Genomic DNA, 288,358 nt, shown 5'->3' on the forward strand with positions numbered 1-288,358 from the left:
GCCTTTATTACTTTAAATATTTCTTTTGAGATCCACCCCTGTAAACGTCCTTTGCGAGAGGAGAAGGAGCTTCTCATTTCATAGAAGTGCATTTTCGTCCAGGTTCACTCTCCTCGCCGCCTCTCCTAGATTGCTTTGACCTTTTTCAAAAGGAGGCGAGCGAGGACAGAGGTGAGAGGATGCAGGCCTTAGGGTATAGGCTAGAGACTGGCAGCCATGACACATTGTCCCTAGTCCTGAATTTAGAGGCAAGCTGATGCTGTATCTCTGAGCGACATCTCTATATTCATCAGTTTGGTTCAGCACTCTCACTTGTATCTTTTTAACCTAATGGATGAATGGGTGAAAGACAAGCCAGAAAGTGGTTGAGAAAGCGGTAATGTCTATGTATACCACTGGGAGGCAGCACCACATAGCGTAATAAGTACAGGTTAATTTACCAAAAATGGTGAAGAGACGTCCTGGCATTCACTAAACAAACTATCACAGCAAAAGGCTTAGGGCCTTTTAGTACCCCCCTCTCACCTTTCACAGCAAAACATTTTAGTGTCTCCAATTTTGACGGCGGAGAGAAAAAAAAATAGTTTTAAAGTTAATTTCCTGCAATTCTACACATTCTGACATTGGGTGTAGAGAAAATGTTGCAGTTTAAAAGAAAATGTTCTGCAATTCTACACATTTTACAATGGGGTGAAGAGAAAATGTTGCAATTTTAGAACATATTTTATTCAGAGAATTTTATTGAATAGTTTGGGGTCGGCCTCATCTCTGCTAAATGCTCCTCAGTGCCAGATACAGATGACAGGTTGCCCTATTTATTTAACTAGGCAAGTCAGTTAAGAACAAATTCTTATTTTCAATGACAGCCTAGGAACAGTGGGTTAACGGCTTTGTTCAGGGACAGAATGACAGATTTTTACCTTGTCAGCTCAGGGATTCAATCTTGCAACCTTTCAGTTACTAGTCCAATGCTCTAACCACTAGGCTACCTGCCGCCCATATGCTGGGCAGCTGGCAGAATGGGGATCCGATGGCGGTCCTTCAGTTGGTGGTGGTGGAGAGGTGGAAGGTCATTAGAAGACTGTTGCTTCAAAACAGCAAGTGGGAGACACAAGGTTTGAGTTGACATATAAATACTCCCCTAGATTCATGCCCATTGGTTGAAGAAAAGGAAAGTGATTATTGCACGAGTGAGCCCATAGGTTAGTCAGCAAGTGTTGTGGAATTGCCTTAGTGAGCCATGCTCATAGGCTGAAGTTAAAAGGTGAATGACATTCCGCTTATGTCACTTATGCCTGGAGCCGGCCATGATCAAAACATATGACTTATATAAGATAATATAAACATGTTAGATTCCAGCCTCAAGGCTTCTTCCTCTATATTCTTGTCAAATAAACATTATTTCCTACCTAACTCTAAATATTAAAATCAGCAAACTGCATGTACACGTCTTAGAAATAACATTAAGCAACAATTATTTTCCACCAGCAAGGTGGTTGTTTCACCTTAATGTTTGAGTTTGTGACACTGTAATTACGGGAGAATTTACAGCTGAAACAGGGAGCATTGACATTCCAGAGCCAGATGGATGTCTGACTATAAATCTAGAGCCTCAGTTACCTGGGATGGTTACCTGGGGTGATCCCCCCGCCGGGCCCGCCCTGCTCCCACCGGCCGGACGGACACTCACAAAGGGCAAGAGGTTTCCAGATCTGTTTACAATCAGGGAGGGAGACTAGCAGGCTATCTGGGTTCTGACTCCTGACGATGTAAACGCATCCTCTACAAGCTATGCTGGTTCCATAGTGTCCCTGATCCCACATATGAAGTGACAGATTATAATGGGCAGGTGTTGTGGGAATTGGACACAACGTTTCTTTTAAGTTCCCGATCCACTTTGGAATTCTCCATCAACACAAAGATTTACAGATTAAGCTTCTGAGAGGTCCCACTTAAAGTTCCATTCAAACATTACAGGGGTGAGCTAGTATGCCACTTACAAATGTCAAACAAGCTCATGGCCATCCCTCTCCAAGGTCATATTTTCCCAGTGGTAGTGGAGGGTGAGAAGCTTATAGTATTTTTTATTTTATTTAACCTTTATTTTGACATGGAGTCAATGCTGAGACCAAGGTGTCTTTTCCAGGTGAGCCCTGTATAGCACCACAATAAACATTAAAATACAATAAACACATTCACAGTGGTGTAAAGTATTTAAGCAAAATACGTTAAACTAAACTAAACTAAAGTCGTTTTTGGGGGTATCTGAACTTTACTTTAATATCACTTTAATTTCACTACATTCCTAAAGAAAATGATGTACTTTTTACTACATATATTTACCATGACACACAAAAGTACTCATTACATTTTGAATGCTTAGCCGGACAGGAAAATGGTCTAATTCACTCACTTATCAAGAGAACATCCCTGTCATCCCTATTAGCTCTGATCTGACGGACTCAATAAACACATGCTTAGTTTGTAAATTATGTCTGAGTGTTGGAGTGCGCCCGACTATCTGTAAATACATTTTAAAAAACAAGAAAATGGTGCTGTTTGGTTTGCTTAATATAAGGAATTTGAAATGATTTATACTTTTATACTTTTACTAAAGTAGTATTTTACTGGGTGACTGATTCATTTTCTATGAAGGTATCTTTACTTTTACTCAAGTGTGACAATTGGGTACTTTTTCCACCACTGCACATCCATATACACAATAAAATACACATCATTATACACAACAATACACAAAAAACAAAAGACAGTCATAAAAAACAGAGACATTCTCAGTAAAACAACCATCTGAAATGCCCTAAAGGCACTAATTCCTAAAATGTTTAAGTGTATTGTAAACCATTCCAAACGTAAGGGGCAAGGAAATTAAAGGCTGATTTACCTAACTCTCTAGACATTAAAGGAGTCACCCAGAGTAAAACAAAAATGAACTGGTAATTTTTCATCTTAACAGTAATGTGCAGTAAGTCATAAGTTTGTAAGCCATATGTCACAGGCATGGTCCACGTCCAGAGGAGCTCAGCCAGAACTGTAAGTAAAGCTTCACTGAGGCCCCTCTCCAACTCCATACTCCAACTCTACATGAGTGGGTGAGTCAACAGGTCTGAGGTGCCAACCACCAAACCCAGAACCACTATGTGTCACTACATCTCTATTAGTGTGAGTGATGCTGTTGGTCCTTTTTTCGAATAAATAGTCAAGGTCAGCAATACCACGGGTGTAAGGCCCAAGTGTATGCCATTATAACTCTACCCAGGCCTCTGACAAATCCTAGTAAAGTAAGCCATGCGGTAAGGACTGCACTCATATGCCAGCCAATGGACCGCAGATGGAAAAACAAAGCTTGCCTCTTGGATTGATGTAATTTAAGTATTCGATGATAAGGAAATCCTGATTGAAATGTTTATAAACATCAAGACGATACTGCTAGCCTGGCTTCATGTTGTAATGAATGTTTGATGCAATATTTAAAGTTTTTAAATGCCCAGTCAGTTTCCCAGTAATGTTTCCTGTATCCCTTCACGCCCCTGAGAAAGCAGGGATTAAAACATTCCCATTATCTTAAAGGTTTAACAGAATTGACGGGGTTCCCTCTCACACATTGTCATGGGTCAGGCCTGATTTACTGCTCATGGGTACCCTCGCAATGGCTGCCTGGTATTGTGATGCAATAATGTCCATGGTAATGTAGAATGTTCATTCAAATGATGCTAACTGATATAGTCCCAGTCGGTATTAGATAGAACATTGCGGCCCTACCCACCAGTGGGGAAAACCACTTGTGGTTACCTACTGTAGGTTACCCCATTGGCTCACAGCAAAATGTTGACCTTTTTGAAACACAATTTTCTTGTTGTGTGCTTGTTTAAATCTATTACAAAACTATGTTGAAGAAAAGTCCAACATGTCTAAAGATTATTTTTCAACATTGCCTGCTACCGAGCATTCTCACTACTTAAAAACACTTCATATTGTAAGGCTTCCCTCATGCCCCTTTTCATGACGGTGCTAGCAGCTGCATGAGTGAGTGCTACCGACCAGAACAATAACCTAGCCAAGACCAACAACACAAACAAACAGGATTTGCAGCTACAAGTAGTGAGTGGAGTTACAAACAGACTATACTAAACAAGTTAAATGTCTAACTTGTGATGAAATGTTTTCCACGCACATAGAAACCTGTAGCCTACTTGGACACCGGGTCCCCACCAGCGACAGTCAGTGCCTCAGTGCCAAATACAGATGAAAGTTGCCCTATTTATTTATTTTATCTTTATTTAACTAGGCAAGTCAGGTAAGAACAAATTATTATTTACAATGATAGCCTAGGAAGAGTGGGTTAACTGCCTTGTTCAGGGGTAGAACAACAGATTTTGACCTTGTCAGCTCAGGAATTCGATCTAGCAACCTTCTGGTTACTGGCCCAACGCTCTAACCACAAGGCTAACTGCCGCCCCCCTTTAAGATTAGGGAGGACGATTATTTTGTTAATGAGCAGGCCTTATTTCTATTACAGCATATTGGATGACTGTCATTCATATTCCATTCACCCAGCTGAATGTAACATCGATAGGTTTAGAATTTTCCTTCTAGCCATCATGAGGTTGCTACAACCTACCTATGATTTAGAGTTTATGACGTATGTGCACAGGAGAAATTTGAGTAATCAAAGTGACAGAAATTGACACATTCAGTAGGGCCTTGCACACTCTTGCCTGCATCTAGTTGACCTACAGTAGGGTATAATCATTACTCCAACAGTTGCAAATTCAGGTATGTTTATCCCTGTTTCGTTCCGTTTGCTTACGTTTAAGAAACGTTTTCAACAGAATTGGTGGAATGAATACACCCCTGATGACATGCAAACACAATTCACTTTCATAGCAGCCCCATACAAACAGCATGATCCCTTTGATTATTGTTTAATTCCTTCTCGCATCCACGCGCTCTCCTCCTCTTACCTTTTCCCTTCGCTTGTGGACTTCAGTGCACAACACATCAGCTATCTGTGACCAGGCAAATAAACCTTCCCGGGAAGTAGGGGTTCTGAGCAGCACCCCCTGAAAAATAAGAATTATAAAAAGTACAAGATTTCTTTCTTTCTCACAAAAGTAGTGCACTGGGCCTTTAATAGTCCTGTATTAGCAGACTGATATAGCCAGGGACTTGCTTCCATTCAGCCACAAGAGCATTAGTGTGGTCGGTCACTGATGTTGGCCTAGCTCACAGTCAGCGTTTCAATTCATCCCAAAGGTGTTCGATGGGGTTCAATCAATCAATCAAATGTATTTATAAAGCCCTTCTTACATCAGCTGATGTCACAAAGTGCTGTACAGAAACCCAGCCTAAAAACCCCAAACAGCAAGCAACGCAGGTGTAGAAACATGGTGGCTAGGAAAAACTCCCTAGAAAGGCCAGAACCTAGGAAGAAACCTAGAGAGGAACCAGGCTATGAGGGGTGGCCAGTCCTCTTCTGGCTGTGCCGGGTGGAGATTATAACAGAACATGGCCAAGATGTTCAAATGTTCATAGATGACCAGCCGTGTCAAATAATAATAATCACAGTGGTTGCAGAGGGTGGAACAGGTCAGCACCTCAGGAGTAAATGTCAGTTGGCTTTTCATAGCCGATCATTCAGAGTATCTCTACCGCTCCTTCTGTCTCTAGACAGTTCAAAACAGCAGGTCTGGGACAGGCAGCATGTCCGGTGAACAGGTCAGGGTTCCATAGCCGCAGGCAGAACAGTTGAAACTGGAGCAGCAGCACGGCCAGGTGGACTGGGGACAGCAAGGAGTCATCAGGACAGGTAGCCTCCGGGGGGAGAGAGAGAGAAAGCAAGCAAGCAAGCAAGCAAGCAAGCAAGCGGGGAAAGAAAGAAAGAAAGAAAGAAAGAAAGAAAGAAAGAAAGAAGGAAGAAAGCAAGCGAAAGCAAGCAAGCAAGCAAGCAAGCAAGCAAGAAAGAAAGAAAGAAAGAAAGAAAGAAAGAAAGAAAGAAAGAAAGAAAGAAAGAAAGAAAGAAAGAAAGAAAGAAAGAAAGAAAGAAAGAAAGAAAGAAAGAAAGAAAGAAAGAAAGAAAGAAAGAAAGAAAGAAAGAAAGAAAGAAAGAAAGAAAGAAAAAGATTGAGGTCAGGGCTCTGTGCAACCCAGTCAAGTTCTTCCACACCGATCTTGACAAATCATTTCTGTATGAACCTCGCTTTGTGCATGAGGGCATTGTCATGCTGAAACAGGAAAGGGCCTTCCCCAAACTGTTGCCACAAAGTTAGACGTACAGAATCGTCTAGAATGTCATTGTATGCTGTAGTGTTAAGATTTCTTTTCACTGGAACTAAGGGGCCTAGCCTGAACCATGAAAAACAGTCCCAGATCATTCCTCCTCCACCAAACTTTACAATTGGCACTATGCATTCGGGCAGGTAGTGGTCTCTTTGCATCCTCCAAAGCCAGATTCGCCCGTCGAAATGCTAGATGGTGAAGCATGATTCATTACTCCAGCGAACTCGTTTCCACTGCTCCAGAGTCCAATGGCAGCGAGATTTACTCACTCCAGCCGACGCTTGGCATTGCGCATGGTGATCTTAAGCTTTTGTGTGGCTGCTCGGCCATGGAACCCATTTCATGAAGCTCCAGACGAACAGTTCTTGTAGTGATGTTGTTTCCAGAGGCAGTTTGGAACTCGATAGGGATTGTTGTAACCGAGGACAGATGATTTTTACACGCTGCATGCTTCACCACTTGGTGGTCCCGTTCTGTGAGCTTGTGTGGCCTACCACTTCGCTGCAGAGCCATTGTTATTCCTAGACGTTTCCTCTTCACAATAACAGCACTTACAGATGACCGGGGCATCTCTAGCATAGCAGAAATGTTATGAACTGACTTGTTGGAAAGGTGGCATCTTATGACGGTGCCACATTGAAAGCCACTGAGCTCTTCATTCCATTCTACTGCCAATGTTTGTCTATGGAGAATGCATGGCTGTGTGCTCGATTTTATACACCTGTCAGCAATGGGTGTGGCTGAAAAAGCCGAATGCACTAATTTGAAGGGGTGTTCACCTACTTTTGTATATATAGTGTATAAGTGTCAGGAAAACTCTTTCAACCCTCACTTTGCATTGCCATCACCATGGCCTTAAATCCCACATCAGCGCCATGAGTTCACTGATAAGCGTAGCATGTGTCCCATATGTCCGTCCTTACAGTAAAACCCCTGAAACACATCCTCAGGCCTGTAATAAGGTGTGCCCCACACTGTCCACTCCATACACACTCAATACATAAGCTGTAACACATAGCCACTGTATAGCCCTGTAAGCTGTGGCCATGGAGGGGGCTTGCTGTTTCACCATAGGCCCTGTACTGTGGGTCTGTGGAAGCCCCTCCAATGTGTCAGAAACACCCTCTGGCCCTGGCCAGTCAGTCACACACCAGCCAAGCCCTCCACAGCAGCAGGGTGTAAATCCAACAGCTATAACAATGGAGGGAGTGTGAGGGGCAAGCAGAGACAGAGGTAGACCCCCACACTCAGGCCTGAGACCCCCCACCCTAATAACCCCTTCCAGCTGAACTGTAGGCCTCCTCATGTAGGGGATGACGAACCGACCACCAGGGACCGTGTCCGCACCCTGGAGTCAGGGAGCTGACCTCATGGACACGCTGGAGGTTGGGTGAGTTAGTCACAGCAGCAGTGCCCCTGAGTCAGTCCACCAGCACACTACACCCATTCAGGACCTGAGAATGTTTGGTAACCCGCCCTGCTCTCTGCTCCCTGCCCTGGTATTAACACACACAGACACGTACATCTACTCACTACACTCTTAGAAAAAAGGCTTCCAAAGGGGTTCTTCGGCTGTCCCCATAGCATAACTATTTTTGGTTCCTGGTAGAACTCTTTTGGGTTCTATGTATACTAAGCAAAATATGAACGCAACATGTAAAGTGTTGGTTCCATGTTTCATGAGTTGAAATAAAAGATACCTGAAATTTTGGGAACAAATTTGCTCACATCCCTGTTAGTGATCATTTCTCCTTTGCCAAGATAATCCATCCACCTGACAGGTGTGGCATATCAAGAAGCTGATTAAACAGCAGGATCATTACACAGGTGCACCTTGTGCTGGGGACAATAAAAGACCAGTGTGCAGTTTTGTCACACAACACAATGCCAAAGATGTCTCAAGTTTTGAGGGAGCATGCAATTGGCATGCATACTGCAGGAATGTCGACCAGAGCTGAATTTAATGTTAATTTATCTACCATAAGCCACCTCCCACATTTTGGGGGAGAATTTGGCAGTATGTCCAACCAGCCTCACAACCACAGACGTTGTGTAACCACTCCAGCCCAGGACCTCCACAACCAGCTAAGACCAGCCAGCCACCCAGACACCTGATGAAACTGTGGGTTTGCACAACCAAAGTATTTCTGCACAAATTGTCAGAAACTGTCTCAGGAAAGCTCATCTGCGTGCTCTTCACGAATGTATACCGGTTTCAACTGTACCGGGCAGATGGCATCATGCGAGATCCTGAGGCCCATTGTAGTGCTATTCATCTGCATCCATCACCTCATGTTTCAGCATGATAATGCATGGCCCCATGTCGCAAGGATCTGAACACAATTCCTGCAAGCTGAAAAGGTCCCAGTTCTTCCATGGCCAGAATACTCACCAGACATGTCACCTATTGAGTATGTTTGGGATGCTCTGGATCAACATGTACGACAGTGTGTTCCAGTTCGAGACAATATCCAACAACTTCGCACAGCCGTTGAAGAGGAATGGGACAACATTCCACAGGCCACAATCAACAGCCTGATCCACTCTATGGGAGGGTCAGCGTAGCAGATGTGTTGTTACCTACCCTTAACACCTCGGGGCGGCCTGTCAGGAAGTCCAGGATCCAGTTGCAGAGGGAGGTGTTTAGTCCCAAGGTCCTATTCTTAGTGATAAGCTTTAAGGACACTATGGTGTTGAACGCTAAGCTGAAGTCAATGAATAGCATTCTCACATAGGTGTTCCTTTTATCCAGGTGGGAAAGGGCAGTGTGGAGTGCAGTAGAGAGGGCATCATCTGTGGATCTGTTGGGGCGGTATACAAAATTGCCGTGGGTCTAGGGTTTCTGGGATAATGGTGTTGATTTAGGCAGGTTACCTTGGTGTTCTTGGGCACAGGGACTGTGGTGGTCTGCTTGAAACATGTTGGTATTACAGACTCGGTCAGGGATAGGTTGAAATGTCAGTGAAGACATTTGCCAGTTGGTCAGCGCAAGCTCAGAGTACACGTCCTGGTAATCCGTTTGGCCCTGCGGCCTTGTGAGTGTTGACCTGTTTAAAGGTCTTACTCACATCGGCTACGGAGAGTGTGATCACACAGTCATCCTGAACAGCTGATGCTCTCATGCATGCTTCAGTGTTGCTTGCCTCAAAGCGAGCATAGAATTTCTTTATCTCATCTGGTAGGCTTGTGTCACTGGGCAGCTCGCGGCTGTGCTTCCCTTTGTAGTCCGTAATCGTTTGCAAGCCTTGCCACACCTGACGAGCGTCGGAGCCTTTGTAGTAGGATTCAATCTTAGTCCTGTGTTGACGCTTTGCCTGTTTGATGGTTCGTCGGAGGGCATAGCGGATTACTGTCTCGCTCCTTGAAAGCGGCAGCTCTACCCTTTAGCTCAGTGCGGATGTTACTTGTAATCCATGGCTTCTGGTTGGGGTATGTAGGAACGGTCACTGTGGGGACGACGTCATCGATGCACTTATTGATGAAGCCAGTGACTGATGTCGTATACTACTTACTCAATGCCATCGGATGAATCCCGGAATATATTCCTGTCTGGGCTAGCAAACAGTCCTGTAGCTTAGCATCTGCGTCATCTGGCCACTTCTGTACTGAGCGAGTCACTGGAACTTCTTACTTTAGTTTTTGCTTGTAAGCAGGAATCAGGAGGATAGAATTATGGTCAGATTTGCTAAATGGAGGGCGAGGGAGAGCATTGTACGTGCCTCTGTGTGTGGTGTAAATGTGATCTAGAGTTTTTAACCCTCTGGTTGCACATTTAACATGCTGGTCGAAATTATTTAAGTTTCCCGGCATTAAACGGATTTAAGTTTCCCTGCATTCCCCGGCCACTAGGAGCGCCGCCTCTGGATGAGCATTTTCTCATTTGCTTATGGCCTTATGCAGCTCGTTGAGTGCCGTCTTAGTGCCAAGATCGGTTTGTGGTGGTAAATAGACAGCTACGAAAAATATAGATGAAAACTCTCTTGGTAAATAGTGTGGTCTACAGCTTATCATGAGATACTCTACCTCAGGTGAGCAAAACCTTGAGACTTCCTTAATATTAGATTTCATGCACCAGCTGTTATTTACAAATAGACAGAGACCGCCACCTTCTTGTCTTACCGGAGGCAGCTGTTCTAGCTTGTCGATGGACCGAAAACGTCGCCAGCTGTATGTTATCCATGTTGTCGTTCAGCCACGACTCGGTGAAACATAAGATATTACCGCTTTTAATGTCCCATTGGTAGGATAGTCTTGATTGGAGCTCATCCCTTTTGTTATCCAGTGATTGCACGTTGGCTAATAGGACTGATGGTAGAGGAGGATTACTCACTCAACGGCAGATCCTACGTCACCGATATCTCTATCTCTTCTTCATGCGAAGAGAGGGATTTGGGCCTTGCCGGGTGTCTGAAGTAAATCCTTTGCGTCTGACTCGTTAAAGAAAAAATCTTCGTCCAGTACGAGGTGAGTAATCACTGTCCTGATAGAAGCTCTTTTCAGTCATAAGAGATGGTGTCAGAAACATTATGTACAAAATAAGTTACAAATGATGCAAAAAAACACACACAATAACACAATTGTTTAGGACCCCATAAAACGGCAGCAAAAATTAGGTGCTTGAGGTCAGAGACAGCAAAGGTTTTCAGTAGGCATCCAAAATCCTTGTTGTCCTGGAATCAGCCTGAGGCCAACTGGCCATGATGTCAGGGTTAGGGTATAATGAGAGTGAACTCTGAAGTCACACTCTCACTGAGGTTCTGACAGACAAATGACGCCTAATGATTTGCTCTTAACGTACCTCAGCCTCCCCTGGCTTTCTCTTCCAGGAGATATGATGTGGGCTCTGTGCTGTTGTTCTAGACAAAGCCAGATCTGATTAGTAGAGAGAGAGAGAGAGAGAGAGAGAGAGAGAGAGAGAGAGAGAGGAGGGAGAAGTGTTGCCTTAGCTCTGGTGTCCCTCCACCCTGCCAAAGCAAACTCTCCTGGACGAAAGAGAAAGATGAGTGGACTTTGCGAGTGGCCAGCTGGCCCTGGTTAAAAGCTGATCATGAGCAAATAGGTCATTGTATCTCTTGGGGGGCTAGATCTTTACGAGTTAATGGAAACTAACCTCTGCCTCCGATCTGTCGTTGGAGAGAGGCGGGCGACCAGCAACCAGCGGTTGGTCTGTTTGAAAGGATCTGTAAGGAGGGATGGAGGGAGGAAGGAAGGAGGGTTAGGGAGACGTGCCGGGTTGTCTAGCGAGAGCTGATTATGCGTGTTGGAGGCTGGTTTCTTGGATGCAATGTTTGTGTTAGAACCTGTTGCCCACAGCAGATGTTGCACATGAAGGATGTGTTATTGGATGTTTACTGTTTGAATAACATCATGTGGTATGAGAGTAGACTGTTGATTCAATGTTTCCTCTATATTGTCACTCACCTCTACGGCAACCCTCTCAATGTGTCTGTCTGTTATATAACAAGCCTTATAATGTACTATGTGTAGTAGAAGGTGTTAAACATGTATAGGCCAGATAATGACTATTACTCCTCCCTCTCCTAGGCTTGTTTTCCACATCTTCCTAATCTGCAAGGAAACAAACACACAGGTTAACAAACACAGCCTAACCATTTTTACCTTTTCAACCCACTTGCACTCACACCTAACATTAAACACCTACACACATACTGGTAATGTGGACTGCAACCATTACCGTCCATTTCAAACTCACAGTTAATACTTCCTGGTTCTGAAGCACTTACACAATTTTGTGTCTGGGCTAGCAAACAGTCCTGTAGTTTAGCATCTGCGTCATCTGGCCACTTCCGTACTGAGCGAGTCACTGGTACTTCTTACTTTAGTTTTTGCTTGTAAGCAGGAATCAGGAGGATAGAATTATGGTCAGATTTGCCAAATGGAGGGCGAGGGAGAGCTTTGTACACGTCTCTGTGTGTGGAGTAAATGTGGTCTACTGTTTTTTCCCTCTCGTTGCACGTGACATGCTGGTAGAAATGAGGTAAAACGGATTTAAGTCTTCCTGCATTAAAGTCCCCGGCCACTAGGAGTGATGCCTCTGGATGAGCATTTTCTTGTTTGCTTATGGCCTTATACAGCTCGTTGAGTGCGGTCTTAGTGCCAGCATCGGTTTGTGGTGGTAAATAGACAGCTACGAAAAATATAGATGAAAACTCTTGGTAAATAGTGTGGTCTACAGCTTATCATGAGGTACTCTACCTCAGGCAAGCAAAACCTAGAGACTTCTTTCATATTAGATTTCACGCACCAGCTGTTACTGACAAATTGACACAGACCACCACCCCTCGTCTTACCGGAGGTAGTTGTTTTGTCTTGTCGATGCACAGAAAACCCTGCTAACTGTATATTATCTATGTATTATCTAAGCGAAAAAAATGGTTTGGAGAACGTAAAACAGCAGCCATCCCCTCCGGCGCCATTCTATATAATGTATGGAGTAAAAAGTATATTATTTTCTTTTGGAATGTAGTGAAGTAAAAGTAAAAGTTGTCAAAAATATAAATAGTGAAGTAAAGTACAGATACCCCCCAAAAAGATTGAATTAGTATTTTAAAATATTTGTACTTAAATACTTTACACCACTGGTGTGATGTCATTGAGAAGAGAAGTGATAGGTGATTGCATTTTGGATTATAGCAATCTGCTATCGGCTGTGGAGCATAGGGGGCTGTTGTCCTGATGCACATGCTGCTGTGCTGTGCCATGCCGCTTTAAGCATTTATACTTAGCCTGTTATTCTTGAAAAAGTATATTCAATTAAGACTTGTTTGTAAGTCAATTTCCTTTTCTTTTCTTTTTTCTTTTAGTCATTTATTCACTGTAGGACTACATACTGACGTCCTGCACTCTGCACTTGAAGACCTTTGGCTAGTTTGAGTCCGTTATTAGGCTACACACATACACACACTGTCTGAAGCAAATGTATTAATCTAGGAGTGATAGTGCCTGATGACAAGGATTTGGTAAGCATGAGTTTTTATGTGAACTAAACAATATAGAATGCCAGACAGAGGAAGCTACATGACTGAAACCATAGCGTCATCTTTGTTTACTGAATGATAATACATAAATCACTGTTAATGACAACATAATGACATGCTGTAACCAACTCTTTAATAGAAATGCTACTGGTATGAACATCTTCACCTGAAAATGAACAAATGTGTACACAAGGACTCGTTTATACTTTGCCAAATCCAGTATCAATCCACAGTAGATTATTTCTCAACACTTGTTGAGTTTTAGTGAGTAGCACTGTTTTCTGATCATGACCATAAGCAGGGAGACATACTGTATACACAAAACAGATCCTCTCCTGGAGTGACAGTGAGCTGAAAAATATTCAATCATCTTTGGTGCTTTCCTTACAAGGAACATAAACAAATGTGGAAATATTGTGTGTTACGAGACCTTTTCTGGCCCAATATCTGGTGTGTCGTTGTAATAATGTCAATTAAAAACAACTGATAGCCTATCTGAAAGTTGCCTGTCCTCAGTGAGAGTAGGTCTGAGTCCATGACCCTGACTGTCTGACATGGAGCTGGGGTCTCCAGCGGCCATCAGGAACCACACTTTGAGCTGCAGCAGTGGACCCTCTAAGAGAGACCCACCATGTTTCAAAAGCACAGAATGTCCAGTCTTAAGGAGTTATCTTTAACAGTAGCTAAGTCATACTGAACATCTCAAGACAATACACATCACTAGGGCCTGTAGCCAACATACAGTACATGTCTTAACTCTGGAGAGTTAAACAACTAATGTACTTTGTAAACAGTATTGTGAATGACACAATATGACCTACCTCATATACACCTGACCCTGGTGTCCGCTGGTCATTGGCACCACTGCTAGAGGTCTCCACGGGTCACTGCACTGTCTTTCAGGCAGGGAAAACTCAAGATGTGGCTGCACCTTGCTTAACAGCTCTCTGAAGTGGTCAAGGGCTATTGGATAGGCAGATGATGCTTTGACATTGGCCATTAACTGGAATTATTGGTATTGAATGATGTCCAGTGCGCAACTAAGGAAATTATATTCCAGAAATGAAGCAATGTGCCCAGCATGTTGTTATGTTTATGTTTGACTGAGATCACATCTAAATGCTACATCAGTTAAGTTACGGGCTTCCTTCTTGAGATGCCCTAGTGTGCAGCCTACTGATTGATCAATAGTTTATATGTTGAATTGCATACAAATGTAAAAATCTATTTGATATTTCAGAATCAGTTACAATGAGCATGTAGGCTGACCATAATCAACAGTTGAATTGAAATAGAAAATAGCTTGTTTTTCTGAAATGAAAATGTGATACATTTTTTTCACTATTAATTTGTCATTAAAATAAATGTATAAATGAAAAGTAAAAGCGAAAATAACATTTCGTTCAACGGAATGTCAAGGTTATTGCGAATACGCTACCTATTGCGCAACAAAATGAGAGGACCAGCAGAACGATTAGAGGATATCTCAATTCAAATCCTCCCTCCGTTCGCTACTTGTGATTGGATGGCGTACACCAGGCTGGGCGTACATGTCAGTCAAGACGAATGGGTGCAGCTAATGTCTATGCCTGTAATGTCAATTTGGGTCTCATATTGCATCCCAATGTTTCGGTGTTAGGGCATCCTCACTCCTCTCCAAACGCAGAAGACTCACACTATGTGGTTGTCGTAGGACGCAGCTATTATTTTACTTGAAACAACAATGAAAGTGCACCTACCTACAGTAGGCATTGAATCATTTTTTCTGAGGATAGCCCATTGACAGTAAAAGGTAAACCAGCCTACCGGAGAGACCAAACCAGGAGCATCCGTGCACTTTTCCGTGCACTTTCCGAGGTAGCCTATTCTCGGGCAGCATGCTGCCTATGCTATTGTAAAGGCACTGACAGCGCGGGCACCAACAATTTTTCTCATTCCATTTTAACCGTAACGTCATAACTTCTGGAATTACATCTAACGGACCTCGTGGAGTTAATTCGGCGATTTACTTGACAGAAGGACATAGTTTGCTTAGACCTACATTTCTAACATAGGCTACCGATCTTGGGCTCATTATCAAATTTGAAATATGTTCAGGAAGTGTTTGGTCGCGTTCTTGAATTTTTCAATTCTGGTGCGTGTGTTGATGTCTCATGAATGTACGCCATGTGACCTCCGGACGTGTCCGCCGAAAGCCTGCGAGACCGGTCGGACTCTGGCCAGGGACCCGTGCGGATGCTGCGATCAGTGTACCCGGATGGAGTGGGAGCCGTGCGCCGGCCAGGACTGGACACTGGGCTACTGCGCCTTGGGACTAACCTGCGCGGCTGTCAACCAAACGGGAGCTGTAACGCTCCCTGAAATAGGAGTTTGTAAAGGTGGGTAACCTATGTCTAAAATAAGACTTAACTTATGAATAAAATAGGCTCAATTTAATATTGGTCTTGTTTCCCATTCTGAAATGTAAGCATGACCTAGAATGGCACAATCATCTTTATTCTAAAGTAGGCTAAAGGGACAATTCCATGATAACGGAATTACGCAGAGATCTTTCAGCAAGTAGTCATTGTGCATAGAGGTGTATGGTTTGTTAAACTTTTATGTCAATGGTTTTTGTTTGGCATACATTTTACAGTGAAAATTCAGAGTCTCATCATAATTCAGTTATTGTGGAATTGTGGTAATTCTTTCTCATTGATTGAATCCAAGCTGTATCACAACCGGTGGTGATTGGGAGTCCCATAGGGCGGCGCACAATTGGACCAGCGTCGTCCGTGTTTGGACGGTGTAGGTCGTCATTGTAAATAAGAATGTGTTCTTAACTGACTTGCCTAGTTAAATAAAGGTTACATTTAAAAATAAAAAAAATACAAAATTGATAGAAGAATGGGAGGTTTTGACATTGAGGTTTCAGTAACACGGTTATTCATTAACATCACTCTCAGCTCTGGGCAGAAAGTCTCCATAGTAAGTGATTATTCTAATTTAGCTTGAGCACACCACAGTGGCCAGCTAGTTCATGATTCCATCGACTGTGCTGTGTGGACATTGTCTCTAAGCTCAGTGGACTGGTTGAAGCAGGTCTACAGGTTTAAGTAGCTCTTGACTGCCAACAGAGGACCTCATGTTAGACTGTTCATTTCCCCCCTTGAAACCTCAGCTTGCTTCTCTTGCAGGCATGACAATAGGTTTGGCAACAAACCTTTACACCATGCCTCCACGTCAGTATTACTTACGTTCAGGCTTCCCTGCCAGGGCCCAATTTGAACCTCTTAAAAGTTAATGACTATTTTCCTTTGTCTGATTTAAAAAGCATAGGCGGCCTAACAATGGGAAATGTGTATCTGTGCGTGTGTACACTTTACTATGTCTTCATTTGATCCTGAAACAGGTTAGCTGTCCTTGTAGAAAGTGTTTTGCTGTAATGTGGTTGCACAATCAATGGGCTTGTGATGTGCCTCTGAGGGCTCCCTTGGGGTCAAGGCAAAATGGCAAAAGTCTCACCAGCAGGTTTTCATTGGCAGATTCATCTGAATGACCTTACCATGAATCCCACTGTGGTGTCCTTGCCTTCCCTCCTATCAGATCCATGTCCTATACCAGTCTTTTACTGACAGTTTATTAAGCTGTTGTACACAATATATCCCTGGCTCCTAGGAAAATTATACTCCAGAGGATGGCTCTCTAAATCCTTTAGGGCTTCAAGGGTACCCATCCATGACCATTGTGTGTGTGTGTGTTTGTGAGTGTGTGTTTGAGTGTGTGCGCGTACGTGCATGTAGCATTCTAAAAGGACAGCCAAGATCAACTTTTCACACAGTTGATAAGGCAGAACAGGAGTTACCCTCTGAGAGAGCTGGGCATGGGGCATGGTCAGGATCACATCAAGCACCAGCCAGTCCCTCACCTGGACTCTGTCCAGACTGAAACAAAGTGATTGCATGGGACTGACATTACCAGAGGTGAGGAAAAGCAGTCCCACGTTGGGGCCGGATCTACCTGATCCTGGGTCTAGTGGTCCTGGGTCTCCGGCCCCAAGGTATCCCAGGAGACAGTGTCCCTGATTGGGCTTTATTTACAGGTTATGCTGGCAGGCCTTAATCCCCCTCCATACCCATAGCTACCCCCTCTGTGAAATTAACTGCTTTGAATGTCTCTAAATGATGAATGCACTAAGTCGCTCCGGATAAGAGCGTCTGCTAAATTACTAAAATGTCTAATGTAAAAGTTAATGGTTTCCATGATTGAGTCGTGCCTCTGGTCCTCTTGGGGGGGGGGGGTTGGCTGGGTGGGTGGGTGAGGGTAAATCAACACCTCCCTGTGTGTTTGCAGAGGCCACGAGGGCCAGGCTGATCCGGGATTTCCCTCCCAAGCCGGGGGTAGGGTCTTAAAGTGATTAGGGTTGCAATCAGGAGTAGGGGGTAAATGTTTCCAGTCTCTGACCCTTGGTTCTCTCTCCGCTCCTCTGCTCTAAGTCTTGTTGTTCTGGGTGGTCAATATGGAAGGGCAGAGTGTGAATTGTCATTAGGCCTATACTATTGTAGCCTGAATTGAGTGATGTGTCTTGCTGACAAATGTACCTTTTTTGTAAAAAGAAAAGTCGGGAAACCTGAAAGGGGCTGAAATACGGGACGTTAAATACAGCTGTGTCCATCCCAAGCTCATCGGTGCAGGAAACTGTAAGGCACCATTGAAACAGTGTTGTAAGTTTGCTAGCAGGCGGAGAAGAGAGATGAATGCGATTGAAAGAACCTGAACCAACTGTCACTTATTCTAACCATGACCGAGAGGTGGAAGTGTTCGTTTCATTTGGAAAAATATTTCATTTTCATATTTACCACTGTATCAGTACACAATTTCATTTTTCTAAATAGGAGAATGGTTAAATTAGAGACCCCCCACCCCCAAAGTTGGACTTTCGTTGCATTTATGGGATCTCATGTCTGATTTGGGGGTTCTGTGTTCCCCCCATAATTCGCACACTATGGAAGGGTGATGGAGGTTGAAGAAAGTAGACCATGTCTTCAGGTGACATCTGTAGTAGACAAACATGTGTAAAGTCAGTGAGAAAATAGCTGATGCACATGATATTGAACAGAATGCTAAATATCCAGTAAGTGTATGCTTATGAGGACTTTTATACTATGTGCATACTGTATATCAAGTGCAGCCAGTTAAAGTGGTTGTGTATTGTTATGACAGCTATGATTAGGGAAAGTTGCCTGTGAATCCAAACACGTAACTAATTTAATCCCCAAAGGGTTTTTCACCACTTGAGTGATATCGATGTTTGGCCCAGGGTGTTTTTATTTTGTCTGTCTCACTGTGTTAGTGCCACCTCTTCCCTGTCCAGAGCACTTAACAATACCACCTCACAGAATGTCTGTCCTCAAGCGCAAAGACTGGACTCTGCGTCCTGTCCAGTCCACTACTCCTTCTAATCCTGTCCACTTCCCTCTTCCTCCAGCATTATCTAATGTTTCAAAGACTTCCTTTTGAGCTTGCTATCAGCCAAAGGGCCTCAGAGGTCAACTTTCCCATCGCAGCTCTGGATGCCAAGACAAGCAGTCTCCATGGCTGAGAGGACTTCCCCAGAGACGCAGCCGTGATCCAGGCCAGCTGAGTGGGGTCATATCACAGCCGGGGGGTCAGCCTAATCATTAACTACAGTAATTAGAGGTTCACCCCCCCTAACCTCTCATTTTGCTTTGTCTACCTCCTGCCTCCTACTCCTGGAGGCCCCCTTTAGCACCCCACAGACACACTCAGACACCCACCTTCAATGACTGCTATTTAAAAATACCCTCCCAGGCACAGAAAGGCCCAGAGATGGAACAAATGTGGAGGTGGGGATCATTTTAAGGTAACAGGAAATAAGAGGGAGAGTTTTTGCGTGGCAGGGGAGCTCCGTTTGAAAAGCCTGCCTGCCCCTCTACTCTCCCTAATGTCCTGGCTGGTTTAACTCACAGGGACCATGACTGTCTGCCACCCAAGATTCACCTCTCTCTCTTTCAACTCTGGAAATAGCACATCAGAGAGAGATGTGGGTTTGTATAGTTGACCATTATAGGCTACATACAGAGCACTTCTCAAGTACCACTTCTGAAAGGAATGACTGAATGTGCTGTATGATAATAGAAGTTCATCCCTGCTTTCCCTTCGTTTGGTATTAATAAATTAACAATGTACATTTTCTTAAGTATTTTCATTATCGCCAGCCTAGATGTCCATTCATATACCATCATGTTGAATCATCAGTGTCTCCCGGCCCCTAGCAGAGTATGAAAGCAAGGCTTCCCCTTCTGAGAGGAAAGAAGAAGTACACCTTTACTCACCGATTGCCACTCTATAGTGTTTTACCAGTTTATTTCGCCCAGGTCCTGTAATACATTCTGATGGGAACGCTACTACTCATACTTCTAAATGTGTCTGTGAGAGAAGCCAGAGTATTTTGATAAGCAGTAATCAAGTCTCTACATTGTTGATTGAGGCCTGGAAGACAAGCCGTTGAAGGGAGAGGAGCGCTGTATTGTGGTGTTTTCTGTTTGAGCCTGTTTACTCTGTGGCACGCAGGCAATGCATCAGGCATGAACACGACCACCCTGTGGGGTCCCTGTGGGGTCCCTGAGGAGCAGAGAGGCAGCTGACGTGGTGGGTCTTCTGATCCCAGGGGTTTGGTGGATATGGTGAGACGGCCCCTGTCTCCCCTCCATCCTCCACTCCCCATTGTCATTAGATGTGTCATTAGATGTGTTTGTTTGTGTTAAGCTCAGCCTGGAGGAGCTAGCTACAGTATCTCAGAGGTAGGGGTAGGGATGGTTGGCTGGGCATGGGACAAACACATAAGGTAAATGGCAGTAGCAAGGCAATGCATGGCAGGAACAGAACAGAGATGTCTGCTCTGGATCGCTTTGATGATGCTTCTCTTCTCCCCTACCCCCCCTTTCCTCTCCTTTCCCCTCCTCTCTAGCCCCTCCCCTCTCCTCTCTTTTCCTCTAATATCTCGTCTCCTCCTCTCCACAGTTCTGCCTGACAATCCAGAGGCTGGGTTGGAGGATGAGCGCTGCCCCTTGCAGACAGGCTGTGACAGGGCCGGGGCCATGTGTGTGTGTGACGCCCGTCACTCCTGCCTGGGCTCCTTCTCCTACCCTGACATGGAATCCTGCATGAGGGCCAGCAAGACAGGTGAGTTTCCCACAGCTAGCCATCAGGAGCAAAAAATACATTCCATTGAACATTGCTAATCCATACCAGATGTTGTACGCTGTGACTAATGCTACTAACATGTCATAGTGATGACACACATGCTCAGTCTGAGGGTGGCCCCAGCATGAATCTGTGTGGTGCCATTGTCAGTGACTCATTATGACGGACTATGTCCTGTCCCCCCTTCTCTTTCTTTTAGAAGGCCGTAGACATGAGCACCAGGAAAGGCACAGGGAGAAGTTTGTGGGACCCTCCGACCCAGCCTGCATGTTTTCTGGGTGCAACCTGACAGCACAGGGCTGTGTGTGTGAATCCCAGAGCTGCCACTATCACTCCTACATCAACCGCAGCCAGTGCCAGGAGGCCGCAGGTAACCTAGAACTAACCTAAAACTAACCAACAACTGCCCAAGTCATGTTGCACAAAGGTGGCTGAAACAGTGGCTGATACAGTGATACACAAAATGTAGATAAAAAAAAAGAGCTGACCTTATTTATCCGACAAAATCCCTGTCTTTTACACTATCTCTATTTGAGTTGAGCTCAGCTTATTAAGCATATGTACCCTATGTACCCTAATATATACCTTGAGTTATGTGCTAACTGACTCATACCTGACTCATGTCTAGGTTGAAAAAATGCAGTTTAAGACAAAGTAATAATTCCATGCTGAGCATTCAAAAATAAGCACATTAATTGTGCCAGCACTGTTGCTGATTATACATGATTAGCATTGATAACGTGACCAGTGGTCGGGAAATCAAGTAATAAAGTGTCTGTAGATCATTTGAAAAACGTTTAAATAAATAGATTTACAGTAAAACAGTTATATGTGTTTGCTGAGTAGTTAGCTGAAATTCATTACGGTTGTGTTTATTCTCTACTTTGATGGCAAACTTTCTGTACTGCTAACATTCACTTCCAGTCCGGCACTGGTCCAATGAATTTGTTTATTTTCGAACACTTCTGCATGGAATGATTACATTGTCTTAACCTTCTCTTCAACCTAGACCCATACAGTACAGCGAGTCAGCACAACCTGTGAAAAATCACAGAGGTATAGTAGACAATCAGTCAGTCTATTCCAAAGTCCTTACTATGTCAACACCGAGAGACAGAGTAGCAGAGAGAGGTTCTATTATAAGGAGGAGAATATACTGTGGACCTATGAGGTGATAGAAGTCTACGTACACAGTGTTCAGGCTGTAAAGTGTAACAGTATAGTGTGTTGGCTGAATTCTCAGCCTGTGTCCAGGGTTAATGCACGGAGTGAGGAGGAAGATAGACTTCCACAGAGCTCAGGAACCAGAGTGACAATTATGAGCTGTTTGTTTAAATGTGCCTCATAGAGGGTCTAAGGGTAAATACCCATGTAGCTGCCTCTCTGACTGGCACTTCTAACTGATAATTGTTATTGAGGTGCGTTCTATTTCACCCCTTTGACAGAACTGTGTGAGAGATGCATAAAACCAACATGGCAGCTCTCTGTATGTATGAAGAACATTGGTCTCACTGAGAAAGTGCCAGTGAGTGAGCTCCCAGATACTCTCTTGCTGTGTTAGTGGGAAGATCTCATCATCTGCTTCATAATACTGCGTAGCCATGTTGTGCCAAAAAGCTAGACTCAGGTCAGTTTACTAAGGACATTTGTTGAGTTTAGGAGGCCCAATTCAAGACAAGTGTAACGATCGCCCAAAGGATTAGACCAAGGTGCAGCGTGGTGAGTGTTCATCTTTATTTTAAATCGGAACACTTAAACAAAATAATAAACAAATACAAACGACAGTCACGTCTTGCAGGCTAAATACGAGCAGTACAAAATCAAGATCCCACAAACACAGGTGGAAAAAGGCTGCCTAAGTATGGCTTCCAATCAGAGACAACGATAGACACCTGCCTCTGATTGGAAACCATACCCGGCCAAAACATAGAAAATAACACATAGAATGCCCACCCCACACCCTGACCTAACCACATAGAGAAACAAACCCCCTCTCTCGAGTCAGGGCGTGACATTACCCCCCAAAGGTGCGGACTCCCGGACGCAAACCTGAACCTATAGGGAGGTTCCGGGTGGGCATCTATACTTGGCGGCGGCTTTGGTTCGGGGCGTAGCCCCCACACCGCCCGCTGATCCCCCCGCTTCTGTGTCGCCGGAGGAACCAGACCGTGGATCAGCGCCGGAGGCTCTGAACTGCCGACCGCCGCTGAAGACTCTGGGCTGCAGGCCGCCGCTGAAGACTCTGGGCTGCAGGCCGCCGCTGAAGACTCGGGGCTGCAGACCGTCGCTGAAGACTCGGGGCTGCAGACCGTCGCTGAAGACTCCGGGCTGCAGACCGTCGCTGAAGACTCCGGGCTGCAGACCGTCGCTGGAGGCTCCGGACTGCAGGAGCGTCGCTGGAGGCTCCGGACTGAGGAGCGTCGCTGGAGGCTCCGGACTGAGGAGCGTCGCTGGAGGCTCCGGACTGAGGAGCGTCGCTGGAGGCTCCGGACTGGGGAGCGTCGCTGGAGGCTCCGGGCTGAGGAGCGTCGCTGGAGGCTCCGGACTGAGGAGCGTCGCTGGAGGCTCCGGGCTGAGGAGCGTCGCTGGAGGCTCCGGACTGGGGAGCGTTGCTGGAGGCTCCGGACTGGAGAGCGTCTCTGTAGGTTCCGGACCGGGGACCTTCACTGCAGGCTCCGTGCCATGGATCATCACTACTGGTTCCGCGCCATGGATCATCACTGGAGGCTTCGTGCCAAGGATCATCCCTACAGGCTCCGGGTCATGGATCATCACTGGAGGCTTCGTGCCATGGATCATCCCTACAGGCTCCGGGCCATGGATCATCACTGGAGGCTTCGTGCCAGGGATCATCCCTACAGGCTCCGGGCCATGGATCATCACTGGAGGCTTAGCCCGTACTGGGCTATGGAGGCGTACTAGAGGAAGAGTGCGAGGAGCAGGCACAGGACGTACTGGGCTATGGTGGCGCACTGGAGGGAGAGTGCGCGAAGCAGGCACAGGGTACACTGGGCCTTGGAGGCGCACTGGAGGTCTGGCGCTTAGGGCTGGCACAACCCGTCCTGGCTTGATGTTGACTATCGCCCGGCAAGGGCGGAGCATTGGTACAGGACGAACTGGGCTGTGCTGGTGAATGAGGTGTACCGTGCGTAGAGCAGGTGCAGGATAACCTGGGCCGTAGAGACGCACTGGAGGCCAGATACGCTGAGCCGGCGCACTTCTTCCTGGCTGCCGGCCAACTCTAGCACGGCAACGGTGAGGAGCTTGCACCGAGCACACCGGGCTGTGAGTACGCACTGGCGACACAGTTTTTTGGCGCTGCCTCTCGGGCCTCCGTTGTTGCCTTGCCTGTTGATCACGTCGCTGTACCTCCCTCGCTGCTTCCACCTGTTCCCATGGAAGGCGATCCCTTCCGGCCTGGATCTCTTCCCACGTCCAGGATCCTTTGCCATCCAGGATGTCCTCCCATGTCCAGTCCATCGGCCCACGCTGCTTGGTCCTTTGGTGGTGGGATCTTCTATAACGATCGTCCAAAGGATTAGACCAAGGTGCAGCGTGGTGAGTGTTCATCTTTATTTTAAATCGGAACACTTAAACAAAATAATAAACAAATACAAACGACCGTCACGTCTTACAGGCTAAATACGAGCAGTACAAAATCAAGATCCCACAAACACAGGTGGAAAAAGGCTGCCTAAGTATGGCTTCCAATCAGAGACAACGATAGACACCTGCCTCTGATTGGAAACCATACCCAGCCAAAACATAGAAAATAACACATAGAATGCCCACCCCACACCCTGACCTAACCACATAGAGAAACACACCCTCTCTCTCAGGTCAGGGCGTGACAACAAGTGACTCGATCCACAACTAAGACATTTGTTTTAGCTTTGTTTGTGCTTTCATCCCTTTTTTTCTTTGATAGTTCAGTTGGGAAATTTGTACCATTCCTGATAATGTAAGGTCTGAGAGTATTGTATGATGTGCCATTTAGCAGACGTTTTTATCCAAAGCGACTTACAGTCATGCGTGAAAAAATGTTTTACATATGAGTGGTCCCAGGAATCAAACCCACCGTCCTAGCATTACAAGAACCATGCTCTACCAACTGAGCTAGAGAGGACCACAAAATGTGTAAGCTTCAGTTATATGATCTACAAACAAGATCTACAAACAAACATGGTTGTTACAGAGCATTTACAGTCCCTTGGCTGTGTATTTGGATATTTGTACTGAGCTGTTTGTTCTGTAAATCCCTCTAGCAGTGTGGAAAAGTATACATACTGTATTACTGAGAGACAGTGTCATTGCCCTCTCCTGTGCCCCTATGAATAATATACAAGTCGTCTGCTGCATTTCTCAACTTCCAGTTGTCTAGAGCAGCCAAGAGAGGACGACAGCGTGAAATCACAACACTGAAAACAGTAAACAACATTTTTCTGCAGCTTATGTGTTGTCGCTACTCCACACACCCTTCAGACGGCCATGCATTAAGGAGGGTGTGTGTGTGTGTGTTCAGGGCAGTGATAATTAACTTGTTTTGTCTGACTGGCTTGGCGGAGATCTTGCTGTCTGTCATCAGTGCTTCCATTATGATGAGTAACCCTGAGTGCAGTGCTCCTGAGAGGTCATGGAGCTACACATCTGATCAAGTAGTGATTTAGGTCTGGGTCAATGTGTCCCTTAGCTTGTGATGTCTACACATTCTGTAAGCTGTGCTTTCAATGCATGAGAGTTACAGCGATTCCAATCTTCACATGCTGTTGAAGATGAAAGCGGACCTTGTTGCCAGTACTTGAAGCACTTTTTCAGCCATCCATTTGAAAATAGCATCCTCTGCCTCTGCTTGGGGCTTGTACATTCACACATGGTAGTGGTTTGGGACTGGCTCTTAATGCTCGCTCTGACTCAGAGAGTAGAGTAGCCTTCTGAGGCCAGCCGACTGTCCTGGCTTGTGTTCCTGTTTACTGTTTGTTCGAAGACTTGGGGCACAAACCTCGTTTGCAGCTTCACCGTCTGCAGCGCCTGATCACCAACAGCCATCTCTTAGTATCGCTAAGTATCTCTATATATGTACTGTCAGTATGCTGACGCCCGTTGTTAGACTTCAAACAGGGGTCAATGTCATGTTGGGTGCTAGGTGGTGACATGAACACAGGCACCCTGTGTTGCTGATAAGGAAGTATTAGACTGAATCTCTGAGGATTGATCAAATTAGTGGAAGAGGAGGAAGAGGTCAGGCCAGGGAGCCAGCTAGGGGAAGCCCTTTTGACAAGTTATGTGTGTCAAGTGCAGGAAATGGTCTGGGGCCTGTATTTAGTTCTCTGGCCCTGTGTGTACATTTATGGCTTTGATTAATTATAAGTCTTTAAGCTGCTTTGCACAAGGAGTTTCCCCATGTGGCCTTCAGAAGAGGAGCTTGTTCTGTAATACTTTGATTGATGTTGCTGATATGACCTGATGTTGTAATGTCCCTGCGGAGAGCGGCTCTGGGAAAACAGAAGGCAGATTTAAACCTGTGGGTTGTTACACAGCTATTGTATGTCATATTACATCAATGTACTTTAAACTCCCAACATGTGACTGGTCCTCATGGCTAACCTCAGAAGGTTAATATGGGTGAAATGGGGCAGTATTAATTTTTAGTATAAGTGTATACTTTTAAAAGAACATTACAAGGGAGGAAGTGGAGTTGAGGTGGGTCAGACACTGGAGCCATGCCCACCATGATGCCATGGTGCAAACAGACCTCGCCACCACAGAGTTGGCCCACCAGTAGTACCACACTCCCTCCCGCCCGTCTCCTTCCCCTGAAAGCATCATTAGTTCTGCTTGGCTGCAGCCTCTTTGTGGCATCACTATTACTCGCCAGTCCAGACCGCCAGTAGCTGGCAGGGATGCTAGACGTCTCTGTGTTTGTGTGTCGTCTGCAGAGGCTATGGCCTCTGTCATGCCCAGCGATCCTGCTCATGTCCCAGAGTGTGTGTGTGTGTGTGTGTGTGTGTGTGTGTGTGTGTGTGTGTGTGTGTGTGTGTGTGTGTGTGTGTGTGTGTGTGTGTGTGTGTGTGTGTGTGTGTGTGTGTGTGTGTGTGTGTGTGTGTGTGTGTGTGTGCGCACGCGTGTGTGCGTGCATGCGTGCGTACGTGCGCACGTGTGCGTGTTTGTCTCTTGGCAGTGATTTCAGAGGGGAAACAAAACACAGTTTATCTGTTGGCTCAGACAAAGAGCTTCCTGCTAGGCGAAGTGGGATCGCTGTCTCAGCCTGTTGTCCTCTCACTGCTCCCAGTCACCCAGCTGATAGCTCTGCTTACCAGGCACCACAACTTTTCCCAAGCCCTGCCCCAACCCAAGCCCCAGCCCCTGCCTCCAGTCTCAGATCCATTCCTGCCCTCCAGCCCCTGCCCCAGCTCTCCAGCTCTAGCCAGGCCGCCAGCCTCTGCTTTTTCTGGTTGTCTGTGAGAAAACATGAGCAGATGACCAACAATGTTATGTAACTCAACTGCCTCAACTGCCACGAACTGGAGAGCGTAGCCCCGTACTCCCCTGGACTGACTGGGCAGCTGCAGAGCATAGCCCTGTACTCCCCTGGACTGACTGGGCAGCTGCAGAGCGTAGCCCTGTACTCCCCTGGACTGACTGTGCAGCTGCAGAGCGTAGCCCCGTACTCCCCTGGACTGACTGGGCAGCTGCAGAGCGTAGCCCTGTACTCCCCTGGACTGACTGGGCAGCTGCAGAGCGTAGCCCCATAGTCCCCTGGACTGACTGGGCAGCTGCAGAGCGTAGCCCTGTACTCCTCTAGACTGACTGGGCAGCTGCAGAGCGTAGCCCCATACTCCCCTGGACTGACTGGGCAGCTGCAGAGCATAGCCCCGTACTCCCCTGGACTGACTGGGCAGCTGCAGAGCGTAGCCCCGTACTCCCCTGGACTGACTTTTATGTGTACAGCCCAATTCATGTTTTATGTTCAGTTTCCTCTAAGACAGATCCAGAGACCTTTAACTCTGTTTGAAGGTTCCCTCATGGCCCATTTGTTACTGTTTCATTTAACTTGGACCACACTTGTGCCATCCTTTCACTCCCATGCATTTTGTGCCAGCTCTGTAGTAGACAATTGTCCATAGAAAAGTATTCTCTGCAACATTGTTCAGCCCGTTCAGCATGATAAAAGCTCAGCCTCTCTCTTTCACTCTCCCTGGCCCAATCTCATCTGACAATACGAAGAAGGCTGTGTTGAGCTACTCTGAGCAGAGAACACTCGACCCGCAGCTCTGCTGCCTGGGACACCAGGATCACGTTTTTCATCCTCAAATATTTAGCGTGAGAGAGCGAGGAGCTGTGAAGTCTGTGTGTGTGTGTGTGTGTGTGTGTGTGTGTGTGTGTGTGTGTGTGTGTGTGTGTGTGTGTGTGTGTGTGTGTGTGTGTGTGTGTGTGTGTGTGTGTGTGTGTGTGTGTGTGTGTGTGTGTGTGTGTGTGTGTGTGCTGCTGCTGCTGCTGCTGCTGCTGCTGCTGCTGCAGCAGCTCTCTCTCTTGCTGCTGCTGCTGCTCTCTCTCCTGACACACTGCCCTAACCAGAGTGTGATGTTCAGACGTCTATGTTTCCCTCTCCTGTGACCCTGTGCCTTTTGCCCTGAACCACCTCCCAGACTTAGTTCTTTAAAATAGAGAACAATACAGACATTTTTAGCCTCAACCGCCAGTGGGCAAGCGGCCAGACCTCCACAGCTTACGTGAGAGATGAGCCTGATGGGTCCCTTTGCGGACAAACTGTATAAAACCAGAGGATGTACCAGAGGCCCATAGAGGGCAGCTGTACTAAGACAGCTTTGTTCTCCGCTGACTTGCTTCCAAAGTCAGTCATTGAACAAAACTCACATTGTGCACTTGTTCCATGAGTAAACTCAGGCTGTCAACACAGCCTCCTCTGCCTACCAGCGCTGCTTCAGTCAGATGAATACTGTGCTCCTTGTGCTCTGTGTAGAAAAAAGCACATTTACATAGAGGTGTTTTCCTTTCCCGAATGGGCTTCTCGGAGATGCCAAAAATATGCATTGTTTACAATAGCCCATTCTGTAGTAATAAACCAATTTCTAAATCCTACCTCAAGCCCAACTTCAGGGTGCGTGTGGGTGTGTGTGCGCATGTGTGCGTGTTTGTGTGTGTATTAAGGCTTTCCTAGGGGGTTGCTAGGTTTTCCATACTATCTCACCACTACAACAAGAGAAGGTTTTGACCATTCTACAGACTGAATTTATTAAGCATGCCAAATTAGGTCTTTGTGTTTTTGTTTGCGTAAGCTGGAGAATAGCCACCATTGTAATACAGAGATTGCTTTTGTGACCACTGACTAGCTAATTACCCCATTGGTGCTTCTAGATAGAACACAAACAGAATGTGCTGAAATCCATCCTCTACTGAGTTTACCATACCGTTTCCATGCTTTGTGTCTGCCTATTATGTTCATAAATGGCTACAATATCATTCATTTGAATGACAATAGAGTGTCTGGCAGCTGGTTTTCCCAGCGTACTCCAGTCCACCCATTGTTAGATGTGAGTAAGCAATCTGTTTTCTTTGACTGGGGCACACAGAAAGTCTTATTCAATGCAAACATTGGACAACATTTTATTCAAGGCCACATCCCTCTGTTAGACAGCAGCACGCTCTGTGTTACTGCTATTAGATATAAAACCTCTGAAATTAGCCTGTAACTAAAGTTTATTTAACTCAAATGCAGGAATTAGGCCAAAAACCGTTGACTGGGTCATTGCTCGCCCTAATTCAGGGGAATTTCCCCCCTTCTCTCTGACACTATTCAGTAACAAAGTTGATCAATGCAAGCTTTGTGCCTGCCCCCACTGTTCACAGGTTCCTCCTAGAGCAAACAGTACAGTGCAGATACCTCATGCCCATGCACTATTTATTCAGGGAAGAAAAAATCCAACACTTCCTTCATCCTCAATTTCATCTGTCAGATATCCCCCCTAAATATGACTCTCCTGCTCAAGTCACAACTTAACTTTTACGGGTCAGGCAAACTTCAAACGATTGCATAGATGGAAGATTAACATGCCGGGTGAGCATTGGGTCGCACCGATGTGTTCAACCCTTGAGGGTTTGACTACTGAAAGTAATACTGCAATCATCGGTGTATGTGGAGTTGAACTGTCTGTCTGTGGAGCAGAACCTGGGCTCCAGTCCCTCTGTTTGCCATTTCAGTTTCCCATCTGGTAGGAACAGCCTCAGGGATCCTCTTTCAGGCCTTCAAATGTCAGGGATGAGACACATCCTCTGCTAGAGTCGTGTTGCACCAGGGAACGCCAAATGTCTGGGAAGGACATCAACAAACTAGCTTCTGAAAGAGCCACAAACCCCAAGCCTTGTTACGCAATTTCATTCTATTTCATTCTCTTTCCACCAAAACCATAATGCATGCAAAGATTGTAAAGTATTCTCCTCATACGCAATCATAGCCATTACATTTCTCTCTCTTATGAGGCAATTAGTTATTTATTAGCTTCATGGCATTTGCTTTCCTAAAGGCCCAAGGGAAGACATTAAGCAGAAACGTAATTACCAATTTTCTCCACTGTCATCAATCATACACTGCTTTATTCCACCCTTCCTCACACTCTCTCCCAGTCCTCCGTAACAGCCACAGATCCAACCTGGTATCCTACAAACAGGAGATCTGTGAAATTATTTAGCCATTGACAATTAGAGTGCCTTCAGAGAGTATTCATACCCATTGACTTATTTCACATTTTTTTGTGTTACAGCCTGAATTCAAAATCGATTAAATAACCATCTGCTTTAGGTTATTGTCCTGTTGAAAAGTGAATTAATCGACCAGTGTCTGGTGGAAAGCAGACTGAACCAGGTTTTTCTCTAGGATTTTGCCTGTGCTTAGCTTCATTATGTTTCTTTTTTATCATGAAAAACTCCCCAGTCCTTAACGATTACAAGCATACCCATAACATGATGCAGCCACCACTGTGCTTGAAAATATGAGTCTTACTCAGTAATGTGTTGTATTGGATTTTCCCCAAACATAACACTTTGTATTCATTACTAAAATGTAATTACATTTTTTTGTACTATTACTTTAGTGCCTTGTTGCAAACAGGACGAATTGTTTGGAATATTTTAATTCAGTACAGGCTTCTTCTTTTCACTGTCAATTAGGTCAGTATTGTGGAGTAACTACAATGTTGTTGCTCCATCATCAGTTTCCTCCTATCACAACCATTCAACTCTGTAACTGTTTTAAAGTCACCATTGACCTCATGGTGAAATCCCTGAGCTGTTTCCTTCCTCTCAGGCAATTGAGTTAGGAAGGACCCATGTATCTTTGTAGTGACTGGGTGTATTGATACACCATCAAAAGTGTAATTAATTGTTTTTTTTACCCATCTACCAATAGGTGCCCTTGTTTGCAAGGTATTGGAAAACCTCCCTGGTCTTTGTGGTTGAATCTGTGTTTGAAATTCACTGTTTGACTGAGGGACCTTACAGATAATTGTATGTGTGGGAAACAGAGGCAAAGTAGTCATTAAAAAATCATGTTAAACACTATTATTGCACACAGAGTGAGTTCATGCAACTTATTATGTGACTTGTGAAGATAATTTTTACTCCTGAACTTATTTAGGCTTGCCATAACAAAGGGGTTGAATACTGATTGACTCGAGACATTTCAGCTTTTCATTTTGAATTAATTTGTACAAATTTCAAAAAACATTATTCCATTTTGACATTATGAGGTATTGTGTGTAGGCCAATGACACAAAATCTAAATTAAATCCATTTTAAATTCAGGCTGTAACACAACAAAACTTGGAAAAAGTCAAGGGGTGTGAATACTTTCTGAAGGCACTGTATAGGACAGGACATGAGTTTGCAGCACCCAGTCCCTCGACTCTGTATGCATAACAGTGACACGGTTGAACCAAAATAAGCAGTGGTTAAGGATTGGGTAATCAAAGCTTCGTAAGGTAGCTACTGTTCTTCTACAATATGAGACAGAGGGGCACTCCACTTTTCTTTTCCTGAAAGTGTCCAAAGTACATCCCTGTGCCCCCTGCACTCCCTAACCAGAGTATGAAGACCATTATGTTGGCTCTGGCATATCGATACACAAACGCTTCCTAGTATGCTAAGTGTAGTGTGATTTCAAAAATAAGGCTCAGGGTAGGATAAAAAGTCTGAGTAAAACATGGCCTTGTATTAATGGCTGGTGAGATGGAGAGCCTGTTTGAATTGAGAGCTGGATCCAGTGGGTGGCCAGGCAGGGATCAGGAAAGGTCTTAGACAGGATGTGCTGAGAGGTTTGTCGTGTCTAGAGACGAGCATAGCTCTCACTCTCCGTCCTAACAGGATGCTGTAAAGCTGTCACGGAGTGAAGGGGATCTGATGACTGCAACATGAGCAACACTGTTCCACTAACACTGTACGCAGGCCAGGGAGCCCCACTCCTCTCCCCCCTTTTCCCCTGCCACCTAGCAAACAGTGTGGGCACTGTTGTAGCCTGGAGCTGGGTTGAAGGTGGTGTTACAGCATGCCTTACAGAGGCTTGTTGTTGTATGTGACTGAGTCTGTGTCTGTGTGTGTGTGTGTGTGTGTGTGTGTGTGTGTGTGTGTGTGTGTGTGTGTGTGTGTGTGTGTGTGTGTGTGTGTGTGTGTGTGTGTGTGTGTGTGTGTGTGTGCGTGTGTGTATTTCAGAGGAGCTGAGGTGTGCGGCGACCACATGTCCTGCTCTGCCGGTGCCTTCCTGTCCTGAGGGCTCGGTTCTGACCAAGAGCTACATTCCCCCTGCTGGCTGCTGCCCCACTGTGCCCCCCCAGTGCACCTGTGACCTCCGCGCGTGCCACAAGCTCCAGTGCCCCTCTGGCCAGAAGACTGTACCACTCAGTCAGGCCACCGGCGAGCCAGGAGACTGCTGTGACATGTTCGAGTGCCAGAAAGGTAATGTATATAACCGTAGCAAGCCATGAATTTGATGAGAGAAGTGGTTCTGGTGTGAAATTTAACACCTTTTCGGATGTGATTATTTTAATCAGAACACAATTTTTCCCCCAAAGTCCCAGTTTACCAAATGTTCTGTGATGAAAAGGAGAGTCACTAAATAGATGGTCATTTGTTGTCCAAATAGATTTTTCTGGGGTGTAGCCGCAAATAATCTCAACGCCACAAGGCATATTAAACATAATGGATCTCATTATGCATATTGTGTGTGTGAAGCGTGCTCGCAACTGGTGTTCTCACCCTCTGTGTGTGTGTGTGTGTGTGTGTGTGTGTGTGTGTGTGTGTGTGTGTGTGTGTGTGTGTGTGTGTGTGTGTGTGTGTGTGGTGTGTGTGTGTGTGTGTGTGTGTGTGTGTGTGTGTGTGTGTGTGTGTGTGTGTGTGTGAGAGAGAGAGAGAGGTAGTTCGGCCAGTTCACTCTCCTTCTCAAAAGCACATTCACAGAAGCTAGCTAATCAGCCAGTGAGGGAGAGGAGCAGAGAGAGGCAAGGAGGGTGGCTGAGGGTGGACCTGGCTGTTTACTCTGCGCTCCCAGCAAATATTTGCTGTTTTACCAACAGAATAAATTGTGTAGTGTCAAAGAGTTCCTGCTTGGTCACATATCCAAAAGGAAAAGGTTCAACAGTTAATTGATGGGAATGCTTTTAATGTGCTCCAGTCTTCCAGGGGGAGTGTAGTCGAGTCAGGCAGGCTGGCAGGGGCTGAATGGCGGCTGCAGAAGCTAGGGGATCAGTGTTTTGATAACAAGTGTCTGCTGCTCTTTGGGTCTGGACTGGATGCCCTTTGTGCCTCCCCTACTGGCAGTTAGCTCTGCATGACTGCGTCCACATTAGAAATCACACAAAGATTTTAGCATGTAAATATTGGTGGGGCAAAGCCACCTCACAACACAACACTAAAAAATACATTAATTGCACTATAACGGTGACAAACGGTTCCCACAAACTATTAGGGCCTATATAAAGCTGTCCCAACAGCAGAGCTTTCTTTTCAGCATCATGGAGTGAATCCTTACCACCACTACACCTGACTATCAGCGGAGCCTGATGGCAGCGAAACAGTTCATTCAGCCTCATTTAATACCTTTTTAAAAAGATATGGCTGACTTGCTTAAACAGATGTGATTTCTACTGAAAATTGAGATGTACAAACTATGGCTTAAGGGAATGATGAGCGGATGAGAGGCAATCTGTAATTTTGATTAAGACATTAATGCGTGAACTAAGACGTAGTCAATATAACTATTTGTTTTGAAATGTACAACGACAGAATTCAGAACATGGGCTGTTCTTACAGTATTCTCCTTGTACACCAAGTCAGAACCGTAGGATAAATAAAGGGGGCATAGAAGCAGACACTGAAAGCTTTTACAATAATCAAGGATTATTATTATTTCTCTAACACAGGCTGTAGGCTACATGTACACCACCAAGTTAGTACATTATTATAAGTTGTAAGGGGGAAAGTAACCAAAGTATTAGAGTGAGGCACATGGCCTACTAACAGCTTACTACACAACATACACTTAGTATTAATTTTTTAGCTACAGTATACATATCTCCCTGGCATATTACATAATTTATGCAGCAGCATACAATACATTTTTGGGCTCACCTTTCAAGACAACTGGGAACTCTGAAAAACAAGGTTGAATCAGGACGTCAATGATCTTCATGTCAGAGCTCTAAAAAGAGGCCAGAGATCCCGACTTGGAATTCCGAGTTGGATGACCGTTCAAAACGTATTTTCCCAGTCTGAGCTCATTTTTTTCAGAGTTCCCAGTGGTTTTGAACATGGCAGAAGTCATGCTGGATTGACAGCATGCCCAATGTATTCAACCTTTGGTGTTGCATGTGAATGTTTATCCTTTTAAGCTTGGAAAAGAGACCCTTAAACCCAGACTTGGACCACACACCCTCTCCACTGAATAGCAGGCTAGTGATTGCTTTGCAATGCTTGCAGTTAGCTAATTTGCAATTTCCAGCTTGTTGTGTAATGGTTATGTCCAATGGCCGATGAGCACCGATACGTTTCATCTATAATTTCTCTTCGTATGACAAGGCTTGAAAATTATTTCCCAGTAGATTGTCAACTGGATTCATTATGATGACTGCTTGTCTAGCTTGCTAGCTAAGATTTTGAAAGTATGATGTTGACATGATCAGTCCAATCAAAGCTATGGTAGATATAACGTGATTTGACGTCATTTTACCTGTGGCCAATGACCTTAAGCCTTCTTGGATGGGCACTTCTAATGTAAATCTATGGCAGCACCCAAGGGGCTTACATTTTCGAGCTCTACCCAGTAGATTTTGTGGTGACGTTGTGTCCACATGAGTGACAGAACACTGAGCCAATCATGATGCAACTAGAGAACATTACCAACTCCTATGCTCTGTATTTTCCGCTGGCTGCCCCACCACCACAGAAAGCACTGAGCTAGGCTGAAATGGTTTTTATGTGGCTTTATTAACTCAATGATTTTTTTTTACATTGTTTGCAAACTGATATGTGGCATGTATTAATGCCAAAATGACATACAAAACAGGCAACAACAACAAAACAATTGTTTTTTGTTTTGTTATTTTTTGCTGAACAGGTGGGGTTCAAAATGAATGACTGTTCGCTAATGGTTGGGTCACTCACAAACACTAAAGCCCATCCACAAAACATATGAAATTATAATCAGGTTCATTAATCACAAAGTTTGGGATTCCTAGAGTATTTTGCAATGGAACACATAATAGTACCCAACTATCAGTGACCTAAGGCATTGAACAAATGTTTTTACAGACCAGAGGTTGGCTTTTGGTGGGTATTTGGTCAGGGTCAGTGTACAGAGTACTATGACAATGGGTCTGACCTGTGTGTTTTGGCCATGTTTGACGAGACGTTTCCAGCTCTGGCTGAAGAATGGGTCTGGGTGGCTGGGCAGGAGCTGGCATGGCCTTCCTGACCTGATGTCATCTGATATTACAGATGGTTCCAAACGACTGTGTTAACAGCAGCCTACTGTTTATCAGCCCTTCCATGAGCAAACAGTATGGACTTTATCACGTGTAGCATTTAGGTTTAACCACAGCTTGATGTAGACTAGTATGGTACTTGCTTTCCAAGAACATTAAAGCTGTGAACTTGAATCAAGCTCTACAACCACACGAAGTGTCTGGCAATTTTAATCAAGAATGCATGGTAGAAGTCTTGATGTGCATTATATGGGAGGAAATTGGATTCATCAGAATTAATATGCTGAGACCTTTCTGCTCCATTGAGGCAATTCCCTCAGATTTTTTGTTTATAATTTGGTTTTACATTTTTGTTTGCTGGAAGAGACGGTCACACAATGTCGGATGTAATGAATGTTTTAGGGTGGGCCAAAGTCAGGGTTTCATGCAGGGGCGCAACATTGGTTTTAGAAGTGGGGAGGACATTTAAAAAAAAAAAGTTTAATCCAGTCGGATAATCAGTCCAAACCGCCTACCCAACGCTCGGAGGCGTCCGCATGGTCCTAAAGCACACCGTTGCCTCGTTTTGTATCACATTCTAATGATAAAACTGGGGTGGGACAAAAATGCAATTTCAGAATGTCCCCCATGTCCCCAGTGAAAGTTGATCCACTGGTTTTATGGCACATTCAGCCCCAACCACTATCACATCCTCAATTAGGATAGGACTGGGAATCAGAAAGAATGAATGGAATTTAGTGTCCCAGCCTCAAGTTTGTTTTAGGGATTACCATTAACAAATATTGTGGAAATCACGTGAACATCCTGCCATTTGACTTCCTATTTTTTCCATGCATTTACATTTTTGCCTGGCAAAGTGCTTATTGTATTTTCTCTCTTAGATTATGCTGCACGCAATGCACGCAGGCAGGCAGGCAGGCAGGCAGGCAGGCAGGCAGGCAGGCAGGCAGGGAGGGAGGGAGGGAGGGAGGGAGGGAGGGAACAAATCCCTGCTTTACTTTCAACTCAGTTGGCCCACCTGCTTTGTATTAGAGTGCAGGGCTGGTCCAGAGGGCAAGGAGAGAGGCGAGGGGTCAGAGCAGTGCTCTACCAGGGTATGGTATACAGATGGAAACGTTAGTGGGGTTAGCTACATCTGTTAGCATCTGGGCAGTTATTTACCCCTCCTTCCCCTCCATGGCATATCAAACCATGACCATGACTTGTTTACATAATCACTTTCCTGCAGTAGCTAAATCGTCATGGTTTTGATGAGAAGTTAATGTGGTCTTTCAAGACCCTGAGTCATAGGCATTGTCAGTGTCAACATCCCCTCTTGTTTATTTGGCAATAATACAGAATCCATTTTAATGAAATTATGGAAATGTAAATGATGGAACTTTAATAAACTAAATACTAAATAGAGAATGGGCTTGTACTTCACCTCTCACTCGCTCGCTCGCATGCACGCACACACACACACACACACACTCTCTCTCTCTCCCGGAGTATTCCAGGAGCATCGCGTGCAGTGAGCGGACAGTTGTGTCTGCAAGGCGGCTGCTCGGGGCTTGTTATGGGTCTCTAATGATCCGTACGGTAGTCATTGATCTATGAGCCGGCATTTGGAGACAGACAGCTGAGGTTTCCGGTACTTACGCTGGCTTTACTGGGCCTGTCTGCTGTCTGCATCCCAGCTCTCCAGACCACACTGTACCAGCACAGTCTGCTGCTGTTTTCTTTTACCCAGCACTGGGATGAGCTGAGCTGAGATACGCCGCGAGTGCTGTCTCCACCAAGACTTCACAAATCTCTGCTGAATTCCACCTAATGGTGCTGGCTTCATTGTCTAATGCTGTTGGAGCCCAGTGCCCAGGGCTCTCGGCCCAAGTGCCTAGCTCCACACGACTTTACCACAACACACTGCTCATTCCATCCACAGCTAGCTACACTGTAATTATTGCTTCTGAGTTAATACACGGTTACAGAAGCAACAAACTCATTCTGTACACGGATACAGAAGCAACAAACTCATTCTGTCCCGGGGTGGATAATGTATTTTATACATACCAAATGGGATGGTTTAGCATAGTATGTTCATTTATTTTATTTATTTATTTAACCCTTATTTTACCAGGTAAGTTGACTGAGAACACATTCTCATTTACAGCAACGACCTGGGGAATAGTTACAGGGGAGAGGAGGGGGGATGAATGAGCCAGCCGTTAGCGTATGTTAGCTATCAAGAGCCCTACATATCGTTCAGGTTGACAGCATCTGTTTCCTCTTCCACTTTTCCCAGTTTCTCCCAAGTGTGTCCACAACGGGAAGGAGTTTTCAGAGGAGGAGGTGTACCGTATGGACCCGTGCTGGCTCTGCCAGTGCCGAGGAGGGATATCCTTCTGCTCCAAAGCAGAATGTGCCGAACTCGACTGTGAGAACTTCTACATCCCGGAGGGAGAATGCTGCCCCGTATGCATAGGTACACACATCCAAAGTTAAACAACAGTATCTATAACAGATAGAGATGTTTTATACATAAGTGAGGTTTTGTTTGACACGACTGGATTTGTGGAGGTGAGCTGACACAGTCAGGGAGGCCGTTTGTGATTAGTGTTGATTGTGGCCAGACTGGCAGGGGAGACACTAGGGAAGCAGGGTGGCAGACGTATCGAGCACATAAGGCTTTAGTACACTCTCCCAGGGCACCCAACACGCCATACAATGGCCTTACCCTAATCGCTTCCGTTTACATCCAGCTCGACTCATGAGTTATTAACATGCTTCACATACAAGGACTGTATGTGAAGCACTACAATGGCACTACAATGGGCCTCAGGATCTCGTCACGGTATCTCTGTGCATTCAAATTGCCAACGATAAAATGCAATTATGCCCATACCATAACCTCACCGCTACCATGAGGCACTCTGTTCACAACGTTGACATCAGCAAAGCGCTCACCCACACAACACCATACACGCTGTCTGCCATCTGCCCGGTACAGTTGAAATCTGGATTCATCCAGGAAGAGCACATTTCTCCAGCGTGCCAGTGGCCATCGAAGGCGAGCATTTGCTCTCTGAAGTCGGTTACGACGTTGAACTGCAGTCAGGTCAAGACCCTGATGAGGACAAAATTCTTCAGTTGTGCAATCCCACAGTTTCATCAGCTGTCTCAGACGATCCAGCAGGTGAATAAGCCGGATGTGGAGGTCCTGGGCTGGGGTGGGTAAACGTGGTTTGCGGTTGTGAGGCCAGTTGGACGTACTTACAAATTCTCTAAAACGATGTTGAAGACAGCTTATGGTAGAGAAATGAACATTCAATTATCTGGCAACAGCTCTGGTGGACATTCCTGCAGTTAGCATGCCAATTGCACGCTCTTTCAAAACTTGAGACATCTGTGACATTTAGTGTTGTGTGACAAAACTGCACATTTTAGAGTTGCCTTTTATTGTCCCCAGCACAAGGTGCACCTGTGTAACGATCATGCTGTTTAAGCAGCTTTTTGATATGCCACACCTGTCAGGTGGATGGATTATCTTGGCAAAGAAGAAATGTTTACTAACAGGGATTTAAACAAATGTAAATAAGCATTTTAATGAAATAAGCTTTTAGTGCGTATGGAAAATGTCTGGGATCTTTTATATCAGCTCATGAAACAACACTTTACATGTTGCGTTTATGTTTTTGTTCAGTGTATAATGGTGATGGTGGTGGCCAGATTTGTCTGCCTGTGTTTTTGTAATTGATCAGACACATGAGAGGGAGGGAGACAGGGTCGGAGGTACACCTGGAATGTTCAGCCCCTGAGATGGTGGGGAATGCTTTCATCTTGTACCCCTGCTTGGCCAAAGCTCCAGTCATTGAGGAGGCTATAGTCAGGGTTATTGTGGTAAGCTGGGGGTAGCACCTGATTCATGGTCGTTATTAAGAGGAACCTCCGGTTCTGTACCTGATAGCTGTCTCATTTACAAGGCACAGCTGCATACCTGTTCTAATCCTTTTCGTAGGCTGATCAAGTCACATAAAACCCTAAAAGTGCTTGAAGGCTTGTGTGTGAGTGCAATACAATGTGTATTTTTAGGCTCACTATTGATAGTGTGAGAGATTGATAGAAAGAGAAAGAAAGGGATAGATAGAGGGATAGATAGAGAGGAACGCAGAACTGCTTCATATTCGTGGTAATCACACCCAGATGGAGGAATCACAGCAGCCAAATCTCTGCTGGAATCAAATCTGGCAAATAGGACATTGGCCTTAGGGATACCGCCCTTCTTCACCACACACACACGCACGCACGCACGCACGCACGCACGCACACACACACACACACACACACACACACACACACACACACACACACACACACACACACACAACCCTCAGACCACCTAACCAATTCCACCTCACACTGCTGCTGTGGTAATGGCCTGCCTCTGTTACCAATAAACAGTTAAACAAAAAACAATTATGGTTATTTAAACTCTTAAGTCATCAGAACAGGTTCCCAGAATTCTAAACACAATGTGTTTTCTGGTTTGCCTCTTAAACAGTTGGCTTTATTATGTTGCTGTTCCTAGACTTCAAACAAATGGGCAAAACCGCATGTTATGCATGAAATGCTCTTAATGGGATTTCTTGCCTTGGAGTGAAATTTTTGACGGTGAACCCTGAACTGGTCTTTGGCCTTCGGGGGCGCTGGTGAAACTGGATCTGTGTGACATGCACATGGCTGAGGGTAACTCCTCTTAAAGGGAATGACTGGACACTGCAGAGACAGGAAATTAGATATGTCTGTCTTGCTTTTAATTAACTCATCTCGCTCCAATATGAAATGCTCCGATCCCATGTTCTTCCATCTAGCTCTAATTACGTACATTATACATTAGACCTGCACTATATGTACATTATACATTAGACCAACACTGTATGTACATTAGATCCCTGTACAGTTTCTTTACATCCTCTCTGACTCCTAAAGAACTTTGGAGTGTTCTTCCACCGGTCTTGGTGGCGGCCAGTTTCTCCTGGTTCCTCCAGCAATATCCTGCTTCCCACACCTCTGATTCCACCCAGTACTTTGTTAACTAAATTACGTGGATATGTACATACAATGAGTATACAAAACATTAAGAACACCTGCTCTTTTAATGACAGACTGACCAGGTGAATCCAGGTGAAAGCTATGATCCCTTATGAATGTCACTTGTTAAATCCACTTCAATCAGTGTAAATGAAGGAGGAGACAGGCTAAAGAAGGATTTTTAAACCTTGGGACAATTGAGACATGGATTGTGTATATGTGCCATTCAGAGGGTGAATGGGCAAGACTACATTTAAGTGCCTATGAATGGGGTATGGTAGTAGGTGCCAGGTGTACCGGTTTGTGTCAAGAACTGCAACTCTGCTGGGTTTTTCATGCTCAATGCTTTCAACACTTTGTAGAGTCCATGCCCCGACGAATTGAGGCTGTTCTGAGGGCAAAACATTCCTAATGTTGTGTGTCATACAGCATATGTACCACACAGCATTTACAAGTAAGGATGGTATACCAAACAGCACAGTATAGTTCCCGCACGTCTCCCCTTCTGATCCCAGCCTCTATCTGTGTCTCCCTCTCTGTGTGTCCAGATGTGGAGCTCCTGTCTATGGACAGCACGGAGGCCAGCTGCTGGGTGAACAACAAGCTGCGTGGCCACGAGGAGCAGTGGAAGGAGGATGACTGCACCTTCTGTCAGTGTGTGGATGGAGATCCTCACTGTACCGCCATGGCCTGCAAACAGAGCTGCCAGAACCCAGTCAAGATCCCGGGAGAATGCTGCCCCTTCTGCGAGGGTACGGAGCGAGAGAGCGAGACACACACACACAGACGCACACACACACGCACACACACACACACACACACACTTGCTTCATAAATGTATGATCATACTGTACCTAATCACATACAGCATTGAAGTAGTTAGAGATTTAAGTTTGAAAATAGCAAGGAACAAGTCCAATTTTAGCATGTTCTAGACATACCCCTTATTGTCAAAAGCAAGCAATTTCCTCATAAGGAAATATCTGACGTTGCACTTCTCCAGAAGCTTAATATTGCATGTGCAAGCAATTGACATACCATAGGTTTTAATGGAAGATTGAATGTTCCTTTCATCTAGCCTAATAGGGCAGTAAAGACTGTATAATATAATGTATACTCAGTATTTAATCTAATAACATATTTGAAAGCACAACAACTTCAATGTTTCTGATGTTTAAGGATCAGGGGCACCATAAATTGTCATTCCATTGAGCTCTTCATTTAGCCAACGCAGTGTATCTGTCAAAACTGCTGTCATAAACAACTTACAACTCGGCAGCTGATTTTCAGGAAAACACCGCCATTAACGCAACCCCCTCAAATGTCGATGTTCTGTATCAGATGTGCAACAAATCAATGTACGTCCGCCAACAGACGTCTTCATCTGTAAATGGAACAATTCCTACTTCGTTGGGCCAAGCTACAATTCAGTTGTGTTTTACAATACAGTCGCTTTGAGCTCAGAACCTGACTGGTGGAACAGAACTGTAGGATAGTCTCTCCCCCCTGCAGCTATGTGGAGGCCATGTTGGTGGCTCATTAAAGGGGAGGCCGCACAGCATTCTTCAGCTGCAGGCTCCTTTGTTATTTTTATTGGTCCAGCCTGCAAAATGAGACCCACCTGCATGAGGTGCAGCTTAGACTGAGGGCTTAAGGCTGCTTAATTGCAGTGGATCACTGTTTTTTTGTGAGCATAATTAGTTACAGCTTGTTTGGTGCTCCTCCCACTGAACGTGGCAAGAAAATGGGGGTGCTCCCACCCAGACCCCCACCTTAACATCCCCTGGTTATGGCTCGTACATGTGTGACCCAGGCCAGCAGAACACCTCATCGCTGACCGGCTCCAGTGAGGATGAGGCCCTGACCAGGGCCAGAAGCCCTCTGTGTCTGTCCAGCACCAGCCTCTGACACACCAGACTCCCACATATTGCATCCTCTGTTAGGGGAGAGAACCAAGGCAAGGTGTGCTCCTGCACTCCAGGTCATTTAGACAACATGTGAGGTGCTCATTCATCAGAGCCCTTTGATAGAGAGCACCTACAGTATCTGCTGTAATGGGCCTGCGTTTATCTCTTATCACAGCACTCTCTGATGGGAGCAACGTGAACACTGAACTATTTCTATTGGCATGGAGATAGATGTGTAACATTGCGTGTCTAAATGTATGTTTCTTTATTCTGAACTCTCATAAAAGCCTCATTTGAGAATAGTATGACCTGTCTGTGAGTGTTATAGGCTTCATAGTGTCAAGTATAGTATGGCATGTCATAGAGAGTTATAGCAGCATCATAAGAAGTTCATAACCTACTGTTCTATCTCACAGAGCCTTCATATGAGACAGTGAGCCCCATGCTGTGTCCTCGTCTGGAGAACTGCTCTCGATCAGGGAAAGACTGCCCCTACGGCTTCCAGCAGGACAACAACGGCTGCCTGCTCTGCCAGTGCCTCAACCGTGAGTCTCATACTGGATGTAAAGGGTTAAACCCGGATACACAAACACAAACACAGACACACTGTAAACACACACACACTGTAAACACACACATTCCGTAAACACACACACACTGTAAACACACACACACACCGTAAACACACACATACTGTAAACACACACACACTGTAAACACACACATTCCGTAAACACACACACACTGTAAACACACACACACACCGTAAACACACACATACTGTAAACACACACATACTGTAAACACACACACACTGTAAACACACACATACCGTAAACACACCCACACTGTAAACACACACACACTGTAAACACACACACACACACTGTAAACACACACACACTGTAAACACACACATACTGTAAACACACACACACTGTAAACACACACACACACTGTAAACACACAAAAACTGTAAACACACACACCGTAAACACACACACACTGTAAACGCACACACACAATGTAAACACACACACACACAATGTAAACACACACACTGTAAACACACACATACCGTAAACACACACATACTGTAAACACACACATACTGTAAACACACACATACCGTAAACACACACATACTGTAACTTGCTTAAAATGACGATTCCCTGGCACGTTATCTCCATAACACAAACATAAGCACACACACTAAGAAATATCTGTTGCATCTCATGTGTTTCCATGGCTGTGTAGTATTTTGCCGTTTTAAGTTGTAGGAATTCTCAAATGAAAAACCCTAATGCAAACTAACATGGTGTTGATGGTAAGATGACCTCCATGTGAACTGTTTCAGATGAATCCTGCCCTGACCTGGGGACATATTGCTCCCTGCAATGCCCCATGGGATACGAGAAGGATAACTTTGGCTGTGAGGTGTGTGAGTGCAGCTCTCCAATGCCCAGGTGCCGACCCCTGACCTGCAGCAAGACCTGTCCCTACGGATATGTGTAAGTCCTCTGAATGGTCTCCACATCTTCAAGTTAAGCACTGCTCATTATTCACCCCTTAGTTTCCACACTGATCAAAGGCTGTTACAGCCCCATTGGTTACGACTGAAGGCCAAAGCCTGAAGTAATGGTGATTTGTCTGGTTTATTATTGACATGGGCCCTAACATACAATCCGGACTCTCGTTAGCTGGAAAAACACACTATGTTTCTACTATGTAGTTATAAATAGGCCTCCTCCTCTCATTGTTTGTTTTGTTCAGTCGTGTATTTTGTAATGATGTAGACTTCAACTGTGTAAACGCTTTTATTTTGATTTTGGTTATTTGACAAGTGCACTACTACTCACACTGTGAAATCTTTGGCTCTGGCAATGGAACACAAGCGCTGTATCTTGGCTGACAGGACTATCAGACTCTGTAAAAACATGACTGTAGGTCAGTGTGTACAGACAACATCATCATTCTCCAGGTGGAGTAGTTGGCAGGGTGCAGTGCCAGGTCTCACTGGGCTGAGAGGAAGTATATTGTTACACACCTGGCAGCCTCACCTTCTCTCCACCTGCTCACATCTAAAGGGTCAATCAGGGCCAATCAGGGGCCAATCTGTATCTCTGTGAGACCAGTGCAGTGTCCGGTGCTTCAGCCCCTCTACCCCGCTCCCCCACACTTTCATTTCAGAAATCATCTTTCCGTCTCAAAACAACGATCAAAAACACATCCGCACTAAAGCGGCCTCTATGAAGTGTATACAGTGGGATTCTTCTGGTATCTGAACCATGCTCTCTGGAGCCTCCGCTCAAGATGGGCCTGATATGTCTGCACAGGATACCAGCAGAGAGTCCCCCCGAGGGGGAAGAGGAGCAGGAAGCATTCATAAGCACCAGTTCAGGGCCGGCTTCAGAAGTCTGAATCCTCGATGAGCCAAGCAATGCATCAATCTTCTAGCAGAGTGGTGCTCCTATAATGGACTAGTGAGAAGACACAAAGAGGTGGCACAGAGACGGCTTTGTATAAATTGGCTGCATTTCTAACCTCTACAGAGAACTCAACTATATCATTTGTTGCGTAGCGACTGAAACATGGTTAAAATAAACCTCAAACACTATCCTTGCTATGTATGAACAGTCCAGTTCTCTTATCTCCATAGGGTAGAGGGGGACATCATGTAAGCAGTGAGCAGTGGGCTGTCAGAGTGGGTCAGAGCCCTAAAGGTGTGTTTACATTGACATTTGGCATAGTTGAGCGCCTTCGGGCAGGACACAAAGGGGGACTTAAAGCGTTTCCCCTCCTCAATGGGTCTAAATCATCATCGGACCTGATAGGACGTGCACGAAATTCTCCTGTTGCCCAGCATGCTGGAATTTGTGCAGAGCCAGCAGTCCCAGCCCCAGAGCCCAGCTCTGTGCACGAAATTCCACACACCACCTTTAAACAAAGCCCAGTTACCAAGATGGCCAGACTCTCTGTCTCTGTGTTTGTACACTGAGGGCCCAGCCAGCTCAAAGCTCAGCCTGGCCTCTCCATACTGTCGTTACTGCTGAATCAGTAGAGATGTGACCGCTGCTAGTGGCACGGCTCTGTCTCCGACTGCCTCTGGGGACTGTAGTAGAGCGCGTAGAGAGCTTCAAGTTCCTCAGTGTCCACATCACTAAGGATCTTTCATGGTCCAAACACACCAACATAGTGGTGTAGTGGGCACGGCAACACCACTCAGAGGCTGAAAAGTCAAGATCTTCAAAAAGTTCTACAGCTGCACCATTGGAAGCATCTTGACTGGCTGCATCACCACTTGGTATGGTAACTGTTTGGCATCTGACTGCCAGGCGCTACAGAGGGTAGTGCTTATGGCCAAGTACATCACTGGGGCCGAACTCCCTGCCATCCAGGATCTCTATACCAGGTGGTGTCAGAGGAAGGCTCTAAAAATTGTAAAAGACTCCAGCCACCCAAGTCATGGACTGTTCTCTCTGCTACCACACTGCAAGTGGTACCGATACACCAAGTCTGGAACCAACAGGACCCTGAACAGCTTCTACTCCCAAGCCATAAGACTGAAAAATGGTTAATTAAATAATTAACCAAATAACAGTGGTGTAAAAAGTGCTCAACTGTCATACTTCAGTAAAAGTAAAAAGTAAAAGTAAATACTCATATGAAATTCCTTATATTAAGCAAACCAGACGTCACGATTTTCTTGTTTTAAAAATGTATAGATAGCCAAGGACAGACTCCAACACTCAGAAATTCTTTGCAAACACAGCATTTGTGAGTCCGTCACATCAGAGGCAGTAGGGATGACAACACATCATATTGATAGGTGCATGAATTGGACAATATTGGGAAAGGGGGAAACCTAGTCAGTTGCACAACTGAAATGTATCTACTGCATTTAACCCAACCCCTCTGAATTAGAGAGGTGAGGGGGGCTTCCTCATTTAACCCAACCCCTCTGAATTAGAGAGGTGCGGTGGGCTGCCTCATTTATCCCAACCCCTCTGAATTAGAGAGGTGTGGGGGGCTTCCTCATTTAACCCAACCCCTCTGAATTAGAGAGGTGTGGGGGGGCTTCCTCATTTAACCCAACCCCTCTGAATTAGAGAGGTGTGGGGGGGGCTTCCTCATTTAACCCAACCCCTCTGAATTAGAGAGGTGCGGTGGGCTGCCTCATTTATCCCAACCCCTCTGAATTAGAGAGGTGCGGGGGGCTTCCTCATTTAACCCAACCCATCTGAATTAGAGAGGTGTGGGGGGCTTCCTCATTTAACCCAACCCCTCTGAATTAGAGAGGTGCGGGGGGCTTCCTCATTTAACCCAACCCCTCTAAATTAGAGAGGTGTGGGGGGCTTCCTCATTTAACCCAACCCCTCTGAATCAGAGAGGTGCGGGGGGCTTCCTCATTTAACCCAACCCCTCTGAATTAGAGAGGTGCGGGGGGCTGCCATAAATGACATCCACAGCATCTGACGGAACAGTGGGTTAACTGCCCGGGGAAGAACGACAGATTCTTACCTTGTCAGCTCAGGGATTCAATCCAGCAACCTTTCGGTTAGTGGCCCAACGCTCTAACCACTAGGCTACCTGCCACCCCATGTTGCTTTCCTGCCTGAGCAATAGAAATGTAACGAGTACTTTTGTGAGTCAGGGGGAATGGATGGGAGTAAAAAGTACATATGTTCTTTAGGAATGTAGTGGAGTAAAAGCTGTCAAAATTATAGATAGTAAAGTACAGATATCCAAAAAACATACTTAAGTAGTACTTCAAAGTATTTTTACTTAGTTACTTTACATCACTGCCCAATAGCTAGCGGAATATCTGCATTGACCCTGCGTGCACTAACTTTTCTGATTCATCAAACAAGCTGCTGCTACTATTTACTATCTGTCACTTTATTCCTAGTTATATGTATATATCTACCTCAGTTACCTCGCACCCCTGCTCATCGACTCGATACTGGGACCACGTGTATAGCCAAGTTATCGTTACTCATTGTGTATTTATTATTACGTGTTTTACTTTTCTAATATTTCTCTATTTTCTTTCTCTCTGCATTGTTGGGAAGGGCCTGTAAGTAAGCATTTCACTGTTAGTCCACACTTGTTGTTTACAAAGCATGTGACAAATAACATTTGATTTGGGTTAATTTCCTGTTTTATTTATGTGGCCTATAGAGACTAATAGTGTAATTAATCCAACCTAATGGAATCCATGTTTAAATGAAAAAGGTCTTATGGGTTACAGGTTCCAGAAAAAGAGAGTATGGGAGACAGAGAGAATGAGACACACACAGAGAACGAGACAGAGAGACTGGAGTTGTAATAGATGAACCCATCTGGATCAGCATTTCTCATCCTGCTGCTCATCTATGTTTTATGACCTCTATATATGGATCCAACTAGGTCACATGCTCTGTGTCCGTTCCTAACTCATCTATGGTTTGTTTTCTCTCTGCGTGTATCCTCCTTAGCTTTTGGCCAATCAGTGGGGGTTTAGTTTAATTTCAGTAGCCGCGTAGATCGTCTCTCAAACTCTTCCGGGTTTGTTTTTCCTCTGGTACTATTTCATCCCTGTGTCTATTCCGTTTACAAATCTGTTTGTCATCAAATCAACCATGATGAGCTCATAGTCAATGGAGAGCAGAGCCCTTCAGTCTCTACGATCCTTAATCAACCTGGCTGCATTAATATCATCTGGCCCTGCTCTGGACCTCGCATTTGGTAGCAATATAGTAGCCATCTGAATAGGTTGAATCAAATGGACGGCATCTGAATTTGCTTTAAACCCAGTGCCCTAGACTCTAGCATTGGTATGGTGTGTGTGCCGTGCACCATGGGGCTCTCACGTGTTCCAGGGTGCTGCTTTTATCAGGCCTCTTCAAAGCCAGCTAATATAGCAGGGTGAAAACAGAACCATATGTCTATTATACCAGACCTGACCATCTGGTTCCATGGCAGTACTCCACCAGACCACTCACAAGACCACTGGCTATTGAGCTTTCATTCAAATATGAGTTTAATATGCCCCATTTGAGATGTAAAATAGCATTCTTTTTGTTCCTTCCCTCATTACATATCTGATAGACATATGTGTGCTCTATCTATCCCACAGGAGGAATAAGCACGGCTGTGAGATGTGTCGCTGTGTCAAGTGTCCCCCCTTCACCTGTGACAAGAAATGCAGCAATGGCTACCGGCAGAACAGGAAGGGCTGCTCCATCTGCATGTGCAAAGGTATGATTCTCATCTATCTGTCTGTCTCATCTGGTCCGCATCAATATTCATCTGTCTGGGTCAGCCGGTCACACGACTTCAGTTCAATAACAACAACAGTAGTGTGCGTGTGCGTGTGTGTGTGTGCGTGTGCGCGCGAGTGTGTGTGTGCGTGCGTGCGTGACCGTGTGTGACCGTGTGTGTGTTGACTTTCTCCCACTATGTAGCAGATTTGATTTGCTGGAACCATTAGCTGATCTGCTGTGAAGCCTGTTATGAATGGATGTTTTGACTCTTGTGTTTTACTTAGCTCCCGCTGAGGCCTGTGTGTGCATGTCTGATTAGATTCACCAACCACACAAGTTTAAAAAAGTTTGGACGGCTTATTTATACTTTTTTATGTGTTTATTTAATTTTTCCAGTAATATTATAAATATTTTAGCTTGGAATGTATTTGGGGTTTCTTGCTCAGCAAGATGCCGGTGCAGTGGCACCCAATCATGTTTATCTTATTTTGAGACTGTTAGATCAGTTACTCAGTGGACTGTTAAAATATTTATGGATAGGAAACTTTTTTGTGAAGTGTACCTTTTTCCCTTTGTATAACAGTGTGTTGAGAGAGAAGAGACACAATAACATCTGCCCTGGATGTGGAAACATGATGTGATTCACTGAAATACAACGTTCTATCAAAAACACTGTTCTCTCCAGACTTAACAGCCACACTGGGTTTATATCCCACTTGGGGGCCAGTTATTGGCAGATGTGGGGTTTTATAACCTCAACCTATCTCTCAACAGAAACAGAGGACCTCAGTTTTGGGTCAGGTCCCAAAAACTTGAGGGAAATGATGAAAGTTGATTTATTTGTGTTGTAACTGTAAATGGATTATTGGGAAATAAAGCGACTTTAAAAGGAAGAGCACATAATGGTGTTTGGTGAAGGTGGAGCTGAGAGGAACCAGGGATGGTTAGCAGAGCCTTCTCGTTAGCCTCTAATGGACCCAACACAATAACATTGGATAGCTTTACTATCCATTGTAAATAGTTATTCTTAATGACATTTCCACTTTGAATTCACTTCTGCGTTTGTCATGTCCTGAAACATCCCTGTTGACGGTTTCTCACAGGTTCAAGTCACCAGTCTCCCTCCCTGCCTAACATCTGTCTGTGTTCATGTTTTTTTTTCAAGAGAGTGACCACCTGCCAAGCACCACTGCCCCCGCCCCCATGCCCAGCTACTGCCTGACCTCCAACGGGCACCGCTATGAGGAGGGCGAGAGCTGGCACGACGGCTGCCGAGACTGCTACTGCCTTGCTGGGAGAGAGATGTGTGTGCTCATATCCTGCTCTGTGCCCAGTTGTCCCAACCCCGTGGTCAGGCCTGACCAGTGCTGTCCCACTTGTGAAGGTACGTCTTGTCTGGAGCCGCCTAGTGTATCAACACACACACATCTGGCAGTTCACAGCCCCATAGGAGATCACACCCCAGAGCTCAGTCCACTTACTGCCCCATCAGTCAGGTCTCAGGCTCCATGAACACTCACACTTTGTGTTTGTGTAAGGAGCAACACACACTGATACACAGTTACACTCCCACGCCTTTTCATCCACACCCCTCGGAGTCACTGGGGATATTTATAGGGGAGTGACTCAGTGGACTGTTCAAATATTTATAAGTGAAAGAATGTCTACAACTTTCAGTAGCTCAACACAGTTTGTCAGGAGACAACAGACTAACTCCTTACAGATATAAACCCTATCGCAGTCAGTTGTTTTATCTGTACTGTTGTACTGGACTAGAGGAAAGTATGTCCGAACACAAATTGTTGTGTAACTACCAAGCTTAGTTCTAGTAAGATGTGAACCTTATTCTTTGTAGTCTTTCATGTGTTGTTGTGTTACTGTTATCTGCCTTTCATAACCTGTGTGTTGTCTGTCCAGATGAGTCAGGCAGTGGTCAGCCAGAGGGCATGGACCTGGTGGTGTGTCGAGCCCCTGGGGGGAAACTCTATGTGGAGGGAGAGACCTGGAACCTGGATGAGTGTACACGCTGCACCTGCAGGAAGGGCCGCGTCCTGTGCGATACTGAAGTGTGTCCCCCTGCTGTGTGTCAGGCCCCAACCAGGAACAAGGACACCTGTTGCCATGTCTGCCCAGGTAAAGTACCTTACATCCTCCGCATCTGTCATAGGCTGCTTTACTAGGAACCCTCTAGTACTAAGCCACTTTCTTCTCTGTAAATGTAGAACTCTATCATCGTATTAGCCTTGACAAGAGCAATTTCAGATAATATCAAAAGCACTTACATCCAGGAATGACTCCAGAAGCGATGTCAGTTTGTGATCAGTATAGAGTGGGATAAATTTGATCTGGAGCCATTATCAGCAGCATGTGGTGGTGGATTGAGGGTCTTGCCTTGTCTTGGTGCATGTTGCAATCTGTCCCACAGTTTAATGTCAGTACACACAAGCTAGTAAAGAAACCAGACCAAACCGGCTTGCTTTACATGGTGATATATCCTCCAGAAAGGAACACATGGGGACAAGCCTGTCTGTTTCCAAGAACAGGATTTTTCATGGCAATGTGATATGACTAGGAAAAACTCTAGGCCCTAGTTATAGCCTATAACTAGTTTCTCCTGGTCAGGTCTAGGGTTGCAAAATTCCAGGCACTTTCAATAAATTCCCTGGTTTTCCAGAAATCCCATTTGGAAGATTCCGGAATCAAGAGGGAAATTCCAGAATCCTCCAACCAGGATTTCTTGAAAACCAGGCAATTTATTGAAGGTTCCCAGAATTTTGCAACCCTATTCAGGTCATGTGACCTCACCAGCTGCTGAGAAGAATAGAGTTGGACCAAGTAGGCCACTGTCCCCCCGACCACCATCTTCCCCGCCCCTCACTCCTCCCCCACCACCACCGCCCTCCACCCCTCGCTCCTCCCCCCGCCCCTCACTCCTCCCCCTCCACCCGCCCCATCACCACCTTCCCCCACCACCACCTCCCCCCGCCCCTCACTCCTCCCTCCAGCCCCCCAAGCAAGAGCCTCACAAATCAGAAATGCATGAAAGCCCCTGAAACCCACAGAGCCTCCTTGGGAAGGCTCGGCTTGTTGCGTTATCACCACATCTCCCACCACAAAATCAGATTGAAAGAGGCAGCCTTTGATATATGTATGGTTCTGTCAATGAGAAATGTGGGAATAATACACATTGCAATGACAGGCCCCTTGATATATGTGTACATCATGGAAGAGTAAGAATGGCGCTGGAATGGATAGTTGCCGTTTCACAGGCTATTTTGAGTGGGATTCTTTTGTATAATGTTTACACCATCATTATCTATGACCGTAAAGAGCTTCTGAACATCAGAAAACGATCACTAACGTTGATTTGGATGAAGATTTCGACTTCAACAAGTTGGCGGCACTGGACATACTGCTCACCCTGGACCAGCCCCCAATCCCAAAGACTTGGAAGAGAACGAGACCATAGTATTTTCCAAGAGAGTTTTCATCAATATTTTTCGCAGCCGTTTATTAACCACGACCAAACGATGCTGCCACTGAGACGGCACTCACGAGCTGTATAGGGCCATAAACAAACAAAAAAATACTAATCCAGAGTCGGCACTCCTAGTGGCTGGTGATTTTAATGCAGGAAAATAAATGAGATGGCGCCGGAGAAGAAGGCTGACGTTTTACGTGTCCCCGACCAATTGTGTTTTTTTTGTTTGTTTCTTTGCGTTGTTTGTAACCTATTTTTTAAACTTATTTTGTACATAATGTTGCCGCTACCATCTGTTATGACCGAAAATAACTTCTGGACATTAGAACTCCCCACGGACTGGCAAAATCCTTTTTTTCCTTTAACGAGTCTGACGAGCCCGACGTGAATGATATACTGCTCTCCTGGGAACAGGCCCAGATCCCCATGATTTGCGTGTAGAGAAGGCGGAGAAAAAGGGGCAAAGGGCGGGCTGCCTTCTGAGAATTCGTAGGCGATCGAATAAACCCCCCCACTTCCTTGCACTTTTGCTAGCAGAATGGAATCTTTGGAAAATAAAATAGATGACCTACACGGAAAATTAAACTACCTACGGGACAATCAAAACTGTAATATCTTATGCTTCACGGAGTCGTGGCTGAACGACGACACTATCAACATACAGCTGGCTGGTTATATGCTGTACCAGCAGGATAGAACAGCGGCGTCTGGTAAAACAAGGGGCGGCAGACTATGTATTTTTGTAAATAACAGCTGGTGGACCATATCTAAGGAAGTCTCGAGCTATTGCTCGCCCGAGGTAGAGTATCTCATGATAAGCTGTAGACCACACTATCTACCTAGAGAGTTTTCATCTGTATTTTTTGTAGCTGTTTACATACCAGCACAGACTGAGGCTGGCACTAAGACTGTATTGAATGAGCTGTATTCTGCCATAAGCTAACAAGGAAACGCTCCCCCAGAGGCGGCTCCTAGTAGCTGGGGACTTTAATGCAGGGAAACTTAAATCCATTTTACCTAATTTCTATCAGCATGTTAAATGTGCAACCAGAGGGAAAAAAAACTCTGGACCACCTTTACTCCACACACAGAGACGCGTACAAAACTCGCCCTCCATTTGGCAAATCTAACCATAATTCTATCCTCCTGATTCCTGCTTACAAGCAAAAATGAAAGCAGGAAGCAGCAGTGACTTGATCAATAAAAAAGTGGTCAGATGCAGCAGATGCTACGCTCCAGGACTGGAATATGTTCTGGGATTCCTCCAATGGCATTGGGGAGTACACCACATCAGTCATTGGCTTCATCAATAAGTGCATCGATGACGTCGTCCCCACAGTGACCGTATGTACATACCCCAACCAGAAGCCATGGATTACAGGCAACATCCGCACTGAGCTAAAGGGTAGAGCTGCCGCTTTCAAGGAGCGGGACTCTAACCCGGAAGCCTATAAGAAATCCTGCTATGCCCTCTGACGAACATGCAAAGCGTCAATACAGGACTAAGATCAAATCGTACTACACCGGCTCTGACGCTCGTCAGATGTGGCAGGGCTTGCAAACCATTACAGACTACAAAGGGAAGCACAGCCGAGAGCTGCCCAGTGACACAAGCCTACCAGACGAGCTAAACTACTTCTATGCTCGCTTCGAGGCAAATAACACTGAAACATGCATGAGAGCACCAGCTGTTCCAGAAGACTGTGTGATCACGCTCTCCGCAGCGATGTGAGTAAGACCTTTAAACAGGTCAACATTCACAAGGCCGCAGGGCCAGACGGTTTACCAGGATGTGTACTGCAAGCATGCGCTGACCAACTGGCAAGTGTCTTCACTGACATTTTCAACCTCTCCCTGTCCGAGTCTGTAATACCAACATGTTTTAAGCAGACCACCATGCCCTATGCCCAAGAACACTAATGTAACCTGCCTAAATGACTACAGACCCGTAGCACTCACGTCTGTAGCCATGAAGGGATTTGAAAGGCTGGTCATGGCTCACATCAACACCATTATCCCAAAAACCCTAGACCCACTCCAATTTGCATACCGCCCCAACAGATCCACAGATGATGCAATCTCTATTGCACTCCACATGGCCCTTTCCCACCTGGACAAAAAGAACACCTGTGTGAGAATGCTATTCATTGACTGCAACTGGATCCTGGACTTCCTGATTGGCCGCCCCCAGTAACAACATATCCGCCACGCTGATCCTCAACCCAGGGGCCACTCAGGGATGCGTGCTCAGTCCCCTCTTGTTCACCCACGACTGCGTGGATGCGCACGACGACGATGAGACAGCCTGTAGGGAGGAGGTCAGAGACCTGGCTATGTGGTGCCAGGACAACAACCTCTCCCTTAACGTGATCAAGACAAAGGAGATGATTGTGAACAACAGGAAAAAGAGGGCCGAGCACGCCCCCATTCTCATCGACGGGGCTGTAGTGGAGCAGGTTCAGAGCTTCAAGTTCCTTGGTGTCCACATCACCAACAAACTAACATTGTCCAAGCACACCAAGACCGTCGTGAAGAGGGCATGAAAAACCTATTCCCCCTCAGGAGACTGAAAAGATTTGGCATGGATCCTCAAAAGGTTCTACAGCTGCACCATCGAGAGCATCCTGACTGGTTGCATCACTGCCTGGTATGGCAACTGCTCAGCCTTCGACCGCAAGGCACTACAGAGGGTAGTGTGAACAGCCCAGTATATCACTGGGGCCAAGCTTCCTGCAATCCAGGACCTCAATAGCAGGCGGTGTCAGAGGAAGACCCTAAAATTTGTCAAAGACTCCAGCCACCCTAGTCATAGACTGTTCTCTCTGCTACCACACGGCAAGTGGTACCGGAGCACCAAGTCTAGCTTCAAGAGGCTTCTAAACAGCTTCTACCCCCAAGCCATAAGACTCCTGAACACCTCATCAAATGGCTACCCAGACTATTTGCACCCCCCCTCCTCTCCCCCTCTTTTACACCGCGGCTACTCTCTGTTGTTATCATCTATGCATAGTCACTTTAATAACTCTAACTACATGTACATATTACCTCAACTAACCGGTGCCCCTGCACATTGACTCTGTACCGGTACCCCCCTGTATATTGTCTCGCTATTGTTATTTTACTGCTGCTCTTTATTTACTTGTTACTTTTATTTCTTATTCTTATCCATATTTTTTTTAATTACATTGTTGGTTATGGGCTTGTAAGTAAGCATTTCACTGTAAGGTCCACCTGTTGTATTCGGTGCATGTGATTAATAAAATTTCATTTGAAAATCGGTCTTACCTCATTTTTACCAGCATGTCATCTGTGCAACTAGAGGTGACAAATCTTTAGATCACCTTTATTCCACACAGAGAAACCCATACAAAGCTCTCCCTCTCCATTTTTTCAAATCTGACCATAACTGTACTGAACAAAAATATATACACAATTTGTAAAGTGTTGGTCCCATGTTTCATGAGCTGAAATAAAAGATCACAGAAATTTCTCGTACACACAAAAAGTATATTTCTCTCAAATGTTGTGCAAAAATGTGTTTAAATCATTGTTAGTGAGTATTTCTCCTTTGCCAAGATAATCCATCCACATGACAGGCGTGGCATACAGTGACTTTGGGAAAGTATTCAGACCCCTTGACTTTTTCCACATTTTGTTACATTACAGCCTTATTCTAAAATGGATTAAATATAGTTTTTTTTCTCAGCAATCTACACACAATACCTCTTAATGAAAAAGCAAAAAATGTTTCATTTTTATTTTGCAAATGTATTCAAAAATAAAAAACATAACTTATTTACATCCGTATTCAGACCCTTGGCTATTAGACTCAAAAATGAGCTCAGGCGTTTCCATTGATAATTTTTTATAAGAAATATGAAATCCCGCTATGACATCCGACGAGCCATCAAATAAGCAGAGTCAATACAGGACTAAGACCGAATACTACGTCAGCTCTGACGCTCGTTGGATGTGGTAGTGCTTGAAAACTATCCCAGATAACAAAGGGAAACCTAGCCGCGAGCTACCCAAGCTAAATACCTTCTATGTTCGCTTCGAGCCAAGCAACACTGAACCTTGCATGAAAGAACCAGCAGTTTCGGATTACGCTCTCTGTAGCCGATGTAAGACCTTTAAACTGGTTAACATTCACAAGGCCGCAGGACCAGACGGATTACCAAGACACGTACTCAGAGAATGCGCTGACCAGCTGGTGTCTTCTTTCACATTTTCATCCTCTCCCTTACCCAGTCTGTAATACATACATGTTTCAAGCAGACCACCATAGTCCCTGTGCCCAAGAAATCCAAAGTAACCTGTCTAAATGACTATTGCCCCATAGCACTCACATCTGCAGCCATGAAATGCTTTGAAAGGCTGGTCATCAACACCATCATCCCAGACACCCAGGACTCAATCCAATTTGCATACCGCCCCAATAGATCCACAGATGGCACAGTCTCTATTGCACTCCACACTGCCCTCTCCCACCTGGACAAGAGGAACACCTATGTGAGAATGCTGTTCATTGACTACAGCTCAGCGTTCAACACCATAGTGCCTTCCAAGCTCATCACTAAGCTAAAGACCTTGGGACTGAACACCTCCCTCTGCAACTGGATCCTGGACTTTCAGACGGGCCTCCCCCAGGTGGTGAGGGTAGGCAACAACACATCCGCCACGCTGACCCTTAACACAGTGGCCCACAGGGGTGCAATCTTAGCCCCACAAGTACTCCCTGTTCACCCACAACGACGATGTGACAGCCTGTAGGGAGGAGGTCAGAGACCTGGCCATGTGGTGCCAGGACAACAACCTCTCCCTCAATGTCAGCAAGACAAAGGAGCTGATGATGGACTACATGAAATGGAGGGCCAAGCACGCCCCGATTCACATCGACAGGGCTGTAGTTCCTCGGTGTCCAGATCACTAAAATCTATCGTCGTCCACACACACCAACACAGTCGTGGGTGGCAGGAGGCTGAAAAGAATTGGCTGCCCACAGATCCTCAAAAAGTTATACAGCTGCACCAGTGAGAGCATCTTAACTGGCTGCATCACCCCCTAGTATGGCAACTGGCTGCATCACCCCCTAGTATGGCCACTGGCTGCATCACCCCCTAGTAAGGCCACTGCTTGGCATCAGACCGCAAGACGCTACAGATGGTAGTGTATACGGCCCAGTACATCACTGGGGCAGAGCTCCCTGTCATCCAGGACCTCTATACCAGGCATTTTCTGAGGAAGGCACAAAACATTCTCAAAGACTCCAGCCACCCAATTCCAAGACTGTTCTCTCTGTTACCGCACGGAAAGCAGTACCGATGCACCAAGTCTGGAACCAACAGGACCCTGAACAGCTTCTACGCCCAAACCATAAGACTGCTAAATAGTTAGTCTGGGTAGCTGTTTGGTTAACTATTTAACTATCTGCATTGACCGTTTTTGCACAAACATTTTTGACACATAGGCTGCTGCTACTGTTTATTATCTATCTTGTTGCCTAGTCACTTTTATTCCTAGTTCTATGTACATATCTACCTCAATTACCTCATACCCCTGCACATTGACTCGGTACTGGAACCTCTTGTATATTGCCAAGTTATCGTTCCTCATTGTGTATCTATTATTACGTGTTTTACTTTTCTATTATTTCTCCATTTTCTTTCTCTCTGCATTGTTGTGAAGGGCCTGTAAGTAAGCATTTCACTGTTAGTCTACACCTGTTGTTTACGAAGCATGTGATGAATAACATTTGATTTGATTTACATTAGTGTTGAGATGTGTACAGTCTAACTAAGCTTTGGTCACAGACAGGCCATTGATCTATGGGCCTATGGCTATGCGACACAGAGATAAACCTGAGAGTTAACTGACACAGCTCAGCACAGCAGCCATGTGTTCCATAGTCCCTAGTCATCAGCTAGCTTCCTGCTAGTATTTACCATACAGTAAAACCATGTTATTGCAAACACAGGTGAACAGTCCTAATAACCACTCTGGATTAACATGTTATACTGCCTTGGTGTGCCTCTCTCTCCATCCTTCCATCCACAGAAGACAAGCTGGGTCCCCAGCTCCCGGTGAGCACCAGTCAGCAGGAGTACTGTATCTCCAGCGAGGGAGACGTGCGTTTGGCTGGGGACACCTGGAAGACCAATGCCTGCACCAGCTGCACCTGCAACAATGGAACCATTCAGTGTTTCTCCCAGCGCTGCCCAACTGCTAACTGCAGGGTGCCCGTCCTGCGCAAGGGCCAGTGCTGCCCTCACTGTCTGGGTAAGTGAGTTTGTATGTGTGAGAGTGAGTCTGTCCGTGGAACTAAACTCCTGGGAATGTTTAGATGGGTGAGAGCACACTGCCTTGTTAGCCTCTCTAATGTTGTCCACTGTAATTCTAGTGTGTAGTATATTTGTGTCCTGTGGAAAAATCCCATATTAAGTATGCATTAAAACAAGTTATTCCTTTGGGACAAGGTACAGCTTGTTATTGAGAACATTATTATTCCCAGTGTAACTTGTAGGAAGGGAGGAACAGTTTTCAAACTTTTTCGGTTAGTTAGAATAAAGCAAGCGTGTGTGAGTGGCGTTCTGAGTGCCTGTTTCGCTGGCACTGCTTGGGCAAACACCGTTACTCACAGCAACATTCCATGTGACACAACTCACTCAGAGTGAAAACATTCCCCAAGCATCCGCACATTCACACGTGTTTCCTGTCTCCGGCTGAGCCGACCCGCCACTCTCAATGCCGGCACAGGAAGGCAAAGCTCCATGTCAGCTTTTCCTATAGAGGAAAACCTCAGCACAGGCATGCATTGTTCCCTCTGATTTGTAACCGTTTCATCTCAGCTTTGTTTTGGTTATTTGCTGGTGGAAAACAGCACTTTTACATAAGACTCTTGACAAAGGGAGGTCATGGAAGCTTAGGGAACACATCCCGTAAACACACCTTATCTACAGTCACTCCACCCAACCATAACCTTCTGTTACATTGATGTGGGATTTGTTTTCAGCTCAACTGTGTTTGACATTACGTACGTGGGTTGCTTTGTGACTTATTTGTGATTTTCCTCTTTGGTTTACAGAAATGACAACAACATCTGTTCCAATGATGGTGACGACCAAGGCCCCCAAGACCAGGGTTACTACCACAGTGGACAATACAGTCTGGATCACCACTGTCACTTTGCCTCCTATCATTGCTGCTACAGGTACTGTCTGTCTGTCTGTCTGTCTGTCTGTCTGTCTGTCTGTCTGTCTGTCTGTCTGTCTGTCTGTCTGTCTGTCGTTCTGTCTGTCTGTCTGTCTGTCTGTCGTTCTGTCTGTCTGTCTGTCTGTCTGTCTGTCTGTCTGTCTGTCTGTCTGTCTGTCTGTCTGTCTGTCTGTCTGTCTGTCTTTCTCTCTAGCTCACCTTCTCTCTTTCACTATTTCTCTCTCCCTCACTCACTCCTCCTATGGCCCACAGAGATGGTTAAATGATAGGTTACTGATAGGTAGCAACTGCTTCAGACCTGTGACTTGGTATCATTGTCCACTTTCCCAGCCAGCCTGTTGATGATGTTTACATAGTTGTGGGACAATGGGAATGCTTTGACAAATGAGCTAAATGCACACTGACAGACATTATTCTGGAGATTGTATCTAACGTATTGGCCAGGGAAAACCGCCAAACACTAAGGAAGGACATGAGCTGCTTTTTCATTTAAATTGATTTGAAGGGGAATAATGTAATGGAAATATTGGCCTGTGTGACAGCAGTATGTGTAGTCCAGTCTGTGGGGGAGAGCTGATATTGATTTTCCCTGCAGATGGGAACAGCCTGGGAGAGAACATCCCCAGTCAAACTGAGATGGCTCTCATCTACCAATCAGCTGCCTGGATACTGGCCGGTCTCCTCCTGGCCATCGTCATCTTCCTCATTGTGGCAGTCCTCATTAACAAGAAGAAAAAGTGGGTGCAGATGTCGTGCTACAGCGCCCCCAAGAAGGTGAGAGGCATTGTGGGTAAAGCCGCTCATTAGGCCCAGTACTGTACGTACAGCTTGCGTAAAAAGACTATTCACAAATTAATTGCAACCCAGCACCGAAATGCCTCATGATTCTGCCCGATAGAACCAATTCAATTACTTAATTTTTTTGCTGTTGGTATGGGGTTGCTGCCCAAACTCACACCACTATGGTGCTAAATCATAGCACCATAGTGGGGCGGGTGGGCCGTTGTTTTAGGATCTAATCTGTGGGTGGGTCGTGGGTTTTCCTTGATCTTCCAGCTCCTGCTACAATTCATGTTCAGGGTGTCATAAAGTAGGGATTAATGTATTTTTCCAGCACTTCATTCTGAAGGAGCACTTTGAACTGTGTCAAGTTTATCATAAAATGTGATCGTTTTACAACACCCCCATGAAATGAGACTAGAGCAGCACAGAAAATCGTAATTCGTCACATGGTTTCCGAAAAACTCTCTTCCGTCCAATCTAGACATGATAACACAAAGCAGTAGGATTTAATCAATATAGCTGACAAAACCTGTTGTGTGAAAGTAAAGTAATTGATATTAACATTTTTCCTTTCCTCCTTTCCTAGACTGTGATCCTGAAGAAGCATGTGAATAAGAACTCGGTGGTGTACATGGAACCTTCAAAGGAGAACAAGTTCCAGAGCGTGAAGAATGACTGTGGCATCAACTTCTCCCCAGAGATGAGCTCACCATGTGGGGAGAGGATGCTCATCCCCCGGGCCAAGCTGAGTACGGGCCAGGGCAGGGGACAGCGCTAGACCCCCCTTCCCCTAAACACCAACCCCCGTTCACCAGACCCCCAAACTCTACGCTGCCCAAAGGGCTACCAAGCACCTCCTCTTCTCTCTTTCTCACATTTTCATGGTGATCGATCCACAACAATGCATGCAACTGCCCGTTGCTTTATCATACTGCTGGTGCAGTGAGGAGAGACTGGGGAGGCAGGAGGATGTGGCCGTTATGGGACTTTGCCATACAGTTCACCACAGACAGAGTGACAGTCAGCCAGAGAGGCTACTAGTCAGCCAGAGAGGCTACTAGTCAGCCAGAGAGGCTACTAGTCAGCCATAGAGGCTACTAGTCAGACAGAGAGAGCTCTGAAATATGAACATGATCATCATCGCTTCTCGCCTCCTCTGGAACTAGAACATGAAACTAATAGGAGGAATATAACAGCTTTAGGACAGGGGTTTGGGTTCTAGTCGAGGGTCTCTAGTTTTCTGTTTTCTATGTGCCGCAGCGCAGCACCGCAATCCATCAACAATTGTTTTAGTGATGCCAATTTAGCTGGTCTTCCAGTTGTAATCAATATTGGATGGGAGGGTAAGTCCATTATCAGATGAATGGCTAGTTCCATGACTCGCTCCTCTCCCCAGTCAATGACTTTGAGCAGCATCAGAACCAAGCAGACTATGGCCCACAAAAAAAAGAAACCCAAACTCCTGCTTTAGAACGTGTGGTTTCCATCTTAGCTTTTCTTTAAAAATATATTTCTATGTGTAATAGTTGTAGTGTTTTTCTTGGTCAAGCCTCGTTTTTGTTATGGAAGTCTCCATGGTGGCAAGATTAAAACATTGTAAATGCCAGACTAAACATTCCCCATCTATGCAAAGGAATGACACTCTTCTATTCCCACTTACTGTAGTGGTTTCTGTCTGCCTCAAAGGTGATGACCAAAATCATTCCATTCTAAAAACAACCAACCACCCTGGGAGAGGGAACACTGTGTGAATGTATTCTGCCTCAGCTGTGAAGCCAGTGTGTCTGTCTGTAGTACAATATGGTCCTTCATCCTTCTGTACTCAATAACTCCCTTCAGAAGGAATCATCCCATTGGCTGGACTTCATCTAGAAATGGGAATGGACTTCAAGATTAGGTGGATTAGTACTAATCCAGACTGTTATTTTATAGCTTGCAGATAAGAGGACTCGTTACAGGAAACTACAGAAGCAATTCCAGACTTTCTGGAGTTACTCATGAGGAATGTCAACATACAATAAGCCTCACTTATATAACTTCATTTACAGCTGTGCGTAAACATGAGCTACTGTTTCCAGAGAATGTTAACATATACATTAGTAGCCTTTATTTTATAGCCTTAATGTTTTTCATATTTCATTGTTTCTCCTGTAATGACGTATGCTAGTCCAATTTTGGTGCAATTTGTTGTGCCGCGTATTCCATGCCCAGGTAACCTGACTGAAGGTCTCCCCATTCCCCCAGTTTATAACATATTACAATGAACTGGGGCAAGGGTCTCAAGGAGACTCTGCTATGAAATGCAAATAATGGTACATTCCAACATCAGCGCACGTTCATAAAATGTAGCACTTTTGTTAGGATCCAGTGTTTTAAAAAGCTGTGGGTGAGATTCCTGGCGGGATAAAGGCCTAATCAGGGATTTGATGGGTATATTTAACACATGGAGATGATGAATCACTTCAGTAAACATAATGGTGCAGCAAATTATAGGCTTATTTAACAATCTGATCAACCTAGTGAAATAGATGTGCTTCGGAGCATTACAAAACAGACTGGGGTTTAATAGGAAATCTTTGGATCTGATTTCATCGTTACATTGCCAGTCTCTCGATACAAAGATCATTGTGATGCCAAAACTGTGTGGAGACAAATATAGATTTCTATTGAAGAGTTTCAAAAGTAATTCAGTAGATTTGGGTCTGTTTGAATCACAACCATGTGGTTTAAATGAAGGGATGAGGAGACCTGTAAAAGTTATTCGTTTTTCCTATGTGTAAAAAAGGTAGATAAAAGTAGGACAGAAGAGTACCTTATTTATTTTTTCACATAGCTTTATTTATTAATACTAAAGTATAGTTTGAGTTAATGACATGTGTTTTTGGCAAATGAACTTGGTAGCCAAAGCTGCTGTACATTTTAGATATTGTAAGCAATTTACCATTTCTATCTGCTTTGTTTTTCAAGCTTATTTATTTTATTGTTGCAAACTGTAAATACATTTTTCTTTGCTGTTGAACTGTAACATTTATACTTATTTTGAAAAACAAAATGTGTGAACAAAAATGACCTTTACATTTAACATTTGGGAAGACATTTCAGTGCTTGTGACATTCTCATGGTGATATCATGTTTGCAATGCAAAGTGTGACGGAGCAGGCTGATGCCTCGTGCTTTTAAAAAGACTGGAAATCCCTACAAATAAAATAAATATCCATATGAATAAATATCAACTTAGCAACAGTTGGGTTCAAAAGAGGTAACATATCATAGCATGGTTAGATGTGACATCTGTTCCTTTATCTACTGTTGCCCAGTGCTGCCAAAGGGGATCTGCTTCCTGGGCTCCCAAGTGGTGCAGCGGTCTAAGGCACTGCATCTCAGTGCAAGAGCCGTCACTACAGTCCTTGGTTCGAATCCAGGCTGTATCACATCCGGCTGTGATTGGGAGTCCCATAGGGTGGTGCACAATTGGCCCAGCGTTGTCCGAGTTTGGCCGGGGTAGGCCGTCATTGTAAATAAGCATTTGTTCTTAACTGACTTGTCTAGTTAAATAAAGGTTAAATAAAAAAAATCCTCTCTCACTTAGTTTCCCAAAGGCTTTAAAAAGTGTCCTTTCTCTTAAGCATAGTTGCTCTGCTCTCCTTATCCGTGTTGTGTTAGCAAATATGGAAGACCAGGGATGTGTGTTTGGTGTTTCTCACAGCCCACAGGACTATACGGATGAGGCGTGAGTGGGGAATGCAGCGGCCAGCGGCCAGCGCTCAGTCTCACACTCGGGGCTTCATAAAACCAGACAGAAAAATACTGAGCCAGGAAGGCTTGAACAGACAACCGGAAGAATTCCGTTTGACTTGTCCGTCACAGTAAAGCTCAAGATGAGGAAGTGAAGATTTGTCAGAAAACACAAGAAATCAACCATTTAAGGAGATTTCTTCCAAAGATTAGCTTCTTACAGCATAACGGTTAAACCAATTATTAGTGTGGTCACAACGGCTTTTCAATACCGTCACATTCAACAGGAAAATTTGGGGGAATTCAGAGTACTAGTCAAACACCCTATATATCTCTCAGTAATAGAATATCCACAGTCCACAGCTAATTATCAAGTTTCTCAGCTAAATCCAAGGTTTGAGCTGTTTTATGAACACATTCATTGTTTTCGCAGACTGCTGTTTTCTCAAAGAAGAGAACCACAAACTGAGGGAAAATGTGATTTATTGCCATTATTAATCATGTCACTTAAAAAATATGGAATTGGACATTAATTTGGAAACGTTATCTGCAATCAAAAACCCCTTCCTCCTCAGAATGTATATGAGCTGTTCCATTAAGGCAGGTACAGTAAGATTAGGAACTGTCTTGTGGTAGGGAGTAACACAATGCTGTGAGCTTCAGGGTAACAGCTGATTGTACCTGGATTACATTTCAACATAGTAAAAGTTTACTTTTGAATTTGGGTTCACTCTGAAAAGGAAAAAGTCACAGAATAAAGCTGTCAACCTCTTCAAACAGATACTGTTTCAGTAAATTGAAAAGCACAGGAAGCCCGTTGTGCTGGGAGCAGCTTGGAGCTTGTCCTGGGCAGAAACATCTTCGGTTTTACAGAAGAATCTTGTAGTAATCATCCCTGTAGCTGTACAAAACCACCACAGCAACCCTGCAAAGACAACACACTCGTCAAGTCAAAAACTTGACATTTAAATGCATGTCCAAAACAACCCCACCGTGTGTCCACTAGCAGACTGTTGATGTTTCCATATGCAAAGGGAATGTATAACACTTGCTATGGACATCAAAAACAGACAATAACCTATAACTGTTTTCTTGTGTAAGTCTACCACACCAGGTAAAGTCTGTTTAGCTGTTTAACTGGCCAGTTCATTGTGTAAAAACAGCCTAATTGGACTATTTCTATTCATTGTCACCTTGATCATTATTGGCCCTAGCTTTCCATTATTTTACAGGGCATTTCAGATGACCTGGGGGGCAGCTAGTCTGTTTTGAAGTACATGAAATAGTGGCTGTAGCTGTAAGACTGGGGCAGCTCAATGACTGTGGGGCCCTATGGGTAGTTTATAGGCACAGTGCAGCCAAGTAACTGTTGACTACTGTGGCCTTTGGCCCACTCATCTGGTCTTCTCTGTGCGCTAGTTTCAGCCAAAACAAACACAAAAACACCCACTGTGAATATCTCCATTGTTATCGAGCCCAAATGACATTAATTTGTCAGTAAACACTTTTCCCTTAACGGTGAATGAGACACACAGTACACACAGGAAATTAAAACCAACTGCTCTGGACAGTCTACGAAGAGCCCAGATGGAACCAGAGAAAGAGGCTCTAGCTTTCTCCTACATTATCCCCATTCATGAAAGAGAACATCCATCAAATCCTACATAGGCTCCTTGTTCTGAGAATCCAAATAAAGCTAGGCAGCGCAAAAAAAAATAGAGTTTAGCCGAGTCTTTGAGCAGGGCTATAGGCAGTGAGGCTGGTATTAGCCCAGGCTCCTGTAGACAGCATGCAGTGGGGCTTTAGCCCTGCCTGTGACCTGGCCTATGGCCCAGGACTCTAGGTGTCACTCACAGTGGAAACAACCAGACAATAGACAGACAAACAGTCCAAATCCTTCCCCCAGATTCCAAATGGAAATCTGATCATCTGAGGTGGTGTTTTAGAGACTATAGATATCTCTGACCTGATCATCCGAGGAGGTGTTTTAGAGACTATAGATATCTCTGACCTGATCATCTGAGGAGGTGTTTTAGAGACTATAGATATCTCTGACCTGATCATCTGAGGAGTTGTTTTAGAGACTATAGATATCTCTGACCTGATCATCTGAGGAGGTGTTTTAGAGACTATAGATATCTCTGACCTGATCATCTGAGGAGGTGTTTTAGAGACTATAGATATCTCTGACCTGATCATCTGAGGAGGTGTTTTAGAGACTATAGATATCTCTGACCTGATCATCTGAGGAGGTGTTTTAGAGACTATAGATATCTCTGACCTGATTTGTTTGAAGAGTTGACTGACATCCACACACCTGGGGTGTGGGTGGGGGTTTTCTGGTGTTTGCTGGTCATAAAAGGAAGTCTGGTTTTTAAAGGGCCTTTAATGATCTCTACCATTTTCCTCAGGTTTCATGATTTTTAATAAAAAGGCGAGTTGGGCCTGAGTCAGGCCCTGGGAGCACACAGGGGTGAGGCGATGGGGTATACTGCCCTGCTCTCACACTCTGGCTGGGCTCGCCTGCCCTGAGACACCCATACGCTGTTCAAAACAGCCCAGTAACCACAGGTACAACTACGCACCTTTTCATGATTTTGAAGCGGTGGATCTCCTCGCAGATGGACTTGAGGTAGCGCTGCTTGGGGAGACGCGACAGCAGATGTTTAACACTGATATCGAACGGCTCATCTCCATCAAACTACAGAGAGAGAAGTGGCAAAGAGAGAGAGAGCAATCAGATATTCAACATAGCCACTGTGATCAAACAAACACGGTTGTTATTGTATTTGAAGTTACCGTGTCGGAGACTCCACCATCTGCAGTTAACGGGGGGGAAATATCAAAGATAGATCTGCGGGTTGTGGATTTTAAACATTGTATATTTTTGCCTGTTGAGACTGGCTGTTCAGTAAAACTGCTAGGATAGTTTAGAGTCTCAGGCCCTCAATGCTCTGTGGGGTAATTAGTCAGTGTGATGCAGGGTTTCCTGTGGGTCTGGGCATGCACACTGTGTATTGTAAGTTGTTTTCTCTGACACTCAATCACAAAGCCATGTATGATGTGAGAGGGGAACTGTATAAAGTTGCCATTCATTCTACGCTTTGTCTGCTAACATAAGCTTATGTTCGGAGCATTTTTTAAATCTTTATTATGTTTAACACCATATCATTTACATTCTCTTTTTTTAATGAAAGCTAGGGGTTTCTGCTTGGTTTGGCAGGCGCTGCAGCCAGGAGTTTGGAATGTGAGTGTTCACACCTTGTCCCAGCTGATAGTTGGGTAACTCTGTGGTGTTTACTCCCCTCCCCAGACAGAGCTAAAGAAGTCAGGACTCCCTTATCTTTCCTCTCCGAAGGCCTGACCTCTCTTCCTTCCCTCCCCTACTCCATCCTGCCAAGATGTACTTTATTGGTTGTGCAGACAGAGGTCATGATAAGCAGAGCTGGGTACAGACCTCCAAAGACAGGAAGTTGATGAGGGTTTCTTTTGTCAGGTCCACCTGTGACGGAACAACAAAGGAAGGTGCGTTAGACTCCACTAACACAACGGATGTTACTGTATCTCACCATGTAATCCCAGACCACACTGTACATACCACGCTGTCCCTTTCCTTAGGAAGTATATGTGACCTCAGACACAGCACTCAAATATTAGCTATAGATATTCAAGAAACATTCCACAATCGCACAAAACAGAAGGTTCAGTTCCCTCAGCTCAAGGTCATGAAGATCATTTGCACACTGTGCTGTAGCAATTTAGTCAGAGCAGAACATTGACTTTGTTCATTATTCCTCATTCACGGTGCTCTCACCACCACTGTAACTCATTCACAGTGCTCTCACCACCACTGTAACTCATTCACGGTGCTCTCACCACCACTGTAACTCATTCACGGTGCTCTCACCACCACTGTAACTCATTCACGGTGCTCTCACCACCACTGTAACTCATTCACGGTGCTCTCACCACCACTGTAACTCATTCACGGTGCTCTCACCACCACTGTAACTCATTCACGGTGCTCTCACCACCACCGTGCTTCTACCCCTGCATTGCTTGCTGTTTGGGGTTTTAGGCTGGGTTTCTGTACAGCACTTTGTGATATCAGCTGATGTAAGAAGGGCTATATAAATAAATTTGATTTGATTCACGCTGCGCTCACCACCACTGAGTGCACTACTGTAAAATGTACTTGGCAGGAAATCATAGAACTGTCAGTGCTGATTTTCAATCTATGCGTTTTATATTTTGGTTAAATTGCCTTTTTCTTTAGTTAGGGGTATTACCTATGACAGACGGGTAGCATTACTGCTGATGTAACCTGGAAGCAGACTTCTAGCTCTGAGTAAATACATACCGGCATCAAGGTGAATATGTCTGTTATGCTTCAATACCTCACACTCCAGCATCTAACCTCTAACCCTCTGATCCTCACAAACATATGGAATGACAAATGTATTTGGACTATGTCGTATCAGTAAATAATACACTGTATAATTTACTCTGTGAATATCTCCTTTCAAATTGACTACAAAACCACAAATAAACAAAATATGCTAGCAATTTAGCTCCAAATGACATGCTCTCTCCTTCTGTTTTCTGTTTTGGAGCAACTGGAATCATTTTGTAGCCATCTACCTCCAGGAGAGCTCTGTAAACCCCTCTGCAGTGCAGAGAAAAACAGAGGGGAAAACCACTAGTCCAACTGATCAGCCAACATCTGTCCTCATTTCACACATGGATTCAACAGATAAGGTGTAGAGGTGGGAAAACAGAAAATGACTTACAGCCAGAACTTCGATGTCATTGCTCTTGTTCTGTAAATTGCTACCTAGATTCTGCAATCTGGTTTGTATCTGAACAAAGAGAGAGAGCGAGAGAGCGAGAGCGAGAGAGAGAGAGAGAGAGAGAGAGAGAGAGAGAGGGGGGGGGGGAAAAGAGTAATTGCTCCCATGAACACAATGAAACTGGAAAACAAAAGCCACTTCATCCTCACATGCAATCCATCTCTACGCGAGCCAATGGGGTTTATGCCTGGGCTGGCGGCGTGTAAAAGGCGGCGTGTTGTCTGACTGTGACGAACGCTACAGTGACACAGAGCTGGGAAGCACAGCCAGAGAGGGAGAGAGGCGGCGAGGTTGTCCCGGTCTCGTGATCGGCTGCATGACTGGGCTTGGCTCGGTCCGTCTGTCTGTTGTGTATGTCTTTCTGTCTGTTATAGCCTACTCCAGGAAAGGTGTGAGTGACAGGTGTGATTGATTGACAGACCTGGGTCTCAAAGCGTCGTCTGGTGCTAGAGGACACCTTCTCCGGGGTGAGGAGGTTCACATTTATGTTACTAGAGGCACTGCTCCCGTGCTGCTCTGATGATCCTGTCAGATCACACCACACACACACAATCCTAATGAGACCATGGCAATATGTCAGAGCTGTTACAGCCTTCTCCCACCACCACCCACAGACACCAGTCGACTGAGAAGCCATCATTGTTAGCCAGACTAATAAGTCCAGTGTGTTGTATTAAGGTTTATATCTACTGTACATCTGAGCCAGAGGTGGTGAGAAATGTAACACTACCACTAATGCACTTTGCAGTTCACCATCGCTCTTTGATTATCCATTTAACAAAGCTCGGCCACCATGTAGGGACTTAAACCCAGAACAAAGGAGGTTCATAGGAAACCAGAGGACCATAATTACTGCTCTGCTCTCTGTCAAAGGTAATGGGGGTCATCCATGGACACAGGGTCAAGAGGCTGTTTAACTGTACCTGAGGTACTAACGAGTGATCCCTTGGAGTTCTGAAGAGAGACAGTCTCAGAGATTTCCCTGTTGGAAGAGAGACAAACAACACCGCTGTGTCAGTCTCTAGCTCCAACTTCACTGGAAGTCTAGAACAGAGTTTGTGCGTGGGTTAGTAAACCGTGTTGTCACCTGACATTTTTCTCCTCATAGAATTTGGTCCGACATTTCTGAACAATGTGATCCACAAGGTCAGACTCTGGAATCCTCTTCTCTGACTGCCTTTCCTTCTCAAAGGACTTGACCTGGGGACACACAGGGGATAGGGAGGGGAATCAGACCTGCTTCCAAAACACACTTTCACTCCAAATTCTCAAATTTTAGGGAATTCATATCAATACCATATACACTGAGTATACCAAACATTAGGAACACCTTCCTAATATTGATTTTCACCACCCCGTTTGCCCTCAAAGCTTTGAGCATCTGGACAAGCTTTAAGTAAATGAATAGTTAATATTATTACCTTGATGTAGTTCCCCTCCTTGTCTGAGACCAGGGCCATGCAGGTGATGCCAGCCTGTCTGCAGTGCTCCAGCAGAGTCTCCTGGGACTGAACACAACACAGTCAGATCCAGAGGGGAAGAAAACACTACTTTGTAATAGCCGTATATGGTACTGCTCCCAAGAAGATGATGTCCCAACGGGCTCCAGATCCTGCAACCTATTTCTAGACCCAGATTAACATTTACTGTTACTACTACTATATGTGGATTGACCAACTGTATGGTTTTGGTGAATTGTGACATGCATGTACTTGCTATTGGGCAGGGTTCCCCAACTGGTGGCCTGTGGGCAGAATTGGGCCAGCGGAGGGTTTTATTTGGTCCCCAAAATTCTCCGAGCCCCCCCCCCCCCAAAAAGTATAATTTTTCATTGTTGGACATAAAAAACACCAGGAAATCAGCTTCAAGTGATTTTAATTTGGGAAATCTGTTCCCAAGTATTTCCACGCTTAATAGATAGATCGTATACAAATGTAATCAAGGTTTGAAATGATTGTTTTAGTCAAATATTACATCTATTTGGGCTTCTTGTGGTCAATTTGCAGTCTACAAATGATTTGGAATTATGTTCCAGCCCCCCAACCATCCGCTCAAGAAAGAAATTGGCCTGCAGCTGAATCTAGTTGATGATCCCTGCTATAGGGGTTGTGGTAACAGTGGGCTTCAAAGTTAAGTGGTTACAGTGAGCAAGTGGACCCCTTCAACACTATACAGTGAATTAGTTTTAGGATAAGCTCTCCCTCAACTCCATGTTTCTCCTGTAATATGACAGTGGGGTTATGGGAAAGTTAGTTTGTGGCGTATTTATCAAAGTGGGCTGTCTGTTTAAGAGTAAGAGTTGTAAGCAGTCCTGGTGGTTTAGTGGTGTGCTGAAAGCTGGGTTCGGGCAGGCTTCAGTGGCTTTCCTATGACTCATCAGTTCCTGTGCAAACGGAGAGTGTGTGCCGTACGTGTTGGACAACACGGCAGGAATGTAATAATAAAAGCAGAAAACTCCCCCATTTTACACTGAGATCAGAGCAAGTGATGTGGTGGGAGAAAGAGAGAGAGCAGGGGTGGAAGAGGTACCACTGGGCCACGGCAGCATAAAGCCTGGAAAATGAAATGCGTGATGGGGGAACGCTTCACTTGTGCCTCATAAATTCCTCCAGAGTGGCGGAGAACCAAGTTTAACTTGGAACGGAGAGCAACTCTGCCCATTGCACAAACCTGGTCCTGTCCGGGTAGTGCACTCACCCGTGGCTGTGTGTAAGCAGCAGAGCTGATTTATCCTAATCAAATACAGACAGGTTTCAACTGGCAGGCAATGCTGAGTCAGAACAGAGCAGCAGACGGACTCTGCTGAGGAACAATCCCTGTACTGTATATCACCTCTCTGCTTCTCTCTCCCCACCAGCTTCCTCACAGCAGCTCTCTCTCCGAGACTGCCGAGGCTATAGCTCTGCCACTGTGGATGCCTGAAGGTCGACCAGCTTTCGGCCATATGCCTCCCAGGTGACCTCAGATTGGGTTCACCATATTTGGCTAGAAAAGCTAAAAGGAACCATCTCCGGACCATAAATTATAATTTACTGGAGATTTGGCTAGTAAAAACAGTGCATGTGAAAGGTGTTAGGAGGGGAGAATCTCAGCACTTAATAAACTCTGAACACTGGATGTTGTCTCTCACACTACCCCCTCCCCCCAGCTGGCTGGCTGGTCCATAAGGCAGGCATCCCTAACAACTTGGAGTGACATGTTGTTCCTCTCCAGCAGAGCAGCGTGAGCTCAGACAAAGCAAAGCTTTTAATTGCTGCTTGGGGCTCAGGGGGATGGAGTTGGGCAATCAGTGACGTTATAGAGAGTCACAGAGACAGAAAAAGAAGAGATCAAATGAAAAGTAGAGAAGAGAGGGAGGACACTGGAGTGGGTGGAAGGAATGATGGAGAGGACAAGGGAGAAAAGGGTGAGGTAAACAGAGGAAAAGAGGATAAAAGAAGAGAACAAGAGGGAACTTTTCAACGAAAGAGAGAGAGGAGAGCTGTCAGCTGCCCGCTAACGCCAGGTTGTGGGGGCCAGCCAGAGAAAGACACACAGCAGTAGTGACATACAGCTTCCTGGCCTGAGATCAGGCTGTCACATAAACATGAAGAATGGGACGAGGCATGGCACCAGAACATCAGTCACACTACACCACCCACATGCAACAGGATGACAACAAGTACACTGGAACACATTGAAACTCTTCTCAGGATAAAGTTGGTCAACAGACTTCAACTACAAGCTGAAAATAAAAACTGCGTAGAAAACTCTATACAGTAACAGAGTAGTATTTCATCGTATTTCTTAAACGTGCTACACTAACAGGCTTATACAAGTAACCTCAAAATGGATCCCATTCCCCTGAGTGTTTACAGGTCCAAACACTGTCAAGGTAAATAACTTGGGCAGTTTGGACCCCCTGTCCATGTGGGGTAGAATAGAATAAAGGTGTTGCCCCCTGTTGGTTAGGTATTGTCACAGCAGAAGGCACTACATGCTGCTCATCACTTACCTGTGACACATCATAGACGATGTCAGCAGAGACCCCTGCTGTCCACAGCTTCTGGATCACATTAATGGCCCTGCCCATAGAGGTGTGGCCTACAGGCACCACCAGCACATCACACAAACTGATAGAGGGCTAGGAGACAGGGAGTTAGGTTTAAACATGCACACACACATAGAGCTCAACACAAATTCAGTTGATTTGATTACAGAGGGTTCAGAGGTAAACCCATCAACTGTCATTCTACAGTATAGAAATATACAGTAGAGCCTTTCCCAAAACTGCTACATTTTAGAGGCAGGATAATAACAGATAACTTCAATGGAGGCTGAAAGTAATAAGCCATCCTCAAATATGACCTTCTGTGTCTGTGGGTCATTATCACTGATGAAGTGTTCTCACCGGCTCCTCCATGTTGGCCAGGGCAGCACAGACCTTGTCCAGAGCCACACTGGCCCCTACTGCCGAGGGGACAGGAGCAGAGGACGCTGGGCCACGGAACTCAAGGATCTACAGGAAGAGAACCAGAAACCCTGATAGTTCAACACTTCCAAGGACCGAAGTTGGGACATAATCTGTTGGCGGCATGGGTAGGATGGGGGCATTACCAGGTGGTCATATCTCCCTCCTGCAGCCACGATGTCTGGCACGGTGCGTCTGCGTTTCTTGATGAAGGCCACAAACTGGAAGATGACCCCACAATGGTGCTGCACTTTATATACCAGACCCAGGTTGACCACCACCTAAAAGACACACACACACACACACACACACACACACACACACACACACACACACACGAGAGAGAATCAATCAATCAATCACTCAACAACAAAACACATTTCAATACCATTCTCTCCATGCACTTCATACACCTGGGGTAACAATCAAGATGGAGAGAGAGAGGGAGTAGCAGTACCTGCAGCTTGACGCCCAGTCTCCTGAGCAGACCAGTGAGCTCCTCCAGGTCTCTGAGGCCCTGCTTGGCCAGCTGGGTAACGGCAGTCTTCTGTTTGGTCAGAGAGGTGATGAGGGGGACCAGGTCCCGAAGGTCTCCCTTTTGCTCTATGTATTTATACAGCGTCTGCAACTGGCAGGGCAAGACAGACAACATCAGACACAGATCTGAACAGAGAGAGAAAATACAGTATCTGTAGCTGAGAGCAAGGCAATGTTGAAGAAAAGCTGACCAGTATCTGAGCAGTGTCAAAGTGGACATACTGATGATTTCACCAGACATGTCATAAAACACCAGAAGCAACAGTAGATACTTACACTGTTGTTGGACAGAGAGAGGTTACAGAACTTGGCCTCCACCTCTCGCCTAGTCAGCTTTTCACTCTATGAACAGAGACAGGATACCATTTTATAGTTCCAGTGGTAGAACAAAGATGTTATGGACAAAACTTCTACGACACAATCTATGCATGCATGGTGTATGTTTCATTTGCCCAAGTGCGGTGGGCGGAGTACTAACCATGGCTTCACAAAGGATACTGGAGGCGTGGCTCAGCTTGTCCTCTGGGACTCCGCTGTGTAGCAGGATGGCCTTCAGCAGACTGGTGTGGTTCAGGTAGATGTGATAGTTCCTCTCCTAACACCACACAACCAATACACCATTACACCTGAGCACAAATACAATCCTCATCCATAAACCCCGACTGTAGGAGGCCCGTTCATCCCTAAACCCCTACTGTAGGAGGACCGATCATCCCTAAACCCCTACTGTAGGAGGACCGATCATCCCTAAACCCCTACTGTAGGAGGACCGTTCATCCCTAAACCACTACTGTAGGAGGACCGATCATCCCTAAACCACTACTGTAGGAGGACCGATCATCCCTAAACCACTACTGTAGGAGGACCGTTCATCCCTAAACCACTACTGTAGGAGGACCGTTCATCCCTAAACCACTACTGTAGGAGGACCGTTCATCCCTAAACCACTACTGTAGGAGGACCGTTCCTCCCTAAACCACTACTGTAGGAGGACCGTTCATCCCTAAACCACTACTGTAGGAGGACCGTTCATCCCTAAACCCCTACTGTAGGAGGACCGTTCATCCCTAAACCCCTACTGTAGGAGGACCGATCATCCCTAAACCACTACTGTAGGAGGACCGTTCATCCCTAAACCACTACTGTAGGAGGACCGTTCATCCCTAAACCACTACTGTAGGAGGACCGTTCATCCCTAAACCACTACTGTAGGAGGACCGTTCATCCCTAAACCACTACTGTAGGAGGACCTCTCATCCCTAAACCACTACTGTAGGAGGACCGTTCATCCCTAAACCACTACTGTAGGAGGACCGTTCATCCCTAAACCACTACTGTAGGAGGACCTCTCATCCCTAAACCACTACTGTAGGAGGACTTCTCATCCCTAAACCACTACTGTAGGAGAACCGTTCATACCTAAACCACTACTGTAGGAGGACCGTTCATCCCTAAACCACTACTGTAGGAGGACTTCTCATCCATAAACCACTACTGTAGGAGGACTTCTCATCCCTAAACCACTACTGTAGGAGGACTTCTCATCCCTAAACCACTACTGTAGGAGGACCGTTCATCCCTAAACCACTACTGTAGGAGGACCGTTCATCCCTAAACCACTACTGTAGGAGGACCGTTCATCCCTAAACCACTACTGTAGGAGGACCGATCATCCCTAAACCACTACTGTAGGAGGACCGTTCATCCCTAAACCACTACTGTAGGAGGACCGTTCATCCCTAAACCACTACTGTAGGAGGACCGTTCATCCCTAAACCACTACTGTAGGAGGACCGTTCATCCCTAAACCACTACTGTAGGAGGACCGTTCATCCCTAAACCACTACTGTAGGAGGACTTCTCATCCCTAAACCACTTCTGTAGGAGGACCGTTCATCCCTAAACCACTACTGTAGGAGGACCTCTCATCCCTAAACCACTACTGTAGGAGGACTTCTCATCCCTAAACCACTACTGTAGGAGGACCGTTCATACCTAAACCACTACTGTAGGAGGACCGTTCATCCCTAAACCACTACTGTAGGAGGACTTCTCATCCATAAACCACTACTGTAGGAGGACTTCTCATCCCTAAACCACTACTGTAGGAGGACCGTTCATCCCTAAAGCCCTACTGTAGGAGGACCATTCATCCCTAAACCACTACTGTAGGAGGACCGATCATCCCTAAACCACTACTGTAGGAGGACCACTCATCCCTAAACCACTACTGTAGGAGGACCGTTCATCCCTAAACCACTACTGTAGGAGGACCGTTCATCCCTAAAGCCCTACTGTAGGAGGACTTCTCATCCCTAAACCACTACTGTAGGAGGACCATTCATCCCTAAACCACTACTGTAGGAGGACCGTTCATCCCTAAACCACTACGGTGGGAGAACTTCTCATCCCTAAACCACTACTGTAGGAGGACCGGTCATCCCTAAACCACTACTGTAGGAGGACTGCTCAATGAAATAGCCACAGAGGCTGGCTGCTGCTCTCTCATTCAGTGACTCACACATTCTTAACAGCTTTCTCACACAAAGAGAGGGAATATACAGTAAATGGTGCAATCAGGGAGAGGGCCTTTTAGAGAGGCTTGGAGCCATGGTGATCCTCTGGCTGTAACAGAGCAGGGCTGGGGTGGACTGGGCTCATGCTGAGTGAACTGGGCCTACTGTACCCGGGTTTTTTCTGGATCAAAACGGTGCTTAGGTGGTGAGCGTGGCAGGGGTTGCGGTCGGCCTGGCTGAATTTTAGAGAACATTTTAGAGGGCCCCATCTTGATGTTGTAGAGACATTTTTGCTTTTATAAGCCAATTTCCTACAATTCTACAAATTTGTTCATGGAGCTAAGATACACTTTATGCCGTTTTAAAGCCAATTTCATGCAATAATACACATTTTGCCATGCAACCGAGAAGAAATGTTGCAGTTTTAAAACAAATTTGGTGTAATTTTACATATTCTGCCATGGAGCTGAGAGAAGATTTTTAAGTTTTAAAGCAAATTTCCTGCAATTCTATGCATTTTGCAATGGCTGTGTTCTAACTATACTAGTAAATAGTTTTTAAGAATTTTCAATTCTCCCTGACTGCCTAGATTATATTTTGGTGATTGTTAGTTCTCAAAGATTATATAGGTCATTTATCCTTTCTACATTCTTTATATCTGGTTTTAGTCGTTTACGTTTACACTGAAAGCATTTTTCCCACCCAAGAATTTCAATGGCAGAAAAATCCCTGTGTAGTGTCCAGGGAGTGAACAGGTCTGTGACCTGCTATAAGGGAAGGACAGTACGGTCTGTGACCTGAACTAGACTGTGACAGGGGTAGTAACATGGTGAAAGGAGTGAGCCAGACAGGAAGTGGTCCAGTACTTGTACCTGCAGGACACTAAACTCCTGGATAATCTCTGAGATGGTGAAGATGGTCTCAGCGTCAGGCAGCAGGCTGTTGGTGACAGGGACAATGACATCAAAGGCACACTCCAGCAGCTCCCTGGGGTGAGCCCTGTCTGGCTTCCTGGGCCGGAACACACGCTCGATGCTCCACCTGCGCACACACACACACACACCCGTTACATTATGCTGGATATAAACACATGCTCGGATGACATGCAAAGACTGAACATGCATAGACTCAAGAATTCAGTGATTGACTCCGGACTTTGAGGTTTACCTCTTGAAATTGGTAATATTATTTCTGGCCACAAATCTTGCGAATGCCATCTGAAATGGAGACAAAAGAGAGACTCAATAAACAGTGCATGCAAGACTACAATAAATCCCTATGTGGAAACAGACAGTTAGTCCCTAGGATGTTCCAGGGTTGTCCTGAGGTTATCCTGGCTCTAGTCCATTCTGATTGCGTGCCACGATCACTGAGGGCTAGTTAACGGTGTAGTACTTCCTGCTTCTTGATGCTCACCCGGAGGTCGTAGGGCAGGGTGACAAGCATACCGCTGTGGTCCATCAAGCAGGCCAGCTCACTGCCCTCATACAACTTCCTATTCCTGGGGAGCAGCAGGGGGGTCTGGAGACGCACAGCCCCTGGACAGACAGCCACAGAAACACTATGTTTAATGTATGTTAATAAGTTTAATGTACATAAAAATATAACCTCAAACACAATATGGAAGTTCAAATTCAGCCATGTACAGTATCTACTTCTTATATTTCATAATATATATCTGGATGAAGCAGATAATATAGAAACTGAATAAACAACTCAAATAAAGAATCGCAGCTGTATAAAGGTCTATAACATGTATATATATAACCAAACATCTGCTAAGAATTATAGTCACTAGAGACAACAGTATATATGGGAGCAGATGTTTAAGTCAAGGCCCCCAGTGAGGTCTTCATAACAGCGAGTTAGAGTGGAATGGGTCAAGTCGTTTGCACAAGAGAGTAAACAAGACTTCAGCTCTTAAAATGGGACAAAAAAGTCCGGACTCACCGTGTTTCTTGAAGATCCTGGTAATTGTTTCGTACACATACTGTTGCAATTTAGCACTGTTGAAATTAAAACTACCCTGCAGCAAAACAAAACAAACGCAGTCTGTTATGAATCAAAAGGCATCGATTAAAGCTTAAACAATCCCAGCATTATGTGGAACAGATGACAGGAGAGCTGTAGCAGAACACAGGACCAGCATCATTACTGTGTCTACAGTGACACCTACAGGAGGAGATGGGTAGTTCTTCCCACTTTGGACCATTCTATTCTGAGCATTCAAGACAAATTCTCCAATACTTGTGTCACAAACAGTGGTTTGAGGCTCTATGAAATGGCAGACAGAATAATCGTACCCAAGCTTTAACGTCTGGTTGGCTTTGTGTTGTGTTTGTGTGGCTAGGTCAGGTTTGAGGGGTCTGGTCCAATGTGTCAGTGTGTTGGCCAGAGCAGCAGCCTAGTACCTTGTGGAGGTCGACATCGTAGGTGTAGTCCATGACAGGGGAGGTGTTCTGGGAGAACAGCTGGTTGACCATAGTGCGGTAGGCCTTGCCATTGACGTTAGCCATGGTGTGCTGCAGGACCTCGTGGAGCTCTGACTCCTCCATCTGGGGCGGGGGCAGCAGATCACTCTTCAAGAGCTCCTGGGCCGTGGGACGCAGGGCCGGGTCATGGTTCAACAGCCAGCCAATCACCTTCCTCTGAGATAGACACAGGGCTAAGGATCAGTCAATCGGCCCATACTGTGTAATGTCACTCAGTTTGGTTTCATTAAACTTCCCGTCGTCGGACTATAATGTGAACTACTTCTACTTTATACATAGCTTCACAAAAATTCACAGAGCTGAGAGTATAACTTGTGTAACATGAATTGAATATGTCCTTAGTCACCTGCATTCCACTCTTACACTCAGGGAAGTCTTCAGGGAAGTGGATGTCCTCCTGCAGAGTGGAATGACAGAGTAATGGGACAGTGATCAGAGATGAGTGATTGAGACCCTTCCCGTGCACCCCCCCCCCCACACCTATCTGTGTTCCCTTTGCTGGACAGACTCACCATGCGCAGCTGGCTCAGGACTGAGATGCGTTCAGATCCGGTGGTCATGGGCCGGTAGGACATCTCAAACAGGATGATACCCAAGCTAAACAGATCCACTTTCTGAGGAGAAACACAGATCACGGGTTGAACCCTCTCCCCTTTACATCAGGTTCATACAGTCCATTCAGAATGATATATTTCCTAGTGAGAACACAGTAACACCGTTGGGAAAACCTTGAACTGCCTAAAATGACGGAGGACATTAGTCTGTGCTCCACCCAGGAGTCAAGGGCCTTAAAAAGTCATTATAAGATAGTATAATTCTTTTGAGACTTCTTTTGAGATCTTTGATGAATGATTGTACTGAGACAATGCCTCTTTATTTTGTTCTTCTGAATTGACTTTGGTGCTTGTTCCATTCGTTTTGTATTTCTTACCTGGTTGTAAGTGGCTTTAGTATTTCCTTGCACCTCTGGACTGACATACAAGGCAGTACCAACCATACCAGTCATATTCCCTGTTCAGAAATAACAAGGTAGAAAATATGAGCTTAACAGAGTCACAAAGCCTGAAACACTTGGGGCAGTTTGATGTGGAAGGATGTTGCTTCTCAGTACCTGTTGGGTCCGATTTGAGAATCAGAACAGAGCCACTCTCCTCAATATCCAGTTTACCTGCTGCAGCCTATGAGGAGATTAAATGTACAGTCAAAACCAAATATTTGTTGATTCTTGACTTATTTGGGTTTGCAGAGAAGGAAATAACACATTACAATTCTGACATTAAGACAGAAAACACAAGAAATACATCAACTTGATACAGTGTCAAAATTCCACTTATAGACCTCAACATGAACTTCAAGGTATCAGTTCATTCATCTCTATCACCAGGAGACAGCGAAGCTGAGGACATTAAGGCATACCACATTAGCAGGATGGTCTGTGGCCAGGCCAAAGTCTCCAATTTTCACATGGTCCTGAGAGTCCAAGAAAATGTTGACAGGCTTGAGGTCTCGATGAATCATCCCCTGTTGGAAGGGTGATGGGGAGGTGATCAATTAGTGCTAATTGGAACCATGGCTGGAAGCATGTCATACGCGTAATCATTGTTGTTCTGGGCCGTGCTGTGACAGCTTGGCTTCTTGGTGTAGAGGTAGGAAGCAACATGTATGCCAGAACATTTGAGCGTTTGAAAAAACGAGAAGAGGATCCTTTAAAACACCGTTTTGCATCAAACACATTTCAAAACACTTCGTACAGCACAAATGATATCCCATATCAATGTCCCACCATGAACCTAGCAAAACCTTTCTTTGACATTGGGATCTGAAGATTTAGCAGATTCTTGGAGTGGAACAACATAGTCACAAACAGCGACTGTCCTGGACTTCCTCCTTCTTAATCGAATGTGACAGGACAGTACCCTCTCTCTCTCCACTCTTCTCCAACTCTATGATCTTAATATGACATCTCTGTTCCACACCCTGAAGCAGACATTGAACCCTACAGTGCACTCTGAAGGGGACATTGATTAGGGGAGATGGGGCTTTGCAGACAGACCTGTTCGTGGATGTAGGCCAGGCCATCCAGGATCTCCCTGAAGAACCTCCACAGGCGACTGTTGTCCTGATGGAGGCCCTGGTCAATGGTGTCTCGCAAAGTGCTTTTTTCACAGTATTCCATCTGGAGGGAGGAGAGAACACAGGTTAGATCAGGGTGTCCACAGCCAGATCAACAATTGTTTTTAAAAATAATAATACATACATACATATATATAAGCTGTGTTCTGATTATGAGGGGGTCCCTGATTCATTTTCTGTCACGGCCCAAAATGTTTGAGAACCCCTGGGTTAGATATCAGACATAAAACAGTGCCCTCTACTGTGATATTAGTTAAGTGCTAGTGAACTGAGCCTTACCTGGATGTAAAGGTAATGTGCTATGAGCTGTGGCCTCTCCGAGTCTGTGCTATCTATCGTGTCACCCCCCACTCCCTTGCTTGGCTCCTCCTAAGGAATGGAGATTACATTGAATGTAATTGGTGAAATTGTACACACTAGTAACACACACTATGGCAATAATGTGAACACTAACCTGAGATATGCTGCCATTCCCATTGTCAAAAATGATGTCACTCTCTGAGTCACTGTTTGATGGGCTAGACGCAAACAAAACAAATATCAAAAAGTGCATTTTATTTCAGTATATCAAGTGCACAGGGCACTGCACCAGATGTACCCTCAGAGGAACTCACAGGAACGAGGCACAGAAGACATCCTCTTCATCATCATCGTCCTCATCGCTGGTCTCGTGGCCACTACACTTGGCGCTAGAGGACCTTTCGATGGAGGTGCTCCACTCCACCGAGCTGGCCAGGGCGGGGGGAGGGGCGTTGTCCTCCACGTTGTCAAGAATGCTGAAGCCCAGCTCGTTGAGTCGCAGAGAGGGGGCTCGGACCTGGGGCAGTTTCTCCGCTGTGCTCTTGGGCTCGGAGCTGTCTGAGCTCAGGACCCCCGTGGAGGGGGTCTCGTGCCTCTCGATCCAGGCGTTGTAGTAGCGGACGATGTTCTCATGGTTGAGGCGCGAGAGCAGCGTCACCTCACCTTTGATCCTACGGAACTGCTTACTGGCTGGGTTCACCTGGATACGCTTCACAGCATAGTAACAGCCATCCAACTTGTTCTGGACCTGCACACAAAGAGAGCGTTATGGACAGAGAGAAAGAGAAACAAAGATGGGTGGGGAGACAAGGGAATACAAACATTATGTGAACAATAACCATGGACTAAAAGAAAAGGGGAAGGCTATGAAAGCTACTGTCAGCTATGCTATATTAAAACCTGTTAGGGCTAGGGGGCAGTATTGACACGGCCGGATAAAAAACGTACCCGATTTAATCTGGTTACTACTACTGCCCAGTAACTAGAATATGCATATAATTATTGGCTTTGGATAGAAAACACCCTAAAGTTTCTAAAACTGTTTGAATGGTGTCTGTGAGTATAACAGAACTCATATGGCAGGCCAAAACCTGAGAAGATTCCATGCAGGAAGTGGCCTGTCTGACAAGTTGTGTTTCATCTTGGCTCTTTTTATTGAAGACTGAGGATCTTTGCTATAACGTGACACTTCCTACGGCTCCCATAGGCTCTCAGAGCCCGGGAAAAAGCTGAACGATATCGAGGCAGCCTCTGGCTGAAACACTTTATCGCGTTTGGCAAGTGGCCGATCAGAGTACTATGGGCTTAGGCGCGTGCCCGAGTCGACCCCATGCTTTATTTTCTTTTGTCTGTTTACCTAAACGCAGATTCCCGGTCGGAATATTATCGCTTTTTTATGAGAAAAATGGCATAAAAATTGATTTTAAACAGCGGTTGACATGCTTCGAAGTACGGTAATGGAATATTTAGAATTTTTTTGTCACGAATTGTGCCATGCTCGTCACCCTTATTTACCCTTTCGGATAGTGTCTTGAACGCACGAACAAAACACCGCTATTTGGATATAACGATGGATTATTTTGGACCAAACCAACATTTGTTATTGAAGTAGAAGTCCTGGGAGTGCATTCTGACGAAGACAGCAAAGGTAATAACATTTTTCTTATAGTAAATCTGACTTTGGTGAGTGGTAAACTTGCTGGGTGTCTAAATAGCTAGCCCTGTGATGCCGGGCTATCTACTGAGAATATTGCAAAATGTGCTTTCACCGAAAAGCTATTTTAAAATCGGACATATGGAGTGCATTGAGGAGTTCTGTATCTATAATTCTTAAAATAATTGTTATGCTTTTTGTGAACGTTTATCGTGAGTAATTTAGTAAATTCACCGGCAGTGTTCGGTGGGAATGCTAGTCACATGCTAGTCACATGCTAATGTAAAAAGCTGGTTTTTGATATAAATATAAACTTGATTTAACAAAACATGCATGTATTGTATAACATAATGTCCTAGGGTTGTCATCTGATGAAGATCATCAAAGGTTAGTGCTACATTTAGCTGTGGTTTGGGTTTATGTGACATTATATGCTAGCTTGAAAAATGGGTGTCTGATTATTTCTGTCTGGGTACACTGCTGACATAATCTAATGTTTTGCTTTCGTTGTAAAGCCTTTTTGAAATCGGACAGTGTGGTTAGATTAACGAGAGTCTTGTCTTTAAAATGGTGTAAAATAGTCATATGTTTGAAAAATTGAAGTTTTTGCATTTTTTAGGAATTTGAATAACGCGCCACGGGATTACACTGGCTGTTGAGTAGGTGGGACGTGTCCCACCTAGCCCATAGAGGTTAAACATGGTTTACCTTGATAACGGCACCAAAAGCTCCTTTCCCCAGCAGCTGTAGCTCTTCAAACTCATTGAAGTAGCGTGAGAACTGCCTCTGCAGCCCAGTGCTGAACGGGGCATTGAGGATGTGACTGTGAGGGATGACCGATGACGCAAAGTCATCCCCATTGTCTGGGAGAGGACAGAATACACCAGTCAGGATTCTATATGGTGAATCAGAACTCTGAAGGGTAACAATTTTTTTACAACTTTATAGACTTTAAGACTGAAAATATCTAGTGGCTCTGTTCTGAACTTTGTAAAGACAAGTTGTCACCTTCTGGACTAGCATCCTGGCACTGTAGAGGGGTCTTTGGAAGTGGAGGGTTGAGGAAGGGGTGGTCCAAGAGCTGCTGGGTGTTCCAGCGGTCAGCATCATCCAGGCACACACACCTACCACACACACACACACACACACACACACACACACACACACACACACAGACACACACAGTGAACGTTGCATTACGCATGGAAACATTAATGTAGGGGATTCCTGGCACGGCCCACTGTGGCCATCAATATCTGGTCCACACTGTGTTACTCTGCATCCACACAACCTAACCCTGATTAACACATTGTCCATGATAGGAGGACAATAGGCCAAAAGGCACAGGAAAGTTAAATACATCCAAATGAACCTGTATGTGCAGTGTGCCTGGTTTCTATCAAAATAATAGTAAAGCTGACATGTTTCCTAAATCATCTAGCTAGATATCCAAAAAAACATGTGCTAATGAGTCATAATCTGTAAAACACATTTTAATTTAACCACAGAAAAATACTAGTTTTAATTGACTGCCACCATAAAAAAGTGAGAAGGTCCAGGCATGGAAGACGTGGCTGAGACTGGGCTGTCTAGCTGTCACTGAGACTAGCTGTCTGGCCAAACTGAGTTGATGGTTATTGTCAGGCAGACGTACCTGTTAAGGAAGTCCTGGAAGTCAGCTGGCAGGCTGGTGGGCACAGACACAGGGTACTCCCTGACCTCCTTCCCCTGGCTCAGTGCCAGCAGCATAAGCCCCATGCTCCATACATCCCCTTTCTTCCCAGCCTTGGTGGGAAGCATGTCTTCACAGAAGCGCACGCGGGCCTGCACAAAGATGTCCTCATTGCAGATGTCACCCAGTCTCTTGGAGAGGCTGTAGTCTGTGAGACGCACATTGCCCTGGTGGTCCAGCAGCACACTAGAGGCGCCCAGCTGTTTGTGGACAACAGAGTTGGAGTGGAGGTAGTCGAGGGCAGCCAGGAGCTGGGTGGTGTGCAGGCGGAGGCGCTCCAGGGGGATGGCGGTCTGGCTGGACAGGCTCTGGCTCAGACTGCTGCTGACCCCGACATACTCCACCAGCAGGTCCACCACCAGGCAGTCATCCCTCTCACTGGAGCTCAGGGCCTGGTAGTGCACCAGGTTAGGGTGCTCCAGCTTCAGCAGGGAGTTCAGCTCACTCTCCGCTCCATGGATCTATAAAGAAATTGATAGAGGGTATTACTTAGTGTGTAGGCATCTGTGTTACAATATCTTGAAATCTATGACTATAGCATCTGATGTCAGGGAAGGATCTCAGCAAGGAATTACTCACCTGCTTTTTACAACTGTCAATCTTGCTGTTTTCCTCACTGGTGAAGAACTTGCCAATCTTCTTGTTCCAGCGTAGGATCCACTCGTATACTACAGCAAACTCTCCGTTGGTAGCATCGAACGCATTATAAACATTACGGCCAAGCCTCTCACTCTCCCCTGCCAGAGACACAGACACATAGCATACTGAGGCGCACAACTCAACACTGACAGTACAGTAAACTACAATACAAAACAACATGAGAGAGATTTACAGGAAATTATAATCGCTTACCCAGGCACTTCCCTCTATGCACTACGATGTCCCCCAGGGTACTGTTGCTGAAGTGAAGCACTTCCTGTGAGCGTTGGCTATCCTCGCTATATGTGTCCCGTCTGGTGACAACAAAAACAACATGCAGAGTTAGCTCAGTGTAGTTCAGGCACAGAGCTATATCTTAGGAATGTATGTTGCTGGTCCATGCCTGTGGCGGGTGTTCGAGTTGGTTCGTCTCCGGTGGTTGGCCCCTTTTCTGGGCTCAGTGGGCTCAGGTGGAGGCCCAGGGGAACAAGGTGAGCTGCCCAATACAGAACAACTTTCTACGGCCGGCTGGTCCAAACTCTCAAAGCGCTCCTGGGCAGTCACAAAGCCAGAATATGTTTACATTCCATGCTCTGTTTTGTATGGAGGTTTATTTTGAATATGTAGGTCAAGTCAAGCATGATTTTAATTAATTTGGTTTCAAACAATATTATATTAATTGATGATCAGTATCCTAAAAACCTAAAGTCCGTCACTTTTCCAAAGAGGGATAAGAAGTATTGGTTATCTTCTAAAAAAGTGAGTTGGCTAAATGTAAACATTTGAAGATTATGAAGGCACCTGTTTGGCCATTTCTTTCCTCTTCTTCTCCTCTCGTTTCTCCTCCTCTCTTCTTTGGATTTCAGCCATGATCTCAAATTTCTGTAGAGGCGAAAGGGTTTAAAGATATAGTACATTTGTGTGTGTGGTGTGTGTGTGTGTGTGTGTGTGTCCTCCTCACCGTCTGCTCCTCTTGCCTGCGGCATTGATCCAGTCGCGCCTGCTCCTCCAGGGCTAGCCTCTCCTGCTGCAGCCGCTGGTTCTTCAGCATCTCCTCATGGAAGGAGCTGGACGGACGCTTGTTGTGTTCACTCAGAAACCCCTGGACATGGTCCGCAAGCTCATAGATCATCACCTGGGGGAAGAGAGGGGGAGGTGATGGAGAAAATATGTCATTTTGAGACTTCCACAAAGATGTGACCAAAGCAAAATGATCATTGTAGTGTCAAGGGGTTCAGTGGAGATGTTTGTCATCTGTCTGCCGCCCTGTAAAAGTCTATCTCACCTCCCCACATCGCTCTGCAGCCAGTTTAGTGAGCTCTGTCTGGAGGTTCTGGAGGTTGTCATTGGAGAGACCTTTGGCATTCTTCAAGTCAAGCTCTGGAGGCCTGTCTCCCAAACAAACAAAGGAATGAATGCTTAAAAACATATACCATTTTGTTCCAGACAGATGAAATGATTAGGCAATTGTAGCAAACCAAAAGACACATTGAACGTACAAATCAGGCACAGTATTCCTAATGCCAGAGGTGGCAGCTGTTATTATATTTCATCAGACAGCAACAGCTGGCCTGACTACACGTGGCCCCAGCGGTGTACACTAGGAAATATCTAACATTATACATCTGAATCTAGGGCAAGATATACTGTATTACATGCATTCCATCGATGGATTGATCTAATGATACTCACACATCTGGGTACGTTGGTGGGATTTTGACCTGCAAGTCCACTGTCACATAACTTTCCTTCCCATTGCTTAGTCCGTTAGGTCGCAGGCACAGGTATACCTCGGGTGGCCTTTTGATCTGAATGAGGAGAAAGCAGAACACAAATATAGGAATTCTTGTTGGTGTAATCAACACCACGTTGCATTAGCAAGTCAGCAATCAGGAACTCTATTCATCAAACAATTGTGTTGAAAGTAGGCCTACCTTCCATGGACGGTTATTCCGCAGATCCTGAAAATCATCTCCAAAAATGGATGCAAGCGCTTCTAGTTCGTTTTCCTGTTGAACAGAATAGTCTTCGGTCCCACTCCCAGCTGCAGAAGTCTGATGACAACTCATCCTACTAGCTGAGCTACATGGACACTCATGTCTCGCGCATACACCCGTCTTAATATCGAGGCGAATTAGTTACAACCTATTGTAACACTTGTCTTTTGTTACTTAGAAACATTACAATATCAACCTTGGATAAAGTTACGCGATCAATAATGTATCTGATTCCAAAACGTTGAACTTCCAGCATTGACAGCACCACGGAATCACAACATAGTCGCAACGCTGGTGCATGGTAGGCGTCATACGTGCCGTCGCAGATGTAGCGTCATTACGTAACATTTCTAAAACATAACTGTAGATGGCAGTAATGCACATCTCTAAAGAAAAATGAAATAAAACATTAAACTGAAGTTATGCAATCCCATTCATCACACATCTGTCCACCTGACATCTTTATTATTAACCACAATTTGCAACCACAATTTGTTGTGTAATTATCAAGGCCAATAATTCCTGTCTCAAGTGACTCAATACTAGGTCGGGTGGCTAAGTAGGGAAAACAGGCCGTAATAAAAAACAAATATTCTGGTTAAATATTTTTATAACAGATATTCAGTGGTATAAGTTATTGGTGTAAAAGGCTCTGGGTGTAATGAGAGAGTTCAAAGAGATGCCTGTGCTCAGAACAAGCTGTGTGACATTGAGTTGTGTGAGATTCTGAAAATCATCTTTCAGATAACATCAGTGTCAGTTTAACTGTTAACTCCCATCACTCATTGGCTGGCAGAAGAACATAATTACACTGCAATGGAATTCTAAACCATAGCATCCAACACCTATCTATCTGTGGACATAGAGAGAAAGTAACACCTATAAATAGGCAGGCCTAACATCCAGTGGGACAGCCTAGAGGGAAAAAATGCTCTCATATAATCCAGCCATGGATATAAACTAACAGACTTCAAAGACAGCCATCTGCTACAGTGTCCCCTGTCTGTTCTACCTGCCTTACAACTCAAAATATACCTGACAACATCAGATGGACCACTGCCATTGATAATACACTGTACCAATAGTGTTCAGGTCAGTAATATGGGTAAAACGTGTTACAGAAAATAATAATTCTGATCATTCAAAAGGTGAAACTTGAAAGACTGTATTTCCTCATAAGGTACATTGAGAAAAATAAAGGCTGTTGAAGGGGGTGGGACGAATAAGGATCTCAGTTTTCAAACTCAACACAGAGGGACCCCACTGGATGGACATTAACGACACCTGTTACACATCATGACCCTAAAAGGAGAGAGCAGGACCAATCAGGGCTCAGCACGGTGGACGCAGACCAGTCAGACCGCCAGCTCGGAAGAAGGACGAGACGTCATAACCCTCAGCTGTTCACCACGTTTAGGGGCTCAGCTCACATTCCAGCGGCAGCCTGGCCCACTGACATATACAGTGTTTTACTGACTGGACCGAAGCCTCTCTTTTTCATCTCCTTAACAAGGCCCACAGGTCTACTATTTCCGCTCACACCTAGTGTTTGTCAACGAAAACACTGACACATCTGCTCAATGTTTTTCGAGAGAATTGTATGATGTACAATTTCAGTAAATGTCTTAATCACTTTTCAGATTTCTCACAAACCCTGTCCTTTAAAACAACAACACCATCAATCTAAATTTACAATGACAATGTACCTTTTTGTGTGATTTCAGAAATCATGACTGATCAGAACCTTGATTCAGAATTCTTTAAAGTGTCAAATGGATGCACTGAACTTGCTATAATTGAACTATTCTGTTTGTAAAAAAAAAAAACACAATTTAAATGAAAGCTTTACCTACAGAAAAGTATTTAAATAAAGAAGACCATTGTAATTGCATTTAATGGTGATTACCATTATAACACCCAGACATCTTAATAAAACAAAACATTCCCTTTTCACTTCTCATCTAATTTCTAAAGCCTATCAGTCTTCTCAGGAAGCATCTCACCATTTTTGAGGAGTTCCATCTCACCCAATCGCATAATTTGACTTGTAGGTTGTTTTACTTTTTTCTAGCAGCTCTTATTTGGACTTGTGTGAACTCCAGGCTCCACCCCTGGTCCCCAGATCCCACTCTTATTTAAGGGGTCCTCTCACCCTCCTCCTTTGTCCCAGTGGAAGCATCAGTCTTGCGCTACAACTTGGTAAGTGCATATTTCTGCATATTACTACTTATTTCTATGGAATAATAATACCTTGTGGGGACTGGGTGTCCACATTTTAGTTCTTTGAGTACATCTTAACCTGGCGCTGACCAGACAGAGCTGGTCTCTGACATTGGATGATATAGTGTTTTCTACCTGGATGGGTTGTTTGTAGCTTTATTCATGCCTGAACTAGAAGTACACTTCAAACTGAAGTCACCGCTTATTGGAATGGATTCATGCTATCTCTCCAAATTAATACAAGACATTCAGCTATTCAGATATTTGTGAATAATAAACGATTTATCATCAGGTGATTGTGGGGAGGGTGCAGGCAAATACAGTGTAATAACTTAGTAAACAGTTACCGATTCTCTAACCAACGCTGGTTTGTTCAGGTACATTGAGACAGAACTAAATAGTGTCTAATGAATGAAGCCATTATAGGCAGATGGAGCAAGGAGCCATGCTGTAAACAGAGGTGTTACAATGTGCCGACAGCTGCTCTCTGGGTTGGCTCCAACTCTCCCATATCTGAAATAGTTCCAGATAGGGATCCATGGAGGTCAATGTGGCACTTGGTGTAGCTGTGCGTGGAGCAGCCAGGGGGTGGGGCTTAAAATAGATAGCTGGTCTTGCTTGCTGCTTCCACTGATATGCCCCTTTTTGGAGCTACCTAGGCAGCCCTAAAATGTCCCAGGAACAATCATGACAGCTGATACATAGTATCAGTAACTTCACAACATGTTTGGAACAAAAATAACATGGGACACATCGTAGATAGCTGATATTTTAAATACAAAGAATTGATAACATTTTCAAAATAGTTATAAGACAAGTTGTACGAATTTGACTACAGTAGTAAAATAAATATATTATTCCAAGAGAAAAAAAATGCTGTATATCGGATGCGAACATTTTTCATGTCAGTACAGTAATAAATCTGTGGTTGTGAACAAACCAATTAGGATAGGCTTGCTTGAAATTCTTTCAATGGTGGGGGGGGGGGGGGGTTGCAGCTGTTCTCACCCCTGTGTTTCACTGTCACACACAGACCATCCCAGTAAAGCCTAACCATGTGTGACGACGACGAGACTACCGCCCTTGTGTGCGACAACGGCTCTGGCTTGGTCAAGGCTGGATTTGCCGGAGATGACGCTCCCCGTGCTGTCTTCCCTTCCATTGTTGGAAGGCCCCGTCACCAGGTACTGTACCATAATGTAACTGGGGCGGGTATAGATTGTGCCATTGTACGGACACACATTTATAGGGGGAAACTGTCAAAAAGGGTGCAGTATGTTAGTATGCAGTCTGACATCTAGGCTACAGTGATGATTGTGTCACTCCTAACCTCTCTTCTTTCTCATCCAGGGTGTGATGGTGGGTATGGGTCAGAAGGACAGCTATGTAGGTGATGAGGCTCAGAGCAAGAGGGGTATCCTGACCCTGAAGTACCCCATCGAGCATGGCATCATCACTAACTGGGACGACATGGAGAAGGTGGGTCCTAAATTACTACACACTTCTTACAACATCTTGCAGAGTTTTTGGCATTGACTTTGGCACAAGACTAGGAGTAAATACATGCAGCATATTAACATAACAAACAGGGAACTCTTTCGTATCCTTGCAGATCTGGCACCACACCTTCTACAATGAGCTACGTGTGGCCCCTGAGGAGCACCCCACCCTGCTGACAGAGGCTCCCCTGAACCCAAAAGCCAACAGAGAGAAGATGACACAGGTACTTTTAACTCCATTATTCCCGCCACTTTATTTCAAATCCATGTCTTCTGTTAGAGCATAACAGTCAAGCAAACTTCTGAAATGTCTCTCTTATCCTTGTGTTATAGATCATGTTCGAGACCTTCAATGTTCCCGCTATGTATGTGGCCATCCAGGCTGTCCTGTCCTTGTACGCCTCCGGTCGTACCACCGGTCAGTATTCCAGGACACTGCCTCTTATATGTACCAATGTCAATCATGGATAGTTGCTATATTACTGATACAATATGTAGTTCGCTTCCACTCATTAGTGGTCAACATAACAGGAGACAGCTCAAATCAAGTTGATGCACATGTATAACAATAGTGTGAGTAAGTGAGCTGTTTAGTTGTCAGAGATGGCTAGATTAATTGTTCCCCTGTTGTCAAGGACATGTTAATCCCTGTTTGGCAGGGTATGTGGCACACCTGTAGCCATTGATGTCAGCGGCATTGTTTGTTTGTGATGTGACAACTGCTTGGAGTGATTGTCATATAACAGCCGACCATTCCTCTGTCAGTATGTCTGTCTGACTGACTAGCGTGCCTTGCCTGCTCCCTATAGGCATTGTGCTGGACTCTGGTGATGGTGTGACCCACAACGTCCCCATCTATGAGGGTTATGCTCTTCCCCACGCCATCATGCGCCTGGATCTGGCTGGTCGCGATCTGACTGACTACCTGATGAAGATCCTGACAGAGCGTGGCTACTCTTTCGTGACCACCGGTAAGGAGAGCTAACTTCTGTCAATGAGGTTATGCCTCATTTTTTATATTATTGTAATTTCTGTGTGTTTAGAGCAATCTCTTGCTGTGCAGTTATGTAAATGTTCTCCCTCTCATCATTGAAACGTGCCCCCCTTAGCTGAGCGTGAGATTGTGCGTGACATCAAGGAGAAGCTGTGCTATGTGGCTCTGGACTTTGAGAATGAGATGGCCACCGCTGCCTCCTCCTCCTCCCTGGAGAAGAGTTACGAGCTTCCTGACGGTCAGGTCATTACCATTGGTAATGAGCGTTTCCGTTGCCCAGAAACCCTCTTCCAGCCTTCCTTCATTGGTAATTCATACTTACAGTTTGCATTATACATTATGGTTGCAATACAATGTGTTACTACAATCAATGGTTTTGTGTTGCTGTGCCAATTAATGGACTTCTGTAATATCTTCTACCAGGTATGGAGTCTGCTGGTATCCATGAAACCGCCTACAACAGCATCATGAAGTGTGACATTGACATCCGTAAGGACCTGTATGCCAACAATGTGCTATCTGGTGGTACCACCATGTACCCTGGTATTGCTGACCGTATGCAGAAGGAGATCACAGCCCTGGCCCCCAGCACCATGAAGATCAAGGTGAGGGACAATCCCGCCATGTTGACCTTCAGGAAGTTAACCATCAAGTTAATTGTAATGTTCTGATTTACAGTGGGTCTACGTGAAACTAAGCAATTCCCTGTACTCTGTTTATCTTCTAGATCATCGCTCCCCCTGAGCGTAAGTACTCTGTCTGGATCGGTGGCTCCATCCTGGCTTCCTTGTCCACCTTCCAGGCCATGTGGATCAGCAAGCAGGAGTACGATGAGGCAGGCCCCTCTATTGTCCACAGGAAGTGCTTCTAAATAATCAACCCCCCCCCCCCCCCTTCATCCTTACATTCATACTGTGTTGTTTACTGTATATACATGTACTGTTGTAATAAAAATAGATCCTTGTAAGTACATTTGTTCTAAACTCTTTTTGGCATTGCTATAGGCCTATCTAGATGCCATATGCCAACTTTAATCAATTTATCTATCAATCTACATATCTATCTGGAATGTGCATAGAAATATTGAATATTGAAAAAGTAAATACAATTTTTGGTATTCATGTTTTCCTTTGACTGATTGATTGCATTTGTTAGACTATTTTTTAAGATACATACATAAGGGCGCTCCAGCTGGTGACGCCTCCACAAACATTTTTTAAAAATCATCAAGGATAACACAATAAAGCTTTAAAGCTTATTTCCATTGTGGTCCTTTTGGAGGGGGAAGCTCCTTTGTACAGTTCCATTTCCTAATCAACAACTCTGGACAGGTACATCTCCCTTGTCTCACATACCCCTTAGAATATAAAACAATAATTCCCTAATATACAGTATACAAGACAATCACAATATGATCCACAATAGACACCAAGAGGCAGACCATATGCTATCCCAGGCATTTTCTTCTCACCCACGTGCTATAGTCTTACAACATGCAGCTATTTGAAGATGGCACCGGAGGGGCTGGCTGTCGTCTTATCGGCTCTTAACCAACCGTGCTATTTTGTTTGTTTTTTCGCGTTGGTCGTAACTTGTTTTTTACATAATGTTGCTGCTACCGTCTTTTATAACCGAAAAGAGCTTCTGGACATCAGAACTGCGATTACTCACCTCAGATTAGACAAATAGTTTTTCTCCAATGAGTCGGATGGGAGGGATGTACTGCAGACACCCGACCAGGCCCAGATCCCCGTCATTCACTGGAGAAGGAAATGGAGAATTCGCAGAAAAAGATCAGAGTGCCTTGTGAGGATCAGGCGATGAGTGGCTAATCTGCATTTGCCTTCCGTCCTGCTAGCTAACGTTCAATTGCTGGAAAATAAATGGGACGAACTGAAAGCACGTATATCCTACCAACGGGACATTAAAAACTGTAATATCTTATGATTCACTGAGTCGTGGCTGAACGACGACATTAAGAACATACAGCTTGCGGGTTATACACTCTATCGGCAGGATAGAACAGCAGCCTCTGGTAAGACACGGGGCGGGGGCCTATGCATGTACGTAAACAACAGCTGGTCGCCTGATCCTCACATCCTCTTTTTCTGCAAAATCTCTGTTTCCTTCTCCAGTGAATGACGGGGATCTGGGCCTGGTCGGGTGTCTGTTGTGTATAACTCCCATCCGACTCATCTAAGGAAGTCTCAAGGTATTGCTCGCCTGAGGTAGAGTATCTCATGATAAGATGTAGACCACACTATCTACCTAGAGAGTTTCCTTCTGTATTTTTCATAGCTGTCAACATACCACCATAACATGCTGGCACTAAAACCACACTCAATGAGCTGTATACCGCCATAAGCAAACAGGAAAACGCTCATCCATAGGCGGCACTCCTAGTGGCCGGGGACTTAAATGCAGGGAAACAAATCAGTTTTACCTAATTTCTATCAGCATGTTAGATGTGCAACCAGAGGGAAAAAATTCTAGACCACCTTTACTCCACACACAGAGACATATACAAAGCTCTCCATCGCCCTCTATTTGGTCAATCTGACCATAATTCTATCCTCCTGCTCACAAGCAAAAATTAAAGCAGGAAGCACCAGTACTCGTTCTATAAAAAAGTGGTCAGATGAAGCAGATGCTAAACTACCGGACTGTTTTGCTAGCACAGACTGGAATATGTTCCGGGATTCTTCCGATGGCATTGAGGAGTACACCACATCAGTCACTGGCTTTATCAATAAGTGCATCGAGGATGTCGTCCCCACAGTGATTGTACGTACATACCCCGACTGGAAGCCATGGATTACAGGCAACATTCACACTGAGCTAAAGGGTAGAGCTGCTGCTTTCAAGGAGCGGGACTTTAACCCAGAAGCTTATAAGAAATCCCGCTATGCCCTCCAACGAACCATCAAACAGACAAAGCGTCAATACAGGACTAAGATCGAATTGTACTACACTGGCTTCGACGCTCTTCGGATTTGGCAGGGCTTGCAAACAATTACAGACTACAAAGGGAAGCACAGCCGAGAGCTGCCCAGTGACACGAGCCTACCAGACGAGCTAAATAATATTCTATGCTTGCTTTGAGGCAAGTAACACTGTAACATGCATGTGAGCATCAGCTGTTCCGGACGACTGCGTGATCACGCTCTCCGCAGCCGATGTGGGTAAGACCTTTAAACAGGTCAACATTCACAAGGCCGCAGGGCCAGATGGATTACCAGAACGTGTACTCCGAGCATGCGCTGACCAACTGGAAAGTGTCTTCACTGTACTCCCTGTTCACTCATGACTGCACGGCCAGGCACGACTCCAACACCATCATTAAGTTTGCTGATGACACAAAATGGTAGGCCTGATCACCAACAAAGATGAGACAGCCTATAGGGAGGAGGTCAGAGACCTGACCTTGTGGTGCAAGGACAACAACCTCTCCCTGAACTTGATCAAGACAAAAGGAGACGATTGTGGACTACAGGAAGTGGAGGACCGAGCACGCCCCCATTCTCATTGACAGGGCTGTAGTGGAGCAGGTTGAGAGCTTCAAGGTCCTTGGCGTCCACATCACCAACAAACTAACATGGTCCAAACACACCAAGACAGTCATGAAGAGGGCACGACAAAACCTATTCCCCCTCAGGAGACTGAAAAGATTTGGCATGGGTCCTCAGATCCACAAAATGTTTTACAGCTGCACCATCGAGAGCATCCTGACGGGTTGCTCTCGATGGAGATAACTTTTTGTGCCATGCTCTTCCCTGTCAGATGGTTATCTAGCACACATCCAAGATAATTAACTGAGTCTTTTGCTGTGACTACTACGTCACCTACTACCACCTTACGGGATTTCCTCAGTTTCACTTTGGACCCGTACAAGATGGACATTGTTTTTCCAAGGTGAAGTGACAGCTTATTGTCATATAGCCATTTACTGACATTAAGAAGTTCAGCACTGAGGGCTTTCTCAACCACATTTTTGTATTTTTGGGAAACCAATAGTGCAGAATCATTTGCATAGAAGCAGTGGCGGATTTAGGTGTAGGTGACAAGGGCCGCCGTCCAGGGCGCATCTTGCCGGGGGCGACCGCACAAAAAACATTTGCGCAATCGGTTTTCTATCGCTCATTTGCACGTCACGTCAATGATATCATGTCACCGTGTGGGACTGTAGGTCAATTAACCTTGTCGGAATGGGCGCCCTGATTCTAGTTTGTGAGCAAGGCAGGCTACTGCCTGGGAAGATCTCCCACTCAGAAGTACGAGATGGGTAGAGGGCGGGGGTAGGTTGACCTCAGGTCTCCCCACTGGAATCCCGAGGTAGGGGAGGCAGGGTAGGTTGACCTCAGGTCTCCCCACTGGAAGCCCGAGGTAGGGAGAGCGGGGGTAGGTTGACCTCAGGTCTCCCCACTGGAAGCCCGAGGTAGGGGTAGCAGAGTAGGTTGACCTCAGGTCTCCCCACTGGAAGCCCAAGGTAGGGTGAGCGGGGGTAGGTTGACCTCAGGTCTCCCCACTGGAAGCCCGAGGTAGGGATAGCAGGGTAGGTTGACCTCAGGTCTCCTCACTGGAATCCCGAGGTAGGGTGAGCAGGGTAGGTTGACCTCAGGTCTCCCCACTGGAAGCCTGAGGTAGGGGGAGCGGGGGAATCTATCAAATAGCGCACCTTTAACTTTGTACAGTACTAATGCAATTAGTAAATTCAGTCACACTACAAAATGCTACCAAATAAACCACAATTCATTGATAATACTGTGAATATATAGTTTTACAGACATATTGTTGCATTTCTTTCTGGTTTGTGTGTGTGAAATTGTTAAGAATAATATAATACCAGTCTGCACACCACCAAGGTGAATTGGTTTAGTCTTGACTCTTGGTTGACAGTGTTGGGGAATGGGTAATGTATTGATGCTCGAGTGCCAAATCAACACAAATTTGTTTCTATTTGTCTTTGTTACTTCTTCTTCATATTCATGAGTCTTATTTTTGTATTTATTTTTATATTTATATAGTTTTAAATGTTATGATTATGTACTTGTGTTGTTCCAAATGTCTGAATAAAAATGACAGTTAGTGCAGTATGGTGCTTTTTTGTTGTTGAGGGGGGGGCTGAAGGGGGGGTTCGCCCAGGGAGCCATAGAAGCTAGAACCTCCACTGCATAGAGGAAAAGGTCACATGTACGGCAGATTTCAAATCATTTATAAACAACAGAAAGAAAAGAGGACCCAGCACACTCCCTTGGGGTTCTGGGTTTAGACAGGGCCCCATCCACACCATCTGCTTTCTTCCTTGCAGATAAGAGCTAACCCATTTTACTGCTAAGATGTTAAAGCCCATGGCTCTTAGTTTGATTAACAGAATGTCATGATCCACCGTATCAAACACCTTTTGAAGACCTCCATCTAGCTCCTTCCTGATGTGGTCAGTTAGATATTGTAGACAAGTGTCGGTGGAATGGGATTTCCTAAAGCCAGACTGGAGCTCAGATAATAGGTTGTAGATATAATTCTACACATATGATAGCTATACTGAGCAGGTCTAGCAATCTGCATTGGCTGTGGTTTTTTTATGCCTTTAAATTAGTCAAATCTACCTATATTTCCACTTACTTCAATAAACAGTCAGAGACTCTGGTACAGTAGCTGCTCAACAGGCACTGAATGTTTAAAGGCATCTGCATTTCCATTGTGTGGGTCAGTGGGATTATCCAATGTTGACGAGTGGGGTGGAAATGGCAGTAATAGATGCGGAGAAGACAGAGATGATGGCCAAAGCATTTATCCAAGTGCATAGCTCTCCAGAGGGGAAGAGAGAGAACAAGAGAGGAGCACCCTGGAGTGCTGGATAGGAGGGAGGTTGTAAATGATGCTTTGAAAGCACCATTTACCATGGCAGAGATGAAAAGGGAAATAGGTAAGGCTGGCTTAAATTGGGAAAGATGACTTGTGTTACTGTATGTTGGCCCATCTTAGTGATGAGGCACTGGATAAGGTATTGGTGTACAACAGAATGTGGGAGGAGGGGAAACTACCAGCAGCTGGAAGTAGGCAGTAGTGGTATCAGGGAAGGATCCAAAGAGACCAACAAGCTATCGGCCAATAGCTTTAACATCACATGTATGTAAGATTATGGAACGTATGATTACGGAGAGGCTAACTTACTTCCTGCAGAGCAGGGGGCTAGTATTGCCACATCGGAGTGTGTTCAGGAAGGGGAACTTTGGACCCAGTGCTCTACTTAGAAACAAAGGTCAGGAAGGCTCAGGTGAACAAGGAGGCTGTTTTAGCTGTGGAAAAGGCATATGAAATGATGTGGAAGGAGGGGTTGTTAATCAAGCTTGATATTATGGGGGTAGGAGGAGGAACGTAGAACTGGATAAAGGATTTCCCATTTGGAAGGTCTATCCAGGTGAGGGTGGGGAAGTCTCTATCAGGCAGCTGCCTGATGGATAATGGTACACCATAGGGGAGCGTGATTAGTCCTCTGTTGTTCTCAATCATAATCAATGATGTTTACTCTCAGGTACGGACGGATAATGGGAGGTTGTTATTTGCAGATGGGGCCTTATGGAAAAGGGGAAGAAATGTGCCATACATAGTCAGGAAGGTACAGGAAGCAATTGATGAGGTAGAGCGGTGGGCATTAAAGTGGGGATTCAGGTTCTCTGTAGAGAAAACTCAGACAGTGTTCTTTACCGGGGTGAAGGTAGGAGATGAGGTACGCTTGAGGTTATATGTGATAAACTTGGAGAGGGTGGGGGCCTTCAGGTTCCTTGAGGTATGCTTTGACACTAGACTGACCTGGGCAGAACACATTGAGAGAGCGGTGGGAAAGTGTAAGAAGGTACTAAATGTGATGCGCTGTCTGACGGGGAAGGAGTGGGGGGCTGGGCGTTCCTCATTGAGGACCATGTATGTTGCATTGATCCAATCTATAATAGACTATGGCAGTATAGAGTATGGTTCGACAGCCCGGACCTCATTGGAAAGGCTAGATGTCATACAGGGGTAAGGATTTCGGACCTCCCCAGTGTCTGCACTACAGGTGGAGATGGGGGATATGCCATTGCAGATTAGGAGACAGCAGCTGGCAATTAATTATTGGGTCAACCTACAGGGACATGGGGTGACTCATCCTGCAAAAGGTATTTTACAGGCATGCTAGGAACATGAGTGAGGATAGAAAACGAGCTTTGGGTGGGTGGCTAATACTCAGGCTAGAGAGATGGGACTGTATGGAAGGGAGTTTAGTCCAACGGTAGCTATTGCTGTAAACCCAACATGGCTACTCCCGCCTCCAGTAGTTGATCTAGAAGTGTTGGAGAGACTACAGAATGATAGGTAGGGTGTTGATCCATCTGATTTGTTTAAGAGATGTCTGGATACTGTGTTTCAGGATTTTGTGGCCATTTACACAGATGGTTCAAAAGATCCAAGGACAAGACGTACTGGGTCAGCATTTGTAGTGCAGGAATGTGAGGTGAAAGTCAGGAAATGTATTTCAGATCATCTGGCTGTATATACAGCGGAGCTGATGGCCATACTGTTGGCCTTGCAGTGGGTGGAGGAAGTCAAGCCAGACAGAGTAGTTATTTGCTATGATACATGTGCAGTGTTGATGAGTCTACAGTAATTTACTTCATGTAGCAGACAAGACCTGCTTTATGATGTACTACAAACCCATAGTAGGATAAGACAGATGCGTATACAGATAAGATTTACTTGGGTCCCAGCCCATGTAGGGGTGAAGAGGAATGAGGCAGTTGATGTACTGGCTAAACAAGAACTTAATAGTGGGGATGTTAATGTTGTAGTTTCAATGAGCAAGGCAGAGGCAAAAAGCCTGATATGAACAGTGATGGTGCAGAGATGGCAGGAGCAGTGGAACAGAGATACTAAGGGCAGGCATTTATTTCAAGTACAGAGGAAAGTCAGGGAGGGGAGTGTAGCAATATTGATGTTACTCATATTGATGTTACACAGGAAACGGATACCAGTTGTTACTTCCTTTATTAATGTGCTGGTTGACAACATGCCTAGTAAAGTTTGTTTAACAATATATCTCTTGGCTACGCATGTCTTTCCCTAATATCAATATGCCAATAACTGTCCTGGTTAGGGATTACTGTCTTATTTTACTGTAGAGCCTCTAGCCCTGCTCAATATGCCTTAACCAACCATGTTGTTCCACCTCCCACATATGCAATGACATCACCTGGTATAAACGTCTCTAGAGACTATATCTCTTTCATCATTACTCAATGCCAAGGTTTATCTCCAATGCACTCTTCCTACCATACCTTTGTCTGAACATTATGCCTTGAATCTATGCTATCGTGCCCAGAAACCTGCTCCTTTTACTCTCTGTTCCGAACGTGCTAGACAACCAGTTCTTATAGCCTTTAGCCGTACCCTTATCCTACTTCTCCTCTGTTCCTCTGGTGATGTAGAGGTTAATCCAGGACCTGCAGTGCCTAGCTCCACTCCTACTCCCCAGGTGCTCTCATTTGTTGACTTCTGTAAGCGTAAAAGCCTTGGTTTCATGCATGTTAACATTAGAAGCCTACTCCCTAAGTTTGCTTTATTCACTGCTTTAGCACACTCTGCCAACCTGGATGTCTTAGCCGTGTCTGAATCCTGGCTTAGTCCCGAAATTTCCATCCCTAACTATAATATTTTCCGACAAAATAGAACTGCCAAAGGGGGGGGGGGGTGTTGCAATCGACTGCAGAGATAGCCTGCAGAGTTCTGCCTTGTTATCCAGGTCTGTACCCAAACAATTCGAGCTTCTACTTCTAAAAATCCCTCTTTCCAGAAACAAGTCTCTCACCGTTGCCGCTTGCTATAGACCACCCTCTGCCCCCAGCTGTGCCCTGGACACCATATGTGAACTGATTACCCCCTATCTATCCTCAGAGCTCGTGCTGCTAGGTGACCTAAACTGTGACATGCTTAAACACCCCGGCCATCCTACAATCTAAGCTTGATGCCCTCAATCTCACACAAATTATCAATGAACCCACCAGGTACAACCCCAAATCCGGAAACACGGGCACCCTCATAGATATCATCCTAACTAACTCGCCCTCCAAATACACCTCTGCTGTTTTCAACCAAGATCTCAGCCTCATTGCCTGCATCCGTAAAGGGTCAGCGGTCAAACGACCACCCCTCATCACTGTCAAACGCTCCCTAAAAAACTTCAGCGAGCATGCCTTTCTAATCGACCTGGCCCGGGTATCCTGGAAGGATATTGACCTCAGCTTTTCAAGCAGAAATTTGCATCCTGTAGCACAAACTCAAAAAAGCTCTGCGACACTGTAAAGTCCATGGAGAATAAGAGCACCTCCTCCCAGCTGCCCACTGCACTGAGGCTAGGAAACAATGTTACCACCGACAAATCCACTATAATTGAGAATTTCAATAAGCATTTTTCTACGGCTGGCCATGCTTTCCACCTGGCTACCCCTACCCCGGTCAATAGCCCTGTGCACCCCACAGCAACTCGCTGAAACCTCCCCCACTTCTCCTTCACCCAAATCCAGATAGCTGATGTTCTGAAAGAGCTGCAAAATCTGGACCCCTACAAATCAGCGGGGCTAGACAATCTGGACCCTCTCTTTCTATAATTGTCTGCCGAAATTGTTGCAACTCCTATTACTAGCCTGTTCAACCTCTCTTTCGTATTGTCTGAGATTCCCATAGATTGGAAAGCTGCCGCGGTCATCCCCCTCTTCAAAGGGGGAGACACTCTAGACCCAACCTGCTACAGACCTATATCTATTCTACCCTGCCTTTCTAAGGTCTTCAAAAGCCAAGTTAACAAACAGATTACCGACCATTTTGAATCCCACCGTACCTTCTCCGTTATGCAATCTGGTTTCAGAGCTGGTCATGGGTGCACCCCAGCCACGCTCAAGGTCCTAAACGATATCATAACCGCCATCGATAAGAGACATTACTGTACAGCCGTATTCATCGACCTGGCTAAGGCTTTCGAATCTGTCAATCACAACATTCTAATTGGCAGACTCAACAGCCTTGGTTTCTCAAATGATTGCCTCGCCTGGTTCACCAACTACTTCTCTGATAGAGTTCAGTATGTCAAATCGGAGGGCCTGTTGTCCGGACCTCTGGCAATCTCTATGGGGGTGCCACAGGGCCGAGTCTCTTCTCTGTATACATCAATGATGTCGCTCTTGCTGCTGGTGATTCTTTGATCCACCTCTACGCAGACGACACCATTCTGTATACCTCTGGCCCTTCTTTGGACACTGTGTTAACTAACCTCCAGATGAGCTTCAATGCCATACAACTCTCCTTCTGTGGCCTCCAACTGTTCTTAAATGCAAGTAAAACTAAATGCATGCTCTTCAACCGATCGCTGCCCACACCGGCCAGCCCGTCCAGCATCACTACTCTGGACGGTTCTGACTTAGAATATGTGGACAACTACAAACACCTAGGTGTCTGGTTAGACTGTAAACTCTCCTTCCAGACTCACATTAAACATCTCCAATCCAAAATTAAATCTAGAATCGGCTTCCTATTCCGCAACAAAGCATCCTTCACTCATGCTGCCAAACATACCCTCGTAAAACTGACTATCCTACCGATCCTCGACTTCGGCGATGTCATTTACAAAATAGCCTCCAACACTCAACAAATTGGATGCAGTCTACCACAGTGCCATCCGTTTTGTCACCAAAGCCCCATATACTACCCACCACTGCGACCTGTACGCTCTCGTTGGCTGGCCCTCGCTTCATACTCGTTGCCAAACCCACTGGCTCCAGGTCATCTACAAGTCTCTGCTAGGTAAAGCCCCGCCTTACCTCAGCTCACTGGTCACCATAGCAGCACCCACTCGTAGCACTCGCTCCAGCAGGTATGTCTCACTGGACACCCCCAAAGCCAATTCTTCATTCGCCCGCCTCTCCTTCCAGTTCTCTGCTGCCAATGACTGGAAAGAACTGAAAAAATCACTAAAGTTGGAGACTCTTACCTCCCTCACTAGCTTTAAGCACCAGCTGTCAGAGCAGCTCACAGATCACTGCACCTGTACATAGCTCATCTGTAAATAGCCCATCCAATCTACCTCATCCGCATACTGTATTTATTTATTTATTTATCTTGCTCCTTTGCACCCCAGTATCTCTACTTGCACATTCATCTTCTGCACATTCTACCATTCCAGTGTTTAATTGCTATATTGTAATTACTTCGCCACCACAGCCTATTTATTGCCTTACCGCTCTTATCTTACCTCACTTGCACATTCTGTATATAGATTTTTCTACTGTATTATTGATTTTATGTTTATTTATTCCATGTGTAACTGTGTTGTTGTATGTGTCGAACTGCTCTGCTTAATCTTGTCCAGGTCGCAGTTGCAAATGAGAACTTGTTCTCAACTAGCCTACCTGGTTAAATAAAGGTGAAATAAAAATAAAAAAAAATACCTGGTCATGCTGGATCACAGAAATACCCTGTCACAAGGAACAGACAGCAGCCCAGCAATGGTGCTCATGGGAAGACGTACAAAGACACTACTTATAATGAGTGAAAATCTTCTGAGACCGGGGATGGCAAACTGTCAGCTGGAGAAGTTCAAAGAAAGACAGCAGAAACAGGCAAAGTACTATGCCACCTCTGCTAAGGATCTCACAGAGCTGCAACGAGATGACAGGGTGTGAGTTCAGCCACTCACAGGACAGAATCAGTGGTGGCAGAGGGCCACAGTAGTCAGACCTGAGGAGCAAAGGTCCTATGAGGTGAAGACAGAACAAAGACAAGTCTTCAGGAGGAACAGGCGACACCTGAGGAAGAGCAGGGAAATAGAGGAGGATTTCCCCACTCTTGAGGAGCCTGGCACAGAGCCAGTAAACCGAGCACCAGCTGATGCCCAGCAGGGTGCTGAACAGAACCTAGAGGTGAACGCTGCACCTCAACAAGAAGATCCAAACATCTCAGGTCAAGCACCTCCTGATGTAATCAACACTACCCACACAAGGTCTTGTATGGCCATCCAAAGACCTATACACCTGAATAATGAATGGACAGTCAGACAGTAAACAAACATTCAATTCACATTCCAGTTTATTGCACACATGGACTACAAGCCAAAGTTAGGAGGAGTCTGCCCTTGTAAAAAAAAAAAAAAAAAAAAAAAAGAACATGAGGCAATATTGATGTTACTCATATTGATGTTACACAGGAAACAGAAACCAGTTGTTACTTACTTTAGTAATGTGCTGGTTGACAACATGCCAAGTAAAGTTTGCTTAACTATATATCTTTGTCTGTCATGACTACAACGCAAAGCATATTGAAACAGGGAGGACAGCAGGAAGGGGCAGAATAGAGGAGGCTATTGTTACAAGATTAAGGGTGGGACACAGCCGGTTGAGTAAGACTTTAAATGTGATAGGAAATAATCCGACAGGAAAGTGTGATTATTGCCAGGAAACAGAGACAGTGGAGCATGTATTGATACAGTAGCTTGTGGGTGCTTTATATGCACCACAGTCAGTTATGATTGCATGTCAACTTGTATTTACTAAATAATTACTAATATATGTCTACTGTATGATAGCAAGCAAACTAATGTTTGCCTGCCTAGCTACTTCTGAAGAAGGCAAATGTTTTATTTTGACAATTTCCAAAAGCTCACCAAACTAAAACATAATTACTTTTAGGAGACGTGTTTGTACATTAGTAGCAAAATGTCTAACTTATTTACATTCGTTTTTACTTGCACTTGTATTTTCACTCCAAATTGACATTGAGGTTTTAAGTTTTGGCGGACTTTTCTTAGCAGATGTACAATCATTGCGAATTGAATTTCAGGCCCCGAAGTGACACTCGCAAACTCCATTAAAAACAAAGGCTGAGGGCCTTACGTTGCAAACTTCCCTTGCTTGGCTAATCATTTGGACCGACGACAAATATGACTGCGGGGATTCCCCCAAAGGCATAGGGCTGTCTACTTTGCGTTTGAAACGCAGCCATTGGGCTGTGTACTTTGAGTTTGAAACGCAGCCATAGGCTCAAATATGTTGTTATATATTTTTTTATAGAAACAGGGCTGAGTTAGGATTTAGTTTCTCGCTCTCTCTGGCCCACACACCAGTACATTAGGTGGCGGTAATGCACCATAATGTTGGATGCCAACAGCCGATAAACCCCAACGAAGAAGAAAAATAACATTGTGTGGGTCTTAATATTTTGAACCCACTCTAGCCAATCAGAGCAGAGCGAGTAGAAACGCTATTGCCGTTTAAAAGATGTGCGGAAAAATATTTCAGGGAAACGTAGTCTGCAAGCAATATAGCTAGCTACGGCAATTCAGATTATATAAAAACAAGAGAATAGCTATGTATTCAGGTAAATGCTAGAATTAGGCATACGGTAATATACATTAGTTATGGTTAGCTAGCTATGAGAATTGTTATTTAGCTGACGTTAGATGATCTCGAACGTGGGCTAGCCACACGAGAATGATAGCGCCTAGCTGGGTCTGGATAATTGGCAGTGACTCGGCGGTTGCTTTTTGGCGACCTAGTTAGTTGCAGGTTACATGTAGAATGATTTGGTATGTCAAGTTAGCTAGATTGTTTTGAATGAGAAGGGCATACGCAAAGAATTGTTGGCAATTTAAAAGGAAGGGGACGTGCGGACGTGGGCTACGATAACTAATTTTGCTGTTATGCTGATGCGTTATATTCAAGAGGGATAATAATAGCTAAGCATAGACCTGCAAGTTGGTACAGTATGTGTTGAAAGTTTAAGAAGGCACAGTAAAAGTAATTTGAAAGGTGAAAGATGAAGGTAATGGAAAGAAATGTGATGCGTCTGGCTATTGTGCAACACCTTCGTACTGCTTATGGGATAAAGACTAAGAATTGGAACAAAAACAAAGCACGCACCAGCTGCAAGTTGACACCTAACAACAAGGTAACTAAGTCTATTTTTGTTTAGTTTACAACCTAGATAAACACTCATGCATAACGTTACTCTTAGACATAATTGTTAAACTTTGGTTGTAAAACAGTGCCAGAATGAGTCAGTTGGTGGGCTAGGTAGCTAACGTTAGCTAGCTAAAATTCATTGTTTGCAAACTGAGAAACACTTACGGAAGTGGTTTGTTTACGTAACAGATTAGTGTAATTTAGGCAGCAGGTTAGGAAAATGGATGGGTTAACGTTAGCGAAAGTCACTTCGTAACGAAGTGGTGTGAAAAGAGTCCTTTTGAGAACCATTCTGGCTGACTAGCTAATTTGCATTCAATCTGAGCACTTTTGTTAGCCTGTCATTGTAATTCACGCGTTCATTGTTGGATTAGTCTGTCCGTCTGAATTGTGTTGGGGGTTCATAACTAGCTAGTTAAGTGCGTCAAGATGGCCACCATTCTTCCTGTACCCCAGAAGGCAAAGATAACTGAACTAAATGACTACAGCCCCATAGCACTCACTTCTGTCATCATGAAGTGCATTGAGAGACTAGTCAAGGATCATATCACCTCCACCTTACTGGCCACCCTAGACCCACTTCAGTTTGCATACTGCCCCAACAGGTCCACAGAAGATGCAATCTCCATCACACTGCCTTATCCCATCTGGACAAGAGGAATACCTATGTAAGAATGCTGTTCATTGACTAGAGCTCAGCATTCAACACCATAGTACCCTCCAAAAGCATTATCAAGCTGGAGACCCTGGGTCTCAACCCCGCCCTGTGCAATTGGGTCCTGGACTTTCTGAAGGGCTTCCCCCAGGTGGTGAAGGTAGGAAACATCTCTACACTGACCCTCAACACTGGGGCCCAACAAGGGTGCGTGCTCAGCCGCCTCCTGTTCACCCACAACTGCGTGGCCATGCACAACTACAAACTCAATGATCAGGTTTGCAGATTACACAACAGTAGTGGGCTTGATTACGAACAATGAAGAGACAGCCTACAGGGAGGAAGTGAGGGCATTCGGAGTGTGGTTTTTGGAAAACAACCTCTCACTCAACGTCAACAAAACAAAGGAGATGATCGTGGACTTGAGGAAACAGCAGAGGGAGCATCCCCCCATCTACATCGATGGAACAGTAGTGGAGAAGGTGGAAAGTTTCAAGTACCTCCGTGTACACATCACAGACAAACTGAAATGGTCCACCCACACAGTGTGGTGAAGAAGGCGCAACAGCGCCTCTTCAACCTCAGGAGGCTGAAGAAATGTGGCTTTTCACCCAAAACCCTGACATACTTTTACAGATGCACAATTGAGAGCATCCTGTCAGGCTGTATCACAGCCTGGTATGGCAACTGCACCACCCTCAACCGCAAGGCTCTCCAGAGGGTGGTGTGGTCTGCACAACGCATCACCGGCGGCAAACTACCTGCCCTCTATGACACCTACAGCACTCGATGTCACAGGAAGGCCAAAAGATCAAGGACAACAACCACCCGAGCCACTGCCTGTTCACGCTGCTATCATCCATAAGGCGGGGTCAGTACAGGTAGATCAAAGCTGGGACCGAGAAGCTTTTTTTCAGTCTCTATCAAGGCCATCAGACTGCTAAACAGCAATCACTAACTCCGAGAGGCTGCTGCCTACATTGAGACCCAATCACTGGCCACTTTAAATGAATCATTAGTGATTTTAAACAATGCCACTTTAATAATGTTTACAGATCTTACATTACTCATATCATATGTATATACTGTATTTTATACCATCTTATTGCATTTTGCATATGCCGCTCATCCATATATTTATATCTACATATTCTCATTCAACCCTTTACATTGTGTGTGTATAAGGTAGCCGTTGTGAATTTGTTAGATTACTTGTTAGATATTACTGCTGTCGGAACTAGAAGTACAAGCATTTCGCTACACTCACATTAACATCTGCAACCATGTGCATGTGACCAATAAAATTTGAAGTGAATTGTTGCAAATGATTCAAAAGATTGACAATAGTAGACACGTTTGGCATACATAATAGCGCAGTGGACTGTTTAATTGGGCTTGGTGATGAGACTGTAGTACAAGGCACATGCGTGCCTTTGGCAGTTAGCCTAATTTGATTTAAGGCACTTGGTTTGGTCCATTAAAGTTGTACTTTCTTTCCATGGGGCAGGGGAAATTTACTGGCAGAAAATGTACCAAGTAAAAGGCACAGGGCTGTCATTATACTGTAGTAGGCTATAGGCTGTTGTTTTTCAAAAGCACAGCTAGGCACCTATTTTCCAGTCGCTCCCTCTAAAATACTTAGCAGAATGTTTGACGCTTGGTAGCCACAACATAGCGCTAGCTTGTATTTGATCAGGTGATGAGTTACAAACTACTTCCTTGGGTAGGGAAATGCCCAACTGTTGTAAAACAGCTTTCAGGACCTTCTGTTAAATGGGGACAAATCTCATGTAAAGACTTGTGCCCTTTCACAGACATTTCTGTGGCGTGAAGTTGGATGGGATACCAAGTCGAAGCTTATTAGTGAGCTTAGGCCTATGTAGGATAATTAAACCAGCTGCCATGGAAAGCCTTCCTTATTGAAATCAAAAATGAACTTGTTTTAACATGTTTTCCAGGTGAAAGTGTTTGGCGTACCACTGGAGAGCCTTCTGCAGTACAATGTGGAGAATGGGAGCATACCATGGTAAGATAAACACCTGTCTTAGCTAGAACTTCTACTTTCTAACAAAATATTTTGTCGTCCTTCATTTGTGTGTGTTAGGCCTATTCTCTGTCCTTTTTTTAGGTCTAATGTTTCTCCCATTCCCTTGCTCTCCCAGCTTTCTCATGGATGCATGTGCAAGTCTGCTGGAGCATGTGGATACAGAGGGCTTGTTCAGAAAGTCTGGCTCCATTGTTCGTCTGAAAGCACTCCGGGTGAGTGATGGCTAGAGATTGACCCTGCTGGAGTTGACCTTGCTATGAATAGGAAGGCCCTGCCTGCTGGAATAGTTAAACACAAGGCCGTATAGTTTTTTTGTTTTTTTCTGTGCAGGTGAAGTTGGATAACGGTGAGAGGTGCCTGTCCACTGCCCTGCCGTGTGATGTGGCTGGCTTGGTCAAGCAGTTCTTTAGGGAGCTGCCGGATCCTGTTATGCCTACAGAGCTGCATAATGCCTTCCTCAAGGCCCAGCAGCTGCCCACAAAGGAGGACAGGACCTATGCCACCCTGCTGCTCTCTTGTGTACTGCCTGACCGGAACATGAGCATTCTACGTTACTTTTTTGGCTTCCTCAACAAAGTCTCTCAAAGGTATGATTTCACAAGTTTGTCTCATTAAATGGTATCATTTCACACTGTACCGTTTTGGACTTGGTCAATCATTATTTCTCAATCTGGTTTTGCTTTTCCTCTCAGGAGTGGTGTGAATAAGATGGACAGCAGTAACCTGTCTGTGATCCTGGCTCCCAACCTCTTACACGCTGGAGACGGGGCAGACAAGATGAACGCCAGCACAGAGAAACGCCTCAAGCAACAGGCAGCTGTGGTCCACTGCCTTATAGAACACGCTTCAGACTTCGGTAGCAGTTCAAGCCTTGTTGTTGTAGTGTCATCAATCAACTGGTGATTGAAAGTTAAAAGGGGATGTTCATAGCAAACAGTGTCTAAAATGTGTCTCTGTGTGGTAGGTGTGGTACCTCAGTTCATCATGGAGAAGATTCCAGCCATGCTGGGCTGTGAGGCAGGTGTTCTGTCCCCTACTCTTGAGCGACTAGAGGACTTGGACTCAAATTCAGGGGCCAAGAGGAGATGCAGGCGCAGTCTAGGGGGTAAGATACCCTGGAAGAACATTGCCCGTAGAATTTGTATTTTTTCCAGCATTGGGTCGTCTTTGAAATTATATTAAACGATCCAATGTTATAGGCTTATTCTTCCTCCTCAGTAAATCTCCATTGCATTTCAAGATATGGAATGGTTTTTACATTGCAGATATGGTCAATGGAACTCTGAATAAGTTAAAAACAAATAGAACACCCACAAATACTGCCCAGTCAGACAGATATGGTAGGTACCGAGGTTAGGTTTCGCCTCCTGCCGTCGAATGAGAGCATCAATGACCCGTAGCTCTGACGCATTCATTTAATCCAGCCTGCAACAAGGAATCAGCTGCTTGTCTTTCACAGAAATGCAACTCTTAATTAAAATTTGTTTTCAGATATTTTTTTATTTGCGCTTCTGTAGTGAATGAGTAGTAACACTGTCTTGTCATTCTTTTCCCGCTATTACATTAAGGATTTATGCCTGGCCAAATTGTCTTGCCTCCTCTGTCTGTGTGCTTGTTTTTGGCTTTAATTTTCTCAATTGATGCTAATCAAGAATTTTTGCGAATTATTTCAGCTGTTCTGAATATTTTTCTGTGGGAGACTATGACCTAATAGTGTATTCACTCTTGTTATTTCCCCCCCCCCCACAGTCTTTTCTTCTGCAACTCCTGTGATAATTACTCCCAGCTCCAAGAGAGAAATTCCTTTGGAATCTGGTCATAGTTATGGATTCTCCAACAAGAAACGGAGATCCATCAAAAAGAACCTTGGTTTAGAATTATTGCCTAATACTCTGTTCGGTGGAAGCTCCACTCCTGGACCAGGTAACTTCACAAAGACTCACAGCCGTATTTAATCAGTTTTTATTTTTTACTAAAAAGTATTCATGTGTGTTGCTCCTGTTTTTCAGGATACCTTGACCCAAGTGCCTCAAAATCACTCGACTCCTCCCATAATGCTTTGGCCTCAGTTGGGAGGTCCAGCGGGCAGTCTGCCAGCTCTGCAAGGAGAAAGAGCAAACGACTGAGTCACCGACATTTTGTCGACAGGTACATGCATCATGTGGTTTATCAAAGGCTATTTCCTGATCCTATGTGGAATTGAAAATGCATCCTGTTCCTGTATTGCTCAAGCAGATGACAACTGTTATGTCTAAGCTGATAACGATCTCAAACACACCAACCTTTTCATGTCACACTTCTCTCTGTTGCATCGGAGAAGAGGCCTTCTTATTAAATGTTTATATTGTATAATATTTATAACTTGACAATGGTTGAAACAGTATGTTCTTGTCTGTTTTTCAGAGTAGAGTCGGGGAAGGCTGGTTGCTTCTCTCCCAAGGTCGCTAAGAAAGAAAATGTTCGCAAGTCCCTGCGCCTTCGCTTCAACCTGGGCAAGAGCAGCAGAGACCCTGTAAGTGCAGATACCCATGTATGAACCTCACACTGATTATCTGCCCCTCAAATGGGAGGAAAAGACTGCTCTCAATCCCAGCCTTGACGATGACACCCTCCCTTTAGCAAATTGACTAATTTTATTAATCAGAATAAATCATCTACATTTATGCATGGGGTGCAATTGTAAGGTACAATTTTGCACAGTAGCACTTATTTCTAATCTTTCTAGGTTTTCTTTTTTGGCTGTTGATTTTATGGCAGTTTGGGCATATGTTTACTTTCAATAATGCATGCTCAGTTAATAAATTGACTGGAAACCATTTTGAGGTTGTGAGCTTCTACTTTAAATCAAACGTTCTTGTTTTCAAGGCGAGAATTCCGTTATTTCTGCATGACTGTTCTCTAACATTTGATGGAATGTTTATACTGATAAACTAGTGAACCAAGATGTTTATATTCTAGGATCTGAAATATTTAATAAGTGAAATCTAACATTTTAAGACTTTAAAAACATTTAATATTAAACAAATATTAGATTTACCTGAACTGTAACTTGGTTTATGCATGGGTCACTTTATAATGCGCATACGGATGTATATTTACAATTTAATGGGGATGTGATGTCTGCTAATGCCCACTGCTCCACAGGCTCCAAGTTATACAGTAAGTCAGAGGACAACCTGCTAACCCCCCAGTGTGACGGCAGTGCCCTCCGGACATCTTGGAGTGGGGAGACCCCTGACAAGGGCCATGTCTTCAGCGGAGGCTCCTTCACCGACACCCCCATTAACATGTGTCTGAAGAACAACTACTACTCCGAGCCTGCCATCGTGATGGCCAAGCCCCCCATGGTGGCCAGCTTCCCCAAGAAGCTGTGCTGTTCCTCCAGAGCAGAGAGCCTCGAGAGTGAGGGCTCATTCAGCCAGACTCTGACCAGGCCCACCCTGCTCAAGATCAAAAGAGCCTTCACTGATTCCGGCAGCGACCTACAGGGAGTACTGAGGGACGACAGTGCCCCCTCTGAAGGGGGCAAGGCAACACAGCCTGAGAACACTCAAACCGATTCAACAGATTCAACTCCTTCTGAATCTTCTACACTCATAGGTGTGTCACCAAACAAAGAGCGTTCTGGCATGCCAACTCCTTGGAGGCATCTGGCTGATGACCAGAACATCACATTTGGTCAGATTGAGTTTGTTCCTCTGTCTCCCTTGTATATAGATAGTGCCCTGTTTGAAGTGGGAGGATGTGGCAGTCTGTCAGAGAAGGCCTGTGACTGGTCGCTGTGTGCTGGTGACAGGTCGCTGTGTGCTGGTGACAGGTCGCTGTGTGCTGGTGACAGGTCTGTGGCGGGAGAGGCAGATGTTGTGGCTGAGCAGGTGAACTGCAGCAAGTTGATCGATGCCCTGGACATCCAGAGCCCTGCTCACTTCACACGCAGCATTGCTGCTGGGGTCCAGTCCACTCCATACAGAGCTTCAGGGCTGGAATACTTTCAGGAGCTCAAGACTCCTCTTCCCCCTGTGGGTACAGTGCCTGTAATGGTACATGTTGATGAGGCTGTGGCATCCCCAGAACCCAGTGCCCACCCCCAGAGGCAGGAACAGCAGCCGGTGGAGCTGCCTTCCCCAGGCACGCTGGAGACCCGCAGGCTAAGGGTGGTAGACCACATCCAGCGCTTCAACAAGCTCACCCTGTGTTCACCCAAATCACAGGCCAAAGCAGTCAGGTCCCCCCTCAAGTTCCAGCGTACTCCTGTGCGCCAGTCTATCCGCAGGATCAACTCCTTGCTTCGGGACAGGTGGCCTGTACCGGCTGCTATCACCTCCTCCATCCAGGTAACCGCCATCCCTGTGGGAGAGGCTGTCAGCCTGGAGAGTGGCCTGTCTGCTGGGGCTCAGTGCCAGCCTCACCAGGGCCAGGCAGACGGCCAAGGAGGCCCCACACTTGACAAGGTCCACTCCACAAAAACCCGCCCTCCTCCAGTCCCACCCAAGAAGCCAGCCAGCATCGCCCGCAAACCCAGGAATTACACTCTAAGCGACGTGACCAACAAGGTACAACTGAAGGCCAAAGGTGACACACCTGTTAAAGACCCAGGAGGTGACGGTGAGAGGTCTGTGGTACAGCAGGTGGCTGAGAAGGATGTGTGTTACTACAGAGGCTCCCCCAGGAACCCCCTCAACGAGGGCAGACTGCTGTCAGCTACCAAGCCCATAGACCTCTAGTCTAGTAGAACTCACCCTTCACTATGCAGGTCTCCCTATCTGGATATATGCTGTCTCATTGTATGGCTTCAAAACATTCCCTCAATTTTTATGTCTTCAGTTGTTTTCAGGGATTTAATTTATTTTACTTCTTAGATGCTGTTCTTTGAGTGCTTGGGGTGACTGATCTGTTGCATTGCCTTAGTAGTTTACTCTGTTGGTAAAATAGTTTTGCACATCCATATCAGTGTAAAATAATGTGTATTTTTGAAGGTGTTTGTAGTCTGTTAGACTAGTGTTGAAGGCAATTGCTGAACGGTTGGGTGTATGGCTTGAAGCTTTTAGAGTTTAAAGGACAACACCACTTTATAACCAGTTATTATGCTGTTAGTATATGCCCCACCATAAGATCTGATACAAATTTTTGTCTGTCATACTGCACGATTCCTAGTTTTTGTCATTTAAGCTTCTGCATGGCCCTTATCTACAGTATACTACAATTCCCAGGGTGCGTTTCACCTACCAGGATGCAATGCTCCGTTGAGTCGGCAGTTAGCTTTACAAGCTTCATCTGAGTGCATTTCATATTATAATGCTTGCATGTATATCATGCTGAATATATGTTCATCCCACTGTCACCAATCAACTGCATTACACTTAAATAATAGAATGTAGATGCTAACGAATGCTAAGCATAAGTTACTGTATCTGATGGTTAGCTAGCATTCTAGCTAGCCTGACTGCTACATCCAAAATAGGTTTTTGCAACAATAAAAGCTGAGTTTAATTTTAGCTACTGTATTAACAGTCCACACAACATGTAGGCCTGTTAGAACACATTTATTATGCCATTTACAGGCAAATCACTATGGAATCCTAGTCTCTCATTTAAGCCTGTATATTTTTTGACATTAGCAATGCTAGCTAAGTAGCTATCCCTGTTGCATTGGAAGTAGTGTGATCAACAATAGCTGCCAAATACAGCCTTAGCAACCATCCAACAATATTAGGCCTATTGGAACTAATGAGAATATAGGCTATTTGGAGATTCAACTTTGTTGATGGTGGGAGTGGTTTTGCCAAATGGAATCATAGCAATTTGAGCCTTGAACAACAGAAACACATTGATGTAAACTAGCTATACATATCATTCTATAGGTTTTTGAGCGGCTATTTACAGATGTTATTAGACGAAGACAACCGAGCAACATATGATCAGAACTAGATGGGTTATATCGATAGCTGAAAATGACTGTCCATTTATTTTATTAGTCATTTCAGGGCTCCTACTTGAAAACAATTTCTGGTTTTGCGCATCACTAAACAGTCAATATACATGAAATCATAAAGTTACACAGACTGTGTAAGACGTCACTAAATACTTCATAACAACCCAAATGTTAAGTGGCGGAGTTGCCCATTAAGGTTTTATTTTTGCTTTTATTTATTTTTTCTTTGTGGTCCTAATTTGGTAAAGGTCTACAAAACTGTTTCCCTACATCTTTTTATATAATTAAGGGCTATTTTTTTTACTGTTAATTTGCTTTGGATTAAACATGTGAACTGACCAAGACACTTTTGGGGGGAATTTATAAATTAAACTTGTCAAGCAGTATTTATTTAAAGCACCTCTACATTGCAGTCTGACCATTTCAAAACTTGTCATTTTTGTTAAAAAGAATGATCCAAACATTAAAAAAATGTTTTTCTTAACTTGGGAACAATTCATAATACTGTCTGCACACATGCTGTTTAGGACATATTATATAGGGCAGAGTTCCCCAGCTGGCGGATTTTAAAACACTGTAAAAAACAAAACAAAAATAACAGTAAATCCGTTCCAAGTGATTGTAGTTTTGGAAATCTGTTCCAAAGTATTCCCATGCATAATAGAGAGATATGATCATGTAAATAATGAAAGGTTTGACATGATTGTTTTAGTCAAATGTTATAACTGTTTGGTCACCTGACCATCCTTCAAGAAAAAATTGTGCGGAGGCTGAATCGAGCCAATCACCTCTGGTAATTGCAATTTACTTCCAGAAGGGGGTGTACTAAAATCACTTGTTGGGGCAGCTGCAATGTATACTGAACAAAAATATAAATGCAACATGAAATCATTTTCTAAGATTTTACTGAGTTATGTTCATGTAAGTAAATTGGTCAATTGAAATAAATGAATTAGATCCTAATCTATCAATCTCACATTACTGGGATTGCTTTCTAAATAGACATATAGACAAAGAAAACAATTGGAGCATTGGCCCTTACCCTAAGAAAGGTAGAATGAACATTACTGAGCAATAGATGAAGAGCTGCGAGAGACACATTGCCGTCTCTAGTTTGTTAGCCATCATGAATTGCTTAGAAAGAAGAGTATATTCAAGTTCATAAGATTAAAAAACTAGACATCTATTTTGTGACAAAACTTCACATTTTAGAGGGGCCTTTTATTGTCCCCAGCACAAGGTGCACCTGTGTAACAATCATGCTGTTTAATCAGTTTATTGATATGCCACACCTGTCAGGTGGCTGGATTATCTTGGCAAAGGAGAAATGCTCGCTAACAGGGATGTAAACAAATTTGTGCACTAAATTTGAGATAAATGTGATTTTTGTGCATATGGAACATTTCTGGGATCTTTTATTTCAGCTCATGAAACATGGGACCAACACTTTACATGTTGCGTTTATATTTTTTGTTCAGTGTAGCATCACTACTGTATTTCATATGAGATTTATCTGTGATTTATGTGACTGCTTAATCCAGCAGATGGTGCCCTGTCTGTCTTTTTGAGAATGTCTGCCACGTGCTGACACTACTTTCACCTACCAGGGAAAGAGAAGCTTGTGAAGGCATATCACTATTGATCCATAGGAATGTAACAGAATTTGGATAACAAAATTTGTTCAACATGATATCACTAATTCCTCTCAGTTGAATCAAAAGCTTGTCTGATAACCTCAGGCAAATGACCTTACCACTGCACACCTTTAGCACTGGTAGTGGAATATTCATGAGGACATCAATAAATAAACTATAGTTGTTATTGAGGTGTTTAGACCTCAAACATTATAGACAGAGGGGAGAGGATGAGGGGATATGTGGATATGCTTGAATACTGCGCAATGGTCACTATCTGGAATAAAAATCCTGGATGTAGTGCATATGATGTCCCTAACGACCCACTACACACATCAGCTATGTGGTAGTGGAGTATGGATGTTTGTTATCCTATTAAAAATAGCCATTTGTAGATTGTTTTATTATTTGAGACTAATTTAGGTTAAAAGGGAGACCATTTTTCACCATGATGGCGTGTTAAATCTGAAAATAATAATTGCACACAATGAATCCTGACGAGTTCTGTCAACTAATTGAATTGATTCAGCAATAGGAATACCATCACATTGCTGGCACGTCAATTAATTGCCTTCACACAACACTCACCACAGTCCTGTGCACAACCGTAATGTGCGCTGCATGTCTTTTTGTTTGAAAGCCCCTTATATTATCATGGCTTTGCATTATGTTGACGTTGCTGTGAATATTGACCGCCAACCATGTGTTGCGCAGATGGGGCCAGTAGACCTACAAATAATGCAGGACTCTGACGAGCAACAGAGTGTAAAACTCAGGATTACGGTTATAACTGCAAACATGGCCTAATCAACAAATCCACTCGTTTCAGAACTCAACATATCCTGTGCAGACCTTCAGCATAGGCGCTGTGCCAGTCATTTGGCACACGGGTGTGGATATGTATGCCTCAGGAAAAACGCCTGACTACCGAATATGAAGTAAAGTTGCCTAAAATAATCAAAGGGGTAGATTACTGTGACTGGTTTATCCGATAGAAAAACATATTTGTTTTATTTTTATATTCTAAGATGCATAGCTAGCAGCTTCTTTGCCAAGGTGAAATATGGATCGTTCCTGTCCTAAACAACGTGTAGGCTATAACCTATAGGCCTACTAAAGCTTAAACATAACACATATTGACGCACTGTCTTTGCCCCATAATCAATAAAAGTTTTGTTTATGAAACGGTCTTAAAAGGTGTAAATGGACGGGAATCAAGTGAGACAAAGGAGTCTATATGCGGACATGTCAGGAATAAAATGTGACTTGTTTTATGTTGTTATGTTATGTCTTATGTTTTCATTTCGAAACAATCAATTTTTGCCGTAGGGTGTGTCGGGCTTTTCTCTAATAGATATTCAAACGCCATGCTCATTTCTCAGAATTTCTTTACAGCACACATGTGTCCATGACAGTTTCCAACGCACTAAGCATGAGCTCTTTTTATATGTTTTTAATGATATATTTTTACAACTTTTGGCTGTTTTCTATAAGGCTAAACATACGTCTAATTGAAATCAAACATTTCTCAATTTGGCGAGACAGGTGACAAACACTTGGGTCAGAACATATTGTGATCTAATTTAATCTAATGTTTTGTGGCTTATTCGTTAAGTAATCGTAAATATTAGTAGGCCTAATTTATAACAGTTTGCAAAGTAATACATCCAAATAAATAAAAATAAAACAATTTATTTTGTATTTCTCCAAATCGGAAACAGGTCACTAAAACTATAATTTCAGGATACAGAACATGATACGTTTCGCATTAACATACCCCATACTACCTAGCCAAAAATGCTAATATCATGAAGCCTATGGATTGGGGAAAGTTTGAATAATTCAGTAAATACGTTTATTCTATTGAAAAATGAATTTAATTGCAATTTAGTCTTGTGGAACTATGCCTATGCTATGAAATGTGATCAATTTTTTCCGAGTCTACCATTTACATCTCATGAATATATTGCCAAAACTAGCTCTGTCATTATAAATTGAATTAATAAATGGTAGCGTGCAATCCAGTTGGGCCACATACATTGTTAGCCTATTTGTGGTAAAACTTTCTTATAGCCTACAGTCCTATCACATGGCACTGTATCAATTGGCATCCCCAAAAGGAATGAATCAAATCAAAGTTTATTGGTCTCATACAGATTTGCAAGTGCACCGAAATGCTTGTGTTTCTAGCTCCAACAGTGCAGTAATGCCTGTAAATACAAAACAATAAACACATAATCCAAAAAGTAAAAAATAAAGAAATTAAGAAATATCAGATCGAGCAATGTCAGAGTCTGGAATAGTGCATTAACAAAATATTCAGACCCCTTGACTTTTTCCACATTAGTCTTATTCTAGAATGGAATAAATTGTTTTTTCCCCTAATCAATCTACACACAATACTCCATAATGAGAAAGCAAAAACAGGTTTTTAGAAATGTTTGCAAATGTATTAAAAATGAAGGAAAAAAAAGTGAAATATTGCATTTACATAGATATTCAGACCCTTTACTCAAGTACTTTGTTGAAGCACCTTGAGCAGCGATTAGAGGCTCAAGTCTTTTTGGGTATGACGCTACAAGCTTGGCACACCTGTATTTGGGGAGTTTCTCACATTCTTCTCTGCAGATCCTCTCAAGCTCTGTCAGGTTGGATGGGGAGCGTCGCTGGACAGCAATTTTCAGGTTTATCCAGAGATGTCCGATTGCGTTCAAGTCCGGGCTCTGACTGGGTAACTCAAGGACATTCAGAGACTTATCCCGAGGCCACTCCTGCGTTGTCTTGCTTAGGGTCATTGTCCCGTTGGAAGGTGAACCTTCGCCCCAGTCTGAGGTACTGAGCGCTCTTGAGCAGGTTTTCATCAAGGATCTCTCTGTACTTTGCTCTATTTATCTTTCCCACGATTCTGACTAGTCTCCCAGTCCCTGCTGCTGAAAAACAACCCTACAGCATGATGCTGCCACCACCATAAGGATTGTGCCAGGTTTCCTCCAGACGTGACGCTTGGCATTGAGGCCAAAGAGTTCAATCTTGGTTTCATCAGACCTGAGAATGTTGTTTCTCATGGTCTGAGAATCCTTTAGGTGCCTTTTGGCAAACTCCAAGCAGGCTGTCATGTGCCTTTTTCTGAGGAGTAGCTTCGGTCTGGCCATAAAGGCCTGAATGGTGGAGGTTCTCCCATCTCCATAGAGGAACTCTGGAGCTCTTGTCACAGTGACCATCGGGTTCTTGGTCAATTTCCTGACCAAGGCCCTTCTCTCCCAACTGCTCAGTTTGGCCGTGCGGCCAGCTCTAGGAAGAGTCTTGGTGGTTCCAAGCTTCTTCCATGACACTGTCTGCGATTTATTTATAATTCAAGGCACACTTAACCAGCATGGCTACCACAGCATTCTGCAGCGATACACCATCCCATCTGGTTTGCGCTTAGTGGGACTTTCATTTGATTTTCAACAGGAAAATGACCCAAAACACACCTCCAGACTGTGTAAGGGCTATTTGACCAAGAAGGAGAGTGATGGAGTGTGTAAGGTTCTGGGTGTAGCTGGTGCAGAGAAGTCAGGCGCAAGACCGCAGAGATGAATAACACAATGAACTTTACTCAACATTTCCAAATACATGAAGTAAGACCAAGCCCACAAACAACGGACCGAACTTACAATAAAACAATCACTCACAAAAACTATGGGGAAAACAGAGGGTTAAATAATGAATGTAATTGGGGAATTGAAACCAGGTGTGTAAAACAAAGACAAAACAAATGAAAAGTGGATCGGCGATGGCTAGAACGCCGGTGACGTCGACGGCCGCCCAAACAAGAAGAGGGACCGACTTCGGCGGAAGTCATGCCAGTACCCCCCCCATTGACGCGCGGCTCCAGCAGCGCGTCAACACCGACCTCGGGGACGACCCGGAGGACGAGGCGCAGGGCAATCCGGAACTCCTACAGCAACAAAGGGTCCAAAACGTCCTCCACCGGCACCCAGCATCTCTCCTCCAGACCGTACCCCTCCCACTCCACGAGGTACTGAAGGCCCCTCGCCTGACGCCTCGAGTCCAGTATGGCTCGAACAGCATACGCCGGGGCCCCCTCGATGTCCAGAGGGGGCGGAGGAACCTCCCGCACCTCAGGCTCCTGGAGTGGACCAGCCACCACCGGCCTGAGGAGAGACACATGGAACGAGGGGTTAATACGGTAATCTGGGGGAAGCTGTAACCTGTAGCAAATCTCGTTCAGTCTCCTCAGGACTTTGAATGGCCCCACAAACCGCGGGCCCAGCTTCCGGCAGGGCAGGCGGAGGGGCAGGTTTCAGGTCGAGAGCCAGACCTGGTCCCCCGGTGCGAACACCGGGGCCTCACTGCGGTAGCGATTGGCGCTCGCCTTCTGACGCCTCACAGACCGTTGCAGGTGCACATGAGCGGCGTCCCAGGTCTCCTCCGAGCACTTAAACCATTCGTCCACCGCAGGAGCCTCGATCTGGCTCTGATGCCAAGGTGCCAGAACTGGCTGATACCCCAGTATGCACTGGAAGGGGGAGAGGTTAGTGAAGGAGTGGCAGAGTGAGTTTTGGGCCATCTCTGCCCAGGGGATGAACGCCGCCCACTCCCCCGTGCCGGTCCTGGCAATAAGACCGCAGAAACCTACCCACATCCTGGTTTACTCTCTCCACCTGCCCGTTACTCTCGGGGACTGACCGAGATCCCCAGACGTTCCATGAACGCCCTCCAGACCCTTGACGTGAACAGGGGACCACGATCAGACACTATCCTCAGCACCCGTGTGCCGTGACGTGGGTAAACAGGGCCTCCGCAGTCTGTAGGGCCGTAGGGAGACTGGGTAATGGAAGGAGACGGCAGGACTTAGAGAACCGATCCACAACAACCAGGATCGTGGTGTTACCCTGTGAGGGAGGAAGATCCGTGAGGAAATCCACCGATAGGTGCAACCACGGCCGTTGTGGAATGGGTAAGGGCTGTAACTTCCCTCTAGGCAGGTGCCTAGTGGCTTTGCACTGGGCGTACACTGAGCAGGAGGAAACATAAACCCTCACGTCCTTGGCCAAGGTGGACCACCAGTACTTCCCACTAAGACAGCGCACCGTCCGACCAATGCCAGGATGACCCGAGGAGGGTGACGTGTGGGCCCAATAGATCAAACTGTTGCGGACAGCAGATGGAACGTACAGACGCCCAGCTGGACACTGGGGGGAGTGGGCTCTGTACGTAACGCCCGCTTGATGTCTGCGTCCAGCTCCCACACCACCGGTGCCACCAGGTAAGAGGCTGGAAGTATGGGAGTGTGATCTATGGACCGCTCCTCTGTGTCATACATCCGGGACAGTGCATCTGCCTTAGCGTTCTGGGAACCTGGTCTGTAGGACAGGGTGAAAACAAAACGGGTAAAGAACATGGCCCACCTTGCCTGACGAGGGTTCAGTCTCTTCACCGCCCGGATGTACTCCAGATTGCGGTGGTCAGTCCAGATGAGAAAAGGGTGTTTAGCCCCCTCAAGCCAATGTCTCCATGCCTTCAGAGCCCTGACAACAGCCAACAGCTCCCGGTCCCCCACATCATAGTTTCACTCCGCCGGGCTGAGCTTCTTCAAAAAGAAAGCACAGAGGCGGAGCTTTGGTGGTGTACCCGAGCGCTGAGAGAGCACGGCTCCTATCCCAGCCTCGGATGCGTCCACCTCCACTATGAACGTCAAAGAGGGATCCGGATGAGCCAGCACGAGAGCCAAGGTAAACAGAGCCTTCAGGTGACCAAAAGTCCTGTCCGCCTCAGCCGACCACTGCAGTCGCACCAGTCCCCCCTTCAACAGTGAGGTAATGGGAGCCGCTACCTGACCAAAGCCCCGGATAAACCTCCGGTAGTAGTTGGCAAACCCTAGAAACCGCTGCACTTCCTTTACCGTGGTGGGAGTCGGCCAATTACGCACGGCTGAAATGCGGTCACTCTCCATCTCCACCCCTGAAGTGGAAATGCGGTACTCTATGAAGGAGACGGACTGTTGGAAGAACAGACATTTCTCAGCCTTGACGTACAGGTCATGCTCCAACAGTCGACCAAGCACCTTGCGCACCAGGGACACATGCTCGGCGCATGTAGCGGAGTATATCAGAATGTCGTCGATATACACCACTACACCCTGCCCGTGCAGGTCCCGGAAAATCTTGTTTACAAATGCTTGGAAGACTGATGGAGCCTTCATCAACCCGTATGGCATGACGAGGTACTCATAGTGCCCTGAGGTGGTACTAAATGCCGTCTTCCACTCGTCCCCCTCCCGGATACGCACCAGGTTGTAAGCGCTCCTGAGATCCAATTTTGTGAAGAAGCGCGCCCCGTGCATTGACTCTATCGCACTGGCTATGAGAGGCAGCAGGTAGCTGTATTTTGTTGATACCTCGATAGTCAATGCACGGGCGCAGACCTCCATCCTTCTTCTTCAAAAGAACCTCGAGGAGGCAGGTGAAGTGGAGGGCCGAATGTACCCCTGCCCCAGGGATTCGGAGACATATGTTTCCATAGCCGCCGTCTCCTCCTGTGACAGGGGATACACGTGACTCCTGGGAAGTGCTGCGTCTACCAGGAGATTTATCACACAATCCCCCCGTCAATGAGGTGGTAATTGAGTCGCCTTCTTCTTACAGAAGGCGAGAGCCAAATCGGCATATTCAGAGGGGATGCGCACGGTGGAGACCTGGTCTGGACTTTCCACCGTAGTAGCACCGATGGAAACCCCTAAACAGCTCCCCGAGCACTTTCGTGACCACCCCTTGAGAGCCCTCTGTTGCCACAAAATAGTGGGGTCATGACAGGCCAACCAGGGTAGGCCCAGCACCACGGGAAACGCAGGAGAATCAATAAGGAAAAGACTAATTCTCTCCTTGTGACCCTCCTGCGTAACCATGCCCAGTGGAGCGGTGTCCTCCCTAATTAGCCCTGACCCTAATGGTAGACTATCTAGGGCGTACACAGGGAAGGGCATATCCACAGGAACAATGGGGATCCCTAAACTATGGGCAAAGGCTCTGTCAATAAAATTCCCAGCTGCGCCTGAATCTACGAGCGCCTTATGCTGGGAATGCGGGGAAAACTCAGGAAAATGTATAAACAAAAACATGTGAGCAACAGGGGGCTCTGAGTGGTGCCGACTCACCTGGGGTGACACGAGAGTGCCCTGCCTGCCGTCTCGACTCCCAGAAGAACCTCCCAAGCACCGACCAGCAGTGTGCCCTCTGCGACCACAGATGGTACAGGGAACGGCCCCTCCTCTGGTCGCCCTAAGCGCAGCACCTCCCAGCTCCATGGGTGTCGGAGCGGTGGTGCTGGGGGATGGAACTGACAGGCCCCGATCCGGACGCCCGCGGGTAGCCATCAGGTTATCCAGCCGGATGGACAGGTCCACCAGCTGGTCAAACGTAAGAGTGGTGTCCCTGCAGGCCAACTCCCGACTGACGTCCTTGCGCAGATTGCTCCGGTAGTGATCGATCAGGGCCCTGTCGTTCCATTCCGCGCTGGCGGCCAGGGTCCGGAAGTCCAAGGCGAACTCCTGTGCATTCCTCGTTCCCTGCCTCATGTGGAACAGACGTTCACCCGCCGCTCTACCCTCAGGCGGGTGGTCGAAAACTGCCCGAACGCGGTGGTGTAATTGTCCAACACTGCTTCTCCTTCCCCCCAGACGGCGAATCCCACTGGGACCGGGTGAAGGAGGGGTGAACTGTGGTGCCTGTTGTAGTGGTGCCGGTGGAGGCAGAACTCCTCTCTCCCATCAGTCCATCGTCTGCAGCACGCGATCCATGGCGGTGCCGAGATGTTGCAACATGGTCGCATGCTGCTGGACGCGCTCCTCGACCGCCAAAGGGGGGTTGTCTGCTCCTGCTGACTCCATTTTCGGGTGAGTGATTCTGTAAGGTTCTGGGTGTAGCTGGTGCAGAGGAGTCAGGAGCAGGACAGCAGAGATGAGTAACACAATGAACTTTACTCAAAATGTCCAAATACATGAAGTAATACCAAGCCCACAAACAACGGACCGAACTTACAATAAAACAATCACTCACAAAAACCATGGGGAAAACAGAGGGTTAAATAATGAACATGTAATTGGGGAATTGAAACTAGGTGTGTAAAACAAAGACAGAACAAATGGAAAATGAAAAGTGGACCGGCGATGGCTAGAAGGCCGGTGACGTCGACCGCCGAACACCACCTGAACAAGAAGAGGGACCGACTTCAGCGGAAGTTGTGACAGAGTGCTGCATTAGATGACCTGGCCTCCAAAATACCCCACCTCAACCCAATTGAGATGGTTTGGGATGAGTTGGACCGCAGTGAAGAAAAATCGTGGGAACTCCTTCAAGACTGTTGGGAAAGCATTTCAGTTGAAGCTGGTTGAGAGAATGCCACGAATGTGCAAAGCTGTCTTCAAGGCAAAGGGTGGCTATTTTAAAGAACTTCAAATATAAAATACATTTTGATTTGTTTAACACTTTTTTCTTTACTACATGATTTCATAGTTTTGATGTCTTCACTATTATTCTACAATGTAGTTGAGTATCTGGAGTATCAGCATTTACATTGTCTAGTTTGAGAATCCGACACCTCACAAGTCCTCAACTGGCAGCTTCATTAAATAGTACCCACAAAACACCAGTCTCAACATCAACAGTGAAGAGGCGACTCCGGGATGCTGGCCTTCTAGGCAGAGTTGCAAAGAAAAAGCCATATCTCAGGCTGGCCAATAAAAAGAAAAGATTAAGATGGGCAAAAGAACACAGACACTGGACAGAGGAACTCTGCCTAGAAGGCCAGCAGCCTGGAGTCGCCTCTTCACTGTTGACATTGAGACTGGTCTTTTGTGGGTACTATTTAATGAAGCTGTCAGAACACAGACACTGGACAGAGGAACTCTGCTTAGAAGGCCATTTTGAGCCTGTAATCGAACCCACAAATGCTGATGCTCCAGATACTCAACTAGTCTAAAGGAGGCCAGTTTTATTGTTTCTTTAATTAATCAGAACAACAGTTTTCAACTGTGCTAACATAATTGCAAAAGAGTTTTCTAATGATCATTTAGCCTTTTAAAATGATAAACTTGGATTAGCTAACACAACGTGCCATTGGAACACAGGAGTGATGGTTGCTGATAATGGGCCTCTGTACGCCTAAGTAGATATTCCATAAAAAATCTGCCGTTTCCAGCTACAATAGTCATTTACAACATTAACAGTGTCTACACTGTATTTCTGATCAATTTGATGTTATTTTAATGGACAAAACATGTGTTTTTCTTTCAAAAACAAGGACATTTCTAAGTGACCCCAAACTTTTGAACAGTATATATATATATAAATCATATATAAATCAAGCTTTATTTATACACACTGTCCATACTATATATATATATATATATATATATATATATATATATATATATATATATATATATATATATATATATATATATATATATAGTATGGACATATATATAGTATGGACATATGGACATATATATATAGTATGGACATATATATGGACGTATGGACACTGTCCATACTATATATATATATATATATATATATATATATATATATAGTATGGACAGTGTGTATAAATAAAGCTTGATTTGATTCGAATATATAAAAAGAAAAGGTGTATACAGCAGTAGTTATATAGGATGAGACATGTCTAGAATATACTATATAAATATAAAGTGGGAAACAGCATGTAAACATTATTAAAGTGACCAGTGTTCAATGTCTCTATGTACATAGGGCAGCAGTCTCTAAGGTTCAGGGTAACAGTAACAATGACTAAGGTTCAAGGCAGGATACTGGGCAGAGACCGGCTAGTGGTGAATGTATAACAGTCTGATGGCCTGGAGATAGAAGCTGTTTATCTCTCGGCCCAAGCTTTGATGCACCTGTACTGTCTCTGCCTTCTAGATGGTAGCGGGGTGAACTGGCCATGGCTCTGGTGGCTGAGGCCTTTGTTGGTCTTCTTGGCCTTCCTGTGACACTGGGTACTGTAGATGTCCTGGAGGGCAGGCAGTGTGCCCCCGGTGATACGTTAGGTTGACCGGGCTGTAGAGCCCTGCGGTTGAGGGCTGTGCAGTTACCATACCAGGCGGTGATACAGCTCGACAGAATGCTCTTGATAGTGCATCTGTAGAGGTTTGTGAGGGTCTTAGGGGCCACACTGTCAGTGTGGAGGGACATTTTCAGGTCCTCAATGATGTGCACGCTGAGGAACTTGAAGCTTTTGACCCGCTCCACAGCCCCGTCAATGTGGCTGGTGCGGGCTCTCTTTCCTGTCATGTAGTTCATGATCAGCTCCTTCGTTTTGTTGACGTTGAGGGAGAGTTTATTTTCCTGGCACCATTCCGCCAGGGCTCTCACCTCCTCCCTGTAGGCTGTCTCGTCGTTGTTAGTAATCAGGCCTACCCCTCTTGTGTCATCAGCAAACTTGATGATTGAGTTGGAGACCTGCGTGACCACGCAGTCATGGGTGAACAGGGAGTACAGGAGGGGGCTGAGCATGAACCACTGTGGGGCCCCTGTATTGAGGATCAGCGTGGCTGAGGTGTTGTTGCCTACCTTCAAAACCTGGGGTCGGCCAGTCAGGAATAGGACCCAGTTGCACAGGGCAGGGTTCAGACCCAGGGCCCTGAGCTTAGAGATGAGCTTTGACTAATATGTAATTATCATTATCATGTAATTTCTATCATGTAAAAAGCAGAATGTAAAATACACCATAACTGCCCCCTCACTTCTCTCCCCCTTTGTAAACATAACCTATAGAAAATGTGAGATATTAGAGATAACATGCAGATGAGTAAAATAGGCTAGACTTACTTTATATTTATGACATGCATTACATTCCCAAATGTGTGCCCAGTTCAGCACTGAAGTCTGCATGGTTTCCATGAAATTCGTGCCAAAGTTCTCCTGCACCCCCTCCCCCATGATATTCCTTGGTTGTCTGTTTTCTTAAAGTGGATTCGGGGAAGTGTTGAGGGGGCGGATAGTTTTGATTTTCCTTGCATCATGCTTAGCCAATAATGTTGAGGGATCTGTTGTGCACATCTCAGCTGGCAGACATTTAAAAAGGAGACAGTCCGGCGCTGCAGCATTTTGTATTGAAACTCCAGCCGCTTTCTATGGAATCGTTAACGACTCCAGACTCCCACCAACGCGCGCCCCGTCTGCAGTCCTACAGTCTCCACCATTAGCTGCCTATTGCCTCGGGAGATTTCATAAAAACACCCACCACAGATAATTTCATTTGCGGCTACTTGGAGCTTTTGACAGGTGAGTGAAGTGAAGTTCAACGCTTAACATCTGAAAGTATGTGCGTAAAACTTGGGCATGTTATCGAATTAGGTTCCTTATCATGTCACACGTGGATGTATGTATACCTATTCTGTAGTTAGAATACATGTCTCAGTGATTATTGTAGACTATTGTAAATATAAATGTGAAATTAAATGATTACTCTCATGCATACAGATTGTTTTTCTTTATTCGGTTTTACTCAATGGCTTTCGCCCTATAACTTGACTATACCGCAAAATCCATAAAATATACATTTGTATTCTGATAGCTTTTATCTTCTTTCTGGTTTGACGATTGAGTTGGGTAATGTGGACTATATTGTGAATATAAAAACAAGAAAATAAATATGTTCTTTAAAGGCAATGTTTAATGTTTCTATTCCTCTTAAATCGCAAGTTGTGTGTAATGTTTCGTGAGGCCAAAACAGACGGGAAAGCCCATGCATTAATTACGCAGCGTAAATCTGGGTTGTCGTTTACAACAAATATTAGAATGCTAGGCTATGGATGATGATTCAACCTTCACGTATCTTTCCTCTTCAAGGATGGCCAGATCGGCGCGTATCCTCTGTGGCATGGTTTTCGTCCTTGGGCTGCTGTCATCTCCAGTGGATTCCAAAAGGATCAGGGGCTCCCAAGGCGCCATCCCTCATCCTGACAAAAACAACCCAAACGAATCGGAGCAGCAACCACAGACACCGCAGGCGGGCTCTGGTTCCCGAGGGCGGGGAAAGAGCTCTGCTGCACCGGCTGAGGAGGTGCTGGAGTCCAGCCAAGAAGCGTTGCATGTCACGGAGCGCCGCTATCTGAAACGCGACTGGTGCAAGACCCAGCCACTCAAACAGACCATCCACGAGGAGGGCTGCATCAGCCGCACCATCATTAACAGGTTCTGCTACGGACAGTGTAATTCTTTTTACATCCCCAGACATGTCCGCAGGGAAGAGGGAGCCTTCCAGTCTTGTTCATTCTGCAAGCCGAAACGATTTACAACCATGACCTACACTTTGAACTGCCCGGACCAGCAGCCGCCCACCAAGAAGAAGCGCATCCAGCGCGTAAAGCAGTGCCGCTGCATATCCATAGAATTGGACTAGCCCTGTGGTGTGATTGACCGGGATGCAATCAATAAGTCTGCTCATCAAACCGCTATTGGATTGCTCACATTAACGAAAAAACCCATATGACTGACTGGGAGCATATTTCCCTCTTCCAAATATGGGAAAATGTTCAATCTGCAAGGAAAGTAATAAATTACAAACATGTGCATCCCGTGTTATAGGCTTGTGTAGATAAGCCTATACGTGGGCATGCTATTTTGTAAACAAAGCCTGCTGTACCATATACTTTTATGTGTCAAATGTTGTATTAATCAAATTGCAATAGCAGCCTGTTGCAAGCAACATTGCATGGTATAATAACATGGAATGAACACAACAAGCTGCCGATTGACTTGTAACCAAGCGCATGGCTTTTCCAACCTCCGCAAATAGGACTGCAGAACCATTTCACAGAGGATGTTTACACTCTTTTGGACAGAAACATCCTTAGGCAATCACAACAAATTTCAATGGAGGGGAATATGACGGACAATGCATTTAAATAATGGTTGAAGACTAGTTTCCACTATGTGGAATTTGAAGATAAGTGACGACTATTTAAATGTGGCAAGAATGCTCCACTGATTTGTGACTCCAATGTTCAGTATAGCCTAGTGGAGAAAAGAGAGCTTTTGTAAAGTATGCTAGGCCTATACCTATGTTCGACGCTATAAATCGAAACAAACAAAATGTTTGTATTAGTTTGACATTTAAATAAAAATGGTCGATGTTCACTGAATGTATTAAACATTAAGAACACCTGCTCTTTCCAGGACATAGACTGACCAGGTGAATCCAGGTGAAAGTCACTTGTCACTTGTTAAATCAACTTCAATCAGTGTAGATGAAGGGGAGGAGACAGGTTAAATAAGGATTTTTAAGCCTTGAGACAATTGTGTTTGTGTGCCATTCACAAACTATTTAGGTGCCTTTGAACGGGGTATGTAGGTGCCAGGGGCACCGTTTGTTTCAAGAACTGCAAAGCTGCTGGGTTTTTCAAGCTCAACAGTTTCCTGTGTGTATCAAGAATGGTCCACCACCCAAAGGACATCCAGCCAACTTGACACAACTGTGGGAAGAATTGGAGGGGGGGGGGGGGGGGGGTCAATATTAGGAAGGTGTTCTTAATGTTTATAATGCTATAGATGGAAGCGTTTCTTTTAGTTTTAAAATGTTATTCATTCACCAATTGTATATGCAGCCGGTTTGATAATTATATCAAAGCAAGTGATCCACAAAACAAAATAAACAGTTATTGACATTGATGCAGTGTTCACTGAACGTGCTTGTTTTTTTGCTCACATTCTTTGTCTGAAAGTTGCAGTAACTTAACCCACACCCAAACTGCAAAGACTCCCGATTTCATACAGAACATTTTATGCATCAGGTTAACCCGAAACTCCAAATAAAAGCATCTTCTCCAGCGATGGGGTTATTTTCTTCTTGCTTGATGCCAACCTCTTGCTGGGACTTTTATACGTTCCTTAGACCCGTGGACAGCTTACATTTCGTCGTAAAACGAATATAATTTATGAGGAAAGACTACAAGAAACGCAATTACATGTCAGGCACAACAACCTTTTCAAGAACCCCATTGAAACGATGTTATCAGAGTTTACAATAGCCTCTACCTCGGCTCACAGCCACAGGCCCATGTCTTTCTGTGGACAATCTGACGCTAAACCGGGCTATGACGCATTTGTAAAACCATTGCTGCGTTACTATTTTTTGTTCAGACGGTGTACTGTAGACGGTTCTCTACACGGTTCTCTAAAAATAAATACATCAACCAATCAATAGCCCTTCGATAAAAATGTGATACCGAGTTTTCTTCATCAAATCTTTATTGTCCAGTTGTTTAAGCCAAGTGCGCATTTGGCAAATGTGAATTTGCCGCCCCATGCGTAAAAAATACATCCGCATGGAAATGCAAGATTTTTGACTAAGAACATGTCAGTTGCCTCGCTTTTCTTCGATTTAGCCTTGCCATGCCTTCACTGTACTTAATGTAGTGCAAAATAATCAACTTTGCGGCCAATTGTAGGCAAATACACAAGTCAGGTTTTCAGGGAAATGTATTGTTTCTATCCATTTCTATCCATTTAACTTAGGTCTACTTTCTCCCATTATTATCGTGTTTTCTAACATGTTTCAATTATTCACTCATAATGAACAGATGCATTTTGAGAGCAACAGGTGCAATTTAATAAATAATTGCGCATAAATTAATAATATGTATTAATGAAACAATTTGGCTACTTGAGTCATTGTCATGAACATATTTTCACCTTTATTTAGTTACTGCATCATTACTGAGCCTGAATGTTAAGCCTATTAGGGAGTGCTGAAAGTAGAGAAACAATTTAAAAGGATGCTTAAACGTTCATTTCCATAGCTGCAAAGTTCCTCATCTATAGACTCCAGTTAAGACTTTGGTTACTGAAATGTTGTGATGTGTGTGATGTTTGTCATCTATTACTTTGACCTCGCGCAAATTATTTATTTTACGATAAACATCTAAAAAACGTGGAAACATATCGGCCTGTAACTAAATGAACCAATATACATTATAGATAGGCCTTCATAATATTTAACTTCTAGCCTACTAATTTGGTTTTGAAAAAATGTAAAGTAAACAGACAATTTGCAATTGTAAGATCATGAAATGTCTTCATGCAAAATAATGGCACATTCAATGATTATGAAACAACGATGTTATTTTTTACACTCAATAGGTTCTGACAGGGGTAAAGTATACACATGGCTTGATATGAGTAATCGTTTCTATTTTTAAACAATGTACAAATGTTCTTGATTTAAATAAATCAAAAGGCAATATATTTAGCCAAATTATACTCTCCCTATCAGTTTAGATCAGGTATGAAACAAGATCATTTGGGGTAAATGAATAAGGCTCTACATAATATGTCACATCCATATGAAACTAAACACATCTTTCACCTGACTACTGAGCCATTCGTGTATCCTCCTCAAGCTAAGGGTAGGAATAAAATAAAACACAAAAATACAGCCTCAAAGAGAAAACAGCTAATGTTTTGGCATAAAATACATCTTTCATATCATTTATAGTTTCTCCTATCATTTATAGTTTTCCAAGACAATGTTTAAATCTTCCAGAGTTAAATGACAAATATTTTGTTAAATAAATATAATCTAGTTTCCTCTAAAAACTCTAAATGGATGATGCAATTTTTATTGCAACATTAATTCATAAATGTTATCATAGCACGCAAGCCATAGAATTGCATAGGAGTTTAAACTGAGGTGTAAAGTGCAATACAGATTAAGTACCATTCTGACAATAACAGGGATGTAGTTTAGCTACTAAATACAGCTGATGCAAGAAGGAAAGTGCTTAGAATTGTGACATACATATGTCATCAACGACATTCATTGGGAACAACTAACGATTCTATCATATACACTTAAAAAATGTGTCAGGGCAGCCCTACTCAGAAGACCTGTTGCTTTTCTCAGCGTAGCTTATAGCAGGGTTGTTTGTTCATCTCAGAGCGTGACGTCTGACTCGGTGGATGAGAGCAAGGCATTGCTGCCAAGGTCTGGCATTCTCTGGCTGTCACCCAGGAGGGGTCAGTCTGGTGCAGTGAGGAAGTTAACACCGTTACATCCAGGTTCCACCTTCTGACCAGGACCCACATTGCTATGCCTTCAACAGGACTCTCAGTCCAATAAAGACTACTGATTCTCTTCGTAATACAACATCGGGTCAAACGTTTCTGTCTCTGCTCATATGAAAACAAACACCATATGAAATGCATTTACAAGACACACTTCAAAAATGGGCCACAGCAGATGAATAGCTATTCTTTACATGATAGTATTGTATATTGCTTTCATATTCTGAATCATTGTTAGAATAACAACTCCTGAATGTCTTACTCATTCAATCGTAATAGTTTCTCTGAGTGAACATCACCTGGTAGCCATATCTGTTAACATAGCCCAACAACAATGAGGCCTCCTCTTTATTTTTTATGTATTTATTGTATTTTTATAACCTAGCTACAATGCATTGGATTATGTCATCAGGATGTGTGATGCTGTCCTTAAAGAAACCCAGACTGAGGAACGAATGTAGGTCCTCAGCTCCAGCAGGCCTAGGAAGCCTAGAGGTCAGGGGTCAGCATTGTAGATATGTCAGCTGCAGTGCTCATTATCCTGACCTCCAGCACCCCTCAGAGCAGGCTCTACAGGCTGGCCATTCAGAGGTCACACCAGTCTGGATGAATGAGGTTGACTTTTGACCCCTGTGATTATCATCATGTAAGCTGTTTAGTCAGCCATGGACCCTCTGTGTAGACTTAGCAGCCTACATAGACTTAGCAGCCGGCATATCTACAGCAGGGTGTCAGGCAGACAGGTTCCTATTTCCCATGGTGTAAGTGTTGGTCTGGATGGTGGTCCTAGGGATACACAGTGATGGAAGCCACACAAGGTGCCTCTCATCTGGGGACGAGGTTGAGGTGAAAGAGGGGTGCCCCATGGAGAGTGGTGGAGATGGTCCAGTCAGTAGGGATGGTAGAATGGGGCCGTAGTAGAGAGGTCCACAGCGTGGGGGCACGGAGGGCTATATGAGGTATGATGTTGGGTAAGAGGCAGGTGGTGAAGGCGAGAAGTGGTGAAGCCAGCAGATGTTCCCCATCTGCCATCTCTCTCCACTTCCACTCTCCACTCTGTCCTTCATTGGTCATCCTCTTCAGTTGGAGGACACGCTGGCTTCCTTCAGACGCAGTCTCTCTTTCTATTGACAGAGGAGAAAAAGGGATAGCTGAGATTTATAGCATTGTGTTATATGATATGATCCACCATGATCGACTGTGTTAGTAGCCAAGGTAATAGCGACCATGTTACTGATCAAAATATTTGAGGGAGGTTGAAGGGAGTCCAGTTCTTACCAGACTGTTGGCATTGATCTTCTTGGTTTCCACCCTGTTCTCAGCAGTGATCTTTTTCATGTTCTCCTGCGCTTCCTTCAGCCTGGAAGAAAGAGGAAACATGTCTCTATCTATCCAGGTTTAAATAACCTTTGATAATAGTACATAAACCATAACAGCTCCCTCAAATTTGTACATTGTGCCACATATCTGACCATGTGGCACAACACAGTCATGTCTAAGACAGAAAACCTCTTGATGTCTGTTAGTAACATTGGCGTACTTGAGTTAGTTAGCTAACAACGGCCTCAGTCCCTCCAGAAGTTATTTGTACTGTAATAGCAGCATGTACACACCACAGTATGTATCCCCCTGGGCACTATTGTATGTGGCACAGCGAAGCACCGCCGCAACATGTTATATTTTACCGGGAACACTGTACGGAAGCATGGCACAGAGAGTCCTCATCCTCCCTCACAGCCCCACTCTGTTCTGTTGAGCCTTCTGGAGTGAGCAGGTAGTGAAGCCCACCGGTTAAAGCAGGGAGAATGACAGTGGGTCGATGAGATAATGAGCTAGACTTAAAAACACGTGGGTTTTATAGGTGTGCAAACCGTATTTAAAATAAAGTTCATTGTACATAAGCACAATCAGCTGTGTAATACGGGACATGATTGCCTACTAAACAATTAAGAGAGCACATGGATCCATGGAATGGCTGGGAGAGCATTACCTCTCTCCATAACTCACCAGTTCAAAGATTGCTGCCCTGCTTTACTGTATGTATGGTGACTGTATGTGTGCATGTCTCCATGTGCAGTGCTGCATGTCTCCATGTGCAGTAAGCCTGAAGCCCTGTGGACTGGTCAGATCATGACCATGTTTAACAGTCCTCCCAGAACACACAGTCTTTAACAAGCCTCTGTCCCCTGCCAGTAAAGCCAGGAGGACTCCAGGAGAGCTGCTGTCCAGCAGTTGGACTCCCATCCGACACCACGCCTCGGGTCAGATGAAACACTGTAAATCCAGCCCCAGGCTTTGACTCTGTACCAGGCCCTGGTCCCGGCCTGCCTACCTTCTCTTTGATGCCCCTGTGCTTTAATAAGAACTGGTAAAAGCATCTCCACTCCACACTGTCTACAGAATTTATAATGCCCTGTTGGGGTGTTTTGTACCACACATAAATGTGATGGTGTCACAACTGTCTTCGTCTTCTGACGATAATGCGAAATCGTCATCAGAAAATGTGGACCAATACGCAGCAGGTACGTGAATGCTCATCTTGATTTTTAATTAATCTCAACAATGAACATACAAAACACAAAAAACGAACACTCGACAAATAAACAGTCTGGTAAGGCACAAGGCTATACACAGAATAATCACCCACAAATCACACATACAAACACACCCTAATATATGGGACTCTCAATCAAAGGCAGATAGACAACACCTGCCTTCAACTGAGAGTCCCAACCCCAATCAACCAAACATAGAAACACACAACCTAGACTAACCATAGAATTAACTAAACATAAACCAAAACCCGGAATTACTAAATCAAACACCCTTTACACAAACACACCACCCCGAACCACATAAAACAAATACCCCCTGCCACGCCCTGACCAAACTACAAAACAATTAACCTTATATACTGGCCAGGACGTGACAGTACCCCCCCCTTAAAGGTGCTACCCCAGAAGCACCTTAACAAAAAATAACCCCAAGCAACACCAACAAAAAGTCCCCTTTTCTAAAGGGAGGGAAGGGAGGGTGGCTGCCGTCAACGACGGCACTGTGCTACACCCCCCCTCCCCAACCCACCTATTTCTGGAGGTGGCTCTGGCTCCGGCCGTTCCAGGCTGTCGGGCCACTCTGGCATCGCCGAGGGGCAGTCGGACCAGTCTGGCATCGCCGGGGGGCAGTCGGGGCAGTCTGGCAATTCGGGAGAGTCTGGGCAGTCTGGCAATTCGGGACAGTCTGGGCAGTCTGGCAATTCGGGACAGTCTGGGCAGTCTGGCAATTCGGGACAGTCTGGGCAGTCTGGCAATTCGGGACAGTCTGGGCAGTCTGGCAATTCGGGACAGTCTGGGCAGTCTGGCAATTCGGGACAGTCTGGGCAGTCTGGCAATTCGGGACAGTCTGGGCAGTCTGGCAATTCGGGACAGTCTGGGCAGTCTGGCAATTCGGGACAGTCTGGGCAGTCTGGCAATTCGGGACAGTCTGGGCAGTCAGGGCAGTCTGGCCACTCCGGCAGTTCAGGGCAGTCTGGCCACTCCGGCAGTTCAGGGCAGTCTGGCCACTCCGGCAGTTCAGGGCAGTCTGGCCACTCCGGCAGTTCAGGGCAGTCTGGCCACTCCGGCAGTTCAGGGCAGTCTGGCCACTCCGGCAGTTCAGGGCAGTCTGGCCACTCCGGCAGTTCAGCGCAGTCTGGCCACTCCGGCAGTTCAGCGCAGTCTGGCCACTCCGGCAGTTCAGCGCAGTCTGGCCACTCCGGCAGTTCAGCGCAGTCTGGCCACTCCGGCAGTTCAGCGCAGTCTGACCACTCCGGCAGTTCAGCGCAGTCTGACCTCTCTGGCGACTGTTGACTGGCGGGCAGCTCTGACGACTGTTGACTGGCGGGCAGCTCTGACGATGACTGTTGACTGGCGGGCAGCTCTGACGATGACTGTTGACTGGCGGGCAGCTCTGACGATGACTGTTGACTGGCGGGCAGCTCTGACGATGACTGTTGACTGGCGGGCAGCTCTGACGATGACTGTTGACTGGCGGGCAGCTCTGACGATGACTGTTGACTGGCGGGCAGCTCTGACGATGACTGTTGACTGGCGGGCAGCTCTGACGATGACTGTTGACTGGCGGGCAGCTCTGATGATGACTGTTGACTGGCGGGCAGCTCTGATGAAGACTGTTGACTGGCGAGGCTGGGTTGACGCACTTGTAGCCTGGTGCGTGGTGCTGGTACTGGGCTTACCAGATTATGTACACGCACCTCCAGGCTAGTGCGGGGAGCGGGAACAGGACGAGTCGGACTGGGTTGACGCACTTCCGGGTCCGCACGAGAGACAGGAGCTGGAAACCCAGGGCTATGGAGGCGCACAGCCGGTCTAGATCTTACCTCCTGCACAACCCGCCTTGGCTGGATGGAACTAGTAGCCCTGTACGAGCGGGGTGCTCGTACAGGGCAGACTGGGCTGTGCAGGGGCCTGATGGTAGCCGTGCGTAGAGCGGGAGTTGGGTAGCCTGGTCCTCGGAGGCGTACCGGCGACCAGATGCGCTGCGCAGGCATCCTCCTACCAGGCTGGATGCCCGCTCTAGCACGGCACCTGCGAGGGGCTGGAATAACGCGCACCGGACTGTGCGTGCGTATGGGTGAGATAGTGCGCTCCTCAGCGAAACATAGCGCTCTCCACCCCATACGCTCCTCCATATAACCACGAGTAGCTGGCTTCCGGCTCTTCTTACGCCTAGCCAAATTACCCGTGTGCCCCCCCAAAAAAATTTCTTGGGGGTGCCTCTCGTGCTTCTCCTTCAGCGCGTACTTGGCCTCGTACCACCGCCTCTCTGCCTTGGCTGCCTCAATTTCCCCCTGCGGGCGTCGATAATCCCCAGCCTGGTGCCAAGGTCCGGCCCCGTCCAGAACTTCCTCCCAAGTCCACTTCTCCCGCCAGTCCAACTCGAACTCCGTCTGCTCCTTCCTCTGCTGCTTGGTCCTTTGGTGGTGGGTGATTCTGTCACAACTGTCTTCGTCTTCTGACGATAATGCGAAATCGTCATCAGAAAATGTGGACCAATACGCAGCAGGTACGTGAATGCTCATCTTGATTTTTAATTAATCTCAACAATGAACATACAAAACACAAAAAACGAACACTCGACAAATAAACAGTCTGGTAAGGCACAAGGCTATACACAGAATAATCACCCACAAATCACACATACAAACACACCCTAATATATGGGACTCTCAATCAAAGGCAGATAGACAACACCTGCCTTCAACTGAGAGTCCCAACCCCAATCAACCAAACATAGAAACACACAACCTAGACTAACCATAGAATTAACTAAACATAAACCAAAACCCGGAATTACTAAATCAAACACCCTTTACACAAACACACCACCCCGAACCACATAAAACAAATACCCCCTGCCACGCCCTGACCAAACTACAAAACAATTAACCTTATATACTGGCCAGGACGTGACAGATGGACACCAACAATCTGCTACGTGTTAATAAAGATGGGTAAGAAAAGAGCGACTAAAGGTACTGTTCAACATATTTAAAGTGTGAAGAATGAACTTTGACCCGGTCACAAAAAAATCCCCCTTTTATGTCATGAAAAAAAGAACACTCAGGGTTCTAGAAATAGATACAGTTGGAAAGGAGCTGTAGAACTGTCCCCTTCATCACAAGCTGTGTGATTTAATATGATCTCTGATGCAGGCCTGGATTATTCCACTCACCTCTCCTTGGAGATGTTCTTACACTCCCGCTTCCACGTGTTCTTGAAGTCGCTGCAGAACTCATACCAGAGCATGAAGACGTAACCAGGGGCCACCTCCTTCTCCCCAGACTTTGGCTTGAGCCCAAAGTAGCCCACCATGTCCAGGAAGCTGTGTGGGAGAAACAGAGGGAAGAAGACAGAGGGAAGAGAGATAGAGTGAGGGGACATCCTGCTGGGTCACAGGGGAGAGCCGGTAGCGGAGGTCCCGTTATCACATTGACCTCTACTACAGCCTGAAGGGGAACAGTGCCAGGGGATCTAGCCAAGATCTGGCTGACACACACACACACACGTTGTTTCGATCCAGGAACAATGGTTATTGGCAGACAATATGCAAGATGATCACAGGAATGTGTAAATGTTACATCAAAACACAGCATGGTGCTGGCAGATATTGAACGTGCGTGCGCACACACACACACACACACACACACACACACACACACACACACACACACACACACACACACACACACACACACACACACACACACACACACACACACACACACACACACACACACACACACACACGTAACGTTCATCATCCTGCACACTGAGACATGCTTGATTCAAACATGTTGTGGATTAGGTCTTCAAATCCACAAATAGAAGGAAGTACTACTTGAAGAGATTCAAGATTCTCAGTCTTTATGAGAAGAGAATCCACAACCCTGTGTATGGCAGATCCTCAGACTAATTCAATTGTAACCAAATCTAAATTCTTCACAAGGCTCTCAGCAGTGCTCACAGGGCTTGAAAAGCAGCCTGCTGCTCCGGGGTTTTCTCTAACCCAAACATTAAAGGCATTTTCTAGGCCTGTCTGTCACACGCTTGATATAGAGGAGTCATGATTCAGGGGATGTTCCCAGATTGACACAGAGGTTTTGACCTCCAGATGGTAGGTGGCTGTTGCGACGCTAATGTAAGACATGTTGGGCGGGGATTGTTGGGGGACGGGGCAATGTGCGCGGCAGACGGCTGCTCACAATTCCTCAGATAACTGTCATGTGCTCCTCCTCCGATCGTGCAGTATATCATCCTTGCCTTGCCTGGCTCTACAATCAGAACAGACCAGGCCAGCAAAACCCAGGAGGTACACAACAGAGAGAGGACAGCCGGGCATCAATTCTGGAAGCCTTTGTAGACCCGACCAGCACGGTCCAGCGTGATTAACTAGGCCGCTTTTGTATTGGCTCCTTCCCTGACCCTGGGTCAGGTGTCAGAGCTCACACAAATCACACACAGTCTGTAGTGTGGTGAGCTTAGCTCTTTCCCTTTCTCTCTCACACACACACACACACACACACACACACACACACACACACACACACACACACACACACACACACACACACACACACACACACACACACACACACACACACACACACACACACACCACACACACACACACACACACACACACACACACACACACACAGTCTGTAGTGTGGTGAGCTTAGCTCTTTCCCTTTCTCTCACACACACACACACACACACACACACACACACACACACACACACACACACACACACACACACACACACACACACACACACACACACACACACACACACACACACAGTCTGTAGTGTGGTGAGCTTAGCTCTTTCCCTTTCTCTCTCTCACACACACACACACACACACACACACACACACACACACACACACACACACACACACACACACACACACACACACACACACACACACACACACACACACACACACACACACACACACACACACAGTCTGTAGTGTGGTGAGCTTAGCTCTTTCCCTTTCTCTCACACACACACACACACATTAACACAAAGATGCACCACACACACACGCACACACCCGCCCACTCCAAGTTCTAAAAACACATATCACGTACTTCTGGAGGGCTATGACGCAACTACCGTGAGACGGTTTATTACTGTACCTATGTTCAGCATTCTTCACTGACGGCTGTAAAATAGGTCAGTTAAAAAAGCCTGGGCAACCGGGTATATCAAGAGGATATTTGGACCGCTAAAACATTCCATACAAAAACAGATTAGAACGGTAAACACACTTTTGTGATCATCTGTTGTTTCTTTAACAGAGATAAGACATCTTCAATATACTATGGATAGTGGAAGTTGGGACAGTTCAAATATCCCTCCAGCGAATCACCCAGTAACTACATACTTATGTAAGCAGCACACACGCTGCAGTCGTGTCATATGAAATTGAGCATGATGAGGGAGGGGAACTGTAATGGTCCATTAACTGTGGACGTATCAGGAAACCTCAGGGAAACTGAAAAATAAAAGGAACAAATTAGGATTGCGTGTTCTGGAGAGGACCTCATTACTCACTGCATAGGATGCCCAGGAAAACCATAACAAACCCCCAAAACTGATGTCATAAACTGTGTATCATATCAGCTTCCCATAAAGTCCTTTTACCAACCAAGTATCCAAATTCACTACAACCCAAATTAGTCCTATGATGGTGGTTGTCTTGAGGCCACATGGACCATAACAAACAACCGCAATCCCATTCCTTGACGGGTTGGCCCAGGGTTGGGCTCAGGGTCGGCTCAGGGTCGGCTCAGGGTCGGCTCAGGGTCGGCTCAGGGTTGGCCCAGCGTTTCAGTAGCTAGCTGTGGTGATGTCTATGAGCCTTATTAACACGGGCCCTAATGTGAGGGTCGGGGCCCACCCAGGGCCCAAAGAACACACAGCACACACACAATATAGCACACACACACACACACACCACAGCACACACACACCACGGCCCACTGCCCATATTCATCACCAGCGTGTCACTTTTATGAGGTGCGTCCCTGGGAACCTGAGAGCCCCCCCCCCCCCCAGCGCCAAGCAGCCCCCGGCCTCGTTTAGGTGAAATTAAAGGCAAACTTCATTAAAGGTTGGGGGCTTTTAGCCGCTGGACCCTTTTGATCAATATCCCCAAGTTCAACATCTTCATTACACTGGTGTCAGTCACACAGCCGCAGACAGAGATATCACAATACCACCAGGAGAGGGAAAGGGAGAGAGAGAGGGATAGTGGAAAGAGAGAGGGAGAGGGAGAGGGGACAGAGCGAGTGAGAGGAGTGAGGGAGACAGAGAGAGAGATGGAGAGACCCATGCATACCCAAGCTGAGTGCTTCTCTTGGCTTGAAATGGAAACATGAAACAGGGACGTTTGGAAACTTTCTCCTTTATGTGCTTTTCATGATTTATGTTGGAATTGGGAGAGTTATGATTTAAAGCAAACAATTCTGGTCTCTATCTAAACAAGGAAAAATATTTTTTTGTTTGCTCTTTCTAGTGTGTTTTTCCGATATGACATTTTCCAGATATGGTTTCGCTCTGACACTCGTTAAACGTCTGCCAGTTGACCATATCTCCATAAATCAGATGGGCCGCTTCTTACAGTGACTCTTGAAGTTTGCAATACCACACACGGAAGATAAGGCTTGACAACAACTGGAGTGGAGTGAGCACAGTATGTGTATGTAAAAGTATCGGCGCGGGAGCAGTGTGTGTATAGGGAGGTGTATGTGAGTTTGGTGTGTCTACATAGGCAGCCATTCCTGTCTTGGGGTCAGTCTACAGTGGGCCAGCTTATGACCTGGATTTTCTGCTACATGACTGAAGAACCTGGATACCGCAAGGCCCCAGTACTGAAGCCTCTGTCTTATCACAATCCGTATCTGATTACTACAGACAGCCTTACAAATGACCTGCATTACTTTTATCTGATGTAAGCCATGTTAGCTATGTGAAACATGTTAAATAACCATCATGCCCTCATGAAATCCACCATCCATTATACTTGGCTGGGTTCCCTTCTGAATGTCGAAAGGTCTTATAAAAGCCAACATTAGAGTATTCCAGAGGTATGCAACCAGCCAGGTCAGAAAATAAAGAACTCCTCTGTTACACAGATGACATGTTGTTTGGTCCAAGACATCTAGGTAAATCGTGTTGTGTTATCATATTAGAATGGATAGAGACGATGCATACCTTTTCTGTGCTGCACTGAGCCTGTCGTCCTCAGCAGTGTGGTCCTTTTGAGCTGGAAAAGACAAAAAACAACATGGATTAAACAAACCTATGTGTGAGGCAGTATTCGTCGAGGCATTGAGGTCAAAGTACATACAGTAGTGGGAATAGATATTTCCAATGTGAGGTAAACTGAGGTACAACAATGAGACTCCATACTGATACAGGGTCACACTGGGTGGAGCCCAGGTGGAGGCACTGTGGGAACAGACCTATCCTCTCCCAGGGGCAGGGATGAGAGTCAGAGTGGAGGGTCACCAGGTTGACATGTCTAGGGTGAAAGAGCATGTGATAGAGGTGTCTGTGCATTTCACTGAGATTGATTGTAAGAGGTAAGATGTTTGTGTGTCAGTTGGTAGAGCATGGCACTTGCAACGCCAGTATAGTTAGTGGGTTTGATTCCCAGGACCACCTATACATAAAATGCACGCAGTATATATATATATATATATATATATATATATATATATATATATATACAGTACTAGTCAAAAGTTTGGACACACCTACTCATTCAAGGTTTTTTCTTTATTTTTACTATTTTCTACATTGTAGAATAATAGTGAAGACATCAGAACTATGAAATAACACATATGGAATCATGTAGTGTTAAACAAATCATGTTATATATATTTTACATTTTAGATTCTTCAAAGTAGCCACACTTTGCCTTGATGCCAGCTTTGCACAGTCTTGGCATTATCTCAACCAGCTGCATGAGGTAGTCACCTGGAATGCATTTCAATTAACAGGTGTGCCTTGTAAAAAGTCAATTTGTGGAATTTCTTTCCTTATTCATGCGTTTGAGCCAATCAGTTGTGTTGTGACAAGTTAGGGATGGTAAACAGAAGATAGCCCTATTTGGTAAAATACCAAGTCCATATGATGTCAAGAACATATAAGCAAAGGGAAAGAACAGTCCATCATTACTTTAAGACAAGAAGGTCAGTCAATCCAGAAAATTTTACAAACTTTTAAAGTTTCTTCAAGTGCAGTCGCAAAAACCATCAAGCGCTATGATGAAACTGGCTCTCATGAGGACCGCCACAGGAAAGGAAGACCCAGAGATACCTCTGCTGCAGAGGATAAGTTCATTTATTCACATGCACCTCAGATTGCAGCCCAAATAAATGTTTCACAGAGTTCAAGTAACAGACACATCTCAACATCAACTGTTCAGAGGAGACCTTCATGGTCGAATTTCTGCAAAGAAACCACTACTTAAGGACACCAATAAGAAGAAGACACGAGCTTGGGCCAAGAAACACGAGCAATGGACATTAGACCGGTGGAAATCTGTCCTTTGGTCTGATGAGTCCAAATTTGAGATTTTTGGTTCCAACTGCCATGTCTTTGTGAGTCGCAAAGTAGGTGAACGGATGATCTCCGCATGTGTGGTTCCCACCATGACGCATGGAGGAGGAGGTGTGATGGTGCTTTGCTGGTGACACTGTCGGTGATTTATTTAGAATTCAAGGCACACTTAACCAGCATGGCTACCACAGCATTCTGCAGTGTCCCATCTGGTTTGCGCTTAGTGGGACTGTCATTTGTTTTTCAACAGGACAATGACCCAACACACCTCCAGGCTGTGTAAGGGCTATTTGACCAAGAAGGAGATTGATGGAGTGCTGCATCAGATGACCTGGCCTCCACAATCACCCGACCTCGACCCAATTGAGATGCTTTGAGATAAGTTGGACCGCAGAGTGAAGGAAAAGCAGCCAACAAGTGCTCAGCATATGTGGGAACTCCTTCAAGACTTTTGGAAAAGCATTCCAGGTTATGCTGGTTGAGAGAATACCAAGAGTGCTGTCATCAAGGCAAAAGGGTGTGAAAATAGTCAAAATAAAGAAAACCTCTTGAATGAGTAGGTATCCAGACTTTTGACTGATACTGTACAGTGTAATATATATATATACAGTGTATTGATGAGGAGTGTGAGTTGGTGATGTCTGGGGTGGGGTTGTAGTAGAAGAGGTCTCAGTGGACTGTGTTGAGGAGGGGAAAGAAGCAGAGGCGCGGAGCAGGGGCACAGGCAGCACAGAGCTGGGCTGAGGAGTGAGTGTATGAGGCTCGGGAACTGGAGGCTCCTGTGGACTCCTGCCATGTAAAAGTGTCTAAATGCAAGGCAGATGTGTGCGGCCGGCCAGGGCGAGGTGCAAGAATTTATCTAGGGCCAGAGAGTGCCTGTGATCTCAGATTTATTGCATTTTTCCAGATTCATCCTTTTTACAATGATGGGGGACCTTTCCCACTTGAAGATTTAAGAGGGGGAAGTCTCCCAAAAATTGTTCAAAGGCAGGTTTGCGGGTCTTTTGGGAGAGGGTGAGCTTAAGCTGCTACCACCCCATTTTTTTTTACATAAGCAGGCTGATTGTCTGAGATAAACCTAATGAAAGGAAGGGGTGGCCATGGCTGGGATGGGGGAGGAGGGGGGAGAGTCATGACCAATGGCGTTAGTCACAGCGGGGGGGTCGAGCTGGCGCCTGAGGTCCTCTCTGGTGCGGTTCTGTGTAGAGGTGGCACCAGGCTGGCCTGTGCTCTGAGAGAGAGTGGTCCACAGAGCGAGAGAGAGCGAGAGAGAGAGAGAAAGAAAGAAAGAAAGAAGAAGAAAGAAAGAAAGAAAGAAAGAAAGAAAGAAAGAAAGAAAGCGAGAGAGAGAAAGAGGATGTGTGAAGTTTCTCTTCCTCCGCTACCTGTGTAAACATGAAACCAGTAGTGGCTAACTAGAAAGTTATGAGACACGCATGCTGGGAGGGACAATAAATTAGGCCTTTAAAACTCTGACACACTTTTCCAAACCACTGGTTTACCAAGCATTCAGATAACGAAGGGCTAGGGAACTACATACATAAGCTGTGTTAAGGACCTGGAAGCTTTCTGTGAAAGAAAATTACACAATCTTTACTGCATCGGTGACCACAGCTATAAAAATGTTTTGATGTATGTACAGCTGAAGTTGGAAGTTTTCATACACCTGAGCCAAATACATTTAAACTCAGTGTTCACAATTTAACTTGGGTCAAACGTTTTGGGTAGCCTTCCACAAACTTCCCACAATAGGTTGGGTGAATTTTGGCCCATTCCTCCTGACAGAGCTGGTGTAACTGAGTCAGGTTTGTAGGCCTCCATGCTCGCAAACGCTTTTTCTGTTCTGCCCACAAATTGTCTATGGGATTGAGGTCAGGGCTTTGTGATGACCACGCCAATACCATGACTTTGTTGTCCTTAAGCCATTTGCCACAACTTTGGAAGTATGCTTGGGGTCATGCTTAGGGTCATTGTCTATTTGGAAGACCCATTTGCAACCAAGCTTTAACTTCCTGACTGATGTCTTGAGATGTTGCTTCAATATACCCACATAATTTTCCTGCCTCATGAAGCCATCTATTTTGTGAAGTGCACCAGTCCCTCCTGCAGCAGAGCACCCCCACAACATGATGCTGCCACCCCCGTGCTTCACGGTTGGGATGGTGTTCTTCAGCTTGCAAGCCTCCCCCTTTTTCCTCCAAACATAACGATGGTCATTATGGCCAAACAGTTCTATTTTTGTTTCATCAGACCAGAGGACATTTCTCCAAAAAGTACGATCTTTGTCACCATGTGCAGTTGCAAACCGTAGTCTGTCTATTTTATGGCGGTTTTGGAGCAGTGGCTTCTTCCCTGCGGAGCGGCCTTTCAGTTTCCTGAGGGGGAATAGGCTTTGTCATGCCCTCTTCACGACTGTCTTGGTGTGTTTGGACCATTCTAGTTTGTTGGTGATGTGGACACCAAGGAACTTGAAGCTCTCAACCTGCTCCACTATAGCCCCGTCGATGAGAATGGGGGCGTGCTCGGTCCTCCTTTCCTGTAGTCCACAATCATCTCCTTAGTCTTGGTTACGTTGAGGAATAGTTTATTTTTTCTGGCACCACCCGGCCAGGTCTCTGACCTCCTCCCTGTAGGCTGTCTCGTCATTGTCGGTGATCAGGCCTACCACTGTTGTGTCGTCTGCAAACTTAATGATGGTGATGGAGTCGTGCCTGGCCATGCAGTCGTGGGTGAACAGGGAGTACAGGAGGGGACTGAGCACGCACCCCTGGGGGCTCCAGTGTTGAGGATCAGCGTGGCAGATGTGTGGCTACCTACCCTCACCACCTGGGGGTGGCCCGTCAGTAAGTCCAGGATCCAGTTGCAGAGGGAGGTGTTTAGTCCCAGGATCCTTAGCTTAGTGATGAGCTTTGAGGGTACTATGGTGTTGAACGCTGAGCTGTAGTCAATGAAGACACCTGCCAGTTGGTCAGCACATGCCCAGAGCACACGTCCTGGTAATCCACCTGGCCCCGCAGCCTTGTGAATGTTGACCTGTTTAAAGGTCTTACTCACGTCAGCTACGGAGAGCGTGGTCATACAGTTGTCCGGAACAGCTGATGCTCTCATGCATGCCTCAGTGTTGCTTGCCTCTCAAGCGAGCATTGAAGTGATTTAGCTCGTCACTGGGCAGCTTGAGCTTCAGCCTGGCGGATATGTTGTTGCCTACCCTCACTACCTGGGGGCGGCCCATCATGAAGTCCATGATCCAGTTGCAAAGGGAGGTGTTCAGTCCAAGGGTCCTTAGCTTAGTGATGAGGTTGGAGGGCACTATTGTGTTGAACGCTTAACTGTAGTCAATGAACAGCATTCTCACATAGGTGTTCCTCTTGTCTAGGTGGGAGAGGGCAGTGTAGAGTGCAATAGAGATTGCGTCATCTGTGGATCTGTTGGGGCGGTATGCGAATTGGAGTGGGTCCAGGGTGTATGGGATGATGGTATTGATGTGAACAATGACCAGACTTTGCATTTCATGGCTACAGATGTGAGTGCTACTGGGAAATAGTAATTTAAACAGGTTACCATAGCGTTCTTGGGCACAGGACTATGGTGGTCTGCTTGAAACATATAGTTATTGCAGGTCAGGGAGAGGTTTAAAATGTCAGTTAAGACAGCTGGCCAGCTGTTCAGCGCATGCTCTGAGTACGTGTCCTGGTAATCCGTCTGGCCATGCGGCCTTGTGAATGTTAACCTATTTATAGGTCTTACTCACATCGGCTACGGAGAACGTGATCACACAGTCGTCCGAAACAGCTGGTGCTCTATTGCATGGTTCAGTGTTGCTTGCCTCGAAGCGAGCATAGAAGACATTTAGTCCTGTATTGACACTTTGCCTGTTTGATGGCTTGTCGGAGGTCATATCAGGATTTCTTATAAGTGTCCGAATTAGTGTCAGTGCGAATGATGCCTGTAATCCATGGCTTATGGTTGGAAAATGTACAGTATGTACAGTCACTGTGGAGACAACGTTGTTGTTGCACATTAATAAAGCCGGTGACTGATGTGGTAAACTCCTCAATGCAATTGGATGAATTCCGGAACATATTCCAGTCGGTTCTAGCGAAACAGCATTTTCTTGTTTGCTTATGGCCCTATACAGCTCGTTGAGTGCTGTCTTAGTGCCAGCATCGGTTTGTAGTGGTAAATAGATAGCTAAGAAAAATATAGATGAAAACTCTCTTCGTAAATAGTATGATCTACAGCTTATCATGAGCTATTCTTGAGCAGAACCTCGAGACTTCCTTAATATTAGAGATCGCGCACCAGCTGTTGTTAACAAAGAGACACACACCTCCCCCTTGAGCTTACCCGCGGCTGCCATTCGATCCTGCCGGCAAGAGAAAGAGATGCAGGTACAGAGGACACAGAGCGGGGTGCCTCGTAAGGATCCGCAGAAGGCGAGTGGGAAAGCTGCCGTTACCGTTAATATTACTCGCCAACGTACAATCATTGGACAATAAATTAGATGAGGTATGATCACGAATATCCTACCAACGGGACATCAAAAACTGTAACATCTTATGTTTCACTGAATCATGGTTGAATGATGACATGGATTCAGCTAGCAGGATATACGCTGCACCGGCAAGATAGAACAGCACACTCCGGTAAGATGAGGGGGGGGGGGGGGGGGGCGGTCTGTGCATATTTGTAAACAACAGCTGGTTCACGAAATCTAAGGAAGTGTCAAGATTTTGCTCGCCTGAAGTAGAGTATCTTACGATAAACTGTAGACCACACTATTTGCCTAGAGAGTTTTCATCTATACTTTTTGTGTCTGTTTATTTACCACCACAGATGGATGCTGGCACTAAGACCACACTCAGTCAGCTGTATAAGGAAATAAGCAAACAGGAAACCACTCACCCAGAGGCAGTGCTCCTAGTGGCCGGAGACTTTAATGCAGGGAAACATAAATCAGTTTTACCTAATGTCTATCAACATGTTAAATGAGCAACCAGAGGGAAAGAAATTTCTAGATAACCTTTACTCCACACACAGAGATGCATACAAAGCTCTCCCTCACCCTCTATTTGGTAAATCTGATTCACAATTCTATCCTCCTGATTCCTGCTTACAAGCAAAAATTAAAGCAGGAAGCACCAGTGACTATGTCTATAAAAAAACGGTCAGACAAAGCAGATGCTAAACTACAGGACTGTTTTGCTATCACAGACTGGAACATGTTCCGGGTTTCTTCCGATTGCATTGAGGTGTACACCACATCAGTCACTGGCTTTATCAATAAGTGCATCGAGGACGTCGTCCCCACAGTGACTGTACGTACATACCCCAACCAGAAACCATGGATTGCAGACAACATTCGCACTGAACTAAAGGGTAGAGATGCCGCTTTCAAGGTGCGGGACTCAAACCCGGAAGCTTATAAGAAATCCTGCTATGCCCTCTGACAAACCATCAAACAGGCAAAGTGCCAATACAGAGCTAATATTGAATCGTACTACACCGGCTCCGATGCTTGTCTTAGGATTTGGCAGGGCTTACAAACTATTACAGACTACAATGGGAGCACAGCCACAAGCTGCCCAGTTACACGAGCCTACCAGACGAGCTAAATCACTTCTATGCTTGTTTTGAGGAAAGCAACACTGAGGCATGCATGAGAGCATCAGCTGTTCCGGACGACTGTGTGATCACGCTCTCCGTAGCTGGCGTGTGTAAGACCTTTAAACAGGTCAACATTCACAAGGCCGCGGGGCCAGACGCATTACCAGGACGTGTGCTCCGGGCATGTGCTGACCAACTGGCAGGTGTCTTCACTGACATTTTCAAAATGTCCCTGATTGAGTCTGTAATACCAACATGTTTCAAGCAGACCACCATAGTCCCTGTGCCCAAGAACACTAAGGCAACCTGCCTAAATGACTACAGACCCGTAAAACTCACGTCTGTAGCCATGAAGTGCTTTCAAAGACTGGTAATGGCTCAAATGAACACCACTATCCCAGAAAATCTAGACCCACTCGAATTTGCATACCGCCCAAACAGATCCACAGATGATGCAATCTCTATTGCACTCCACACTGCCTTTCCCACCTGGACAAAAGGAACACCTACGTGAGAATGCTATTCATTGACTACAGCTCAGCGTTCAACACCACAGTACCCTCAAAGCTCATCACTAAGCTAAGGATCCTGGGACTCAACACCTCCCTCTGCAACTGGATCCTGGACTTACTGACGGGCCGCCCCCCAGGTGGTGAGGGTAGGTAGCAACACATCTGCCAAGCTGATCCTCAACACTGGAGCCCCCAGGGGTGCGTGCTCAGTCCCCTCCTGTACTCCCTGTTCACCCACGACTGCGTGGCCAGGCACGCACCATCATTAAGTTTGCAGATGACACAACAGTGGTAGGCCTGATCACCGACAACGACGATACAGCCTACAGGGAGGGGGTCAGAGACCTGGCCGGGTGGTGCCAGTAAAAAAAACCTATCCCTCAACGTAACCAAGACTAAGGAGATGATTGTGGACTACAGGAAAAGGAGGACCGAGCACGCCCCCATTCTCATCAACGGGGCTGTAGTGGAGCAGGTTGAGAGCCTCAAGATCCTTGGCGTCCACATCACCAACAAACTAGAATGGTCCAAACACACCAAGACAGTCGTGAAGAGGGAATGACAATGCCTATTCCTCCTCAGGAAACTAAAAAGATTTGGCATGGGTCCTCAGATCCTCAAAAGGTTTTTCAACTGCAACATCGGGAGCATCCTGACTGGTTGCATCACTGCCTGGTACGGCAACTGCTCGGCCTCTGACCGTAAGGCACTACAAAGGGTAATGCGTATGGCCCAGTACATCACTGGGGCAAAGCTGCCTGCCATCCAGGACCTCTACACCAGGCGGTGTCAGAGGAAGGCCCTAAAAATTGGCAAAGACCCCACCCACCCCAGTCATAGACTGTTCTCTCTACTACCACATGGCAAGCGGTACTGGAGCGCCAAGTCAACTTTTACCCCCAAGCCATAAGACTCCTAAACAAGTAATTAAATGGCTAACCGAACTGTTAGCATTGTGTCGTCCACCCACCCAACCCCTCTTTGACACTGCTGCTACTCTCTGTTTATCATATATGCATAGTCACTTTAACTATACATTCATGTACATACTACCTCAATTGGCCTGACTAACCAGTGCCCCCGCACATTGGCTAACCAGGCTATCTGCATTGTGTCCCGCCAACCACCACCCACCAACCCCTCTTTTACGCTACTGCTACTCTCTGTTTATCATATATGCATAGTCACTTTAACCATACCTACATGTACATACTATTACAATTAGCCCGACTAACCGGTGCCTGTATATAGCCTCGCTACTGTTATAGCCTCGCTACTGTGTAAAGCCTTGCTACTGTTATTTTTCACTGTCTTTTTACTGTTGTTTTTAATTTCTTTACTTATCTATTGTTCACCTAATACCTATTTTTTACTTAAAAATTGCACTGTTGGTTAGGGCCTTTAAGTAAGCATTTCACTGTAAGTTCTACACCTGTTGTATTTGGCGCACGTGACAAATACACTTTGATTTGATTTGACTTGAGATGATTGTGGACTACAGGAAAAGGAGGACCGAGCACGCCCCCATTCTCATTGACGGGGCTGTAGTGAGCAGGTTGAGAGCTTCAAGTTCCTTGGCGTCCACATCACCAACATGGTCCAAGCACACCAAGACAGTCGTGAAGAGGGCACGACAAAACCTATTCCCCCTCAGGAGACTGAAACGATTTGGCATGGGTCCTCAGATCCTCAAAAGGTTTTACAGCTGCACCATCGAGAGCATCCTGACTGGTTGCATCACTGCTCGGCCTCTGACCGCAAGGCACTACAGAGGGTAGTGTGTATAGCCCAGTACATCACCGGGGCCAAGCTTCCTGCCATCCAGGACCTCTATACTAGGCAGTGTCAGAGGAAGGCCCTAGACATTGTCAAAGACTCCAGCCACCCTAGTCATAGACTGTTCTCTCTGCTTCCGCATAGCAAGCGGTACCGGAGCACCAAGTCTAGGTACAAGAGGCTTCTAAACAGCTTACATTTACATTTTAGTCATTTAGCAGACGCTCTTATCCAGAGCGACTTACAGTAGTGAATGCATACATTTCATTTCATGCATTTTTTTTTTTTGTACTGGCCCCCCGTGGGAATCGAACCCACAACCCTGGCGTTGCACACACCATGCTGGCATTGCAAACACCATGCTCTACCAACTGAGCCACAGGGAAGGCCAAGCCCCCAAGCGATAAGACTCCTGAACATCTAATCAAATGGCTAAAATACCCCCTGTATATAGCCCCGCTATTGTTATTGACTGCTGCTCTTTAATTATTTGTTATACTTAGCTCTTACTTTTTTTTAGGTATTTTCTTAAAACTGCATGATTGGTTAAGGGCTTCTAAGTAAGCATTTCACTGTAAGGTCTACACCTGTTGTATTCGGTGCATGTGACAAATAACATTTGATTTGATTTGAAGTTAGGGACTCAACATTTCAGCATTCTATCAAAAATGTCCAAAATCTGAGCAGATAAAACAAGAGGAAGAGCAGTACTGTATGTATGGAAGGGAAGCAGGGGTGGGTCACAGCCCCCACAGCTTCCTCACAGCCTCCCGACAGTCTCCCAGGCAGTTCTGGGTCAGCGCTCCACAGACACGGTCACATGAGCTGCTCTGCTCCCCTGCCTCGCACAGGAGCAAGCATGTAGTGCACTATGACCAACAGACTCTCCCTCCTCCATAAAAAAGCATACAGTGTGTATGAGATAATACTGTCTCCCTTCTTACACATGCTTGCTTATGGTTATCACTGTCCATCAATACCGATGACGAGATTGCTACCAGAAGCACACTGCCACGCATGCAGATGAGCAATGGAAGGGACCTGTCACCAGCACTAAACCGCACTGCTTCACAAGTAAGGGCAACTGCTGGAGGAGCTCTGTTTATTAAGAATGGTTTATATGTTTCCCACTGGAAAGTTTATGTTTAAGATGTGTTTTTTAACCAATACCATTTTGTAGCCTGTGGCAACCATCATGGTTTAAAGACCTTTCAAATATTCTGTGTTATTGACCAATAATACAGATAGAGGTTTGACACACTGGAATGTTAAAAAGAGTAAACATTCTAGAACACATTTCCATTTGCAATGTGTAACTAGGAGACAAACATACCAAGGCAGACTTTGTTTGCAACACATACAGTTCATAAATCATTTCTATGCTGAAAACACTGCCCTGCCTCCAGTTCTCACTCTGTACCTCCAACAACATATGGATGCAATCTCTCTGTGAGATACCTCATTTGCATTTTTTATAGAAAGAGCCTATTGTTTAACAATATTCTCTGTCCGCCAAGTAATGTGTGCAATTTGCCCTTTAATGTAGTAAAATGTAGATTGCCTTGCGTGACGCTGACACTTTTGTCTGTCACTAGTACTTTGTAGAGATAAAAGACATTGTTGAGGATGTTGGCCTCAGAGGTGGTCCACTTTAAGCCAACTCTGATGCTCTACCAGACCTATAGAGGTTTATAGACCTGAGTCAGTGTGTTTTGTTAATAGCCCGCTCTTTGTGGCTCTTTGTGGCAGCTATGTGAAGATGGTGAAGGTGGCGAGATTGCATGCAGGTGGTTGTTGGCTTGCCAAGTTGCATTGAGTTGGATTCTGTTTGGTTGCACTTATGTTTACCCACTGCGAGACTGATGAGAGCTTGATCGTTTAAAACCAGTGAACTGTGTGAGAACATTGGCAGTAGCACACCTACCTACTGTATGGGAGTCCTAGTTGGCACTCATTCAAATGGGGAAGAGCTTCTGTATGTATTATGGTGCTTTAGCGACACAAGCCTGGCACCCACTCTGCATAAGCCTGACACAAGGCCTCTCCCTCTGTCTACAAGACACATTGTAATGCATGTTAGGATCAGATGTGTCTCTGCTATGTGAACAATAACTCCTGGGAATATTTACACAGTAATTTCCAGTAAATCAGGGATCACACCGTGTCTCTGTAAACTCCTTCCCTCTGCCTCTCACATCCCTATGATCAATAGTAATCACAGTTGAACACGTTGGAGGAACGCTCCGAGATGGATGTCCACTTTCTCTCTAGGAACACTATGACCTCTGTGTTTCCTCATGCTGCATACCACAGAAACCATACAGGAGCCCGTGTCTGCATGATGGAAGTGAAAAAGCTTTATGTTTTCAATGGCAGTAGCTCTACTGGGTGACTGGCTGCCTTTGCAAGGCACCGAAGGGGGCTGTAGGAAGCGTCTGGGGTGAAGATGTCTAGTAGAGGGGGGAGAGGTAGAGAGGATCAGAGCGTCTCCATCTCGGTGTAGTGTGTCCCCGGCTAACACAGTGGTCCCCAAGCTGTCCAACCAGCCTTTACGAGGCCTCAGCCAGGGATGTCCTGCCAGCTTTATAGCAGCCATGAGTACAGGCAGCATGTTAAGGGCAATGTGATCCTCTCTACAGGGTTAGGCTTTACACTCCTGTCCCTGACAGGCAGCTCCGTCTCTAACTAACGCTGGCTCTAGGCTCCACCACCACCCAACTAACGGCCTGACAGGGCAAAAGAATATAGTGAAGAGCTAAATTACAGCTCTGGGCTTTAATGGTTCCTCTCAGTGTTTTGGAGAAAGGAAAACAGGATCTTTCTAGTTTCTGAGTTTGGTTTCTTTACATGCCATTCTCCTCAGCAATAAATAGTCTATGTGGAGAATATTTCATCTCTGAAGACAGATTTGGAGAACAGTGGGTTCATTCTCCATTCAGAGAGATGACAGGCTGGCTTAGAGACATGACAGAGGGGGTGAATATACATCATCACTATCTACTGGTAGAACTTGGGAGTGTGTCACAGAGTATGATTTGGCGGTAGGAGGAGGGGGAAGGTCGTCTCATCACTCAGTCCAGTGGATGGGCTCTGACACAGGCCTCTGCTTGCCTCAGATACAGTGAGTGATATCAAACAATGGGTTAGGTGACACGCTATGAGTCTGCTGGAGCAGTATTTACTAAAACAACATAGAAAAACAACACATAGCACCCCCTGGAGGTCAACACATGGGGTCATGTCTAGGGTTGCAAAGCTACCGGTGATTTACCAAAGTTACCAGAATCTTTAGTAATTTCGGTAATTAACAGAAAATATATGGCAATCTATTGTAACTTCGGTAATTTATACTTGAATAACTTAAAAAACAAATATTCATATATACTAATATAGTTTTATATCTATATTCGATATTGTCCATGAGTTTCTAGTAGAAAATAGCCTAATTAATGAAAAAATTTATCACAATGGCATTATTTTCAATCAACTCTGCAACTCTTCCAACTATTGACTTTTCTTCACAACTGCCACCAGTTTGACATCAAAACATTGACAACCAACACATATTGATATAGTAAAAAATTATAATAATAATATGAATATATATACAGTGTATTCGGAAAGTATTCAGAGCCCTTCCCTTTTTCCACATTTCGTTACATTAAAGCCTTATTCTAAAATGGATTTAATAAAAAAAAATGACTCATCAATCTACACACAATACTCCATAATGACAAAGCGGAAACAGGTATCTAGACATTTTTGAAAATGTATTTAAAATTATTTACATAAGTATTCAGACCCTTTGCTATGAGACTCGAAATTGAGCTTAGGTGCATCCTGTTTCCATTGATCATCCTTGAGATGTTTCTACAACTTGATTGGAGTCCACCTGTGGTAAATTCAATTGATTGGACATGATTTGGAAAGGCACACACCTGTCTATATAAGGTCCCACAGTTGACAGTGCATATCAGAGCAAAAACCAAGTCATGAGGTCGAAGGAATTGTCCGTAGAGCTCAGAGACAGAATTGTGTCGAGGCACAGATCTGGGGAATGGCACCAAAACATCTGCAGCATTGAAGGTCCCCAAGAACACAGTGGCCTCCATCATTCTTAAATGGAATAAGTTTGGAACCACCAAGACTCTTCATAGAGATGGCTGCCCGGCCATACTGAGCAATCTGGGGAGAAGGTCCTTGGTCAGGGAGGTGACCAAGAATCCGATGGTCACTCTGACAGAGCTCCAAAGTTCTTCTGAGGAGATGGGAGAATCTTCCAGAAGGACAACCATCTCTGCAGCACTCCACCAATCAGGCATTTAAGATAGAAAAAAAGTAATGGGGTCTGCATACTTTCTGAATGCACTGTACATGCAATATGCTTTGTGGACTTCAGCGGACAGATGTTGCTCTCCAGTTTTGTGATGAAACAAAGGTGTCGTTGAATTTATTCTGCCACTGTATCTTCTTATTGTCTCAGCCATATGCCTATATATCATGCTGGCAAGGCATATGAACTAACAGGTTATAGAGCAAGTAACGTAATTAACACAACACATACAGCAGGTTGTGATATGGCTTTTTCCCCCTGGCTTCCCCAGTGATTTTACCCATGCACCGCTACTGTCCTAGTCATATCTCTTCTCCTCCTCTCTCTCTGGTTATGGTTTGTTTTACTCACCGGTCGAGACGAAGGCCTCCATTTTCTCCTTGAAGGGCTGGAGGTCCTTCTCAGAGGAGCTATCACACACCTTCTGAACAGCCTTTTCACACACTGAGGGAGAGAGAGAGCGTGAAATGTTAAATATCTGACATTTCTCAGCAGGAATGGATTAAAAAAAGCTCTGGCCTGGGTTGGGTGGGGGAAAGAAAGAAAGTGTGAGCGAGAGTAGACTGTATACTGTGTGAATTTGGCATTTATTATTGAGCTAAGCTGTAAAACAATAACAAGCGTGCCCAAACAGCAAATGTAGCACATTTCCAGCACTTTCATAAGTGAGTTAACCAAAGCCTGCCGAGGGAAAACATTTGAGGGGAAATGTGTGTGAATCTCCTCCAAAACATCCCAACCAGATGGCTATTGAAAAGACCTTGCAATCACTTAAATGAGCTTGGTCTGCATTCAAAATGAGAAATGTATTATAAATCTTCATAAACACAGACTGTTCTTTGAATGTGAGTAGGGTGTTCAATCTGGTACTCTCAAAAAATGTGAGGAGGTAATACATGTTGGCGCCACTGATACTGGGGTAAGACAGTTATCCAACCACCATGAGTGTTTGGCCCACTAGCTAGATATGACATGGTGGCAGTAGATGGGCCTGTCCTGTTCTGGCTCTCCCCAGTGGAACTGTACATGTGGGTGACGGCTGAATGTCGAAGCCTTGTTTGTTGTGGATGGGTCTTTGTTGCCCTGCCAAACCACCTAGCTCACACAGGCTCAAAGGAAACAATGATGACTTGGGCAAACGTGAGCCAAACTATTTCATTTCCTCCTAACAATCAGCGTGGGACGCTATATACAGAGCGGCCTGCCGGAATAACTTTTGCAACTTTACTCAAACCTGCAAGTCATTAATGAGTGCAGTAAATACCTTGTGTTGGTTATTACTGCATAGCTAAATGTCTTAACAACACAACAGGAACACTTGGCTGGTCAGAGTGTGAGACTGCTTCACTGGTTTCCAGAATAATCCAGAGGGATGTATTAAGAACAGGTGAATATGCCCAGTTACCCACAATCCTTTTCCAGGGTCTCAGGAATAGTTGCTCTTGAAAGGTGAGGGACTAAACTTGAACTACTGCACACGAATTGAGTAAGAAAATACATCATCTACAGCTGAGGGACAACCATGACACAAACCTGATCAGGTGAGCCAGCTCAAACACCACTGAAATGTTCCTACTTTTTTAAAAGTCTTAGATCCCTCGCTCCTTAAAACCCCCCTGTCTCAAACAGGCACATTAAAGGGTGTTCAAAACAGCAAGACTACAATTAAGAGGCGGATCTCCTCTAAATGTGGTCCAGACAGTGTAGGCCACAAGAAGGAAACCCCCAAAACATCAGCAGCTGCATGAAATAAAAACCCAGTAGGCTCTGGTTTAGGACATTGTCCTACAGTGACAATACATAGGCACAGAGGAGGAGTGGGGGGGAGGAGGAGCTAGTAGAGGATCAAGGGAGCCCTTTCTAAAGCAGTCTCCTGGGGATATGCAGGCTACAGTGTAAAAGTATTACTACAGTGTAAAAGTATTTCTACAGTGTAAAAGTATTACTACAGTGAAACAGCATTACTACAGTGTAAAAGTATTACTACACTGTAAAAGTATTACTACAGTTACAGTGTAAAATTATTACTACAGTGTAAAATATTTCTACAGTGTAAAAGTATTTCTACAGTGTAAAAGTATTAATACAGTGTAAAATTAATACAGTGTAAAAGTATTACTTCGGTTACAGTGTAAAAGTATTACTACAGTGTAAAAGTATTTCTACAGTGTAAAAGTATTGCTACAGTGTAAAAGTATTAATACAGTGTAAATGTATTGCTAGAGTGTAAAAGTTTTACTACAGTGAAACAGTATTACCACAGTGAAATAGGCCAACTGAAGGCCCACTTTGCTCCCAGGGGCCTGCTCTCCCCACAGCCACCTAATCCCATTACTGTAAATATGTCCATGCTGTTCTCTAATTGGCCAGTGAGTGTTAATCTGGGTCCTCCGTGCCCAAACAGCCGTGTCAATTTCCCTGGGGTTACAGCAGCAGAGAAAGAGCGAGAGAGAGAGAGACCTGGGCCCTGGCAGTAACATCCCAAAAATACAAAAATAATGATTTTCCAGAGAAGATCCAGATCTCAGGGAATTAGACCAAAGTTCTCAATTGGTACAAAATATATAGAGTACTGCACACACTACAATTACTTAGGTTTAAAAATAAGCTCAACTGGACACCTTAATGAGGCAGTGAATGAACTGAGAGAGAAAGCACGCAGGGAATTCTACGCCATTAAAAAACAAATTCAAATTGAAATACCTATTAAAATTTGGCTAAAACTAATTGAATGTGTCATTGAACCAATTGCACTTTATGGCAGCGAGGTGTGGGGTCCACTTGCAAAACAAGATTTCACCAAATGGGACAAATACCCAATTGAAACCCTGCATGCAGAGTTCTGTAAGATTCTCCTACATAATCCAGAGGAAAACTACAAACAATGCATGCAGGGCAGAATTAGGCCAATATCCACTAATAATAAAATCTAAAAAAAGAGCTATTAAGTTTTGGAAACATCTAAAATATAGTGACCCTCTCATATCATTACCAAGCCCTGCAATGCCAAGAGCTGAGCAAAGAAAAGAGTCCCCTCATCCAGCTGGTCCTGGGGCTGAGTTCACAAACCTGTTCTACTAACACACTGAAGCCTCAAGACAAGAACATCCAATCAATCAGAATAAACCAAATTACAACACAGTCAAAACAAAACTAAATTGCTTATTGGGAAGCACAAGCACAAAGCAAAATGCAGTGCTATCTGGCCCTAAATCGACAGTACACCGTGGCTAACTATTTGACAATGGTTACTGATCAAAACCTTAGAAAAACCTTGACAAAGTACAGGCTCAGTGAGAACCGCCTAGCCATTGAGAAGGGTAGACACAGGAAAACCTGGCTCTCTGTAGAGGAAAGGCTGTGCACCCACTGCACAACAGCAAAACCTGAGACAGAGCTGCATTTCCTGACAAAATGTAAAAAATATAAAATATTTCCCCAAATTTGAAACCCTCATTCAAGTTTTCAAAGACCTCTCTGATGAGGATAGGCTACCCGTCCTGTTGGGGGAGGACGCAGAGAGCTGTGGGTTGGCAGCGTACTACTTTGCTGCCTGCCATTAAATGAGGGACAGTGTCTGACAGACCAACCAACCTGCACGTTTCCTCTACTGTATGCTTAGTTATTGTTCAATGTATGGTTATTTTGACCCTTGGTTATTGTTGCTACTGTTGTCCCGTTGACAATTTTGATTCTTCTTATTTTAATATCGTAAATATCCAAATTAAGCTTTGGCAATATGTACATTGTTACGTCATGCCAATAAAGCAAATTGAATTGAATTGAGAGAGAGAGAGAGGGATGGAGGGGTAGAGAGAGAGAGAGGGATGGAGGGGTAGAGAGAGAGAGGGTGGGGGAGGGGAGACAGAGACTGCAGTTGAGGCTCTTCCTTCATAGAGGAAAAGACTCTGTTTTAAATGACCACCAAAAGGTGCTTTCCTATCCATCATCTGTGTTAACCAGATAACTGCTAAGGCACACCAGGATCTTGGTCCACACACTCCCACACAGTCATCAAGAGGGCACGACAGCGTCTCTTCCCGATCAGGAGGCTGAAAACATTTGGCTTGGGCTCTCGGATGCTGAAAAAGTTCTACAGCTGCACCAACTCTGCATCGTTGGGAAGGGCTCGTATTCAAGCATTTTACGGTAAAGTCTACACCAGTTGTATTTGGCACCCTGTGTTAAGATGGTTAGACAGAAGCAGATCCTACTGTGAATGTCAGCGCTGTTTGTCCTGTCTGGCTTCCTGTCCAGTCACCAGGTCACAAGGGACCTGTCTCCCCTCCCGCCACCACATTCAGGCAGGGCCAGCCTTCATACAGAGAGTGGATTCAGCATTATTGTGGGATAGGGTTATTTCACTGAAGAAGACTGATTTCCAGATGTTACTCATCATAAACTGTAAGCAACACATTGATTCTCTGTATACAAATACATGTAGCGGAACATTTGTAATGGTTTATTTGTGATGGTTTATTTGGGTTTAGAGTGGAGATACAAGACAAAAATTATGGCAGGATGATTTGATGGCCATATTCTCAAGGGTTGCCCAAACAGTATGCGGTTAATACTGTAGTAAGGCATGGATTCATAAACTCTACAGTGTGTGTAAATAGGAAGCTCACCCAGTACATGCTGTCTGTAGGGACACTGGGGTAGCTGGTATGCATCATATAAGGTATGTTACTGTACTGTAACATGGGGAGTGGGCTTACATGAAAAGATAGTCTGACTTCTGCTCTGAGACATGGCAAACACTGTTAATCAAGCTCACTTTGATGTAATGAATGAACCATGAATTCCCCACATTAACCGACAGCTTGCCACATTATTCTGTAGACCCTGGGATGTTTGGAAAACAAAACATTGTACACTTGGATGATCATTGAGCTCTACATATTTGACTGCCATATAGAAAAGGTTTCTGTTCTCACTGTTCTACTGCTTGAACTCATTCCAGGTTCATGTTGATTCTGTTATGCCCTCCTTTATTTCTAACCATCAGTGACAATAAAAAACTCACACAGATAAACTGACACTACATATGTTTTCACCCGTCAAGCATGAATGTTTTGAAAACCCTTTTTAATCAGAGAGAGAGACAGAGAGAGAGAGAGAGAGAGAGACAGAGAGACAGAGAGAGAGAGAGACAGAGAGAGAGAGAGAGACAGAGAGAGAGACAGAGAGAGACAGAGAGACAGAGAGAGAGAGAGAGAGAGAGAGACAGAGAGAGAGAGAGAGAGACAGAGAGAGAGAGAGAGAGACAGAGAGAGAGAGAGAGAGACAGAGAGAGAGAGAGAGAGAGACAGAGAGAGAGAGAGAGACAGAGAGAGAGAGAGAGAGAGACAGAGAGACAGAGAGAGAGACAGAGAGACAGAGAGAGAGAGAGAGACAGAGAGACAGAGAGAGAGAGAGACAGAGAGAGAGAGAGACAGAGAGAGAGAGACAGAGACAGAGAGAGAGAGAGAGAGAGAGAGAGACAGAGAGAGAGAGAGACAGAGAGAGAGAGACAGAGAGACAGAGAGAGAGAGAGAGACAGAGAGAGAGAGAGAGAGAGAGACAGAGAGACAGAGAGAGAGAGAGACAGAGAGACAGAGAGAGAGAGAGAGAGAGAGGGAGGTTAGTCTTGTCCGTGGTCTGGCCTGGCAGATCAGTGTTATTTACGCCAGGCACTGGATCATTTTCCATCAGCTCTAAAGCACAAGGAATTCTCTCACTAATCCACAATTATATACAACCCACCCCAGCGCACTGTCAGGCACCCAGCTTCCTCCTCCCTCCCCTCCCTCCCTCCCATCCAGGCTAGAGCCCTGCTATAACCCAGGCTACATTGGGCCAGCCAAGAGATAAAGGTCAAACACCCACACCTACCTCTAAGATAAATCTATCTCTTGATTTCTTTATTTAATTTTTATTTAACCTTTATTTAACTAGGCAAATCAGTTAAGAACAAATGATTATGTACAATAACGGCCTACCCCATCCAAACCTTAAGCTGGACGACGCTGGGACAATTGTGCACCGCTCTATGGGACTCTATCAGCCTGGACCTATCCTGCATCCAACCCTGGCCCACGTCTTACATAGAGCCTGTCTGAGAACACAACTGCTGTAAGACATGGTACTCCAATGTTAAGGGTTTCAGCTGTTCTGCTGTAAGGGAATGCTTGGGATGTCATAGTTTGAGGAAATCATAAAAAAAGTATAGATTTTCAGGAATTTAAAGGGGTTAAAATAAGTTGCATCGGTATATGTACTTATCTATCTAGTGCAGTTGGGACAGTGGTCGTTCTGAGTGAATGTATTAATGTCCTCTATGTTGTTAGTGGATGCAACATGATGTACTGACTGGTTTAAATGTGTATGATGTGAAAATGTATGTGATTCTTTTAATCAAGGTGATGCCAAAGACAAATGTCCATCCTGGATGGACAATAAAGTTTTATTCTATTCTAGTTGATAGATTTAGCTTCAATTGGCTCCATATTTAAGAGAAAAACAAGGTGAGGAAATGTATGGACAAAGCTGTTGAAAAGGCAGTGTCATCATTTAATATATGGCCTGCTACCAAGACAAAATAATAGAAACCATAGAACATGGTTTACAATTCTTATGTGAGGGTCTTGAGTTTACAAAGACTGTATTATCTACACTCTGTATGTTCCCTAAATCTTGTGCCTGTATTTAAGTAAAATTACGAGTAGCCTATATTTAACCGTTATGTGGGGAGGAGGGGTAGCGGTACTCTAACCAAAACTGGAGCTTCTGTCATAAAATGGACTTCAGGGTAAAGGCCTTGCCTCGACCATACATTAAGGGGCATTTCTAATAAAGACACTGTCTGATTTGCCATGGTGATGAATGCCGAACCCTGCACAGGCCTTCTGTGAAACACTAAACTCCCCTGGGCAGCAAATGAGCTCTGACTGTTCTTTTTTATTTGATACATTCAGTAGCGTCCCTGCCTCGCTGTCTGCCCCAATTACCTAGCAGTTAAATAGAGCTTTACGTGGCCGTGGTCTCCGCTGACCCTGATTGGATGAAAGGTTAACTCCGTGCCCACATGAGCCCAGGGATTGGGTGAACCAAGGATACTCTCCAGGAACATATACATGTACCGTAGCCCCCAAACATACAGATACCCCTCCTGACAGATAGAACCAACAACGATGAGACAGCCTACAGGGAGGTCAGAGACCTGGCGGTGTCGTGCCAGGACAACAACCTCTCCTTCAACATGATCAAGACAAAGGAGATGATTGTGGACTACAGGAAAAGGAGGACCGAGCACACCCCCATTCTAGTCGATGGGGCTGCAGTGGAACAGGTTGAGAGCTTCAAGTTCCTTGGTGTCCACATCACCAACAAACTAACATGGTCCAAACACACTAAGACAGTCGCGAGAGGGCACGACAAAGCCTATTCCCCCTCAGGACTCTGAAAAGATTTGGCATGGGTCCTCAGATCCTCAAAAGGGTCTACAACTGCACCATCAAGAGCATCCTGACTGGTTGCATCACTGCCTGGTATGGCAACTGCTCGGCCTCCGACTGCAAGGCACTACAGAAGGTAGTGCGTACGGCCCAGTACATCACCGGGGCCAAGCTTCCCACCATCCAGGACCACAGCCACCCTAGTCATAGACTGTTCTCTCTGCTACCGAACGGCAAGCGGTGTCGGAGCGCCAAGTCTAGGTCAAAAAGGCTTCTTAACAGCTTCTACCCCCAAGCCATAAGACTTCTGAACAGCAAATCAAAGGGCTACCTCTGCTATTCTCTGTTTATTATCTATGCATAGTCACTTTAACTCTACCTACATGTACATATTACCTCAATTATCTTGACTAACCGGTGCCCCTGCACATTGACTCTGTACTGGTACCCCCTGTATATAGCCTCGCTATTGTTATTTTACTGCTGCTCTTTAATTATTTGTTACTTTTATTTTCACTTTTTCTACTTAACTATTTTTTACTTAACACATTTTTCTTCTTAACTTCTTAAAGCATTGTTGGTTAATGGCTTGTAAGTTAGCATTTCACTGTAAGGTCTACACCTGTTGTATACAGTGCATGTGACAAATACAATTTGATTTGATTTTAACTGAAAGCCTCAGAAGACTCTAGGGAAAACAAGGTGCAATATCCAGGTCTTACTCTATAGTTGTCAGGCTCCTTGCGCAGGAGAGAAGGGATGGATCCTACCCCCCCCCCTCCCCAGAGAGAGACCCAGAGAGAGGTCATCACCTCCTGCCCAAACAGGAAGGCAGATCAAATGAGGATTATGTTTCTTCACGGCAGAGAGGAGGAAAGTGCAGCCGCCAGGCTAGGGAGTCTGACCAACTCCTTTCCATTGTCTCAGACCAGACACACACATACATCTGCCTGGCTACTTACTGGAGCCTCACTCTCGGGAAGAGGGATATGGAGGAACACCACTGAACCTTAGCAAAGAATTAAAAAGTGGGGCAAAACAGGACTCATGTGGCTCCTGCATGGATAAGGAGAGCTGCTTCATATTGCTAGCCTCCTCTCAGTTGAGAGCCCTTGTAGCTACAGAACCCATGGGGGTGTGATCCTGTGTCAGCACCAGCCACACAGAGTTAGACATAATTCAGATGTGAATGGAAGTGATCTGATATAATTAAGATCAGTTTGTTTCTTTAGGGTGGTTTATAATAGCGCAGCATAAATATTTATTCCTGGAGGCTGGCGAGGAGGATAAAAATGGGAGTCATAGGTGGACCTCACCAAACACTGAGAATTCAGGCTCACCGCTCCTTGCCAATACCCAGAGGACTCCGGGGGAGACTGCTATTTTATTCCTGCAGTAGATATAAATACATATAAAATAAATGTATTGTCTTTAAGTGTTACATTTTTCCTAATAAATGACTGACAGCTGGGTCTGGGGCTCTTTTATAGACTCTTTGTATTTTCCCAGAGGGCAGCAATCTGAACGAGGAGGGGAGAGTAGAGAGCATATCTAATTGCTTTCATATGCTGTATTATTGGTTGACTGAAATAATCACAGACACCAGGGTGCTGGGGGTCAACGCCTTTAACCCCCGGACGGCCCATCTGACCACTGACTGGCTCGATGACTGACTCACTGACTATCTGACTGCCTGGGGGGCAATGCCTTTAACCCCCGGACGGCCCATCTGACTACTGACTGGCTCGATGACTGACTCACTGACTGCCTGGGGGGCAATGCCTTTAACCCCCGGACGGCCCATCTGACCACTGACTGGCTCGATGACTGACTCACTGACTATCTGACTGCCTGGGGGGCAATGCCTTTAACCCCCGGACGGCCCATCTGACCACTGACTGGCTCAATGACTGACTCACTGACTGCCTGGGGGGCAATGCCTTTAACCCCCGGACGGCCCATCTGACCACTGACAGGCTCAATGACTGACTATCTGACTGCCTGGGGGGCAATGCCTTTAACCCCCGGACGGCCCATCTGACCACTGACTGGCTCAATGACTGACTCACTGACTGCCTGGGGGGCAATGCCTTTAACCCCCGGACGGCCCATCTGACCACTGACTGGCTCGATGACTGACTCACTGACTATCTGACTGCCTGGGGGGCAATGCCTTTAACCCCCGGACGGCCCATCTGACCACTGACTGGCTCGATGACTGACTCACTGACTATCTGACTGGCTGACTGACTTACTGATTAACTAACTGATTGGCTGGCTGTCTGGCTGACTCACTGACTAACTGACGTGCTGGGTGACTGACTCACTGACTAACTCATTGACTGGCTGGCTGGCTGACTCACTGACTAACTGACTAGCTGGCTGACTGACTCATTGGCTAACTGACTGGCTGGCTTGCTGACTGACTCACTGGCTAACTGACTGGCTGGCTGGGTGACTGACTCACTGGCTAATTCACTGGCTGGCTGGCTGGCTAACTGGCTGGCTGGCTCACTGGCTGACTGACTCACTGGCTAACTGGCTGGCTGACTGACTCACTGGCTAACTGACTGGCTGGGTGACTGACTCACTGGCTAATTCACTGGCCAGCTGGCTGGCTAACTGGCTGACTGACTCACTGGCTAGCTGGCTGGCTAACTAGCTGGCTAACTGGCTGGCTAACTGGCTGGCTAACTGGCTGGCTTGCTAACTGGGCAGACCATGCCAGTGAGCACTGAGCTCCTGATACCAGCCATGTGGTAAAGTTTCTCCTGTGAGTGTTGCTCCTTTATTGCATTTCCATCCAGCTTTCATATCATCTGTAAACGTTTCAGACAGATAGACTTGCTTTGGCTGAAATGAAGACACTGACACTTCTGACATAGGATACTGTAAGTAGAGCATGTTCATGGCAGGGGGAAATGAGGGAGTGATGACATGCCTGTTATGGCATGACACGATGCCTGGGAACAAGGAAAAGGTGTTTCAGAGCGTCTGAGATCCTGAATCTACCCTGAATCTACCCTGAAACACCGCTGATGGATGATGGAGGAAAGTGTTCTTACAGGATAAGACGGAATGTACAATGAGTATCACACTACATATAGAACAGGACGCCTCTATGTATGCCTGATGTTACGTGAGTTGCTTAGAAAAAAGTGAAATAACCTGTGTCTCACCAGTCAGGTCTCTCCCCAGCTTCCTCATGTCCTTTGTGAGGTCTTCAAACTTGACCTGAGCGGCCAAGAATAAATCCTGTGGCTCAGGCAGTGGGAATATACTCTTGTCTGTTCCTGCGTGCTGCAAACCAACAGACAACCCACCAATGACAAAACATCAGGAAACAACAGTAGAATCTATCTTTTAGTCCATCCTGGGATATTTGTTCACTTCATCTGAAATACTGTACCTCGTCAAAATTGCGCAGATAGTATGCAACTACGTAATCCACCAGACTGATACGATTGTCCTAAAGATACAAAGGGTCAGACAGAAGAAGCCAGTTCAACTTCTCAGTAACATACTGTAGATTAATATAATGTAATATGGGTGTGTGTGTGGTGAATGTACCCTGCTCTTGACGTCCTTCAGTTTGGGCAGGATCTCCAGGCCAAAGCCATCAGCCTGACCCCGTGTCCTGTTGCCTCCATTCATGTAGTTCCCAAAGGCTAGGACCAGCCCCATCACATCCTTCACACTTCTACAGTCCAGCAGATCCTGACAGACAGACAGACAGACAGACAGACAGACAGACAGACAGACAGACAGACAGACAGACAGACAGACAGACAGACAGACAGACAGACAGACAGACAGACAGACAGACAGACAGACAGACAGACAGACAGACAGACAGACAGACAGACAGACAGACAGACAGACAGACAGACAGGGTCAGCATGATAAAAGCTCATACACTGACAAATCAATAAGATTGCAGTCATGTCATGTCTTACTTTGCTCACGGTGGAGACTATTTCTACTTTGCGGTGGATGGAAGATATGCAGTCAAGGAAGACAGACTGGAATATGATGCAGTGGGACCGGCCAGAGAAGTCTGGAATCTGGGAGAGTTCATACAAGAACCTGCACAAGAGGAAATAATGTGTTATGACAAAATTAAACAAAATGTCCAACAGGAAGAACTATTTTTAATCCTTGGCTGCGCTGCTTCCACACACACACGGCTGAGTCAGTATGGCTTTTAACTAGCAGCTGATAGTCATGAGTCTTTCTGCTCTAATAGTTTGATAGGTCCAGGGTCAACTAAGGAGGACCGGAGCACTGATTGGTCAAACGTAGCGTCAGGCCGACTCGTGTAAACAGGGACATGTCCGTAATATCCTGTGGGATTAGGCTGCTGATGGATCAGACACTGAGTGGGTATGAACATATGAACAGCCCCACAGTGACAAGTCATTAACAGGCCAGCTACATTTAACCCCCATGGGAAGGACGCCACGCTAACAGCCAGCAGCCGTCCATCTCTGCCATTCACTCTGACACACACACACACACACACACACACACACACACACACACACACACACACACACACACACACACACACACACACACACACACACACACACACACACACACACACACACACACACACACACACACACACACACACACACACCCATCCATTCCCTCAGTATGGAAGACATGAGGGTTGCAAAACAGACCAGGAACAAATATTTACTGTCTGAGGAAGACTAAGGAGCTTGGTTTATTTACTTCTTGAAATGATAAATAAACACAAACGTGATGCCACCTTTTCTAAGTGATGTTTATATAAAATATCTCCCTATAATGGTTTGGCTGTAAAGAACCATCAACGTGATGAGTGAGCTCAGGCTGTCAAAGACCAAAGTGTTTCAAAATCAAACTGTTTTTCTCTGTCTGTACACATTAAAAACCACATGATGTGTTTCTAAAAAATCTCTAAGACAAAACCAAAGTACCCTCTGAAATTGACATGGTGAATTCACTGGAGGGGATGGTTTTCTGTGTGTATGAGCATCTAGTTCTCTGACTCCAGTAGAAGTCAGGGTCCAGCGTTCTACTGCCCTTTCCCTGAACCCTTGGATGCTGGAGAAGCACTCTTACTGTTCAGGCTTGTCCAGTAGCTTCACCTCGTCCTCCTTGGACGTCTCATAGTGTGTTTTTATCTTCTCCAGCTCGTCATTCGTGGCCCTCTGTGATCACACACAAACAAAACGGGTGAGTAGACAACAATAAAGCTGTAGCAATGAATGATATAGACAGTCATTACAAAACAAGAGGTAGAATAGCAATAGATAAATGTTGAGTTTGACATCCTTGAGAAATTAGCTGTAGACTAGCATATGTTATAGAGCCCTGGTGTACTGTCAGTGGTGTAAAGTTCTTAAGTAAAACTACTTTAAAGTACTACTTAAGTCGTTTTTGTTGGGGTATCTGTACTTTACTATTTATATTTTTGACAACTTTTACTCCACTACATTCCTAAAGAAAATAATGTTTTTTATTTATTTAATTTTTTATTTCACCTTTATTTAACCAGGTAGGCAAGTTGAGAACAAGTTCTCATTTACAATTGCGACCTGGCCAAGATAAAGCAAAGCAGTTCGACAACATACAAAAACACAGAGTTACACATGGAGTAAAACAACATACAATCAATGATGCAGTAGAAAAAAAAATAAATCAATAAATAAATAAGACTATATACAATGTGAGCAAATGATGTGAGATAAGGGAGGTAAAGGCAAAAAAATGCCATGGTGGAAAAGTAAATAAAGTATAGCAAGAAAAACACTGGAATGGTAGATTTGTAGTTTGAAGAAAGTTCAGAGATAAAATATAAATAATATGGTGCAAAGGAGCAAAATAAATAAAATAAATAAATACAGTAGGGGAAGAGGTAGTAGTTTGGGCTAAATTATAGATGGGCTATGTACAGGTGCAGTGATCTGTGAGCTGCTCTGACAGCTGGTGCTTAAAGTGAGGGCGATAAGTGTTTCCAGTTTCAGAGATTTTTGTAGTTCATTCCAGTCATTGGCAGCAGAGAACTGGAAGGAGAGACGACCAAAGGAGGAGTTGGCTTTAGGGGTGACCAGAGAGATATACCTGCTGGAGCGCGTGCTACAGGTGGGTGCTGCTATGGTGACCAGTGAGCGGAGATAAGGGGGGACTTTACCTAGCAGGGTCTTGTAGATGACCTGGAGCCAATGTGTTTGGCGACGATTATGAAGCGAAGGCCAGCCAACGAGAGCGTACAGGTCGCAGTGGTGGGTAGTATATGGGGCTTTGGTGACAAAACGGATGGCACTGTGACTGTGAATGTACTTTTTACTCCATACATTTTCCCTGACCACCAAAGTACTCGTTACATTTTGAATGCTTAACAGGACAGGAAAATGGCTCAATTCACGTACTTATTAAGAGAACATCTCTGGTCATCCCTACTGCCTCTGATTTGGCAGACTCACTAAACACAAATGCTTCATTTGTAAATGATGTCTGAGTGTTGAAGTATGCTTTTTTACTTTTACTTAAGTATGGCAATTGGGTATTATTCCACCACTGTGTAGTGTTAACAAAAGCATACTGAGTGAGAAAAACACTTAAAAAGGAGTTTAGATTCTCACATTTCTCTCATGCATACCACCTTGCATCCCACTGCTGGCTTGCTTCTAAAGCTAAGCAGGGTTGGTCCTGGTCAGTCCCTGGATGGGAGATCAGATGCTGTTGGAAGTGGTGTTGGAGGGCCAGTAGGAGGCACTCTTTCCTCTGGTCTAAAAAAATATCCCAATGCCCCAGGGCAGTGATTGGGACACTGACCTGTGTAGGGTGCTGTCTTTTGGATGGGATGTTAAATGGGTGTCCTGACTCTCTGAGGTCATTAAAGATCCCATGGCACTTATCGTAAGAGTCGGGGTGTTTACCCCGGTGTCCTGGCTAAATTCCCAATCTGTCCTTCATACAATCATGGTCACCTAATCATCCCCAGCTTACAATTGGCTCATTCATCCACCTGTAACCCCAGGTTGTTGCTGTAAATGAGAATGTGTTCTCAGTCAACTTACCTGGTAAAATAAATTTAAAAAAATAAAAAATGCTATTGAATGACTTTACAGCACACTTCGGAATACTCACATTTTCATATAAAGCCTCGATGGTCTCCAAGTCCACCACAGAGTTATCGACACTCAAAACAGCTAGAACAATAAATTCATTTATTAGAGACAATCTCTTATAAAGATGGAATATGTTGGGCAGGCATGCTGTTTAAATGACCTGCTGCCTGGGTTTGGAGCCCAGGCCTGTTATCCTGTGAGGAAGATTAAATTCATATAGGCATGCTATGTACAAAACTATACTTTACAGAAATAATACCCATGTCTATTATTTTGTTAACTCACTTCAACATGAAACATCTTTTGAGATCTGAAATGTCTGACAAACTTAGATTTTGTAGTGAACTATCACTTTAAAGTGACTGAACGAGAGAATTAGGGAGTGGTGGGTATCGGGGCGTGTGGTCAGGCAGGCCAGGGCAGTCGTTGTGTCAGAGCAGAGCCCAGGGCTCACCTCACACGGGAGCTTTCCTCTCAGGCCAGGGGTCACAGGAGAGAGCCTGTAACTGCTTAACCCCAGGACCTTCAGCCAGAACTACCACAGTCTCCAGTAATGATCTCTAAAGTGGGGCCGCAGAGAGAGAGGAGGGGAGAGAGAAGAGAGAGAGAGAGCGAGAGCGAGAGAGGAGGCTCCACTCTAAGAAAAAAAGGTGCTATCTAGAAGCTAAAAGGGTTCTTCAGCTATCCCCACAGGAGAACCCTTTGAAGAGCCCTTTATGGTTCCAGGAAGAACCATTTTGGTTCCAGGTAGAACCCTTTTGAGTTCCATCTAAAACCCTTTGCACAGAGGGTTCTACATGGAACCAAAAATGGTTCTCCTATGGGGGCAGCCAAATAACTTATTTGGAACCCTTTTTTCTCAGAGTGTAGAGGAGAGAGAGATAACAATAACCTTTTATCAGAAGGGGTGAAAGTAAGCTGGAACGGTCCAGTACGGATAACCAACCAAATAAATAGTGGGGGTACTCAGTACCGTTAAAACATGAGCCTATCACAATAGTTAAAACATAGATTCCAAGAAAACTGTAGGCTATTACACTATTTATCATGACCGCATGTCAGTCATATGGAAAATAGACAGTGAAATCTTGCTAAGGCAGAGATGAGTGGGTGAGAAAGAGATGCGCGGGGACAGCAGTGTACACATAAATTCAGCTTACAAGACTTGTTTAGGCCGAATGATGACAATCACTGAATGTCTGTCATAGGCGTCGTAAGGATTGGACCAAGGCGCACCGTGTAGAGTGCTCATCTTCTTTTATTGAAGTAACGTGAACACTTAAACAAAAATAACAAACCGACGAAACAGTTCCGTAAGGCAACACAGGCTATACAGGAAACAAGCACCCACAAAACACAAGTGAAAACAAACTCAACTAAATATGGCCTCCAATTAGAGACAACGACAACCAGCTGCCTCTAATTGGAGGTCATTGCCAAAAACCCAACATAGAAATAGAAAACTAGATATACACATAGAAATAGAAAATATAGAACATAAACCAAAAACACCAAACCACACAAAACAAACACCCCCGCTCTGCCACGCCCTGACCAAACTACAATGACAAATAACCCCTTTTACTGGTCAGGACGTGACAATGTCATTCATAATACTGTTTGGTGTTTTGTATGTGATGTCTCTTCGCATTTATCAAATGGCACTGTATGGATGCCGGAATTATTTTAGAGTGGAGTAGCCTAATAGTTGGAATAGTAACTGAATGTAGGCCTCACACATAGCCTAGCCTATTATAATATGAACTCCTGCAAAATTAAGTGTTCCTCGTAGTAAAATGATAGGTCAAATGTTAATTTTGTCTCGGGAACAGTAGTGGAGAAATATGATTTCTTTCTTTCAGCACCTTGAGAGAATGCAAATGTACAGTTAGGGACCTGTTGTTTAATCCTAATGTGCAATTTATTTCAGCGACATAAAAGCTGACAATATTTAATTTTCATCCACATAAAATATGCATCCAAGACAAACTGAAATACTACCAGAAACATATTGGATCTTTTCCCCAGCTATTAATTTCCTTAAAACTGGCCAAACTTCCTTAAAACCGGCCAAACTTCCTTAAACCCAGCCTAACTGGCCAAACTTCCTTAAAACCGGCTAAACTTCCTTAAAACTAACCAAACTTCCTTAAAACCAGACAAACTTGCTTAAAACCGGCCAAACTTCCTTAAAACTGGCCAAACTTCTTTAAAACCAGCCAAACTGATGTCATTTGGAACCTCCCTGGTCCCTAAACGTCCTCGTTTTGAAATGTCATAAAACTATCTCCATACCTCCATTAATTTGTATGGGTTACCTTCAGACAAATCCTGTGACACTTGTGGGGGGTCACAGAACAAAACGGAGTACATCATTGTGTTCGTAAGAGTGTCATCTTTCCATTGCTAGTAGGCTAACCTCTTCAGACACTACAGACATTTTCGGGATGTGTCCTGGTCTGACAAACAGCGCTGTAGCTCAGCCACAGATGCGGAAAGCCCACATAGACGGACATAGACGGACGTGGATTGAGATGCAGCCCATGAAAAAAACGGACAGATTTTGAGGGGATTCTTTTATCATGTTGATTAGATTGCCGCACAAGTGTAAAAGTCAATGTAAAACGGCAAATCTTTCCTATTAGGCCCATAGAGACCCTATTAAATAGAACATTATTCTATATGTAATTCTGTGATTAGGCCCATGAAAATGACAAAGTGCGTTCACACATACTGTAGGAGGTCCCCGTACCAGCAAGACATTTGATCTACTTTCACCCCTGCTTAGCAGCAGTGCGAGAGAGAAAGAAAGTAAGAGAGGGAGAGCTCTGCTCAGTGTCTCAGAAAGAGGAGTCACAGCTTTATGGCTGGGTACAGGTCAGGGAGGAGAGAGGAAAGGAGGGGGTAGACTGGGAGGGATGGCTCCTGGTCTCAATGGCGATATGGATCTGTGTGCTGTTAGCTGTAGACTGCAGAGCGACGCCTGCACTCAGATCAGCCCAGAACAGACCCAATGTGAGTGGAAACAAGCCCCTCTCTACATCACTGTGGCTGTGTCATGTCTCAGAGTCGCATGACTAGCAAAGAACCACCAGTGAAGTCGAGCCAAAAGCACATGACTGTACTGTATACAGCGACACCCCTGGAGTCATTAAGACATGTCAACTTCTATCTCCACACAGTGCCTCCAAAATAAGAAGAAATAGTTCTGCATCCCAGAATCCAAGCATTCTTCCAATGACGCCTGACCAGGTGAGGCAGCAGGGCAGCCCAAAATTATGGATCGAAGTGGAGAGCATGCTGGATAGCAGGCTGGAGGTGGAGGGCCATTTCCTACCTCTTAATAGAGTGGATTACTTAAGGCCTCAGTGCGCCCGCCATGAACCCGTCAATCACACACCAAAGGGGGGCCGCAGCGCAGTGCAGCACAGTGCTCTGAGCCAAAGGAGGCCAGGCCCGGATATCTCTCCACACCGGGAGATCAAAGGAAACCTGTCGCCGCCTCACTCCCTTTCCCTTCACTTCACACCCATCGCTCAGGGTGTTTGTGGTGTGCCTTGAACTGCGGTGGCCCAGGAGGTCCCCCAGCCAGGCTCAAGCCCTCCGTTGGCCCCCACTCTTCCCTCTCCCTGCTCTGGGCCACCAAACCCCTGCCTCCCCTCACTCCCTCCTCCCTAGTGGCTGTAATTACATTACATGTCCCATGTCCTTTTAATTTGCCTACAAAGGGCAGGCAAGCAGGTGAGGCCAGGGACCAGGGCCCTTAGAACTGCTTATTAAGCTGCTCTGCTGCATTGTCAGATTCAAATTGTCCATTTCACCTACACCTCCCATTAAGGCTGTAGGAAGCAGGCTCACGCTGGGAGAGAGCAGACTCTTTTATTGGGGGTTCTTTACCTCGACACTGACAGAGGGAGAAGGAGAGAGAAAAAAATATCACAACTAAAAATGGCAGCTTGGCCCAATGTGTTGTTCGGTTTGCATTGGGCCAGCGTTTTTATGTGGCGGTGCTATGTCTGCTGACTGCGAAGGTGGATTTATACACACTCAGATCATTAGTAGGGTGTCGCTCCCATTAGGCGGTGGAAACCGTCACTGGCAACAATAAACACATCTGCCAGGCTGGCCGCATGCTCAGACTGCCAGGCGCTCCACACCCAGTCCCAGTCCCAGTATCAACCCAGTGCACCCTGGCTGTCACCAACGGCCCTAACCCATGCACGCCTAAGCGCTGCCTCGGACATTCCCCGCCCCATTCACATACATAAACATGTGCAGTCAAATACACATACACAACCAAATACTCCACTCCTCTTTAGTGCAAGAAGGAAAATATTGATGTGATTTTGACCAGTGCAGGAACGATTGAATCTGGCGAGACAGAATTGCAAAAATGGCTAATTTCATTCCAATGCTGTTCACTCACAACATTATGTACTAGTCTGGGAAACTGGGGGCACTAGTCTGGAAAACTTGGAAATCTTCCACATTCGACATGAAACACAACTTCATCTATAAAAGTGGAACTATTCACACAAGAGGCAGGAAACAATTTGCAGCGGGCTTCAACATTTCTTCTTTCTAAAATAACTACTTTCATCCTTTTTATGGCATTTAAGCATATTTTCTAATCAGGTGAAAATAGGATTGTAACTGAAGTTTATCACTATTTAATTGAAAAAATTACTGTTGGACGGAGAGGAAATGACAGGTTGTCAGTAATATAGACAATATCCTCCAGTAATAACGCACCAAACAGCGTGGTTTTAACACAGTTAAGGAGTTCCATTTTGTATGCTCTCACCTTTCTGAATGTCCTTCATTTCAAGGTGTAGACTTGAGATGAGGATGCCTACTGCTTGGGAACGCTTCCCATCCAGCAGCTTGATAATCTGCAGAAAAGACATAAACATCATATTTTAATCACAGTGATTACATCGAAGAGTGAGAATTCCATTGGATTACACATCCTCTATTTGATCACCATTACCATGTGACTGAAGTGGCACAGTTAATACAGTTGATAAGATTTAGACCAACAGTTCATCTTAAATTCAACTAATAGGATTTATTTTATTAGAATACTAGAATATGATATAATATGATATATTCAGATGAAACAGGGACACAGGTTAACATCATCCACAGTCTTTTTCCCAGAGAGGCCAGAAGAAAGTATAAGTTAGTCACTTCCCAGAGCAAGACCACTTGAAGATAGATTGACTCTGGTTGGGGAGAGAAGGAGTGCTCTAGAGAAGAGCCATTCTAACATCTCTGTGGAGCGTCTGGATTGACCCTAAAGCCACACTAATCTACACAGTGTCATAATCCTTCCCGGTCCATGATAACAGGCTGAGAGACAGTGAGGATAGAAACCCACACGCCACAGACAGCAGGACTTATCGAATGACATCACTAACAATGCAGAGCACAGAGTATAGAGAAAAAGTCCCCCTTTAAAAGTGCATGATATAGTCAGAAACATAAAGCCACAGGAAAGTTAAAAAGTTTCAAATGAAACCATAAAAGGACATCTTTTCAGTCTGGAAGAGCAGGTAAGTGTTTTTTATAACAAACTATAAATTCACAGGATTTTTATTTGTGCCTACACATGGTCACAATTACTTATTACTGAATTACCCATAAAGCTAGAAACAGTTTTGGCAAGGTAAAGCCCAGCTCTAAAACTTAATGTCTCAGCCTTCTTCATTAGGAAGCACTGGCCGTTATTACTGCATCTCAGCTACTGGGCCATCCAGTGGGAACCAAGGAGCAGAAGCCTTAGAAGTGAGTATTGCATTACAGAAGGTAAGATGCATACTGCTTCCACGTCATTACCCATTATCACCGAGGATCTCCCTGTATGGGGACATGAGAGGGGAAGCAGGCAGAGTGAGAGGCCTTCCCAACACCTTTAATGAACTGCACTGGTCGGGCCACACTAAAAGCTTCCCAGGAGCCCTGGCCACTCGCTGTGGACCCAGAAGCACCAATTAGCCTGACTAGTTGACTTACTGAGAAATTACAACTGATCTGGAGGAACAAGCCTGGATGCTTACTCTCAGGCCCGCAAGTAAGGAACGTTCTGATGCTGATGCTGAGAGCTCAGTTAGAAACCCATGACGAATATAACAGCTACATCCAGTGGACACTAGGAGAACTACCCACCAGTCCATGTCCTTCCAGCAGACCAAAAAAACACTTGAAATATAGAGGAGACATTGGTTTGACACTGAAATGAAGATTAAAATAACAAAAGGAAGAGGGAGTGCTTTGAGGAGTAGCAGGTGGCTGGTGTTGGGGAAAGGGAGAGGGCACCAGGTTCATCAGAGAGCTGATAGTTTACACAGCCATGGCTGAGGGGGCAGGCAGCTATACAGGTGACTGGGAGCCAACCCTGTCAGAGTTCACCCACCATGGAGATACGTTACAATAATACATGGATCAAGAGAACACATCAATAACACCCTCCACTGAATGCTCAACATCCCCACACAACGTTCTGCAAATCTTACAACCACTCTCCCACTCAACACTCAAAATATGCCTTTAATAAACCCCAGTGTGAACGATTATGTCATCCCTAAAGACGTAGGGTCTGAACAAATTAAAGCCACTATTCGTTTTACAGAGATCCATGGGTGGCGGGAATTGCTGTGTAATGTTTACGCAGGCTGTATTACTGGTGTATACGCAGGGCTGGGGGGCAGTGGGTGGGAGTGGGGTGCTGTCAGGGTTTCCTGTAGCTCATTATCCTCACACCCAATATGCAGCAACACGTGCATCCTCTCTTTTCCACTTCAAATGCCCCTACAGGTGTCATCTCATCTCCTCCAGCCCCACTGTGGAGCCGAGTGGAGCCACATGGCTACAATTACCCCCAGTCTGGTCTGGTGTGTCCTGGGCGGCCATGGACTGTGGAGGCTGACAGAGAGCTCATTCCCCTGCATGTCATCTCTGCTGCTTTGATATGATAATCAGTGGCGTGAAAGAAAAAGGCCTCCAGAGAAAACAGCAGCTTTCAGTTGTATTGGACACATGATACAGATTAGCACTCCCATGTACAGACTCACCCCTCTACCATTCCTTTACCGCCCCAACTTCCACTTAGGGTCCAGTATGTAGAGTTGTGCATTAGCAGGGATGGGAGAAAAATGGCTAATCTCCATATTGCACATACACATTCCATTCATTCCCCCCCCCCCCATCACACCCCCGACTAGGCCCACAGGTGTTATCTGATCTGGCAATACTTTCTGAACAAGTTACAAGTGCGTCAGGCATGTATAGGTGTTCTGTCATCACACACCCCTGTGTGCCCTACGGCTAACATGCTTAGTACAGTGAAAACCATCATGTGTGCAGAGTGTAGCTGCTCTTCATAAAGTTGATGGAGACGACTACAGGGCAGAGATTGAATTACTTGTCTCTGTGTCGTGTCGAACCATATCGGTGTGGTGGCGAGGCCAGGACAGGACTATTGGCTTGTCAAATCTCCTCGGGGGAAGATATTGCAGAGTAAGGCAAGACAGCGCTCTTGATTGACCCCATGTCTCCACAGGCCCAGTCTGGCTCTGTCTGTTAGCAAGCTGGACGACAGTCTGCACCCCCCAACACCTCTCTCCATCCCCCTCTCCCCCCTCTCCATCCCCCTCTCCCCCCTCCTTTGTCTAGTCAGAGCCAGTACTTCTGGGAACCTATCAACAGACGATGATTCAGAGAGTTTGAACGTTGGAAGATAAACTTTTAGGGATAAAAGATGAAGCAGTAAACAAGTTACTTTTGTTTAGCTGACCCTTCTAAATGTGTTCGAGTGCCAAGGGGCTGTAGCCAACCCTTTCCACAGTTGTGGTAGTGTCTCCAAGTAATCATAGCTGAACACAGGCTGCTGTCTCTGGCCTGAGTATAGTACAGCCCCTAGTACAGTTCACTGCTCATGGATATCTATACCACATACTGTATCTCAAATAAGAACTACCAAGAAAAGTATCCCCATTTCTAGTGGGTTATGTGCATTTGTGTCAGGCCCCATGTTGTTGTCAAGTCCAATGCTGCAACTCTGCACTTCTGCAGCCGTGTGTGTCAGCATTCCCACTAACCCCATGGCACTGAATGTGGCGTCCAAGCAGTTAAAAATCGGCCACTAGCCCAGACTGTCCCCTTCCCAATCCATACACATTGTCATCAATCTGTCAAGGCTCCAGTCCACTGTAGAGGTCTCAGTGTGGGTGTATCCATCCAGTCTGGTCACTCTGAACCCACAAACATTTGATCCAACTCAGATAGCCACAGAGAGACTCCAGGGTGGCTTAAGTTAGCGGTTAAGAGCGTTGGGCCAGTAAACTAAAGGTCACTGGTTCAAATCCACGAGCCGACTAGGTGAAACATCTGTCATTGTGCCTTTGAGCAAGGCACTTCACAGCTAACAATTCAAGGGAGAGAACATTATCGTAATGTTTCCCTAATGTTTGAGTGTACAGTTTTCCGATTGTTAGGGGAACATTCGATCTATGATAGCAAAGACCTTCTGAAAACCTTTTTAGCATGTTTTGGCGTATGTTTGGTGGGATGTTGGTGGAATATTCTCCTAACCCTCAGAAAACTGGACAGATGAATGTTCTTGCAATGTTCCCATGAAATGTGTCTAGAACACTAATATATTACATTCTGAGAACATGGCAACCATGTTCTGTGTACAGTACCAGTAAAAAGTTTGGACACACCTACTCATTCAAGGGTTTTTCTTTATTTTTACTATTTTCTACATTGTAGAATAATAGTGAAGACATCAACACTATGAAATAACATATGGAATCATGTAATAACCAAAAAAGTGTTCAACAAATCAAAATATATTTTAGATTCTTCAAAGTAGCCACCCTTTGCCTTGATGACAGCTTTGCAAACTCTTGGCATTCTCAAAACCAGCTTCATGAGGAATGCTTTACCAACAGTTTTGAAGGAGTTCCCAGATATGCTGAGCACTTGTTGGCTGCTTTTCCTTCACTTTGTGGTCCAACTCATCCTAAACCATATCAATTGGGTTGAGGTCGGTAGATTGTGGAGGTCAGGTCATCTGATGCAGCACCATCACTCTCCTTCTTAATCAAATATCCCTTACACAGCCTGAACGTGTGTTTTAGGTCATTGTCCTGTTGAAAAACAAATGATAGTCCCACTAAGCGCAAACCAGATTGCATGGCATATCGCTGCAGAATGTTGTGGTAGCCATGATGGTTAAGTGTGCCTTGAATTATAAATAAATCACCAACAGTGTCACCAGCAAAGCACCCCCACACCATCACACCTCCTCCTCGCTTCACGTTGGGAACTACACATGCTGAGATCATCCGTTCACCTACTCTGCATCTCACAAAGACATGCGGTTGGAAACAAAAATCTCAATTTTGGACTCATCAGACCGAAGGACAGATTTCCACCGGTCTAATGTCCATTGATCGTGTTTCTTGGCCCAAGCAAGTCCCTTCTTCTTCTTGGTGTCCTTTAGTAGTGTTTTATTTGCAGCAATTCGACCATGAAGGCCTGCTTCACACAGTCTCCTCTGAACAGTTGATGTTGAGATGTGTCTGTTACTTGAACTCCTTGAAGCACTTATTTGGGTTGCAAACTGAGGTGCAGTTAACTCTAATTAACGTATCCTCTGCAGCAGATGTAATTCTGGGTCTTCCATTCCTGTGGCGGTCCTCATGAGAGCCAGTTTCATCATAGAGCTTGATGGTTTTTGCAACTGCACTTGAAGAAACTTTCAAAGTTCTTGAAATGTTCCGGATTGACTGACCTTCATATCTTAAAGTAATGATGGACTGTCGTTTTTCTTAGCTTATTCAAGCTGTTCTTGCCATAATATGGACTTGGTCTTTTACCAAATAGGGCTATCTTCTGTATACCACCCCTACCTTGTCACAACACAACCGATTGGCTCAAACGCATTAATAAGGAAAGAAATTCCACAAATGAACTTTTAACAAGGCACACCTGTTAATTGAAATGCATTCCAGGTGACTACCTCATGAAGCTGGTTAAGAGAATGCCAAGAGTGTGCAAAGCTGTCATCAAGGCAACTTTGAAGAATCTCAAATCTCAAATATATTTTGATTTGTTGAATACTTTTTTGGTTACTACATGATTCCATATGTGTTATTTCATAGTTTTGATGTCTTCACTATTATTCTACAATGTAGGAAATAGTAAAAATAAAGAAAAACCCTTGAATGAGTAGGTGTGTCCAAACTTTTGACTGGTAATATATGTGTGGTGGGACATTAATGAAATATTCTCCTAACCCACAGAAAACTGGACACATGAATGTTTTTGCCACGTTGGATGAATTGTGTCTATAACATTAATATCTTAGTTCTGAAAACATGGTAACCACATTCTGGGTAAGTTCTATTTGACATTAAGGGAATGGTCTCTTGCAAACATTCCTTGCACATCACAGGAACATTCTTATGAAAACGTTAGTTAATGACCTAATGAGACCCTTAAGGGAATGCTCTCTAAAGTTGTGGGAAGTTTGTTGTTAGCTGGGTTGACTCTAATTGCTCCTGTAAGTCATTCTGGATTGTAAATCAGTCCTGCCAACTGTCTTCTGTCTTATTGACCCTGCCTGCAGGACTGGCTGGCCCCTAAATCAGCTTCCTAGCTCACATTGCTATCTGACCAAGCTGCATTAGCCCAGGAAAACATTAGTAATTCTGTATGTTCTATAATTTATCTCAAACGATAACTATGACCAGGTTCAGTAGGAAAATAACTATCAAACTTAGTTGAAAGTACAATCCAAAGAACATTCCAAGCCATGGCATAGAACAGTTTAGTCTGCAGCTGATTGTGAAGTGTAAGCAGCAGGTCTTCAAAAGGTGGATTCTACTCAGCTGTGCTTCCATTCACAGAGCCAGAGAGAGGAGAAGAGAACTGAACTCACTGCCACCTGATAGCTTGCTTTGACCTAGCCCAAGAGCTGGCTACACCAATCACCAGGAATTGGACAGTTGGGAGTAAGAGGAGAAAAGGGAGGGGGGCGGTTTACTCCTTGCACACTTTGTGTTCTTTGTAGATTAGACTCCATGTAAGGCTGGGATCCTTACTTGGGGTAATTCAGCAGAGCTCCTAAAGGAATGTTCCAGAGGTAAGTGGTCTAGTGTTGGAGAATACGGGATAATCTGCTCACACCATTGTACTCATTTAGCAGATGCTCTTACTGGAGTAACAGTAATAATGTCCTCAAAAATGTGTTTATGTCAATATTTTCTTTCTGACTACCTAATCTCAATCATTCCTAATATTGACTAGGAAACTCTAGTAAAGGAAATATGAATTTAAATGTGCCACTATCGCCCTCGTGTGGTAGCAATTAAACACCATTACGATGACAAAGCATTTTCTTCAGAGAAGACAGGTGTTGAGAATTACAACGTGCCATGCCAAATATAGTGTGTCATCGTTACTGATAACAGCTTTAGAGTTACAGCATATAAATCCCTGCATGGAAAGTCCAATAGCACTCATCACTTTCCAAGCCCAAGATATTTAAGATGCTCCTCCTGAGAGAGAAACAGCAGGAGCCAACACAATATAATAGCAGCAGCATGGGGAGAGAAGAGAATGTATGAGTTAAACCAACCTTCTTAGTCTTGGCCTTCTTCTCAAAGGTGTCTGAGAGGGGCTTCTTCTTTGGCTGCAGAGTGGCCTTGGAGAACAGGTCCTCAAACTCCTTGGTGTCTGCGATGTCTGGCTCCTCCAGAGAGCCCCACAGTGTATTATTACTGGAAACAAGACACAGGCTTTTAGTCTTGGGGCTGGGGGAGAGATACCCTTCCATATGCTGAGGAGCACCCCAATTCAACATGTGACCCTCTTTAGTGACAGTGTTACTGTGATGAAAGAAGAGTGCGTTACAGAGGTGACTTCCTGGGAAAAGTAGAATAGCTAGTGGACTGCTCAGTACAAATTGTCCTGTGACAGAGATAAACAGATATGAAGCAGTTTATTTGATGTTTACTCGGGCTGTCCAGTGTTTACTTCCATCTTTTGATTTATAGCAGACGGTTGCTGAAGTGAGAATTTGAAGAATGCATTTCCACTTTTTAATAAAGTGACATTTATGACTGAGGCTTCTGAAAATCATGTGAGTGAAGTGTCCCTGAGTTTGAGATGTGAGATTTCAGCACTAAAGGAGCATTTCAAATAAACTAGCAGGAAGATAGGAGGTATTCTGTTTCCTCTGTTGCTGGGTAACGCTGAAAGCAAACAGAGAGGAAGTCTGAAGATGTCTCTGTACAGGAGTCTTCCAGAGTTCAGCCCTGCTCTGCTACCATTACTTTCCATTCCTCTTTTAACTCACAGAAGACAACTACCCCTTGGGTCAGACAGTGTGGTAGCCTTAGACTCGGCATGATACGTGATCCAGCCTCCTAGTCTCTGATAATGCAGGGACAGGAAGATGAAGTCAGCCATAACTCAGCCTGTTTATAGGCCAGGTCAGGCAGCTTCACAGGCAGCAGATTTATTGAGACAGGTTCATCAGGACCCACCCACGTGAGCAGACTTACTGTATGTACACTGAGTATACCAAACATTAGGAACACCTTCCTAATATTGAGTTGCACCCCTCTTTTTGCCCTCAGAACAGCCTCAATTGGTTGGGGCATGGACTCTACAAGGTGTTGAAAGTGTTCCACAGGGATGCTGGCCCATGTTGACTCCAATGCTTCCTACAGTTGTGTCAAGTCGGCTGGATATCCTTTGGGTGGTGGACCATTCTTGATATACACCGGAAACTGTTGAGCATGAAAAACCCAGCAGCGTTGCAGTTCTTTACACAAACCGGTGTGCCTGGCACCTACTACCATACCCCGTTCAAAGGCACTTACATATTTTGTCTTGCCCAACCACCCTCTGAATGGCACACATACACAGTCTATATCTCAATTGTGTCAAGGCTTAAAAATCCTTATTTAACCTGTCCCCTCCCCTTCATCTACACTGATTGAAGTGGATAGCTTTCACCTGGATTCACCTGGTCAGTCTGTCATGGAAAGAGCAGGTGTTCTTAATGTTTTGTATACTCAGTGTGTAACAGGTCATGTTATCTTTCAAAGTAGAGCTAATCTACTGATACTACTGTGTAATGTTGCATGATTTAGCAACTTTCTATAAAGGATCCCTTTGTAAAATGTAATAGGCCTACTGTTTGGCACTTTTTACACTGCTTCTGTAGATGTAGGTTAAAGCACTGTCTCCATACTGTATATACAGTAGATATGCCTTAAATGTGTTTGGGTTCTCTCTACTGTCCAGTCATGAGGTCAGGGTTTGGCAGGCCCGGGCTGTTCCTCCAGAGAGGAGACATTTTACAACTGTGGAGACAAAGTGAACTCAACAAACATTCAAAAAAGTTGGCAAGCTAGTCATGGCTGAAATACCACAGCAATCAACCACATAGCCAGAGACTCAATTAGAGTGAAGTGAGTCCAATTGGGTCCTATTTGCTATTGGCTTCCCACAGCGGTGGTGAAAATATCTGTCTGAGACAGCCCAGAATAGGCTTTAACCAAGAACATAATGTTACTCCTGAAAATCCACCCTTTCATTTCATACTGCCTTCAAATGGACCAACTCAAATAACTCCATGCAATGGACTCTGACTGTCTCCAGCACGCTGCAGTGGAGGAAACAATGACAGAAAATGTTGGGAAAGTAAATCTACATAAACTCCACAAAGCCTTTGTGATTCCACGGTAGACAACATTTATAAATGACTGGATCATCCCTGTATTGTCATTTATGCATTTACCCTATATGTCATGTATGCAATTTCCCTATATGTCATGTATTCAATTCCCCTTTATATCATGTATGCAATTCCCCTATATGTCATGTATGCAATTCCCCTATATGACATGTATGCAATTCCCCTATATAGTGCATTCGGAAAGTATTCAGACCCCTTGACTTTTTCCACATTTTGTTACGTGACAGCCTTATTCTAAAATTAATTAATTCGTTTTTTCCCCTCATCAATCTACACACAATACCCCATAATGACAATGCAAAAACAGGTTTTTATAAATTTTTGCTAATTTATTAAAAAAAATACAAAACTGAAATATCACATTTACATAAGTATTCAGACCTTTTACTCAGTACTTTGTTGAAGCGCCTTTGGCAGTAGATTACAGAATGGAGTCTTCTTGGGTATTGTCACGTCCTGACCAGTAAAGGGGTTATTTGTTATTGTAGTTTGGTCAGGACGTGGCAGGGGGTGTTTGTTTTATGTGGTTCAGGGTTTGTTGGGCTATGTACTTATGTAAGAGGGGTGTTTATTTTATGTGTTCCGGGGTTTTTTGGTCTATGTTCTATGTTAGTGTATTTCTATGTTCAGTCTAGTCTATCTATTTCTATGTTTAGTTCATTGGATTGACCTTCAATTGGAGGCAGCTGTTCCTCCTTGCCTCTGATTGAAGGTCCTATGTATAGGGGTGTTTTTGTAATGGGATTTGTGGGTAGTTGTTTCCTGTTTTGTGTCTGTGCACCTGACAGGACTGTTTAGTGTCGGTCGTTGTTTTGTAAACGTGATTTGTTTGGTTTTCCTTCTTTTGATTTAATAAAGAGGATGAGCATACACGTTCCCGCTGCACCTTGGTCCAATCCTTACGATGCCCGTTACAGGTATGACGTTACAAGCTTGGCACACGTGTATTTGGTGAGTTTCTCCCATTTTTCTCTGTAGATCCTCTCAAGCTCTGTCAGGTTGGATGGGGAGCGTCGCTGCACAGATATTTTCAGGTCTCTCCAGAGATGTTCGATCGGGTTCAAGTCTGGGCTCTGGCTGGGCCACTCAACGACATTCAGAGACTTGTCCCGAAGTCACTCCTGCATTGTCTTGGCTGTGTGCTTAGGGTTGTTGTCCTGTTGGAAGGTGAACCTTCACCCCAGTCAGGTCCTGAGGGCTCTGGAGCAGGTTTTCAAAAAGGATCGCTCTTGACTTATTTCCGTTCATCTTTGCCTCGATCCTGCCTAGTCTCTCGGTCCCTGCCACGGAGAACATCCCCACAGCATGATGGTGCCACCACCATGCTTCACCGTAGGGATTGTGCCTGGTTTCATCCAGACGTGACGCTTGGCATTCAGGCCAAAGAGTTCAATCTTGTTTTCATCAGACAAGATAATCTTTTGACTTTTGGCAAACTCCAAGCTGGTTGTATTGTGCCTTTAGTGGCTTCTGCCCTGACATGCACTGTCAACTGTGAGACCTTATATTGACAGGTGGATGCCTTTCCAAATCATGTCCAATCAATTGAATTTACCACAGGTGGACTCCAATCAGGTTGTAGAAACATCTCAAGGATGATCAATGGAAACAGGATGCACCTGAGCTCAATTTTGAGTTTCATAGCAATTGGTCTGAATACTTATGTAAATAAATTATTTCTGTTTTTTATTTGTAATACATTTGCAAACATTTCTAAAAACCTGTTTTCGCTTTGTCATCATGGGGCATTGTGTGTAGATTGCTGAGGTTTTTTTACATTTATTTCATCCATTTTAGAAAAAGGCTATAACCTAACAAAATGTGGAAAAAGTTAAGGGGTCTGAATAATTTCCAAAGGCATTGTATATCATGTATGCCATTCCCCTGTATGTCATGTATGCATTTCCCCTATATGCATGTAGAAGATGTACCCACCCCACCCTGCAGGAAGACTCCAATAATCCCCTGCTAAATTTGCTGAAAGAAATCCTAGGGGAAACACTAGTGCTAACTATTCCTTCCTATTACAGGTTCCTCATAAAGCCTGCACTGTGTACACAGTCAAATTGTGTTTATCTTCACATTTGTTCGTTGACCTGGCCTTATTTCAAAGTGTACTGTATTTCCCCTCATAATGTCCATTAGCCCAAAAACTTGTTACAGTTAAGAGTCCTGTTTAATTCTGTTCTCCTGTAAACTTTATAGCAGACATGAAACCGCTGTGGCCCACTCAACCCTCCATCATTGGCCAGGATCAGAGAGTGTGAACCACAAGTCAACTTCCTCTACTAATCCAGCCATAGAAATACAAGGCCATAAAGCTGTGAGCCTGGTATCCAGCAGTACAAACCACAGCCACTGGAAATTAGCTGAATAATCCACTACATCTCACTGGGGCACCTGTCCTCATCCAGAGTACTGGTGCAGGGGAGGTCAACCCAGCCTGATGCATTACTGAATGACAGTGTCTCTATACTGGATGGCAGTGACACACTGGGGAGATAGGGATGATAATAAAGCTTGTGAATGGGCTATAGAAGTAGTACATACTTATTGTCTTGGATCTGTATCCTCGTCCAGTATAGAGGCTTCATGGGAGTAGCAGGTTCCAACGCAGGTTTCCTTGGGGCCTTCTCTGCTGCCTGGCTGAACCCAAACCCAAATAATCCACCCCCAGGAGGAGGGGGTGGGGCACACCCAGGTGGAGGGGGAGGAAGAGGAGGGCCAGCTCCAGGTAACCCCGGAGCAGGGGGAGGGGGAGGTGGGAGAGGTGGGGGACCAAAACCTGGGAGGGGGGGTGGAGGCGGTGGCCCCATGTTGCCAGGTAATGGGGGAGGGGGAGGTGGAGGAGGAGGTGGAGGCGGTCCTGATTGGCCAGGGAGGGGAGGAAGGGGAGGAGGGGGCGGGGGAGGTGGGCCGGGGAGCCCTGAGGCTCCTCCATGCAGACTCAGGTTGATGGAGTCCAGGTTGAGTTTCTTAGGCACGTTCTGACTGGGGCTGAGCCCGGGCCGACTGGCCTCACCCTCGGGCGTCCTGAGGAAGGTCTCCCTGTCTGTCTGGATGCAGACATTCCGAAAAGTTTTGGGAGGCAGGTCGTCCTCGGTGGACACGCAGGCCTCACGGAGCTCGCCCCTCTCGTGTCCCAGGCTGAAGGCCTGTTGACGGTCTGTCTGCATCATGCAGATCACTCCCTCCAGATGGGACATGGCGACAGCATGCTCCCCTCGCACCTGGAAGATCTGTAGCTCAAAGTCTGCCTGTGTGGAGCAGGAGCACAGAGATCAGTCAGAAACATCCCACTCAGCCATATGAAACAGAATCACATACTGTGGGGCTCCAAAAAGACCCCTGGGTGACTCAAAATGTTCATCATGACCTTCATGAGATGAAATGTAGTAATTCTAACATGCCCACTCATTTTCATTCCAATCTTTCATCTCCAACCGAAAAGTACAATGACTGACAACATAATGAAGATCTAATAAGCTGGATGTTGATAGACGTTTCAAACATCAACACAATCCAGACAAACTTGAGGAAAAGTGAAAAGGAAAATATTTTGCTATGTATCCGACACATGTTCCTTGTTAGCATGTGGTCAGCTAGGAAAATGTGTTAGGCACGTTTCTGTCCTTTCTCATGGTTTAACTACATATTTAGGAGTGTCAATATCATGGCCTAATGCAAGGGATCGGGGACAAATGACAGGGTAACACACAGAGGAAGACAGAGTAACCTATAGCTGCTGATTCAGCACTGCTGTAATAATAGTAATTTTAAGACACACTTTCCAAACATTTTGCTCCCATAAGCTTGATCTTCAAAAAAATTGTTCCATAAATAAGGTCAACAGTTCTATCATCTGGCATGTTTTGACATGCATTCTTATTAATCTCAGGCTGTTCTTGGAAGACAGAGAAAACATAACCAATACATTTGACCGCTCCACTGAGACCTGTGAGAAACTATTTGAAATACTGTTTTCAGTTGCACCACCTTGGCACTGGTGGCTCAGTTGAACAAACAATGCGTTTTAGTGCTTCCTTGGAATCTACTAACTTCATAGGGTGAACTCAAAACTAGATCTTACAAGAAACAATGGAGACATTTCCAGTTGCAGAGAGACAGTTCAGTAAATTAGATCTCTGTGTGCATCCAGGTTGTAAATGGTGATCTTATTTCATATGAGGACATCACAGCTTCCAGAGTCAACGCTGACTGCATATCAAATGTGAATGTGGTCTGTCCTACTGGAGGTGAGCACTGTCATTCAAACAGAGTCCAACACATTTGATCATTTCTATGCTGATAAAACCTGGGGACTGACAACAGTGTTATGCCACAGAGGTGTGTCAATTACTGAGATGCTTTAGTTGAAATGACCATGTGAAGGAGTCAAAAGATGACACCAGACCCACTTTGACATACAGTTTTGAATAAGCCCAACAGGTGAGGCTAATAACATTTAGATAGAGACTAAAGGCTGTAAGTGTTCTATGGTGATGAAGAGAAGTGTTAACTACACTATGGGACAAGCTCAGACATCAAGCGTGGAAAGTCCAGTCACTAAAGACAAGGGTTGGCTTTGCTTCTGTGGTTGATTGGTGACATCTAGTGTCTCTGAAGAAAACTGCAGTTGCCTGGGTTCCCTAACTATAAGTTACTTTGTTATTACATTCCAGGAGGACATGGTGAGGTGACTACATCTGCAAACCTCTCTCTCTCTCTTCATTGAAACAAACCCCAGTGCTGAAACCAGTAGGAACTATATGTAGTGAACTGCTTCGAACAAGGAGATTAACTTACATGTACTTTCTCCACCTCCTCTTTGCATTCTCTCTTCAGCTGTAAGAGGGCAGCCTGGTGCTCTGTGAGCGTAAAGAGCACAGACACTTACTGTAGGACACCATAATGTAATAAATATTTCTACATAAATACAATTACACAGCATATGACCATCTCAAATGTCACATTAGTTTGAAGGATTATTTTAATGTCTGCCAGAGATGACACTTTCAAAAGCCACCAAATTTACTGGCCATTCATGAGATAATTTACTCTGTGATCATACATTAACTAGTAAAATAGTGACATGCACACAAGATTAACCTATCATTGCAGGGGTAACTAATATGGCAGTAAAACATCATCCTCTCCTCTTCCATATTACGCTAGGCTGATGTTGAGAGACAAAAGAGACATGCCTTTGTCTCGACGGACCACTTGAAGAACAATAAAGGACATGAATCTACTTTTTAAGACAACAGTAACATCTGACAACAGTTACTGTAGGGTGGATCAGTTACAGCTATGCCAGTAAAAGCGCCTATTTAGGAAACTAAACCAACCTGTTTTTAATGTCCTTGCTGGTACCGTGAAAGATATTGAATTTTCAAAGACTGCTTTATTTATGTTGCCTCGTTATCCCACAATAAACTATAGTAATATATAGTTTATAAGGACAACATACACTGAGAGTGAAAAACATTAAGAACACCTTCCTAATATTGAGTTGCACCCCTCCTTTTGCCCTCAAAACAGCCTCAGTTCGTCGGGGCATGGACTTTACAAGATGTCGAAAGTGTTCCACAGGGATGCTGGCCCATGTTGACCCGAGTGCTTCCCACAGTTGTGTCAAGTTGGCTGAATGTCCTTTGGGTGGTGGACCATTCTTGATACACATGGGAGACTGTTGAGTGTGAAGAACCCAGCAGAGTTGCAGTTCTTGACATAAACCGGTACACCTGGCACCTACTACTATACCCCGTTCAAAGGCACTTCAATTTATAATATTTTAATGTTTTGTACACTCAGTGTATGTGAGAATAACAATGTCTTCGACAACCACATCAAAATAGTTGTTTTTTTCATCTAATTGTGCAGTGAACTATATAAAGAGCTTCTGGCAGTATGAACAAGTTAGCACACTCAGCAGTAAAGCTATTTGCGCTAAGCAATCTGTTGTAGAGGGGATATCACAGTATGCTTGTTTGGTGTTTTAAAGTATGTAACTGTAGCCATGGTTTTAGAATAAGAAATCTATATTTTATACTGAAAAATCTATATAAATGCAACATGTAAAGTGTTGGTCCCATGTTTCATGAGCTGAAATAAAAGTTCCCAGAAATGTTCCATACTCACAAAAATATTATTTCGTTAAAAAAAATGACACAAATATGTTTACATCCCTGTTAGTGAGCATGTCTCTTTGCCAAGATAATCCATCCACCTGACAGGTGTGGCATATCAATAAGATGATTAAACAACGTGATCATTACACAGGTGCACCTTCCGCTGGGGACAATAAAGGGCCACTCTAAAATGTGCAGTTTTGCCACACAACACAATGCCACAGATGTCTGAAGTTTTCAGGGAGCGTGCAAAATTGGAATGCTGACTGCAGGAATGTCCACCAGAGCTGTTGCCAGAGAATGTAATGTTAATTTCTCTACCAACGTCGCTTTAGAGAATTTGGCAGTACGTCCAACCAGCCTCACAAGCGCAGACCATGTGTAACAACACCAGCCCAGGACCTCCACATCCGGTTTCTTCGCCTGCGCGATCGTCTGAGACCAGCCACCCGGACAGTTGATGAAACTGTGGGTTTGCACAAGCGAATAGTTTCTGCACAAACTGTCAGCAAGCGTCTTAGGGACGCTCATCTGTGTGCTTGTCGTCCTCACCATGGTTTCGTAACTGACTTCAGTGGGCAAATGCTCGCCTTCGATGGCCACTGGCACGCTGGAGAAGTGTGCTCTTCATGGATGAATCCCGGTTTCAACTGTACCGGGTAGATGGCACAGTGTGCATGGCTTTGTGTTGGCGAGCGGTTTACTGATGTCAATGTTGTGAACAGAGTGCCCCATGGTGGAGGTGGGGTTATGCTATGGGCAGGCATTAGCTACAGACAATGAACACAATTGCATTTTATCGATGGCAATTTGAATGCACAGAGATACCGTGACGAGATCCTGAGTCCCATTGTCGTGCCATTCATCTGCTGCCCTTCCCTCATGTTTCAGCATCATAATGCATGGCCCAATGTCGCAAGGATCTGTACACAATTCCTGGAAGCTGAAAATGTCCCAGTTCTTCCATGGCCTGCATACTCACCAGACATGTCATCCATTGAGCATGTTAGGGATGCTCTCAACTCTATGAGAAGGAAATGTCTCGCACTACATGAGGAAAATGGTGGTCACACTAGATACTGACTGGTTTTCTGATCCACGCCCCTACTTAAAAAAAAAGATATCTGTATTCCCAGTCATGTGAAATCCATAAATTAGGGCTTAATGAATTTATTTCAAATTACAGATTTCCTTCTATGAACTGTAACTCAGTAAAATCTTTGAAATTGTTAAATGTTGCATTTATATTTTTGTTCAGTATATAATCATAAACATGCAATGTGTATCTGAGACTTTTATTATGGCATTGCAATATGTATTTTATGTTGGGACTTCTGAAAATACCCTTCCCAGACTCACCTGCACGTGAGGAGGAATTCACATGAGAGATGATGTGTGACAGATAAGTGAAGATGTAACCTGTTGTGCCCCTAAAGTTTGTGTTACTGCTACTTGGAATGATTAAACTATAGAAAATAACTTAATGGTAACCAGACTCTTTATCATCGGGCCCTTCGGGGTAAACAATAGATAGTTAAGTAAAATAATTAGGGTTACACAAGCAGTTTGAACAAACCAACAATGCTGTTTCAAGGCTAAAATTCTGAGAGAGTGAAAGCACGAGAGTTAATGGTAATGGTGTGTGTGTGGGTGCGTGCCTACAGCATGGATGTGCGCACACACACCACACACACACACACACACACACACACACACACACACACACACGTAAACATGTTTTCCTCCACCTTCCAAACTCCATGAGATGGCCTGATATAGCTGCCACATACTTGCTCTGCTCCAGTACAGCAGGTTTTCTGCAACCAACACATTAAGATAAATGAACTTCTCCCTGTAATGTAATCAGATCAGCCTATTTAGAGTCCTCCGTGCCTTTACCCTATTTATGTGAGTATTCTTCTTCAAAGAGAGACATGCTGAGAGAATGGCAGGCTGCCCACCCCCAGCCTATCCCCAAACTACCTCCCAAAGCTCCACTATACTGTGTGATTCTACCAGACGTCTCAACAGACAGCAGCATTACTGTGGAGGGAAGGTTTCAGTGCGTTCCTGCTTTAAATGGATTTAAGGTTATTTTACACCCCGTCACTGGGATTAGCTGGCTCTGTAGATACCAGCAGGGCTGCACTACATGTTTGTGTCACCTCTCAATTAGACTAAATAGACCGATTATGTAAGGAGAGCGCCTGCCCTGGATAAAACAGGGAGGAGGCACTCAGTTTATTTTTGTTAAGACTATCTTGTCTTGTGAGAATTAGTTAAGGAAGACAACAGCATACATGCATTTCTAACAGGACATTGTATGAGACTTTAGATGCGGTGTAGAGTAAGTGGAGAGCTCCAGGATGGCGCAGGTCCTTACCTGCCTCGGTGTACCTGAGCCCCACCTTCTCCTCCTCATCCTTGGGCTTGGGCGGGGGCCAGATGGCCTGGAGCCGCCCGGGGGTCCGGTCCTCACTGTCTGTAGGGGAGGTGACCTCAGACTGGGAGGAAAGACAGCAGATCATTCCTCAATTAACACAGAACATACAGACTTACAGAACAGTTGGTGCCCAGGATAAGAGTATCTGCAATCTGACTGAAAAGTCAACATGTGATAAGACATGAGAACATCTCAAATCAAGATCATGACCAAAACTAATACCCTACTGTCCTGTCTGCCTTGCAGGTCACAACAAAACACAACATACACTTCAAATGGCTCTGCATTCCTACATTTCAAAACCTTGATGATCTGAGAACAAACAAACAATAGGGTTCTATAAAATACAGAAGGAATAAACCTTTGAGTTAGACACAAACAGTACATACTTTAGACTCTGCTGGAGCTTTTTGCTCACTGCTGGGAGACTTGGAGGTTCTCTCAAAGATGGATTTCAGCAGGTCCTTCTCACTTTTATTTCTTTTCTTGACAGCCTCTAAATCCACAGGATCCGCTGTATCCCTTTTAGCAGGTTTGGAGCTGAAGAGACTATTAAAAGTGTTTAATGTTGTGTCTGAGGCTTTCCTGCTGTCTGCTGGTGGGGTGGTGGGGATCAGATCTGGACCCTTGTCTGTCGCCCCCTTCTCCCCCCTCTCAGGCTCCCTGTCTCTGAGCTCTAGCAGTGAGTCCGGCTTGTCCTCGGCCTTGGTCCCGTCAAGGTTGAGCAGCTGGCTGAGCTGCCCCAGGAGATTACCCTTGGTCTCAGACACATGTTTGGGCTCTGGACGTTTCTTGGGGGTGCGGCTACTGGAGGTGATCTGCTCAGGGAAGTTATTGGCTTTGTTGACGGTCTTCTTCAGGCTCAGAAGGGCCAGGTCAGCATCTCTCTGTTTGATCTCAGACACTGTCTCCCTTTCCTCCCCCACAGCCCCTTTCTTCAGAACCCGCAGTCCACTGAACAGGGCAGGCAGCTGGAAGGAGGGGGCATGGGAGGAGACTGTGCCACTGGAGGGGGAGGCGGAGGGTGAGTCTTTGTCGGGCCTCCTTTTGACAGGCATGTCGCCTTGGCCCCTGGGTGAGACAGAGACAGGAGTGGCACTTGGCTGGCTGTCAGTTGGGGACTCTCCAGGAACACGCGACACGGACAGACCAGTCCTTAAAATACCTTTTCTCACTTCAGTGTCAGGCTGCTTCTCCAGGCTAGGATAAGATGTCTCTGCTGCTTCAGGTGGCTTTGACTCAGAGAGGGTGGAGGGGGAGTCCAGGCAGTGGACATGATCTTTATGCTCCTCAGTTCCAGTGTTTTCCCCAAAAATCTCCTTCCTCTGTCCAGAATCTTGGTCTTCTGGCTGTCCTGACTGCAAGGCAGTGTCGTCTGCTGCTTCCTCTGATGTCTGGGGTTCAGAGGTGAGAGACAAGTTAAGAGGTGAAGCCACTGCAGAGTTGTCTCCAGCACACATGTCAGTAAGGCCCAAAACCTCCTGGCTGGTGCTGACGCCTTTGGCTACTTTGTGGTGATGATGGCTGGACCCCTTTGAACCCATGGCTGCTGCATCCACACCCACCTCCACAGGCCTGGGATCAGTGTAGAGGTCGGTGCTGCAGCCGTCTCCAGGCACTTGTGTTTTGGAGACAGAGGAGAGCAGTCCAAGATCTGTCCCACTGTTAGATCTGCCCATAAACCTCGCAGAGTACAGAACAGAGGTGTTTTTGAGGGATCCCTCCACAAGACTATGTGGCTTAAACACAGGCAGCTTTAAGTCTGTCTCAATGGCACCTCTCACTGGGCCAACGGGTGGTAGCTGACCCTTGTTATCATCGAAAACTGCCACAGTCCACTGGTCATCGTCAGGTGGGAAGGACATTCCAGGGGCGTCATGCTTGTCCGATTGGCTGAGGCTGCTGATCCCCTCCTCATCTTCCATCTCTGTGTCGCTACAGATCTCCACCATTGTATCGTCAGGTGGGAAGGAAATTCTAGGGGCGTCATGCTTGTCCGATTGGCTGAGGCTGCTGATCCCCTCCTCATCTTCCATCTCTGTGTCGCTACAGATCTCCACCATTGTAACCTGGACCAGACCTGGGTCGGCCGGGGAAACAGACACCTGGCCTGCGTTAGGAGAGGTCACAAAGCTACTGGACTCATTCTCCCATGATTCTATCCTGTCCTCAGTATAAAGGAAGGTGGCCTCTCTTTTATGAAGTACCACACTCATACCCCTCACATCACTGATAACATCCAGGGCACTTTGATCACTGACCCCTGTGAGATCGTTCTCTTCATCAGACAGGGTCCTGAAAGCCGTCAGCACCGCAGTCTCTCCCGCCAGCCTCTGAGGCTCAGTCTTGTCCCCACGTGTAAACATAGTGGATATCTTATTGCGGAACAAATTGGATTGCTGCTTCCCCTGACCCTCAGAGCTATTACTTACACTGTCCATTTTCACAGAGCCCTTAACTGCACTGTAGCATGTACTTCGGGCAGGGAACTCTGGGTCGGCAGGTAGCCTAGCGTTAAGAGCGTTGGGCCAGTAACCAAAAGGTTGCTGGTTTGATTCCCTGAGCCGACTAGGTGAAAAATCAGTTGATTTGCCCCTTGAGCAAGGTATTTAACCCTAATTGCTCCTGTAAGTCACTCTGGATAAGAGTGTCTACTAAATTACTAAAATGTAACTTCTAGTCAGCCAGCCAGGTAGAAAGGCTAGCCCAGCACAGTGTGTCCATTCAGAGTGTCACAAAAGGCTCATCTTTACACCTCCAGCTGTGTAACCTGCCAAGCTGTGTTCCACTTCTACTGGTTCCAATGAACAAAAGGCCTTTGTGAGGACAAATCCCCTAGCTCTTCTTACCCTCTCCAGGAGGGCTCCAGCTATAACCCCTGCTATCCTGTAATCCCGTTTGGCAACACAAAACCTTGCTGTGCTGTGTATAGACAACTTTCTTCAATCACAAACAGCCTCTACTCTACATTAAATGTCACAGACACATTTTCCAGAGTTTCAGAACTTCCAGTTTTGTAGAGCAGAATTCCAATGACATGCCCGGTCACGTCAAACTGTTCAGAGGCAGGAAGCATGTCCCGGAATAATCTCCCTGGGAATCCAGGAGAAACAAATTCTCAGTTTCTCAGGAAAACAACGGAACAAGTTATTTGAATTTGGCCCGGAAGGTTCCACTTCTCCTCTCCTTCCGTATGTGTAGGTACAGAGACCTGAGTCAGAGCTACTGTCCGAGTTGCCCTCCTGGCATGGTTCTTTCCCCTCTCCCCCTGTGTGTATATGTGTACAGAAGATCTCTGTGTTCCTGAGAAAAGCCTCCAGGTTGGAAAAGAATGCGGCACACTGGTCTATCCGGTCTGGCCCCGCCTCCCCCCGCCCTGTCTGGGAGGGAACTGTGGCAGCAGGCAGCACAGGTGTCCGGTTACTTCTTCTTACTTCCGCAAAATGGCAGCCATGGGTAGCTGGAGCTCTCTGTTGATTAGCCCTGTGCTCTCTGAGTGCAGTGTAAGAGTGGGGCTGCTAGCTAGTTAGCTAGCTAATCTCCTGATGGTCAGGTGGACCGCAGGGGAGATCCAGCCCTGTGTTACTCTGCTCTTTGCTCTCTGTACTATTACAGCATAGGGCTTAAGCTGTAGTGATTAGTCAGTTTGCTGCTGCTGCCCAGCCCTGACCAACACTGCAATCTTGTGCCGTCAGTAGCTCCGCTAACGTCAAGGGGCTAACGCTGCTACAGTTTGGTGAGAGGAAAATAAGTATTGATTTCTTCATCTCAGAGTGTGAATATCGTTAGATAAGATTTGTCTTGACACTAAATCATAAACTGCAAACATACATATCATCACACAGGTTTTCTAGTACAGTGAGTTTATATTGAGTGTACACAGACAAGCAACACTACAATATGTATAGTCTACAAAACCTGCTGCTTCAAAGAGGTACGATGGGTTCAACAATCTATCTAGCACCATGCAACTTTTATTTGAACACAATGTGCACTACCACTTGACAGATTTTAGCACAAAACAGAGCACAGAGGCCTGAAAAGTACTTGGTGAAATTAGGGCTGCTTGGTCATTTAACTTTCAGAGGGTACCCATAGTTGGCCTTAGCAGCCAATGTTCACTGCATTCCTTCAGACATAGGAATATTAAGAATTACCAATGGTTGTCAATGTGATTTAGAGCCCCATACCAAACCAGACATGCAGTTTGTGTTCAAAGACAAAAACATGCCATTAATAACAAAGCTCTGTAAATATTAATAATATATTAGATACTCATATTTGTAATGTATTAGAAAATACTATTATTGTACTTAAACATTATTTCTGATCTTCTAGAGTTTAAAACAAATCCACAGATAGTCAGTCAGGGGCTGTCAAGCCTGTAGCGAGGCTTATTATGTAATCAAATCAATAGCATTGGTGTTTAATTTACTAAGTGTAAATCCATCAGCTAGCCACATAGCCAGGCCTCAGCATGACTTACCCTGTATTGAAGGGCTGAGAGGAGCTGAGTCACAGTGACAGTAAGGAGGTTCTTCTTTAAATCTCCCACTGACTACAACTAGTGATTTTAGGACAGTATCAAATCACAATACATATTTGTTTACCTTTATTTAACTAGGCAAGTCAGTTAAGAACAAATTCTTATTTTCAATGACGGCCTAGGAACAGTGGGTTAACTGCCTTGTTCTGGAGCAGAACGACAGATTTTGTACCTTGTCAGCTCGGTGATTCGATCTTGCGACCTTTCAGTTACTAGTCCAACGCTCTAACCACTAGGCTACGCTGCCGCCCGGCGATGTCTATAGACCCTATTCTGTGGATTACATACTGCGCATAGAATCGTGAGAATCCTAATACGTATCGTATCAGGACCTAAGTATCATGAAAATATTGCATCATGAGGTCGCTGGCAATTCCCAGCCCTAGCCACAACTACTGTACAATGTTTGAAAAGCAGTCTATCAATCAAGTAACAAGTGACTTGAAAAACAAGTCACCACAATGGATGCCATGGCATTTAAGTCACCATAATGGACGCTATGACTACAATGCCAGCATAGGCCACACCACACATGAGTATGTGGGTATCTTCATGTTGAGACAGTCTACCACTAGTCTAGAGGTAAAACCAGAGACAGGTTACTTTTGTTATGATATGCTACAACAAAGATCAGGGAGTGTCTTTTAATTAAACTATGCTATGTCACTCTGACACACAACCACACCCAAACCACACAATAATCTACCCTTCAAATCTAGTCAAATGGCATGATGGAATCTTGACAGACAGACACAGGAATTGTTAAGTTGTTACAATTTACAGTGCATTTGGAAAGTATTCAGACCCCTTGACTTTTTCCACATTTTGTTACATTACAGCCTTATTCTAAAATTGATTAAATAATTTTTTACATCATCAATCTACACACAATACCCCATAATGAGAAATCAAAAATAGGTTTTAGAAATTCTTGCAAATGTATAAAAAAACAAAAACAGAAATACCTTATTTACATACCGTAATTTCCGGACTATTAAGCGCACCTGAATATAAGCCTGAATTAAAAATTTTATTTTTATTTTGAACATAAATAAGCCGCACATGTCTATAAGCCGCAGGTGCCTACCGGTACATTGAAACAAATTAACTTTACACAGGCTTTAACGAAACACGGCTTGTAACAAAAATAAATAGGCTTTAACGAAACACGGCTTGTAACAAAAATAAATAGGCTTTAACGAAACGGCTTGTAACAAAAAAATAAAAAATTAGCAGTAAGCTTTAGTTGTCTTTTTGCACTGAGTCAATTCCTCACGCTGCTGTTTCCAACGTCTTATCATCGACTCATTAAGACCAAGCTCCCGTGCAGCAGCTCTATTTCCTTTTCCAACAGCCAGATCAATCGCCTTCAACTTGAAAACTGCATCATATTCATTTCTCCGTGTCTTTGCCATGATGAGGGTGACAAAATGACTACCGTAATCAGAATGATGGGAAGTTTGAGAGCGCTCGATTTAATCTAAACAGTAAACAAAAAACTTGTTTGACCTTAACCCGTTCGGCAATTTCATTGGTCTAATGAAAGCTTCATGCCACCAAAAAACTGAGCACGTCACAGAATGCGGGAAAAATCCATATATTAGCCACGTCATTGTTAACGCCGCGATGTTCAAAGCGTGGGAAAAATGTTGCGGCTTATAGTCCGGAATTTACGGTAAGTATTCAAACCCTTTGCTATGAGACTCGAAATTGAGCTCCGGTGCATCCTGTTTCCATTGATCATCCTTGAGATGTTCCTACAACAAATTCTATTGACTGGACAAGATTTGGAAAGGCACACATCTGTCTATATAAGGTCCCACAGTTGACAGTGCATGTCAGAGCGAAAACCAAGCCATGAGGTCGAAGGAATTGTCCGTAGAGCTCCGAGACAGGATTGTGTCGAGGCACAGGTCTGTGGAAGGGTACCAAAACATTTATGCTGCATTGAAGGTCCTCAAGAACACAGTGGCCTACATCATTTTAAAATGGAAGAAGTTTGGAACCACCAAAACTCTTCCTAAAGCTAGCCGTGGCCAAACTGAGCAATCGGGGGAGAAGGGCCTTGGTCAGGGAGGTGACAAAGAACCCGATGGTCACTCTGAGTGAGCGCCAGAGTTCATCTGTGGAGATGGGAGAACCTTCCAGAAGGAAGCATTCCACCTTTATCAGGCCTTTGAGAAACAGACACCTCACAAGTCCTCCACTGGCAGCTTCATTAAATAGTACCTGCAAAACACCAGTCTCAACGTCAACAGTGGAGGGGCCACTCCGGGATGCTGGCCTTCTAGGCAGAGTTCCTCTGTCCAGTGTCTGTGCTCTTTTGCCCATCTTAATCTTTTTTTATATTGGCCAGTCTGAGATATGGATTTTTCTTTGCAACTCTTTCTAGAAGGCCAGCATCCCGGAGTCACCTCTTCACTGTTCACTGTTCAAGTTGAGACTGGTGTTTTGCGGGTACTGTTTAATAAAGCTGCCAGTTGAGGACTTGTGAGACGTATGTTTCTCAAACTAGACACTCTAATGTACTTGTCCTCTTGCTCAGTTGTGCACCGGGGCCTCCCACTCCTCTTTCTAGTCTGGTTAGAGCCAGTTTGCGCTGTTCTGTGAAGGGAATAGTACACAGCATTGTATGAGATCTTCAGTTTCTTGGCAATTTCTCGCATGGAATAACCTTCATTTCTCAGAACAAGAACAGACTGACGAGTTTTCTGCCCATTTTGAGCCTGTAATCGAACCCACAAATGCTGATGCTCCAGATACTCAACTAAATCAAATTAAGTTTATTTGTCACATGCGCCGAATACAACCTTACAGTGAAATGCTTACTTACAGGCTCTAACCAATAGTGCAAATAAGGTGTTAGTTGAACAATAAGTAATTAAGAAATAATACAACAGTAAAAAGACAGGCTATATACAGTAGCGAGGCTATAAAAGTACACAATGCAAATAGTCCGGGTAGCCATTTGATTACCTGTTCAGGAGTCTTATGGCTTGGGGGTAAAAAGCCTTTTTGTCCAAGACTTGGCACTCCGGTACCGCTTGCCATGCGGTAGAAGAGAGAACAGTCTATGAATGGGGTGGCTGGGGTCTTTGCCAATTTTTAGGGCTTTCCTCTGACATCGCCTGGTGTAGAGGTCCTGGATGGCAGGCAGCTTAGCCCCAGTGATGTACTGGGCCGTACGCACTACCCTCTGTAGTGCCTTGTGGTCAGAGGCCGAGCAATTGCCGTACCAGGCAGTGATGCAACCAGTCAGGATGCTCTCAATGTTGCAGTTGTAGAACCTTTTGAGGATCTCAGGACCCATGCCAAATCTTTTTAGTTTCCTGAGGGGGAATAGGCTTTGTCGTGCCCTCTTCACGACTGTCTTGGTGTGTTTGGACCATTCTAGTTTGTTGTTGATGTGAACACCGAGGAACTTGAAGCTCTCAACCTGTTTGACTACAGCCCTGTCGATGAGAATGGGGGCGTGCTCGGTCCTCCTTTCCTGCAGTCCACAATCATCTCCTTAGTCTTGGTAACTTTGAGGAATAGGTTGTTATTCTGGCACCACACGGCCAGATCTCTGACCTCCTCCCTATTTGCTGTCTCGTCGTTGTCTGTGATCAGGCCTACCACTATTGTGTCGTCTGCAAACTTAATGATGGTGTTGGAGTCGTGCCTGGCCATGCAGTCGTGGGTGAACAGGGAGTACAGGAGGGGACTGAGCATGCACCCCTGTGGAGCTCCAGTGTTGAGGATCAGCGTGGCAGATGTGTTGCTACCTACCCTCACCACCTGGGGGCAGCCCGTCAGTAAGTCCAGGATCCAGTTGCAGAGGGAGGTGTTTAGTCCCAGGATCCTTAGCTTAGTGGTGAGCTTTGAGGGTACTATGGTGTTGAATGCTGAGCTGTAGTCAATGAAAAGCATTCTCACATAACTGTTCCTTTTGTCCAGGTCGGAAAGGGCAGTGTGGAGTGCAATAGAGATTACATCATCTGTGGATCTGTATGCAAATTGGAGTGGGTCTAGGGTTTCTGGGATAATGGTGTTGATGTGAGCCATTACCAACCTTTCAAAGCACTTCATGGCTACGGACATGAGTGCTACGGGTCTGTAGTCATTTAGGCAGGTTGCCTTTGTGTTCTTGGGCAGAGGGACTATAGTCGTCTGCTTGAAACATGTTAGTATTACAGACTCAATCAGGGGCATGTTGAAAATGTCAGTGAAGACACCTGCCAGTTGGTCAGCACATGCCCGGAGCACACGTCCTGGTAATCCATCTGGCCCCGCAGCCTTGTGTAGGTCTTACTCACGTTGGCTATGGAGAGCGTGATCACACAGTCGTCCAGAACAGCTGATGCTCTCATGCATGCCTCGGTGTTGCTTGCCTCGAAGCGAGCATAGAAGTGATTTAGCTCGTCTGGTAGGCTCGTGTCACTGGGCAGCTCGCAGCTGTGCTTCCTTTGTAGTCTGTAATAGTTTGCAAGCCCTGCCACACAAGATGAGCGTCGGAGCCATTGTAGTATGATTCAATCTTAGCCCTGTATTGACGCTTTGCCTGTTTGATGGTTCATCGCAGGGCATAGCAGGATTTCTTATAAGCTTCCGGGTTAGAGTCCCGCACCTTGAAAGCGGCAGCTCTACCCTTTAGCTCAGTGCGAATGTTGCCTGTAATCCATGGCTTCTGGTTGGGGTATGCACGTACAGTCACTGTGGGGACGACGTCCTCAATGCACTTATTGATAAAGCCAGTGACTGATGTGGTGTACTCCTCAATGCCATCGGAAGAATCCCAGAATATATTCCAGTCTGTGATAGCAAAACAGTCCTGTAGTTTAGCATCTGCTTCATCTGACCACTTTTTTATAGACCGAGTCACCGGTGCTTCCTGCTTTAATTTTTTCTTGTAAGCAGGAATCAGAAGGATAGAGTTGTGGTCGGATTTACCAAATGGAGGGCGAGGGAGAGCTTTGTATGCGTCTCTGTGTGGAGCACAGGTGACGTAGAATTTTTGTCCCTCGGGTTGCACATTTAACATGTTGATAGAAATTTGGTAGAACTGATTTAAGTTTCCCTGCATTAAAGTCTCTAGCCACTAGGAACGCCGCCTCTGGTTGAGTGGTTTCCTGTTTTCTTATTTCCTTATACAGCTGACTGAGTGTGGTCTTAGTGCCAGCATCCGTCTGTGGTGGTAAATAAACAGCCATGAAAAGTATAGCTGAAAACTCTCTAGGCAAGTAGTGTGGCCTGCAATTTATCACAATATACTCTACTTCAGGCGAGCAAAATCTAGAGACTTCCTTAGATTTCGTCCACCAGCTGTTGTTTACAAATAGACACAGACTGCCCCCCCTCGTCTTACCGGAGTGTGCTGTTCTATCTTGCCGGTGCAGCGTATATCCCGCTAGCTGAATATCCATGTCGTCATTCAGCCACGATTCCGTGAAACATAGGATATTACAGTTTTTGATGTCCCGTTGGTAAGACATTCGTGATCGTACCTCGATCAGTCGCCTTCTCCGGGTCCTGACCAGGCATCCGGCTCTTTGTCCTCTGTATCTGCGTCGCTTCCTCTTGCAAATAACGGGGATGCCGGTCCTGTGGGGTGTTTGGAGAATGTCTTGTGTGTCGTCTTTGATGTAGAAAAAATCTTCATCTAATCCGAGGTGAGTGATCGCTGTCCTGATATCCAGAAGCTCTTTTTTGCCGTACGATATGGTGGCAGAAACATTATGTACAAAATAAGTTACAAATAACGTGAAAAAAACACATAGTACCACAATTGGTTGGGCGCCCGTAAAACTGCTGCCATTTCTTCCGGCGAAATTTTACAACAAAGTCTAACTAGTCTAAAGAAGGCCAGTTTTCAGCTGTGCTAACATAATTGAAAAAGGGTTTTCTAATGACCAATTAGCCTTTTAAAATGATAAACTTGGATTAGCTAACACAACGTGCCATTGGAACACAGGAGTGATGGTTGCTGATAATGGGCCTCTGTACGCCTATATAGATATTCCATAAAAAATCTGCCAGCCGTTTCCAGCTACAATAGTCATTTACAACATTAACAATGTCTACACTGTATTTCTGATTAATTTGATGTTATTTTAATGGACAAAAAAATTGCTTTTCTTTCAAAAATAAGGAAATTTCTAAGTGACCCCAAACTTTTGAACGGTAGTGTATATGTGTATTAAAGTAGTAAAACGTTTAGTATTTGGTCCCATATTCCTAGCACGCAAAGATTACATCAAGCTTGTGACTCTACAAACTTGTTGGATGCATTGCTCTTTGTTTTGGTTGTGTCTCAGATTATTTTGTGCCCAATAGAAATGAAGGGTAAATAATGTATTGTGTAATTTGGAGTCACTTTTATTGTAAATAAGAATAGTATATGTTTGTAAACACTTCTACATTAATGTGGATGCTACCATGATTACGGATAGTCCTGAATGAATCTTGAATAATGATGAGTGAGAAAGTTGCAGATGCACAAATATTATCCCCCCCAAAAATGCTAACCTCCCCTGTTATTGTAATGGTGAGAGGTTAGCATGTTTTGTGGGTATGATATTTGTATGTCAGTAACTTTCTCACTCATTATTATTCACGATTCATTGCAGGAATCGGTTACAGCTTGAAGATTCTTTTTGAGTGGACAGCTTGATGACAATCAGTCAATATTTAGTTCACCCAGAAAATATACTTAGGTATCTGTTGATATCAAATACATTATCAAGCATTTCACACATATAGTCCAAAAACGGACTTTTAGCGGTCGGGAGTCTACAGCAACTTCCTATGAGAATAGGCTTTAGGTGAGGCAGGTGAACCTGTAGCTGTATTACTTCAACGTCATCTGACACTACCCTGCCTGCGACAAATGGCTGATGTTTGGATGGATGATTGGCTTCAGTAGTGAAAACACCTAGAGACACACTGTCACGCCCAGACCATAGAGAGCCTTTTTATTTCTCTATTTGGTTAGGTCAGGGTGTGCTTTGGGTGGGCATTCTAGATTATTGTATTTCTATGTTGGCCTGATATGGTTCCCAATCAGAGGCAGCTGTCTTTCGTTGTCTCTGATTGGGGATCATATTTAGGCAGCCTTTTCCCACTGGGTTTATGTGGGACGTAACACACACTGGACCTAGGTGAAGGGGTTAGTAGAGTAGCTAGAGTCAGTTCTGGGCTCTGAACCACCAAGGTCCACAGCACCACATCCCAGATCTCTTAATGTTAACGCAACTGGCGGAAATCATGATCAGGTGGTTTAGCACTTCAGTAGATTGGAGTACTCGTTGGCCTGGAGCCCTGAGGGAACAGCACTGTCATGCTACACTGCTCTGAAAGCAGATACGTAATGGAGTAGTAACCTTTATACAGTATCAATTAGGGCCAGAGGTGTTCCTGACCATGTGACCCACCTGACCAGGAAAAACTCTAGGGCCTAGTTACACCTTGGCCAGTTCTTTCCTGGTCAGGTCACATAACCCTAAGTATGATCTATTGCTGTTAGCTAAATGTGTGGGTGCAGCAGCTCTCACCGTGCACTCCAGTTGAGGGTAGTAGGGGGAATCTCCGATGATGTCATCCTCTGGGGGCGTGATCCTGAGGAAGTCCAGGTGATTGGGACGGGAGATACGGTTCAGGGAGTCCTGGGTCTGGGAGATGGCATCATCACCGTCCAGCATCCAGATATCGGCCTCCTCTACACACACACACACACACACACAAACACACGTGCACACACGTAAACACACAATAATGAGTTGTTATTAAATGTAATAACAGGTGTATTAGGATAGACTGAAACACACCCTCTGTTAGGGAGGGATTTTACAGAGCAACAGAGCCAGCATGTTTCCTGAATGGATCAAGTGGGTGGAGGTAGAAAGCAGGCATCGTAGCTTTTAAAAACCAAAGATACAGAGCAAGCATATCTCTGCTGCAGGGTACATGTGTGTTTTTATATACTGCACATAGCTAGACTTCCTTCAGCCTGTGGACCGCCAACCGCCCTCTGATCTGAAACAAATGCCACTATAACCAATATGGATTTCTGTATATGAGTCAATGCATTGGCCATCGCAGGACTGTAACAAAGTACATTACCTAGGGAATGGTACTATGCTCTTCTCTAAAACAATTGGCTAAAGAAACCAGACCAACAGCATGTTTATGTTTGTTTTCACTCACTGTAACACATCTATTCTGTTGTCATGGATTGGAGAGCAGAGCAGCTAACATCTAGCCCACTCAGAGAGAGACTAAACCTGACTAAATCTGACTGGATAAGGCTATGTTCTGGCTAAACTATGGTGGAACAGAGCTGCAAGACTAGGGCTAATGTGAGTAGAGTCTCTCATCCATACCCTATTCCTATTCCAAGATAATCCTCAAACACATCCACTCCCTTCAGCCTACAGAGAAGGATGGATTCAGATTCATTTGGACTTTGTGATTCATAGCTCAGAGACAACCTCATCCATAGTCCATCACCCCTCCAGCCTATGAGCACAAATAATGTCAAGGGTAGGCTAGTATTGTGCACTCCCCAAAAACATAACACAACAGTGCATCTCACCCAAAAATACTGTCACATCCACATTGACACGTACACATATGCACACGTGGTACTCTCACACACAGCGAAAATACTTCCTGCATTGTTTGCCTTGGGTCTAAACATTTCACTTTTAGTCTACACCTGTTGTTTACAAAGCATGTGATGAATACAATTTGATTTGAGAAGCGCTGAAGTACGATAAAGACAGAGAGGTGGGGGAGAAAGAGAAATAGAGAAACAGCTCACAATGAACACACTGATGCTCAACAACCTCAATTCAGGGGTTTCTCATGCTGTAATACAACACCTTCCCAGGAGGGTCACACTGCCATCACTTCAACCTGTTGTTTAGATAAATAATAAGGTTAAAATGAGAGGTACACTGGTTTGCGAAAGTATTCACCCCCCTAGGCATTTTTCCTCTTTTGTTGCCTTACAACCTGGAATTAAAATGGATTTTGGGGGGGTTGTATCACTTGATTTACACAACACTTTGAAGATGCAAAATATGTTTTATTGTGAAACAAACAAGAAATAAGACAGAAAAACAGAACTTGAGCGTGCATAACTATTCACCCCCCCCCCCCCCCCAAAGTCAATACTTTGTAGAGCCACCTTTTGAAGCAATTACAGCTGCAAGTCTCTTGGGGTATGTCTCTATAAGCTTGGCACATCTAGCCACTGGGATTTTTGCCCATTCTTCAAGGCAAAACTGCTCCAGCTCCTTCAAGTTGGATGGGTTCCGCAGGTGTCACGTCCTGACCAGTAAAAGGGTTGTTTGTTATTGTAGTTTGGTCAGGGTGTGGCAGGGGGTGTTTGTTTAGTGTGTTTCGTTTTTTGGGGGGGCAATGTTCTATGTTAGTATATTTCTATGTCTGTCTATTTAGTCTATTTCTATGTTCAGGGTTTTTGGGTTTGGCCTTCAATTAGAAGCAGCTGTTCTTCGTTGCTTCTAATTGGAGGCCATATTTAAGTAAGGGGTTTTTGTCACTGTGTTTGTGGGTAGTTGTTCCATGTATAGCGTGTTGCCTTACAGGACTGTCTTCGTCGGTGTTTGTTATTTTGTTAAGTGTTCAAGTTTCCTTCTAAATAAAAGAAGATGAGTATACACATTCCCGCTGCGTTTTGGTCCACTTCATACGACGAACGTGACAGCAGGTGAACAGCAATATTTAAGTTATACCACAGATTCTCAATTGGATTGAGGTCTGGGCTTTGACTAGGCCATTCCAAGACATTTAAATGTTTCCCCTTAAATCACTCAAGTGTTGCTTTAGCAGTATGCTTATGACCATTGTCCTGCTGGAAGGTGAAACTCCATTCCAGTGTCAAATCTCTGGAAGACTGAAACAGGCTTCCCTCAAGAATTTCCCTGTATTTAGCGCCATCCATCATTCCTTCAATTCTGACCAGTTTCCCAGTCCCTGCCGATGAAAAACATCCCCAGAACATGATGCTGCCACCACCATGCTTCACTGTGGGGATGGGTTTGCGCCAGACATAGCATTTTCTCATTGTCTCATTTGACCAGAGTACCTTCTTCCATGTTTTGGGAGTCTCCCACATGCCTTTTGGTGAACACCAAACATGTTTATTATTTTTTTCTTTAAGCAGTAGCTTTTTGTCTGGCCACTCTTCCGTAAAGCCCAGCTCTGTGGAGTGTACGGCTTAAAGTGGTCCTATGGCCAGATACTCCAATCTCCACTGTGGAGCTTTGCAGCTCCTTCAGGGTTATCTTTGGTCTCTTTGTTGCCTCTCTGATTAATGCCATCCTTGCCTGGTCCGTGAGTTTTGGTGGGCGGCCCTCTCTTGGCAGGTTTGTTGTGGTGCCATTTTCTTTCCATTTTTTAATAATGGATTTAATGGTGCTCTGTGTGATGTTCAAAGATTCTGATATTTTTTTAGAACCCACCCTGATCTGTACTTCTCCACAACTTTGTCCCTGACCTGTTTAGAGAGCTCCTTGGTCTTCATGGTACCGCTTACTTGGTGGTGCCCCTTGCATAGTGGTGTTGCAGATCATTGGGCCTTTCAGAACAGGTGTATATATACCCGAGATCATGTGACAGATCATGTGACACTTAGATTGCGCACAGGTGGACTTTTTTAAAAACTAATTATGTGACTACTGAAGGTAATTGGTTGCACCAGATCTTATTTAGGGGCTTCATAGCAAAGGGGGTGAATACATATGCATGCACCACTTTTCCTTTTTTTAAATTGTTTTAAATTTTTTTAAACAAGTAATTTTTTTCATTTCACTTCACCAATTTGGACTATTTTGTGCATGTCCATTACATGAAATCCAAATAAAAATCTATTTAAATTACAGGTTGTAATGCAATAAAATAGGAAAAACTCCAAGGGGGATAATTACTTTTGCAAGGCACTGTATCTAACCTCATGCTGCATAAGATGCTCAACTCTCACACACTATTAGATCCCTTCTCTTTTGGGGTTGTTTCCACTCTCTAAAGCTCCTAAACACTATGATGGTGTTTCAAATCCTAATACTGTAAATGGGAGTCCGTCCTCTTATTGTATATTCCTGGCTCTTATATGGTGTTTATAAACTCCTCATTGGTCATTCCAAAAGTTCAAATGTACAGTAGTATGCTTGAACAAAGGACCCGAGAAAATATACTTCTGTGAAAATACAAATTAATACGTTTGTTCAGGATAATAATTATTGAGTACAAAATTACTTTTTCAGGACATGATTTTGAAGCTTCAAATGCTTTATATTTTCATTGCAAATTATCACAAGACAAAACAACAGGTCTTTCTCATTTGTATATTGATAAAGTAAGACAGTTTAAAGATTTGTAAGGTATTTCACTGGCTCCAGGTCATCTACAAGTCTCTGCTAGGTAAAGCCCCGCCTTATCTCAGCTCACTGGTCACCATAGCAGCACCCACCCGTAGCACGCACTCCAGCAGGTATATCTCACTGGTCACCCCCAAAGTCAATTCTTCCTTTGACCGCCTTTCCTTCCAGTTCACTGCTGCCAATGACTGGAACGAACTGCAAAAATCACTGAAGCTGGAGACTCATATCTCCCTCACTAGCTTTAAGCACCAGCTGTCAGAGCAGCTCACAGATCACTGCCTCTGTACATAGCCCATCTGTAAATAGCCCATCCAACTACCTCATCCCCATACTGTATTTATTTATCTTGCTCCTTTGTACCCCAGTATCTCTACTTGCACATTAATCTTCTGCACATCTACCATTCCAGTGTTTAATTGCTATATTGTAATTACTTCGCCACCATGGCCTATTTATTGCCTTACCTCCCTTATCCTACCTCATTTGCACATACTGTATATAGACTTTTCTACTGTATTATTGACTGTATGTTTGTTTATTCCATGTGTAACTCTCTGTGTTGTTGTATGTGTCGAACTGCTTTGCTTTATCTTGGCCAGGTCGCAGTTGCAAATGAGAACTTGTTCTCAACTAGCCTACCTGGTTAAATAAAGGTGAAAAATATATATAACAAATAAATGTATCATTTTAATATTCTCCAAAATCAACAGAAATATGGCAATTTATCTCACATTCGTGGAAACAAAACACAGACATTGACTACTAATGTTGCCAGTAGCACTTATACAAAACTTGTACAAAACTTCAGCCCATGGCTCAATGTAATCTACCGCTCATCCATTATGCTAATGTCTCTGACCTGAGACTTTATATTCAGATGATGGTACATTGCATGTAAGGTTGTTCAGATGGATTGAATCACAGTACAGTTGAGTTAGATTGTTGACAGTTCAGTTGGAATTTGTCTAATTCTTGTCTTGATTAGCTTTGGTTGGGACTGTCCAGCCGGTAGGTAACGTCGTATGTCTGCAGGGAGACATAAATAGCAAATAAATAGCAAATAATAACATGCAATAATGATAGTACATGAATGCACAATTAGGTTATCTAATGCTATAATATTAATAAATTGTAATATAAAAATATACAATTATTAAACAAATCAATAGCAATATGCATACGTGATTAAGCTATGCAAAATAGCAACAAGATAACAAAATTAATGTCAAAGTGGGATGCAAAAACATGTGGTGTGGTTGGCTAAATTGGCAGTGGCTATTTACTGTAGCATATAACATGTGGGTTACACATCAAACAATAGATTAAGCTCATAAAGCTAGTAGGCTTTCCAGCAGTATTAACTAAAAAGCAAACCTCAATTTGCATAAAAACAAGTGCACGAAAGGTTCAAACAATGACGTGTCAATTTACAACTAGAGTACATGAGCAAAAGTATGTGGACACCTGCTCATCGAACATCTCATTCCAAAACCATGGGCATTAATATGAAGTTGGTACCCCTTTCGCTTCTATAACAGCCTACACTCTTCTGGGAAGGCTTTCCACTAGATGTTAGAACATTGCTGCGGGGCTTCCATTCAGCCACAAGAGCATTAGTAAAGTCGGGCACTGATGTTGGGGGCGATTATGCCTGGCTCGCAGTCGGCGTTCCAATTCATTCCAAAAGTGTTCGATGGGGTTGAGGTCAGGCTCTGTGCAGGCCAGTCAAGCTCTTCCACACCAATCTCAACAAACCACTTCTGTATGGACCTCGCTTTGTGCATGGGGGCATTGTCATGCTGAAACAGGAAAGGGCCTTCCCCAAACTGTTGCCACAAAGTTTGAAGCGCAGAATCATCTACATTTACATTTAGCAGACGCTCTTGACATCTAGAATGTCATTGTATACTGTAGCCTTAAGATTTCCCTTCACTGGAACTAAGGGGCCATTAAATACACCCGCAGACCATTACTCTTCCTCCAACAAACTTTGAAGTTGGCACATGAGTCCGCAGGAGGGGAGTGCTGCCCTTTTATCAGCTCTTAACCAACCATGCTATTTTGTTTGTGTTTTCGTGTTGTTCTTATCTTGTTTTGTACATAATGTCTCTTATGACCGAAAAGAGCTTCTGGACATTTGAACTGCGATTACTCACCTCAGATTAGACAAAGAGTTTTTCGTCAATGAGACGGATGGGAGGGATATACTGCAGACACCCGACCAGGCCCAGATCCCTGTCATTCACTGAAGAAGGAAACTGAGATTTCGCAGAAAAAGATCAGGGTGCCTTGTGAGGATCAGGCGACAAGTGGCTAATCTGCCTTTGCCTTCTAGCTAACATTCAATCGCTGGAAAATAAATGGGACGAACTGAAAGCACGTATATACAACCAACGGGACATTAAAAACTTTAATATCTTATGTTTCACCGAGTCGTGGCTGAACAACGACATTAAGAACATACAGCTGGCAGGTTATACACTATATCAGCAGGATAGAACAGCAGCCTCTGGTAAGACACGGGGCGGGGGCCTATGCATTTATGTAAACAACAGCTGGTGCACGATATCTAAGGAAGTCTCAAGGTTTTGCTTGCCTGAGTTAGACAGGGCTGTAGTGGAGCAGGTTGAGAGCTTCAAGTTCCTTGGCGTCCACATCACCAACAAACTAACATGGTCCAAGCACACCAAGACAGTCGTGAAAAGGGCACGACAAAACCTATTCTCCCTCAGGAGACTGACGGGATAATCCTGTCAGGGTGCTCTTGATGGTGCAGCTGTAAAACCTTTCGAGGATGTGAGGACCCATGTCAAATCTTTTCAGTCTCGTGAGGGGGAATAGGTTTTGTCGTGCCCTCTCACGACTGTCTTGGTGTGCTTGGACCATGTCAGTTTGTTGGTGATGTGGACGCCAAGGAACTTGAAGCTCTCAACCTGCTCCACTACAGCCCTGTCGATGAGAATGGGGGCATGCTCAGTCCTCCTTTTGTCACGACACCTACGGAAGGAGACGCCCCTCCTCGCCCGCGCGGCACTCGGCGGTCGTCATCGCCGGCCGATTAGCTGCCATCGATTTATGTTTCACGTTCTGTTAGTTAGGCCTAGGTTAGTTGCGCACCTGTTTTGTGTTAGTTGTTAGTGGGGAGGGGTATTTAGGCTAGTTAGTTAGGTTTGTTGTTTGTGCGGGATTGTTCGTTTGTCAGGGTGTGTTTCATGTGGTTCTGTATATTGTGGAGTTACGCTATTCCTTTTGGGCTGCGTCCCTGGTTACGTTCTTTTAAGGGTGGTGCGTTACTTTTGCACACCTTGCACTCCATACCTTGCATATTTTCCGTGTGGAAATTTTTATTAAATTCATTAACGGAATCTTTCTGTCTCCTGCACCTGACTCTTCGGAATCCACAAGCCACCCATTGTGACACCTTTTCCTCAAGTCCACAATCACCTCCTTTGTCTTGGTCACATTGAGGGAGAGGTTGTTGTCCTGGCACCACACTACCAGGTCTCTGACCTCCTCCCTATAGGCTGTCTCATCGTTATCTGTGATCAGGCCTACCACTGTTGTGTCGTCGCACATTTGTAGATAAATATTGACATTTTACTATCTCTAACACTTTTAATGTGCAAAAATGACAAATTAATTAGCGGTGATGGTGATTTCAGCGGGGGCTCAGTTTACCTCATGGTGCAGATCAGGCGCTGAGCCAATAGCCATAGACTTACAGTTGAAGTCGGAAGTTTACATACACTTAGGTTGGAGTCATTAAAACTCATTTTTCAACCACTCCACCAATTTCTTGTTAACAAACTATAGTTTTGGCAAGTCGGTTAGGACATCTACTGTGTGCATGACACAAGTAATTTTTCCAACAATTGTTTACAGACAGATTATTTCACTTATAATTCACTGTATCACAATTCCAGTGGGTCAGAAGTTTACATACACTAAGTTGACTGTGCCTTTAAACAGCTTGGTAAATTCCAGAAAATTATGTCATGGCTTTAGAAGCTTCTGATAGGCTAATTGACATAATATGAGTCAATTGGAGGTGTACCTATGGATGTATTTCAAGGCCTACCTTCAAACCCAGTTCCTCTTTGCTTGACATCTTGGGAAAATCAAAAGAAATCAGAAAAAACATTGTAGAAGTCTAGTTCATCCTTGGGAGCAATTTCCAAACGCCTGAAGGTACCACGACCATCTGTATAAACAATAGTATGCAAGTATAAACACCATGGGACCACGCAGCCGTCATACCGCTCAGGAAGGAGACGTGTTCTGTCTCCTAGAGGTGAACGTACTTTGGTGCGAAAAGTGCAAATCAATCCCAGAACAACAGCAAAGAACCTTGTGAAGATGCTGGAGGAAATAGGTAAAAGGTATCTATATCCACAGTAAAACGAGTCCTATATTGACATAACCTGAAAGGCCGCTCAGCAAGGAAGAAGCCACTGCTCCAAAACAGCAACTGCACATGGGAACAAAGATGGTACTTTTTGGAGAAATGTCCTCTGGTCTGATGAAACAAAAATAGAACTGTTTAGCCATAATGACCATCGTTATGTTTGGAGGAAAAAGGGGGAGGCTTGCAAGCTGAAGAATACCATCCCAACCGTGAAGCACGGGGGTAGCAGCATCATGTTGTGGGGGTGCTTTGCTGCAGGAGGGACTGGTGCACTGCACAAAATAGATGGCATCATGAGGCAGGATAATTATGTGGATATATTGAAGCAACATCTCAAGACATCAATCAGGAAGTTAAAGCTTGGTCACAAATGGGTCTTCCAAATGGACAATGACCCCAAGCATACTTCCAAAGTTGTGGCAAAATGGCTTAAGGACAACAAAGTCAAGGTATTGGAGTGGCCATCACAAAGCCCTGACCTCAATCCTATAGAAAATTTGTTGGCAGAACTGAAAATGCGTGTGCGAGCAAGGAGGCCTACAAACCTGACTCAGTTACACCAGCTCTGTCTGGAGGAATGGGCCAAAATTCACCCAACTTATTGTGGGAAGCTTGTGGAAGCCTACCCGAAGTGTTTGACCCAAGTCAAACAATTTAAAGGCAATGCTACTAAATACTAATTGAGTTTTTGTAAACTTCTGACCCACCGGGAATGTGATGAAAGAAATAAAAGCTGAAAAAATAATTCTCTCTACTATTATTCTGACATTTCACATTCTTAAAATAAAGTGGTGATCCTAACTGACCTAAGACAGGGAATCTTTACAAGGATTAAATGTCAGGAATTGTGAAAAACTGAGTTTCAATGTATTTGGCTGAGGCTTATGTAAACTTCCGACTTTAACTGTATAAGTCATTTTAGAGAATCCAGTTCAGAGGCCCAGCTGATGAGCTCCATCAGCAGTAGATGTTAGAATGGAAAATGAATATGTTTATGCAACAAATCGAATCGTATCGAAACGAATCGCGTCAATTTGTTCCTCTAATCAAACAGAATCCCACCAAATCGTTTGTAAATAAAACGTATTGAGTAGAGAATAGCACTCTTCCATCTTTTCATCCCTGAGATATTAAACATTTACTGACAATTGAGTTTTGAGACTAGTTTGACCACATCTATAGCTGTGACTACACGGCATATTCTGAGCTGAGGACACAGGCAGCAGTGTTAAAAATGCATTAAGAGAGCCACGTTGCCACCATCTGGACAGGAATAGGTAGAGAGGCTTTATGTCCCTGTAGACACACTCACTGCAGTGCAGCTCTGACTGGCTCTCTTGCCACCCTAAATACAAAGGTACACAATGAATTAACGCCATCATCAGGGGATCTTGTGTCTTCTTCTGAAATTATATGTATGCCAAAACATATTATAGACTTGAATCTATTCAACTTTTGTTTATTACACATATGAAAAACACAATACTAGTGCAATGAAAAATAATACACTTAAACAATTGAATCCATTTCACTATAATAATAGAAAGTTAAACTCATAAAGTGATGACTAGAATCTGATTTAGAAAGCACACTGCTGCATTAGGTAATACATTTATTAGCGTGTGCTCTGAGAATACCTGGCAGTTACTTCATTACACACACACACACACACACACACACACACACACACACACACACACACACACACACACACACACACACAATGCTGGGTGAAGCAAAGTTCACTGGAACTGGGGAAAACTCTGCTCTAATTGTTATTTAATCTCCAACTTCTCTTAAACAGAAGCCAAGGTAGGCTGAATCTATGCCTGTAGTTCACTGAACACAGAGCCAGAGATACACACTTCTCTTTCTCACTGATGACATGGGATCTGATAACAACACCCTTTTCCAGGCTATAGAGTGGACTGAACCTAAGACAACATTATCATCTTGCCAAACTCACTCCTACTGGATAGTGCTACTGTTCTGCTCCTGCTACCTTACTAGTTGCTACTCTGACTAATAAGACTTACAGTAACTCCTTTATAGGCACAGGTGTGTTTCCACACCTCCTCCCTCTCAGGCAAGGCCAGGCAGGCAGACAGGCAGACAGACAGGCAGACAGACAGGGAATGCTGTGGTCCTGCAGGTGTTGATTGACAGGGCTGTGATGTGACAGTGTATAAATCAGAGCTTGTGAACTGAGCAGCTGTCAGACAGACAGAGAAAGAATAATAGTATTTCATTTTTTATTTTTTTTCTTTTCCTTTTCAATTTCTTTTTTTTTAACCATTTTCCTTATTTTATTTCACTTAGTCCTGCATGTTGGCGCTCGAAGCCCTGCAATCACACCTGCAACCCTTTACATGTGACTATTAAACACTCTGCATCTGAAAAAGAGAGCATTGGGCTGGGTGGGGCGGGGACAGCGCAGGGCTAATAGAACAGGGCCTGTGTTAGGTCACATGGTGCTGAGAGGGCAACTTATGGCTGATCGTGGAGTGCCTGGAGTTGTCAGTGGTGATTAATGACTGGAGATAATACGCAATTCACCGCTCAACAATCTCAAGGTGAGCAGGAACAACCTCTTCTTTAAGGCCCTCCATCGAACAGGCTGAAGCCATACATTATAAACAATGCACTCTTCTCTCTCTCCCTCCCTCTCACCCACACCCACTAACCCTCAAAGTGGTGTCCAGTGCCCTACTCCTACCGTACTATACAAACATCTATAAACTCATTATTCCAATATAAAAGACTGCCCATGTGCTTGGTTAACTAGAAACTCCTCCATCATCTCTGTGCTGGAGGCAGGCTTTATACATCTTCATTTCCTGTCTGTCCTGCATGGTTTAACCCTGCTCCCGCTGCTCTCTGTGGTTGGTTGTCTGGGGCCTGGTCTACAGAGGCAGGGTGGACATACAGTAGCTGAGAATGGAGAGTCTCTCTCTCTCTCTCTGGTGCCCTGAAGGGGAGAGCTATAATGTAGCGTGGCTAGCTGGTCACAGATTCATCATCACTCATCTCCTGTCTAGCACTAGCAGAGCGATGGGGCGAAGAGAGCGAATGGAGTGGGACTTGTGTGATGTCTGCACGTCAACATAAAGCACAACAACTAGAGGCTAAACAACTACAGTAATAATACATGTAAGCAATAAAATAGGTTTTCAACAGATAACATCAACCTAAAAGTTACATGATACATAAATATGACTATTTGTGATTATGATAAGAAAGGTAAGATTATTCTGAAGAGCTCCAACAGTAACAAGTTCCTCAGTAGAGAGGGACCTTAGTGTAGAACTATTCCTCTGGCCGTGATACAGCTTAGACAGGCAGCGTGAGAGCTGAGCACAAACCCTCCTACCCAGACGGGCTTCGCACAATCTATTTCATTATCTGAATAGAGCTGGCCCTTGTCCTCACTGAGAGGAGCAATGTTGCATGACCGGCATTTTGCGATTGACACTAGGAGAGGGGATGAAAGACATGTCAACTGACTCCAGGCTGGAGTGATCAGTTCCATATGGCCTGGTTTATGTCATTAAGGTATTATTTAAGGTACCTCAGATTGAGCAGGGAACATTCACTCATACTCAGTCTCTATTTGTGTCAGTTGCTGCTGTCTCTGCTATAGACAGTGGGAGGGAGTGAAAATCGTTTATGAAAGTAATTTAAAAATGGGATTTACATTTTCTCTCCTGCTTAGAGCAGAGTAATTACAATGATAATGAACATAGCATAGATAATCCGAGCAGAAATCTCTAATATAACGTGATTGTTATATATTTATGATTGTACATCCATAAACAGACTTTAGGTCTAAAACATGGCGAGCGCAGAGCATTTATACTGAACAAAAATATAAATGCAACATGTAAAGTGTTGGTCCCATGTTTCATAAGGTGAAATAAATGATCCAAGAAATGTTCCATACTGTCAGGGATTTCTTCGTCGTCAGACGATATGGCGAAATCATCGTCGGAAAATGAGGACCAATATGCAGCAGAGTTGAGAGAGTTCATTTTGAACATTTAATAAACTCAAAACGAACATACAAAAATAACAAAACGAACTCACGATTTACAGACAGTCCTGTTAGGCTTACTCACGCTAAACAAGAAACAATCTCCCACAAATACACAGACAAACATACCCAACTAATATAGGACTTCCAATCAAAGGCAACACCACACAGCTGCCTTCAATTGGAAGTCCACCCCAATTAACCCAACATAGAAACAGATTACCTAGACTAAACATAGAATTACATAAACAACAAAAACCCCGGAATACATAAATCAAATGCCCCTTTTAGAAAAAACACCGCCCCGAACCACATAAACCAAATACCCTCTGCCACGTCCTGACCAAACTACAATAACAATTAACCATTATACTGGCCAGGACGTGACACATACTCACAAAAGTGTATTTCTCTGTATACAAATGTGTTTACATCCCTGTTAGTGAGCATGTCTCCTTTGCCAAGATAATCCATCCACCTGACAGGTGTGGCATATCAAGAAGCTGAATAAACAGCATGATCATTACAAAGGTGCACCTTGTGCTGGGGACAATAAAAGGCCACTCTAAAATATGCAGTTTTGTCACACAACACAATGCCACAGATGTCTCAAGTTTTGGGGGAGTGTGGCATGCTGGCATGCTGTCTGCAGGAATGTCCACCAGAGCTGTTGCCAGAGAATTTAATGTTCATTTCTTTACCATAAGCTGCCTCCAACGTCGTTAGAGAATTTGGCAGTACGTCCAACCACGCCAGCCCTGGACCTCCACATCCAGCTTCTTCACCTGCGGGGTTGTCTGAGACCAGCCACCCAGACAGCTGATGAAACAGGAGTATTTCTGTCTCTAATAAAGCCCTTTTGTGGGGAAAAACTCATTCTGATTGGCTGGGCCTGGGTCCCCAGTGGGTGGGCCTTGCTCCCATGTGGGTGAGCCTATACCCTCCCAGGCCCCCCAATGCTGGGCCCCTGCCCAGTCATGTGAAATCCATAGATTAGGGACTAATTTATTTATTTAAATTGACTGATTTCCTTATATGAACTGTAACTTTATATGAACTGTAAATTGTTGTATGTTGCGTTTATATTTTTGTTAGTATAGAAGGGGAAGGGGAAAGGGGATACCTAGTCAGTTGTACAACTGAATGCATTCAACTGAAATATGTCTTCTGCATTTAACCCAACCCCTCTGAATCAGAGAGGTGTGGAGGGCTGCCTTAATCGACATCCACGTCTTCGGGCGCCCGGGGAACAGTGGGTTAACTGCCTTTCTCAGGGGCAGAGGACAATAGGTTTCTAAATGTTACATATATTTCTACACTCTCCCCTATGTACAGTTTCTTTTGACCAATTAAACATTGATAACTGAACCTCACACAAACAACAGAGATGACAGAGATCGTATTTAAATGAGAATATTATTGGCAGGACCAATCATGAAGGGCAGCCTTTATTCTGACCTACATAGAAGCAATTCTAGCCCCTCTGTTGTCCATTTGTCCTTGTTAACATTTCAAGTGTAATTAATTATTGAATGTGGACAAAGGATGGCTCAGAACCCACTGAGGTCCTGCCAAATGAACAATGAGACTGTTTTCAGATTTCTATCAAAGGGGAGATTTAGAGGGGACAATATGCAACATGGAGAAATATCATATTACTATCTATACACACAGACACTATACTATACATACAGACACTGTTCATGGAATTCAATAACGGCCAGTCTTCATGTTATATGCCTGTAGATGAAACTGTATCCTGTTCACTCAGGCCAAGAATAGTTATTTATAGAACTCATATTGATTAATCATGAGCCACAACAGCCTGAAAAGCACACAGTGGCACAGACAGGCTAACAGGGAAAAATAAGTCTACTGCTTTGAATCCTATTTCTCTTATCATGGAAAGGCAGAAGCAAATTTTGACCTTTAAAAGAAAATAGGATTTTCTGTCTGTTTGAATCTAGTCTCAGTAGTCTTGCATTCTGGGAAGCCTGGCGATCTAGGTTCAGAAGATGAATGAAAAATTGAAGTGGTGAAGACTTAAGCCGGCTCTGCAGGAAATTGTGTGTATGTGGTGTGTGTGTGTGTGTATGAATGGGTGGATGGGGGGGGGGACATTACCACGATGAGAATTGATTCAGATTATTCCCACATGAGTAACACTATCTATCCGCCTGCATACACCAGCCTCCCTCCAGTCATGACTATACTAGGCTGAACATTGGCTGTCAAGCCTGTGTCCCTTATAGTTTCTCAGCATTGTAGAGGAATCCTGACCGGATAGGAGTAACACTGCTACTGGTCCAAAATCACAGACTAAGAAAGATTCATTATTCAATCATTCTTCACAGTCTATTAACAAACTACGTAGACAGTGAAAAAGCAAACTGTGGGCAATTGCTGTTGAAAAGAGAGAGAGTATCAGCTACATTGGTGAGTAGATGCAGTGGTGAACGTAGATTTACTTTCTTCCCGGTACGGGACCTTTTATTTGTGCACACACCTAAACAATGTATGGGCCTAATCATAGAACTACATATAGAATCCCTATTAATTCATAAAGATTTGTCATTTAACTTTTAAATGCATTAACTTTTATTGTTGCATAAACACAACCAGTCATGATGTTTTCATCTGATTCAGAAACAATCACTTCAAACAGCTCTTTTACTAGGCTACCAGTGCATGTTCATCCACTCACAACATATTTCCACCTTCCAAACAGTGGTGAATGGAAGGATACATCTGTTACACCAAACACCAAAAAGTGTAATGACATTTGGCAAATGTCATTAGGCCAGAATGTATGTGTCCACGCTCGTCTCGGTTTCGGTCACTCTACCACATGGCATTTTGCAGCGTAGGCTGCTATACTACTCGTTTTCAAGTCCATTTGTCATGCAGTAATGATAGATAATGGTGTAACAGCGTACAGTTTTCTTGTTTTACCGGTACGGAGTAACCCAACTATTTATTTTGCCGGGACGCTGTACCGGACCATACTGCCTTACTTTCACCCCTGGGTAGACGTCATCAATGTAGTTACAATGTAATTACAGGTAACTGTTTAATGGAAACACCAGGCAAACATTGATACAATCAACTTGCTTCATGACCTTTGTATCTTCCTTTACCAATTTGGATTGATGGGATGTACCCAAACACTAAGCCACGCTACAGCACTCTTACACTGATCACAGGTTGGGAGGTCAAATGGCACTACCAGACAACCTGTCTACACAACGTAAAAGCAGGCTACTCTTTGCTCTAGGGACAAGGCATTTGGGGTACAATGGCTGACAGTCAATGTTACATTATTCAATGGCCGAGGCTTGTGACACGTCTACATGGATTTAGAAAGAGGATATGGGGGAGCTAGACCTTGTATCACATTTATGCTGTCGATGTAACCATGGAGATACTGCATTTTATTAATTCCAGATTAAGAGGCGGTCAGGCCATTTGGAGGTTCTGCTGCACTTCTGCTTCTTAAACTACATCCCAAATCCTAATCCTTTTTTTCTGTAACCCGTGTGCCTATTGAGACTGAGTCTTTGTCACCTGGCAGTCTGTGAACTCGGTAGGCAGTGGTTTAGGAGGAGGTGCAGAGCACCGAGAGGACAAATTGGCAATGCTTCAGTTAACATTGTTTTCGTGAGAGCGGTAGTGGGTTTGAACTGCATGTCAACCCAAACCCTTTGATCTGGGACCCCATCACAGCCCCTCCTTCCCTGCCCGGTGCTGAAACGGTTAAGAGTGTCTCATCAGCATGGGTTAGAAATCAAATCAGTCTCAGGCTCTGCTCTCTCTCTGTATGTTAGGCAGCTTTTAATACGGAGTCACATGCCAAGGGCAAAGCAAGCATATCAAGCCAGTCACAACCAAAACAGGACGATCAGAAACCATTTTAATTTAAACAGATTGGCAAGGGATGACTGTGCATCAGCTAGCACTGGGACATGCTTTACTCTGTCTCTGACCTAGAGGGGGGAACTACAGAGAGAAAATAGCTTCAATCAGTGGGGAAAACTCCCACAGTGTGAAGTAGAAATAGTGTATGTTGTTTGACAACTACCACACTGTAGTAACCAAGCATTTCCAAAACATCTCCAGGCTGTATGGACTGGCTAAAAAAATGTAGCTATAGTGCTCAGGTGCTATATTCTACACATCAATCACTATGTAATCTCTCTTACAGCTAAGTTAACATAACAGCCATTGCATTCCAGTGTTGTATTGTAAGGACAAATTCTGAGAGGCACGTCCCACGAAGGAGTGAAAAGCATTGATGTCAACATTAGTGTCAAGACGGGGGACATTACAGGACAGAATGCAAGCGGTGCACAGAGTGCTTTTGATGGTTAATAACTCACCTGTTGCCGTAGATAGGCCATTGAAATTCCATTTGGAAGTCCCTGGTAGTCTGCTGAGGTTCAGGTCCAGCCGTGTGATGGTCCGCTTGTTGCCATTCTTATCTATGACCTCTGTGGTAACTTTGGGCTCCTCTTCGGATCCAGTCATGGGGCTGTCACTGTCCGTCCCCTTGCCAACGTCAACGTCAGAGAGGAGCAGGATGCGATGGTTGAGCTTGGGGCTGGGGAGCTTGTGCGATACGGGGGACAGCACTGGGGACATGCTCTGCAGACTGTTGGTGGCAGGGTAGGAGGTGTTGAACACCCCACACAGAGAGGGTGAAGAGGGGCTTTTACTGTGGAATTTGACAGAGGAGGCCTCAACAGGGAGTGAGAGATGCAGCTGCAGCCCCTCTGAAGGTTTGGTTCCTCCTGTATCTTTAATGTCCCTCCTCCACTCCCCATACCCCTGCTGACAGCTGCTCGTCCCTGGCTGAGGTACATCTGATTCAGCCTCTGGATAGAACTCTTTGGACCAGCCTGGGCTAATATAGCTAACATGTTGCACTGTGCCCTCCGTCTCCTTCCCCTTGGCAACCACCCTAACCCCCGTGTCCCTCCTGTTGACCTCATAATAGAGCTGGTGGGCTGACTTGTCCTCAGACCTCATGGGACGAATGTTGTTCCCACTCATCATATGCTCTCGTTGAACATGATCCTGCACGTCTTCCAATAAACTACAGGACGAAGCTTCGTAGCCCAAGCAGAGTTCACTGTCGTACTCAGACATGTTGTTGCAAAAGTCCAGGTCTGGTTCAGAGGCACGAGAGTCTTCCTCCATGAAGTCCCAGCCCTCCCTAGTGATATGGAAGTGCTCCTCCATACTGAGGATGTGGTTGCTGGCAACACTGACATAGGAGCCTGACATTGGAGTGTCCGAAGATTGGAGAAAGGATGGGGTCCCAGGAATCATTTTCTCCTCCGCCACTGGGACGAGGTTGGATTGATCCCGGGTCTGAGCCGAGGACTGAAAAGATAAAGACTCTACTGCAGTGCTCCCTATCCCTACTTTCTTCTTCATCTTGCTGTGCAGGAACTCCTCTGCACTGTTTAACTTCTTTCCCCCCAGCTTCTTCAGCTTCCTGCCCAGTGAGGAGGCTCTATTGTGCCCCAGGGACATAGAGAGAGCATGTTGAGCATTGCTGCTGAGGACCTGTCCTGAGAAGCTCCCACGACCCTCCCTGTGATCCTGGAGCTTCCCATCCTGATTACCCATCCTGACTCTGTCAGCGCAGTCTCCACACAGAGATAGGAGATCAGCCAGCAACTGGTGGTGCTCCGCGGCTAGCCAGCAGAGCTCAGCAACAGCCTCCTTTGTTGCCTGGCAGCAGTTGAGGAGTTTGCCTGCGGACTCAGAAGACTGGCTTCTTCGTTTGGCTGCCGTGGGATCCACCTCTCCCTGGTCTTGGTCATTACAGGGCTGGGCCCACCGAGGGGCGTGGCTCTTGTACATAAACCCTGGGGCCCTCCCCTTGGGTTGATAAAGGCTGATACTGCACAGTTCCCGGATGGGCTCGTAGAGACACAGGACCGTATGCCTGCCCTCCATTATGGGCACCATGTTAATTGCTTAAGCACTTTAATAAAATGGACTGTTGTCCCCAGATGCTGGTGTGTTTGGCGTTGGGCTTCAGAGGAAGAGTCTGAAGAGCTCTAGCTGTTCATCATCTGGTTGATTGAACTCCTGTCAGAGAAAAATATGCTTTCATTGAGACAAACAGCCATTTATCTGCCTGAGTAAATATAAAGCATGTAACAGCTGTCAATCAATGCTTCATTTTTTTAGACATTTAAAATTAAAAGTTGTATTTTATCTTTAGACAGATTTTTTCTAAACTACCACCAATGCAAGAAGCCTAATATCACTATTAAAAGGTCCAGCAATACAAAGAGCAGAACAAAGTATTTTTTTTAAAGTCATTCAGGGCCAGTGTTCACAGAGTAAACATTGATACTGTTCTGAGGGAATACAACATAAAGGTAGAGCAAAACCAGAAAAAGAAATAACAAAACCTTTAAGGCTTTGTTATTTGTCTGTTATTCTATTGAAAATAACAGGTGCACCAGTGGAAATGCTTAGCACAACAGAAGTCTCCACGTTTGACAAATAAGCAACACCAGCCAGACCGTTTTAGACAGAAGATCTTTGGCAATACATCAAGAGTAATAGGTCTTAGTTTCGTTATTTTATGCACCCCACTGCAGCAGGTCTGAATATAACCTTGAATAGGGATGTATTTCATTTACATTTAGGCTATGCATTTGCACAGATGAGAGGTTTAGGGCAGTGGTTCCCAACCAGGGGTACTAGGTACTTTTTTGGGGAGGCAGGTAGCCTAGTGGTTAGAGCGTTGGGCCAGTAACCGCAAGGTTGCTGAATCGAATCCCCGAGCTGACAAGGTAAAAATCTTTAGTTCTGCCCCGGTAGGCCGTCATTGTAAATAAGAATTTGTTCTTAACTGACTTGCCTAGATAAATAAAGGATAAATAAAAATAAAAAAATAAATAAAAAGGACCCCTGAAGGGGATACTTGAAAAGACTCATGAGAACATAGGCTTACTGGTAAAATGCTCAAGCGGGTACTTCGGGCAGAGCAAAATTCAGTTGGTGGTACAGTAAGCGCAAAAGGTTGGGAACCACTGGTTTAGGAGATAAATCGCCTTATCAGATATACACTGAGTGTACAAAACATTAGGAACACCTGCTCTTTCCATGACATAGAGACTGACCAGATGAATGCAGGTGAAAGCTGCTGTATGATCCCTTATTGATGTCACTTGTTAAATCCACTCCAATCAGTGTAGATGAAGGGAAGGAGACATGCTAATGATGGATATTTAAGCCTTGAGACAATTGAGACATGGATTATGTATGTGTACCATTCAGAGGATGAATGGGAAAGCCAAAATATTTAAGTGCCTTTGAACGGGCTATGGTAGTAGGTGTCAGGCGCACGGGTTTCAGTGTGTCAACAACTGCAACCCTGCTGGGTTTTTCACGCTCAACAGTTTCCAGTGTGCATCAAAAATGGTCCACCACCCAAAGGACATCCAGCCAACTTGACACAACTGTGGGAAGCATTGGCGTCAACATGGACCAGCATCCCTGTGGAACGCTTTCGACACCTTGTCGAGTCAATGCCGACGAATTGAGGCTGTTGTGAGAGCAAAAGGGGTACAACTATATATTAGGAATGTGTTCCTAATGTTTTGCACACTCAGTGTATACCCTACATATGCCCTTACAGCAAATTCATGGATGACTGTCTTTAACTGGTGTAACACAGGTCATTTTGATATTTATTTTACTGTACCTAAGACCAGAACATACTGTAGCATTGGGAGTGGGACATGCACGACTGCGCTGCTGGTCAAATCACAGTGGGCTCATTCAAGAGTGCAAAGCAGGCAGGATCGAAGTGAATTAACAGCATGGAAAGATGTCACTAATGGACATTGGATCTATTGACGATGTATGTATTGTATATCAATGTAATACTAGTGTTGCGGGGTCATCCTTTCAAACGGAAGTAATCCTAATCTACCAACAAACAATGCATGTTATTTGATGGATACCTAGAAAGACAGACAACATTTCTCATCACTGTTCTAGTCAATTGTTGCAGTCTTCATCCACATCATCGTCATCATCGGCAAAACAAACTATCATCTTTATTGAAGCACCAACAACTCACCTAAAAGGCATTCCATCAACATTTTACAAGCTGCGTCAACAATGTCCCAAAAAGTGAAGATGAATCACAAGCAAACAAATATGTTAGTACCACATATAAAAGAGATATAATTTCCACTTTAAATAATGTATCTGTACTGTAACGTACATCTCTGAGTTTAACTGTTTACATACCTGCCTCCGTAGGGTTTCACCTTGCAGCAGCAAGCCATTTAATGCATGCGTCTCTATTCTGTTTACTGTTTCACAAACTATGCACAAGATATATCGTCAAAATAAACTATTCCATTATGTCTTACGTTATTAAATTCCATAGGAAAACTGTGCACCATTAAGTTGAACGTCTACTCTAAATGTTCTCCAAAAGGAAGGATTCCAGTGTCCTAATTCAATAATCAAATGCATGGATACATCCAACGCACCTCCTGCAGATACATTATTTTGCTGTTTGAAGACGATAAACAGCGATTGACCAATTTTAGTTGCGTGACAAATAATTTATCCATATCGTCACTGCAGCCAGCCAGCGTCCACCGCTGCTTCTTGGAGGGTTGCGTTAATCCTTCATGACAGACAAGCGTTTGGGCTAACGGGAGAGCTCAGTGTTTTTTTGACACTCTCTTATTGGTGCACCGGGACAGTCGTCGCCGTCGTCGTCGTCCCCCCTCCCCCCAGCACACTGAGTCAGAGCAGCTGCAGCTCTCAGGTAACGATAAGAAACTCACAAAATAGACAATCCGCATTTAGAGAGGACCTGGTAGAGGACAAGGGCTGTACATCAATGCACTGTCACTATTTAGGTGTATACGGAGGAGTCATATTATGTGAAATAGTAACGATTCAAATTTGGCTTTAAGAATGAGTTGAAAGTGGATTGAATACAATTAATAAACCGTAGGCGTATTACTTGATACTCTCCCTCGACCCTGCATAGATCAGCTTTATCCTCTGATACACATAAAGTAGGCAACTCAAACAGCAATATGACAAAATGGCAAATAATAACAATTTTGGGAGACTTGGCTCTGGCTGGGATCTAACCAGCAACAATTCCGTTATACAACATTATATGCCAAGTGTATTGCTGTAGGCCTACCTGTATGCTACTTCAATGAGTGTGTAAGGTAGTGGACCTTACTGTCTTGTCAGGCGGGTGCGAAGCTTCAAATCAAGCAGAATTCAGGTGCAAAATGGTGGGATTTATTTACAAGTGCAGGTGAATAAAGCTGGATCCAAAATATGTAGCTCTGCTACACAGACGGTTGACGCCACAATAATTTGGTTGTTGCGTATTTCTAAATTATTTATAAAATCATTATTTGCTGAAGTCCTTGTTTCCTATTTATACATTATTTATGAAACCATTTTTTGTCTCTTGTCATCATTTAACCTCTGCTACCGTAGCTAGCTAGCTACATGGCAACGATTTGTTTACCATACCAACGTGAAATAATTAGAATGAAATATACATTCACTGCAGTCCCGGAGCGTAGACACCTTTTACTAAAACCCGCCTGTCACTAAATGTATTATTCTCTACATAAATCCGTGTCAACCCATTTAGTACGATATGTTACGTTACTTGGTCACGCATAGCTACATTTCGTATTTTCCTTCTTATTTTTAGGCGAGTAGCCAGTACACTGAATGACGATACTAGCAAAGATCATTTAAATAACTCACAAATTTGAAAACTCTTGTTGCTAGCAGTTCCTGCAGGTCAGAGCATATTTCAATCCTAAATTACACCTGTGGTGGTTAGACTAGCCACTGCCATTTATATAGACATTCTTAATTGACAGATATAGTTTGAGATGCCTGGAAGAGGTGGAAAGCATTTCAGTCTGAGTATGTACAGCAGCTGTGAGTGCCCAAATAAACTCAGCAAAAAAAGAAACGTCCTCTCACTGTCGACTGCGTTTATTTAAAGCAAACTTAACATGTGTAAATATTTGTATGAACATAACAAGATTCAACAACTGAGACAAATTGAACAAGTTCCACAGACATGTAACTAACAGAAATGGAATAATGTGTCCCTGAACAAAGGGGGGTCAAAATCAAAAGTAACAGTCAGTATCTGGTGTGGCCACCAGCTGCATTAAGTACTGCAGTGCATCTCCTCCTCATGGACTGCACCAGATTTGCCAGTTCTTGCTGTGAGATGATACCCCACTCTTCCACCAAGGCACCTGCAAGTTCCCAGACATTTCTGGGTGGAATGGCCCTAGCCCTCACCCTCCGATCCAACAGGTCCCAGACATGCTCAATGGGATTGAGATCCGGGCTCTTCGTTGGCCATTGCAGAACACTGACATTCCTGTCTTGCAGGAAATCACTCACAGAACGAGCAGTATAGCTGGTGGCATTGTCATGCTGGAGGGTCATGTCAGGATGAGCCTGCGGGAAGGGTACCACATGAAGGAGGAGGATATCTTCCCTGTAATGCACAGCGTTGAGATTGCCTGCAATGACAACAAGCTCAGTCCAATGATGCTGTGACACACCGCCCCAGACCATGATGGACCCTCCACCTCCATATCGATCCCGTTCCAGAGTACAGGCCTCGGTGTAATGCTCATTCCTTCGACGATAAACACGAATCCGACCATCACCCCTTGTGAGACAAAACTGCGACTCGCAGTGAAGAGCACTTTTTGCCAGTCCTGTCTGGTCCAGCGACGGTGGGTTTGTGCCCATAGGCGACTTTGTTGCGGTGATGTCTGGTGAGGACCCGCCTTACAACAAGCCTACAAGCCATCAGTCCAGCCTCTCTCAGCCTATTGCGGACAGTCTGAGCACTGATGGAGGGATTGTGCATTCCTGGTGTAACTCGGGCAGTTGGTGTTGCCATCCTGTACCTGTCCCGCAGGTGTGATGTTCGGATGTACCGATCCTGTGCAGGTGTTGTTACACGTGGTCTGCCGCTGCGAGGACGATCAGCTCTCCATCCTGTCTCCCTGTAGCGCTGTCTAAGGCGTCTCACAATACAGACATTGCAATTTATTGCCCTGGCCACATGTGCAGTCCTCATGCCTCCTTGCAGCATGCCTAAGGCACGTTCACACAGATGAGGAGGGACCCTGGGCATCTTTCTTTCTGTGTTTTTCAGAGTCAGTAGAAAGGCCTCTTTAGTGTTCTAAGTTTTCATAACTGTGACCTTAATTACTACCGTCTGTAAGCTGTTAGTGTCTTAACGACCGTTCCACAGGAGCATGTCCATTAATTGTTTATGGTTCATTGAACAAGCATGGGAAACAGTGTTTAAACCCTTTACAATTAAGATCTGTGAAGTTATTTGGATTTTTACTAATTATCTTCAAAAGACATGGTCCTGAAAAAGGGACGTTTCTTTTTTTGCTCAGTTTATAACCATTTCAAAGAGAGCATAGGTTTTTAGTGCATTTACTACCACTATTTCCATTCCAAACATGTGTATACATTTGATACGTGTTCAGATTAAATGTGACCCTGGCATTAATCTAGTTTTATTTTAATCTGGAGACAAGTTGAATTGAACCTGCAATAGAACTGTGATCAACCTGCTTATCTTTCTGTATTTTGTTAATGCTACAACCCTTACATTTTTTTATACAATAAACTTTGTCTATTACATTGGTTTGTGTGCTGAATAATTTCAAATGGCCTATTCACTCTTGTCAGTATGCACTGTTGAGATTGCTCTGAGGTACTGTATACATCCTGTTGAAATCTAACCCAAACACAACTATTGACTTATTTGGTCAGAGCCACTGTATGTAACTTGTGTCAATTCTAGTATCAAACTATGGATTCTGTTCTCTCACTGTTGGCAGAAATTACTCTGGATTGTCGTGTAACTAGTATACACATCCTGCATTGCTTTATTTAATTTGTTCTAAGCATTTTTATGGCCGAATCAAGACGTAGGATACTGTACGTCCTGCAATTCATATTATATTGTACGGCCGCTATTCCATTGGTAGCTTAATGTAATGGAATCTACCGTAACGTAACATATTATAGTTTCTATTTTATTTTATTGAACCTTTATTTAACTAAGCAAGTCAGTTAAGAACAAATTCTTATTTACAATGACGAACTACACCGGCCAAACCCAGATGACGCTGGCCCAATTGTGCGCCACCCTATGGGACTCCCAATCATGGCCGGTTGTGAAACAGCCTGGATTGGAACCAGGGTGTCTGTAGTGACGCCTCAAGCGTGACGCCTCCATCTTAAATAAGCATGCCCCTTTCAAAAAATGTAGAACTAAGAACAGATATAGCCCTTGGTTCACTCCAGACCTGACTGCCCTCGACCAGCACAAAAACATCCTGTGGCGCACTGCACTAGCTTCTAATAGTCCCCGAGATATGCAACTTTTCAGGGAAGTCAGGAACCAATACACACAGTCAGTCAGGAAAGCTAAGGCTAGCTTTTTCAAACAGAAATTTGCATCCTGTAGCTCTAACCCCAAAAAGTTTTGGGACACTGTAAAGTCCATGGAGAATAAGAGCACCTCCTGCCAGCTGCCCACTGCACTGAGGCTAGGAAACACTGTCACCACCGATAAATCCACGATAATCGAGAATTTCAATAAGAATTTCTCTACGGCTGGCCATGCTTTCCTCCTGGCTACCCCAACCCCGGCCAACAGCTCTGCACCCCCTTCAGCTACTTGGCCAAGCCACCCCAGCTTCTCCTTCACTCAAATCCAGATAGCAGATGTTCTGAAAGAGCTGGAAAACCTGGACCCGTACAAATCAGCTGGGCTAGACAATCTGGACCCTCTCTTTCTAAAATTATCCGCCGCTATTGTTGCAACTCTTATTACCACTCTGTTCAATCTCTCTTTCGTATCGTCCGAGATCCCTAAAGATTGGAAAGCTGCCGCAGTCATCCCCCTCTTCAAAGGTGGTGACACTCTAGACCCAAACTGTTACAGACCTATATCCATCCTGCCCTGCCTTTCTAAAGTCTTCGAAAGCCAAGTTAATAAACAGATCACTGACCATTTCGAATCCCACCATACCTTCTCCGCTGTGCAATCCGGTTTCCGAGCCAAGTCACGGGGGCACCTCAGCCACGCTCAAGGTATTAAACAATATCATAACCGCCATCGATAAAAGACAGTACTGTGCAGCCGTCTTAAATTAACCTGGCTAAGGCTTTCGACTCTGTCAATCACCGTATTCTTATCGGCAGACTCAACAGCCTTGGTTTCTCAAATGACTGCCTCGCCTGGTTCACCAACTACTTCTCAGATAGAGTTCAGTGTGTCAAATCGGAGGGCCTGTTGTCTGGACCTCTGGCAGTCTCTATGGGGGTACCACATGGTTCAATTCTCGGGCCGACTCTTTTCTCTGTATTTATCAACAATGACACTCTTTCTGCGGGTGATTCCCTGATCCACCTCTACGCAGACGACACCATTCTGTATACATCTGGCCCTTCTTTGGACACTGTGTTAACTAACCTCCAAAGGAGCTTCATTGCCATACAACACTCTTTCCGTGGCCTCCAACTGCTCTTAAATACTAGTAAAACTAAATGCATGCTTTTCAACCGATCGCTGCCCGCCAACACCTCTTTGGCAGCCTTTCCTTCCAGTTCTCTGCTGCCATTGACTGGAACGAATTGCAAAAATTGCTGAAGTTGGAGACTTATATCTTCCTCACTAACTTTAAACATCAGCTATCTGAGCAGGTAATAGCCCATCCAATCTACCTACCTCATCCCCATAATGTTTTTATTTACTTTTCTGCTCTTTTGCACACCAGTATTTCTACTTGCACATGATCATCTGCACATCTATCACTCCAGTGTTAATTAACTAAATTGTAATTACTTCGCCACCATGGCCTATTTATTGCCTTACCTCCTCACGCTATTTGCACACACTGTGTATAGACTTTTTTTCTATCGTGTTATTGATTGTACGTTTGTTTATTCCATGTGTAACTCTGTGTTGTTGTTTGTGTCGCACTGCTTTGCTTTATCTTGGCCAGGTCACAGTTGTAAATGAGAACTTGTTCTCAACCTGGTTAAATAAACCTGGTTAAATAAAGGTGAAATAAAATAAAAAATAAAAAAAAGCTGCGCCACTCGGGAGCCCAGTAAATTGAGGTAAATGGAGGGTCACAAATTAAATTCGGTCAAAGCAATCGAGAAATAGGACACTCTACGTCATACAATTTGTGTGGCTCAGTTGGTAGAGTATGGTGTTTGCAATGTCAGCATGGTGTGTGCAACGCCAGGGTTGTGGGTTCGATTCCCACGGGGGGCCAGTACAAAAAATAAAAAAATAAATGCATGAAATGTATGCTCTCACTACTGTAAGTCGTTTTGGATAAGAGCGTCTGCTAAATGACTAAAATGTTTTATATTGTTCGACTGCTATTCCTTTGGTAATCTAAAGTAACATATCCTACTAAAGCAGTCGATCATAATATATCATACTAAATGGGTCAAAGCATACTGATGCAATCAAGACGTTGGACGTCCTACAGTTCTATAGTATTATATAGTAAGACCGTTATTCCATCGGCAGCCTAATGTAATGTAAGCTAACATAAGGTAACATACACTCTTAGAAAAAATGGTTATCTCTAGAACCTAAAAGGGTTCTTCAGCTGTCCCCATAGGAGAATCCTTTGAAGAATCCTTGATGGTTCCAGGTGGAACCCTTTTGGTTTTATGTAGAACTTTTAGGGTCCTACATGGAATCCAAAATGGTTCTACCTGGAACCAACAAAGGTTTTACCTGGAACCAAAAAGGCTGGAACCATATAGCCTACCTACCGGCTCCCTAAAAAGTTGGGTAAACAATAGTTTTCTGTGGATATCTTATCTAAAATTTAGAGCAGCTGAAGGACAAACAGCACATAAAACCGATAGAGTAGGTTTATTGTAATTTTATTCAACATTCTGGCTTGTAAGGAACATTTACACGATTTTGCAGGGATTAGTTTCAGGCTGTATTTACCAAATAATTGTCAATTACAGCCTAATTAATCAAGCTGTAAACCACTCCTTTTTGGGGGTTACGGGTCAAACCTTTTGAGAACCACTTTTAGACGAACATCCATCATTCCAATTGGAACAATGTCACAAGGTGGCAGCATTGGACCATAAAACATTAGGCTATCTCCAATTAAGACTTAAGTCACAACATTGGTCTACTGTTCGAGAAAATACAATTACAGCCCATGTCAAGCAAAATACTTGGCTAATTATTAATTATAGGTCTATGTATTTGTTTTTGTGAAATAAATGACTAATTTGCCCTCAAAGAAATACAAACCGGAGGCGGAGGGGTGAGGAAGAACTATTCTCTGTCAAGATGATAAAATATTGACTTTACAAACATCTTAGTACATAAGCTCTTTAACATTGTTTTGTTCAAGTTCAAGGTTTTATTGTCACATGCACAGTGAAATGCTTAGCTTGCATTATCAACAGTGCAGTAATCAATATAAAAATAGCATAACTAATTAAAAAAATATATATACAGTACCAGTCAAAAGTTTGGACACACCTACTCATTCCAGGGTTGTTCTTTATTTGTACTATTTCTACATTGTAGAATAATAGTGAAGACATCAAAACTATGAAATAACACATATGGAATCATGTAGTACCAAATAAAGTGTTAAACAAATCAAAATATATTTGATATTTGAGATTCTTCAAAGTAGCCACCCTTTGCCTTGATGACAGCTTTGCACACTCTTGGCATTCTCTCAACCAGCTTCATGAGGTAGTCACCTGGAATGCATTTCAATTAACAGGTGTGCCTTGTTAAAAGTTAATTTATGGAATTTCTTTCCTTTTTAGCCAATCAGTTGTGTTGTGACAAATAGGGGTGGTATAGAAAAGATACACCTATTTGTTAAAAGACAATGTCCATATTATGGCAAGAACAGCTCAAATAAGCAAAGAGAAACAACAGTCCGTTACTTTAAGACATGAAGGTCAGTCAATCCAGAACATTTCAAGAACTTTGAAAGTTTCTTCAAGTGCTATGATGAAACTGACTCTCATGAGGACGGGCACAGGAAAGGAAGACCCAGAGTTACCTCTGCTGCAGAGGATAAGTTCATTAGAGTTAACTGCACCTCAGATTGCAGCCCAAATAAATGCTTCACAGAGTTCAAGTAACAGACACATCTCAAAATCAACTGTTCAGAGGAGACTGCGTGAATCAGGCCTTCATGGTCGAATTCCTACAACAACAAAAAAACACTACTAAAGGACACCAATAATAACAAGAGACTTGCTTGGGCCAAGAAACACGAGCAAAGGACATTAGACCGGTGGAAATCTGTCCTTTGGTCTGATGAGTCAAAATTTTCAATTTTTGGTTCCTACCGCCGTGTCTTTGTGAGACGCAGAGTAGGTGATCAGATGATCTCCGCATGTGTGGTTCCCACCGTGAAGCATGGAGGAGGAGGTGTGATGGTGTGGGGGTGCTTTGCTGGTGACACTGTAAGTGATTTATTTATAATTCAAGGCACACTTAACCAGCATGGCTACCACAGCATTCTGCAGCGATACGCCATCCATCTGGTTTGCGCTTAGCAGGCCTATCATTTGTTTTTCAACAGGACAATGACCCAACACACCTCTAGGTTGTGTAAGGGCTATTTGACCAAGGAGAGTGATGTAGTGCTGCATCAGATGATCTGGCGTCCACAATCACCCGACCTCAACCCAATTGAGATGGTTCAGGATGAGTTGGACTGCAGAATGGAGGAAAAGCATCCAACAAGTACTCAGCATATGTGGGAACTCCTTCAAGACTGTTGGAAAAACATTCCAGGTGAAGCTGGTTGAGAGAATGCCAAAAGTGTGCAAAGCTGTCATCAAGGCAAAGGGTGGCTACTTTGAAGAATCTAAAATCTAAAATATATTATGATTTGTTTAACACTTTTTTGGTTACTACATGATTCCATATGTGTTATTTCATAGTTTTGATGTATTCACTACTATTCTACAATGTAGAAAATAGTACAAATAAAGAAAAACCCTTGAATGAGTTTGTTTCCAAACTTTCGACTGGTACTGTATATATAATAAAGAAAACACGAGAACAAGAAATAAGATATGAAACTTAATACCAAATGTACAATGTGCAGGGATACTAGAGTATTTGAGGTAGATACCGTACATAAATAATAATATTTGTATTTTTTTATTTCACCTTTATTTAACCAGGTAGGCTAGTTGAGAACAAGTTATCATTTACAACTGCGACCTGGCCAAGATAAAGCAAAGCAGTTTGACACATACAACAACACGGAGTTACACACGGAATAAACAAACATACAGTCAATAATACAGTAGAAAAAAAAGTCTATATACAGTGTGTGCAAATGAAGTAAGATAAGGGAGGGAAGGCAATAAATAGGCCATGGTGGCGAAGTAATTACAATATAGCAATTAAACACTGGAGTGGTAGATGTGCAGAAGATGAATGTGCAAGTAGAGATACTGGGGTGCAAAGGAGCAAGATAAATGAATAAATACAGTATGGGGATGAGGTAGTTGGATGGGCTATTTACAGATAGGCTATGTACAGGTGCAGTGATCTGTGAGCTGCTCTGACAGCTGGTGCTTAAAGCTAGTGAGGGAGATATGAGTCTCCAGCTTCAGTGATTTTTGCAGTTTGTTCAAATCAATGGCAGCAGAGAACTGGAAGGAAAGGCGGCCAAAGTAGGAATTAGCTTTGGGGGTGACCAGTAAGATATACCTGCTGGAGCGCGTGCTACGGGTGGGTGCTGCTATGGTGACCAGCGAGCTGAGATAAGGCGGGGCTTTACCTAGCAAAGACTTGTAGATGACCTGGAGCCAGTGGGTTTGGCGGTGAGTATGAAGCGAGGGCCAGCCAACGAGAGGGTACAGGTTGCAGTGGTGGGTAATATATGGTGCTTTAGTGACAAAACGGATGGCACTGTGGTAGACTGCATCCAATTTGTTGAGTAGAGTGTTGGAGGCTATTTTGTAAATGACATCGCCGAAGTCGAGGATCGGTAGGATGGTCAGTTTTACGAGGGTATGTTTGGCAGCATGAGTGAAGGAGGCTTTGTGCTACCTGTCCCAGACCTGTTGTCCCAGACCTGCTGGAACCCCGACCTATTCACCGGACGTGCTACCTGTCCCAGACCTGCTGTTTTCAACTCTCTAGAGACAGCAGGAGCGGTAGAGATACTCTCAAAGATCGGCTATGAAAAAGCCAACTGACACTTACTCTTATGTTACTGACTTCTTGCACCCTCGACAACTACTATGATTATTATTATTTGACAATGCTGGTCATTTATGAACATTTGAACATCTAGGCCATGTGCTGTTATAATCTCCACCCGGCACAGCCAGAAGAGGACTGGCCCCCCCTCATAGCTTGGTTCCTCTCTAGGTTTCTTCCTAGGTTTTGACCTTTCTAGGGAGTTTTTCCTAACCACCGTGCTTCTACACCTGCATTGCTTGCTGTTTGGGGTTTTAGGCTGGGTTTCTGTACAGCACTTTGTGATATCAGCTGATGTAAGAAGGGCTATATAAATACATTTGATTTTGATTTGATTTGATTTGTTGCACAATAGGAAGACGATTCTAGATTTAATTTTGGATTGGAGATGCTTAATGTGAGTCTTTTTTTTTATGTGAGTCACATTAAAAAGTCACATTAAAAACTCATAATAATAAAAATGGTAAACAGTATGGCAGCACCATAACCGATGGATGGCTGTGTATGTGGTGGTGAGTATGTGCATGTAAGTGTGTGATTGAGTGTGTGTGCAAGACTGACAGTGTAGGTACGATGAGTGGATATGTGAACAGGGCTTGAAAGTGACTGGTAGCAACAATTTATAAATACTTTTGGTACTATACTAGTGGTAATATCTACATGTAAACACAAACAATAGTGACCAGTAGCAGGATAAAATAGATAGGTTCTAATTGTAATGCCAATCAATAATCAAATAACAGCAGAATAGTGGTGGTAATACAGCTAATCAATAACCATTTTAGCAGCAGCGTAGGTGTGAGGGGGAGCAGTAATTGTTAGCCATTTAACAGTATAATGGCCAGGGGATAGATGCTGCTTAGAAGTCTATTGGTCTGTGCCTTGATGCGCGGGTACCATCTGCCAGACCAGAGCACAGAGAACAAACAGTCCATGTCTGCAGTGGCTGGAGTCTTTGGCAATTTTTCGGACCTTTCTCAGACACTGTCTGGCATGTACTTCCTGGATGTCTGGGAGCTCACCCGCAGTGCTGCGCGGGGCTGTCTGCATCACCTTCTGTAGGGCCTTCTGGTCAAGGGTGGCGCAGTTTCCATACCAGACGGTGATACAACCAGTCAGGAGGATGCTCTCCATGGAGCAGCTGTAAAAGTTCCCAAGGATCTAAGGGGCCATGCCAAATCATTGCAGCCTCCTGAAGGAGAAGAGTTACATAGTCTCAGAAAAATACAGAATATTGCTATTGCTGCACAACTTGACCACGTTTTAGGTTGTGCATCTGACTGAAGCTATGACCATTAGCTAAGTAAGCCTAATGAAAGTTGAGGTTATGCATTGATTTGCTCTCTAGTGTTGCAACATTATTTGAATCAGTGTTGTTTCCGTCCCTGTTGTCAAAACAATGGGCTTTAATATGCTGCTGGACTGGGTAGCCTATGCAGGCCTATTATAGGTCATATTTACACGTTTAACCTGACTCTACAATACATTATTTATTTAAGCGACATAAGTCGATTTGTAGCCCACACTGAATATTGAACATTATTTCATCGTTCGCTAATAGCGCAATATTGAAGCCATACTTGTCATTCTGGGTGCTGTCCATGGTGTTGATTTTTGGAAGCACTTAGGCCTACTTGGCTACAATTTCATGCATCTTGGATGCTAGATAGCCCAATTTTGCTGTCTATTCTACACACCAAAATATACCATATACCATCGAATACCATCGCTGTAGCATATGTAATAGATTCTGTTGGCCAACGGAAAACCAATTGTCATGCGCAATTATGTGGCTGTTGTATGGTGAGGGAATTTTGAAAGCTCGCGCTTTAATGTTTTAGGTATATTAATCATTTGTATTTTTATTTTACCTTTATTTAACTGAATAAGATCCACTGGTGACGTAGACGACAAAGACCCCACTGCCGTATTTTGACTGCAAGACTACGCTTCACATTCCAGACCCGTTCTCATTTGCTCCAGCCTATACCAACGCTCACACGCTCCTTCGGGAACAGCACCGCTGGCATTTGCAATGAGCGAGCGGGCGTGAGTGAGTGACAGGCTCCAATAGTTCGCTCGGTCTCCGGTATATGGCTGTGGATTAGCTATATGCTAATATCGATAAGAGAGAGGAGCAGCAGCGTGGTGCTGCAAGCCGACAGTGGAGGCTACCCGAGTCTGAGCAGGCTCCTCAACAGCCATGGCTGAAGGTGGTGAAGGGGAGGATGAAATTCAGTTCTTGAGAACTGTAAGTAGCCTAATTTCCGTCCGCTATTTCTTGAGGCAACCTGCCTCCTGTGTGCATTTCGAGCATTTTATCCCATGCATGTCGATGCCTATGTAATAGCCTACTGCTATTAGCGTTACAGATTATGCTTTGTGCAGCCAGGTTATAGACTACATGTTGATTATGAAATATGGCTACAATGTAGCCTATAGTTCTAATTACGAGTAGACTGTCTCCTGAACGTGTTGGCTTTATAACCACCGCGCTTTTTGGGTAGCCCTCAATAACCTGCTCCCTCGTAAAGCAGACCTGCCTCGCGATGACAGGACCTTTTTGTTTGGCTCATCCCTCACCTTGATTCCCTCCTAGATTTAACTTGTCCGCTTGTCTCATTACGTTTTGCTATTAATGAATACCTCGGAATGCCTACCCGTGTCGGCCTACTACATCCAGTTTACGCGACGATCTCTGTCTCACTTCCAGCCCACAATCCTCCTGCTTTGTTGTTGTTAATTGATAACTACGTGTGCCTTTTCCAGGCGTATCAATGCTGTCCATAGTTAGAAAAAGTTCACCTTTTCATGCCTAGTTCTTATTCAAGGAAACGTTCCAACTCACAAGATATTGGTGAACAACTTCTACTCTTAACCTCAAATTCTGCGTATAGTGTCTATCCAGGCAGATATATATGCAATAAACAAATAACACAAATTATCACGTTATAATGAACAGCAATAGCTGAATATAGGCCTAATATTGTTATGGTCATTTATTGTGATATAGATATATGAGGTAATGGCAGCACATAGTTCCCAGTGCTCTCCCAGGACTCCCGGTTTAGGCATGTGAATTATCAAATGGCAACAATGATTTGTGCAATAGACTTCCTTGGTTCTGTCTAACCATGCTGTCAGGATCGCAGCACATAAACCTGCCAACACAATGTGGTTCTATACTAATTAAAGTAGGGGCTGTAAGTTGAGGTGGAATGGCCCAGAGGAGCTCCTCTCCTTATGGTCTACACTACTTGGTGCTACTCAGCTCTTACTATAGTGTGGCGTTGCAGTTTATGCTAGAAAAACAATTGTGGGTGAAAATACGTGAAGATGCATTGATTACTGATCCATAGGCTAAGATTGAACTGTTTTGGAGCATTTATTTTGAATACTTTTTTATCCTTCTGCCCTGTAGATTTATCTACAAAATTGAGGCTTTTCCAAAACCAAAACTTGAACCAGAGTGACAATCCACCTCTTAAGAGAGGCTACTTACTTGGAAATTAGCAGTGGGCATTAATTCTTACACGTTTGCATTGCTTGGAAGCCTCCTGTATTCCCAGAGATGCCAGTGGGGTTTAAAATGAGCCCCTGAAAAAGTTGATGATTTCAACGTCCCACAGCTCCCTGTCCCTTGTTACCACTCCATTCAGAGGTCCTTACATCAGCATTCACACTGCCCCAAACAGTGCTGACATTTCAGCACCATTACTGCTTGGAGAGCTAGCACCTGTGTCAGCCAGCAGTCTGCAGTTGTGATCTACACAGTAAAAACAATGAGCAAAAGTTCTGGAGTTGGCCCTTATCGGGTTTTGCTGTCTGTGCTAAAATGATGTTTCTTAGTCAATCAAATTTGTCCTGGCTGGTCCCACCGCAGTTGTCCTATTTGGAAAAGTTCAAATGTGACGCTTTGAGTTGCAAAGGCACGGCTCCTTTAAGAGGCTTTGCAGCTTGTTGCATCTTTCCACACGGGGCAGCAGCTGACTGGATGGCACGGGGATGGGGATGGGGTCTGCGCTAGTGTGTGGATGTGTGAATGCAAAGTGGGCTAGGCTGTGTGGTGCTGCTGCAGAAGCAGGCAGGCTGCTCAAGACGTGCCACAGCAGAGCAGAGTGCAGAAATTATTCATCAGGCCAAGTTGCAGCTGAGCTGAACCATTGAGCCGTCAATGAGTCTCGACTCTCTATCCTCACACTGATGCCAACACACATTAGAGCGCACACACATGTGCACACTAATACACACCCTTGTGCATGCACACATTAACATCCAATCAGAAGCGCACACACACAGTCTCTGACTGACCTTGCCTTTGCATGGATACTGTTTAGCTGTAAACAGGAAGCAGGTTTTCCTCCTAGATTCAAATAGGTGCACAAACTACCTTTTCTCTAGTAACAACTAAACAAAGTAATTTCCCCTAAAAGAGAACAGAGAAATTAGCCCCTGGTGGCCTGCTGTCTAAAGCCAGCCCCGGCCGGGTTTTACACACCAGCCAAGCTTCTGGGAGAGCGCGATGGTACCCTTTTGATTAGAGAGTATTTCTCTGTCATGGGTAATTTGATGCTACAGGAAGAGAAACAGCTCTTATTGTGGTCTTGTTTAATGTTAGAGGGTGCTAGGGGGAAAGGTTGTTTCTCTATTTGTAGATGTCCTGAGATGCACCAGCATAGGGCCTCATAAGCAGGATGATGATTAAAAAAATATCAGCTTATTTGAATTTATTATGGATCCCATGGGGTCCGGCAAAATTAAGGCAGTTATACAATTTTAAAAACATTACAATACATTCATTACAGAATTCACAGCACACTAAGCTTATATGGCATAACGGATCAGACTGTTTGTTAAGTAAGAACAGTTTTGCAAATTAACTATAGTATGTTGTGTCGCTTTTAATCAGTATCAGTAGCCTGTGCTTATGCTTGTTTGCACACGTTCGTGCCATGGTTCCACCTCTAACTTAACACCCATGGGCTCTAACAGGGAGCTGATCTGTGGGGGGATGGAACAGTCTGCAGAGGGAAACAAGCCATTGGCTTTTTCTAATTTTGTTTGTTATTTCAGCCTAAGTTTGTTTGTCTGTTTGATTGTGCTGTGATTCTGACAGGAGGCCTCTGATTTGTACATGCAGCACGCTGCGTGGGGCCTGATGCACACATCAGATCACTAAGGAATAGATATGTGCTGGGGCCACAACCCCCTCCTCGGGAAGAGCCCCAGCTGGGAGAATATCAAAGTCTCCGGCTCCATTAGCAGGTAGTGGGGTAGTGGAGGCAGCAGTGAAAAGGGCAGCGTATGAGTGTGACTAATGTGCTATGGCAGCGTTTGGGACGGTTACGTTTTATGTGGAGAGACTGTCTGACCTGGTGTACCAACCAGCTGTCAGCACATTCAGAGAGAAAAGCGTTTGGTAATGAACCACCACTGCTCCCCTCCTAACACAAAAACAACTCCAGGTAAGCTTGACTTGGCACCAGCTCCAAACAGACGCTGGAGTGGAACGCCTTATCCTGGCTGGTGGGTGTATTCTCTAATGGCAGCAGTGCGGGATAGCTGCCTCCTCTGCTACACACACATTTCTCTGTGAGTGCTTCTGGCTGTCTCTCTCTCAATTCAATTTCAATTTCAATTTAAGGGCTTTATTGGCATGAGAAGCATATGTTAACATTGCCAAAGCAAGGGAAGTAGATAATAAACAAAAGTGAAATAAACAATACAAATTAACAGTAAACATCACACTCACAAAAGTTCCAAAAGAATAAAGACATTTGAAATGTCATATTATGTGAAAAAAGTACAAAAGTGGAAAAAAATTAACATAAATATGGGTTGTATTTACAATGGTGTTCGTTCTTTACCGGTTGCCATTTTCTTGTGGCAACGGGTCACAAATCTTGCTGCTGTGATGGCACACTGTGGTATTTCACCCAATAGATATGGGAGTTTAGCAAAATTGGGTTTGTTTTCAAATTCTTTGTGGGTCTGTGTAATCTGAGGGAAATACAGTATGTGTCTCTAATATGGTCATACATTTGGCAGGAGTTTAGGAAGTGCAGCTCAGTTTCCACCACATTTTGTAGGCAGTGTGCACATAGCCTGTCTTCTCTTGAGAGCCAGGTCTGCCTATAGTCAAAGCTTTCCTTAAGTTTGGATCAGTCACAGTGGTCAGGTATTCTGCCACTGTGTACTCTCTGTTTAGGGCCAAATAGCATTCTAGTTTGCTCTGTTTTTTTGTAAATTATTTCCAATGTGTCAAGTAATTATCTTTTTGTTTTCTCATGATTTGGTTGGGGACTCTTCTCCATGCTCATATCTCTGTAGGTGATGGCTTTGTTATGGAAGGTTTGGGAAACATCTCTTTTCTGGATTTTGTTAATTAGCGGGTATCGGACTAATTCTGCTCTGCATGCATTATTTGTGGTTTTACGTTGTACACACAGGATATTTTCGCAGAATTCTGCATGCAGAGTCTCAATTTGGTGTTTGTCCCATTTTGTGAATTCTTGGTTGGTGAGCAGACCCCAGACCTCACAACCATAAAGGGCAATGGGTTCTATAACTGATTCAAGTATTTTTAGCCAGACCCTAATTGGTATGTCAAATTTTATATTCCTTTTGATGGCATAGAAGGCCCTTCTTGCCTTGTCTCTCAGATCGTTCACAGCTTTGTGGAAGTTACCTGTGGTGTTGATGTTTAGGTCGAGGTATGTATAGTGCAACGGTGTCTAGATGAAATGTATATTTGTGGTCCTGGCAACTGGACCTTTTTTGGTACACGATTATTTTTTGTCTTACTGAGATTTGCTGTCAGGGCCCAGGCCTGACAGAATCTGTGCAGAAGATCTAGTTGCTGCTGTAGGCCCTCTTTGGTTGGGGACAGAAGCATCAGATCATCAGCAAACAGTAGACATTTGACTTCAGATTCTAGTAGGGTGAGGCCAGGTGCTGCAGACTGTTCTAGTGCTCTCGCCAATTTGTTGATATATATGTTAAAGAGGGTGGGGCTTAAGCTGCATCCCGGTCTCATCCTACTGCCCTGTGGAAAGAAATGTGTGTTTTTTGCTCATTTTAACGGCACACTTGTTGTTTGTGTACATGGATTTTATAATGTTTTCCCCCAACACCACTTTCCATCAATTTATATTGCAGACCCTCATGCCAAATTGAGTCAAAAGCTTTTTTGAAATCAACAAAGCATGAGAAGACTTTGCCTTTGTTTTGGATTGTTTGTCAATCAGGTGTGCAGGGTGAATACGTGGACTGTCGTACGGTAATTTGGTAAAAAGCCAATTTGACATTTGCTCAGTACATTGTTTGCACTGAGGAAATGTACGAGTCTGCTGTTAATGATAATGCAGAGGATTTTCCCAAGGTTGCTGTTGACACATCCCACGGTAGTTATTGGTGTCAGTTTTGTCTCCACTTTTATTCATTGGGGTGATCAGTCCTAGGTTCCAAATATTGGGGAAGATGCCAGAGCTAAGGATGATGTTAAAGAGTTTAAGTATAGCCAATTAGAATTTGTGGTCTGTATTCTGTCACGAACTTGCCATGTTGGTGAGGTTTATGACCCCCATAAATACCTTTCCCCATTTTCTCTCTTTACTCTACAGAATGGACTCTTGGAAAACCCTTTGTTAACATAGAGAGAGTATTGTAACATCAAAAGGTTGGGGAAAAGAACAATCTTTATGTAATCCAACCAGTTGAAAGTGTTCGTTGGTACTTTAAGAATATGCTGTCAGATCAGTTGTCGTCTGAGACATTATTACTGATGATAGGACGACATAAACTGTATCTTGGAAAGTCTACACATTCAGATTCACATGGAATTGTTGTGCAATTTAAATGTTTAAATATGAAACTATTTGTGAAAAGATTAAATGTAATTTCAGTTTTTAAAATGAGAGAATTGTTTTCATAAGTAAGTAAAATAGGCATTGGTTGGAAATGATGAACCAAGCCCTTTTCTACATTTCTATAAGAGCCCCCGTGATCCAATTCATGCAAACTAAACCAACCTCAGCGTGAGCTCTGGTTGCGAATGGTTGAACGACTACAACCTAACGAAATTAACATTGTGTTCCCGATGACGTGAGGACTGATGTCCATACGTTTAAAATTGCGAATTTCAACGTGGAGGTGACGATCGCCACGCTGGAAGGATGAATTTCGACTATACCAGCCAGAATATAGCATGAGCTTATAGTATGGCAACTTGGTATGAACTTTGAACTCTTATTCCCTAAAGAAGTGATACATCCTAGACATTGAGTTATCAGCAACAGCTGTAAACGTGCGTGGCCTAGGAAAGGATGGACAATCTCTTCAGAACAACAGGGTACTACAACGTATCCGTTCAACCACATGACGACGGTACTACAACATATCCATTCTACCACAAGCCGACAGACAACAACGTATCCGCCCAGAAATATTCTTCAAAGGACAAGGGAGATCTCTGCTGGGCAACCCAGCCTTCCATCTTCGACCAATCTATTGAAGCGCAGCTCAGAGTAAATATATTTATTGCATTTTTCTTTTCCGAATGGGCGGTTATTTAGAATGCATAAGATTCTGTATTTACGATAGCATAGCTTCATAAGGTCCGATAGAGACCCAATCCTTTTGTTCCTCAATCTTCCCGCGCTTTCATTCAAACCCAACCTCCTTTCTTGTGTAACCAGCCGTCATATCGGTTTCGTCCGCTAGGGACGTTTTCTTTTATGACATAATTAGTAATCAATGTATGATCCATTCTGTGTATATGTCATTCTGTGTGATTATTTAGGTATTTAGTAAATTAATAATTGAACCAAATTTTGTATTGCTGATTCAACCTGTTAGCCAGGGTTCGTGAAGATAACCAAGAATTTTACGACGTTCAGATGAGACTGAATAAGGTGACGATTAATAATTGACTGCTATTGATATAAAAGATGATCAGGTGTTTAAGAGTTTATTCGGAAGACAACAGCTCTATAAGCATTCTTCCGTGGTGCCCCGTCTGTCACGTCCTGACCAGTGAAAGAGGTCATTTGCCATAGTAGAGTGGTCAGGGCGTGGCAGGGGGGTTTGTTTCGTAGGTATTTTGGGTTTTCTGTTTCTGTGTGGGTTTGTTCTAGTTATCATTTTCTATGTGTTGGTTTTCATTTTCGGCCGGGTATGGTTTCCAATCAGAGGCTTTCGTCTTTCGTTGTCTCTGATTGGAAGCCATACTTAGGCAGCCTGTTTTTCCTTTGGGGTTGTGGGTAGTTGTTTTCCGTTCTAGTCTAGTGTACCTGACGGGACTGTGTTGGTCGTTTGTTATTTTGTCAAGTGTGTTCATTAAAAAGTTTGAAAATGAGCACTATCCACGCTGCGTCTTTCTCCATTTTACGACCCCTGTGACACCGTCTTCCTAGTTAATTACATTTACATGATTAGTTTAATCAGGTAATATTAATTACAGAGAATTTATTTGATAAAATAGCATGTCATATATCACTTAATCCATTGTAAAGACACAACAATTCTATCATTTCATTGAGGATACCCTCAACACCACAGGCCTTTTTGGGTTGGAGGGTTTGTTTATTGTCCTGTAGTTCATTCAGTGTAATTGGATAATCCAGTGGGATCTGGTAGTCTATAATGGTTGATTCTAAGATGCGTATTTGATCATGTATATGTTTTTGTTGTTTGTTCTTTGTTATAGGGCCAAAAAGATTGGAGAAGTGGTTTACCCATAGATCTCCATTTTGGATAGATAACTCTTCGTGTAGTTGTTTGCTTAGTGTTTTCCAATTTTCCCAGAAGTGGTTCGAGTCTATGGATTCTTCAATTACATTGAGCTGATTTCTGACATGCTCTTCCTTCTTTTTCCGTAGTGTATTTCTGTATTGTTTTAGTGTTTCACCATAGTGAAGGCGTAGGCTCAGGTTTTCTGGGTCTCTGTTTTTGTGTGGATAGGTTTCTCAATTTATTTCTTAGGTTTTTGCATTCGTCATCAAACCATTGGTCATTGTTGTTCATTTTCTTCGATTTTCTGTTTGAAATTTTTAGATTTGATAGGGAAGCTGAGAGGTCAAATAAACTGTTTAGGTTTTCCACTGCCAAGTTTACACCTTCACTATTACAATAAAACATTTTGTCCAGGAAGTTGTCTAAAAGGGATTGAATTTGTTATTGCCTAATTGTTTTTTGGTAGGTTTCCACACTACTTTCCTTCCATTTATAGCGTTTCTTAATATTATTCAGTTCCTTTGCCTTTGATGCCTCATGATTGAGCATTGCTCTGTTCAAGTAGACTGTGATTTTCCTGTGATCTGATAGGGGTGTCAGTGGGCTGACTGTGAATGCTCTGAGAGACTCTGGGCTGAGGTCAGTGATAACATAGTCTACAGTACTACTGCCAATAGATCAGCTATAGGTGTACCTAACATAGGAGTCCTCTCGAAGCCTACCGTTGACTATGTACATACCCAGCGTGCGACAGAGCTGCAGGAGTTGTGACCCGTTTTTGTTGGTTATGTTGTCATAGTTGTGCCTGGGGTGCATATGGGTGAGGGAATGCTGTCACCTCCAGGTAGGTGTTTGCCTCTCTGTGTGCTGAGGGCGTCAGGTTCTTGTCCAGTTCTGGTATTTAGGTCGCCACAGACTAGTACATGTCCCTGGGCCTGGAAATTATTGATTTCCCCCTCCAGGATGGAGAAGCTGTCTTCATTAAAGTATGGGGATTCTAGTGGGGGGATATACAGTTGAAGTTGGAAGTTTATCTTATCTTAGCCAAATACATTTAAACTCAGTTTTTCACAATTCCTGACATTTAATCCTAGTAAAAATTACAAGTCTTATGTCAGTTAGGATCACCACTTTATTTTAAGAATGTGAAATGTGAGAATAATAGTAGAGAGAATTATTGATTTCAGCTTTAATTTCTTTCATCACATTCCCAGTGGGTCAGAAGTTTAGATACACTCTTAGTATTTGGTGGCATTGCCTTTAAATTGTTTAACTTGGGTGAAATGTTTTAGGTAGCCTTCCACAAGCTTCCCACAATAAGCTGGGTGAATTTTGACCCATTCCTCCTAACAGAGCTGGTATAACTGCGTCAGATTTGTAGCCCACCTTGCTCACACACGCTTTTTCAGTTCTGCGCACAAATTCTCTATAGGATTGAGGTCAGGGCTTTGTGATGGTCACTCCAATACATTGACTGTGTTGTCCTTAAGCCATTTTGCCACAACTTTGGAAGTATGCTTGCGGTCATTGTCCATTTGGAAGACCCATTTGCGACCAAGCATTAATTTCCTGACTGATGTCTTGAGATGTTGCTTCAATATAAGTGCACCAGTCCCTCCTGCAGCAAAGCACCCCCACAACATGATGCTGCCACCCCTGTGCTTCATGGTTGGGATGGTGTTCTTCGGCTTGCAAGCCTCCCTCCCCCATAACAATGGTCATTATGGCCAAACAGTTCTATTTTTGTTTCATCAGACCAGAGGACATTTCTCCAAAAAGTACAATCTTTGTCCCAGTGTGTAGTTGCAAACCGTAGTCTGGCTTTTTTATGGCGGGTTTGGAGCAGTGGCTTCATCCTTGCTGAGCGGCCTTTCAGGTTATGTCAATATAGGACTCGTTTTACTGTGGATATAGATACTTTTGTACCTGTTTCCTCCAGCATCGTCACATGGTCCTTTGCTGTTGTTCTGGAACTGATTTGCACTTTCCGCACCGAAGTACATTCATCTCTAAGAGACAGAATGCGTCTCATTCCTGAGCGGTATGACGGCTGCATGGTCCCATGGTGTTTATACTTGCGTACTATTGTTTGTACAGATTAATGTGGTACCTTCAGGCGTTTGGAAATTGCTCCCAAGGATGAACCAGATTTGTCTTGGTTGATTACTTTTGATTTTCCCATGATGTCAGTTAGCTTATCAGAAGCTTCTAAAGCCATGACATAATTTTCTGGAATTTTCCAAGCTGTTTAAAGGCACAGTCCATTTAGTGTATGTAAACTTCTGACCCCCTGGAATTGTGATACAGTGAAATAATCTGTCTGTAAACAATTGTCGGAAAAATTACTTGTGTCATGCACAAAGTAGATGTCCTAACCGACTTGCCAGAACTATAGTTTGTTAACAAGAAATTTGTTGAGTGGTTGAAAATGAGTTTTAATGACTCCAACCTAAGTGTATGTAAACTTCCGACTTCAACTGTAGGTAGCACACAGGAGGACATTTTTCTCTGTTGAGATCATTTCCTTTTGAATTTCTTGCCAAATGTAAAATGTTCCTGTTTTGATTAGTTTAATAGTCAGTTAGGTCTGCTCTATACCAAATTAGCATACCCCCTGAGTCCATTCCCTGTTTCACACCCGGTAGTTTGTTGGATGGGACTACCAGCTCTTTCTCTCTCTCCTCTCATTCTCCATTCCCATCTATCTCTGTGTAGTAGCTCCTTCAAAGGGCCTGGTAGGGCCCTGCTGCTACTCTGCCTGCCTGTGCTGCATGCCATTAGGTTCTTCTGTCTTGATCTGTAATTGGGGCATTCTTAGACAATCATCCAGTGAGCGGCCTGTTAGGGAGTCATGGAAACCTCCCTGATATCTGGGCTGATAGAGAAGGTCATTTCCAGCTGTTTGAAGTAGAGGTCGACTGATTAATCGGAATGGCCGATTAATTAGGGCTGATTTCAAGTTTTCATAACAATCGGAAATCGGTATTTTTGGACGTCGATTTTTTTTTTTTTAATTATTTTTATTATTATTATTATAATTTTTTTTGACCTTTATTTAACTAGGCAAGTCATTTACATTTACATTTAAGTCATTTAGCAGACGCTCTTATCCAGAGCGACTTACAAATTGGTGCATTCACCTTATGATATCCAGTGGAACAACCACTTTACAATAGTGCATCTAAATCTTTTAAGGGGGGGGGGGGGGTTAGAAGGATTACTTTATCCTATCCTAGGTATTCCTTAAAGAGGTGGGGTTTCAGGTGTCTCCGGAAGGTGGTGATTGACTCCGCTGTCCTGGCATCGTGAGGGAGCTTGTTCTACCATTGGGGTGTCAGAGCAGCGAACAGTTTTGACTGGGCTGAGCGGGAACTGTGCTTCCTCAGAGGTAGGGGGGCCAGCAGGCCAGAGGTGGATGAACGCAGTGCCCTTGTTTGGGTGTAGGGCCTGATCAGAGCCTGAAGGTATGGAGGTGCCGTTCCCTTCACAGCTCCGTAGGCAATCACCATGGTCTTGTAGCGGATGCGAGCTTCAACTGGAAGCCAGTGGAGAGAGCGGAGGAGCGGGGTGACGTGAGAGAACTTGGGAAGGTTGAACACCAGACGGGCTGCGGCATTCTGGATGAGTTGTAGGGGTTTAATGGCACAGGCAGGGAGCCCAGCCAACAGCGAGTTGCAGTAATCCAGACGGGAGATGACAAGTGCCTGGATTAGGACCTGCGCCGTTTCCTGTGTGAGGCAGGGTCGTACTCTGCGAATGTTGTAGAGCATGAACCTACAGGATCGGGTCACCGCCTTGATGTTAGTGGAGAACGACAGGGTGTTGTCCAGGATCACGCCAAGGTTCTTAGCACTCTGGGAGGAGGACACAAGGGAGTTGTCAACCGTGATGGCGAGATCATGGAACGGGCAGTCCTTCCCCGGGAGGAAGAGCAGCTCCGTCTTGCCGAGGTTCAGCTTGAGGTGGTGATCCGACATCCACACTGATATGTCTGACAGACATGCAGAGATGCGATTCGCCTCCTGGTTATCAGAAGGGGGAAAGGAGAAGATTAATTGTGTGTCGTCTGCATAGCAATGATAGGAGAGACCATGTGAGGATATGACAGAGCCAAGTGACTTGGTGTATAGCGAGAATAGGAGAGGGCCTAGAACAGAACCCTGGGGGACACCAGTGGTGAGAGCGCATGGTGCGGAGACAGATTCTCACCACGCCACCTGGTAGGAGCGACCTGTCAGGTAGGACGCAATCCAAGCGTGGGCCGCGCCGGAGATGCCCAACTCGGAGAGGGTGGAGAGGAGGATCTGATGGTTCACAGTATCAAAGGCAGCAGATAGGTCTAGAAGGATGAGAGCAGAGGAGAGAGAGTTAGCTTTAGCAGTGCGGAGAGCCTCCGTGACACAGAGAAGAGCAGTCTCAGTTGAATGCCCAGTCTTGAAACCTGACTGATTAGGATCAATAAGGTCATTCTGAGAGAGATAGCAGGAGAGCTGGCCAAGGACGCCACGTTCAAGAGTTTTGGAGAGAAAAGAAAGAAGGGATACTGGTCTGTAGTTGTTGACACATTTAAGAACACATTCTTACTTTCAATGATGGCCTAGGAACGGTGGGTTAACTGCCTTGTTCAGGGGCAAAAGGACAGATTTTTACCTTGTCAGCTCGGAGATTCAATCTTGCAACCTTACGGTTAACTAGTCCAACGCTCTAACCACCTGCTTTACATTGCACTCCACGAGGAGCCTGCCTGTTACGCGAATGCAGTAAGAAGCCAAGGTAAGTTGCTAGCTAGCATTAAACTTATCTTATAAAAAACAATCAATCAATCATAATCACTAGTTAACTACACATGGTTGATGATATTACTAGTTTATCTAGCCTTTCCTGCGTTGCATATAATCGCTTAGGTACACGTTGCTCCAACCATAAACATCAATGCCTTTCTTAAAATCAATACACAAGTATATATTTTTAAACCTGCATATTTAGTTAATATTGCCTGCTAACATGAATTTCTTTTAACTAGGGAAAATGTGTCACTACTCCAAGTCTCAGAGCGAGTGACGTTTGAAACGCTATTAGCGCGCACCCGCTAACTAGCTAGCCATTTCACATCGGTTACACCAGCCTAATCTTGGGAGTTGACAGGCTTGCGTTTTGCCAGCAGCTCTTCGCTGTGCTTCAAGCATTGCGCTGTTTATGACTTCAAGCCTATCAACTCCCAAGATTAGGCTGGTGTAACCGATGTGAAATGGCTAGCTAGTTAGGTGGGTGCGCGCTAATAGCGTTTCAAACGTCACTCGCTCTGAGACTTGGAGTAGTTGTTCCCTTTGCTCTGCATGGGTAACGCTGCTTTGAGGGTGGCTGTTGTCGATGTGTTCCTGATTCGAGCCCAGGTGTGCGCGAGGAGAGGAACGGAAGCTATACTGTTACACTGGCAATACTAAAGTGCCTATAAGAACATCCAATAGTCAAAGGTATATGAAATACAAATCGTATAGAGAGAAATAGTCCTATAATTCCTATAATAACTACAACCTAAAACTTCTTACCTGGGAATATTGAAGACTCATGTTAAGGAACCACCAGCTTTCATATGTTCTCATGTTCTGAGCAAGGAACTTAAACGTTAGCTTTCTTACATGGCACATATTGCACTTTTACTTTCTTCTCCAACACTTTGTTTTTGTATTATTTAAACCAAATTGAACATGTTTCATTATTTATTTGAGGCTAAATTGATTTTATTGATGTATTATATTAAGTTAAAACAAGTGTTCATTCAGTATTGTTGTAATTGTCATTATTACAAAAAAAAATTAATCGGTTAGCGGCTTTTTTGGGTCCTCTAATAATCGGTATCGGCGTTGAAAAATCATAATCGGTCGACCTCTAGTTTGAAGTCATCAACAGTTGTTTGGGATCTGATGGCTCCTGCTATGTGGGGGGCAGCAGGGGCAAAGGCTCCCTCTATCAGTCCCACACTTTGCCAGAGGGTATCAAAGGTGCCCTTGATCCCTTCCTTTTCTTGGGCAGTGTGGATTCTCAACCCTCATCACCTCTAATAATCAGTGTTGGGTCTGTAAACTGCAGTGTTATGTCATTGCCACCTTCAATGACATTGAAATCACCTTTGTGGAGTTGGCCTGAAGCTCATGCATTATTTAAATCCAGTTGATATCCTAATGTGTTTTTTGATGTGAATGGGGACCATTTACATGATAACTTCACACATGAATGTTCAATATTTGTGTAGAGTTGTGTTGAATGCAATCTGGATTTTCATTCATGTTGCTTTTCCCTCAGCTCTCTGCATCATTATCCCATAGGATTGATATTCAGTTGAACACAGCACCCCAATCTACTTGACATGAGGATGATAACTTTAATGCTATTATACTCATGAAGTTCACTGTCATTTCATGGTTGATTTAAAAAGTAATTGGCCCATTTAATTTAGAACTAAATGGCATTTTGAGCATAATGGTACTGGTCTAGCCTGCAGACTTTGGTAGAACCAGCAGTATAATGGAAATACTCTGAAATATGACTGATTCGAGATCCCAAGTTCTCTGCTCTTGTAAAAGTAGGGTAAAGATGTAGGATCTTAATTTGAACCAGATTGCTATAGCAAGAAAATAATCCTGCAATAGCAGGAAATGTGAATTATTATATGGATTATAATTAATGGAATTTTTTTTGTAGGGGATGATACATTTTTTGTTAGTGCAAATCAAGTCTGGCATTTTAAAGTGTAAATTACAAACTTTAGAACCCTTTTCAAACCTTGAATACACTACAAGTTTGTATTTTCTGCTATGCAGGAAAATTATCAGCAACAAAAGAGTGTTCAAATTAAGATCCTACATCTGTATGTCTTGGAGAATCCACCTTTCCTAATATTTATATTATTTATTACAATGTTTTGCCATCTGCTTTTACCAACTGCTTCTACCGACTGTTACTTTTTCATTTATTACATTATTTTTTTTTTACATTTACTTGATTTACCAATGGAATTAATGAAATAGATTGAACAATTACTAGTGCTGTTCACCAAGAGTAAGCTCTAATTCAGGGTTTCCCAACCACCTGGCCGGAAAAAAGACACAAAGAAAAAATACCAAAACAAAATTAAAATGATGTTTTCTTCCAAAAATAATAACAGTTGGAATATGAATGGCATTATAAGAAATGTTTCATTACTTTTCATAATGCAAATTGTTCATAATAATAATTGGCCTTTAATTTGTTACATTCAATGTTAAAATTGACTACATTTGACCTCCAAGATATTTAATGTAAAAAAATGTTATCTGACTCCATGAATGGTGGTCCTCAAGAGCTTTTGACAGTGATTTGGTGTTCCCTGGAAAGGTAAAGGTCGGGAATCGCTGCTCTAAATGTTATCTGGTGCTCCTTTCTCTCCAAAAAGTGCTCGTCACGCAGATACTCTTTTTCTCTGCTGCAAGTAAGCAGAGATTGTCTACCCTATATCCATATTACCATATTGATTTCCCGTATCTAATAATGATTAACACATTTCCTGAAAGTCATTGAGTGTTTTCAATAGTGCACATTTAGAAAGAAGCTGTTAAAACAGTGGGAGGCTCATTTTAGGGTGGAAGCAGTATTCAGCAGAAAGCTGCTCTCCTGTGTTCCTGCCGGGTGGACGGACAGAGGGAATTAAACAGCAGCAGAGCCAGAGACGGCCCAGTGAAAGATAGCTGTAATGAGCTATTGATCCAGCCACCAAATGAAGACATTTCCTGAGGAATGTCAGTGGTATGCAGTTAGCAAACCTAATTTATTTGTGTTTCAGAGCATGAATATTTAATCCAGGAAGTAGATTTAACTGTTTTTTTTTAAGATGCAAGAGAGATGGCTTTCACCTTTTCCTCAGCGATAGTCTGCTAAGATTTATTTTGCTGTTAAAGGCATTTTTCATTTGCCTACTCCTCACACTTTATGATATGGCTGTCAGAGACTTGCTCTTCTCATTATTGTTAAACTGGTATTTATGGATGTTGTTTCAGTATTTAGCAGGATTTATTATATAACAAAACTTATTAAACAGTTCCTAAAATAAGTGTCTCTCAAGGTAGTTAATTGGAATTATTATGTGGATTATAATCAATGGACATTTTTTGTAGGGCTGGGAATTTCCAGGGACCACGCGATACAATATTATCACAGTACTTTGGTGCCGATATGATATGTATTGCGATTCTCATGATTGTATATGCAATGTGATTCAATACTGTGATTTTATTGCGATTCGATGTTCCAAACGTATTGCTCACCATATGTCTGCTACAGAGGGACAAGAGAGGGCCATGAGAAAACAAGTTCTGATTGGTCATGGAAACAAAAGTGCTAAAAACAAATTGGCTCCCTTTTTAAAAAGAAGATGGAGAAAAAGCTATTAAGGAAAAATACTGGAGTTGTGGTGCAGGTATAGCCAACTAGCGCAAAATAATATTGCGATATTGTCAAAACGGTACGATACGATATATCATTAAAAAAAATCTCCCGATATGTTAGTGTATTGTTTTTTTCCTCAGCACAGATTTTATGTAGTGGTTGATACATTTTATGTTAGGGCAAATCAAGTCTAACATTTTTAAAGTGGAAATTCCAAACTTTAGAAGCCTTTTTAAACCTCTAATACGCTACAAGTTTGCATTTCCTGCTGTGCATAAAAATGTTCAGCAACTGAAGAGTGATCAAATTATGATCCTACATCTGTACAGCTAAGTTGCTTTCAAGGTAGTTAGCGCTACAAGCTCACATGTTATCAGTACTGACAGGGACCCTACCCACCCGGTTCTATCCCCCTTACATGAGCTGGGTCCACGGCTCAAATGAACATATTTGCATCACATGTGGTAAGCAAACTGGATGCTGAGGGCTCACTCCATCACGCTGACCTATTTTAAACCAGGGCCAAGCATACTGTATTCCTTAGGTTACTTCCTTCCTGTATATGGTACACATAGACTACAGCATTATACACACCACATAATGTTTTGCAGTGTGCAAAGTTATGCAGGACCTTTCTACCGTCACATTATCCTCCACCATCTGAGCAACCGCCAACTGTATTCATGCCATTTAAAAACTGTCCCGGTTACCTCAGATACAATGTGAGTGTATTCTATTATAGCACGTAAATTAAAGTCATTCTACCACTTTGCATACTGTACTTGTCTGAATCATTCTCTCCCCGTAAGCAGTAAGCAGCACCTCTGGTATTTGTGCGATAATGATATTCAATGTTCTGCTGTGCCCTACTCCCCACTGTGCTCTTAATAAGGATTTTTTAGGAACATTTAGTATCTGCTGTTTGGATTCTTAGCTTACTCAGCCTTGCATGGCCCAGGCTCCAGTCTAGTGTTGTTTTAGAGCCCCAGTCTAGAATTTCCAGGCTCCAATCTAGTGTTGTTTTAGAGTCCCAGTCTAGAGTTTCCAGGCTCCAATCTAGTGTTGTTTTAGAGCCCCAGTCTAGAGTTTCCAGGCTCCAGTCTAGTGTTGTTTTAGAGCCCCAGTCTAGAGTTTCCAGGCTCCAGTCTAGTGTTGTTTTAGAGCCCCAGTCTAGAGTTTCCAGGCTCCAATCTAGTGTTGTTTTAGAGCCCCAGTCTAGAGTTTCCAGGCTCCAATCTAGTGTTGTTTTAGAGCCCCAGTCTAGAGTTTCCAGGCTCCAGTCTAGTGTTGTTTTAGAGTCCCAGTCTAGAGTTTCCAGGCTCCAGTCTAGTGTTGTTTTAGAGCCCCAGTCTAGAGTTTCCAGGCTCCAGTCTAAAACGTGTCTGGTCTCTTGTTAACCCAGCACATTACCTTATCCTACCCTTGATCTCGCTGTTCAATTGAGATATCTGCTGCATCTTTACTGCACGGCCCTTGGTGTCTCTTGAACTACGATAATTGCTGTGTCGTGAGAACCTCATATTTTTCTCTCCCGGCTGATGCCAGCCTCTGAGCCCTATGTCCGATATTGACGACACTGCCATTCCCCACCCCATAAAAGATTCATGCCATTTTAACAACCTCTGCGTCTGCTTTCCACCACAAGCATAGACTAAGAGATATTGGCCTCTTTATTGGGCCTTGTTGCAGCAGAGTCAATGATGTGTGTAATAAAACTATGTATTATTCTGCTAGGGCAGCAAGCAGGAGACAGACCAGGAAGTGCTGAGAGCAGTACTAGCGGTGGGGAGGGTTATACAGCCTGGACACTGATGAGCATACTTGACCCTCCGCCATTACCTTATCAGGGCCCACTATCTGCAGCCTCTCCAACCTGGCACTTTTCAATGACAACAGTGTAATTATGACCCACTGCCATACACCTGCTTAATGAGTAACTTTCCTGAGTCTTGAGTGAATCAAAGTAATGCGGAAATAGAGAGTAAACTTTTACAACTGCGGCTCAGCTCTGTGGCATAAGGATGCTGTAAGGTTTCTTCTCCCTTGATTGGGTAGGGTTTCTATCTCAGCTGCCTGTGTTTCTCCCTGCCTTATCAGCCCACAGCGGGGCTCAGGCCAAGCTAGAAGCTTGAAGAGTTACTGGGACATTAACCGAGAGAGCTGACGGCACAGATTCCCTCTCTCAGCTCTTAATGTGCTTTTGCATGGAAAATTAGAGCACTGGGTTGATTTTTGAAGCACCTGAAATCGCACCGCAAGAGGTTGTAGTCCTATAAAACATTGTTAAATTGCACCCAGATGAGACAGATTTATGTCACTTTTTTTTTTTTTTTTTACTACTACTCTGTGCATCTTCACATTATATCTGTGAATTGGCTGTCAAACTCTCTCTCTCTTTATCTTTCTCTTTCTCTCTCTCTCTCCCCCCTACCTTCTCTCTTTCGATCTGACTCAAAGTGTTTAAGTGGGGAACCATTGGCCTGGGCAGATCTGTCAATCCCAGGCCCTCAAATTGTTTGACAAAGTGGGAAATCAGGTCTAGTTCACTGCCTGCCCTCTCTGACTGGGCGCCCACCTCTCTATTCAAGGATGGGATAAGTACTTGGAATATTCCCCTGCTGGATTCAATTGCTGTCAGAACCTAGAATTTAATACCAATCATCTTTTTATTACCATGGCTTAGTACTGTCACTAAAATTGCCCACATTGAAATTCTGATCTGCTATACAAACACTGACAGTAAATGTACAACAGTGCTGTAGGTGTTTACCCTTAAGGTCCTTCGGGTTATCTGCATAGACATGTGGTAGGCTGAATAGTGTCAACCTGCCTCTTCTTCAGCATTCTTTTCACTGGTGGGAGGCATGAATGAGTAATCCTGTTAACTGTGTGGCAGTCTGGGAACAAGTCAACAAGCCCAGTTGAGCAGCATAGCCAGAGCCAATTGGTAGGTTTCTAGAGAGTTCCATGTGAACAAGAGAGCCTCTGGGATCTCAGCCTCTCTGAGGCAGGGACACGGTCACATGATCAACCCACTGCATGATTGATATTGGATTGGACTTCTATCGGAGGAAGTAACCTAAATGAGTCAGCCACACGCATGTGGGCAGAGATAATGCTGACTGGGATTCTATGTTCTAGTATTTATTAGGATTCCTGGGTTCCAAACAGGAACAAAACAATAGTCTATATCATAAATAAAACAGTACATCACAACAAAACAATATCAGGTATTCCCAAATTGGGGTACGCGCAATGCCGTCGGGGTACGCCAAATAAAAATGTGATTCACATTTAAAAAAAAAAAATTATAATAATATTTTTTATATATATATTCTTTCTTCACATTTTCAAACAGTCCATTTATATTTTCCAACGGGGCTATACATTTGGGTGAGGTTTTTTCTCACTTGAGTAGCCTCATTTCACTGCCAGAAATAAAATTAAACCATCTAGTGTTCAGCGAAATAACAACACAATGTCAAATACAGGTAGCGTAGTCAAATAAACATGCAATCACATTAACCGTTACTCTCTCGCGGAAATTCCACTAACGGTCCATATGTAGCCAAACGTAGCTGCTGCTCATTCCGTTTGCTCGAAAATTGATAAATTGTAAAAAAAAAAAAGTAAGGCCCACGTCCATAGAGATATATACAGTTGAAGTCAGAAGTTTACATACACCTTAGCCAAATACATTTAAACTCCGTTTTTCACAATTCCTGACATTTAATCCGAGTAAAAAATCCTTGTCTTAGGTCAGTTAGGATCACCGCTTTATTTTAAGAATGTGAAATGTCAGAATAATAGTAGAGAGAATGATTGATTTCAGCTTTTATTTCTTTCATCACATTCCCAGTGGGTCAGAAGTTTACATATACACTCAATTAGTATTTGGTAGCATTGCCTTTAAATTGTTTAACTTGGGTCAAACGTTTCGGGTAGCCTTCCACAAGCTTCCCACAATAAGTTGGGTGAATTTTGACCCATTCCTCCAGACAGAGCTGAGTCAGCTTTGTAGGCCTTCTTGCTCGCACACACTTTTTCAGTACTGCCCACACATTTTCCATAGGGTTGAGGTCAGGGCTTTGTGATGGTCACTCCAATACCTTGACTTTGTTGTCCTTAAACCATTTTGCCATAACTTTGGAAGTATGCTTGGGGTCATTGTCCATTTGGAAGACCCATTTGCGACCAAGCTTTAACTTCCTGACTGATGTCTTGAGATGTTGCTTCAATATAGCCACATAATTTTCCTCCTCATAATGCCATCTATTTTGTGAAGTGCACCAGTCCCTCCTGCAGCAAAGCATCCCCACAACATGATGCTGCCACCCCCGTGCTTCATGGTTGGGATGGTGTTCTTCGGCTTGCAAGCAACCCCCTTTTTCCTCCAAACATAACGATGGTCATTATGGCCAAACAGTTCTATTTTTGTTTCATCAGACCAGAGGACATTTCTCCAAAAAGTACGATCTTTGTCCCCATGTGCAGTTGCAAACCGTAGTCTGGCTTTTTTTATGGCGGTGTTGGAGCAGTGGCTTCTTCCTTGCTGAGCGGCCTTTCAGGTTATGTTGATATAGGACTCATTTTACTGTGGATATAGATACTTTTGTACCTGTTTCCTCCAGAATCTTCACTAGGTCCTTTGCTGTTGTTCTGGGATTGATTTGCACTATTCGCACCAAAGTACGTTCATCTCTAGGAGACAGAATGCGTCTCCTTCCTGAGCGGTATGGTGGCTGCGTGGTCCCATGGTGTTTATACATGCATACTATTGAACGTGTTACCTTCAGGCGTTTGGAAATTGAACCAGATTTGTGGAGGTCTACAATTTCTTTTCGCTGATTTCTTTAGATTTTCCCATGATGTCAAGCGAAGAGGCACTGAGTTTGAAGGTAGGCCTTGAAATACATCCACAGGTACACCTCCAATTGACTCAAATGATGTCAATTAGCCTATCAGAAGCTTCTAAAGCCATGACGTCATTTTCTGGAATTTTCCAAGCTGTTTAAAGGGACAGTCGACTTAGTGTATGTAAACTTCTGACCCCTGGAATTGTGATACAGTGAATTATAAGTGTAATAATCTGTCTGTAAACAATTGTTGGAAAGATTACTTGTGTCATGCACAAAGTAGATGTCCTAACCGACTTGCCAAAACTATAGTTTGTTAACAAGACATTTGTGGAGTGGTTGAAAAACGAGTTTTAATGACTCCAACCTAAGTGTATGTAAACTTCTGACTTCAACTGTAACAGCTGTACTGGTGGTACTGCTACTACCAGCAGTATTACACCTGCACCTGTCGACGACACAAGTTGTTCTGCTTCCACGAGCACATCCAATGTTAGCATCAGTAATTCTACATTTGTTGTTCGCCCAGCTAGCATTGACACTGACTGTTGTGAATCTGATGCAGCCGATGAGCTACTGCCCCCTTACCCAGGATAGCACCGAACAACAGACAGGGACGTTGGACCATCGAAGAGGCACAAATATGATGAGAACTACATTGTTTTGGGGTTCACTTATATTGGGAGTAGGTACTTTCCTCAGCCACAGTGTGTTATATGTGCAAAAGTACTATCTCACAACTCGATGAAGCCTTCACTCTTGCGCAGACATTTGGAAACAAAACATGCCAATTTGAAAAATAAGCCACAGGAGTTTTTTGAGCGAGAATTAAGATGACTTTCGAGTAGTAAGACATGTATAAAAGCAACAGATACCATTAATAACGAGGGTCTAGAAGCGTCTTATATGGTGAGCTACCGAGTGGCTAGGACAGGCAAGCTCCATACTTAATTTTCCCTGCTGCCGCTGATATGGCTGGGACAATGCTGGGGGAAAAGGCCCAAAAAACTATACAGACAATTTTTCCATCAAACAACACTGTTCCACGATGCATCAGTGACATGGCAGGAGATGTTTTGAAACAATTACTGCTTCACATACAAGCCAGTGAATTCTGTACATTACAGCTGGATGAGTCAACAGACGTGGCGGGCCTGGCACAAATCAAATCAAATTTCAAATGTATTTATATAGCCCTTCTTACATCAGCTGATATCAGCTCCTGGTATATGCAGCTATATACAGCTCCTGGTATATGTCCGTTACGTTTATGGGGTGTCAATTAAGGAAGACATCCTCTTCTGCAAACGACTGGAAACCAGGACAACAGGAGAATATATTTTTAAAGTACTTGATTGCTTTGTGACATCAAATGGTCTTTGGTGGTCAAGATGTGTTGGTATCTGTACTGATGGCACAAAAGCCATGACAGGGAGACATAGTGGAGTGGTAACCCGCGTGCAAGCAGTTGCTCCCGACGCCACTTGGGTACACTGCAACATCCACCGAGAGGCTCTTGCTGCCAAGGGAGTGACTGACAGCTTAAAAGACGTTTTGGACACTACAGTGAAAATGCTTAACTTTGTTAAAGCAAGGCCCCTGAACTCTCATGTATTTTCTGCACTATGCAATGATATGGGAAGCGACCATGTAATGCTTTTACAACATACAGAAGTGTGCTGGTTATCAAGGGGCAAAACATTGACACATTTTTTTGAATTGAGAGACGAGCTTAAAGTTTTCTTTACTGACCATAATTTTCACTTGTGTGACTGCTTGCATGATGACGAGCTTCTCACTGTCACAGAAATAGCCGTGTTGAAGTGACCAAATCGCAGGCGTGATGTGAATACTCATCCTTTAATGGTAAAGAATTAAGCAAACACGGAAAAACAATAAACAAGAACGACTCAAGACAGGCTAACAGGCTATACTTACAAATATAGCAGTGCTAACGAAAACAACCCACAACCCCAAGAGAAAAACACACCTAATATATGACTCCCAATCAGGAACAACGATATCCAGCTGTTCCTGATCGGGAGTCACACAGACTAACACAGAAACAGAACAACTAGAAACTACATACAACCTCTGCCACGTCCTGACCAATACTAAACAACACTCCCTCTGTTGGTCAGGACGTGACACTCACACGACTGGCCTATCTGGGTGATGTTTTTTCTCGCCTGAATGGTCTGAATCTAGGATTACAGGGACTCTCCTCAACTATATTCAATGTGCGGGACAAAATTGAGGCTATGATTAAGAAGTTGGAGCTCTTCTCTGTCTGCGTTAACAAGGACCTTCCTCCATGCCCTGCCTCCAGTCCACTTACCGATATCTGAACAAGAGAGCCTCATCAAAATTGCAACAAGCGGTTCTGTGAACCTACACTCGATCCCTCCGATGTCAACAACTACAGACCAGTATCCCTTCTTTCTTTTCTCTCCAAAACTCTTGAACGTGCCGTCCTTGGCCAGCTCTCCTGCTATCTCTCGCAGAATGACCTTCTTGATCCTAATCAGTCAGGTTTCAAGACTGGGCATTCAACTGAGACTGCTCTTCTCTGTGTCACGGAGGCTCTCCGCACTGCTAAAGCTAACTCTCTCTCCTCTGCTCTCATCCTTCTAGACCTATCTGCTGCCTTTGATACTGTGAACCATCAGATCCTCCTCTCCACCCTCTCCGAGTTGGGCATCTCCGGCGCAGCCCACGCTTGGATTGCGTCCTACCTGACAGGTCGCTCCTACCAGGTGGCGTGGCGAGAATCTGTCTCCGCACCATGCGCTCTCACCACTGGTGTCCCCCAGGGCTCTGTTCTAGGCCCTCTCCTATTCTCGCTATACACCAAGTCACTTGGCTCTGTCATATCCTCACATGGTCTCTCCTATCATTGCTATGCAGACGACACACAATTAATCTTCTCCTTTCCCCCTTCTGATAACCAGGCGGCGAATCGCATCTCTGCATGTCTGTCAGACATATCAGTGTGGATGACGGATCACCAGCTCAAGCTGAACCTCGGCAAGACAGAGCTGCTCTTCCTCCCGGGGAAGGACTGCCCGTTCCATGATCTCGCCATCACGGTTGACAACTCCCTTGTGTCCTCCTCCCAGAGTGCTAAGAACCTTGGCGTGATCCTGGACAACACCCTGTCGTTCTCCACTAACATCAAGGCGGTGACCCGATCCTGTAGGTTCATGCTCTACAACATTCGCAGAGTACGACCCTGCCTCACACAGGAAACGGCGCAGGTCCTAATCCAGGCACTTGTCATCTCCCGTCTGGATTACTGCAACTCGCTGTTGGCTGGGCTCCCTGCCTGTGCCATTAAACCCCTACAACTCATCCAGAACGCCGCAGCCCGTCTGGTGTTCAACCTTCCCAAGTTCTCTCACGTCACCCCGCTCCTCCGCTCTCTCCACTGGCTTCCAGTTGAAGCTCGCATCCGCTACAAGACCATGGTGATTGCCTACGGAGCTGTGAAGGGAACGGCACCTCCATACCTTCAGGCTCTGATCAGGCCCTACACCCAAACAAGGGCACTGCGTTCATCCACCACTGGCCTGCTGGCCCCCCTACCTCTGAGGAAGCACAGTTCCCGCTCAGCCCAGTCAAAACTGTTCGCTGCCCTGGCACCCCAATGGTGGAACAAGCTCCCTCACGACGCCAGGACAGCGGAGTCAATCACCACCTTCCGGAGACACCTGAAACCCCACCTCTTTAAGGAATACCTAGGATAGGATAAAGTAATCCTTCTAACCCCCCCCCCCCCCTTAAAAGATTTAGATGCACTATTGTAAAGTGGTTGTTCCACTGGATATCATAAGGTGAATGCACCATTTTGTAAGTCGCTCTGGATAAGAGCGTCTGCTAAATGACTTAAATGTAATGTAAATGTAATGTGAAAATTGAATTTAAACAGAAGCCACTGCCAGATTTCTGGATTAGGCTGCGCTCAGAGTATCATGCCTTGGGAAATCGCGCTGTTAAGACACTGATGCTCTTTGCAATCACGTACCTATGTGAGAGTGGATTCTCGGCCCCCGCTAGCATGGAAACTAAATACAGGCACAGACTGTGTGTGGAAAATGATTTAAGACTGACACTCTCTCCAATACAACTCAACATTGCAGAGTTATGTGCATCCTTTCAAGCACACCCTTCTCATTAACCTGTGGTGAGTTATTCAAATAAATATTGATTATTATTATATTATTATTTGTGCCCTGGTCCTATAAGAGTGCTTTGTCACTTCCCACGACCCGGGTTGTGACAAACTCACACTCATTCTTATGTTTAATAAATTTATCATATAGTGTGTGTATGGCAGGCTTACAATGATGGCAAGAAACAACATTTGAGAGTGCGCTGACCCTGATGCTAGAGGGGTATGCAGCTGGAGGATGAATGTTTGAAGGGGTACGGGACTATAAAAAGTTTGGGAACCACTGGTCTATATCATAGATAAAACAACACATCACAACAAAACAATAGTCTACATCATCAATAAAACAATACATCTCACAAGACATTGTGTACTATACAAATTTAACCATTACAAATGTACAATATTACAATACAATATTACAATGTATGGGTGTATGTAGTGTGTGTTAGTGTGTGTGTGTGTGTGTGTCTCTTCCCAGTCCGTGTTTTGCCGTGAGGTGTTGTTTTGTATGTTTTGTAAATTTACATTTACTGCTAGCTTGAGTTATCTGATGTGGAAGAGAGTTCCATGTAGTCATGGCTCTATGTAGTAGGGTTGGGCAGTATCCAGATGTTCATATCGTCAAACCGTCCTTCTCTTCTACCGGAATATATGGTATTACCGGCTTAGTACACAATGGCTTAGTACACAAGATCAGAAATACAGTGTAGACATTGTTAATGTTGTAAATGACTATTGTAGCTGGAAATGGCAGATTTTTTTATGGAATATCTACATAGGTGTACAGAGGCCCATTATCAGCAACTATCACTCCTGTGTTCCAATGGCACGTTGTGTTAGCTTATCCAAGTTTATCAATTTAAAATGCTAATTGATCATTAGAAAACCCTTTCGCAATTATGTTAGCACAGACTGGTCCCCTCTACTACATGGAAGCCCACTAATCTACCGACGGAAATGCACGAGGTGGCTAAAAACAGTCATCTTCTGCCAGCTTGCTACCCATGGCCCGGCTAGCTGTCTGAATCGCCGTGACCCCAACCAACCTCACTACTCACTGGACCCTTATGATCACTCGGCTAAGCATGCCTCTCCTTAATGTCAATATGCCTTGTCCATTGCTGTTCTGGTTAGTGTTTGTTGGCTTATTTCACTGTAGAGCCTCTAGCCCTGCTCATTATACCTTATCCAACCTTTCAGTTCCACCACCCACACATGCGATGACATCACCTGGTTTCAATGATGTTTCTAGAGACAATATCTGTCTCATCATCACTCAATGTCTAGGTTTACCTCCACTGTATTCACATCCTACCATACCTTTGTCTGTACATTATACCTTGAAGCTATTTTATCGCCCCCAGAAACCTGCTCCTTTTACTCTCTGTTCCGGACGTCCTAGACGACCAATTCTCATAGCTTTTAGCCGTACCCTTATCCTACTCCTCCTCTGTTCCTCTGGCGATGTAGAGGTGAATCCAGGCCCTGCAGTGCCTAGCTCCACTACTATTCCCCAGGCGCTCTCTTTTGATGACTTCTGTAACCGTAATAGCCTTGGTTTCATTCATGTTAACCTGTTAGGGCTAGGGGGCAGTATTGACACGGCTGGATAAAAAACATACCCGATTTAATCTGGTTACCACTCCTACCCAGTAACTAGAATATGCATATACTTATTACATATGGATAGAAAACACCCTAAAGTTTCTAAAACTGTTTGAATGGTGTCTGTGAGTATAACAGAACTCAAATGGCAGGTCAAAACCTGAGAGATTCCTTTACAGGAAGTGGCCTGTCTGACCATTTCTTGAACTTCTTTTCCATCTCTATCTTTTACTAAGGATCTCTGCTCTAACGTGACACTTCCTACGTCGTCCATAGGCGCTCAGAGCCCGGGAAAAACCTGAATGTCGTCATCCCAGCCCCAGGCTGAAACACATTATCGCCTTTCTCAAATGGCCGATCAAGGGACTCTGGGCTTAGGCGCGTAACCTGACCGCCCCCGTCTTTGTGATTTTTTCCTCTGTTTGCCGAAAAGGAGATTCCCGGTCGGAATATTATCGCTTTTCTACGAGAAAAATGGCATAAAAATTGATTTTAAACAGCGGTTGACATGCTTCGAAGTACGGTAATGGAATATTTAGATTTTTTTTGTCACGAATTGCGCCATGCGTGCGACCCTTCTTTACCATTTCGGATAGTGTCTGGAACGCACGAACAAAACACCGCTATTCGGATATAACGATGGATTATTTTGGACCAAACCAACATTTGTTATTGAAGTAGCAGTCCTGGGAGTGCATTCTGACGAAGACAACAAAAGGTAATCAAACTTTTATAATAGTAAATATGATTATGGTGAGTGCTAAACTTGCCGGGTGTCTAAATAGCTAGCCCGTGATGCCTGGGCTATGTACTTAGAATATTGCAAAATGTGCTTTCACCAAAAAGCTATTTTAAAATCGGACATATCGAGTGCATAGAGGAGGTCTGTATCTATAATTCTTAAAATAATTGTTATGCTTTTTGTGAACGTTTATCTTGAGTAATTTAGTAAAATGTTAGCGAATTCCCCGGAAGTTTGCGGGGGGTATGCTAGTTCTGAACGTCACATGCTAATGTAAAAAGCTGGTTTTTGATATAAATATGAACTTGATTGAACAAAACATGCATGTATTGTATAACATAATGTCCTAGGGTTGTCATCTGATGAAGATCATCAAAGGTTAGTGCTGCATTTAGCTGTCTTCTGGGTTTTTGTGACATTATATGCTAGCTTGAAAAATGGGTGTCTGATTATTTCTGGGTTGGTACTCTGCTGACATAATCTAATGTTTTGTTTTCGTTGTAAAGCCTTTTTAACCTGTTGGGTCTAGGGGGCAGCATTTGCACGTCTGGATAAAAAAAATGTACCCGATTTAATCTGGTTACTAATCCTACCCAGTAACTAGAATATGCATATACTTATTATATATGGATAGAAAACACTCTAAAGTTTCCAAAACTGTTTGAATGGTGTCTGTGAGTATAACAGAACTCATTTGGCAGGCAAAACCCTGAGACATTTTCTGACAGGAAGTGGATACCTGATGTGTTGTATTGATTTTAAACCTATCCCATTGAAAAACACAGGGGTTTAGGAATATTTTGGCACTTCCTATTGCTTCCACTAGATGTCACCAGCCTTTACAAAGTGTTTTGAGTCTTCTGGAGGGAGATCTGACCGAACAAGAGCCATGGAACGGTGATGTCCCATTAGACACCTGGCGCGCTACTTCATGTTGGGTACCCTCGTTCCAATACGTTATAAAAGGCTATGCATTCGTCCACCTTGAATATTATTCATGTTCTGGTTAAAAAAGGCCCTAATGATTTATGCTATACAACGTTTGACATGTTTGAACGAACGGAAATATATTTTTTCCCCTCGTTCATGACGAGAAGTCCGGCTGGCTTACATCATGTGCTAACGAGACGGAGATTTTTGGACATAAATGATGAGCTTTTTTGAACAAAACTACATTCGTTATGGACCTGTGATACCTGGAAGTGACATCTGATGAAGAGAATCAAAGGTAATGGATTATTTACATAGTATTTTCGATTTTAGATCTCCCCAACATGACGTCTAGTCTGTATCGCAACGCGTATTTTTCTGGGCACAGTGCTCAGATTATTGCAAAGTGTGATTTCCCAGTAAGGTTATTTTTAAATCTGGCAAGTTGATTGCGTTCAAAAGATGTAAATCTATAATTCTTTAAATGACAATATAATATTTTACCAATGTTTTCTAATTTTAATTATTTAATTTGTGACGCTGACTTGACTGCCGGTTATTGGAGGGAAACGATTTCCTCAACATCAATGCCATAGTAAAACGCTGTTTTTGTATATAAATATGAACTTGATAGAACTAAAAATGCATGCATTGTCTAACATAATGTCCTAGGAGTGTCATCTGATGGAGATTGTAAAAGGTTAGTGTATCATTTTAGCTGGTTTTATGGTTTTGGTGACCCTGTCTTTGACTTGACAAAACATTACACACAACTCTTGTAAATGTACTGTCCTAACATACTCTAAATTTATGCTTTCGCCGTAAAACCTTTTTGAAATCGTAAAACGTGGTTAGATTAAGGAGATGTTTATCTTTCAAATGGTGTAACATAGTTGTATTTTTGAAAAATTTGAATTTTGACATTTATTTGGATTCAAATTTGCCGCTCTTGAAATGCACCTGCTGTTGATGGAGTGCACCACAGGTGGCACGCTAGCGTCCCACCTAGCCCCAAGAGGTTAAAATCGGACAGTGTGGTTAGATTAACGAGAGTCTTGTCTTTAAATAGCTGTAAAATAGTCATATGTTTGAGAAATTGAAGTAATAGGATTTTTAAGGTTTTGAAAATCGCGCCACAGGCTTCAAGTGGCTGTTACGTAGGTGGGACGAATTCGTCCCGCCTAGCCCAGAGAGGTTAACATTAGAAGCCTCCTCCCTAAGTTTGTTTTATTCACTGCTTTAGCACACTCTGCCAACCCGGATGTCCTAGCCGTGTCTGAATCCTGGCTTAGGAAGACCATCAAAAACTCTGAAATCCCTATCCCTAACTACAACATTTTCAGACAAGATAGAACGGCCAAAGTGGGCGGTGTTGCAATCTACTGCAGAGATAGCCTGCAGAGGTCTGTCCTACTATCCAGGTCTGTACCCAAACAATTTGAACTTCTACTTTTAAAAATCCACCTCTCTAAAAACAAGTCTCTCACTGTTGCCGCCTGCTATAGACCACCCTCTGCCCCCAGCTGTGCTCTGGACACCATATGTTAACTGATTGCCCCCCATCTATCTTCAGAGCTCGTGCTGCTAGGTGACCTAAACTGGGACATGCTTAACACCCCAGCCATCCTACAATCTAAGCTTGATGCACTCAATCTCACACAAATTATCAATGAACCTACCAGGTACCACCCCAAAGCTGTAAACACGGGCACCCTCATAGATATCATACTAACCAACTTGCCCTCTAAATACACCTCTGCTGTTTTCAACCAAGATCTCAGCGATCACTGCCTCATTGCCTGCATCCGTAATGGGTCAGCGGTCAAACGACCTCCACTCATCACTGTCAAACGTTCCCTGAAACACTTCAGCGAGCAGGCCTTTCTAATCGACCTGGCCCGGGTATCCTGGAAGGATATTGACCTCATCCCGTCAGTAGAGGATACCTGGTTATTTTTTTTTAAATGCCTTCCTCACCATCTTAAATAAGCATGCCCCATTCAAGAAATTTAGGACCATTTTTCTACAGCTGGCCATGCTTTCCACCTGACTACCCCTACCCCGGTCAACAGCACTGCACCCCCCACAGCAACTCACCCAAGCCTTCCCCATTTTCCTTCTCCCAAATCCAGTCAGCTGATGTTCTGAAAGAGCTGCAAAATCTGGACCCCTACAAATCAGTCGGGCTAGATAATCTGGACCCTTTCTTTCTAAAATTATCTGCCGAAATTGTTGCAATCCCTATTACTAGCCTGTTCAACCTCTCTTTCATGTCGTCTGAGATTCCCAAAGATTGGAAAGCAGCTGCGGTCATCCCCCTCTTCAAAGGGGGACACACTCTTGAACCAAACTGCTACAGACCTATATCTCTCCTACCCTGTCTTTCTAAGGTCTTCAAAAGCCAAGTCAACAAACAGATTACCGACCATTTCGAATCCCACCGCACCTTCTCCGCTATGCAATCTGGTTTCAGAGCTGGTCATGGGTGCACCTCAGCCACACTCAAGGCCCTAAACGATATCTTAACCGCCATCTATAAGAAACAATACTGTGCAGCCGTATTCATTGACCTGGCCAAGGCTTTCGACTCTGTCAATCACCACATCCTCATCGGCAGACTCAATAGCCTTGGTTTCTCAAATGATTGCCTCGGCTGGTTCACCAACTACTTCTCTGATAGAGTTCAGTGTGTCTAATCGGAGGGCCTGTTGTCCAGACCTCTGGCAGTCTCTATGGGGGTGCCACAGGGTTCAATTCTTGGGCCGACTCTCTTCTCTGTATACATCAATGATGTCACTCTTGCTGCTGGTGAGTCTCTGATCCACCTCTACGCAGACGACACCATTCTGTATACTTCTGGCCCTTCTTTGGACACTGTCTTAACAACCTTCCAGACGAGCTTCAATGCCATACAACTCTCCTTCCGTGGCCTCCAACTGCTCTTAAATACAAGTAAAACTAAATGCATGCTCTTCAACCGATCGCTGCCTGCACCTGCCCGCTCATCCAGCATCACTACTCTGGACGGTTCTGACTTAGAATATGTGGACAACTACAAATACCTAGGTGTCTGGTTAGACTGTAAACTCTCCTTCCAGACTCACATCAAACATCTCCAATCCAAAGTTAAATCTAGAATTGTCTTCCTATTTTTGCAACAAAGCATCCTTCACTCATGCTGTCAAACACACCCTTGTAAAACTGACCATCCTACCGATCCTCGACTTCGGCGATGTCATTTACAAAATAGCCTCCAATACCCTACTCAATAAATTGGATGCAGTCTATCACAGTGCCATCCGTTTTGTCACCAAAGCCCCATATACTACCCACCACTGCGACCTGTACGCTCTCTTTGGCTGGCCCTCGCTTCATACTCATCGCCAAACCCACTGGCTCCAGGTCATCTACAAGACCCTGCTAGGTAAAGTCCCCCCTTATCTCAGCTTGCTGGTCACCATAGCGGCACCCACCTGTAGTACATGCACCAGCAGGTATATCTCGCTGGTTACCCCCAAAGCCAATTCCTCCTTCGGCCGTCTCTCCTTCCAGTTCTCTGCTGCCAATGACTGGAACGAACTACAAAAATCTCTGAAACTGGAAACTTATCTCCCTCACTAGCTTTAAGCACCAGCTGTCAGAGCAGCTCACAGATTACTGCACCTGTTCATAGCCCATCTATAATTTAGCCCAAACAACTACCTCTTCCCCTACTGTATTTATTTATTTTGCTCCTTTGCACCCCATTATTTATATTTCTACTTTGCACTTTCTTCCACTGCAAATCTACCATTCCAGTGTTTTACTTGCTATATTGTATTTTCCTCTCGGGAAATACCCAAATGGCATATTGGGACCTGAACGACGAACAGGCGGATAATTACGACGGACTCAAACGGGAGATACTCAGCCTCTACAGGTACAGCCTGGCCCATCGGGCTCAATGCTTCCACGACTGGAGGTTCGTAGCAGACGCATCCCCCCCGAGCACAGATGAGCGACCTACTGCTCGTCACCAGGGCATGGCTCCTAACCGACGTATCCACCCTCTCATCCTCGACGAAGTGGTCCTTGATCGCTTCTTATGGGCGCTACCCTACGACATGAAGAGGGCAGCGAGTCTATGTGCGCCCCAGAACTTGGAGGGCCTCCTGGAAGCAGTGGAGATGCATCATAACACACAGGCCTTGCTGAGTGGGAGCCGGGACGAGTCGGCGACCCGTCCGAGGGGACGGAAGGACAGCCCCACCGTGGTGTACCCCGAACCGACAGTCGGCAGGGCCAAAGGACCGCAAACCCGTGGAGAAACGGCTGGGGTAGGGCCGGCTCATCCCCGACGACCCCAGGTAGATGGAGACCAAAGGAGGTGTTTTCAGTGTGGCAGAGCACAATGCCTGGAATTGCCCAGCTCAAGAGGAGTCAATGCCATCAGCTAGCCCCGGCGGGCGAGGTGGGTCACGCCGTGAACTATGTCACCTCCTGTTGGGCGCACCCCGAATCAACTGCACCCATGGTCCCGGCGAAGGCTGACGGACACGTCACGGAAGCGCTATTGGACTCCGGAAGTATGGTTACGCTCGTAACCAATGGCCTGCTGAACCAGGAGACCGAAAGGGGTAGGGAGATGTCCATTTCCTGTGTTCACGGTGACACAAAGCGGTATCCAACCGTATGGGCCACCATCTTGACGCCACAAGGGAACTGCCAGATGACGGTGGCTGCAGTGCCAGAGCTGCCGGTACCTTTCCTAGTGGGATGGGATTGTCCGCTGTTCGCGGCCCTATGGGGGCACGAGTTGAGGAAGAAGGTACGAGCCAGACGAAGAAGAGAGCGGGGACGACCAATAGCCTGTGCGGCCTGGAAGCAACCGGTTAACCAGCATGGGTCTACGGCTCCGGAGTCGGAGGGGGCGCCGGAACCCAAACCCCTGGGGAACCCCTGGAGGAGGAGCCCATCCTCCCCCTCCTTGATTTCGAGGGGCCAGTCGAGACCCCCGCTGGGGGCCAACTGAGGGGACAATTCGGGACGGCTCAGTGGGAGGATCCGAACTTGAAAGCCGCCGCAGCCCAAGTGATAGCGGTGGATGGACAGCTACTTCCGGGGTGAGTGTCTGGCGATACCCCCATTTCCAAATCAAGAATAACCTTTTGTATCAGGTGTCACATCAACAGGGGGAACTTCGAGAGGTATTGTTGCTGCCCCGACAGTACGTGGGAACCGTTCTTCAGCTAGCCCACACCCACCTGTTGGGTGCGCACCTGGGAATGGAGGAGACCCGGGAACGGATCGCCGCCCGGTTCCACTGGCCCGGGTTGAGGAGGTCCGTGGAAGACTACTGTCGCAGCTGCCCGGAGTGTCAACTCACTGCCCCGAAAGCCCACTTCCGACACCCATTGGTCCCCCTACCGATCGTCGGGGTGCCCTTTGAACGCATCGCCATGGACATAGTGGGACCCCTGGTAAAAACAGCACGAGGACATCGGTACATCCTGGTGATAGTAGATTATGCCACCCGGTATCCCGAGGCCATTCCCCTACGGGTGGCAGTATCCAAGGGAATTGCCCGGGAGCTGTTCCACCTCTTTAGCCTGGTGGGCCTCCCGAACGAGATCCTGACAGACCAAGGTACGGAGTTTATGTCCCGCCTCATGAAAGAGTTGTGTGCCCTCCTGCAGATCAAGAAGATCCGGACCTCCGTTTTTCACCCGCAGACGGATGGGCTCGTCGAGCGCTTTAATAAAATGCTCAAACAGATGCTGCAGAAGGTCATCGAGCAGGACGGGAAGAACTTGGACCAGCTACTACCCCATCTAATGTTCTCAATCCGAGAAGTACCCCAATCCTCCACTGGGTTTTCCCTGTTCTAGGAGCACCCCATCATGTACATCAGCAGAAAGCTGGTTCCTAGAGAAAAAGTACTCCATTGTGGAGAAAGAGTGTCTAGCGGTGAAGTGGGCGCTAAACACTCTCAAGTATTACCTGTTGGGTACCCACTTCACCCTGGTCACGGACCATGCTCCCCTGGTCTGGATGTCCAGGGGAAAGGACACAAATGATCGGGTTACCAGGTGGTTCTTGTCCCTTCAACGCTTCTCTTTTTCTGTTGTGCACAGGTTAGGGGCGAAGCATGGAAACGCGGATGCCCTATCGAGAATGGAGACGTGCGTCGCACTGACGACAGTCCCCTCCCCGACAGAGCTAAAGGGGTGGCGTACAGCAGGTCAGCCACCAGGGGGAGACTCGTTGAGGCCTGGTGACAGACGGAGAATACATCATGAGGCGTCAACAGTGAAAACACCAGTTTCAACGTCAACAGTGAAGAGGCGACTCCAGGATGCTGGCCTTCAAGGCAGAGTTCCTCTGTTCAGTGTCTGTGTTCTTTTGCCCATCTTAATATTTTCTTTTTATTGGCCAGTCTGAGATATGGCTTTTTCTTTGCAACTCTGCCAAGAAGGCCAGCATCCCGGAGTCGCCTCTTCACTGTCGACGTTGAGACTGGTGTTTTGCGGGTACTATTTAATGAAGGACTTGTGAGAAAAACAACAACATTAGATTTTCTGTGTTCACAACAATGCTTAAACCACATCAGGAGGGGACTTTTGAGGTCTGGGAAAAATCTAAGAAACATATTTTTTGAGTGCCCTTCAATTCATTGAGCCTGCCCTGCACTGTTGTTTGGTTAGTGGGTTTTCTGTAGTGCAGTAAGTGCACCACTGATGTGATTCACCCACCAATGGAATGGGTGGAGTAAAAGGCCAGCAACACTCCGTAATATTCAGATCCCCATGAAATGACACCTTATACAGTATACATTCTATAGACCCTACTGAGTATTCCTTACAATACTTTTACTGCGGCACCCAGAATTGTTCTTGCTCTAAGCCAATATGTATTCCGTATACAGTGATTTGCATTGGGGGCATTTATTTGACCCTGGAACATGTTTTAAAACCCAAATTTAATGCAATTGTCACGTAAATATGAACAAATATCAATCATTGTTAATATTTAGACAATTATTTTGTATATATTATGAATGGATATTGACAGTTTTCTATTATTACGTCGGGAACTTTTATTTAGATTTTTTCTTTTAAATCAGTTGCCCGGAAGTACTTTTTTACTGTTGCTGACGAGACGCTGATCATGTGATGAGTTCAGAAAATCAAATGCCCACATTTGCTGCCACTCGACAGAGAAAAACAAGTAACTTAACATGTATTTATTGTAAATGGCTTTGTAGTAGTTGAGTGTTGAGTTACTGTAGATTACATACTGTAGCTATCTCAATCATTATTTCAAATAATTTTGGTGACTTTACAGCAATTGTTGGCTTGCCATCATTTAGCTAGCTAGCAGGTTCAGCTAAATACAAATCCCCCTAGATATGGCCATGTCTCATAGTCACTTCATGAGATTTGTAAATGAAAGAGGAACATAATAATACGAATTGAATGGAGTTTCCCATCTTCCCATTTAGATTTTCTGGCGCAGCACAGAAATGCCCTTATCCAGATGGTGTGACAAAGGTATTTCCTAACAGACCTGCTAACTTTCTTTGGAACCAACATGCAGTATCTCCAGCAGGAAGAGAGGCATCCATTTGCCCGCCAGCACAGGGACATTATTCACAGCCGTTCTGCTGATTTATGAAGGTTTTCATGATCCACAGGTTACTGTAGGGTGTGAGAGGTATTTAAATGGGTTGATAGACCTGCAAAGCTTGCGTTTGTGTGTGTGTGTGTGTGTGTGTGTGTGTGTGTGTGTGTGTGTGTGTGTGTGTGTGTGTGTGTGTGTGTGTGTGTGTGTGTGTGTGTGTGTGTGTGTGTGTGTGTGTGTGTGTGTCTGAACCAAGATTATTTGGAGGGGGAGTGGAAGTGGGTGAATGTGTCAAAGACCTGACTGGGCCCAGCACAGCATGATAGGGCTTGTTTTTGTTGTGTGTGTACTGAGGAACTTGTAACTTGGTTCCAGAAGAAAGACACTTTCAATGTCTTTAGGTTGGGGGCTTTCATGAAGGTAAGTGTTTATTGGTGTAACGTCATCCACAGGCTATTGAACACACAGCACATATAAGCCTGGGATATCAACCATTTAGAGTTGGCCTTAGTGGGAGTGACCATAGAAATCTATAGGAGTGACCTTACTGAGTAAAGTATTTGTCTTCGTCACTACTTAACACAGTCATTTTCTTAAAATGTGATTTTAAACCTAACCCTAACTAATGAAGGCCACGTTTGAGGTGTTGGTCCGCCAGACCATTTGGGAGAAAGTGTCTGGGAACGAGATTAGGTGTAGTGTGACTAACATGACATCACTTTAAAGTGTATGCCGTCCTTCAGGACAGCATGTCACCCTTTAGAAAGCAAATGTTTATATCATATTCGACATAGTGGGTTATGTCACATATGACATAGGTGATTATGTCACACAGGTATGCCACATTTATGAACCCTTTATAAAGCATGACATATGGTGATATATGCTTTGTAACACATTTATGTAGTGCTTCTGAAGGCTTTATGAAGCTTTTATAAGCTCAACGCATTTAAAGCGTGACCAAAATTCTTCTTATTGTAATTTCTGCTCAGCATCAGACTCATTTTATGCTTCAGTTGCACTTTTCCACTCGGATGAGAATTCACGGCATCCAATCAGCAGACAGCGCTACTTTTCTCTGGTACTTTTCTCAGTGTAGCCAGCCTACATTTCTCCTGTAAAATGCAAGATTAACTTTAAGCAAAACATTAGGAAATGTAGTAGGCTACATTCTTTCTATGATAAATTCATTGTCAGCTCAGTTAGTCGTGTGGCTGCCAGCCAAATAGCGTTGCATTTCTGTTGTCATCTGATGACAAATAAGCTTTTTTCTTATGTGTTGCACTAATGTATTTTCTGTGAATGAAAACTATAGATGCACGTCCCTGATCACTCTATTGAAGCAAAAAAGACTTTCAATATAAAACGCGACCCCTGTCAATACACAGCTGGACTCATCTGCTCCCGCTTTCTCCCGTTGTGCTATTTACAAACAAATACGTGACTGACTCAACTTTTCTGGGGAACTACGGGAGCGTCATAATGTAAAGTAATAGCACAGGTGTAATGAAGAGCGTGATGTGCTTCATCTCCTAAAGTATTACACAAGTTGACTGCGTGTATTTACTTAAAAAGTAGCTACAAATAATAACATGTATTGAAAAACTTAAAATAAATAGTTTCTGTGGTATAATACCGTGCTTCTACACCTGCATTGCTTGCTGTTTGGGGTTTTAGGCTGGGATTCTGAATAGCACTTTGAGATATCAGCTGATGTAAGAAGGGCTTCATAAATAAATTTGATTTCATTTGGTATTGACAGTATTGAAAAACCATCCCGTAGCTATTTCCAAATACCCCGGTATAGGGTAAATACGGTATACCGCCCAAGCCAACTATGTAGTAGTGTGTGTTTCCCAGCCTCTGTTTTGGACTTAGGAACTGTAAAGAGACCCCTGGTGTTAGCCTCCTATATTCTATATTATATTGGAGGCTGACATGGGTGTGATCCATACATGTAGTAAAGGCCACCTCATCCCTCATGTTAAAATAATATGTTGTGTTGGGTTGCAACCTGAGCTGTAGTGTTTCAACTATGACAAACAAGCTTTGTTTTGGTAGCTTTTGATGTTTTATGAAGCCAGGGGAATTGTTGGAATGTAAAGTCATGTTATTTACTGTAAGGTGTTGCTCAACATTGTTGAAGAAGAAAAGCCCATAAGATGAGGGATGCAGTGTTAGCAGCGTTTCCTTCAAGGTAATGCTGTTAGTGGGAAAAGTAACAGCTCTCTCAGGTTCTCTCGTTGGAGTGGCAATGGGATATGGTTACTTTAAAGGTTGGCTTTCCAAGCTTAGACTGCTGGCGGTTATTGTAAAACAGCACCTCATTTCACAAAACAAGCATACAAGAAGGGTACAAATGTATCTGTTTGTATTCCCCTCCGATTGGGGACTTTTACAACACTTTCTCCTAGAAATACTACTGCTTGTCAGATGGCAGACAACATAAGAGCGTCTGCTAAATGACTAAAATGTAAATGTAAATAAATGTGTATTTCTAGTGTTGTTTCCCTTCCTTGGTAAATTAGCCTCCTACAGTATGTGAAAAGTAAGTAAAGAAAGTGAACAGTTTGTTTCTGTAGTCCCCAGTGCAGCACAGCCCAGGCAGAGCTCTGTCATACACTGGCCCTATCTCATCACACCGTCATTTACCCTCACAATGTCACGACTTCCGCCGAAGTCGGTTCCTCTCCTTGTTCGGGCGGTGTTTGGCGGTCGACGTCACCGGCCATTGCCGATCCACCTTTCATTTTCCATTTGTTTTGTCTTGTTTTCCCACACACCTGGTTTACATTCCCGCATTATTTGACGTGTATATAACCCTCTGTTCCCCCCATGTCGGTGTGTGGAATTGTTTGTTGTCAGTGTTTTGTGCATTTCTGACTGGTTGGCGACGGCTTGTTTCAACTCGTATTTTGCTGTTCTGGGTGCCGTTTGTTTTTGCATCATTGAAGTGCTCCGGCTGTTACCCATTTCTGCTCTCATGCGCCGGACTTCTCTGCAGCCAGTTACGCACCGCTTACACACAAACCAAGCATGCAAGAGGGAAATACATTGCTTCCTATATACAGTACCTAGTGTATTTCATCTCAAAGCATACCTGGATTTTCAATCGGAACTTAATACGTTGGTAGCCTCTTCTTGGGGTGAGAAGCTATGAAAACTGTTATCTCTCTCTCTCTCTCAATTCAAAGCAGCTTTATTAGAATGGTAAACATATGTTTACATTGCCAAAGCAACAAAAGTGAAAAAATGTATAAATTAACAAAAATAAACTATTACAAATGAACAGTAAACATTGCATTCACAAAGGTTTGAAAAAGATTAAGACATTTCAAGTGGTATATTATCAGCTATGTACATACAGTGTTTTAACAATGTGCAAATAGTAGAGGAAGATAAATGAACACAAAAATATTGGTGTTATTCACAATGTTGTTTGTGCTCCACTGGTTGCCCTTTTCTCATGGCAACGGGCCAGAAATATTGCTGCTGTGATCTCTCTCTCTCTCTCTCTCTCTCCTTCTGTAATGAAGGATGCAACCTGACTCGATACTCCTTCAAGTGGGAAGGGAGGCTTCGATCTGCTTGCAGGGCAACTGTAAAACATTCAAAGAAGTTTTGTTCAAACTTTCTCAACAGATGAACCATATTAGTACTGCCAATGAACTGCTCTCCTGTGGAGCAATTGTAAACACCAGAGTGATCGTAAAATATATTCTAATGTTGCTCACTTATATAGTGCACTGTGATATCTGTCACTGTGACTCATTTTATGAGATAACCAATCCTGTCCAATGCTGTAGATGGATAAGAATAGCATGATGGTGTTGAAATGCACAACTGTATTGTGGTGATTAGACTGAATGAAATCACCCATAGCCTGATGTGGACCAGATGTCTCTCAGTCTCAGGCAGGTGGAGAGCAACCCTGGGCTGTTCAGACAGGGTTAGAACGCAACACGGCCACAGGTTAACCTGTGTAAAATAGAGTCAGTACTTTGAACAGTAGTATTGAAAGGGCTGTAGAGAAATAGTAGGCTACACATGAAAAAGGATACATGGAATGACTTTGTGCCCTACGTATTGTAGTTCAGAGATTATGCTACTGTAGCAGCCTGTGCCACGCTGGCCACAGAAATGTATGTGCACTTTAAAACTGTCATATTCTGTGCTGTTAGCAACCTGTTTAAAGCAGGCTGAAATGTTTAATGGATGTTGAGATAAATGTATGTTGTCAATCTAGGGTGAGGGAAAGGAATGCAGCGATGGTGTTGCCTCTAGACCCGGTCTTAGCACTCTCTCTCCCCAGCAGCAACAGAACAGCACACTGACAGCACTGTGTCACGGGAACAAAGCGGTCTGCTCGCTACTCAACTCCAACATGGCACTCACTTTCTCTCTGTCTGAGTCACACCACTCTCACTCGCTAAGAGAAGGGAAAGGCCATGAATCACTCCAACTCAAACACACACAGCTGGAGAGCACTTTGAAGGGAGGGAGGGAGGATTGGAGGAAGGGCGGGATTGTGACAATAATTTCTCTCCAGCTGCCTGCTTCTGAAGTAGCGCTGTAAGGTGATCTCAGTTGATGGTTTAAGAACAACACTTATCACCCTCCATTACTAACTGTATACTGAAAACCAATATGAACGCAGCATGTAAAGTGTTGGTCCCACGTTTCATGAGCTGAAATAAAAGATCCCAGACATTTTCCATACGCACTTAAAGCTTATTTCTCTCAAAACATTTTACATCCCTATTAGTGAGCATTTCTCCTTTGCCAAGATAGTCCATCCGCCTGACAGGTGTGGCATATCAAAAAGCTGATTAAACAGCATGATCATTACACAGGTGCCCCTTGTGCTGGGGACAATAAAAGGCCACTCTAAAATGTGCAGTTTTGTCACTCAACACAATGCCACAGATGTCTCAAGTTTTGAGGGAGCGTGCAATTCACATGCTGACTGCAGGAATGTCCAACAAAGCTGTCGCCAGTGAATTGTATGTTAATTTCTCTACCATAGACCACATCAGCCCAGGACCTCCACATCCGGCTTCTTCACCTGCGGGATATTCTGAGGAGGGGGGACGGGTATAATAAAGCTCTTTTGTGGGGAAAAACTCATTCTGATTGGTTGGCCTATAGCCCCCCAGGCCCACCCATGGCTGCACCCCTGTCCAGTCATGTGAAATCCATAGATTAGAGCCTAATTTATAGATTTCAATTGACTGATTTCCTTCTTTGGACTGTATCTTGCTAAAATCTTTGAAATTGTTGCATGTTGCATTTATATTTTTGTTCAGTATAGGTAGGTATTATTATATCTGAACCACGTTAGAGCCCTAAGGTGAAGCACTTACAGGAATAGTTAAGTGAGTGTGTTAAGTGTGTATCCTTTCTCTGTAATTCCATATATCATCCCTCTTGCATACTCTATATTAAAACAGATGGAGGGACCCTGTGCACCATTTTCCTGATGCCTTCCTACAGTGCGTCATATGTTGGGACAAAATACTTCAGGAGCCGAGGAGGAGCTCTCAGGTTGCTGTCTAGAGGAGAGCAATAGGCCTGGGGAACACCTGGTTTTGTCTGTACAGTCTGCCTCCAGAGACAGTAGAGAGAGGATGAAGCCACCCACAAGCTCTATTTTGTTCTATGGTGCCTGACCAGCTGTAACAATCACAGCTATCCAAATACTTCGCATGAGCCAGCACACGTATGCCATTGAATGACATGGGCTCTCCATGTCTAGCTATGTGTAGTGCTGATAGGGCTGTGTTGTTGCCTAGAGCCCAGAGGTATGAGGACATAGGCAGGAGGAGACCAGTGGAGCATAACTGACTGCTTCTGGCTCAGGTTGCTCCCCCTGGGAAAGGCCGCTCACGACCTCTCCCCCTGGCCCTCTCCTCCCCCCTGCCCTCCGTCTCCTCTTCCCCTGGCCCTCTCCCCTAGCACTCCCCTCACTTCCCCCTGCTCTCCCTGTCCTCTCCTCTGCTCTCCGTCTCCTCTCCCCATGACCCTCCACTCTCCTCCCACCTTCCCTCCATCTCCTCTCCCCCTGGCCCTCCCATTTCTTTCCCCCTGCTCTCCGTCTCCTCTCCCCCTGGCCCTCTCCCCCTGTCCCTCCCCTCTCCTTCCCCAACCAAAAATATTAAATATTTGAAGCTGGTGTACAAAACCGAAAGTAAAACACGCAAAAACTAAACTTAAGAACAGGAAGCATAGAAATAGAAAATAACAGATCTATCTACCGCTTCTTAGACTTGCTTTCAATGAGAATGGCAGATCTGTAATGCACATTTCTATGTGAATGTGGTCGGGTCGCCGAAACAGTTTGCAGATTTCAAATCAAACTTTATTTGTCACATGCGCCGAATACAGCATGTGTAGACCTTACCATGAAATGCTTACTTACAAGCCTTTAACCAACAATGACATTTTAAGAAAATAGAGTTAAGAAAATATTTACTAAATAAACTAAGGTAAAAAATAACTTTACACAAAAGTTACACAGTAAAATAACAATAATGTATACACAGGGTACCGGTACCGAGTCAATGTGCAGGGTACAGTTTAGTCGAGGTAATTTGTACATGTACTGTACAGTAGGTATGGGTAAAGTGACTATACATAAATAATAAACTGTAACAGCAGTGTAAAAACAAATAGTCCGGGTGGCCATTTGATTAATTGTTCAGCAGCCTTATGGCTTGGGGGTAAAAGCTATTAAGGAGCCTTTTGGCAGTAGACTTTGCGCTCCGGTACCGCTTGCTGTGTGGTAGAAGAGAGAACAGTCTATGAATTGGGTGACTGGAGTGTTTGACCATTTTTTGGGCCTTCCTCTGACACCGCGAAGTATATAGGTCCTGGATGGCAGTAAGCTTGGCCCCAGTGATGTACTGGGCTGTACGCACTACCCTCTGTAGCGCCTTACGGTTAGATGTCGAGCAGTTGCCATACCAGGCGGTGATGCAACCAGTCAGGATGCTGTCGATGGTGCAGCTGTATAAATGTTCAGGATCTGGTGACCCATGTCAAATCTTTTCGGTCTCTGAGAGGGAAAAGGCGTTGTCGTGCCCTCTTCACAACTTTCTTGGTGTTTGACCATGATAGATTGTTGGTGATGTGGACACCAAGGAGCTTGAAACTCTCGACCCGCTCCACTACAGCCCCGTCGATGTGAATGGGGGCGTGTTCGGCCCTCCTTTTCCTGTAGTCTACGATCATCTCCTTTGTCTTGCTCACGTTGAGGGAGAGGTTGTTGTCCTGGCACCACACTGCCAGGTCTCTGACCTCCTCCCTATAGACTGTCTCATCATTGTTGGTGATCAGGCCTACCACCATTGTGTCGTCAGCAAACTTAATGATGGTGTTGGAGTTATGCTTGGCCACATAGTTGTGGGTAAACTGGGAGTACAGAAGGGGACTAAGCACGCACCCTTGAGGGGCCCCCGTGTTGAGGATCAGTGTGGCAGATGTGTTGACGCCTACCCTTACCACCTGGCGGTGTCCCGTCAGGAAGTCCAGGATCCAGTTGCAGAGGGAGGTGTTTAGTCCCTGGGTCCTTAGCTTAGTGATGAGCTTTGTGGTAGGGCTGGGCGATAAATCAATATAAATTATTATCGAGGTAATTACTTCCCTCAATAACGATATAAAAACATTTAGATTAATTTTCGATAATGTCGATATAGAATAATTAGGTACAGCAGTCCATTTCACCTCTGTGACGCAGCAAGAACATGCGGAGAAGTGACAATATGCACACTTAGCACCTCGAGTGATGGAGTAGCCACTATTAACCACGAAAAATGGGTGATGTAGGCGAAAACAGTGGTAGTGATAGCCATGGAGAAGGAGCAGCTTCCAACAAGGAAATTATTGATAAAAAGGGTTAAACTGTTTCAGTAATTTGGAAGTGGTTTGGCTTTTTGAAGTCCGACAAAGAGCAGAGCAATGTTCGGTGCAAATTGTGCCGTAGACAGGTGGCTACGAAGTCTGGTAATACGACAAACCTTTTTGAACATCTGAAGCAAAATCACTCTTTGGAACATGCAGGAAGTTTGAGTTTGCCACACGGTATTGATAAACGCACCTCAAGCAGCAGCCAATCTTGGGATGTTGGCCCGAAGCAGTCAACACTGACAGCGTTTATGCCATACAAGCAAACATCGAAAAGACAAAGACATCACACATGCTATTATGCATTGCATTGCTAAGGACATGCTACCAATTAGCACAGTCGAAAAGGAAGGTTTCAAGAGGCTTATCAATTTAATTGACCCCAGGTATGTGCTCCCTGGCCGCAAACATGGAACAATTGTTCTTCAAGTATAATTTTGTGTAGCTCACATAATTATTATATATATATTTTTGCCTTTATTTAACTAGGCAAGTCAGTTAAGAACAACTTCTTATTTACAATGACGGCCTATCAGGGAACAGTGGGTTAACTGCCTTGTTCAGGGGTAGAACGACAGATTTTTACCTTGTCAGCTCGGGGATTCAACCTAGCAACCTTTCGGTTACTGGCCCAATGCTCTAACCACTGTTTGTTCAGGCATTCTTGAGTTTGAAGCAGATATGAACCTTTTAAACATTATTTGATTAAAATCGTGATAATTATCGTTATCGAAGGAAAAAATATATAGATAGCGTGATAATTTATTTGCCATATCGCCCAGCCTTTCTTTGTGGGCACTATGGAGTTGAACGTTGAGCTATGGTCAATAAAAAGCATTCTCACATAGGTGTTACTTTTGTCCAGGTGGGAAAGGGCAGAGTGGAGTGCAATTGAAATTCCGTCTACTGTGGATCTGTTGGGGCGGAATGCGAATTGGAGTGGGTCTAGGGTTTCCGGGATGATGGTGTTGATGTGAGCCATGACCAACCTTTCAATGCACTTCATGGCTACCGACGTGAGTGCTACGGGGCAGTAGTCATTTAGGCAGGTTACCTTCGCTTTCTTGGGCACAGGGACTATGGCGGTCTGCTTGAAACATGTAGGTATTACAGACTCGGTCAAGGAGAGGTTGAAAATGTCGGGGAAGACACTTCCGCGCATGCTCTGAGTACATGTCCTGGTAATCCGTTTGGCCTTGCAACCTTGTGAATGTTAACCTGTTTAAAGGTCTTGCTCACAGTGGCTATGGAGAGTGTGATCACACGGTCGTCCGGAACAGCTGGTGCTCTCATGCATGCTTCAGTGTTGCTCTGAGTACATGTTGGCGGGCTAGGAAGGTAGCCTAGCGGTTAGAGCGTTGGACTAGTAACTAAAAGGTTGCAAGTTCAAATCCCCGAGCTGACTTGCCTAGTTAAATTAAGGTAAAATAAAAAAATTAAAATCCTGGTAATCTGTTTGGCCTTGTGAATGTTGACCTGTTTAACCTCTTACATCTAGATGTTCCGCTAGCGGAACACCGCTCCAATATCCAATGATAGGGCGTGGCGCGAATTACAAACACCTCAAGAAATCATTTTTTTTTTCAAACATATGACTATTTTACACCATTTTAAAGACAAGACTCTCCTTTATCTAACCACATTGTCCGATTTCAAAAAGGCTTTACAACGAAAGCAAAACATTAGATTATGTCAGGAGAGTACCCAGCCAGAAATAATCACACACCCATTTTTCAAGCTAACATATAATTTCACAAAAACCAAAACCACAGCTAAATGCAGCACTAACCTTTGATGATCTTCATCAGATGACACTCCTAGGACATTATGTTATACAATACATGCATGTTTTGTTCAATCAAGTTCATATTTATATCAAAAACCAGCTTTTTACATTAGCATGTGACGTTCAGAACTAGCATACCCACCGAAACTTCCGGTGAATTTACTAAATTACTCACGATAAACGTTCACAAAAAACATAACAATTATTTTAAGAATTATAGATACAGAACTCCTTTATGCAATCGCGGTGTCAGATTTTAAAATAGCTTTTCGGTGAAAGCACATTTTGCAATATTCTGAGTAGATAGCCCGGCCATCATGGCTAGCTATTTTGACACCCACCAAGTTTGGCACTCACCAAACTCAGATTTACTATAAGAAAAATTGGATTACCTTTGCTGTTCTTCGTCAGAATGCACTCCCAGGACTTCTAGTTTACACCCAATGTTGTTTTGGTTCCAAATAATCCATAGTTATATCCAAATAGCGGCGTTTTGTTCTTGCGTTCAAGACACTATCCGAAGGGTGACGCGCCGGCGCGTATCGTGACAAAAAATGTCAAAATATTCCATTACCGTACTTCGAAGCATGTCAAACGCTGTTTAAAATCAATTTTTATGCGATTTTTCTCGTAAAATAGCGATAATATTCCGACCGGGAGACGTCGTTTTCGTTCAAAGACTGAAAATGTAAAATGGACTCTTCACGTGCACACGTGCGCCCGTTTCATTGTTCTCAGATCGACCACTATCCAAATGCGCTACTGTTTTTCAGCCAGGGACTGCAGAGTCATCATTCCCCGTTCTGGCGCCTTCTGAGAGCCTATGGGAGCCTTAGAAAATGTCACGTTACAGCAGAGATCCTCTGTTTTCCATAAAGAGGCTATAGAAGGCCAAGAAATGGTCAGAGAGGGCACTTCCTGTATGCAATCTTCTCAGATTTTGGCCTGCCATATGAGTTCTGTTATACTCACAGACACCATTCAAACAGTTATAGAAACTTTAGGGTGTTTTCTATCCAAATCAAACAATTATATGCATATTCTAGTTTCTGGGCAGGAGTAATAACCAGATTAAATCGGGTACGTTTTTTATCCGGCCGTGAAAATACTGCCCCCTATCCTAAACAGGTTAAAGGTCTTGCTCACATTGGCTATGGAGAGAGAGATTACACAGTTGTCTGGAACAGCTGGTGCTCTCATGCATGCTTCAGTGTTGCTTGCCTCAAAGTGAGCATAAAAGGAATTTAGCCCGTCTGGTAGGCTCGCGTCACTGGGCAGTTCACGGCTGGGTTTCCCTTTGTTGTCCATAATAGTTTGCATCCCTGCCACATCCAACAAGCGTCAGACCCAGTGTAGTAGGATTCAATCTTAATCCTGTTTTGATGCCTTGTCTGTTTAATGGTTCGTCTGAGGGCATAGCAGTATTTCTTCCAAAGCCTCCGGATTAGTGTCCTGCTCCTTGAAAGCGGCAGCTCTAGCCTTTAGCTTTAGATGTTGCCTGTAATGAATGGCTTCAGGTTGGGATATGTACGAATGGTCACTGTGGGGAAGATGTCGTCGATCCACTTATTGATGAAGCCGTGGACTGAGGTGGAATACTCCTCAATGCCATTGGATGAATCCTGTAACATATTCCAGTCTGTGCTAGCAAAACAGTCTTGTAGAATAGCATTTGCGTCATCTGACCACATCCGTATTGAGTGAGTCACTGGTACCTAATTTCTACCAGCATGTCACATGTGCAACCAGAGGAGAAAAAAAACGTATCTTACCAGGACGTAGCTGTTCTGTCCTGCCAATGCACGGAAAACCCAGCTAACTGTATATTATCCATGTCGTAGTTCAGCCACAACTCGGTGAAACATACGATATTACAGTTTTTAATGTCCAGTTGGTAGGATAGTCTCGATCGGAGCTCATCCTGTTTATTTTCCAGGGTTTGCACATTGGCTAATAGAACAGATGGTAGAGGTGGGTAACCCACTTGCCGACAAATTCTCACAAGGCACCCTGATCTCCGCCCCCTGTATTTCCTTCTTTTCTTCATGCGAATGACGGTGATTTGGGCCTTGTCTGGGAGCAACATTATATCCTTTGCGTCTGACTCATTTAAGAAAAATCTTTGTCCAGTTTGAGGTGAGTAATCGCTGTTCTAATATCCAGAAGCTCTTTTCGGTCATAAGAGACGCAAGCATCAACATTATATACAAAATAAGTTGCAAGCAACGCGAAAAAAATGGTTAGGAGCCTGTAAAATGACAGCCATTCCCTCCGGCCCCATTGACCCACACAAGCCAGTGTGGAAAACATTACCCGAGGATTAACATCTCAGTCCTCAAACCTTCCGCTCTATAGCCTTGCGTGTCAGGCTTCTTGGTACAAAGCGAAATGTGAGATTATCTGGCAATGTGAGAGTACCTGCGATCTGAGCTTGGAGAAGGTGATTTGGAAAGGTGTCACCGGTTTATCATATTAAGCCCCAGTCTGTCACCTCAGACTGTGCAGTGTCAGTGTTCACAGAACAGGGAGAAAGTGATTTAGTCTGCAGCACATTCAGGGAGATTTGTGATGTGCCTCACTGTTACTGTGCAGAAATCTCACGTTTTTACAGTGTGTTGGGCTAAAGTGATTATAGCACATCCAGAATGAGCTGAGCTATCATTCACGTACAGTAGTAGTAGTAGTAGGTTTTTAGCTCTGCTCGATGTCAAACTGCTTATCCAGGGATTTGACAGTATTTAACGTGTCAAGATGCACTCTATTCCCCCTAGGATCTCTCAGGGGAGATGTTCCATCCAAAAGGCCTGATTCAGAGAGGAGCACTGTCAGGTCAAAGCCAATTATGTCAAGGACAAAGCGTCCTCTAAAGCTGTGCTATTCATAGAAAGTGATAACAGTCATGATGGTACTGGTAGATAGTGATGATTCATGACTTGTCTAGTAGAGTGCTGTAATTAGGGATGACCTTATACTGTACATCTGCAAGTTAAATCAGCCAGTGTAAATTTACTTGTCCTAAGCTGACTCTCTCCCTCACAGCTGTAGAGTAGAGGGACCTATCTCAGAGCCAGGCTCACATCAATTGAGATCCATTCATGAATGATGGATGGTGGTTAGGCTAGCAGCGGGCTGCCCTCCCTCCCTCCCTCCCTCCCTCCCTCCCTCCCTCCCTCCCTCCCTCCCTCCCTCCCTCCCTTACCTCCTCTGTGTTGGCCAGGTGAGACGGGAGGTGAGTTTGTGGGCCTTTCCTAGCGTGTGTATGATACATAATGCTGCCCTGAGACAGGAGGAGAGATGAGGTAGACGGGGAGGAGAGATGGGGGGAGTGTGCGCCCAGACGTGGGGGCCAGACAGAGCCCGGGCCAGCCTGGGCTGTGAGAGGAGAGGAGAGTGAACCGATCTGATTAACGAGGGCCTCTTGCCGTGCTGCTGGCACTCAGACAGACCTGACGGCACAATATGAGAGACAAATCAATAATGGCCTCGTACGGCCCAAATCACAGCTCCTCAGTTTGGAGACTAGAGAGTGATTGCATGTGCAGTGGTGTCCACGGTGTTGATATGCCATGCAGGTTATTCATGTCGATTAAATTCATAAAGAGGAAAACAATGTTTTAAATTGGTCCTGGCCTGCATGTTTGTATGATAGGATTCTGATTTCTGGTAGTGGTTTACATCATAGTGCAGTGGTTTACAGCGTAGTACAGTGGTTTCCACCATAGTGCAGTGGTTTACAGCGTTGTGCAGTGGTTTACAGCGTAGTACAGTGGTTTCCACCATAGTGCAGTGGTTTACTGCATAGTGCAGTGGTTTACAGCGTAGTACAGTGGTTTCCACCATAGTGCAGTGGTTTACAGCGTAGTACAGGGGTTTACACCATAGTGCAGTGGTTTACAGTGTAGTACAGTGGTTTCCACCATAGTGCAGTGGTTTACAGCGTAGTACAGTGGTTTACACAATAGTGCAGTGGTGTTTACCATAGTGCAGTGGGTTACACCACAGTGCAGGGATTTCCACCATAATGCAGTGGTTTCCACCATAGTGCAGTGGGATAGTAAGTTGCAGCAGCATCTACCTCAGCATTCACTGTTCTATCAGATGTGTTCTATTTTGTATGCTGTAGTTGAATTGCCATCATAAATGTCCAAAACCAATAGACAATTAGTGTCCTCAAGGCTGGAATATGTCATGAACGGTAAAAGACAGTGCAAAGAAAAATGCCTTCTAGACAGTAGTGCTATAACGTGCATGGATGGAGAATTTCCTCACGGGCAACATCTGAAGCACACGTGTGCATAGAGGACTTGAAATTATGTCTGAGGTAGTGTGTTTTTTAAGAGCTCAGGGCCTTTCACATCGGACTTCAGACACACAGCGACACAGGGCTGAATGCTGCTACTATACCACTCTGCTCTGGAGTGCTACAGCTGCTGCTCTCTCCTCTCCTCTCTTTGCAGAATCCCTTCCTTCAGATTAAATATTGTAGAAGAACAATCTCTCAGTTAGCAGCAACATCAGCACATTCTGCCTGTCTGCTACGTTGGGAAAAGAACATTAGAAATGTCAGTGTTTACGCTGCCAGTGAGTGCTGTAAATGCAATCACAAGGTTTCCAGAACAAGGGCATTTTATGATATTTATTTTCAGATAGTGGGCTCCCTCAGTAAGCAGTATACTGTAGGAAAGTAACACTATACAGTCTGTGAACACTGAGCAGTGATATGGTTACGGCTGCTGCAATATTACTGTAGTAAAAAATGTAAATGCTTACAGCTTTAATAAATCACATCCATTAAACATTGATGTTATTTATTTCTTTGCCGGATTCCCATTTATTAATGTGTATGGAACTAGAACATAGTGTAAAACATGCGTGAATAATCGTCCTGTTAATTATTCATCAACTGCATAGTGATTCTCTTACAGAGACATTCATTAACCACATGCTGAAGGGTGTTTATATGTTCTTATACTGATGTTAATTATATTGTATAACATTCATACAATGAAAATTCTGGTTGGAAACATTAGTCAGAAACAACCAGAAAGTGAATAAAAAGATATTGATATACCAAATATACTATATAATGGCAGTTTCCAGTGTATAGCTGTAATAACTAGCATATATTGATGACCAGAATGTGGTGAAAAGACAATTATCTGTTATCAGTATTTAAACTGTCTCTTACATGGTCTATGACTTAAACCAAATCCTCCATATCTAATAAGCCCTTACAGAAAAAAATGTCACATGAAAACGTGTTTTTGGAACACTTCACATGTTTTCACGTGTAGTTTCATGTTATCTCATGTTGCGTCACATGTTGTCACATGTTATCACATGAACTTCACATAAGATCA

General features: G+C 44.5%; 6 protein-coding genes across 9 annotated transcripts; 4 read left to right on the top strand and 2 right to left on the bottom strand.

The window, feature by feature from the left end:
* The first annotated feature begins 14,884 nt into the window (after positions 1-14,884).
* On the top strand, positions 14,885-63,426 carry LOC106586563 (cysteine-rich motor neuron 1 protein-like). 2 transcript variants are annotated; one of them, XM_014174117.3, is made up of 15 exons: positions 14,885-15,673; positions 20,319-20,480; positions 20,704-20,871; positions 32,223-32,465; positions 37,770-37,949; positions 41,104-41,307; positions 42,879-43,007; positions 43,820-43,973; positions 48,581-48,702; positions 49,873-50,091; positions 50,625-50,840; positions 58,246-58,467; positions 59,273-59,398; positions 59,996-60,174; positions 60,770-63,426. In XM_014174117.3, the coding sequence occupies exons 1-15, from the start codon at positions 15,385-15,387 to the stop codon at positions 60,959-60,961; spliced, it is 2,805 nt and encodes a 934-aa protein (XP_014029592.2). In that variant the 5' UTR covers positions 14,885-15,384; the 3' UTR covers positions 60,962-63,426. The 2 variants fall into 2 exon arrangements, with proteins under 2 accessions (XP_014029592.2, XP_014029506.2); XM_014174031.3 differs by having other exon boundaries at positions 14,886-15,673; positions 20,701-20,871.
* A 958-nt stretch (positions 63,427-64,384) lies between these two features.
* On the bottom strand, positions 64,385-87,545 carry eif2ak4 (eukaryotic translation initiation factor 2 alpha kinase 4). The gene is made up of 39 exons (XM_014173926.3): positions 87,156-87,545; positions 86,914-87,029; positions 86,507-86,609; positions 86,183-86,356; positions 86,023-86,103; positions 85,625-85,773; positions 85,435-85,535; positions 85,162-85,319; positions 84,505-85,043; positions 83,859-83,974; positions 83,559-83,713; positions 81,511-81,944; positions 81,351-81,414; positions 81,176-81,265; positions 80,817-80,939; positions 80,180-80,284; positions 79,875-79,941; positions 79,695-79,774; positions 79,276-79,377; positions 79,110-79,160; positions 78,683-78,919; positions 78,222-78,297; positions 77,688-77,809; positions 77,439-77,488; positions 77,144-77,312; positions 74,234-74,350; positions 74,032-74,097; positions 73,676-73,846; positions 73,365-73,499; positions 73,159-73,266; positions 72,763-72,891; positions 70,190-70,276; positions 69,856-69,968; positions 69,692-69,750; positions 69,190-69,293; positions 68,709-68,777; positions 67,376-67,420; positions 66,504-66,619; positions 64,385-64,843 (listed from the first exon to the last, which is right to left on the bottom strand). The coding sequence occupies exons 1-39, from the start codon at positions 87,288-87,290 to the stop codon at positions 64,786-64,788; spliced, it is 4,974 nt and encodes a 1,657-aa protein (XP_014029401.1). The 5' UTR covers positions 87,291-87,545; the 3' UTR covers positions 64,385-64,785.
* Positions 87,546-89,395: 1,850 nt separating this feature from the next.
* On the top strand, positions 89,396-92,898 carry LOC100194557 (fast myotomal muscle actin 2). The gene is given in 9 exon segments (NM_001139643.1): positions 89,396-89,417; positions 90,472-90,622; positions 90,789-90,917; positions 91,051-91,161; positions 91,271-91,355; positions 91,747-91,908; positions 92,047-92,238; positions 92,355-92,536; positions 92,659-92,898. Coding segments are annotated over 8 exon segments (1,134 nt in total). The 5' UTR covers positions 89,396-89,417; positions 90,472-90,493; the 3' UTR covers positions 92,803-92,898.
* A 12,296-nt stretch (positions 92,899-105,194) lies between these two features.
* LOC106586717 (rho GTPase-activating protein 11A-like) lies at positions 105,195-117,463 on the top strand. The gene is made up of 11 exons (XM_082956613.1): positions 105,195-105,899; positions 108,527-108,594; positions 108,731-108,827; positions 108,946-109,202; positions 109,308-109,471; positions 109,580-109,720; positions 109,881-109,955; positions 110,365-110,538; positions 110,625-110,763; positions 111,019-111,145; positions 111,720-117,463. Exons 1-11 carry the CDS (start codon positions 105,768-105,770, stop codon positions 113,337-113,339), a joined length of 2,994 nt encoding a protein of 997 aa, XP_082812739.1. The 5' UTR covers positions 105,195-105,767; the 3' UTR covers positions 113,340-117,463.
* A 9,798-nt stretch (positions 117,464-127,261) lies between these two features.
* Positions 127,262-129,878, top strand: LOC106586810 (gremlin-1-like). Its single transcript, XM_014174527.2, has 2 exons — positions 127,262-127,490; positions 128,058-129,878. Exon 2 carries the CDS (start codon positions 128,059-128,061, stop codon positions 128,608-128,610), a length of 552 nt encoding a protein of 183 aa, XP_014030002.1. The 5' UTR covers positions 127,262-127,490; position 128,058; the 3' UTR covers positions 128,611-129,878.
* Positions 129,879-131,309: 1,431 nt separating this feature from the next.
* On the bottom strand, positions 131,310-226,450 carry LOC106586878 (formin). 3 transcript variants are annotated; one of them, XM_045715739.2, is made up of 19 exons: positions 225,198-226,450; positions 221,291-223,013; positions 204,628-204,791; positions 192,490-192,610; positions 188,782-188,843; positions 186,526-187,232; positions 181,846-181,987; positions 175,003-175,090; positions 170,218-170,279; positions 168,187-168,275; positions 167,031-167,160; positions 166,645-166,791; positions 166,484-166,543; positions 166,254-166,374; positions 155,990-156,082; positions 142,058-142,109; positions 138,006-138,155; positions 133,551-133,632; positions 131,310-133,396 (listed from the first exon to the last, which is right to left on the bottom strand). In XM_045715739.2, the coding sequence occupies exons 2-19, from the start codon at positions 222,888-222,890 to the stop codon at positions 133,352-133,354; spliced, it is 3,915 nt and encodes a 1,304-aa protein (XP_045571695.2). In that variant the 5' UTR covers positions 222,891-223,013; positions 225,198-226,450; the 3' UTR covers positions 131,310-133,351. The 3 variants fall into 3 exon arrangements, 2 of the variants coding, with proteins under 2 accessions (XP_045571695.2, XP_045571687.2); XR_006769274.2 differs by lacking the exons at positions 204,628-204,791; positions 221,291-223,013; positions 225,198-226,450 and adding an exon at positions 192,939-195,884 and having other exon boundaries at positions 166,243-166,374; XM_045715731.2 differs by lacking the exons at positions 204,628-204,791; positions 221,291-223,013; positions 225,198-226,450 and adding an exon at positions 192,939-195,883.
* Positions 226,451-288,358: the final 61,908 nt, after the last annotated feature.

Source organism: Salmo salar, chromosome 01 (genome assembly GCF_965601325.2).
Source record: "Salmo salar chromosome 01, fSalSal1, whole genome shotgun sequence".
Classification (NCBI taxonomy): Eukaryota; Metazoa; Chordata; class Actinopteri; order Salmoniformes; family Salmonidae; genus Salmo; species Salmo salar.

Excerpts from the sequence above, each read along its gene's own strand:
- LOC106586878 (XM_045715731.2), bottom strand. The coding sequence starts at position 194,990 with ATGGACAGTGTAAGTAATAGCTCTGAGGGTCAGGGGAAGCAGCAATCC. Across the intron at positions 187,233-188,781 it reads AGGAGGTGGAGAAAGTACAT|GCAGACTTTGAGCTACAGAT; the intron begins GTAAGTTAATCT and ends TGCTCCACACAG. Across the intron at positions 166,375-166,483 it reads ATCTGCGCAATTTTGACGAG|CACGCAGGAACAGACAAGAG; the intron begins GTACAGTATTTC and ends GTTGGTTTGCAG.
- LOC106586563 (XM_014174031.3), top strand. The coding sequence starts at position 15,385 with ATGTTCAGGAAGTGTTTGGTCGCGTTCTTGAATTTTTCAATTCTGGTG. Across the intron at positions 20,872-32,222 it reads CCAGTGCCAGGAGGCCGCAG|AGGAGCTGAGGTGTGCGGCG; the intron begins GTAACCTAGAAC and ends TGTGTATTTCAG. Across the intron at positions 43,974-48,580 it reads ACCTGTCCCTACGGATATGT|GAGGAATAAGCACGGCTGTG; the intron begins GTAAGTCCTCTG and ends TCTATCCCACAG.
- LOC106586810 (XM_014174527.2), top strand. The coding sequence starts at position 128,059 with ATGGCCAGATCGGCGCGTATCCTCTGTGGCATGGTTTTCGTCCTTGGG.
- eif2ak4 (XM_014173926.3), bottom strand. The coding sequence starts at position 87,290 with ATGAGTTGTCATCAGACTTCTGCAGCTGGGAGTGGGACCGAAGACTAT. Across the intron at positions 85,774-86,022 it reads GGAAAGAAATGGCCAAACAG|GAGCGCTTTGAGAGTTTGGA; the intron begins GTGCCTTCATAA and ends GTGACTGCCCAG. Across the intron at positions 85,536-85,624 it reads AACTCGAACACCCGCCACAG|ACGGGACACATATAGCGAGG; the intron begins GCATGGACCAGC and ends TGTTGTCACCAG.
- LOC106586717 (XM_082956613.1), top strand. The coding sequence starts at position 105,768 with ATGAAGGTAATGGAAAGAAATGTGATGCGTCTGGCTATTGTGCAACAC. Across the intron at positions 109,203-109,307 it reads CTCAACAAAGTCTCTCAAAG|GAGTGGTGTGAATAAGATGG; the intron begins GTATGATTTCAC and ends TTTTCCTCTCAG. Across the intron at positions 109,956-110,364 it reads TGCCCAGTCAGACAGATATG|TCTTTTCTTCTGCAACTCCT; the intron begins GTAGGTACCGAG and ends CCCCCCCCACAG.